A 212419-nucleotide genomic window follows, 5' to 3' on the forward strand; every position below is an offset into this window, starting at 1 on the left:
TTTGTAACTTCTTTCAAAATTAAGAATTGTATTAGTAATAATTATGATAATTTAAACTGGCAGTTACAATCTAATCACATTGTTGTGTGGGGAAATAATTTTTGTTGGGTTAAGCGTTAGTAATAAATAGAAATCCACCATGTATATATTGATGAATTAACATAATTTTCACACCGCGTGTGTATCTTAATTTATTTCAATATATTAAAAAAATTTATGTACGTACAAAATTATTTTTATGCACATAGGAAATCACTAACTCTCATTTAAGAACCAAACAAGTATATATGCGTATTACATAGGTTAAAAATTTTAATCAAAAACTCATCTATCTGCCATTTTAGATTAAAAGATTATCTCTTTTAATTTCATAAGTATCGAGTAATATAAAATTATTTTAATTAAATGTCATTTCATTTCTTTGTAACACTCAATTTAATATCCAAAAATTAATGCTCATCATTATTTTACCGTTACATATTTGCTATCATGAATTCTCTATGAGAATAGAATAAAAAATCAAAATATTAAATTCTCTTATAAAATTAATGTGTGTCCGTATATAATATCCATCCATAAATCAATTTTTTAATTAATTATTCAGTTTTTGAAACTCATTATTCACATTTAAAGGTGCAAATTTATGACTTTAATTTGGAGAAGTTATAAAGCATCTCATGGTTAATTTTTTATCTATAAATATGACATTTGAAGACTTACTATCTACACATTCCTACTTACCTCACACTTAAGTTTGATATTTTTGTTCATATCTTATGAAAAAAGGTCGACATCATGGAATCATTCTTCACCTTTCTCAATGATCTGGAGCCTTCCACAATTTATTTTGTTATCGAAGTTCGTTGCATCCACGTTTATGAAGCTACTGCTCATGGAGCCATAACCAATGCCATCGGGTTATAGTGTTTTTCATTACCGTGCGGTGTGTTGTTTAATGAGTTATTTTATGTTTGTATGCAAATTATATAAAATCATTAATTATATTTTTTTGCTTAGGGCGTTAGCATTCAAGCAACTTTTCCATGAAGTTTACACGAAAAGTTTGGTGCAATACTTAAGGAAGTGACGTTTTTTCGTACAATTTCATGTTTATCATTTGTTGTATTTTCATTGTGGTTGTGTGTTTTGTTTTGTTTATTTGTTTTTTTTTTACTGTTCACAACGACAAATTGTATGAGAGAATGAGGTAGAGGGGCACAGTGTGGACGAAGGCCGATGATATGGTGAAATTTCTATGTAGCATCACAGCTGGCATACTCCTGTCCAATTTGCATATTCATATTTAGTCTTTTTCAATAATAATATTATTAATAGTCCTACTAATTGTGGATTGGATATTAGGCTATTCATCAAGTTTAGACTTCCCCATATTATTGGTCTTTATATTTTTGGTCTAATCTTCTTCAACAATTGTATTAGTCTGATGAACCGTAGTTTATTCCTTTTGTTATAAAGATGAGCTATTAGGCTTTTAAGTTTAAGCTTGCCTATATTATTGGTCCGTTATATATTTGGCTAAGCGATAGCCTTCACTAATATATATTACCATCTTTTTGGATCACTTATATAAGACGTTATTACTATATCCTCTGTCCCATGGTAGAAAATTATACTATATCAGTATTTTTTTTCCACATATCTATATAAGTTGAGTTATGGAAGTATTAATGCTCTTATAAATTAAATAGTATATTATAACTTAATTCTTTTTTAATTCTTTTTTAAGTTTTACTTTAATATTGCCTGAATCATTTAGCTATTGTTTTATATTTATTCCATGTCAATTTTTAAAATTTGTTGTTATTAAGTGTGTCAATTAATAACAAAATAGTAATAAGTTAATTTGAATTAGTCTAATAATATTGATTTGTAATTTATTTATTCACAATTATGAAATTTTTGTATAGAAAGTAGTTCGTGAGATGTTATACTTTCAATTAATTCTAATATAGGAATAGTATTTTTATTTAGTACTCCATGATACATGGATTATTTATTTTTTTCTTTGAAGAACTTAATGAAATGATGTTATTTCAAATAATTTCCATTCATTTATTATGAATCAAAGCTTTCCAAATTTTTATGATTCATTCTTAATTATTTCATGTTTAATATATATGTTTTAGCCGTATAATTCATAGTTATTATATACATTTTTTATAATGTTTTAAATTTTTTGTAAATAATCTATAATTTAAAATTATTATTTTAAAATATTTAATCTGTGCATCGCACAGGTGTGATACTAGTTTTTATACTAAAATTTGACATTACAACTCAGATTGACTATAAACAACGTAAATAGCAAAACCAGAAATTTCATTACAATGCCTTCAGATTTAAGTCAAATCAAATAGTATATTTTATTTTACAACAATAGATAACCACAGTAAATTCGTAACCAAACTTCATATGACACCAAATATTTAAGTGGACAAAAGATGGATTCATCACAAACAAAGAAAACAGTACATTGTTACTCCACGCTATTTCTTTAATCAATAGCACATATGTCATCTTTGTGACTTCCTCCACACCACCATTTTAAACACATGAAGAAGTCACAATTGTCTGAAGCACACTGAAATCCAAGGGTACCATAAACCTTCCTTTTACAACAGACGCTGCAACACAACCTATTATTTAGTTGATGCACAACAGGGTGCGGGTGAAGTTCCCCTAAATCATATTGCTGCCCGAACATGATGTTCCGATACTTCCCCTAAAGCATATTGAAGGGTTAAGATGTGATGACGTTGTTGGTGGAATGGATGAGAGGGGAGCTCTACCGGCAACTGGAAGCAAGTTAAGTGGAGAAAGTAATTGCATTCTCCACAACTTATGTAGTAGTTATTTTGATGATGATATTGATCCGGTGCATCCATCAGATACTAATTTTGATTTTAAGCCATAGTTAAGATCAACATCATCATCATCATCATCATCATCATCACTATTATCGTTTTCTTCTTGATCATGCAGTGATGGTGAGATTAAACGTAACTGATGGTCGGGATTATGGAGTTTGTATTTACCTTTAACGATCTCATTGTCATGAGAGATGGCCGGTATTCCTAATTAGCAACAAAAGGTCCAATGATCTCTTCCGATGCGTCATTTATAGGAAACACAACAACATTCGTACCAACATCAGCATTGCTCCTAGAAAAAAAACACATAACTTGAAATTAGATGCGAATCAAATATTCGATTTCTTTTCTCCTAACTTTAAGTGGATTGTTTAATTATTTATGATCCAAATTGAACAATATGTGGCAAGAACGTGCTTTTGACTTTGAATGACTTGGCAAGGGAACAAAATAATTGACTTGAACATTACGTGAAATTCTTTCCAACTTGATCACTTGCAGCAACATTTCCATTCAAATTTCTGATTCAGTGTAGGAGACGAAACACCATTCGTGAATCATTCCAGAATCTCTTCAATTCCTAGCCGGTTCGGAGCTCCAACGACCCCGGTCACCAGCTGAATATTGCAGCAGAGACAACACCGGAAAGCTGCCGGGTTGAAGATCGATATTTGCAGTTCACAGCTCCGGCACCGCGCTGGATCTGATGCAGGATGAAGTCGGCAACTCGCCATTGATGACAGAGCAAATCCCGAACAGAATTGGCGACCCACCGAGTTGGGAGCCTGACGAAGCTGGCGACTGGTTGGTATTGCTGCCCCAGTTCACGAACAGAAACGGCGAGCCGCCGGGTTGGTTCTCCCACGAAATCAATTTTACAACGCTGGATTAATGATGAAATGTACAGTAGGACATGGGGGCTTGGTCTTGTGCTAATCTGACTATGAAGTCACAAATTTCTTCCGATCAGAATATAATTAGGATTTGTCAACATACTTATTCCTCTACTGAGCTGTTTTTTTTAATCTCCGAGATCATATAAAGTTAAAACACGTGCTCACAAACATCCAAGCCAGGGTATACCTGCCCTCTATTAACTATTTTTGAATTATTTGCTCAGATCTAGTTTTGCAACCTTGTCAATATACTACAATTGATTCTTAGTGTTTGCATATATGCTTCAAGTTTTCTCATATAATGACTTCATCATTTGTTCTGAAAACTGTGTTATGTGACTTATGTCTAGGCCCAATATTTGCAAATGAGGCCTGTAGCAATGCCACCTTCTATGACTCCTCGTATGCCTATGTATGCTCCTGGTGCACCTGGTATGGGGCAGCAGCTATTTTATGGGCAAGCCCCTGCTATTATTCCTCCTCAGGTGACATTCTCCGAGTTTGCTATGTTCTATATGTATTTTTAGCTGTAAAATTTTCATTTTATAATTGAACAGGGTGCAATTTTGGTAAGTAGTTTTTCAGTGTAATCATCCTTTTATATTATTTGAAGCCACATGCTGTATTCGATATGCATCATCTGTTGTTTGCTATCATCATTTGATAATTCTAATATTTGCAAAATGGTTTAGGCTGGCTTTGGTTATCAGCAGCAGCTTGTTCCTGGACTACGTCCTGGGGGTGCTCCCGTGCCATATTCCTTTGTGCCACTAGTCCAACAGGGTCAGCAGGGCCAACGACCAGGTGGGAGACGAGGAGGTCCAGGGCAACAAAATCAGCAACCTGTGCCAATGATGCAACAGCAGGTTCTACTCAACTTACTAAAGTTTTTAATCATGTGTGATTAAGTATTTTGCTGATCTTGATGTATTATTTTGTTCAGATGATACCAAGGGCAAGGATGTATAGGTACCCTGCTGGTCGTAATGTGCCAGATGCACCCATTCCTGGTGTTGCTGGTGGAGTGCTTCCTGTTCCATATGACATGGCTGGCATACTTCCTCGCGATGCTGCTATTCCACAGCCTATACCAATTTCTGCTTTGGCTTCTTCCCTTGCAAATGCAACACCTGAACAACAGAGGACGGTAAGCAGTTTGCCCATAGTGTACAAATTGTATTTGTTTCTTATCTTGTATAGTGTATATAATGTTCATAGTCTTAACAGATGTTGGGTGAGAACTTGTACCCACTTGTTGATCAACTTGAGCACGAGCATGCTGCGAAGGTTACAGGGATGCTTCTGGAGATGGACAAGACCGAGGTTCTTCATTTGCTTGAGTCGCCTGATGCTTTGAAATCAAAGGTCTCCGAGGCAATGGATGTCCTGAGGAATGTTCAGCAGGCTGGCAGCCCTGCCGACCAACTTGTTTTATTGTCGCTCAACGACAACCTTGTTTCTTGAAAATGATGGTCTGAACCACATTTTGCTAGCGAAGGGGTTTTAAAATGTAGGATTTGTGGATTTGTGATTCTTAAAGATGGTAATCGAGAGAGGTATAGGTAGATTGGTAAGACATATTGGAAGTAGAAGAACATAGGAAAATCTTTGTTGTGTATATTTCTTGTATTTTGAGATGCCTTGCCCTAGTATTTAAATGGATATTTGAGGCTCTCAGACTGCATCAATAAATACAATTTTGGAACTCTACACAACTAGGAAATCTACCATAATAAAAGAGTTCTGGGAACTCTAATGTATACATATATAAAAAGCGAGTTTTGGCATAATTTTAAATACTATATTTAGTTTTGGGTGCCATTGCAATTAATCTAAAATTTAGATACAAATTTAAAGTCACGTAGGGCAGTTTCATATGTACTATAAATGTAATCCACGATGTAATAAAATTAATGTTCCCAATCATGCGTTTAGGAATTTGTATTAGTACTCCATATAGTAAAATTAATTTTCCCACGCTGAAATTATATTAAACTTTATTCCATTTTTTAATGTATAATATGAAAAAAATAGTTTTAAAATTAGGAAATTAAAGATTTTTTATTCTTATTGTAAGGAGTGAATGAAAGATTTTGAAATATGATCCTAATTAATTAATTTATAAAAAGTAATAAATTTCTGTAATTGAATAACTGAAAAACCATATAGATTAAACACGCGTCTAGCAAGATTTATGAAATATACTTACATGACTGAATGAAAAATGGTGGCACACAAAAAATATTGTTATAGAACAAATTTAGCGCCCTTGAACGTTACAGATTTGCAAACTTAATTGAGTGCCTTGTGCACGTTTTTTTTTGCTAATATAATTTGCATATTAATTATTAAATCAATGTGATGCCGTTGCGCAATTAAAATTAATATTAGTAAATGCTAATAATGCCTAATTATTGCACCGCTTTGCTTCAAATGTATATTTAAATACCGAGTCCTCATTTTCAATCTCCAATTTTATGGTTATTTTCTTCTAAGTTTCTCTTTTGTTCTTTTCTTATTTGTTTATCCTTTTTAATTAGGTTTATTGGTGTTTATGTCTTCCTTCAGAGAGTAGGGATTTTGATTCGAATACAATTTATATGACACAGGAAGAAGAAAGAGAGCAACAAAAGGAGGAAGTTTTGCATGGTAACAATCTCTGTATTCTTTGAAGGTGTTATTTTTTCTATTATCTAAATTTTGTTCTGTTGTCCTTCACATGTGCAAGGCTTAATGCAAATAAGCATGCACTCCATGTCGACGATAATGAAAAATGAGCATTTAGCGCCAAAGTCTTGCAAGGACAGTAGTTGGGAGATAACAACACAAATAGGATTTGTGTCTATGATGTGGATATGGTGCTCATATCCTACTGTGTTTCGTTTCTTATCAATTCTTTATATGTTTGAAAATCTTATAAACGATCTATTACTTGTGAATACTAGCATAATCCTATTTAGACTATTTCATGCTTGGTTTAAATTTTGAAAATTGGAGAAGATTAAGCGTCAAACAGAAGATGGAGGCTTCTTCAAGCATGAAGAAGAGGAAGCTATCATTTTTTTAACCTAATTGAATCTATTAAATAGAAATAGGTCAATTTGATTGTTAACCCAATTCAATTAGTGGGTTTCAACATGTTACGAACGCCCCCGACGTCCCTGCGGAGACCACCAACGTGGTGAGGAGCGCGGCAGAACCGGGGCTATGCGAGGAAGAAGGAGCTGAACCGGATGCAAGCGACGGAGTCGAGGAACCAAGTAAATCATGCACGACGGCGGCGAGGGAATTGAGGCCAAGGGAGAACCTTTAACCGCCGGAGAAGTATCGCGACTTTGCTACGAAGTAGGAGGGAGTCTTTTAGTATTTTTTTCCTTGTTTAGTTATTTCTTTTTATTTTATTTTTTGATAAACTATTTTTATTTTGCAATTTCAGTCGGGCGAAATTATAAGCACCGTTCAGGTTTTCTTTGTTGGTTCTTTCCCGAATGGATTAGGTAAGTCGAACCAACCCTAGGGTCCTTAGTCTATAAATAGGGCTATTTCATTGACTTTTGATTTTATGAATGAAATATTTTTCCCAAGCTATCGTTCAATTCACTCATCAAACCCTAAGCTGTCGACGGGAAAACCCGCGCCAGCCTTTCAAATTACCGCCACCGTGCTCACCGAGCCGCCGGCAACCAGCAAATCTCACCGTAAGATAGATAATCGGAACCGTTACGGAGCACATCTGTAACATGTGGTGCTTTCATCCAGTACTCATGGCATCAAGCGTAGTCGGCTTAACCGACCCGCCTCCACCACCGCCACCACGCCCATCCGGCGCGAACGCCACTCCGATTGGCACATCGCGTAACACTGGAAAAGGTGTGGTTGGCCCAATCACCCAGGGTTTCGACATGATGACCCAAAGATTTGATAAGTTGGAATCCAGATTATATCGCACCGACCGGCGTGTCGACGATCCGGAGACTCCAGAGGATCACAACCTGGGACCGGGATATACACACGGAGAGGAGGACGATTGGGAGTTAGAGAATCATGACACCAAATTTCGTAGGGATTACGACGAAGTCGACCGATACCATAATGTAGGGCTCCGTTACCGCGGAGGCCAGGGTCGACATCGCCGCAGAGAGACAACGTTGGCGGCCGGCTTCAGAGGCCGAGGGGGACGAAATCAGCCCCTCGGGGGGGGGCGAGACCTCCAATACTATGATCAGCGCCGCCAGCGTACTAATTGGGATGCACCTCGACACAATCTGGAGGACTGGGACGAGGATGATGAGCGGTGGGATGACCGTGACCCTACCAACTGGGATCCGCCGCAATGACGTGGCAGATATAATCGACATTACCGGGATCACCCAAAAGATATTAAGATGCGCGCGCCACATTTTGACGGCTCAGACGCACCAAATTGGATTTCTAGAGTCCAGTACTACTTTGATCATGTGAGGATACCAGAGTCAGAACATCTGCACTATGTTGTAATGTTATTTGATCCACCGCATCAGAATGGATATTTAACTACGACACTAATAATCCGTTGGTTTCCTGGGAGGAGTTTTTGGAGGATGTTCGTCATCGCTTTGATCCGCAAAGTTTCCGCAGTTACACATGCCTCATTGCGAAACTAGTACAGACAGGCACAATTGCGGAATATCATGAGACCTTTGAGCGTTATCTGAACCGCGTAGAGGATTTGTCGGAGAGGTCGCTCATACCAATTTTTATTGCGGGCCTAAAGCAGTCGATTCAGGAAAAGGTCGAGTTGCAAGATCCCCCTTCACTTTCTGCTGCGATGGCACTGGCTCTCCAGCTGGCGGCAACGCAGGAGGAACGACAACAACACTCCTCATCTTTCAATCGTAGGCAATGGCCCAACCGCGAGAATAAACAGTGGACGAATAGCGGACAGCCCAGCCCAACACCAACAGGGCAAGCGAAATCTGGGGGTCGACGCGAAGGGGATACTCCGCGAGTATAGCCGATTCTGGTTTCTAACGCAGAGAAAGCAGAACGGGCGCGACGAGGCCTTTGCTACCAATGCCCCGAAAAGTGGGTTGTTGGGCACGTTTGTAAGGTGAAATTATTGTGCTATATCAGTGAGGAGTTGGAGGATGTTGAGGAGACAGATCAGCCGGACAATACAGTGGATGATGAGGTGATCACGGTTGATCTTTCGCACTTACACACACTGAACGGGCACCCGAGCTCTAGACCATTTATGGTAATCGGAGCGATCGCATGGGCGGAGGTTCGGGTGTTGATTGATACAGGGGCAACGATGGATTTCCTGCACCCGCGTGTAGCGGCCTCACTACAACTGGAGCTGACGCCAATCAGGCCCTTCAGGGTGCTGGTGGGTAATGGTGCGTCCTTATTATGCACCCACGTGTCGCGCCAAACCAAACTAACAATGCAGGGTAATCTTTTTCCGGTCGACCTACACATCCTTGAGCATCATGGGCCAGATGTTATTCTAGGCATGGCTTGGCTGGAATCCTTAGGGAAGATTTCGGCTGACTTTGTGAAGAAAATGTTGGAGTTTAGCCGCGAGGGCAGGAAGGTGTTCTTGACAGGAGTGGCACAGGGTCCGACAGAAATATCACGCCAGTCACTGGCCCTTTTGACAGCGCATTTTGCGGATCACGAACTTTATGAGGTGGTCAGGATCGACCATGATGACGGGGGGCGTCGAATGATATTGAGGAGAGTTTTCCCCCAGATATCCCAGATTCGGTGCGACAGGTGTTGGAAGAGCACCGCGCTGTTTTTGCGCTACCGCGAGGCATGCCGCCGCGGCGCCAATTTGATCATCGGATCCACTTAGCGCCTAACACTAAGCCGATCAACGTTCGTCCATACCGTTACCCCTATTTCCAAAAGAATGAAATCGAGGCACATGTCCGCGACATGCTCGAGCAAGGCATCATCTAACGCAGTCAGAGTCCGTTCTCGTCTCCGGTGTTGCTGATCAGTAAAAAGGATGGCACGTTTCCTTTCTGCATTGAAACTGATGCTTCGGAGACAGCCATCTTATTGCTTTTTTTAGCAAAAAATTGGGTCCGCGGCGGGAAGTGACATCTACATATCATAAAGAATTGTATGCAATTGTGGAGGCGGTCCAGAAATGGCGTTAGTACCTTCTCGGTCGGGAATTTATCATCAGGACGGATCAGAAGAGTTTGAAGGAATTATTGCAGCAGGTGGTGCAAGGTGGTGCAGACTCCGGACCAACATTTGTATGTCCGGAAACTAATGGGATTCAAATTCAGGATAGAGTATAAGCGTGGCATCACCAACAAGGCAGCGGATGCCCTATCTTGGAAGGAGGAGGGCGAACTGGCGAAGGTAACCGGGCAGAGCAGCGAGAATGACAATGGTGCGGAATCTCGGGAGGTGACGTCGCTGCTTGCATTGGAAGCGCGGCCCATACCGCGGGTGTTGGAGATGATCCGACAGGAAACGATGACCTTTCCGGCGCTGGTCGAACTCAGCCGTAAGATTGCGGCGGGCGAGGCTCCTCGTCACTTATCATGGGTTGAGGGCCTTATTTAATTCAATAGGAGGATCCTCGTGGATGGTAGTTCGGCGGCAAAGCGCGATTTGTTACGGGAGCACCACTGCACTCCTATGGCGGGTCACCCGGGGCACGAACGTACAATTCGCTTGCTGGCTGCGGCCTTCTTTTGGCCTAAGATGCGTAAGGATGTAAAGACGTTTGTCGATGAGTGTGTGGTGTGCCAGTCTACGAAGTACTCAACGCAGAAGCCGGCAGGATTGCTACAACCGTTACCCGTACCTTCGCAGGTATGGGAGGATGTGTCCATGGACTTTATTACAGGGCTACCGCAGTCTCGTGATTATACAGTGATTATGGTGGTGTTGGATCGGCTCTCGAAGTATGCCCACTTTGCTCCATTGCCGACGCGTTTTGATGCTCTTCGGATTGCTCACTTGTTTGTCAACACGGTGGTGCGGCATCATGGTTTTCCCAAAACACTCGTATCGGATCGGGACTCGGTGTTTTTTAATGCAGTTTGGGAGGAGATCATGCGGTTAAGTGGTACGAAGCTCAAATTCATCACAGCTTACCACCCACAATCGGATGGTCAGACGGAGGTGCGCAACCGTGGTTTGAAGCAGTATCTTCGTGCGTTCACGGCCGATAGACCTTCTAAATGGGTGAATTTCCTACCTTGGGCAGAGTTGGCCCTTAATTGTTTCCATCATGCCGCTTTGGGCACTTCGCCGTTTCGAGCTTTGTACAGTAGGGAGCCGCCATTGTTGGTGGCGGCGCCTCCCTCGGCAGGGACCACCCTAATGTGGCCGACATGATTTGCGAACGGGGGAAATTGCTCGTGGAGCTGCGCCAGAATTTGGAGCGTGCGCGCGCAAGCATGGCCGCCACGGCTAATCGTCATCGACGCCATGTGGAGTTCGACGTGGGTGATTTGGTATGGTTGAAGCTTCAGCCGTATCGTCAACACTCGGTGGCGAGGCCTATATCGGCCAAATTGAGTCGGCGGTTTTATGGTCCATTTGAGGTCTTAGCGAGGGTGGGTCCAGTGGCCTATCGTTTGCGCTTGCCGGAGGGGAGCCGCATCCATATTAAAGGAGTTTGTGGCAGGTGATGGTCCGCCGGAGGGTGTGAAGTTGCCAGATCAGTTCGAGGGCGATCGTCTGGTGGTCTCGCCGGAAGCTGTTTTGGATTCAAAGGTGATATGGCATGAGGGGAAACCGACGAAGCACGTTCTCGTGCGCTGGTCAGATGGCTTGGGTACGTCGACGTGGGAGCCAGCGTCCTCTATCATGGAGCGTTTTCCAGACCTCTTCCTTGAGGACAAGGAAGCTTCTAACAATTAGGGGTTTCAACATGTTACGAACGCCCCCGACGTCCCTGCGGAGACCACCAACGTGGTGAGGAGCGCGGCAGAACCGGGGCTATTCGAGGAAGAAGGAGCTGAACCGGATGCAAGCGACGGAGTCGAGGAACCAAGTAAATCATGCACGACGGCGGCGAGGGAATTGAGGCCAAGGGAGAACCTTAAACCTCCGGAGAAGTATCGCGACTTTGCTACGAAGTAGGAGGGAGTCTTTTAGTATTTTTTTCCTTGTTTAGTTATTTCTTTTTATTTTATTTTTTGATAAACTATTTTTATTTTGCAATTTGAGTTGGGTGAAATTATAAGCCCCGTTCGGGTTTTCTTTGTTGGTTCTTTCCCGAATGGATTAGGTAAGTCGAACCAACCCTAGGGTCCTTAGTCTATAAATAGGGCTATTTCATTGACTTTTGATTTTATGAATGAAATATTTTGCCCAAGCTATCGTGCAATTCACTCATCAAACCCTAAGCTGTCGACGGGAAAACCCGCGCCAGCCTTTCAAATTACCGCCGCTGTGTTCACCGAGCCGCCGACAACCAGCAAATCTCACCGGAAGATAGATAATCGGAACCGTTACGGAGCACGTCTGTAACACAACACTAATTAGCTTAATTTGTATTTGTATAACTGTATTCGGCTAAATTATTTAATGCTAAGAAATTATTCTAGAAGGTTTTAGGTCTTAGGGTTTTGGGTTTCCATAATTTTCTAGATAGATTTAGGTTTTGAGTTTTAACATATGGATTTGGGTTTTCCATTTATAAATAAATATAGAATGACCTATTTATATAGGTGACTAATGAGAAATCAATTAAGAATAAATTATGGAGTATAATGAAAAATAGAATAAAATTTCAAATTTTTATCATACAAATCGATTAGGACATTGCCTAACCTGTGATTTTTTTTTTATCAATGTGAAACACTTTGTACACAAACAAATATGCGTACATTATTAATTATAGTGATAAATGAATTAAACTATAATTTATATTTCCAACTCTACTGATAAATTGAATGTATGAAATTTAAATTCTTAATTCTGTTATTAACATAAAATCTAATTTAATCTAATTTTAGGTTTATTAATCATAAACAATATTTGCATGTTATATTGCTGATGAATCTATTAAATTTATTACTATTATTTTTTTATAAGATTAAATTATTATTACATACATATTTATTTATATTAATTTCTTAAAATTAATGATCCGTGCATAGCATGGGTGTTACACTAGTACAATAAGTAATGGACGACTGTTTTATGACTTATTTTTCCAACACTCCCCCTCAAGTTGAGCAACGGTATCTCCGATGCTTAACTTGCCAAGAAATTCTTTGAAGACTTTAGGACTCAGCGCTTTGGTCAATATGTCCGCAAGTTGCTCTTCAGATCTGACGAATGGGAATTCGATAATGCCACTCTCAAGTTTCTCTTTGATGAAGTGGCGATCAACTTCGACATGTTTAATCCTGTCATGTTGGACTGGGTTTTCTGAAATGCTAATTGCTGCTTTATTATCACAGAAAAGTTGACTTTTCCATGTAGGTGGGAAGCCAATTTCTGTTAACAATCCCCTAAGCCAAAGTATCTCCATTAAGCCACTTCTAATCCCTCGAAATTCGGCTTCAGCACTTGGTAGGGCTACAACTTTCTGCTTCTTGCTTCTCCAAGTGACTAAGTTCCCTCCAACAAAGGTGAAATATCCTCCAGTAGATTTTCTATCGACCGGGTTGCTTGCCCAATCGGCATCGGTGTACCCATCAATTTCCAAATCTCCATTTTTCTCCAAGAATATCCCATAACTGGCTGTTCCCTTTAAATATCTCACAATTCTTATGACAACATCCATATGATCTTTCTAAGGCTGATGCATAAATTGACTGACAACTCCAACTGCATATGTGATGTCGGGCCTAGTATGAGAAAGATAGATAAGTTTACCTACTAACCGTTGGTATCTTTCACGGTCTGTAGGCTTAGCTCCATCTACAATCTTTAACCCATGGTTGGGTACCGTTGGAATTTCAGCAGACTTGCAATCCAGTAGTCCTGTTTCAGCTAGCATATCAAGTACATACTTCTTCTGCCTTAGGAATATTCCGTGCTTGGATCTCAACACTTCTATTCCTAGGAAGTACTTCAATGCTCCCATATCCTTCATTTCAAATTCCTTGAACAGATTCTCCTTTAGATTTTGGATTTCTTCGGCATCATCCCCGGTTATGATCATGTCGTCAACATAGATGATTAGACAAGTCATTTTCCAATTTCTCATCTTCAGGAATAGCGTGTGATCCGAATGACTCTGTTTGAAGCCATGTTTGAACATTGTCTGGCAGAATCTTCCGAACCACACTCTCAGGGATTGTTTTAGCTCATAAAGGGTCTTTCTTAGTCTGCACACTTGTCCTCTTCCAAATTGTTCAGAAAAACCTGGGGGAACCTCCATGTAGACTTCCTTGTTTTTCTCAAGTTCTCCATGAAGGAAGGCATTTGTAACATCAAACTGGTATAATGGCCATTCCTTACATGCAGCTATAGAAAGAAGAGTTCTTACTGTGTTAAGTTTGGCCAGGGGGGAAAAAGTCTCTTCATAGTCTACTCCATACACCTGAGTATATCCCTAAGCAACCAATCTTGCCTTGTATCTCTTGATTGAACCATCTGCACGTCTCTTTATGGTGAAGATCCAACGACATCCTACTGGTTTCTTTCCGGGGGGCAAAGTACACTTCTCCCAAGTCTCATTTTTTATCAATACATCGATCTCCTTCTTCATGGCCTCCCTCTAGTGTTTGTGTTTCATTGCCTCCTCAAAGGACCGTGGAATTTCTTCTTCTTCGTAAAGTGCTGCTTCAAATGCCCTAGTCATTTCGGTAAGGTGTCCCTGGGTAAGATTTGCAACAGAATACTTAGATTTCCTTCCCTTCCAGTCTGAAGAATATCGTCGAGGAGGAACGCCTCTTATACTTCTGTGGGTAATCTGCCGTGTCCTGTTTCTTGTTCTGTAGGTGGCTCATTTGTATCCCCTCCGGTTTCCTGTCACTGTTAGTGGTTTCAGGCAGGGTACTAATAGTGGGATCAGAAGCATTTACCTCAGGATTCAAAGACTGGTTAGATAGCTCGGCAGTGTCGTGAAGCGACATGTTTTGTTCTTGGGGATTTGACTGCCTTGTGGTACTGATAAGATCCTTTGTTGGACTGTTCTCTGTGGCCGGATTTTGGTCTAGGAGGTTAGTTTGGTTGTCACTGAAGGAACTGATAGCGGAAGCGTGCGTGAGATTATCATAATTTAATAATTATTAATCGCACAAATAAATCACATAATAATTAGATCTATTTAGCAGATTATTTAGACAAAATCTATTCGCGTAATTTTCACATGTATTATGCTCATAACTTGAATTAATCATGCTTTAAGAATATTGAAACCTAAAGCATGCTTTTCTACGGAGCAGAAATAATACCTAATTAATTCTCCAAAGAATTGATGATGGCTAGCAGCTTCTCCACGTGACGCTTTGAATACTAGACCACGGATCTTCTTTCTGGTTCCCGAACTGTACTCCAATATCAGTGTGGGCTGATCTCACCGGAATACTAGGACTTAAATAAAGAAGACAGAAGAATCCTTCTCCACGGAGGAGAAAAATTCGAACTCCACTTAGAAGAGGGGGACAAAAATTTTGTGCTAGAATAATTGTATTTTCTGTCTCCTTTATTCTCCTATTTATATTAAGTTCCTTTTGGGTCCAGACAAGGATCTATGGATGGTTTTGGATATGAGCTCATCCAATTTACTTTTTACTAATTAAATTGAACCCACAATTTAATATAAGCTTTAATTGGAATATTACGAGCAGCCACTACAGAAGTAATATTGAACTCTCTCCATCCAAATCCGAAATTATAAGTAATCCGGGTTTCCGTTTTAACTTTCATTTCCCGCGCTTAAGATAAAAATATCCATTAATTAATTAATGTCTGCTATGGACTTAATTAATTAATTTCTTATTAATTCCAAGAGTGGACTTATCATGAAACGCTTATTTATTGTTCATAGAGTAATCAAACTCCAACTAGCTAGGTTCCGAATAATAAAACCTTGTTTCGCGCTCCTCCCGAGGACATTATCAAACGAGACTCACCTCGCGCACGATTCAATATAATAGCAATCCTAGCACTAGCAATCACCACTACCCAATATATCAGGATAATTGGGTAACAAAAAATCCGCACCATTTGATAAGTCAAAGTAATACATAAATACATAATCAATACCGTATGCTCAATGCTAAACTACATTGATTAAGAAACAAATATTTATCAAGACCTCGCCTTTCAGTAGATAGCCCAAGGACAAGTCTTGTTTGCTGTTAGATCCGTTCAGTGCTTTACCACACCAATAGATCCATTCAGTGCTTTACCACACCAATGTCATCTTATTTCAGTAAGGCTTAGAAATATGCGGATTGACATTACAACCTTTCACGATGGATACTCTAATTCCATCTAGGTTGTGAAATTCTTCTTTTTCTTTGTTTAGGACTGACCGTGTTACCTTAAAGTGGACGCCGCCCACAACCGGTCTACTAAAACAAAGACTTAGACTTTGTTAAGTTAACATATATATTTAAACATGCAATTGACATCCATTAAATGTAAAACATAACAACATTATGACAAAAATAATCTGTTTTATTTCTTGGAAAATAAAATAAGAGTTTTACAATATTCAATCACTCGAAACGTGATTTCTAGTATACAAACTCTAACAATCACCCTCTTGAATATCCTCCCTGATAAGGCTCGTTTCATGCGTTGGTTTTGGGTAATATTATATGCTTTTGGGGGAGATAATGCACAAATTTTGAGCTTAAGTGTGCAGAAATCTGCTGGATCCAGGAGTTTGTGCTAATTGACCTGGCAGATGCAAAATAGCTGATTTTGAAGTAAAATACCAAAAGTCGTCGCTCGGACCTAGGAGAATCAGGAAGTTGACGACAAGAGTAGAAATGGAGCAAAAGCGCAGAAAAAGTCATCTACCTGGTCAAGGAGACAGAATGGCGGAATGGAGCTGAAGCGCAGAAAAAGTCATCTACCTAGTCAAGGAAACAGAATGGCATGCTGACATGAAGATCCTCAATTATTGCAAGGGTAAAATGGTCAAAAACCGACAAGAAGTTGTCTTAGGGTTGAAATTAAAGCCACTCTATAAATAGAAGCTTTCCACAATGAAGAGGTAGCGCTTAACGCTGTCGTAGTTTAGGTAGGAAGCTCTCGTAGGCGCTTAACGCCACTGCTCTCTTAGTTTAGTTCGATAGTTTGTTGTTTTCTTGGCTTAAATATGTAGTTTCATCGGAGGAATTGACGACTTCACCTTTGGATCTCGACTTATTTTCGGTTTTATGAAGCTTCAGTGTTTATTTTCATGTTATTGATGCTATTTACTTATGTTTCTTGGATGTTTTTCGCAATTGGTGACTTAGATGTTTAGATCTATGTTGTTTACATGATTTCCAGTAGTTTAGAGGATGAGATTTAGTTGTTCACGTGCTCGATTTTTGAGATCCGTTAATTGAGGTGCTGCACGAAAGGTAATCTGTGTTCATTTCGCTTTCTGCTTGACCCAGTACCGTAGATCTGGTAGTTCTAGCTTGAATTTCGTGTTTACGTCTCGTTTTGATGCATGCTCTGTTTTATTTCGTCAATGGTGTTAAAGCTGTGTCCCATGCTCTGTTTTTACTTGGTTTTTTTGGAGAAGATGAAGTAGGAGTTAGTTAGAGAATTAGATCTGCTTTTTGCTTTTGTTTTTTGCTTTTGTTTTTTGCTTTTCACAGCTTTCTGCCAGCCCCAGCCTGTTTAGGGAAAAATGGTCTCCACTTGTTTTTGCATCTTTGTCTGCCTATTTTGGGAAAGTTTAAGCATGTTCCTTCAGTTACAAGTGTTCTAGTCAGTTTAACTCCAGTTTACAAGTTGCAAGTGTCCGTACTTTTCCCATCCTCTAGGTCAGGTAGATAGAGTCCAGTTTAATTTCACCAGGTCAAGTAGATTTAGTTTAACTCAATGAATGCGTTGCAGCAGCCGACCCCTTTTCCGCTTGTGCCGTAGAAACAATCTCGAGTAGGTCCATAGTCTCTGTGGTTCGACCCCGCTCTTGCCGCTTATACTTAGTAATATTCGTTACACTAGTGGGAAAATTATAAATCTTGTTGAAAGGAGGGAAACGTGCACATGACACACGTGCAAAACCCCGACCCTTTACTCCCCCTGAATGGTTTCTCACCAAAGAGGTAGCCAATTTAGTGCGTCACTGTTTGGACTTTTTATCCCACTCTCCCCCCGACTACTACATTGGCTATAGAAATATTCATTCTCAACAAAGTCACAGTTCATAGTAACATACATGCGATCTGTTGAAGGGTCATAACATCTATATCCTTTCTGATTCTTTCCATATCCTACGAAGACACATTTGACTGCACACAGTGAGAATTTATCCCGATCATGCTTGGGTATGTGAACAAAGACAGTACAACCAAAGATTTTGGGTTCGAGAGTGAGGGAAGAGGGAATTGAATGTTGGGAAGAGAAGACCTCTAGGGGGTTTTGAAGTTTAGGATTCCTGTGGGAAGACGATTGAGGAGGTATACGGCTGTGGCGATAGCTTCTGGCCAAAAAGACTTAGGGATGTTAGACTCGATTAGGAGCGCACGAGTGATCTCAAGGATGTATCGGTTTTTTCGCTCGGCTACCCCATTCTGTTCGGGTGTATATGCACACGATGTTTGGTGGACAAGGCCTTTTTCAGTGAAGAAGGTTTGCATTTTCGAGTTCACATATTCCCTCCCATTATTGGATCTAAGGATTTGAATTTTGGAATTGTACTGGGTTTGGACAAGACTATAGAACTGAGTGAATTTCTCAAAAACTTCAGACTTTGTTTTCAAAAAATAAATCCAAGTCATACGAGAAAAATCATCAATAAATAACAAAAAATATCGAAACCCTTGTCCTCCAGTAACCGGAGTAGGACCCCACACATCAGAGTGAACCAAAGCAAAAGGAGATTTTTCTCTAGTGTTGTTTAATTTGAAAGAATGTTTATGGCTCTTTGCCAAAACACAAGTTTCACAACTCAAAACATGCCTAGAAGAGACTAGCTCAGGAAAGAGAAGGTGAAGATATCCTATAGATGGGTGCCCTAACCTGCGATGCAATAACCAAATTTGTCTATCAGTAAGCCCATGAGTTAGCATCGCAGTACTTTGTTGGGCTATCTCATCCACGTAGTACAAGCCATGCCGTTCAGTGCCACGCCCAACTATCGTTCCTGTCTTGATATCCTATAACATGCAAAAACGAGGCTGCATTAGCAATTTGCAATTGAGATCCTTTGTGACATGACTCACAGACAAAAGTTTATGGGACAATGAAGGAACATAAAGACAGTTTGAGAGGTGAAGAGTTGGTGAAATAGTGATAGTGTCTGCCCCCGGTACTTGTGCTAAATCCTTGTTTTGTAGAATGGGAAATTTCAAGGAAGTCTGATGCATCAAAGGACATGGTATCGGTTGCCCCACAAACAAAAATCCAATGGTGGTCTTTAGGTCCTATAGCCGAGGAAGATGGAGAAAGTGTTTGCACAGGTAATGCGAGTGTTTGGAAAGTGTTTGCACAAGTAATTGAGGGCTGGAATTCAAAAACATGGGGTTTATGTTCAGAATTTTTGAGACTTGGGGGTGTTTCAGTATTTTGGACACATGTGGGTTTTTTGTATAATATTTCAAAACACTGGGGTGGGTTAGGAAATTTTTGAATTTTCTGGGATGGCTTTGGTAGTTTCAGAATTTTCTGGGGGGGGGGGGGTGTTTGTGAGAAATGTTTGAGGCGGGGTCGGATCTGGGAGGGTGTATAAATTGAGGGGGTTTTCTGCAATGCGTGGGGGGGTTTATTTGAAAACCCCACAGAAGATTTTTCAACCATAGCCATTCCCACAAAAGCTTCTCCCGCCGTCGTTGATACTGCTTCAACCGCCTCCGCCGTCGCCGACGATGATTCAGCCGCTGCCGCTCTGTGACGTATGCTGCCGCCGACAGGTGTTGCTTCTTCCGCTGCCGACGCTGCTGTCTGTGACAGGTGGAGCAGCTGTCGCCGCCGACTCTGCTTCAGCCACCGCCGCTGCGTACGTCTTCTTCGGAGTAGGGAAACGAACGTCTGTTGGTGCAGTCTTAAGCTTTATCTCGGGAGTTTCTTCAGCTTCTTGATCAGTTGCGTCTTCAGATTCAACAATGTTTCTACTTTCTTCGCTGGGAGCCGAGTTGGAGTCATTAACAGAATTGGTTTCCTTACTTTCTTCACTAGCAACATTTGGGGATTTCTTAGGAATGCAGGGGCTCATGGCTGTTGTTGCATTGACAGCCTTGATGACAAGGTGCTGGTTGGCCTTAGTGGCATAGCTGTGGCGCTTCCTGAAAGTGAGCTGCTGCATTATTTTTGGGTGTGAATGAGTTGCAGAGAGTGGTTGTGGCTATGGCGGGAGAGGATTAGTTTCTACGCCGAAGTTCTTCGGCTAGTAGGAATTTTGATTTTCAATTGTGTTGGCTTTGTACAAATCAATTAGATTTGAGATTGTCTCGATCAATAGCTCGAGAGTGTATATTTGACTGACCTCCATTTGAGGTTTTTTGTTGATATCCTGCTCTGATACCATTTATAGGTAGATTGGTAAGACACATTGGAAGTAGAAGAAGATAGGAAAATCTTTGTTGTGTATATTTCTTGTATTTTGAAATGCTTCATTACCCTAGTATTTAAAGGGATATTTGAGGCTCTCCAACTGCATCAATAAATACAATTTTGAAACTCTACACAACTAGGAAATCTACCATAATAAAAGAGTTCTAAGAACTCTAATACAATAAGTAATGGGCGGCTATTTTATGACTTATTTTTCCAACAGTGATACTCTCTTTGCCTTTTGGTTTCCGATTCCTTTTCTGGATTTAATTTAAAATTGTCGGTTTTGGGATTTAATTAGGTTATTTTGGAATTTGAATTTTAATGTGAGTGCACTTTTCTATCTGGTCGCTTTGAATTCTTACTTATTTTTGCCTTTTTTTTTTTTATTTTTTATTTTATTGTTATCCACTTATTTGGATTTGAGACGTCCACATATGTTGGCCTGTCAGGTTACTTGTTTCACTATTGTACGTTATGTCGTTATTACTATCAAACTATTATCAGTTTATGTGTCCTAGTGATAGTAATAATAATTATAAACAAATTAAATTATGATTCACGGGCATAATGTAAAAGATTAATGTTCATAGATTAATAAGAAGAATTAAAATAACAGAATCATATTAGTACATGGCAAATAACACACCAACCTCCTTAAGAATGTTCGTTGAATTATAAACAAACCAAACTAAATATTTATTAAAGTAGAGATGGAGATATAACACACCAAGATCTCATCCAAATTTATTTTTATTAAAGTAGGGATAGAGATACGACACACCAGATCTCATCCAAGTTTTTAAAGTAAAAAAGAGGTCTAGAATTCAGGAACAACAGAGTGGAATGGCCTTGAGAGGAACTGCCTTGTGCAATGTCAATCCGAACTCCTCCGTGGTGTCATATGTCGCCCCTCCTTCCATTTCCCATTCAAAATTGTGAAGTATAGAGCCCAACAGCAGAGACAACATTCTATCAGCCAAAGGCAAACCTGGGCACATTCTTCTCCCCGACCCAAATGGAATAAACTCGAAATCTTGGCCCTTGAACCCCATATTGTTATTTAAGAATCTTTCAGGTTCAAACAAACTAGGGTTGGGCCAGATGCTCGAAACTCTGCCTATAGCCCAAGCGTTGACGAATATCTTGGAATGTTGGGGAATTATGTAATCCCCAATCTTGACCTCACGATCCACCTTTCGAGGAACCAGTAACGGAGCGGGAGGGTGGAGCCGTAATGTCTCTTTGATCAGTGCTTGCAAGTATGGGAGTCTTGATATGTGTGATTCATCAACTTGGTTCTTCTCTCCAATCACACTTTTCAGCTCATTCTTTGCATTACTCATCTTCTCCGGATTAACTAGCGGTTCTGTCATTGCCCATTCCACTGTGCTTTGAGTAGTGTCTGATCCTCCAAGAAATAAGTCCTATATGAGTTGTGCAACCATGTATGCTTTTAGAATATACTAGTATAATATTGAAAGAAATGTTAGAGAGAGAGAGAGGTGTCACCAAAAACAGATGTTGAATGTCCTTGATGTTAAAGTCATACTCATCAGATCCCTCCATGAGATCGAAAATCACAGCAAACAAATCATTCTTCCTCTCCATATATCTTGATTCAAACCTCTCTTCAATTATCCCTCCCAAAACACCAAGCAATCTTGCAATGTAAAACTCCGACCTCTTCTTGATCCTCTGCGGATCCAACCACTTGAGAAACGGGAAAAAGTCGGCCACATTAGGAGACCCGAAAGTCATCAACACGCCCTCGACCGTCTCCTTTAGCTGCTGCGTCGCGCCGGATTCAAACTCAATCAAATCCACTGAGAAAATAGTCGCGCTCAGAAGATTAAACGACGTCACAAACACCGCCTGACCCAAGTCAACGGCTCGCCCCCTCGCGCTGCACTCGCGCAAGTAATCCACCAGCCTCTCTACCTTCTCGCGCCGGACTCCCGCGTCGGCGTCGAGGCGCCGCGTCGAGAACATCTGCTCTCTGCACAGTTTCCTTAGTTTTCTCCACCTCTCTCCAACCGGTATGAGTCCGAGTGAAATCTTGTCGAAGCCGTGCACTTCGGATGCCGCTGGGATGGTGCGGCCGGAGAAGGCTTGGTCGTGCTCTTGCAGCACCAGTCTAGCGGAATCTGGCGACGATATGACGACGGTGTTGATGCTACCGAGCTTGAGAGACATCACAGGGCCGTAGGTTTTGGAGAGGTCGGCGAGAGACTTGTGGGGGTTCTGCCCTAGCTGGAGGATGTTTCCGATGATCGGGAACGGGTATGGCCCCGGTGGAAGGTTCCGGCTGCGGTGGCGGAAATGAGACCATGCCAAAATCGATACAATTACCGCGATCAAGAGTGAGAGGGCCATAAAGCCTTTGTTACTTAAATAATGAAGTCCTTAGATGTGTTATTTATACAATGAAGTCTTTTGAGTGTGTTTTCAATGTTTATTTTTGCGAATTAATTTGTTTTTTCTTTTTTGTTTTTGTTTTAATATTTGATAAATATTACTCCCTCCGTCCCCATAATTTGTCACTATTCGACCCGACACAGGTTTTAATAAATGTAATAGAAAGTGAGTTGAAAAAGTTAATGGCATGTGAATCCTACTTTTATATATTAATTTAATAATAAAATGTGAGTGATAATGAGTTAGTGGGATATGAAGTCCACTGTTAAAATTGGTAAAAGTGAAAGGTGATAAATTTTTAGGGACAGACGAAAATAGAAATAAGTGACAAATTTTCAGAGATGGAGAGAACAGTAACAATTAAAGTGAACTAATTGGAGTTTGTTAAGATGGGCTATGAATTTTTGCAGGACTCTCCTATTATGATTGCTCTTAGTCAGAACAATAACTACACTATTTACAGGCGTACTTTACTCCATCACTAATTGAAAAGATAACCTCCGCTACTATTCATCTGTTAACTATTTTCTTTTAACTTTTTTTGTGTATTCCATTAATTCATTTCAATAATTAAAAATACACGAATAAAAGATTACAATAAAAGATTACAATATAAAATTTTAACTTTAACTTCTTTTAACTTTTAACTTTTTTTGTGTATCCCATTAATCCCATTACAGGAATAAAAGATTACAATATAAAATTTTAAAAATAAAAAATCACATAATTTAAATCCGAAAAATGAACTGGTGTCTTGGATCATCATAACCGGTCTCATAATGATTCCGTTTTGAGCCGCCTTTCTTCAATCCCGTCGATGGCAGAGAATCTTTGAATATCCGCGCTCACTTGGTCGAAATGACGCTGAAGCATCTTCAACCTAGGGGGGAGTTCTTGCAGGCCGCACGTTATTGTAAGTTTCAGTCACCCTCACACAAAAAACATTAATTCCAGTTATGTTGGTTCTCACGATCGGATCCTCTGTAGTGGCGACTCACACTTCAAACAATTTCTTGGATTGGTCGTCTGATTCCGGATTCTGAATTTTCTTCAGGATTTTGGTCGTAATCTTCCTAAATTTGGGACAACGATTGCGACGAACCGTAGGGCGTCGTGTACTGCATGTGGGGCATGTGCGACATGTAAGGTCAGTAAACGTCCTTAGTTGGAGTCTGTGGCCTCTGATAGTTGGGCGTTGCTGGGTCTTGGGTACTCGAAATTGGATAATCAAGCGACAACACATTGTTGTCGTTGAGATTGAGGCTCACAACTTCCATCTGGGTCGGCTGACCATATTAGCACAATTGAAAATGATAATTTGAAAAAATATATGAGTGAGAGATAAAGATATATAAAGTGTTTTTAGTATGAAAAAATTAATACTCCCTCCGTTGCACAGTAACAGAGGCGTTTCGTTTTGAGCACTCATTTTAAAAAAATAATAATAAATAGTTAAAGTGGAGAAAGAGTAAAGTTAGAGATAGAATATTGTAGATAAGACTCTTCACTACATTATTCTCTCTCTTACTTTACTCTCTCTCAACTTTAACTATTTATTATTATTTTTTCAAAACGAGAGCTCAAAACGAAACGCCTCTATTACTGTGGAACGAAGAGAGTATATGATAAATGGATTATTTATAGATGACTTTTAGGATAAGTTGAAAGTTAAAAATATGAATTTTTTTTTAAAAAATGGATAAAAACATTGATATTTGGGAAAGTGGAAATTTCTTATTAAATGCTAGTTTTATTTGATTTTTTAAAAATTAATATTGAAAGTGGGCGTCATTGCACAACAAAAGTGTGCCACGTGGGGAATGGGGGTGGCGCGCTTTCTCGAAAAATGCATCTCCCCTCGCGAAACCCCTTGAGATGCAATGGTGTCTTGCCGGCGTCTTGTCTTGGTGGGACAAGACGGAGACACCAGTGGACACCGTTACGTATGCTCTTAGGCCATCCACAATCCATCATTTTATCAATTTTATCAATTTCTTCCCTTCATTATTCATGGGTTTGTTGGAGCATAATTTTGATATTTATCTATTCTGTATAAAAAAAATATATTAGTGTATTATACTTCCTCCGTTCCAAATTAACTGTCACTCTTATTGTGGGCACGCGTGTTAAGAAATGTAAAGAAAAGTTGATTGGAAAAGTTAGTGGAATGTGAGACCCACTTTTTTATATTAGTTTTATAATAAAATGTGAGTGAAGTGAGTTAGTGGAATGTGAGACCTACTTACCATTTATGGTAAAATTGAAGTGTGACAATTATTATGAGACGAACAAAATTGGAGGAGAGTGACAATTATTATGGGACGGAGAGAGTATTATTCTAGGTTCATACAACTAGTTCATCCCTATACTAGTAAAAATTGAATTATCCTTGAACTCTTCGTACACAATTATTTAACAAGAATTTGATCAAAGTACAATATTATATTTGATGCTCTTGTTTCAAATACTTCCACATAAATTTCAAGTCCATATTTGATACGCTCGGATTTTACACCATTTTAAGGCCATTTTTTGGTCCATTTTGGAGTGTCAAAGTTGCATTACATATCCATTATTTGCATATTTTATTCATTTTAGTATTTTGACATATTTTGTGATAAATGTGCAAAATAGAGCTGAAAAAGGGCATAAAAACGTCAAACTTGGAAGTTAGAACTGAAGCGCAACCCAGCGGCCCGCTGGACCCATACCATCAGTCGCTGCAACAGGTCCAGAGAGTTCTGGAGCTGTCCAGCGGTCCGCTGGGTCTGATCGCGCACGACAGCCTCTGTTCAAACTCAATTTGCTGGCGATTTTGAAGTCTGATCATGGCGTTCTATATACCATTCTCTTCGTCTTTAAAAGAACTTCGCGTTGGAACCTTGACCATCTCAATCGGAGTTCTGTGCAGAAAGTTATGGTCGTTCTACCAAAGTCGTGCAAAACTGTCAAGTGCAGAATCTAGGCGGAAATTCAAGGAAGGAAATAAGACATTACCTTGTGAAGCCAAATATTTTCCTTAACCTATGGGGCACGAAAATTCCATATTTACTATTGCATGGAGGAGACTTTTTACCAAGTTTAAATCCTTTTCAAGCCTATAAATACCCCATAACCTAATTCATAATTCTCACCAATTCATAGCCCTAAAAGGGGAGCCTTCATGGCCCCCCCCTCCATTCTCTAACCCTAATCCTACATCTAGATCTTCTTTTTGCCAAATAATTCCAGAGCTTAAATTTGAGAGTACTTCATAGTGCAAGGGGTTGAAGAAGGAATCAAGAGAAGAAGGAATCAAGGGAAGATCAAGGCTACAAAGATTCAACCGAGTTTTATTTACTTTAGTTCTTATTTTCTTTATGACTTCCCTACAATCTATGTTTTTAGCTTATTCTATCATGTGTAACTAAACTCATAGGATTCTAGGGATGTGTTAGTAACTACTTTGATTATACAATTTCGTTTTCTATTAATATCCGTTTAATTTTTACTTCGTTTCTTCCCTAAGTTGTTGGATAATGCTTCACGTTTGAGTGACACATTCTGTGATGAATTAATATAACTTGTTACATAATCGTGAGAGGAGATTGACGAGTTAGGTCCACTTAGTAAACACTACAATTAGCTTCCCTTAAAACGACACTGTTAATTGAGAGTGAGAACTTTTCAAGGGTCTCAGGAGCTTTTGGGAGTTACGGATCTAGGATTGACAACCCTAGTATTAGTAATCTACGCTTGTGCCGCATGAACAAAACTTATGTGACTCGTTCTATCGAAGTAATAACTGTGCTAGGGTATTGTAGTAGGAATTTGTATAACCATAACTGTGAACGCACATTCCTGGAATTCCCTTATGTCTCATACTTTATCTTTGTGATTTAATTGCAATTAGTTGTTTACTTGCTTTATTTATTTTAAACCCAAAACTCTTGTTTCTCTAGATGTATATGACGCTTAGTACATGATAGCCAATTGCAACTATATTCCCCGTGTTCGATATCCCGGTACTGACCTTTAGCTATACTAGTTCTACCTTATATAATTGCAGGTACTTTTAGTGCTAATAAAAAGTGCATCAATATTTCATGAATTGGATCTACTACAATTTTATTCAATTGCTATCTCATTTTCGCAAACTGCATGTGGATCTATATTCCCTTCTTCCGAGTATAATAGACCCATTTGAGTTCGGCGCATATAAAAAAAATAGCGGAGTATGAACACATTTTTACACTCCATATTAATTGTATAATAGAATGTGAGTGAAAATGGTTAGTTAAATGTGAAACCTACCATTATAGTAAAAGTAAATTGAAACTCTTATTGGCAGACAAGCTAAAATAGAAAAAGGGGACTCCTAATCGGGGACAGAGAGAGTACATCAATTCTTTTTGGATGAGGAAGATGCATCATACAACTTCCTTAAATCTAACGAACTAAATTGGATGTTTATCAAATTATAACCAAACCAAACCAAATTTGATTAAAGTAGAGATGTAGATACAAAACACCAATATCTGTCCAAATTTTAAGTAAACAAAGAGGTCCAAATTTCAGAAAAAACAAAGTGGAATGGCCATGAGAGGAATCGCCTTGTGCATTGTCATTCCGAACTCCTCGGTGGTGTCAGGTCTCAACCCTCCTTCCATTTCCCATTGAAAATTGTAAAGCATAGAGCCCAACGCGCCATGTGGGGAAGGGGGTGCAGTTTCTCGAATAATGCACCCCCCCCCCCCCTTCCCGCATAACACCTTGAGACAAGACACTTGCAATGGTGTCTCGCGGACTTCTCATCCCAGCGAGACAAGACCAACACACCGGTGGGCACAGTTACAGATGCACTTAGGCCATCCGCAACCTCATCTCTTATCCATCTCTTCCCTTTGCTATTCATGGATCCGTTGGAGCCTAATTAAGTTATTTATCTATTCTCAATAACATAAATACTATATTAATGAAGTGTATTAGTGTAGGTTCATCCAACTAGTTCATCCCTATACTAATAAAAATTGAATGATCCTTGACCTCTTTATTCACTCAAGTATTTAATGATCCTTAATCAATGACGGACCAGGTGGGGTCGAGTGGGGTCGATCGACCCCACCGGAGTCCGTCAAGAGGTGCCGGAATCTTCATTTCATGGACCTCCGACCCCACGCAGCCCTGCCCTGACCCTGTGAGGTAGATCCCCACCAGGGCACTCTATTGTCTATTTCCGGAAAATAAAAGGAGATGGAGGAGAATCAGTCGGAAGAAAAGAGGAGAGAGACGGAAAGGGGGAGGCAGAGAGCCACACACAGTTTTGACGAAGAAGACAACGTTTCAACTCTTTTGTTTTTTAACGTAATGGGCTAAATTTGTGGCCTAGTGGGCTTATTTAAATACAATTTCTTAAAAATAAATATTTAATTCAAAAGATAAAAGTAAAATTATTTAATTTATACAACTTCTATTCGGCATTAGGAGTCCATTTTGACATTTTTCTAACCGGTTATAAGAGTTTTATTTTACTTTTACTATAAATAGATATAAATTTATTATTCTATTAATTTATTTTATTATAAAAGTAATATACTCCATAAAAGTGTGATTTAGTATTTTGAAATTTGGACTGAGATAGGGATTCGGGCTTTCGTAAATAAGTTTTTTAGTTTTTAAAATATTTTATGAGTATTCTGTCCGACCCCACGGACTTTGTATCCTGCGTCCGTCATTGTCCTTAATACTATATTAATATAGTGTATTAGTGTAGGTTCATCCAACTAGTTCATCCCTATACTAGTTGAAATAACTAGTTCTTTTGTTTCGGAAGTTGATTTGTGCACACAATTTTTGAAGTAGCAAATAAGTGCAGAATTATCAAGGAAGACATTGACCAACGGATCAAGACAACTCTTAGACAATCTACTTGTCATCGGGTGCACTAATCAGAACGAGATCTGCTTTAAGAAATATAAAGAAAAGTGGGTAGATGCTTATACAACTCTGTATTGAGTCGTGTCTGATCTTCCTAGAAATAAGTCCTAATATAAGTAGCTAGAGAATTTTAATAAATATACACGAAAATTAAGCATGGTTTTTAAAATACCTTTCGTAACATATCTTGGTCCATTGTTAAACTAACTGAATAATTGACAACACTATATTTATCTCATAAACACAATGTAGTTTCGGGGCTGATTTTTTTTCCAAAACTTGTGTAACTATGTTATTATAAGAGTTGTCAACTAAGTCCGGTCAACCCAGACCCAATATGGGCTTGTCTGTTAGCAAAATGAAGAGGGCCTAGGCCAAACTCATAGATTGAAATGAGCTCCAATTAGACTATTTTTCAAACTCAGATCAAAGACTATCAGAAATCCAACCCAGGTTAGGGCCATGCACTGCCCAACCCATACCTAAATAAAACTTACAACTCAAATCCTATATTATTCCTCTTTTAATTTTAACATATGTTATAAATATATTTATTTTAAATTTTTATATACTTAATTACCCTTGGTAAAGTTTAAAGATAGATAAAAGTGAAAAAATGATTGAAATGTTGTTAGTAGAATGATACACACCTCATAAAGATAAAACTTACTAGAGACTAATTTTTGTATATTCCAAAATAGAAAATCATGACTATTTTTATGGATGAGATAGTATTTTTAAAATTCCTCCTTATATTTGAATTTTCTTAAAAATAATTGCAATAAGGTAAATCTGAATATAAATATTTGATACTAGTATAATCCTAAAATTATTTAATAAATATACATATATAATTATAGTGAAAATATAAAATCTTATAAATATTTTAATCCTCTAAGTATAATTTTTTTAATTATAATATTCTAATATAAAATTTGAATTACTCAAGTATGACAAAAAATAATTTTTTGCTCATCTAACGCAGACTCATTAAACAACTCTTGTTGCTATGGTAACAAATGTGTGAGAGAGAGGTGTCAGGTGTCACCAGAAACATAGTATGATTCATAGACATAATGTAAAAGATTAATATTCATAGTTTGCATTTTAATAATAAGAATTAAAATAACAGAATCATATTACATGGCAAATAAACAAGCCATAATCACGAGTTCAATAGCATCCAAAAGAATTGGTTCACCATCCCATCTACAACTCCATCTTGTACAAAGAGTAAGCCATCTCATTAACAGTGAACTGGAATAGCCTTGAGGGGGACTGCCTTATGCAATGCCATTCCAAACTCCTCCGTTGTGTCAACCACTCCTTCCACTTTCCAATCGAAACTATGAAGCAATGACCCCAACATAAGATGCAACATTCTATCGGCCAACGCCAAACCCGGGCACATTCTTCTCCCCGATCCGAATGGAATAAGCTCAAAATCATGGCCCTTGAACCCTATATTGCTGTCCAAGAATCTCTCCGGCTCAAACGAACTAGGATTGGCCCAAACACTCGAGTCCCTACCTATAGCCCAAACATTGACGAATATTTGAGCATTCTCTGGGATATTGTAACCGATGATCTCGACTTCATGATCCGCCCGCCGAGGGACCAAAAGCGGACCTGGCGGGTGGAGCCGTAAGGTCTCTTTGATCAGTGCTTGCAGGTATGGGAGTCTTGATATGTCCGATTCTTCCACTTGCTTCTTTTCTCCTATCACTCTTCTCAGCTCATTCTTGGCATTACTCATCTTCGTGGGATTCGATAGTAATTCTGTCATTGCCCATTCCACTGTACATTGAGTTGAATCTGACCCTCCAAGGTATAAGTCCTATGATATGCACAGGTATTTCAAGTTTGAGTTACTAAATGCCATTCTACTAGTCAACTAGAAATTTGATACTAAATGCCATTCTACTAGTCAACTAGAAATTTGATTCGAGAACCAATTTATTTCTCTAATTTTATCAATTATGCATTAAAAATCATAATATTCATAATTTTCACGAGTAAATTTAGTTTGAGAGAGAGAAGGAGGTTACCAGAAGTATATGTTGAATGTCCTTGAAGCTCAAGTCATACTCAGTCCCCTCCATGAGATCAACAAGCGCATCAAGCAAATCATTCTTCCTCTCCAATTGCATACATCTCCATTCCAATCTCTCCTTAACTATCCCTCCCAAAACACCAAGCACTTTCCCAAAGCAAACCTCCGACCGCTTCTTGATCCCCTGCGGGTCCCACCGCTTCACAATCGGAAAAAAGTCGGCCACATTCGGAGCCCCCAAAATCTTCGTCACCCCCTCAATCGCCTCCTTCATCTGCTGCGTCGCGTCCGATTCAAACTCGATAAGGTCAACGGAGAAGAGCGTCGCAGTCAGCAGATTCGATGCCGTCACGAACGCCGCCTCCCCGACGTCAACGGCCTGCCCACGCGCGCTGCACCCGCGCGTGTAGTCCAGCAGCTTCCGCACCTTCTCCGCCCGGAGCCCCGCGCCGGCGTCCAGCTGCCGAGTCGAGAACATCCGCTCCCTGCAGAGCTTGCGCGCCTTCCTCCACCTCTCCCCCGCCGGTATCAGCGCCATCGAGTGCTTGTGGTGGTCGTGCGCCTCCGCCGCCGCGGGGATGGTGCGGCCGGAGAAGGCTTGGTCGTGCTCCTGCAGGAGTAGTTTGGCGATTTCCGGCGACGAGGCGACGACGGTGAGTGAGTTTCCGAGCTTGAGAGACATCAGAGGGCCGTGGGTTTTGGAGAGGTCGGCGAGGGACCTGTGGGGGTTCCGGCCGAGCTGGAGGATGTTTCCGATGATCGGAAATGGGTATGGCCCCGGCGGAAGGTTCTGCCGGCGCCGGCGGAAATGGGACCATGCCAAAAACGATACAATTATTGCAATCACGATTGTGAGATCCATTCAGTTCAGTCAACTCAATTCTCACTCTCCTCTGCCCATTTAATTTCAATAGTTAGAATTAACTAATGAATCTTTAGATTTGAAATCGAAATCAATAATTTATTCTAAAGCTCACGCATATGGTTTTCAATTTTATTACTTCGACGGAATCTTGATTATTGGAGTATAATTTACCATTTCTTGGCTCTAATTGCATGATCTTGCTGTCATTTTTTTTTACTCCGTCAAGTATACTACTATCTCCGTCCCCTAAATTTTGACACACTTTGACCCGGCACGAGTTTTAAGAAATGTAATAGAAAGTGAGTTGAAAATGTTGGTGGGATGTGGGTCCTACTTTTAAAGTATTAGTTTTATAATAAAATGTGAGTAGGAATGAGTTAGTAGAATATGAGGTCAACTACCAAAACTGGTAAAAGTGAAGTGTGTCAAATTTTTAGGGACGGACCGAAATGGTAAATTGTGTCAAAATTTGGGGGACGAAGGTAGTAATGTTTATGAACTTGGCCCTTTATGTTTTTGTCTGTATTCATGTTTAATATTTTAAATATTATTAAGGTTAATTAACTAGTACTACTCCATAATTTAGGATCCTTAAAGCATGCACAGCGGCATGCTCAACACCAGCTGAAAGCATTTTATTAATTAAATAATATTCCCTCCGTCTCCTATTAGGAGTCACTCTTTTACCGGGCATGAGTTTAAAGAAATGTAAAGAAAAGTTGTTGAAAAAGTTAGTGGAATGTGAGACCCATTTTTTTTATATTGGTTTTATAATAAAATGTGAGTGAATTGAGTTAGTGGAATGTGAGACCTACTTACTATTTATGGTAAAAATGAAGTGTGACTCTTAATTGGGACGGACCGAAATGGAAAAGTGTGACTCTTAATGGGAGACGGAGGGATTATAAAAGAGTGAACTCAAATCAATATATGATCTATGTTGGCAATTGCAACCAATTCATATCCCATATTGGCACACTGCATGTGGATCTATACCTCCCTTCTTTTTGGACATAAAGATGCATCATCCAACCTTCTTAAATCTAACAAACTAAAGTACATAGAAAACCAAACCAAATTTTTATTAAAGTAGGGATGGAAACACAACACACCAAGATCTCGTCCAAATTTTCAAGTAAAACAAGAGGTCCAGATTTCAGAAACAACAAAGTGGAATGGCCTTGAGAGGAACTGCCTTGTGCAATGCCATTCCGAACTCCTCCGTGGTGTCAGGTCTCACCCCTCCTTCCATTTTCCATTCAAAATTGTGAAGCATAGAGCCCAACATCAGAGACAACATTTCTATCGGCCAGAGGCAAACCCAGGCACATTCTTCTCCCTGACCCAAATGGAATAAGCTCGAAATCTTGGCCTTTAAACTCTATATTGTTGTTTAAGAATCTTTCAGGCTCGAAAGAAGTAGGGTTGGGCCAGATGCTCGAATCTCTGCCTATAGCCCAAGCATTGATAAATATTTGAGAGTGTTGGGGATTATGTAACCCCCAATCTTGACCTCACGTTCTGCCCGTCGAGGAATCAGAAATTGTCCGGGAGTGTGGAGCCGTAAGGTCTCTTTGATGAGCGCTAGCAAGTATGGGAGCCTTGATATGTCCGATTCTTCAACTTGATTCTTTTCCCTATCACACTTCTCAGCTCATTCTTTGCCTTACTCATTTTCTCCGGATTCGCTAACAGTTCTGTCATTGCCCATTCAACTGTGCATTGAGTCGTGTCCGATCCTCCCAGAAATAAGGCCTAATATATGTAGAAAGAGAATTAAAAAAAATATATACACGAAATTTAACCACAGTTATTAAAATACCTTTCATAACATCTCTTACTCCATTGTCAAACTAACTGAACAATTGATAACACGATATTTTTCAAATAAATCCAATGTCAGGGCTGATTTTTTTTTCAAAACTTGTGTAATCTTGTTTTAATTTAGAGTTGTCAACTAAGACCAGTCAACCCAGAACCAAAAATAATTTTTTTCTCAATCTAATACCATCTCCAATCATAAACCAAAACTCATTTTTGGTGTAGACAATCTCTTTAATCGTACATCAAACTCAAACCCATTTTTGAGTATAGGATTGTGATCAATTGAGATTATTTAGGCTAATTGAGAAATGAGATGCAATATCAGCCACTCATTTTTATTAAATGAGTGGTCCAGATTTTGCCACATAATAAATATTTTTAGATTAATTTAATATGAAAGGGCATAATGGTAATAGGCCATATTCACCAATCTACCACCACTACTGCGATGATCGTTGCATGATCTCCCTTGGCGGCGTTGCTCCGCGCAGTACCGAATCGAATCGATGAATGCAAATAAGTGTTGGAAGAAATAGATTGTGATTAAGCGTCGACGCTTCTGAGGAGAATGGTAATTTCATGGCAAAGAGTAGAAGAGCTGAGGGGGCAGATTCAAAGGAAACAGAGAAGCGGCAGAATTTGGGGGGAAAATTGGGGAGCAGCGACGGTGGCGGAGGAAATATGTTGAGCAGATCGCGGAATTCGGCGAATGCAGCTTTAGGAGCGTAAAATTGGTTGAAATCAGGTGCGAAATTTTGGTTGCAAGGATTCCAATTCGAGGATCTGGAGCGTCAAATCTAACCTCCTCTTCCGCTGGCTTCTCGCCGTTTCATCACCTTGCTGAGAAATCAAATCTCTGTCGGTGTTCAATTAGAATTTGGTTTCTTCACAAACTGCAGCTGCTGTGTTGTTTCCGATTGAAGATTTTTCGAATTGAGTGAGTTATTTAGTAGTTGCGGTGGTCGGCGATGGCTTCGGGATCGCCGGCGATTAATAAGATTGAGAGGGCGCACCAGATGTATTGAGAGGGCAAGTATGCCGAAGCACTGGCGTATTACACCGACGCGCTTTCCATGGCCAAGACCACGCCGCAGAAGATTGCGCTTCACAGCAACCGCGCCGCTTGTTATCTCAAGCTCCACGACTTTAACAAGGTATCTGTGTTAGCTTATCAGCTCAACCTTGTTATTCCTGGATTGCTTCTGACGAACTCATACAATTTCTCCATTGATAATTGACGTTTTCTCCATTTGTTGCAATTTATTTGAAACCTATGTTTTCTGGAATGGCCACGAGCTCTCCCCCAACAATATCAGTCTTTCTTCTTCATTTACATACTTCACACTTCCTTTTCCGAATTATTGAATAGATGTGTTCTCAATTTCAGTACTACTTTGGGGGAAGGTATGATCTGGTGAAATTTTGTAAGATAGTCCAGGAAGCTGGCTTGTATTTGAGTCTTCGGATAGGTCCATTCGTCGCAGCTGAATGGAACTTCGGGTAGCTCTTTGTAGCTTATATTTTTAGTATATATCTAGGATTGTGATAAAAAAATGAACCAGAACGCTCATTTTTAGATAACACGTAGCGTTTTTAGTTCATCCTTTGTAAAATGAAATAAAAACTGACTTGAAATGACCTCCATGCTTTGGTTCTGTCTAATCGGAAAATTTATATGTTTTTGTGTATTATCTGTGTAGTGGTGTACCTGTTTGGCTGCACTATGTGCCGGGGACTGTCTTTCGCACTGACAATGAGCCTTTCAAGGTTTGCTCAACTCTATAGTGCTATTTTTTATATACAGAATTGATGAATTTGGCTGGTGTTTAGCTTGTTTGGATTTGGTGTTTGGATTTTTCAGTATATTGTACTTTTCGTTTCACATCACATACATGTGGACATCAAAATCAAACATCAACTTTCATGCTGTAGGCCAACAAGTATAAAATTATGAAATATACTAGTAATATAAAACAGATGATTTCCATTTGCAACACAGAGCTTCAAAGCATCAGAATATGTCGTGTCAAACAAAAAATCTCAACATATTCCACTCCTGAATCTCACCAAAATATCCCATTTGCGACCGGGAGCAATGACACCACGCATCTGAAGCACCATCGGCCAGAAGCCAGAACAGACAGCCAATGCTGTGTTTTCCCTTGTTATTGGCAGGAATTCCAATATACATGGTGCTAATGAGCCACGAGCTGGCCACGATATCTTCATGTACAGGTACATGTTACCTGACCACGATATCTTCATGTACAGGTACAATTTACTTCACTTTTAATCAAACAATCACTTTTTAAATTCGCGATCTACTAATCCGAATCGCATATATCTATATTCAATTAATGATCATCTTAATTTTTTTTCCAGATGTTTCTTTTATATTTTATTTTAATGTTTGTGTTTATTGATATTGTTTCTGCAGCCTATAGAGTAGGCAACAACAAATTAATCAGGATAAGTGAAAAGATAAGTGTTCATTTACGGCGTCGAAGAAGGAAGCCGCCACCACCACCGGCGATAAGGTGACGTTCTCCAGCCGAAATTAATTTCAAATGTGGAGTTCATGTTTAATTTTGCATCCACATGATTCCTCATTTTTTATTTTGATTTTGTGTTTGAGCATTTTCAATCGATTGATGAAATTATTGCTTGTGTGGTTATGATCTTAGATACTCCTAACCAGTGAATTAGGAATTTTTCCCCTTTTCAGTTGCTTCTCCGATTTTCTCAACCATCGGAAGTTCTAATAAATAGCAATGATTTTCAAATTTTAGTTTAGAGCTGAAAATTCCTGCTGTTATTTTGAAGAAATTCCTGCTGAATCACTCGATCTTTGTGATGCTGCTGAATAAATCGGCGCAGGAGTACGTGTACGAGCAGAAAGACTGTTATTTTAATACGAGTTGTTGACATTTGATATTCTGACTATTGATATGTGAATTATAAATGTTACTCCCTCCGTCCACGAATAGGAGTCTCATTTCTTATCGGTGCGGGTTTTAAGAAATGTTAAGAAAAGTGAGTGGAAGAAAGTTAGTGGATTAGGGGTCCCACTTGTATATATTAGTTTTAAATGATATGTGAGTGGAATGAGTTGGTGGAATGTGAGGCCTCTTTACCATTTATGGTAATTATGAACCGGGACTCCTATTTGCGGACGGACCAAAATGGAAAAACGGGACTTCTATTCGCGGACGGAGGGAGTATTTGTTAGTTGTTGACATTTTAATATGAGATGTTGATATAATAACGTTTGTTGTTGACATAAATTATATAGGTCGTTGGCATAAATTTTATGAAAAATGTTGTTGACATAAATTATATGTAAAACATTGTTGTTGACATGAATTATATGTAAAACGTTGTTGTTGACATAAATAATATAGGTTGTTGACATGAAAATATTTGTTATTGACATTAATTATTTGTAAAATGTTGTTGTTGACATAATAGTTGACATAAATAACGTTTGTTGTTGACATGAATAATGTTTGTTGTTGACATCGTAGTTGATATGTGAATTGTAAGTGTTATTTGTTAGTTGTTGACATTTTATTACGAGTTGTTGACATTCGATATTCTCGGTATTGATATGTGAATTGTAAGTGTTACTCCCTCCGTCCACGAATAAATGTCCCGGTCACTTTTTTACACTTGTTTTGTAAAAATGATAATAAACAGTCAAAGTGATAAAATGATAAAGTAAGATAGAGAATAATGTAGATAAGACTCTTATCTACATTATTCTCTATCTTACTATATCATTTCTCCACTTTAACTATTTATTGTCATTTTTACAAAACAAGTGTAAAAAAGTGACCGGGACATTTATTCGTGGACGGAGGGAGTATTTGTTAGTTGTTGACATTTTAATACGTGTTGTTGACATTTGATATTCTCGGTATTGATATGTGAATTGTAAGTGTTATTTGTTAGTTGTTGACATTTTATTACGAGTTGTTGACATTCGATATTCTCGGTATTGATATGTGAATTGTAAGTGTTATTTGTTAGTTGTTGACATTTTAATAAGTGTTATTTATTGAATGTTGAAGATTTGAAGATTTGAAGAATGTTGAAGATTTGAATGTTGAAGTGATTTGAAGATTTGAATGTTGAAGATTTGAAAATTCGAAGATTTGAAGATTTGAAGAATGTTGAAGATTTGAATGTTGAAGATTTGAATATATGAATATTGAAGATTTGAAGATTTGAATGTTGAAGAGATTTGAAGAATGTTGAAGATTTGAAGATATGAATGTTGAAGATTTGAAGATTTGAAGACTTTGCAGCTAGAGTTTTAGAGAGAATTTTAGAAAATGATTTCAAACACAATTTAATGAAAAGACAATTATACCTCTTTGTTGACATAATGTGGTATTTGTTGACATTTTGTTAATCTTGTGGATTAGTGACCCATATTGCATCTCATTTTTCAATTTAGCTAAATAATCCACACAAAATATAACTGCATAAAATTCCGTGTCGCTCAAGAAAGAGGCCATCTTCCTTGGGACGGAGGGAGTACATGTGTTTGTGTATGAGAGAGAGAGAGGTATCACCAGAAACAAATGTTGAATATCCTTATAGCTCAAGTCATACTCATCAGATCCGTCCATGAGATCAAAAAGCGCAGCCAGCAAATCATTCTTGGTCTCCATAGATCTTGATTCCATCCTCTCATCAATTATCTTTCCCAACACACCAAGCAATCTCCCAAAGTAAAACTCCGACCGCTTCTTGATTCTCTGCGCATCCAACCGCTTCAGAATCGGAAAAAAGTCAGCCACATTTGGAGATCCCAAAATCTTGGTCACGCCCTCGATCGTCTCCTTCAGCTGCTGCGTCGTATCGGATTCAAACTCAATCAAATCCACCGAGAAAAAGGTGGCGCTGAGAAGATTAAACGTCGTCACAAACGCTGCCTGCCCCAAGTCCACGGCCCGCCCGCTCTCGCAGCACAAGCGCAAGTAATCTATCAGCCTCTGGACCTTCTCGCGCCGGACTCCCGCGCCGCCGTCGAGGCGCCGCGCCGAGAACATCTGCTCTTTGCACAGTTTCCTTAGTTTTCTCCACCTCTCTCCGACCGGTATGAGCCCGACTGAAATTTTGTCGAAGCCGTGAGCTTCAGCCGCGGCGGGGATGGTGCGGCCGGAGAAGGCTTGGTCGTGCTCTTGCAGAACCAGTCTGGCGGAATCCGGCGACGATACGACGACGGTGTGCATGCTTCCAAGTTTAAGAGACATCAGAGGGCCATAGGTTTCGGAGAGGTGGGTGAGGGACTTGTGGGGGTTACGGCCGAGTTGGAGGATGTTTCCGATGATTGGAAACGGGTATGGCCCCGGGGAAAGGTTCTGGCGGCGGCGGCGGAAATGGGACCATGCCAAAATCGATACGATTATTGCAATCAAGAGTGAGAGAGCCATGATTTCTTCAATCCGTAGATTTGAAATTTATACAAGGAGAAGGGAAGAGTGTCTTTAATCCTATTGTTTACTCAATACGATGATGGGAATCTTGGATTAAATATTCCGTCCTTTTAAATTTGGCACTATTTGAATCATATGAGTTTTAAAATATATAATAAAAGTGGGTTGAAAAAGTTAGTGAAGTTTTATTTTTAGAGTGAAGTATATAAATGATATCTAATCTTTCACTTTCGCACATTAATGATACCTGATCTTTATTTTATATCGATTTTAGAACCCCATGACAAAAATAACCCTAGGTATCAAACATATGATTTTTTTTGTTATGGGGAATATTTTTGGAAATTTCAATTAAATAGGACCAAATATGTGATTTTTTTCTTTCTTTCTTATTTCTTTTTTTCTTCTTTAGTTTATTCTTCTTTCTTTTTAGTATTTTATCTTCCTTTCTTCTTTCTTTTTTCTCCTTAGTTTATGTTTCCTCTTTTTTCATTTCTCTTCTTTTTCTTCTTTCTTTTTAATGTTTTATACATACATCTAATTGCATTCATAATATAAATCAATAATAAAACACCTAATTAAATTAATTATTTCAAATAATTAAATCAATTGAAATATTTTTAATTAAATTATTTATACTCATTTTAGGGTTGAAACACCTAACTAAAAATATTCAATTCTTTATCATTATGAATACAATTCACAATTTTAAATTTTGATTAAGACTATATTGATTAGTTATTAATTCAATATTGATTAGTTATTAATTCAATATAAAATGATTATTATTATTTATTAATTAATAATTTTTACTATTATTATAATAATTAAATATAATTATAACTACAATTATGATTAATTATATTTAAATGATATTAAAAACTAAATTATTTATTAATTTATAACATCAAAATAATAATATTAATATTGATTAATAATAATAGTATAAAGAATGAGGAGAATGAGAGAAGATATTATAATATCACTTTTGATACTAATTTCGTCAATGCCCAAAATATCCTTTATGGCACAAATGGAAAATTGAATTTGTTTAGAGGGTATTTTGGGGTAAAAATTGCATCAGGTACCAAAAATGATATAAAATAAAGATCAGGTACCATTTATGTGCGAAAGTGAATTTCAGGTACCATTTATGTAGTTCACTCATATTTTTATATACTCTCTTTATCCTATATTATTTGAGGCATTTCTTTTCAGCACGAGATTTAACAAGTTAAATAAATTAGAGGAGTGAATAAAGTAAGAGAGAGGGGAGTGAATAAAGTAAAAGAAAGAATAAAATAAGTATGATTAGATGTTTTGTTTTTAGCTAAAAAGATAAATGACTCAAATAACTTGAGACAATCCAAAATTGAATACGACTCATGTAACATGGGACGGAGGGAGTATTAACTCTAAAATAAAATATGAATGAGAATAACTTAGTGAAATGTGAGATCTATTACCAAAAATAATAAAAGTAAAATGTAATAAAGTTTTAGATATAAAAAAAAAGAAATAAATGATAAATTTTCAAGTACAGATAGAACACAGAACCCAGAGAACGAAGACCGTCCTTATTAGTCACTCTCTCTCCAAAGTATTTTTCTTATGATATTTGAAATATATATTTACAAATATTTTTCTTAAAATATGTGCATTTTTTTGCAACTAGTGTTTCATGGTCCCGAAACTGGTTAGATATTAAGTTATAAATTGTTGTATTTTTAGATATTTATTGCTCTTTCAATCTGACATTATTTGTAACTAACTTCGTTTCTTTCTGTTAGTCGATATTTGTTATATTTATTATTATCTTTTACTACTTTTGATAATAATCTCGTCGGTTAACTCAATCTTCTTTGATTTTATTATGAAATTACTCCCTCCGACCCAACTAATATGACACATTTCTTAGCCGGCATAAAGTTTTAGAAGTTATTGATTAAAGTGTTTAATTGGAGATAGAAAATATAAGTATAGAGAGAGAAAGAAAGATGAATATTTTAATAGGAGTGAGAAAAAGAAAGATGGATATTTTATGGGAGTGAGAAAAAGAAAGATGGATAATTTAATAGGAGTGAGAAAAAGTAGTTGGGTGTATTAATTGGAGAGAGAAAGTCCAAAAAAGGAAATATGTCATCTTAGTTCGGACAAACTAAAAAGGAAAACGTATCATCTTAAGCGGGTATACTCCATAAAAGTATGACTCATATTTAACTAACTTTGTCAATTGTCCATACACTTCCTTTACAACTCTTAAAATTAAGCCAGGTCAATTTGTGATATTTAATAGCAAACGGAGCGAGTAATATAATCTATTTTAGAGTTGTATTCATTATCCACCTTCGTTGTATTATTAAGGACTAGATATCATTAGAGTTGAAGTCGCACGAGCTAAACTACCCAACGCACGACTTTGAGTTGGCGGCAGTGGTACATGCCTTGAAGATTTAGAGACATCATCTCTACGGAGTTCGATGTGAAATCTTCACGTATCACAAAAGTCTCAAATAATTCTTTGAGCAAAAGGATTTGAACATGCGACAACGCAGACGGCTCGAGTTAGTAAAAGATTATAACTGTGGTATAAATTACCATCCAGCCAAGGCAAGCGTAGTGGCAGACGCCGTGAGCAGAAAGACTGCACCCCAATTGACAACCTTTCTCACACACAGAAGGAAGATCTAATACGTGAGTTTGGTAGAATGCGATTGGAAGTAGTTAGAGCACCAGAGACGGTGGAAAGTAGGATCGCCAACATGGTGATCGAATCAGACCTAAGGGCCAAAATCGTTGAGGCTCAAAGGAGTGATGAAGCATTGGAGAAAATCTGTCTTAAAGTGAGGAAGAGGAAAGAGGTGAGTTACCGCGAAGAGGTGGATAACGCCCTCACTTTTGAAGGAAGATTGTTTGTGCCCAATGGCGAGGCACTCAGAAATCAGAAATGAGATCATGAGTGAAGCACATGAAACACCATACACTGCCCACCCCGGAGGCACAAAAATGTACCAAGATATGAAGAACAATTTTGGTGGGATGCCATGAAGAGGAGCATAACGTCATTTGTAGAAAGATACCTGACATGTCAGGAAGTGAAGGCTCTACATCAACGATCCTATGGAAATTTACAGCCCTTAGGTTTGCCATAGTCGCAACGAGAAAACACTGCTATTTGGTGATTATAGATCGCCTCACCAAAAGTGCTCACTTTATACCAATTCGTATCACTTACGGATCCGAAAAGTTAGCTCAGAGCTATGTACAAGAGATCATACGCCTACATGGAGTATCAGTGTCGATCACTTCAGACAGTGATTCGAAATTTACTTCTAGATTTTGGATAAGCCTACAACGAGAGTTGGGCACCCGATTGAATTTCAGTACTGCGTTCCATTCGCAGACCGATGGGCAGTCTGAAAGGACGATCCAAACATTGAAAGATATGTTGAGAGCCATAATGCTCGACCGTGGAGGAAACTGGGAGCCAACATTACCACTCATAGAGTTTGCCTACAACAACAGTTATCAGGCAACCATACACATGGCCCCGTATGAAGCATTATACGGAAAGAAATGTAGATCACCATTTTACTGGGACGAAGTTGGTGAAAGAAAGATTCTTGGACCGGATTCTCTAGAGGAGATGACAGAAATTGTCCGACAGATCCGTAGAAGAATCAAGGAAACTCAAGATAGACAAAAGTCGTATACGGATGTTCGCAGAACCGACCTGCAGTTCAAGGCTGGAGATAAAGTTTTTTGAAGGTATCCCCATCAAAAGGGATAACAAGGTTCGGTGTTAAAGGCAAGCTAAGGCCGCGTTTCATTGGAACCTATGAAATTCTAGAAGAAGTCGGTCCTGTAGCGTATAGATTGGCGCTACCATCATGTGCACAATGTTTTTCATGTGTAACAATTGAGGAAGTATGTGTTCGACCCCAAACACGTAGTTCACCAAGAAGAAATGGTGTTGGAACCAGATTTAAGTTATGAAGAAAAGCCAGAGGCAATCTTGGACCGGAAAGTAAAAGAGCTGATGAATAAATTTGTTGTAACAGTGATGCACTGTGGAAGCATCACGGCCACGAAGAAGCTACATGGAAGTTGGAAGACAAGATGAAAATGAAGTACCCGGAGCTTTTTAAGTGACATAAGCAAATTTCGGGACGAAATTTTCGTTAGAGGGTAGAATGTAATACCCGCTCTTTATTAACCTTTTTCTTCATGTTTAATGTCGAATTAGAGAACAGTCGCTTTTTAGCTTCACTGAAATAAATGGAACTTGTTACCCTTTTGTTGATACTTAGTGTTGTTAGTTCGCGAAACAAAAGTTAAAGTGATAATCGAACTAACTAAAGCAATCTAATGTATGTTTATGAAATATAATGAACGTTGAGAAAGAAAGTGAAGATGTCCTTCCCGAACAAAAGCGTTCGCTTACATCTCGAATAATACATTAACCTATATGATCACCTCACGTGTGATTTATGAATGGAAAGAAAAGAATATGGGATACTATACTATTACAAAATACTCATGAATGGGCTAAAGGGCTTAAGAAACTAAAATCTTATATTAATTGCACTTTGGGCCTCTTTTTCCCAAGCCCAAATCACACCCCACCACGACCCTTGTCCGATCAGCCTGTCGGGCCCAAGGCAGCAAGCCCATGTTTTGGACAGCAACGTGGCAGCCAAGTCTTTCCCTCACCTGCAAGATAAAACAAGTTTTAATGACTATGGAACAAGGGAAATTAAAGAAGCTCTCATTAGAGGAAATGCGACAACCCCTCTTTAGCTATGGAGGACCAAAGACTCACCAAAGAGATCAAGTCAAATCCTGCAACCTCCACTTCTCATAGCAGCACCTGCATTATGCCTATGCACCTGCCACAACAAACAAATTCCATTTATTAACTAAGTACTAGGTACCCATATGGAGCCAATTTTAAGTTATTATTTTGCTGCAGAATCATAATAAAAAGGATTTGCTGCAAGAAGAGAACAAAGTAATATAACAGCTCCATTTAATTCTCCTAAGTACACCATAGCTTGCCTATAAAAACCCCCCTCACCCGCAACAAATTCTCCTCCCACACACTTTGAAGTTTTAGCCACAATAGCAAGTTTGAGGGTGATAGAGCTTGGAGTAGAGTTTCTGCAGAATTCTTGCAGGCAGTTCCTACTCTCCATAGGTAACGCCATTCCTCTCTTCCCACGATTCCTTCATGCTAAAAATTCAAGCTCACCCCTTTCCCTTTCACTGCAACTAGGAACTTCAAAGTAGGCTGGTGAACTTTGAGTCTAGGAGTAGCTACCTTCAAGAGGTAACACTCTTTCCAACATATGATAGAAACATGAAAGCATGAATACTTGAGAATAAATAGGCACAACATATTACGATTTCAAAATCATAAGAAGTTTTCACAAAGGGAAACTCTATGGAACAACATGCTAAGTCCTAAATGAAATCTGTAATCACTTCTTCCTCAGCTGTCATGTTTCATCCGTAGAAGCATAAAACTTAAACCACAATCTGCCTAAGCATATACTTTTTATAATGAAACTTAAAGCTCCCTCAACATCCCAATAGATATACCATTGCAATTTTTGACAGCAGACTGTGAGTTCAAAAGAAAGGTGCTAACTTTACATAATAAATAAACCCCAACCCAAATAAGTATACTACTGCCTCCCAACTCACCCCTTAACTTAAGAAAATAAAAGAGAAGGTGAGACTAAGGAAGAGAGGTTAAGCACTTAGCTACTGTTGGATATTTTAGTGTAATTGGATTAACTTGATTGATCAGTATTTGTTATAATGATACATTATTTAAGTATGGAGGTGCGGAGTGCACGCTTATTTGAATTCATTATGATGTTAGGGGCGAAGCCCCTAAACAGATGAACGGGGGTCCGGGCGGCAAACCCCCCGGGTAGCGGGGTCCAAGGGGCGGAGCCCCTGGCTGCACTGTTTCGTCAGCAGCTGCACCTGTTCGTCTTCTTCATAATCTGATCAATTCTTCTGGTTCTGTATCTCGAATACACATATGAATCTTCTGCATTCTCTGAATTTTATCCGATCAAATAACTTTGGTAGAACCACCGAAATTGATTTGATCTGAAAGTGATTATCACGACTTTCAGATATCCGTTTTCCTGTGCTATATATTGAATCTCCCTAACAAAGATCAAATCAAAATGTCGAACAAAGAAACGATGAAGGAAGGAGCGAAAGGTTTCGCGAAGTTGGATAAGTTTGCTGGCCAGGACTTTAGACGCTGGCAAAAGAAGATGCATTTCATGCTGACAAATCTCAAGGTGGTGTACGTTTTGAGTACTCCCATGCCCGAGGCTGTTGAAAACGAAACTCTGGAACAGACGAGGAGGCGGATGAAGTGGGAGAACGATGACTACATATGTCGGGGTCACATTTTAAACGGTATGTCTGATTCCCTATTTGATGTGTATCAAAATGTTGAGTCTGCTAAGGAATTGTGGGATTCCCTCGAAGCCAAATATATGGCAGAAGATGCCTCTAGCAAGAAATTTCTTGTTGGTAATTTTATTAACTATAAAATGGTTGATTCGAGGCCTGTCATGGAACAATACAACGAATTGTTGAGGATATTGGGACAGTTTTCCCAATATGATATGAAAATGGATGAATCCATTTCTGTCTCTAGTATTATTGATAAACTGCCACCTTCTTGGAAGGATTTTAAAAATAATCTGAAACACAAGAAGGAGGAATTGAACTTGGTCGAACTTGGAAGTGATTTCCAGATTGAACAGTCCATACGAGATATGGAAAAGAGTTCTGTTGGTAATACTAAAAACATGGTTGGTTCTTCTGTGAACATGGTGGAAGAGGGTGAATCCTCAAAGGCTGGTAAAGAGAAACGTAAGTTTCAAGGGAAACGGAAGTTTCAAGGGTATAACAGTAAGGATGGAAATAAGAAGCCTAAACTGACTTGCTGGAAGTGTGGCAAATCCGGGCACTTCAAGAAGGATTGTAAGTCTGGAAAGGGTGGAGGAAAAGGGAAAAACGAGGCTGGTTCAAGTGGATCCAAGGATCCTGAAAAGCAATCAGGTTCGTTTTCTGTACCTAATAATCATTCTGTTGAGAATTATTATGCATCAATAATCTCTGAAGCATTTTATGTGCAGGATGATGATCTGTCATGGTGGATTGATTCGGGTGCAACATGTCATGTATGCAAAGATCGTCAATGGTTCAAGGATTTTAAACCAATTGAAGATGGATCTTCGTTGAAGATGGGCAACGTTGCAACTGAACCAATCAAGGGAATAGGATCTGTTAGCCTAGTATTTACTTCTGGAAATTCCTTAGTATTAGAAAATGTTGTGTATGTACCTGGTATTCGTAAGAATCTAGTTTCTGGCATTGTATTAAATAATTGTGGATATAAACAAGTGTTAGAAAGTGACAAATACATTCTGTCAAGGCATGATAATTTTATTGGATTTGGTTATCTATGTGGCATGTTTAGGTTGAATCTAGATGTCTCTTTTGTTAATAATTCTGTTTGCATGACTTCTACAAGTATTAGTAATCATGTTAGTAAATCAGAATTGTGGCATGCTAGACTTGGACATGTACATTATAAGAGATTGAAAGATATGTCGAAAATGAGTTTGATACCAGCATTCGAGTTGAACAATGAAAAGTGTAAAACTTGCATGTTAACTAAAATAACTAGACAACCTTTCAATAAGAATGTCAATAAAGTTACTAAGGTTTTAGAACTTATACATAGTGATTTGTGTGATTTTCATTCAACTCCATCACTTGGTAATAAAAAGTATGTAGTTACTTTTATTGATGATGCTACTAGATTTTGCCATGTCTATCTCTGTCATTCAAAAGATGAAGCTCTTGATAAATTTAAAATCTTTAAAGAAAGTGTAGAGCTTTATCATGGTGTGAAGATTAAAACTCTTCGCACTGATAGGGGAGGTGAGTATTATGATCCAGCGTATTTTGAATCGACTGGTATAGTACATCAAACGACTGCTCCATATACACCACAACAAAATGGTGTAGCTGAAAGAAAGAATAGAACGTTGAAAGAAATGATTAATTCAATGTTGTGTTATTCTGGCCTAAGTGAAGGATTTTGGGGTGAGGCTATGTTAACAGCCTGTTATTTGTTGAATAGAGTTCCTAATAAAAGGAACAAGATAACCCCTTATGAACTTTGGCATAAGAAACCACCAAAATTGAGTTATCTCAGAGTTTGGGGTTGTCGAGCAGTGGTAAGACTAACTGACCCTAAAATGAAAACCATAGGTCAAAGAGGTATAGATTGTGTGTTTCTGGGGTATTCAGAAAATTCTGTTTGTTATAGGTTCTATGTCTTAGAACCCAATGACTATGTATCTGTGCACTCTATTATTGAGTCAAGGGATGCTGAATTTGGCAATGAGGATAGATTCACGTCTATACCTAAACCTGGAGGCATGATTGCAAGGTCTAGTAACTCTGATGATGTAACTGGAAAAGTGATGGATACACCTCCTGAGGCTAGGAGAAGTAGTAGAGCAAGAAAAGCTAAGTCTTTTGGAAATGATTTCCAATTGTACTTACTTGAAGGATCAAGAAATGAAATTAATTTTCAATATCAATATTGCTTTACTATTGGTGATGATCCAAGGACCTACAAAGAAGCTATGGCTTCAAGAGATTCTGCATTTTGGAAAGAGGCAATCCAAGAGGAGATGGATTCTATAATCCAAAATGGTACTTGGATACTGACGGATTTACCACCCGGTTGTGAAGCTTTAAATAGCAAATGGATCTTCAAAACGAAGATGAAGGTGGATGGAAGCATAGACAAATATAAAGCCAGATTGGTTATCCAAGGCTTTAGACAAAAGGAAGGCATTGACTACTTTGATACCTATGCTCCTGTTGCTAGGATTTCCACAATTAGATTATTGTTAGCACTTGCTGCTATACATAATCTTGTAATTCACCAAATGGATGTTAAGACTGCCTTCTTGAATGGTGAATTAAATGAAGAGATTTATATCAAACAACCAGAAGGCTTTGTCATGCCTGGTAATGAACATAAGGTTTGTAAGTTGGTAAAATCTCTTTATGGACTAAAGCAAGCCCCCAAGCAATGGCATCAAAAGTTTGATGACGTGGTGTTGTCGAATGGTTTTGTATTAAACCAAGCAGACAAGTGTGTATATAGCAAATTTGATGCTACCGGTAAAGGGGTTATCATTTGCCTATATGTGGATGACATGTTGATCTTTGGTACTGACCAAGATCAAGTTGATAAAACAAAGGAATTTTTGTCATCTAAGTTTGAAATGAAAGACATGGGGAAGGCTGATGTGATTCTTGGAATTAAGATCACACATGGAGAACAAGGAATTTCCATTTCTCAATCACATTATATTGAGAAAGTGTTGGAAAAGTTCAACTTCAAAGATTGTTCTTCAGTTAAGACTCCTTTTGATCCTAGTGCAAAACTCGTGCCTAATAAAGGAGTTGTTGTGAATCAGCTTGAATATTCAAAGGCTATTGGATCACTAATGTATGCTATGATTAGTACTAGACCCGATATAGCCTTTGCAGTTGGAAAATTGAGTCGATATACTCATAATCCAAGTTTAATCCATTGGCAAGCAATGAATCGAGTATTTAAGTACTTAAAAGGAACCATGGATTATAAGTTGACTTATTCTGGATTTCCTTCTGTTCTTGAAGGTTATTCGGATGCAAGTTGGATCACCAATATGGAAGATCATTCTTCCACAAGTGGTTGGGTATTCCGACTTGGAGGTGGTGCTATATGTTGGGCATCAAAGAAACAAACTTGTATCACAAATTCAACAATGGAATCGGAGTTTGTGGCATTAGCAGCAGCTGGTAAAGAGGCTGAATGGCTAAGAAATCTAATATATGAAATTCCATTGTGGCCTAAACCGATATCACCTATATCTATCAGATGTGATAGTGCAGCTACCTTGGCTAAGGCATATAGTCAAGTGTATAATGGAAAGTCAAGACACTTAGGTGTTAGACATAGCATGATTCGTGAACTTATTATGGATGGTGTGATATCTGTGGAGTTTGTAAGAACTCATGATAACTTAGCCGATCATTTAACCAAAGGGTTAAGTAGAGATCTTGTGCACAAATCGGCTATAGGGATGGGATTAAAGTCCACTACAAATCTTTGATATTAAGATACCCAATTCCCATTTAGTATGATACTAGATGCAGAATTCAATGTGGAAGACTTAATATTTGAAGATTGGAACACATTTGAAAATCGTCCCAAGGTATGTGTTCGGACCTACAAGTTAAGGAGGTTGAATGTATATATTCTTAATAGTTCTTTTGAAAAATTGCAAATGTAGGTGCAAGAATAAAGGAGCTATCCATATAAGCATGAAGTTTAGCCGCTTCAAGAAACTGGGACTTGGTTTCGACGTGTTTATGAAGGATAAGAACATAGGCTAGTAAAATATAGTGTCAAGATAGAACATATTCGTATGTAATCTTTTGTGTACATTATCTTCGTGTATTCAATGTGAGTCCCCAGGGTTCAATCCTTAGAGACACCCGAGGTATTCAAATATTTGGAATGTGTAATGTACTAATATGGAATTCAATCGTTACGATATTTCATTTATGCAAAAGTTTGAATGTTTGAGATGACTTGTTTAGTTAATCAAGGATTAACTTGATTGATCAGTATTTGTTATAATGATGCATCATTTAAGTATGGAGGTGCGGAGTGCACGCTTATTTGAATTCATTATGATGTTACCTAAACAGATGAACGGGGGTCCGGGGACAGCGCCCCCGGGTAGCGGGGTCCAAGGGGCAGAGCCCCTGGCAGGGGTCGAGCTAATTTTGTTGTATTAGAAATTCATCCGAAAATATAATTTCTGAAAGTCAAAGGACTATTTTGCAATTTCGGAAACCTTTGAAAATTAGTTATTTTCGGTTAATTTTTCCCAACGGATGCACTGTTTCGTCAGCAGCTGCACCTGTTCGTCTTCTTCATAATCTGATCAATTCTTCTGGTTCTGTATCTCGAATACACATATGAATCTTCTGCATTCTCTGAATTTTATCCGATCAAATAACTTTTTTAGAACCACCGAAATTGATTTGATATGAAAGTGATTATCACGACTTTCAGATATACGTTTTTCTGTTCTATATATTGAATCTCCCTAACAGCTATTGCCTGACGAAGCGGCGTGGCTCACGAGCGGTGGCGGCAGCAAGCATGCCGGCGGAGGCTGCCGGCGAGGTCTCAATAGCGCGGCAACGGCGGGAAGGGAAACAGTACTGCACCGTTGTGTAGTAGCCGAGAGAGAGAGAACGGAGGGAGGCGATGCCTCCTCCTCTTTCCGAGCGTCGCTGACTGCGAGGCAACGACGAGCCGATGGACGGAGGAATGGTTCGGCGTCGACCAGACGCCGTGAACCACCCTCGAAGTAGATGCTGCTCCAGAAGTAGGGAGAAAGGGCGGTGGAGCTGGCCGCGTGGCAGCGACGACACCACCTCGTCGTCGATCCAGAGCCGGCGGTTGACTGTCACGACGGAAGAAATCGACGTGAACGAGCGAGAGGTGGTGTTGAGCAATTGGCGTTAATAAGTTAGACATGATCCAATACATCATGTCTTCATACGTGATGTATTGTGTGGAACACTTCCGCTACAAATGTACTTCTCTTTATGTTAGGATTTCCGAAATTTGTCATTGCTAATCGAACACCTTATGATGAACCTCTTGAACTTCCTATGAATGTCATTTCAGTATTACTAGTCGTATAAATGTTTCACTTTCCCCTTTCACCTTATATTTAGTCATGATATAGCCAATCTTGCTATCACTGGTAAGTGCGGTCGTGACAAAGGGATTTTGGCTTTTTTCTAGATCTCTCTTCTTTTTTTCTTATTTTTCCTTTCCAACTATTACAGATGGACCAAACTATCCACCTTCCACCCTCCTCCTTCACCGCCTGCCCTCACCTTCCTCTCTTCACCACTTGCCTCCACTCTCCTTCTCTCTTAACTGTCTCCACCCTCCTCAATCACTAATTGCCGAGCTCGTGGCTCTGTTTCTGGCCATTTTATTCAGCTCCCAAACTCCAATTGCTATGGTTTCCAAGACTGGAGTAAGATTGTTGTCTTACTTTTATAAAATTAGGGCTGAATCCGAACAGGCAAATATAAGGAAAATTCATTCACAACAATATTCTACTCTTCAATACAGCCTCGCAAAGCAGTGCATTTCCACAATTTTTAGTTTATGCTTTTCTTCTTTTTAGCATTGCTTCAATTTAATTATCCATGTTATTCTGGGTTTTAGTTGTCGTGAAAGGTATGTATGGGTGAAAGGGAGGAGGAAGAGGGTGGATAATTTGTTCAATTCACAAATGATATGAAGGAAATAATTTTAAGAGAGAAGTGAAAATTTAGAAACAAATCAAAATCCCTTATTAATAGCACGTATGTCATCTTTGTGACTTCCTCCACACCACCATTTTAAACACATGAAGAAGTTACATTTGTCCGAAACACACTGAAATCCAAGAGTATCATAAAGCTTCCTTTTACAACAGACGCTGCAACGCAACCTATTGGTTAGTTGATACACGCCTGGGTGTGGGTGAAGTTCCCCTAAATCATATCGCTGCCCGAACTTGATGTTCCGAAACTCACCCGACGTTGTGGGCAAGCATTTTGTATGGATGGAAACATCGCATTCTCTGCAGTGATACATCCACCACATTGGATTCATATATTCCTCACAGACTTTGCAGTAGAATCTACTTGGATGGTTGGCGCTAGCATTGTACGTTAGCAGCAACAGGTGCTTATCCCATCTTCGGTTACTCACTTGTTTCGACAGCAGTGCGCACTCAGCGTAAAACATGATATGGCAGACATCACATTTGTACCAGGCTCGATCCCATGTACTCCTATCACATGCGCTGCAGGGCTGGATGTAACCCACTCTCGTCATCTCTTCAGTTTGCAGCTTGAGGTGATGGTGTCGGTGAGCTTCGTGTTTTATGGTATCGGGCAGAGAAACACACTTTACATCCACTTTGAAGGTGTACTTTGTGCAACCATAAAATAACTCATTTTTATAAAACCGACAAATGTTGCAAAAAACAGAGTCGAGTTTGGGGGGAGTTTGAAGGGTTAAGATGTGATGAGGTTGTTGGGGGAATGGATGAGAGGGGAGCTCTAACGGTAATTAGAAGCAAGTTAAGTGGAGAAAGTAATTGCATTCACCACAACTTATATAGTACTCCCTCCGTCCCACAAAAGATGGCACACTTTCCTTTTTAGTTTGTCCCACAAAAGATGTCACATTTCCCTTTTTGGAAAAAGTTCTCTCTCACATGAATATAAAAATTATATTTTCTCTCTCCATTTAACACACAAAACAAAACCTCCTAAAATCCCGTGCCATTTTCAAAGTATGCCAACTTCTCTGGGACGGAGGGAGTAGTTATTTGATGATGATATTGATCCGGTGCATCCATCACATACTAATTTTGATTTTAAGCCATAGTTAAGATCAACATCATCATCATCATCACTATTATCGTTTTCTTCTTGATCATGCAGTGATTGTGAGATTAAACGTAACTCATGGTCGGGATTATGGAGTTTGTATTTACCTTTCACGATCTCATTATCATGAGAGATGGTCGTTATTCCTAATTTAGCAACGAAAGGTCCAATGATCTCTTCTGATACGTCATTTTTAGGAAACGCGACAACATTCGTATCGGCATCAGTGTTGCTCCTAGTAAAAAAACAAATAAATTGAAATTAGGTAATTGAAACTTAAATACCCTCAAATAATTCATAGTACTTTTCAGGATGGATGAAGTATATAAAAGTAAAACTCACATTCCATTAACTTTTTCCACTCACTTTCAATTATATACTCCCACTGTCCCACAAAAGATGTCTCACTTTCCTTTTTAGTTTGTCACATTGACATTTTCATTTTTAAAAATAATTATCTCTCACAATAATATAAACATTATATTTTCTATTTTCACATAATACACAAAAAAAACCTCCTAAAATTCCATACCATTTTACAAGTGTGATATCTTTTGTGGGATGAAGAGAGTATTTCTTAAAATCTGTACTAGTTCAAAATGTAATATTTAATGTCATAAGGGAGGAGTAAAATTCAGGCTCCTTAGAGCATGCTAAGCATTTTATCACTTAAAAGAGTGAACTCTATAAATTATCCAATTTTCATGCACTGGAACGATCTACTGCAATTGCAACCAATTCCTATCACATATTGGCACACCGCATATGGATTCTATACATCCCTTCTTTTTGGACATGAAGATGCATCATCCAACCCTCCTTAAATCTAACAAACTTAAGTGAATGTTCGTTGAATTGTAAACAAACCAAACTAAATTTTTATTAAAGTAGGGATGAAGATACGACACACCAGATCTCATCCAAAATTTTAAAGTAAAAGAAGAGGTCCAAAATTCAGAAACAACAAAGTGGAATGGCCTTGAGAGGAACTGCCTTGTGCAATGTCATTCCGAATTCCTCCGTGGTGTCAGATGTCACCTCTCCTTCCATTTCCCATTCAAAATTGTGAAGTGTAGATCCCAACAGAAGAGAAAACATTCTATCAGCCAAAGGCAAACCTGGGCACATTCTTCTCCCCGACCCAAATGGAACAAACTCGAAATCTTGGCACTTGAACCCCATATTGTTATTTAAGAATCATTCAGGTTTAAACAAACTAGGGTTGGGCCCGTTGGGCTGGCCCCATTATGTGGGAGCCCAACTCAAGCTGGCCCAAACTAAATGGGCATATTTCTTTTTTCCTTAATGCTAATTAGTGTGTGTATTTAATTAGAAATTGACAGCACATCTTTTGATTTGGGTGAATCACAAAAAATTGAGACGGTGGAGAAGAGAAAAGAGGGTGAGAGTCAGCTGGTGTATTATCAATTCAGAGTCAGAATTGAGAGATTGAGAGAGGCAACGGAACTCCATTTTGTGAAAGAAGGTGAGTGTAGATTTTCAGCTTGGTGCAGTTCTGTTCGAGGCTTTGATCGGGTATTCATCTGTGGTCTGATTGAGCTGAAATTTGGACAGTGGGTAGTCGACTTGAAGATCTTGATTTTGTACGGTGGGATTGTTATTCCGTGAACAGTAAGGTCAGATTTTCTGCTGTCGAAGTCAGCCCCTGTTTTGGTGATTTTCTTATCTTGTTTGGGTATATTGCTTAAGATTGTTTTATCAGCCTAGTTGGAGTTTATACTTGTTGTAGAGGTTGGATATTTTGATCTTGTAGAAAAAATATATTACAGTGGAGCTTTTGAGTGAACTCTCAAGTCCCGTGGTTTTTCCCTTTTGCTTCGAAAGGGTTTTCCACGTAAAAATTGTTGTATCAGTTTATATTTCTGCCTATTGTTTGTCGTTGATATTATCGTGCCACATTGTGTTAGAAATAATTATGGACTTGTATTATTGGGAGAGAAAGAACACCATTTGTGCTTCCGCAGGTTTTGGTTGTTTGGTTTCTTCCCAACAAACTGGTATCCAGAGCTACGGTTATTGTGTTCAGTAATTATGGAAATTAGCATAAGCAGAATGATTATGTTGAACGGCACAAATTATCAACTTTGGCGAAATAAGATGAAGGACTTGCTTTTTGTAAAAGCTTTGCATCTTCCAGTTTTTGCTACTCAAAAATCCTAGTCTAAAAGTGATGAAGAATGTGAGTTTGAACATCATCAAGTGTGTGGCTTTATTTGGTAAATTGTTGAAGAGAATGTTTATCACCACGTTGATTAAGCGACACACTCACACACTATGGGATAAGCTTGAAAATTTGTATGCTTCCAAGTCAGGTAATAAGAAGTTATTCTCACTTAAGAAGATGATGATGTTGAGATACAAAGATGAAACATCTATAGATGATCATGTGAGTGAGTTTCAGAGTTCATTAACTCAATTACTCGGCATTGGGGGTCACATTAGATGATGAGATTGTAGGACTTTGGTTTCTTTCTACTCTACCAGATTCTTGGGAAACTCTTAGGATTTCACTTATTAATTCAGCTCCTAGTGGTATTGTGACTTTGGAAATAGCCAAGAATGGTGTGTTAAATGAAGAGGTGAGAAGACGGTCGCAGGGTTCTTCATCGCTGTTAGAGGTTTTGGTTACCGAAGACAGGGGGAGAAGCAAAAATAAAGGCAAAAAGGACAGAGATAAAAGTCGGGGCAAATCAAAATCAAGATACAAGAATATAGAATGTTACCATTGTGGTAAGCCTGGCCATATTAAGAAAAACTGCTTCAAGTGGAGGAAAGAGAACAAAGCTGGCCAAGATAAATCAGAAAGAAAAGAAGATGAAAAATCTGATTCTGTTGCTACTACCACTTATGATGATGATTTGCTAGTTGTTTGTGATAAAAATGTGATCAACCTAGCATACGACGAGACGAGTTGGGTGATTGATACCGGTGCTTCACTTCATGTCACGTCAAAGAAGGAGTTCTTCACATCTAATACTTCAGGTGATTTTGGAGTATCAAAGATGGGCAATGATGGTTTAGTGAAGGTTGTTGGCACAAGAGATGTTTGCTTAGTTACTAATAATGGAACAAAGTTTACACTCAGAGATGTCAGGCATGCCCCGGATATTCGTTTGAATTTGATATCTGCAGGAAAGCTAGATGATGAGGGATTCTGTAATACATTCAGTGAAGGGCAGTGGAAATTGACTAAAGGTTCTTTAGTTGTGGCTCGAGGAACTAAGAATGCGAATTTGTACTTGATGCAAGCTTCGACTTCAAGTACCATTGTAAATGTGACAGAGAATGATAGCTCAACTGAGCTATGGCACATAAGATTTAGTCACATAAGTGAGAAGGGCCTTAATTGTTTAGCTAAAAAGAACTTACTTTCGGGTTTGAAGAGTACTTTACTGAAGAATTATGCTCATTGTGTTGTAGGAAAACAAAGAAGAGTTTCATTTAAGCGTCATCCTCCGCCGAGAAAGTCTGACCTGCTAGAGTTGGTTCACTCCGATGTTTGTGGTCCATTGAAGGTAAGATCACATGGTGGTGCACTTTATTTTGTTACTTTCGTTGATGATTGTTCTAGAAAACTTTGGGTTTATGTTTTGAAAACAAAAGACCAAGTTCTTGATGTGTTCAAACAGTTTCAAGCTTCAGTTGAAAGGCAAATAGGGAAGAAGCTAAAGTGCATCTGTACTGATAATGGTGGTGAATATTGTGGTCCTTTTGATGATTATTGTCATGTGCAGGAATCAGACATCAAAAGACACCACCGAAAACTCCACAACTGAATGGATTGGTTGAACGAATGAATCGAACACTGATTGAGAGAGTTAGATGTTTGCTTCATGATGCAAAGTTGCCTAGAAGCTTTTGGGCAGAAGCTATGTCTACTGTAGCTCATGTGATTGATCTTTCTCCTAGTGTTCCTTTGCAAAGTGATGTACTAGATAAGGTTTGGTTTGGTAAAGACGTGTCATATGATCAACTCCGTGTGTTCGGCTGTAAAGCATTTGTTCACATTCCTAAGGATGAGAGATCTAAGCTAGATGCCAAGACTCGACAATGCATCTTTATTGGTTATGGTCAATTTGAATTTGGGTATAGACTTTATGATCCAGTTAAAAGAAAGTTGATGAGATGTTGGGATGTGATGTTCCTTGAGGATCAAACTGTTGATAATATTGACGAGGCGAGAAAAAGGATCCAGAAAAAACTAGTGACTTGACTAACATGGATCCCGTCCCTCTAGGTCATTTGCCATATCCTGTTCAGGATCACGTGCAAGATGACATTGTTGATGACCAGTAAGGTATAGATGATGTTGATGCTCCTATGGATGATGATGGGAATGATCAACACCAAGCACATATAGCTCCACCAACAGTTCCACTTCGGAGATCTATTAGAGATCGACGTTCTAATGTTCTAATGTGAAGTATACTTCGAAGGGTATGTTCTTTTAACTGACGGGGGAGAACCTGAATGTTATGATGAGGCTATGGAAAGTGAAAGCAAAAATAAGTGGGTTGAGGCTATGAAAGATGATCTTCAATCCTTGTATGACAACCATACTTTTGAGTTGGTGAAACTGCCTAAGGGTAAACGAGCTTTGAAAAATCGGTGGGTTTACATTAGAGGTGGCCAAACCAAACCGGACTGCCGGTTCCCAACCGGCGGGTCGGAACCGGAACCGGAACCGGACGACGGTTCCGGTTCGAAATCCGGTTTCACGATTATAACGGTTCGGTTACGGTTTCAAAAATACGAAATCGGAACCGGCGGTTAACCGCCGGTTTGGAACCACCGGTTAAGCGGTTAACCGCCGGTTAACCGGGAATATGTAGTTGTCGCCGGTAGGTTCCTAGGGTTGCAGGCGTAGGGCTGAAAAAGGCCGGAAAACCGCCGGTTTGTGTCGGAAAACCGGCGGTTTTTGACACAAAACCGCCGGTTCCCGACGGTTCAGGGCTAGGTTCAGGCGTAGGCGTGTAGGGTTGCAGCGTAGGGTCTGAAAAGGTGTCGGAAACCGCCGGTTTTCGGTCAGAAACCGGCGGTTTTCTGACACAAACCGGCGGTTCGGTCAGAAACCGGCGGTTTTCGACCGTTTTCAAATTTGAAATTCAATTTTTTTTTTTTTTTAATATCAGATTTTTCCCCCATTTTTCATCTATAAATACCCCCTTCTTCATCACTTCTACTCACCCCATTCTTGTGTTAACAAGTATTTCTCTCTCAATCTCCAATTCTCTATTCTCTACCTCATTCTCTCAATTTGCTCTCTACTTGTTTACTTAAGTTGTACTTGTATTGTTGTATTTTGTAACTTGTAATTGTATTGTAGAAATTTACATTCAAAGTTTCAAATCAATAAAATTGCAATTCTTTATCGTTATCGTTATCAATTCTCTTTGGATTTTACTATAGAATTGCAATAAAAGTTATAACTCTAAGATTTAAATAATTCTAAGATTTAAAAAAAATAAAAAATAAAAACTGAACCGGAACTGAACCGGAACCGGCCTGGAACCGGTGAAAAACCGGCGGTTATTAACCGGAACCGGAACCGGCGGTAACCGGCGGTTAAACCGGAACCGGATAACCGGTATCCGAGCCGGTTACGGTTCAAGCTTTCGAACCGTGGCCACCTCTAGTTTACATGTTAAAACGAGAAGAATATTCTGCAGCTCCACGAAACAAAGCCAGATTGGTCGTCAAAGGTTATAGTCAGAAAAAGGGGATTGATTTTGAACAAATATTTTCTCCGGTTGTAAAGATGTCTTCTATCAAAACCGTTTTGAGTTTGGCAGCTTATTATAATTTAGAGGTTGAACAGATGGATGTAAAAACCGATTTTCTTCATGGGGATTTGGAGAAAGAGCTTTACATGGAGCAACCAGAGGGATTTATTGCACAAGGAAAAGAAGATTATGTGTGCAGATTGAAGAAGAGTTTGTACGGTCTTAAGCAAGCTTCCCGCCAATGGTATAAGAAGTTTGAGTTTGTTATGGGGGAGCAAGGATATAAGAGAACTGCTTCTGATCATTGTGTTTTTGTTAAGAAATTCTCTGATGATGATTTTATTATTCTACCGCTCAATGTTGATGATATGCTTATTTTTGGCTGCAATACTTCTAGAATCAATTTGTTGAAGAAGGAATTGAGTAAGTCCTTTGCAATGAAGGACTTGGGGCCGGCAAAGCAGATTCTTGGCATGCAATCGACACGTGACAGAAATGCCAAGAAATTATGGTTATCACAGGAGAGGTACATTGAAAAAGTACTTGAAAGGTTTAGTATGTATAAAGATAAAAAGGTGAGCATCCCTCTTGCTCCACATTTTAGATTGAGCGTGAAGCAAAACTCCCTCCACAGATAAAGAGAAGTAAGAGATGTAGAAAGTTCCATATTCTTCAGTCGTGGGTAGTTTGATGTATGTGATGGTATGCACGAGTCCGGACTTAGCCTTTTCTGTTGGTGCAGTTAGTCGATTTCTTTCTAATCCGGGCAAGGATCATTGGAATGCAGTGAAGTGGATTATGAGATATCTTCGTGGAACTTCCCACTTGAAACTATGTTTCGACATTGAGAAACCTGTTCTAGTTGGTTATACAAATGCAGATATGGCCGGAGATATTGACTCAAGAAGATCTACTTCAGGTTACTTGATTACTTGTGCAGGGGGAGCTATGTCATGCCAATCTAAGTTGCAAAAGTGTGTTGCTTTGTCTACTACTGAGTCTGAGTTCATTGCGGTGACCGAAGAATGCAAGGAGTTTCTTTGGATGAAGAAGTTTATGCAAGAGCACGACTTTACTCAAGAAAGGTATGTCTTGTTTTGTGATAGCCAAAGTGCAATTCATCTCGTAAAAATTCGACCTTTCATTCAAGATCGAAGCATATTGATGTGAGATATCATTAGATACGAGAAGTTCTTGAGGCTAAATTGTTAGAGCTTGAGAAGATTCACACCGATGATAATGGTGCAGATATGTTCAACAAATCTTTACCGGGAGGGAAGTTTGAAGTTTGTCGCGATCGCCGGGATGGAGAGATTTGTTGGGCTGGTCCCATTATGTGGGAGCCCAACTCAAGCTGGCCCAAACTAAATGGGCATATTTCTTTTTTCCTTAATGCTAATTAGTGTGTGTGTTTAATTAGAAATTGACAGCACATCTTTTGATTTGGGTGAAACACAAAAATTGAGACGGTGGAGAAGAGAAAAGAGGGTGAGAGTCATCTGTTGTATCATCAATTCAGAGTCAGAATTGAGAGATTGAGAGTGGCAACGGAACTCCATTTTGTGAAAGAAGGTGAGTGCAGATTTTCAGCTTGGTGCAGTTCTGTTCGAGGCTTCGATCGGGTATTCAGCCGTAGTCTGATTGAGCTGAAATTCGGACAGTGGGTAGTCGACTTGAAGATCTGGATTTTGTACGGTGGGATTGTTGATCTGTGAACAGTAAGGTCAGATTTTCTGCTGTCGAAGTTAGCCTCTGTTTTGGTGATTTTCTCATCTTGTTTTGGGTATTTTGCTTGTCTTGTTTTGGGTATTTTGCTTAAGTCTGTTTTATTAACCTAGTTGGAGTTTATACTTATTTTAGAGGTTGGATATTTGATCTTGTAGCAAAAACATATTATAGTGGAGCTTTTGAGTGGACTCTCAAGTCCCGTGGTTTTTCCCTTTTGCTTCGAAAGGGTTTTCAACGTAAAAATTGTTGTCTCAGTTTATATTTCTGCTGATTATTTGTCGTTGATATTATCGTGCCACATTGTGTTAGAAATAAATACCGACTTGTATTATTGGGAGAGAAAGAACACCATTTGTGCTTACGCAGGTTTTGGTTGTTTGGTTTCTTCCCAATAGGGCCAGATGCTCGAATCTCTGTCTATAGCCCAAGCGTTAACGAATACCTGGGAGTGTTGGGGAATTATGTAATCCCCAATCTTGACCTCACGATCCACCTGTTGAGGAACCAGAAACGGAGTGGGACGGTGGAGCCGCTGAAGGAACTGGCAGCGGAAGCGCTCACATAAATCGATTACATAATAATTCTAATCTACTTAGCAGATTATTTAGACAAATTCTATTCGCGAAATTATCACATGTATCATGCTCATAACTCAAATAAATCATGCTTTAAATTAATTAAAACCTAAAACATGCTTTCTACGGTTTAGCTATTATACCTTTATGATTCTCCAAATAATCGTAGATAGCTAGCGCTTTCTCCACGTGAAGATCTTTAGTACAAAACCACGGATCTTCTGTCTGGTTCCCGGACTGTAAACTGATATCAGGGTGGTTTGATCTCACCAGTATACTAGGACTTAAATAAAGAAGACGGAAATCCTTTCCCACGAAGGAGAAAAATTGTCCATCTTCTATGTAGAGAGGGGGACAAAAATTTTGAATAAAAACAAGTGTGTTTTCTGTCTCCTTTATTCTTCTATATATATTAAGTCACATATTGGGCCTAGACAGGGATCTATGAAAGGTTTTGGATATGAGCTCCTCCAATTAGCTTTTTACTAATTAAATTAAACCCAATTTAATATAAGCTTATAATTGGAATATTACGAGCAACCACTACGAAGTAATATTGCACTCTCCATCCAAATCCGAAATTATAAGTACTTCGGGTTTCCATTGCTTGATATTTATTTCCCTGCGCTTAAGATAGAAACATCCATTAATTAATTATTGTATGCTATGGACTTAATTAATTAATATCTTATTTATTCCAAGAGTGGACTCAGCAAGAAATTCTTATTTATTATTCTTAGAGTAATCAAACTCCAACTAGCTAGGTTCCGAATAATAAAACCTTATTTCAAGCTCCTCTTGAGGATGTTATCAAACAAGACTCACCTCGCGCACGATTTGGTAAATCAAAGTAGTGCATTATCAATACTGTATGCTCAATGCCAACGTACACTTATTAAGAAATAATAATTTACAAGATCTCGTCTTTCAGTAGATAGCATAATGACTGTCTCGCTGTTAGATCCATTCAGTGCTATACCACACCAACATCATCTTATTTCAATAAGGCTTAGAAATAATTGGACTGACATTGCAACCTTTCACGATAGGTAGTCTAAGCCTATCTAGGTTGTGAAATTATTCTTTTTCTTTGTTCAGAACTGACCGTGTTACCATAAAGTGAACGACGCCCACAACCAGTCTACTAAAACAAAGACTTAGAATTTGTTAAGTTACTTATACATTTAAACATGTAATAAACATCCATTAAATGTAAAACATAACAACATTATGACAAAAATAATCTGTTTATTCCTTTGGAAAATAGAATAAGAGTTTTAACAGTTTTCAATCACTCGAAAGGTGATTTCTAGTATACAAACTCTAACAATCTCCCACTTATACTCAAAACAGTTTTCGAGTATACAAAAAAAATGTGCATTACGTCTAATTCTCCCACTTATACTGAAAGCGAGTTGAGGTCTCGAGCGAGTCGAACTCCCATTCTTTCTACATGGCGCTCGTACGGTTTCACTGCCAATGCCTTTGTAAAGGGATTTGCCAGGTTGTTCTCTGACGCAATCTTGACCACTTATATGTCTCCTCTCTACACTATATCTCTGATGATATGGTACTTCCTCTCTATGTGTTTGCTTGCTTTGTGAGCACTTGATTCCTTCGAATTCGCCACAACACCAGAATTGTCACAATAAATGGTGATGCTCTTAGGCAGATTCGTAACCACACCTATGTCCATAAGAAAGTTCTTGAGCCATAAATCCTCCTTTGCAGCTTCCGAAGCGGCCACATATTCGGCTTCCATGGTAGAGTCTTCCAAATTACACTCATTTCCATGTCCATATTCGGCCACATATTCGGCTTCCATGTCCATAAGAAAGTTCTTGAGCCATAAAGCCTCATTTCTGCTTTACACTCTTCCAAATTACGGTTCCACCTCCTAAGGTAAACATATAACCAGAAGTACATTTCCTCGAGTCTTGATCAACTTGAAAGTCTGAATCAGTATATCTCAAAGGACAGAGCTCGCCTGCTTGGTAAACTAGAACATAGTCCTTAGTCCGTTTAAGGTACTTGAGTATGTTCTTTACTGCAGTCCAATGTCCTTGGCCCGGATTCGACTGATATCTTGCTACCATGCCAACAGCAAAGCAAATATCAGGCCTTGTACAAAGCATAGCATACGTGAGACTTCCAACTGCCGAAGCGTATGATATCCTTCTCATCTCTGCTATCTCAGATGTTGTCTTATGACACATCTCTTGAGATAAATGGATGCCATGTCTAAAAGGTAAGAAACCTTTCTTGGCATCTTGCATGCTAAAGCGACTAAGTACAGTGTCGATGTAAGGTTCTTGAGATAAGCACAACATCCTAGAATGTGTCCCGCGTCTCCCATATCCTTCATCTCGAACTGGTTTGACAACCACGTTCGTACTGATGACAACATCTTTTTATTGTTTCCAATTAGAAGAATGTCATCTACATATAAAACTAAGAACACCACATTCCCCTTCTCAACCTTCTTGTACACGCAGCTCTCGTTAGGGCATTTTTCGAATCCAAACTTGTGAACAGCTTGATCGAAGCACTGATTTCATGATCTAGATGCTTGCTTGAGGCCATAAATGGCCTTCTTAAGCTTCCAAACCATGTGCTCTTTGCCCTTGACGGCATAACCCTTGGGTTGTTCCATGTAGATGGTCTACTCAAGACTACCGTTCAAGAACGCAGTCTTAACGTTCATCTGCCATACATCCCAATCCATGTAAGCTGCTATAGACAATAGAATCCGAATCGATTTGAGCATGGCCACTGGGAAGAAGGTCTCGTTGTAATCGACACCTTCCTTTTGGGTGTACCCCTTAGCCACTAGTCTTGCCTTAAAGACTTTAACTCGTCCATCGGTTCCACACTTACGCTTGTATATCCACTTACTCCCAATGGCAGTACAACCTTCGGGTAGGACTGACAAATCGTAGACGTCTTTGTCTATCATAGATTGTAGTTCCGAATCCATTGCCTTTACCCATTGGCAATGATCGACATCCGCATGCGCCTCTCCAAAATTCAGAGATCTAGTACATTGCTGTCCGAAGATTGATCCATAGATTCTCCCAAACCAATGTACCTATCGGGCTAATGAGAGACCCTCCCACTGCGGCGCGGCACTACAACATTAGGTGTAGAAGTTGAAGGTTCGGGAATTGGTTGTACAATCCGTACTTGTTCTCGGTTAATGGAACTTGTGACTGAAGTGAGCTCTTCTAGAGCCACCTCACTGCTGGGTTTATGATTCATTGCAAAGTCTTCCTTTAAGAATGTCGCGTGAGTGCTCACAATGAGTTTCTTGTCTCGGAGACTATAGAACGCATAAGCTTTCGAAAAACTTTGGGGTAAAATATAAACAAACATACCTTTGTCCTTGTGTCCAGCTTAGTCGGATCTTTTTCCAAAACATGAGCTGGACACCCCCATATCTTGAGATGCTCTAGATTGGGCTTGCGCCCATTCCATAACTCATATGGAGTGGCAAGAACAGATTTTGATGGTAAATTGTCTAAAATATGGCTCGCGGAAAGCAAGGCATGTCCCCAAAACGAAATAGACAGTCGTGCATAACTCATCATCGATCGGACCATGTTTAACAAGGTCTTGTTCCTTCTTTCAGCTACGCCATTCTGCTGGGGTGTGCCCGGCGCAGTCAGTTGGGATTCAATTCCCTCTACCGATAGGTAGTCCAAAAACTCGGCATTGAGGTATTCGCCTCCGCGATCAGATCGCAGGCTTTTGATACGTTTTCCATGATGCGTCTCCGCATAAGCCTTAAACTCCTTGAACTTGTCAAAAGCTTCAGACATAAAGCGCATCAAATAAACACATCCGACTTTCGAGTAATCATCAATAAAGGTGATGAAATAGCAAAAGCCGCCTTTTGCCTCGGTTGACATTGGTCCACACACATCAGTATGAATGAGTTCTAGTAATTCCTTGGCCCTATTTCCTTTCACCCTAAAAGGTCTCTTAGTCATCTTGCCTTCTAAGCAGGATTCACATGTGGAAAACGACTCAGTATCTAGACCTTTAAGAAGGTCTTGATCCACTAGAGTTTGAATCCTTCTTTGGTTGGCATGACCAAGTCTTAGGTGCCATAAGTACGTTTCTTTCATTGAAGTTGAAGGTTCTTTTCTGTTCTTTAAAATTTTCGATGCATTATTGAGTTCTAATTTGCGATTATTAAATTGTGTAGATATGATTGTGTACAGATTGCTTTCCATGATACCACGACAGATATAAGAACCATCTTCCTTAATAACACAACTGTCATTGAAAGAAATTGAACATCCATCAAAAACCAATTTAGAAACTAAAATTAAATTTCTTCTAAAAGAAGGTATCAACAAAACATTCTTCAAAACCAATAATCTATCACTACTAAAATGCAAGTAAACGTCTCCCACTGCAACGGCCGCCACTTTAGTAGCGTCGCCCAGCTGGACTTTGATCTCTCCATCATATAGCCGTCTTGTCACATGCATTAAGTCAGGATCAAAACACATATGATCATTTGCTCCACTGTCTATAACCCAAGTATGAGATGAAGTCGAAGCCAGACATGACTCGACAACTAGAGCTTGATGCATACCTGTAGCCTTACCCTTTTTAGGGCAGTCTGGCTTCCAATGCCCCTTCTCTCCACACTTGAAACACTTTCCTATTTGCTTCTTTCCCGACCTCCTCTTTTTCTTTCCCTTAGCTTCCTTTGCTGCGACTTGGTTCATCACTTTCTTCTTTCCTGCGCCAGGCCTAGGGCCAGAGGAACGATGTGACGAACTAACCATCGCAGCCTTGGCTTGGTTCATTAGACCCTCTGCTGACTGAAGTTCAGTCAACAACTCAGCCAAGGTGTAATTTCTTTTGTTCATCTCAAAGTTGAGCTTGAACTGCTGAAAGCTAGGGGACAAACTCTGAAGGATGATAGTAACTTGGGACTCGGCATCAATGACGCCTCCCAAAACCTCAATTTGATTGAGGTGGCTCATCATCTCGAGGACATCGTCCCGCACAGATAAGCCCTCCTTCATAGTCATGCACATGATACTCCGAAAGGCTTGAGACTTAGCCGTTCGATTCTGAGTACCAAAGAGGTTTGTGAGATTTTGCATAATATCGGTGGCAGTCGCCATAGCGGCATGGGTTTATCTCATTCTCCTTATGCCACCGTCTATGCGCATCTCGCACTGCCTGCGCGGCATTAGCCGCCGGCACTGGAGGTCGTGGAGTAGTGATCACAAACTTGTACTCATCAGCCGTGAGAACGATGTCCAAATTTTGTTTCCATTCTATGTAATTTTGGCCCTCGAGTTTGTTTTCTTTAAGAATTGCAGAAAGAGGATTGAGTGACATTTTGACGATTTAGTTTGCACTTCAAAACAAAATATTTACTATTTGTCATAAACTTATGTGATGAAATTGAGGAGATTAACCATAAAACTTTTCAAATTCTCACAACTGTAAAATTAAAATTTTGTACCCTCAAGCAGAGGTCAATACGCATTAAAATTTTAACATTTTTACTGGTCACAACACCGACGAATAGTCTGAGACGGCAGCACGGCATGGCCGCCAAATGTTGCCTAAGTACGACCATCAGATTTAGCATTACAGAATCTAGTTTCTACAACCCACTCCCATAAAAATGCTCATGGATTGATAACTGGACCAAGCTATCTCGTTAATTCTGTTTGGACTTCTGAAACTCGTAATTTCTTAGGATTATTCCTGTTACACCTCAACCCTTATGACGTATGCACTTACTATAAATAAATTCAAAATTTAAAATAAATAATCCACACGCCGAGTAAATGAAACGCACATTTTATTATTTCAAAAACCAACATTTATCAAGTACATATTCCAAAACATTCTAAACCATAGTGGGACCCTCTCACCACTCTATATACTACACATTTATCTACATGCAAAAATGATGAGGAAGAAAAGTTGCCAAAATGCGTCAGCCACCGACCCTGATAACATGTGGAGTTCCTACGACCCATGTCAACGAATAATTTCACTGATATCTTATTCCTAAAAAATTATAATGGTTTATATGAGCCACAACTCAGTGTATATAAACTTTACCTTTAATTTCACATACAAATATCAAACACATTCATTCACCAACATATATCACCGAAAGTAATAAATATCATAAACAATTTAATATCCATATGCATATGCCTCTCCGTGCTTTTTATTATTCTGTGACACATCAAGCCTGGTATCTGCCCGGGATTTCCATTGTATACGACCTGCAGGTTCCTTTTTAATTATTTGACCTTTCCACGAAGGCCCCTCTTTGCATATTTTCTTTGACCCGTAAGTCCATTATCATTGTATATGAGCCGTAGGTCTTTTGCCATTGTATATCAGATCCAGAGCAAGACAGTCACATATCCTCTTTAATCTCATGACTCGAATAATTCCAATACCATACATCAAACATATCCGTTGCACCAATTACATATCCATATAATCCATCAATAACTATAATACTATAGATAAACATATTCATTGCAAAAATCACATATCCATCATTCACAACATCAATATCAAATACTCCACACATAACCATTTCAGGCTCACATCATATAATTCAAATATTTACTCCAATTTAACACATAGCAATCAATCACATAATATATGTAAAATTAAAAGTATGATTTATACGTACCTTAAGATAAGTAATTTAACTAAAATCCCAATTATGCTTTGTGAGCTACGACTCTTATTTCTTCTTCTAATTTTTGCTCCCGTCTCCAACTACTATTCTATTTTTCTTTCTCTTATTTCATTTTTCCTTTTCTCCTTTTCTTTTCTTATTCCAAACTCACTATCTCTGCGTATATATATAAACATGCAAAGACGGTTATTAAAAATTTACTTAAAACAACTGATATCAATTATACATATTACAATATAAAGCAGCATGCATACTATATAGTCCATTCTTTGACATTTGTCCAAAATAAGATTAGTGACACTATTAACTAGTGACCACGTACATACTAGCACATTTATATTTCAAGATAAGCTAGTACTATTATTTATATTATATTAGTTTTGATCACTATCATTATCTATTTAATTAATATCTATATATATATATATGTACGTACATAAATACTAGTACAGTAGTACTACATGGTACACATGCACAAACATTTACATAACTAATATATATATATACTAATTTATATAATAAAATAATATATACACATCCATTTTAACAATTCTTATAAATCAAAACTATCTATATATTCGATTATATTGAGTCGTCATAACAATAAATATATTTTCTATGATACACTTACTATCTTTGGAGTTAAAATGACAATTTAATATGCAATGACAATATAATATGATAATATGCAAAATAGTGCATGTTTTGGGTTAGGGATGTCACAATTGTCCCCACAGCATGGGTAGCGATAATATTGAAAATTACTTTCTAGTCCATACTATTTACATATGAGAAGTCCACCTATAAGAACTCACTATTTCTTAGGATTATTGTCCCCACAGCATGGGTGGAGATAAGATTCAGAAAGTAGCTTCGTAAGTTGTGGACTTAGTGCAAACTTAGTTCGTAATTTTCGCTTAGATATTTGGGTTATGGTTTTTAATTAATTATCCTTAGCCTTAGTGCAGATTTAAAGGCTTAACTAAATTCTGTTGGTATTTAATTGACTAGATAATTAAATCTTTTATAATCTTTTAATCATCTTATTAAAGGATAATACATTAATTACTAAAGTTTAATCCATATTCATGTCTTCTATCAGATTTATCTAAAATAATTAATTATTTATATCTTGGACTGACATGAAATCCTACATATCTATCCTTATTAGGATTCTAGATACATAATATAATTAGGAAACCATTAAATTATTCTTGTCCATATCATCTAGGAATAAAATAAATATATTTATATCCATAGATATAGTCAATAATCTAAATATTTCTAAAATCTTGGGAAATCTTCCGAAAATATTTTATTTCCATTAAATAATAATATATTAATGATATCTTTTAATTTATGAATCAAATAATCATTAAAATAATATTTCATCGTTATCTCGTGATCGAGATTCGCACGATCAATGACGACGAAAGATCCGCCGGCGATATTCCCGCCGGAACGACGATTCCGCCGTCCAGCCACCACCGGCAGCGCGCGGTTCGCGCGACTGCTTCCTTTCTCCCTCTACCCATCGCGAAAGCGACGAGTTCCTCCTCCGTCGACGTCGTCCAGCCACGTAGTCACCGCCGCGCAGCTCCGACGCCTCCCTCCGCCCAGACGACCTCGCGCAAACCAGCAGCAGTCGCGAACGGCGTCGCTAGGGCTGGGTTCGACTAGGGTTAGGATTAGGGTTAGGGTTAGGGTTAGGGTTCTGCCATGGATGAACCGCCGCTGCTCTCGGACGAGCAGCGATCAGGTTCGCCTACCATGACCGTCGATCGCCGACAGTTGCAGGAAGACCTGCGATGCGGTCTGGCCGGCGGCGTGGACGAGCCCTCGCTCGTATTCACGTCGTCAACCGATCGCTTCGTTGCTCCCACTGTTCGGCCGCGTCTTCTTGGGGTTCAGTGCTCTCTCCGGCGGGGTGCACGAGTCCACCCTCGTCAGCGCGTCGCCGGCTGATCACCTCCCTCGCTCCCACTCGCTCGACAACCCTACATCGATCGCATGTAGCGTGATTCGTCTCGGCGCAAGCGCCGACGAATCGCACATCTCGTGCGTTCGAAATATTTGAGTTCTTTGTTTCGATTGTTCTTGAGTCCGTCATGCATGAAAAAAAAAATAACAACTAAAAACAAGAACATGCTTCGAAAACAAAAACGCATGCATACATGAATTTTGCGAAATTTAAATCCAAATAATCAGAGCCAAAGACTGGCTCTGATACCAATTGAAGGAACTTGCAGCGGAAGCGCTCACATAAATCGATTACATAATAATCCTGATCTATTTAGCAGATTATTTAGACAAATTCTATTCGCGTAATTATTACATGTATCATGCTCATAACTCAAATAAATCATGCTTTAAATTAATTAAAACCTAAAATATGCTTTAAATTAAATTAATCGAAGATAGCTAGCGCCTTCTCCACGTGAAGATCTTTAGTACAAAACCACGGATCTTCTGTCTGGTTCTCGGACTGTAAACTGATATCAGGGTGGGCTGATCTCACCAGTATACTAGGACTTAAATAAAGAAGACGGAAATCCTTTCGCACGAAGGAGAAAAATCGTCCCTCTTCTATGTGATGCACTTTTTATTAGCACTAAATAAACCTGCAAGTATACAGAGTAGATCTAGTATAGCTAAAGGTCAGTACCGGATATCGAACACGGGAAATATAATTGCAACTGGCTATTATGTACTAAGAGTCAAATACTATCTAGAGAAACAAGAGAAGTTTTGGGTTTTTGAAAGTAAAAACAATTAAAAGCAATCAAACAACTAAATGCAATTAAATCACAAAGATAAAATATGAGAGATAAGAGAATTCCATAGATGTGCGTTCACAATTAGGGTTATACAAATTTCAAACTACAATACCCTAGCACAGTTATTACTTTGATAGAACGAGTCACCTAGCTTATGCTTATGCGATGCAAACATTGATTACAAGATTAGGGTTGTCAAACCTAACACGTAACTCCAAAAAGCTCCTAAGACCCTGAAAAGTCATCACTCTCAATTAACAGTGTCGTTTTAAGGGAAGCTAACTGTAGCGTCTACTAAGTGGATCTAACTCGCTAGAACTCTGTCACAGTTATGAAGCAAGTTATATTAAATCATACACGATTGTGTCACTCAATCATGAAGTATCAAGATTAACTTAGGGAAGAAACAAAGTAAAAACAAAACGGATATTAAATAGAAAACGGAACTTGTATAAACCAATAAAAGTTACTAACACATCCAAAGAATCCTATGAATTTAGTTAGACATAATTGAATAAGCTAAAAACATAGATTGGAGTGAAAACAATTGGAACATAAAACTAAAGCAAATAAAACCCGTAGGTTGAATCCTTGTCGTTCTTGATGTTGTTGCTTCTTTCTCCAACCCCTTGCACAATGAAGAACTCTCAAATTTATGCTATGGAAGTAATTGGCAAAAAGAAGATGAAAGATTAGGGTTGGAGGAGGAGCTATGAAAGCTACCCTTTTGGGGGCTAAGGAAGGGTTGAATTCTATCAATGAGGTTATGGGGTGTATATAGGCTTTAGAAGGATTTAAATTTGGTAATAAGTGTCCTCCAAGCATTAGGAAATATGTAATTTTCGTTCCCCATTGTAGAAGGAAAAGATTTGGTTTCACAAGGTAATATCTTCTTTCCTTCTTCAAATTCCCGCATAGACTGCAGCTGACAGCTTTGCGCGACTTTGGTAGAACGGCCATAACTCTCTCCACAGAATTCTGATTGAGATAATTCTTGAACCATCTTGAAGCTCTTTTCAAGACGAAGAGAATGGTGTATAGAACGCTCCGATCGGACTTCAGTATAGCCGGAATAATGAGTTTGAAGACAACTGTCGCGCGCCGCGTTTCTGTGGCGGGCCGCCGCACCTTTGCCGGCGGTCGCCGCGCGCAGTCCAGTAGCTTCTGACTACTTGTGGCGGTCGCCACGCACTTCCCGGCGGTCGCCGGGCGTGTCTTTGTCTCCGCTAAGTGCCGGCGGTCGCCGGAGAAGCTCCAGATTCCCTACTTCGCGTTTTAACTCCCTTTTTCGGCTCAAATATGCACATTTTTCACAAAACATGTCAAAATACCAAAATAGACGAAATATGCAAATAATGGACATGTATTGCAACTTTGACCTTAAAAACGGGCCAAATAATGGCCTTAAAACCGTGCAAAATCCGAGCGTATCACTATGTGGAGAGGGGGACGAATATTTTGAATAAAAACAAGTGTGTTTTCTGTCTCCTTTATTCTCCTATTTATATTAAGACACATATTGGGCCCAGACAGGGATCTATGGAAGGTTTTGGATATGGGCTCCTCCAATTAGCTTTTTACTAATTAAATTAAACCCAATTTAATATAAGCTTATAATTGGAATATTACGAGAAGCCACTACAGAAGTAATATTGCACTCCCCATCCAAATCCAAAATTATAAGTACTTCGGGTTTCCATTGCTTGATATTTATTTCCCGCGCTTAAAATAGAAACATCCATTAATTAATTATTGTCTGCTATGGACTTAATTAATTATCATCTTATTTATTCCAAGAGTGGACTCACCAAGAAATTCTTATTTATTATTCTTAGAGTAATCAAACTCCAACTAGTTAGGTTCCGAATAATAAAACCTTATTTCAAGCTCTTCTTGAGGATGTTATCAAACGAGACTCACCTCGCACACGATTCAACATAATAGCAATCCTAGCACCGCTAGATATTAATCACCACTACCCAATATACCAGTCTTATTGAGTTGCGAAAAACTCGCACCATTTGGTAAGTCAAAGTAGTGCATAATCAATACCGTATGCTCATTGCTAACGTACATTGATTAAGAAACAATAATTTACAAGACCTCGTCTTTCAATAGATAGCATAAAGACTGTCTCGCTGTTAGATCCATTCAGTGTTATACCACACCAACGTCATCTTATTTCAGTAAGGCTTTGAAATAATCGGAATGACATTGCAACCTTTCACGATAGGTAGTCTAAGCCTATCTAGGTTGTGAAATTCTTCTTTTTCTTTGTTCAGAACTGATCGTGTTACCTTAAAGTGAGCGACGCCCACAACCGGTCTACTAAAACAAAGACTTAGACTTTGTTAAGTTACTTATACATTTAAACATGTAATAAACATCCATTAAATGTAAAACATAACATTATGACAAAAATAATATGTTTATTCCTTTGGAAAATAGAATAAGAGTTTTAACAGTATTCAATCACTCGAAAGGTGATTTCTAGTATACAAACTCTAACAGCCGTAAGGTCTCTTTGATCAGTGCCTGCAAGTATGGGAGTGTTGATATGTGTGATTCTTAAACTTGCTTGTTCTCTTCAATCACACTTTTTAGCTCATTCTTTGCATCATTCATCTTATCCAAATTAGCTAGCAGTTCTATCATTGCCCATTCCATTGTGCTTTGAGTCGTGTCTGATCCTCCCAGAAATAAGTCCTATATAAATTGTGCAACCTTGTAAGTTTTTAGAATATACTACTCCCTCCGTCCCACTACAAGTGATCAATTTTCTATTTTGGATTGTCCCACCGTAAGTGATCAATTTCAATTTTTAACAAAAAACAAAACTTTAACTCTCTTTTACTCTATTCTCTCCTTCTTACTTTATTCTCTCTTTAACTTTCTTATTTTTTCATCTCTCATACTTTATTCTCTCCACTTTAACTTAATATATACTCCATTCGTCCACCATTAGGAGTCTCATTCCTTGGCAGCACGGGTTTTAAAAAATGTTAAGAAAGTGGGTGGAAAAGGTTAGTGGAATAGGGGTCCACTTGTATATATTAGTTTTAAATAAAATGTGAGTGGAATGAGTTAGGTGAAAGTGGGACCCTATTACTCCCTCCGTCCGCGAATAGGAGTCTCATTCCATTTTGACACGAGTTTTAAGAAATGTTAAGAAAAGTGGGTGGAAGAAAGTTAATGGAATATGAGGTCCACTTGTATATATTAGTTTTAAATGATATGTGAGAGGAATGAGTTGGTGGAATGTGGTGTCTCTTTATTATTTATAGTAATAATGAACCGTGACTCCTATTCGCGAACGGACTAAAATGGAAAAATGAGACTCCTATTTGCGGACGGAGGGAGTATCATTTATGGTAAAAATTAACCGGGACTCTTATTCGCGGATGGACTAAAATGAAAAACGGGACTCATAGTCGCGGATTGAGGGAGTATCATTTTCTTAAATCTCGTGTCCAAAAGAAATCCATCACTTATGGTGGGACGGAGGGAGTAGCATAATATTGAAACAAATGTTAGAGAGAGAAAGAGAGATGTCACCAAAAACAGATGTTGAATGTCCTTGAAGTTAAAGTCATACTCATCAAATCCCTCCATGAGATCGAAAAGTGCAGCCAACAAATCATTCTTCCTTTCAATTCCATAGATCTTGATTCAAACCTCTCATCAATTATCCCTTACAACACACCAAGCAATCTCCCCAAGTAAAACTCTGACCTCTTCTTGATCCTCTGCGGATCCAACCACTTGAGAAACGGGAAAAAGTCGGCCACATTAGGAGTCCCCAAAGTCATCATCACGCCCTCAACCGTCTCCTTCAGCTGCTGCGTCGTGCCGGAATCAAACTCAATCAAATCCACCGAGAAAAACGTCGCGCTGAGAAGATTAAACGTCGTCACAAACGCCGCCTGCCCCAAGTCCATGGCCCGCCCGCTCGCGCTGCACTCCCGCGCCGCCGTTGAGGCGCCGCGCCGAGAACATCCGCTCTTTGCACAACTTCCTTAGTTTTCTCCACCTCTCACCCACCGGTATGAGCCCGATTGAATCTTGTCGAAGCCGTGGGCTTCGGCCGCGGCGGGGATGGTGCGGCTGGAGAAGGCTTGGTCGTGCTCTTGCAGCACCAGTCTGGCGGAATCCGGGGATGATACGACGACGGTGTTGATGCTACCGAGCTTGAGAGACATCAGGGGGCTGTAGGTTTTGGAGAGGTCGGCGAGGGACTTGTGGGGGTTCCACCCTAGCTGGAGGATGTTTCCGATGATAGGAAACGGGTATGGCCCCGGGGGAAGGTTCTGGCGGCGGCGGCGGAAATGGGACCATGCCAAAATCGATACGATTATTGCGATCAAGAGTGAGAGAGCCATTCAGTTAATTCTGTGATAGGAGAAAAAGGATGTGTTACTTAAATAATCAAGTCCTTATTCACAACAGTAACTACACTATTCAAGGTCATTAAAAATCTTTTCTACTACCTCGTCTACCAAAATTTGTCTCTTTTTCTATTTCCATCCGTCCCCCAAAATTTGTCTAATTTCACTTTTTTCATTTTTGGTAGTGGACTGATAAGGCTCGTTTCATGCATTGGTTTTGGGTTAAAATTCTGTGCATTTGGGGCGCTAATCTATATTTCTGAGTTCAGGTGCGTAATAAATCTGCCGGACCAAGGAGTTGTTGTTACCTGACCTGGCAGATGCAAAAGAGATGAAATTGAAGTAAAATTCAGATGTCGTCGTTCAGACCTGGAGGATCAGAAGTTGGCGACAGGAGCATAAAGGAGCAAAGAGCGGATATTTAGAGCATCTTATTCAAGGGTACAAGCGTCAAATCACCAAAAGGATGCCCTAGGGATCAGAGCCTCACCTATATAAAGAGCTCAACCTTAAGGAAGAAGAGAGGACTTTAGCAGCTACATATCCCTACTACACACACCCTCTTAGCTCACTGTTGGAGACTCCTCGTTCCATTCATGTTTTCTCACTTCAAACACACATTTCATTTGCTGCGCACTTGAAGATAGGGTGAATTCTGGCCACCGTCGTGGTTCTCATCATTTTGTTGTCGTGTAACACCTCCTTGTGAAGGCGAAGAAACAATATTTACCTTGCTTTGTTTAGTTTGCATTCGTTTCAAGTACTCGTTGGTTTTTAGTTTCGTAACTCTAGTTTCTGACTTTGATCTACTGGATTCGAACCTATTTCTCGTTATTATGGAAGTTTGTGTTGATTTTTGTTGGATCTCACTAAGTTGATGTTTATTTCTTGCTTTTCACTTTCGTTATTGTTAATTGTTGGATGTTTGGAGCTGAAATCTGTTGGTTTGTTGTTGGAGGCTGTGGATTTACGTATACAGATGTTTGGATCTGTTGAATTGTGGTGGATTTGAGTTGGATTTTGGTAGATCTGGTGTTTGTTGTTTACATTTTGCATTATTATGACTATTTACTTTCTGTTTCTGCATTCTCTAGGTCCAGTAGCGTAGATCTGTTCGTTTCGGCTTCACTTTCTCGTTTTAAGTTTAGATCTGAAGTTTGCTCTGTTTTCATGGTGTTTAATGCTCTGTTTTTTGCTATTCTTGTTTGCTTCCCGAAGAAGATGAAGTTTGTTGGTAGTTAGAATCAGATCTGCTTTTTGTCAGTACTTTCTACATGTCCTTTTGCTTTCCTGCAGTTTTTCCAGATCCTGGTCGTTTAAGGAAGTTGGTCCCCACTGTTTTCTTTACTTTTGTTTGTTTAAATTAAGAAAGTCCGTCTAGTCCGTTAACTCAGTTGTTTTAAAAACTTTCAAATATTTCGTTTCTCAAAGTCATGCATGTTCCGTACGTTCTCATTCCCTAAACCCAGTAGGTAGAGTAAAGTACTTTTCAAATATCTCAAACCCAGTAGTTTTAAGTTCTCAACCCCAAAAATTGTGTGGCAGCAGCCAACCTCCTTTTCCAAAACATCCCATATGCAGTTTCGTAACACATCTGTCCTCGTGGGATCGATCCTTTACTTCCCTGTGCTAGTTGTAGTATAGTGGGTTGAGGTTTTTGAAGAAATAGAATGCATCCAACGACCCATGTCTGATAATTTCATGATCTTCTAGCCTTTGTGAACTAGTTGAATCCTCTGGACATGTTAGATCGAGAGATATCACACACTACACTGCACGCTTCTATCCTTATTGTTGTTGGAGATTGAGGCTCACAAATTCAATCCGAGTTGACCGACCATATTTGCACAATTTAAAATGATAATTTGGACAGAAATATGAGTGAGAAATGAAGATAGAGTGTTTATAGTGTGAAAAATGTGATAAATGAGTTATTTATAGATGATTTTATGATAAGATGGAAGTTAAAAAAATTAAAAAAATTAAAAAAATTGGATAAAAAACATTGATATTTGGGGAAGTGGAAAATTTTCTTTAAATGCTAATTTTATTTGATTTTAAAAAAATTAATATTGCAAGTGGGCGTCACTGCTCAAAGAAATCGCGCCATGTGGGAAGGGGGTGGCACACTTTCTCGATTAATGCACCTCCCCTCGCGAGACACTTGCAATGGTGTCTCGCCGGCATCTCGTTTCGGCCGGCGAGACGAGACCGAGACACCTGTGGGCACCGTTACGGATGCTCTTAATTGAATGTGAGACCTACCATTATAGTAAAGGTGAATTGAGACTCTTATTGGCAAATAAGCTAAAACGAGACTTCTAATCGTGGACGGAGAGATTACATCATTTCTTTTTGGATGAGGAAGATGCATCATCCAACCGCCTTAAATGTAACAAACTAAATTGGATGTTCATCGAATTACAACCATGTACCAAACCATATTTTATTAAAGTAGGGATAAAGATACAACGCACAATATCTCATCCAATTTTCAAGTAAAAAAAGAAGTCCAAATTTCAGAAACAACTAAGTGGAATGGCCTTGAGAGGAACCGCCTTGTGCAATGCCATTCCGAATTCCTCGGTGGTGTCAGGTCTCACCCCTCCTTCCATTTCCCATTCAAAATTGTGAAGCATAGAGCCCAACATCAGAAACAACATTCTATCAGCTAGAGGCAACCCCGGGCACATTCTTCTCCCCGACCCAAATGGAATAAGTTCAAAATTTTGGCCCTTGAACCCTATATTGTTGTTTAAGAATCTTTCAGGCTCGAACGAAGTAGGGTAGGGCCAGACGCTCGAATCTCTGCCTATAGCCCAAGCATTGACGAATATTTGGGAGTGTTGGGGGATTATGTAACCTCCAATCTCGACATCACGAACCGCCCGTCGAGGAACAAGAAATGGACCGGGAGTGTGGAGTCGTAAGGTCTCTTTGATTAGTGCTTGCAAGTATGGGAGCCTTGATATGTCCGATTCTTCAATTTGATTCTTTTCTCCTATCACACTTCTAAGCTCATTCTTTGCATTACTCATTTTCTCCGGATTAGCTAACAATTCTGTCATTGCCCATTCAACTGTGCATTGAGTCGAGTCTGATCCTCCCACAAATAAGTCCTAATATATGTGGAGACAGAATTTGAATTAACATCTCTTACGCCACAAACTAACTGAATATGAACTTTAATTGAACTATTTTTCAAACCAGACCAAAGACCATCAAAAGCCATATAACGGACACGAGTTTTAAAAATACGTGAATGAAATGAGTTTGTGAAACGCATGATAACTCACCAGAAACAAATGTTGAATGTCCTTGCAGGTCAAGTCATAGTCAGATCCGTCCATGAGATCAAGAAGCGCAGCCAGCAAATCATTCTTCGTCTCCATAGATCTTGATTCCATCCTCTCATCAATTATCCCTCCCAAAACACCAAGCAATCTCCCAAAGTAAAACTCCGACCGCTTCTTGATCCCCTGCGGATCCAACCGCTTCAGAATCGGAAAAAAGTCGGCAACATTCGGAGTCCCCAAAGTCTTCGTCACGCCCTGGATCGTCTCCTTCAGCTGCTGCGTCGCATCGGATCCAAACTCAATCAAATCCACCGAGAAAAATGTAGCGCTGAGAAGATTAAACGACGTCACAAACGCCGCCTGCCCCAAGTCCACGGCTCGCCCCCTCGCGCTGCACTCGCGCAAGTAATCCACCAGCCTCGAAACCTTCTCGCGCCGGTTGCCCGCGCCGCCGTCGAGGCGCCGCGCCGAGAACATCTGCTCTTTGCACAGTCTCCTTAGTTTTCTCCACCTCTCTCCGACGGGTATGAGCCCGACTGAAACCTTGTCGAAGCCATGGGCTTCGGCGGCGGCAGGGATGGTGCGGCCGGAGAAGGCTTGGTCGTGCTCTTGCAGCACCAGTCTGGCGAAATCCGGGGATGATACGACGACGGTGTGGATGCTTCCGAGCTTGAGAGACATCAGAGGGCCGTAGGTTTTGGAGAGGTCGGAGAGGGACTTGTGGGGATTACGGCCGAGTTGGAGGATGTTTCCGATGATCGGAAACGGGTATGGCCCCGGCGGGAGGTTCTGGTGGCGGCGGCGGAAATGGGACCATGCCAAAATCGATACGATTATTGCGATCAAGAGTGAGAGAGCCATGATTTAGTCAATTTGTAGATTTGAAAATAATCATGAATTTATACAAGGAGAAGGGAAGAGTGTCTTATTCGACTCACTAGCTGCATGGGGCGGACTACATTGACCGAAATCTTGCTTAAATAATTAATTATTCAAGGAGAACGATGACTGTATTGATTAGATTTGAAAAATTATCAATTTATTCAACAGCTGACGCCAATCCAATTGTTTATTCAAATAGGACGACGGGAATCTTAGATTAAATAATACAGCCACCGGAGAATGAAGACTCTCATTATACTCACTACCTACTAACTAGTAGCCCTTCAAATATGGAGTATATATTTCCAATCTTATGATCTTCCAAATATGTACTATCTACAAATATTTTTCATTTTGGGCCGTTCCTTAACAATAAAAACTTTAGAATCTTTCTATTTTATGACATCGACCCTACAATCCACTAACTCTACTTTCACTACTTTTTCCTTTCCTCTCTCTTACTTTACCAATTCTTATACTCCCTCTGTCCCGCATTAGGAGTCCCGGTTGAGTCGGGCACATGTTTTAAGAAAAAATTGTTTGAGTGTGTAATAAATAAATATTGTAGTGGATGTTGGGACCCACTTTTAATTGAGTGTCCAATAAATAAATGTTGTAGTTGATGTTGGGACCCACATTTAACACTTTTTTATTAATTGTAGTGGATGTTGGGACCCACTTTTAACACTTTGTAGATATTTTTTATTAATTTATCTCAACCGGAACTCCTAAAGCGGGACGCCCAAAATTGATCAACCGGGACTCCTAAAGCGGGACGGAGGGAGTAATTTATTTTACCAATTGTGCATTATCTAGTACTTTCGTTGTATTGTTAAGGACTAGATATCATAGGTAAACTTCTTGGTTGTATTATCTCCTTGATGATAGTGGATTTGTAGATCGATGAGTCTTGTGGTTTTTACCTCTTCATGTTGGAGACGGTTTTCCAAGTAAAATCTTGATGTTGCTATCTTTGTTCTCGTTTCTCATTATTATCACCTTAACTCGTCTACATTGAATGCAAATAAATTGTGCTTCTAATATATTCTTGCAAATTGACTATGCTTGGTTATCCATTGTGCATAGAATTATGTTCTCCCTCCCAACAACTTGTAACATTTGAAGCGTTTGATCCTATAAATTTTTATACTAAAATTTCACATTATAACTCAGACTGATTATAAACAACGTAAATTGCAAACCGGAAATTTTATTACAAAGCTTTCAGATTTAAGTCAAATGATACTAGTATATTTTATTTTACAACAATAGATAACCACAGTAAATTCGTAACCAAACTTCAAATGACACACCAAATATTTAAGTGGACAAAGATGGATTCATCACAAACTAAGAAAACAGTAGTACATAGGAGTAGTTATTTGCTAAAAATTACTCCTCTATGGAACACTCCACACTGTTTCTTCCATCAATAGCACGTATGTTATCTTTGTGTTTTTTTCCACACCACCATTGTAAACACATGAAGAAGTCACATTTGTCCGAAGCACACTGAAATCCAAGGGTACCATAAACCTTCCTTTTACAACAGGCGCTGCAACGCAACCTGGTGGTTAGTTGATGCACGACGGGGTGTGAGTGATGTTCCCCTAAATCATATCGCTGCCCAAACTTGACGTTCCGATACTCCCCCGACGTTGTGGGCAAGCATTTTGTATGGATGGAAACATCGGATTATCTGCAGTGATACATCCACCACTTTGGATTCATATATTCTTCGCAGATTTCGCAGTAGAATTTACTTGGATGGTTGGCGCTAGCATTGTACGTTAGCAGCAACAGGTGCTTATCCCATCTACGATTACTCACTTGTTTCGGCAGCAGTGCACACTCAGCGTGAAACATGATATGGCAGACATCACATTTGTAGGAGACTCGATCCCATGTACTCCAATTACATGCTCTGCAGGGGCGGATGTAACCGAATCTCGTTATCTCTTCAGTTTGCAGCTTGAGGTTATGGCGTAGGTGAGTTTCGTGTTTTATGGTATCGGGCAGAGAAACACACTTTATATCCACTTTGAAGTCGCACTTTGTGCAACCATAAAAGTGCCCATTTGTATAAAATTGACAAATGTTGCAAAAAACAGAGTCGAGTGTGGGAGGAGTTTGAAGGGTTAAGATGTGATGAGGTTCTTGGTGGAATGGGTGAGAGGAGAGCTCTACCGGTAACTGGAAGCAAGTTAAGTGGACAATGTAATTGCATTCACCACAACTTACGTACTTATTTAACGATGATATTGGTCCGGTGCATCCATCACATACTAATTTTGATTTTAAGCCACAGTTAAGATCAACATCATCATCACTATTATCGTTTTCTTCTTGATCATGCAGTGATGGTGAGATTAAACGTAACTGATGGTCGGGATTATGGAGTTTGTATTTACCTTTAACGATCTCATTATCATGAGAGATGGCCGGTATTCCTAATTTAGCAACAAAAGGTCCAATGATCTCTTCCGATGCGTCATTTATAGGAAACGCGACAACATTCGTATCGTCGTCAGTATTGCTCCTAGAAAATAAAACAAATAACTTGAAATTAGTTAATTGTACTCAAATGTTGGAAAATGGAGGATGTTATACTTATACTTGCATCATGAGGGCAGTTGTTGACAGGGCGCAATTGATATGGGAAACATATTTGCAAAGCCCACAATGGTAGACCCAATATCTAGGTAGCAACTCCTTGTAACACACTTGACACTCCTCCAAATGGTACTCGATGTATTCAAGTGGGAGGCCATAAGCAAGGGAGAGCGGGTGGTCGTGGAGGTGGTAGCGGTCGAGGGTGGCAGGTAAAGCTGCACAGCTCTCGTTGATGGAGTATTGACAAAGGATGCAGAGATAGGAGTTCCCTCGGTGTATGGATCCACAAGCATCGCACCTTATCCAAGCAGCGCGGCCAGGCCTCCACAGCAGTGTCAGCTCATGGTGCGGATGGCTCGGGTGTTTGATGCAGCTGCGTTCACTTGCACCCATCACTTCGATGCTCCTCGCGCAAACTGGGTGGATTTCGAATCTGCAAGAGCTAATACTGCAGCAGTAGCCAAAGTTGATCCCATAGTCGCAGACTGCGCAAATACAATAGCTTTGCTTTTGGACGAGGGTGTGTTGAGGGTGCAAGGAGAGAGTGATCTCTCGCGGCATTTCTGCACATGCTTCATGTAAGAGTGGGTAGCTGCAGCGGTGAGTGCATACGTAGATCGCCTCGCCGTAGAAGAAGCACCTCAGGCAGCCTTCACATTGGTTTCTTCTAGTGCCATCAAATTCGGTAAGAATGAGTTGATGGTGATGGATGGGATGATCAAGAAGAATAAACTCATTCTCACTCATATTTTCTCTCTTTTTACTCTTCTCAATTCACAAACAAACAATGTCTGTTTGATTTTATTTGAATTGATATGATAAATTAAGATTTCACCCTCTATATATATTGCATCAAGTGTGATTAGTACTGTCACTCCACTTTGATACTTGCCTTGTTAAGTTTTCACTTACCAGCACTTTATTTTATAATCTTTGCCTTCACCGAAGAGGAAATATATGTTCGAATTAACTCCACAAGTTAGAATATTATTAAGCTCACATGTGAGCAAAGAATATATCCAAATCAAAATTGTTTTTGCCTAAGAGTATCTTTAATTATCGCCTTCTACTATTTTTATAATTTACCATTTTGTAAAAATGCATTTATGCCATTTAGTTCGATTAATTTACCCAATTACGAATCTAATATATTATCTTCAAAAGTACTACTACAATACATATCTTCAAAAATCTCCAAACAGTGTGGATAAGCCTTTGGTTTCCATCTATATTCAGGAAGATGGTTGAGCACAGAACAAACACAGTTTATATGAAATAAAAAACAATTCAAGATAGGATACAGATTTGAACATGATGATTTGATGATCATTGCAACCAAAAACAACTATAGATAATCAAACACCTTTTTCACTATAGGAAGCAAATAAAAAGAGGTGCCAAAGTTATTATATCCTTACTCCTTCCACATATCAGCAAACTCATCGACTTCGAGGGGATTTTCCAGCTCATGCATCTTCTTCCTGGTTTTGGCTTTAACCTTCTTTGCATATTTCCCAGCCTTCTGCCTTTTCTCCATAGAGCGTATCTGGGGACGGTATAGAGAAAGGATAATTAAAAGGTTTCATTCAACAGAACCATGCAATGAATTTTGGCAATACCATGAAGAAATACTGCAAGAACTAACCGTGTTGGGTGAAACGTAGAAAGGATTCTCGTACAATGTTGGGCCGCCAAAGCTCCCACTAAATATCTTGATTGGGTTTAAGCAGAACCTTGGACCAACCTGCACAAGAAATATGTTAACACAAATTTTTGCAATGTAAACATTAGGTGTACAGATGTGGTGTATCTTCACAAACCTCAATCAACGTCATATTTTCCAAGTCTCCACGGTCTAACTTTTGTGCTGTACCAGTATGGTCGGTTGATATCTGCTTCACGAAAATGAAGATACTAAGATAAATTCCTCTCGTGGAGAAAGACTAACAACCGAGTATATTTGATGCACTAACATAGTTGTAGCTAATCACAGCTAGCCTCTTTAGTGCTCTATGCTTAGCATTTTGATATTATTAATATCCAATTATTTAACTTAAAGAAACATGACAAACCTGGTAATTACGGAACCATATGTGGTCATCGGCTATTGAGAAGACATATACATGGTCATGGTATGGTTTAGATTTCCTATGATCCTTTGGTGTGGCAAATATCTGAAATACATAAAGCAAAGTACAAAAATTTGAAATCATAAATCAATATATAAAGATGGTAAGACACTCATGACAGCAAAAAGCAATAAACATATGGAATAGGGCAAAATGAAAGAAATTCATGCATAAACAAGGTCTTGCTACTAGGAAGACCTACCTGAGTGATCATCTCCTTTAAAAGCTTCCAATGAGGGCTTTTATCGAAGTTGGCTGAAAATGTCAGGATAGGACGCGAACCCTTGAGATGATTTCCAGTAAGTTTCAGTTCCTCCATTGTGTGCACTTCAGACATCGACACACAATAAACATAATTACAACCAATCTAAAAGGCAGAGTAAAGGATTATGGGGCATTGGGAGGGTCGAATGTCTAAAAGTCAACAACTATAGCTGGCCATACCTGCATTAACCAAAAACTTGACAGAGGGACCATTGGGGCACTTAGCCATCCATAAGTAGAGATCTTTACCTTTCCTGCACTGCAGAGAGCAAGCATTGCTGTTACACAACCATTGATGTTTCTATCAAAAACTATCAGAAGATAAGTTGTGAAACTCATAGTACCTCAAAAAACAAGCATGAGGAGCAGCTCCTGAGCTCGACAAGCTCATTCAGATCTGTGCCTTTGCTCCCCTTGGACTCGACCTTGTTATCTTTCTTACAATGAGGCAATAAATCAACCAAGTTCAACATCAAATGCCGATACCTAAAATCACACAATTAACTAATCCAATAAAAAGAGTAATCCAATCCAATATAAACATAACACTGAGCAACTGAATAAACGCCAATGCCTAAAATCCCTCACTCAACATTTTCAATTAAAAATGTAATCAAATGCAAACATAACAGCTAACTGAATAAATTCCAATACCTAAAATAATTAATTCAACAATCCAATAAAAAAAAGAGTAATATAACTGCCTATACCTAAAACCACACATTCAACATTTCCAATAAAAAGAGCAATCAAATAGAAACATGGTACGAACTCAATTTTGGTCTAACGCCAAAAACTAGCAAAGCTCAACTCATCAAATACTGCATATAACTATAGGAACCAAACCTGAAACTAATGCGGCGAGAACAAGTAACCAAAACTTTCTCTTTGTTTCGGAAAAAAGGGGTAGAATCATTCTCCTTTACATCTTCAGGACTGGTTTTAAATCCGAAAAGAGTTCTTTTCGGCCTTTCCGGCGCGGTTTCTTCCTTGTTCTCATTTTCTGCCACCTTAGTTTCGCTGTGCTTTCGCTTCTTCGCCATTCCAGCTTAATTGAACTCTGAGAAGTAAGCACAAATATTGAGAAATTTCAGATGCCAAAACCGCTAGAGATTGAAGGAGATGAATGCAGCAGAGGTTAAACCCTAAACCCTGTTAGGAAAGAGGGATTTTGTCAATTTGTGCGATGCGAGTTTACGCTTGCTTTGGGCTTTTTGATGGGCTACATATTAAAGAGGCCCGAATTAGTTTTGCACAAAATGAAATGCAATTTACTCCTCGGTAAGAAGTTTTTTCATCGAATTAACTTCCCATGATAAATGTCACATATTTTTTTTTAGTTTATCCTAAAAAAATGTCATATTTATTTTTATGAAAAAATTATTCTCTCTCACATTAATATAAATAAGTATATATTATTTTCTTTCTTTATCTAACACACAAAACATCTCATAAAATCTTGTGTCATTCTTTAACTATTACTCCCTCCGTCCACGAAAATTCGTCCCAGTTTGACCGAGCACGTGTTTTAAGAAATGTAATGGAAAGTGAGTTGAAAAAGTTAGTGGATTGTGGGTCCTACTTTTATATATTAGTTTTATAATAAAATGTGAGTAGGAATGAGTTAGTAGAATGTGGAGTCCACTACCAAAAATGGTAAAAGTGAAATGGGACAAATTTTGGGGGACGGACGGAAATGGAAAACTGGGACAAATTTTCGTGGACGGAGGGAGTATCTAATATGGGACGGAGGGAATACCTGCTTAGTATATGTGACTAATGTGAGTTATAACTTTAAAAGAAAATTATTGAACTCTAAATTGAAAATAGAAAGACCGATATTCACTGGAATTTCTTGTGCATGAGAAAATTAGATACAAAGCATTCTATTTTGGGAATATTTTATGTAACTTGCTCTGAATTATTTTAAGTAATGGAGTAGTACATTTTATAACATCATTATTGGTTAAAATAGACCATGATTGGACTTGTAATTATTGTCGCATTATTCGAAGTTGTCGGCGGCGGCGGCGACCATAATCGGACTTCTCACTCGGTACTTGCCAGCTTGGTCGATCCAAATCACTGCACCTTCCCTGTGTTGAATCCTTATGTCAGCGTTGTATTGAATCGTGAGATAATAGCTAATTGTCTCGTATTTCTTCTTAAACACCAAAGTTTGAGGCCGAACTACGACTGTTGTGTTCACCGGCGCCTCCACCATAACTCTATATGTGGCCGCATCGCCTACATTTGTCACGTTTCTACGGAACCACCGAGTTAGCGTCCTCCCGATCTCCGCTGCACGAATCAGAGCCACGAACGACGGATAATTGAGGTCCGAGGATGGATTCGAACAATTGTAGCTCGACCTTATGATCGTCTGAGTCTGATTGCGAGCGAAGTTCATGGAACAAACTAGATTCACAAGATCTTGCAAGGAAGCGTCATAAACAAGGCCCGGGTCAAGCGCCCGGTTCGGGTCAACTTGACCCGACCCGATGCCAAACGGTGTGGCCACCGAGCCATCATGTGCCCGAATGGGCTGGTTGGTATTATCCAGAGGATTGGCGGTGGTCATCATAGCAGATTGTATCATTGCGGGGCTCCACTCAGGGTGCGCGGCTTTGAGAAGCGCCGCGACCCCTGAGATATGCGGGCACGCCATTGACGTGCCCGCCAGGAGGTTGTAGTCGGTTGCGAGGTCGATATTTCTACCGATACTTGCGGCCATAAGCTGAGGATGAAACGCTGCCAAGATCAATACTCCCGGCGCCATCAAGTCGGGCTTCAGGATGCCCTCATAGTTTAGCCCCGGGCCTCTCGACGAGTCATCTGAGAGAGCCGGCGCGGCTCTCGGCTCTTTGCCGAGAATGGTCTGTTTGAAATCGATGCTCGCTGTCGGGGTAGCGCTGCTCAGCGCGTAATCCGCCACTTGTCGTCCTTGCGCAGCCGTGATCACGACTCCAGGGTGAGGAAACGCGTTGAATCGGAAAATGGATGCGTCTTCCGTTATCACTATAGCCGCTTTCACATTGGAATCGGATAAGTCTCCCATAACGGTGTCGAAATCCGTGTCTCCGACGGTGATGTTGCAGACAATGATGCTATTTTCCGGCGCCTCCGCTAGCTCAGCTGCGGTGCAACCGAATAAGCTCTGGTTGTACACGATAGGCAGGTTGCGGACTATCGCCCTAGCCGGGAATGTGGTCCATCCGGTGATCGTTTTCCCATTTCCTAGAGTCAAATTTCCGGCAAACCAACGATCAACGGTGCCCGAAGCAACTATCACCGCCCAGGGGATTCCCGATCGGATAGTCCGAGAACCCGGGCCTCGATTTCCAGCCGATATACAAACCACGATTCCCTTCTCCCTCGCTCCGAAGCTAGCTATTGAAAGAGGGCTCTCATACAAATTAATTTCTAGAACACCCAAAGAAATCGAGAGTATATCGACTCCATCCGCCACAGCCTGGTCCATCGCCGCGAGTACATCCGACGAGACGCTGCTGCCGCCCCAGAGGGCCTTGTACACGGCCAGCCTGGCCCGCGGCGCCATCCCTCTCGCGGTCCCAGTGGCGTACCCGAAGAAGGAGGCCTCCTCCACGAAGTTTCCGGCTGCAATGGACGAGACGTGGCTGCCGTGGCCGTCGTCGTCCCTTGCAGTGTCGGGCACCTCAAAGGTGCCCGACACTTTCCAGCCTTGATTGAAGTATCTAGCTCCGATGATTTTGTTGTTGCAGAGCGAAGAGTTGAATCCTGCACCGCCGTCGCAGACTCCCTTCCATTTAGCAGGGGCTTGAGTAGTTATCCCACGATCGCTGAAGCTGGGGCTCTCGGGCCAGATTCCGGAGTCGATGACTCCGATTATGACGTCTTTGCCGTAGTGTGAGGCCGGCCAGAGACCGGAGGCTGAGTTGAGGGAGAGGAAGTCAGGGGTGTGGGTGGTGTCTGGGGTGACAGCAGAGTCGGGGTAAGCGGACACGAATCCTGGGGAGTGCTTTAGTGATTGGAGCTCAGTTTGGGAGATGGAGACGCTGAATCCGCAGAAAGCGTGGTCGTAAATGTATAGAAGCTTTGGGTTGGGATTGGTGGATTTGAGAAGGGAGGAATACCAGAAATGGTGAGAGGAGAAAGGTTTGGGCATGGAGGTTTTATCCATGTGGACAATGTAGGTGGATTTTTTATGTGATGAAGCTGCATTAGCCAAGAAAAAGCATAGCAGCAGAAACAGAGTCATTGTTGCAGTATGAAGCTCCATTTGGAATGTGACTGGTATATCAGTCAAACTGAAATACCAGTGTGCTATTGAACTAAGATATGAATATCCTCTTTTATACTCCAATTCCAAACCTCAACTTGGCAGGGCTGGCGGCTTATTATTTTTCATCTTTTTGCTCAATTATTATGTATCTGCTACACAGAACAAATAGCAAAGAATTACTCGTTTTTGGTACTAGAATTATGGAAGTGTTATTTAGTGAGTTAAGTAAAATTGAAAAAAAATATAAGATGGAAAATAAAATATGCTTGTGATCTTTTAAATAGTAGCCTATCCGAACACCCACTTGACAGGGCTGGCGGCTTATTATCGATGGACCCATGCCTTTCCTTTCAGAGAGAATTTTTTCAAATTATGAGAAATTGTGGTGGAACCTTTTGGTATTTATTGAGGGAGAAGCCGCCTCTGAGCTTAGTAAATCAACTAGTAGTTTTTTTACCAGCTCGATCATTCTAGAGTTTACAACTTTCAAACCAATGCATATGGAGTCTCTTCAATTTGATGTGAATTACGTAGTATACGTTAGTGGTTGGGTGTTTTATAATAATAGTAAAACTTGGGATTTGAATTACTGGTGTATAAAATGGTCAAATTGTGATGGCTTGATATTCAAAATCGCATTACTACAAATAGAGTAACATATCACTCTCTTAGGCATAAAATCATCAAGTAATGAAATATTTTTATTTCTAAGTTATACCCGAACAGCTTAGCCAAAATGATCAGATGATACACATACCATTATCGGGCATCTCACTCTATATTTGCCAGTTTTATCTGTCCAAATCACTGCACCTTTTATATGTTAGCGGCCTCGTATCGAATTGCATGAAAATTCCTCTTTGTTTCATTTTTTTTTGCTAAACGCCACAGTTTGAGGTCGAACTATGGTAAGTGATGGAACTAGAAATTGAAATAAATCAATGAAATTTAACAAAATAATAATAGTACTCCCTCCATCCCTCTGTAGTAGGGACATTTCTTTTCAGCACGAGATTTAAGAAAAATTGTTTTAAATAAGTTAAATAAAAGGAGAATAAAGTAGAAAGGAAAAATGTAGAAATATGAAGAGAGGTAAAGTAAGAGAGAGTAAAAGTAACTTTTTGTCAAAAACGGAAATGACTCAGCTACAATGGGACAACCCAAAAAGAAATATGACTCAGCTACAGAAGAACGGAGTTATTTAATCCAGCATATAATTTTATTAAATTTAGGGGTTTAATTTTATTGAAGTAGGAGAGATAGATTAAAAATGGATTGAAATGTTGTTAGAGTACTGTGGGGCAATTTGCCCAAATGAATGTAGTACTACTAATTTTGTAAATACCAAAATGAAAGGAAAAATATTACTACTAGTGTTACGAAGTGTTATGAAACAGAGAGTGTATATAATGACATGTTAAGATGCTACAATCATAAATTTATTTTCAAAATTTCCTAACTAATATACTATACGCCCTGTTTGTTTGTCACGAAAGTAAAGTTGTCAGGGAAAATGATTCCTGGGAATATGAATCCTAAGAATATGATTTCTGATGACTTTACTTTCCTGTGTTTGGAAACATGACAATATTTTGAATTTTATATTTTAATATAAAAAGTAAATTAAGAAATATAATAGTTAATTTATTATAATTATATGCAAAAAATGTATATTATCAACATTATTATCACGAAATTAGTTTCATTGCACGATTCTTTTGATGATGTGCTATAAGGTACAAGAAAATACCAACTTGCTCATCGACAGTTAGATTAATAGTAGGACTTAGTCTTCCAATCGTTTCAAGCATGATGAATTATCTAAACGTGTATTTATCCTAAAACAATTCTTCATAACATGTGGCAACACTCTCATAGATCAATCTATGAAGGTAGCGTGATCGGTCAATCTCATTCACAAAACGTAGGGCCTTTATATAATATTTTCGATAATAATGAGTAGTGATAGTTTTAATCACAAACATTATTAGCTTCAATATGATCATTCTCTTTTTTACAAACTATAAGAAAAAGAAGTTTCTTTGAATTTGATTTTATTGTTGTCATCTTTTTAAGACATCCTGAAAAATGAAAGTAAATATAATAAAGTTCTCAAGCATAATCTAATAAGGAACAAAGTATATAAGAGCTTGGAATAAAAAACAGGAAGCTTGATCAATATATGCATACAAACATTGAAGCAGCAGCATATAAAATTGTGGGTGACAATATACATGCTCACACAAACTCTATGAAATTGAAGAAACATAGTAATTGATAGTTTGATACCATAACTTAACTGAGGAAAATTTAACCCAAACAAAGATGCATGAATGTAAATATAAAATATGCCTAGCCTGCTTGACATCCAAAGAAAATATACGAAATTGATTAGAACAAAAAAAAGAAAGAGAAAAGGAAAGGAAAACGAAAGGAAGAATTATTGTGTTTCATAAACAATAATTCATCAATATGAGTAGCTGCGTCTAGAAGCAAATTACATTCAATCTACACAAAGTTAACAATTAAACAGTACATAAATGAATCAATCTACACAAAAGTTAACAATTAAACGGTACAAGATGAACCAACCAACTGCAGGTAATTACACAAATATTTTTTGATGACAATATACGCACAAAGATGTGGGTGTATGTGCTATTTGAGTTTTTGAGTGTCAATTACAGTCAATTACACAAATTAATCACTTGCACATGACAAATTATATGTAGGCAACTAAGAACAGATTACATACACGAAATTTATGAATTGAAAAAAAGTCTCATTGAGAACTTTACCTGATAATGGATATAACCATGAAATTGATAGATTTAAAGGGTGAAGATAACTCGGTAGAGGTGAGAGCAGAAATCGACAGAAGTGAAATACCTAGAAGAGAAATCAGGTATCACATCTTTTGTTCCGTAATTTTTAAAATCCTCAAATCAGGAAAAAAGAATACCAGCTTTAGACTGAGGAATCAGAATCCCAGTTTTTTCACTAACTTTCTCTGATTTTAGGAATAAGATTATTTTCCTTGTTCTCTTATTATTGCAACAAACGCTGGATTTTAAAATCTCAGATTACTTTACTGGTTAAAATCCTGACAAACAAACGGGGCCATGCAATGTAATGTAATGGTCATAATTGTTAAACACATAAATTCAAATATTCGGTTACATTCTTGGATGATTGACACGTGGCAATATTGTGGAATTAAGATTTATATAAGAAAAATATATATTTTAAAATGTGAGAATCATGAATATTTTATGTAATTGATAATGACATTCAAATGGACATAAGATTATCTTATGTTCATATCAGTTGTAATTCTATAAATTTAGTTTATTTTATTTCTATAGCAAATCACATTAATTCGAAATAAAACTTCAAATTACACATTGGATATCATACAACAAAGATGGATATAACTCAAAGCAGAGAAAAAAAAATACACTACCATGCAATTCTTAATTACAAGCGGTTGAAGTATGTATCCTCAATTAACTTCGTCATTTTAAGTTTTAACCACAGCGGTTTGGACACACGAAGAAGTCACTTTGTGTGAAACCGCCCCCTCCTGCCCCCCCCCCCACCCCCACCCCATCCGCCACCGTGTGAAACACACTGAAATCCACGAGTACCATGTACCTTTCTTTTTCCACAGATGCTGTAACGCAACCTATTGGTTAGTTGATGCGCGACATGGTGGTGGTGAAGTGCCCGTACATTATATCGCTGTCCAAACTTGAAGTTCCGATACTTGCCCGACGTTGTCGGCAAGCACGTGGGATGGATGGAAACATCGCATTCTGAACAATGATACATCCACCTTTTGGGATTCATCTCTCCTTCACAGACTTCGCAGTAGAAGCTACTTGGGTGGTTAATGCTAGCATTGAACGTTAGCGCCAACACGTGCTTATCCCATCTACGATTACTCACTTGTGGCGGCAACATGGCACATTGAGAATGCAATCTGATTTGGCAGACATCACAGTTGTAGTAGGCTTGAGCAAATGTATTAGCACCACACGCACTGCAGTTGTGAAAAGTGCTATATTCCATCGTTATCTCTGGAGCGACCAAGTTGAGATGATGGGGTGGGTGAGCTAAATGTTTTATGGTGTTGGGTAGAGAAGCGCACTTTATATCTATGCTGAAGTTGCACGATTTGCACTTATAGAAGAGCCCGTTTGTATAAAAACGACAGATTTTGCAAAAAACCAAAGTTGAACAGTTTGGGAGATGCTTCAAGGGATAGGATGTGATGAGGTTTTCTGTGGAGTGGATGAGGGGGGAGCTCCAGTGGTAATTGGCAGCAACTTAAGTGGAGAAGGTAGTTGCATTCACCACAACTTATGTACTCCCTCCGTCCCAGAGAAGTTGGCATACTTTGAAAATGGTACGGGATTTTAGGAGGTTTTGTTTTGTGTGTTAAATGGAGATAGAAAATATAATTTTTATATTCATGTGAGAGAGAACTTTTTTCAAAAAGGGAAATGTGACATCTTTTGTGGGACAAATTAAAAAGGAAAGTGTGCCAACTTCTCTGGGACGGAGGGAGTAGTATTTATCTGTTGATGAAATTGGTGTGGTGCATCCATCACTACTAATTTTCCATTCAAGCCATAGTTAAGATCAACATCTTCTTCTTCATCATCATCATCGACGACATGGTCGTTTAGTTCCGGATAATGCAATGATGAGATTAGGCGTAACAGATGGTTTGTATTATGAAGTTTGAAGTTGCCTTTGATGATCTCATTATCATGAGAGATAGTCGTTACTCCTAATTTTGCAACGAGAGGTCCAATAAGCTCTTCAGCTGCATCTTCTATTGGAAACACAGTGACATTTGCATCCACGTTCATATTGCTCCTAGGAAAAAATTCAAATAAATAAATTTTATATTAATAAGATAAGATGGGGCAAATAGATTTAGAAACTATGGTGTATATATAGATAGGGGAGCACTAGGGTGCCCCTTATTTAGAGTCACAACGTACATCCAATTTGGTACTGCCATATGACACAAAACATGCAATATTTTAAACACAAAAATGCAATCTAGTTGTATATGCATTTCCGCAGATTGCATTTTAGTTGTAGGTAAATTGCATTTATAGTGTTGAGTTTTGCATTTTCACATAAATTGCATTTTATATTGTTAAGTTTTGCATTTTCACATATATAAATGCAATCCGTCTATATATAAAATGCAAATTAAACAGTTAATATCTAAAATGCAAAACTCAACAATAAAAAATGCAATGTGCATATAACAAAAATGCAATCTGCCGAAATTCATTTATAGCTTCTACAAATATATATTGCATTTTAGTGTTTACAATATTGCATTTTTTGTGCCACATGGCAGCACCAGATTGGATGTACGTTGTAACTTTAAAATTAGTTGTTATACTAGTACATCCCTATATAGATATCATGATTGAATAATGATATGATAACAATGAGTCATAGCCACATCTCCCACTAAAATAATCTCACAACTTAATTATAGATGAATAATCATATAACATTTGCGCCTTTTTTGACTCAATTACTCAATAACAAAACATTTGACGGTTGGGATCTTACGTGATGAAGGGAGATGTTGAGATGGTGCAGTTGAGATGGGCAACATATCTGCAAATCCTACAGTGATAGACCCAATATCGAGGGAGCAACACCTTGAGGCACACATCACACTTGAAATGGTACTTGAGATATTCAAGTGGGAGACGATAAGCCAAGGAGAGCGGGTGGTTGTGGAGGTGGTGGCGGTCGAGACTGGCAGGTAAGGCCGCGCAGCTCTGGCTGATGCAGTATTGACAAAGGGTGCAGAAATAGGAGTTCCCTCGGTGTATGGCGCCACAAGCATCGCACCTTAAGGAGGCAGCTCGACCGGGCTTCCACAGAAGAGTCAGCTCATGGCGCGGATGGCTCGGATGTTTGGTGGATCCGGAAGCAGCTGCAGCCATCACGTCCATGCTGTTTACGCAGCCGAAGTGGACCCGGAATTGGCATGAGCTACTGCTGTTGTACCCAATTTGAAACACCCCCATATTCACAGATGGCACATGGGTGGGACCACACTCCTTTGGGCCTTTGGACGAGGGTGTGTTGAGGGTGCAAGGAGAAGGTGATCTCTGCCGGCATTTCTGCGCATACTTCGTGTAGTGTTCGTCACGGCATCTGTAGATCGCCTCTCCGGAGAAGATGTACTTCTCACAGCCATAACAATAATGGTCTGCTCCATCAATGCTAGCTGATTTGGTCAGAATGAGTGGATGAAGATGGGCGGAATGATCAAGAACCACCTCCTCCTTTTCCCGCGCCTCTTTCTTAATACGGAGAATACTATTCTTCTCAACTCCTTTACTAGTACTACTACTCCCTATTTCCCTTTATACTTGCCTTGCCAACACTTTATTCATTCCAATTCAATCCACAAGCTTGGAATATTATAATCTTCACATTTCAGCAACGAATATTCAAATGAAATTATTTTTGCCAAGAATTTATTCAATTATCCTATCCCCTTATTTTGTGTTCCCGAGAAAAAAGGCATACTACTATATGTTATACATACTGAGACATTAATGTTTATGAGACAGTAGCTTGATCACAATCACAAAACAAACCGGTTTGTTTAATTAAGCATTGACTATTGGATCTCTAATGTGCTCATCTTTAGTGGTTTTATTATACTACTATTTTTTTCAACCTTTGAAAATTAATCAAATTTGTTTATAGACTCCAATAATTGTATGATGAATCATATTCCAATGTTTTAAACTTACAAATTATATCTCTAACTTTCAATTTATATCAATTTCTAATATTGTAGTTCCACTTCAATAGTGAAATCGTGACATGATATGTAGGAAGATCTAATATTTTTCTTCTAACAATAAGCTGAATGCTTTTTGCAGGGGAGATTATCTATAAGTACTGCATAGACAAACATAAAAGTGATGGTGAGATCACTCACTTATATTTATGTGTGTAGTATGAGATGTCATAGGTGACTTTTATTTTTAAAAAAATGGAATGATAGTTTTAGAAATAATTATAAATAAAAAGAATGATTAACTTGATAAAGATGAAGATAGAATTGGTAAGGCGAAAAATATAGGCTAAAATTGATACAAATACTACTCCATGTTAAAACTAATAAAGTTCAAAATAAAATTTATTAAATTATTAACGAAGGATAAATTTGATCATTCCTATTTCATTACTCCCTCCGACCCACAAAGATAGTCCCACTTTGACCCGGCACGAGTTTTAAGAAATGTAATAGAAAGTGAGTTGAAAAGGTTAGTGGAACGTGAATTCTACTTTTATATATTAGTTTTATAATAAAGTGTGAGTAGGAATGAGTTAGTAGAATATGAGGTCTACTACTAAAAATAATAAAAAGTGAAATGGGACAAACTTTGTGGGACGGACAAAAATAGAAAAATGGGACAATCTTTGTTGGACGGAGGGAGTATTAAAGTTGAGACAAATGGTTAGAAAAATTATAGTACTAAAATTTTATAAAATTATGTGCAACTATAAAAACCAGCCTGTAAATTTGTAAAAGTTAGTGTTTATTTTTTCAATTGTCACGCATGTTTTAATTGAGTGAAATTATACTATGACGATAATAATTTAAGTTTATATTTGTAACAGTTTGAAAATTCAAATTTTATAACGATAAAAGTTTAAGAAAAAAAACAATTTAACTAAAGGATTGTGTGAAGAATTTTCTAATAATTAGTGTCCGGTAAGGATTTTTGAAAAGAAAATACTTACTACCACCGTCCCAAGAGATATATAAGTGAGGCATTTCTTTGTTTTTACTCATTTTAGAAAAAATAATATTTCATCCGTTCCAAGGTAGTTGAGGCATTTCTTTTGGTTACGAGATTTAAGAAACTGATATGTTAAAGGTTAGTGTGGAGAGAGTAAAGTAAGAGAGGAAATAAAATAAGAATGAGGAAAAGAGAGTTATATAAGAGAGGAAAAAGTTTTTGTCAAATAAGAAAATGATTCAACTACCTTGACACAGCTTAAGAGCATCCACATCCATGTTCTTGCCAAGAGCATAGATGTGGGTCTGAATCCACTTTTATTCATTTTTAACTCTCCGCTCTTCTGCAAGAGCATGCTCAAGGGTCTCACCATTAATTCTATTATTCAATTAAAATACTTCAATTACTAAAAACATTTCCACATATTAAAATGCATTTAAAATACCCGTAATACTATTACAAATTACTAAAAAATTAAAATATTACATAATAAAATCCTAAAAAATTAAAAATTACATAATTAAAATCCTAAAAATTGAGATTGAGAGAGTTGTATGGTGTAGTGTGATTTTTTATGTTGAAATGGGGGTATTTATAGATGAAAGTGTGAATTTCAGGGTAAAAATAATGGAAAAATAAATTAAAAGTGTGGAAAAAACAAATATATTTAATTGGGAAGTGAGAATTTTTTTTTTTTTTTAAATCTGAATTTTTCAGATCTTTTTGAAATTTTTAAAAAATAAAAATGAAAAAATGATAAACCAACGTTGGCCAATCAAAGCATGCCACGTCGATTCCTCGTGCTCTTGCCGTCGGCACGGTGGTGCTCTTAGCTATAGCACGGCCGTGCAAGAGCACAGCGGTGAGCACATGCATGTTCTAAAAAGGAATACTATAACTCAACTACCTTGGGAAGGAGAAAGTATAAAATAATTAAAGTGGAGACAGAGTAAAGAGTAAAGTAAGAGAGAGAATAATGTAGAGAACACTCTTTTCTCTACATCATTCTCTATCTTATTTTACTATTTCTCCATTCTAACTATTTTATAGTACTCCCTTTGTCCCATGATTAAGTTTAGTCCAAACTTTTGGTAACAGAGATTACGGAATTGTGATGAAAAGTAGGAAAGAAGAATAAAAATGGAAAAGATAAAGTGAGAATAAAGTAGGTGAATTAAAAAAAAATTAAGAGTGATTGATTATTGTCTTAAAGGAAATAACTTAACTTAGTTGTGACATAAAAAAAGATTACGACTCAACTTAGTTAGTACGAGTGGAAAAAACCAAACTCTTTGCTTATTTTGGGATGAAGGAAGTGAGTACTAGCTAGAAATTAAGTTGAAGTTAAACGAGCCCGTAGTATATATGATTGGGCAACTATAATGTGGCATTTGGAGTGACTAAGCTAGTGATTATTGTAACGGCTGACTACTAAGCCTCCGCCTCTACATCCCTCTCAACCTTCTTCTATTTCGAACTCCAAATTCACCACAGACTCTTAAACCCTACTTGGTAGGATGGAATGGAATGGGGAGGGAATGGAATGGAGATGGGAATGAAATGAAGGTGAGAATGGTTTGTGCTTGGTAAGCACAAGGAATGCAAAAAAAATGGAATTATTATTCCTTGATTGATTCCATTCCTATGTTTGATATCTACAAATTAATATAGAAATGGAATGGAATGAAATATGAATAATTAATATGTTGATTCTACCAAAAAAAGCACTACATGCACTTCACACACTACACACACTTCACACACTACACACATTTCACACACTACACACTACACACATTTCACACATTTCACACACTTTACACGTTTCACACATTACACACATTTCACACACTACACACTTTTCACACACTACAAACACTACTCACATTTAACACATTTCAAGCATTCTATTTTTGAATTTGTGTACTGTGTGTAGTTTGTGAAATGTGTGAAGTGTGTGTAGTATGTGAACCGTGTGTAGTGTGTGAAATGTGTGTAGTATGTGTAGTGTGTAAAGTGTGTGTAGTGTGTGTAGTGTGTGAACTGTGTGTAGTGTGTGTAGTGTATGAAATGTGTGTAGTGTGTGTAGTATGTGAAATGTGTAGTGTGCATAGTGTGTGAAGTGTGTGTAGTGTGCATAGTGTGTGTAGTGTGTGAAATGTGTAGTGTGTGAAATGTGTAGTGTGTGAAATATGTGTAGTGTGTGAAGTGTGTGTAGTATGTGTAGTGTGTAAAGTGTGTGTAGTGTGTGAAATGTATGGAATGGAATGGAATGACCATTCCTCAGCTAAATGGATGGAATGGGTATTCCCATGTGGAATGGAGGTAGGCATTCCATTCCTCTATTCCATTCCACCGTACCAAGAAGGGCCTAAAATTAACAATGGAGGTTCGATTTCTTTCGCTTGTAATTAAGCTAATCTTTTTTTCAGACATACTATTGATACCTGGTTTGATGATATTTCATTTTGGGCAGGAGAAAATTGAAGAACGTAAATATGCCCAACTTTTCTAGGTTTGAATTTCGGAAGTTATGCTTGCCACTTAATTGACTTGATTGATTACTACTCCCTCCGTCCCATTGAAGATGACCCACTTTCCTTTTTAGTTTGTCCCAATCAAGATGACCCATTACTTAAAATGGAAATACATTTATCTCTACTTTATTCCCTCTCTCTTACTTTACTCTCTCCACTTAACACACAAAATAAAGTTGCATAAAATCTCGTGCCGCCAAGGAAGGGGTCATCTTCCTTGGGACGTAGGGAGTATTAAATAGCCTTTTCTTCATTTTTATAAATTAAGGAGAATAATCATGTTTTTGGAATGGAATGGAATGGAATGGACTTAACATAGTTTTTTTCTGTTTTCATTCTTGTCGAATATCTTGGCCAATGGAGATATCATTAATTTTAAGTTTTTGCTAAGTAGATCTGTAGATGGAACATGGATAGATTGGATAATGACATTATAAAATGGGTCAAATTAGGTTGAAGAGGAAAGTGGCAAAGAAAGGTAGTTAATACTAGCTAGTATATTGTGCTTCTAGCTAAGAAATTTAACAAATTTGATCATCCCTCACTGAATAATTGAAATTTGTATAATTCGTTTGCTTTGTACTTCAAGTTCTTGAATATCATGTTGATAAATCAATAGGAGGATATTTTCTGATCTTCTATATTGGATTTGCTTATAAATTTTATGATAGAAAATTGAGAAGAAAAATAAAATCACATCTTGAATCAAAATGGTGAATTTTGTTTTGGCTGTTGATGTCTAAAGTTCTTTAAAGATAATAAGATTTTCAGTTTAGAATGAAGTTGTGAAATAGTTAAGCATGTTGGAAAGACAACTTGAAGTATCCAAGACCAAGAATGTGGGGAAGAGAAAGTATGAAGTTCTAACCCATTGGAAATAGGATATAACATTTATAATGTAGAGTCCCAATAGTCTAGTCCCTATGTACATTTATATCTCTTGCCCTATAAATACCAATGTACAATGTATCAAATAAACACAATTCAGTGAATAAACAATCTTCTCCAATGTTCAATATCTGATTATTCAACATGGTATCACGAGCAATGTTTCGATCCTAGTTTTTTCAATCCAAAATCAGAAAACACCTTTTTCGAACTCAGATTTTTTTTTCATCATTGTTCAGTACCTTTCCAACCCTCCGACCAAGATCTAGCAATATACAATTCTTTTTTTTCTTCCAATCTCAAACCTGCAAACCAAAATCAAGTGAGATCCAATTCAAATGGCCAAATCAATTGAATCAGTTTCAATAGGATTCAAACTCGATGGGAAAAACTTCCCTATTTGGTCCAAACTCATGCTCGTAGCCGTCGGCAGCAGAGACAAGCTGGACCATCTTGAGGGGGACGCCATTCCTCCCAAGTCCGACGATCCAAAATTCAAAGAATGGCAGGCCGCTGACTACACGGTGTTCTCATGGCTGATCCAAAACATGGAGACCCGGCTCGTCATGCAGTTTGCCCAACATCAGACGGCCAAGGCCATGTGGAAAAGCTTGGTCACAACCTTCGGCGTGAGGGCCGATCGAGTCCAAATCTATGATCTCGAAATGACAACAATCAAGACGATTCAAGGAGATAACACACTCGAGTTCTACTGAGGAGAACTCCAGAAACATTGGATCAATTTTGATGCAAGAAAACCATGTCGCTACACCTACTGTGACAAGGTAATCGAAATTTACATGAAGGAGACGAATAGTCAAAGGTTACACCAGTTTCTCGGTGGCCTCAATGACAAATACGACAGCCTCCGGAGAGAAATCCTAAAACTTGGGGACGACACAACAGCCGAAGAAGCTTTTGGCATCGTCAAACAAGAAGAAGGGCGGACCACGGTTTGGAAGCCATCGGTCAAGCCGACTACTGACTCAGGGGAGGTCGGAATTGGAGCCGGTTTTGGTGCCCGGTTCAGGCAACCGCCGCCACCCGCTCAGAACAGAACACCCGCTCCACCACACACCCGCGACCAACAACCACCACAACCACATGGGTACACCCAGAATCGTCCACCATAAATCGAAAAATCCAAGCTTACTGTACACTATGGTATGAACAAACACACAATGGAGACATGCTTCAAAAGCATTGGATATCCGGAGTGGTGGGAGGACGGCCACAAATTGAATCGGAATGGAACTGCGAAAGGAAAATCAGCGGTGGGGCGAGAGGAGAGCACCGGAGTCGTCGCCACTGCGGGTAGCCAAAAGGCCGCCTACGCCGGCAACGACACCAAAATAGCAAAGGCTCGGTGTGGGAATGCGAATGAAGGTAAAGGGTTTGGGATTTTAATCCCAAACCCTCCTCTTTTTAACTTATTACAAAATCCACCCCACCCCCTCTATTTTTAATAATTTATAAAAACCACCTCATTCTAGTAATATCTTTCAAACTGGACCTCAAACTCCCGACATATATGAAACAGCCCCCCAAAGCTCATTAATCCTGTTTTCGGCCATAAAAATTGTTCTACCTTAGACGATCCATATTTGGCTCGAATACGTCATGTTCAATCCACGGAGGGTAAGAAAGATAAGCGATGGATTTTTTATTGTGGTGCTACTGATACAATGACGTATGATTTAGCAGATTTGTGTAACTTAACTACGTCACGGCGAAAATATGTTGAAACTGCTAGCGGAGAACTAGCTCGGGTAGAAGGGGTTGGCACTATTCGAATTTCTCAGTTATTAACTCTATCAAATTGTCTTTATGTTCCGTCTCTATGCCAAAAGTTGATGTCTGTCAGCCATGTAACAAATTGTTCTACAGGGTATTCGGACGGGAGCGATTATTGGGCGTGTCACTGAAAGCTATGGGTTGTACTACGTGGATGAGATAGCTTAACCGGAAAAGTAATGTTGCCTCAAAGAACTTCAGAACAGGAAATGATGTTATGGCATAGGCGGTTCGGGCATCCTTCTTCGGGTTATTTGAAAATTTTATTTCCTAGTCTTGTTTCAAATTCAACATTTGTATTGCGAAACTTGTGTTTTGGCCAAGAGCCACATACAATCTTTTCCTTCTGTCGATACTAGAGTTGGGACTATGTTTTCATTAATACATTTTGATGTGTGGGGTCCGTCTTCTATTACCGGGGGACATGGGTTCCGCTATTTTGTCTTATTCATTGATGATTGCACTCGAATGACGTGGGTCTATTTTTTTAAAAATAAATCTGATGTTTTTTCAAAGTTTGTTGATTTCTACTTGATGATTCTTACCCAATTCCAAACCAAAATTCAAATTCTTCGGTCTGATAATGGGGGAGAATTCGTGAACTCAAAAATGAAAGATTTTTGTGCTGAAAAAGGCTTATTACATCAAACATCTTGTGCCTATACGCCTGAGTAAAATGGGGTAGCCGAACGGAAAAATAGGGTCGTCCTAGAATTGACTAGGGCACTTCTCCTTGATTCCAAGGTTCCAAAATATATTTGGTTAGAGGCTGTAGCTACTTCCATTTATCTCCTCAATCGTCTTCCTACTCGCAGTTTAAACATGAGATCTCCTCTCCAAGTCTTGCCTTCCTTAACAACAGTCCCATCTGCTCTATCTCTTGAACCCCGTATTTTTGGATGTTCCGTATTTGTTCATATTCCGAAAATGACCGTACCAAACTGTCTCCCTGTGCCCTAAAATGTGTTTTTGTAGGATATGGCATAAACCAAAAAGGATATAGATGCTATGATCCTAACAGTCGACAAGTCATTACCACAATGAACTGTCATTTTTTGGAAAATGAGTTCTTTTACGGTTCCCAACTTCCAAGTCAGGGGGAGGGAAATACGACAGAATTCCTAAGTTTGTCACCTATGCCATACACAACGGATCCTACTGAGGGTCCACCCGAGCCAGCTAATACTGCCCCCGAGCAAGTCTTGCACACTATACAACTTGTGGAACCCGGTGACTCACCAATAACCCGTCCTACGCCTGAGGTAAACAATACTGCAATTGAAATTCATGTTATTACTGATGATACTTCTGAATATTACCCAGTAGATGGATACACTGGACAATACATCCTACCTTACCGGAGTAATCGAGGTGTCCCACCCAAAAGATATTCGCCGGAAAGAAGGGGGAAAGCAAGATACTCAATAGGGAATATAGCCAGGGCAAACTTGACAAAAATGGCTAGAGCTTTTGAAGAAGCATTATATGAGGAAGAGGAGATTTCCCAGTCAGTCGAAGAAGCCATGAAAAATAAAAAGTGGAGAGAAGAAATGCAGATAGAATAGGCGCTTGCAAGGAATCATACTTGGGAAAAATGTCTGCTCCCAGAAGGGAAAATCGCAGTGGGATGTAGATAGGTATTCACAATCAAACGACGACCAAATGGATCCATTGAAAGGTACAAAGCCCGACTTGTAGCAAAAGGATACACTCAAACCTATGGAGTGGATTATTCAGAAACCTTCTCCCTAATAGCCAAGATGGATACAGTTCGAGTATTACTCTCAATTGCAGCAAACAAAGATTGGCCTTTACATCAATTCGAAGTTACAAATGTCTTTCTACATGGAGAGTTGAAGAAAGAAGTCTATATGGAGAGCCCTCCTGGCTTTGATTGAGAATTCAAAGAAGGGGAGGTATGCCGACTGAAGAAAACTTTGTATGGACTAAAACAGTCTCCAAGAGCATGGTTTGGTAGATTCAGTGAGGCAATGAAGATCACACCTTGTTCCTAAAAAGGAAAGGAGAATAGATTACTTGCCACTGATCTATGTTAACGATATGATCATAACAGGAAACGATGAAGAGGAGATCGATCAACTCAAGAAAAATCTAGCAACTGAATTTGAGATGAAAGATCTAGGTGTTAGGTTTGGTATACTGAAAAAAGCATGTTTCGAGCAAGTTTCGCGCGAATAGAATCTTGCTTGTATACGTAAAACTCTACAATCCACTTTTAACCCGATTCAGTATTATTCGAGCAGTCTCGCACGAATAGAATCACTATTATTATTATTACATTGTGTTTGCTTGTGCATTATAAGATGTTTTACAAACAATTAAATGCATAAGAAGTAAACAAAGTCTAAGTCTTTTGCTTAGTAGACCGGTTGTGGGCGTCGTCCACTTTAAGGTAACACGGTCAGATATATGCAATGCTTTGCAAAAGAAAAAGAAGAATTTCACAACCTAGATAGGCTTTGGCTACCTATCGTGAAAGGTTGGAATGTCAGTCCGCATATTTCTAAGCCTTACTGAAATAAGATGACATTGGTGTGGTATAGCACTGAACGGATCTAACAGCAAGACGTGTCTTTATGCTATCTACGAAAGACTAGGTCTTGATAAAATACTATTTCTTAATCTACATATGTTAGCATTGAGCATACGGTATTGATTATGCACTACTTTGACTTATCAAATGGTGCGGGTTTTTCGCAACCCAATAATCCTGATATATTGGGTAGTGGTGATTAATATCTAGCGGTGCTAGGATTGCTATTATGTTGAAACGTGCGCGAGGTGAGTCTCGTTTGATAATGTCCTCAAGAGGAGCTCGAACAAGGTTTTATTATTCGAAAAACTGGCCAGTTGGAGTTTTATTACTCTGTGAATAATAAATAAATGTTTCTTGCTAAGTCCACTCTTGGAATTAATAAGATATTAATTAATTAAGTCCATAGCAGACATTAATTAATTAATGGACATTTATATCTTAAGCGCGGGAAATAAATAATAAACAAAGTGGAAACCCGGATTACTTGTAATTTCGGATTTGGATGGGGAGAGTTCAATATTACTTCTGTAGTGGCTGCTCGTAATATTCCAATAAAAGCTTGTATTAAATTGTGGATTCAATTTAATTAGTAAAAAGCTAATTGGGGGAGCCTATATCCAAAACCTTCCATAGATCCCTGTCTGGGCCCAAAAGGAACTTAATATAAATAAGAGAATAAAGGAGACATAAATCATTCATTATTATTTACTCATATTTTTCGTCTCCCTCTATCTAGAGGAGTTCGAATTTCTCTCCTAATTGGAGAAGGATTTCTTCTGTCTTCTTTATTCGAGTCCTAGTATTTTGATAAGATCAACCCACCCTGATATCGAGATACAGTTCGGGAACCAGAGAGAAGATCCGTGGTCTAGTATTGAAGATCATCGTGGAGAAGGCGCGAGCAATCGACGATTCTTTGGAGAATCAAATCGGTAACTCTAAACCGTAGAATTCATGTTTTAGGATTTACTTTCTTTGAGCATGAATTATTTGCGTTGTAGCATGCAATTATCTGTTTAACATGTGAATTGATTAATCGCATAATCGGTCAAATAGATCATACGTCTGATTTTTTTGTTTTGTACAAGTCTTCCGTTGTTCTACAAATTGAAGAAGGTGCTCAACTGACAGACCGAGAAAGTTACCAAAGGCTTGTGGGGAAGCTAATCTACTTATCTCATACTAGACCTGATATTGCATACGCAGTCAATATAGTAAGTCAGTTTATGCACCATCCTCATCAAAAGCATCTTGAAGCAGCACTAAGGATCGTGAGATATCTGAAAGGAACATTTGATCACGGGATCATGTTAAAAAAAAATGACCATTTAGAAATTCATGGGTACACTGATGCAGATTGGGCAGGGAATCCTGTTGACAGGAGATCCACTTTTGGTTACTTTACGGTCATGTTTGGTTGACGGGAAAGTAAAGTTGGCAAGAAAAATGATTCCTGGGAAAATGAATCCCGGGAATATGAATCCTAGTAACTTTACTTTCATGTGTTTGGAAAATATCAAGATTTTATATGTTAATTTAAATACTAAACTAAAAATATGCTTATTACTTTTTTATTTATAAAAAATAATAATAATATAAAATTTTAATAAATTATTAATTACAAATAATAATAATTATATTATTATATTTATTATATAGTTTAAATATGGATTGTCCACCATGATATATAATAATATAATTATAAATATAGTTACATAGAGTATTATACTCATTTATTATAATAATAATAAATATTATTATTATTATTATTATTATTATTATTATTATTATTATTATATTTATTATATTTATGTATATTATAATTGAATAAATTTTATAATTTAAAATTTCAATACGACTTTATTGATTAATTATTAATTTATAAAATATAATAATTATTATTGATTATACGATTTATATTATATAATTATATTTTAATTATTTAATAAATTATTAATTACTATTATGAAATATTATTAAATATAGCTATAATTACGATAATTTTAATCGTAGTTATTTATTATACTGAAATTAAGTACTACTCCCTCTGTCCCAAGATAAGTGACTTGTATTCCTTTTTAGAGTGTCCCACTATAAGTGACCTATTTCCATTTTTAGCAAAATAATAATAATAATAATAATAATAATAATAATAATAGTAGAACTATATTATATTACATTAAATATGCAAAAATCCTAAAACTAGGAAAAAGAATACCTGAAAATAGTTAGGATTTAGAATCCTAGAAAGTTGTACTAACTTTCCTTGTTCTCGGATTTTGATTGCTTTCCCAGTTTGATTAAAAACCAAAACAAACACATGAATTCAAAATTTAAGGAATCAAATTACTTTCTCAGACAAAATCCTGACAACCAAACATGACCTACATTCTTTGGGGGAAATTTGGTCACCTGGAAAAGTAAGAAACGGAAAGTTGTGGCACTCTCAAGCGCAGAAGCACAATTTAGAGGTATTAGAAATGGATTGCCAGAACTCTTATGTTTACGAAGACTAATGGAAGAATTGGGGTTATTTTCACATAAAACATGTCAGCTTTTTTGTGATAACAAAGCTGCCATTAGTATATCAGAAAATCCAGTTCAACATGATCGAAAAAAATATGTTGAAGTTGACAAACACTTCATCAAGGAAAAAATGAGGCAGGAATCGTTGAATTCCCTTTTGTTCGATCCAAAGATCAACTTGCAAACATATTGACTAAGACAGTTGGCACAAGAGATTTCTCGGTTATACTTGGCAAGTTAAGTATCGGGAATCCCATTACTTAACTTGAGGGGGAGTGTTGGAAAGACAACTTGAAGTATCCAAGAATGTGGGGAAGAGAAAGTATGAAGTTCCAACCCATTGGAAAGAGGATATATCATTTATAATGTAGAGTCCCAATATTCTAGTCAATATGTACATTTATATCTCTTGCCCTATAAATACCAATCTACAATGTATCAAATAAACACAATTCAGTGAATAAACAATCTTCTCCAATGTTCAATATCTGATTATTCAATAAAGCATGCCATGTTCTTGCAGCATGTTGTGAGACCAATTTATCAGACTAAATGAACTCCTTGTCAGGTCATATTTTTATGGAATATAGCTCTAGGTGTCTTACGCCTTCTCACCAAACTCAGCTTCCATCTAATGAAATGAATTTGTTATAATTTTTTAAAGATACTGCCTATTCTGGCAGATTGAGGAAAAATGGTCATAAATCCTAAACAGCTAGGAGTTTCATATTTATAATTGATCTCTATAAACATAACTTTCATTTGCCACTGGTTTCGTTATTTTCGCCTTTTGAGTCAATAGAAATGATTTTCAAAGGTAGTGCAATTTTCTGCAAAATTCTGAAACATGTTGAAAGGTGAAATGTTAAAGTGTTTTTTGTATAACTAAAAGCACATTTACTAGCTTGGTTTGGCTTGTTGATTATTAATTAATAGCTAAGAGCGAGTGAAGTAGGTTTAAAATATAGAAAAACTTAATGTTAGAACTATACAGTATTTGTTCCAGGTTATCTTGCCTCGATTTAGTAGCCGAGGAAAGAAAAATTCAGAAGTAACAATCTGACATGATCACGATATTAGAGAAGTGTTAGGCATACAAGGTAGGAAGTTCTACACTCGAACTCGATTTTCTTAATTGAGTAAATGTTATTGTTTATTACATTATAGATTATTCTACTATCTTTTCCACATTGTACATCAATGTGAAATTATTTGTTTATATTAAATCCTTGGCTCCATTTCACTTTGCCGAATTGCCCGCTTTTAATTCCAAATCTACCTATCTGCTATTAGCTTTTAAGGCGGAATAATGTTGCAAAATGACAAGTGGTATTTTTGATGTTCACCCATCATAATGATCACGGATTTGAGGTCTACAAACGTGGACCAAGACTTTGGGCAATCGAGACTCAGAGCTGAAGCTGAACAAGATTGAGTAGAATTCTTATCTTTTAGTAGTTAATTTTAATTTGTTGAAGCTACTATTTATTTTAGTTGCAATGAGTTTTTAGATTTATAGTTTAAATACCCTTGAGTTCCAGAGGAAGAGGTGAAGGATGTTTTCAAGTGTAGTTTGAATTGGCTTTGGCCAAGGACATTGCAAGAGGCGCCATTTCCCTTTATAGTCAGTTGTGCTTTATGAGTCATTCGTTCGAACAAGGTGTGTGCGTGAGTTTGTCTTGAATAATTCACACCTATTATCCTCTCTAAGTTTACCAAGCAGTTGGTGTGCAGTTCGTTATCCACTCAACATTCTATGTTGAACCTCTATGTTACCTGAAATGTGAATACTAATGTAATAGTGCGAGAAAATTAAAATGCAAGTCCATCATTCACTCTATCTATGTGTAATTCTATCAATCCGGATAAAATGATTGTATACTAGAAATAAACAACAGACAAATAATCTAAGATCGAATATTCTACTTTAAAATATTACTGCCTTTGTTAGTTACTTCTGTCTCATTAAAGATGACGCATTTTCCTATTTGGTTTGTCTCAATCAAAATGATATATTTATTTATATTTTATTCCTCTTTTCTAACTTTATTCTGTTTACTTAACAAATAAAGTTACATGAAATTTTATGTAGCCTAAAAAATATATCGTCTTCCTTGAAATGAAGTAAATAAGTATTTACATATTAAGACTTTTCAACAAAAGCCATGATAATAGAAAGATCGAGAGAAACCAATCATAAAAGTACATGAAGATAAAGTAATTTAAGGGGCGGACCAAACTCCCACCTTCCAAAGCTATGTCATTGAGACCCAACCCAAGTATTATCCTTTTATATGTGTATTTTGTGTATTAATTAAAGAGCGAAAATACTATAGTATGTTTTTATGTATGAAGGTGAGAAAAAAGAAATTCTATAAAGAAAATATGACATCTTTTGTGTGATAAACTAAAAAAAAAAGTGAGACATTCTCCTTGCATTCTATCTTACTTTATTCTCTCTTCACTTTGCATATGTATTATTCCATCCGTCTCATAATAGATGTCACAGTACCTGGCTAATGACGAGATTTTAGGCGATATTGTTTTGTGTGTTATATAGAGAAAGAAAATAATACCGTATATTAATAATATGAGAGGGAAAATTATTTCTAAAAAAGAAATCTGACATCTATTGTGGAATAAATTAAAAAGAAAAGTATGACTTCTATTATATGAAAGGGGGAATATTATATTTTTTAAAACAAGTGAAAAGAGAAATCACTCAAGTAGGGGAATATTTTTTTATTCTACTCTAAGATACAATTTTATGTTTTAAGTTGAGAGGGTTAATAACGTAGTAGTAAGTTTTTCTTTTTCGGCAGCAACCAATTAATCAATTAAGTTCAATTCTTTTTCTTATTTATTCTTTTCTTTTCGAATTCATTATCGCAAAACTCATTTTTATAGTAATTTCTTGTGTTGGAGATTTTTCTTATGTATTTCAATGACATGATGAAAAATAAACTTACCCTCCAAACGTTTAAATTGTTAATAAAATTGAGTTAGTATTAATAGAAGATGGAACGATTCATAAAAAAAACCCTCCATCTCATGTTACTCGCACTTACTCGCACTTTTCATTTGTCATAATTCAGAATTAATTTTTTAGTGTAATTAAATTAGTATTTTAAATATAATGAGATATCACGTAATAATGAAACACTTAATCAATTCTAATATATTAAATAAATGGTTTAATTCTTACTTAAAGAAGAAATATAGTAAGTAATTTGGGACGAACCAAAATAGAAAAGTGCAAGTAACACGGACAAATAGAGTACTATACTAAAGTGGTTGTTCATCTTCTTTAAGTAACCAATTGTTGAATCAATAAAATAAAAGTTTTATGTATTACTCCCTTCATCCCTAAAAAATATGAACTTTGCGTTCGCACGGATTTTAATGCAAAATTGATAAAGTAAGAGAAAAAGTAGTTAAAGTATTATTGTGGGATGGATTAAAAGGAAAAAGTGTATATTCTTGTGGGACAGATGGAGTAACATTTTATGCATTTTTTATAATTTTGATTGTTATTTTTTATACTATGATATTTTTCATATAAAATATGTACTATTAAATACTACTCCTTTCGTCTCCTATTAATTGTTCACTTTTTTTATTTCCATCCATCACTAATTAATTGTCCACTTTCACTTTTTACTGTAAATAATAAGTATGCTCCCCATTTTACTAACTCATTTCTCTCTTATTTTATTATAAAACTAGTAATATATAAAAGTGTGGCTTATATTCAATTAACTTTTAAATTTATTTTTCTTTATATTTCTTAAAATGTGTCTGAAACTAAAGTGGATAATTGTTAATGGATCGAGAGAGTAGTAGAATAATTTACATTGAAGTTTCTAACAACGTTTATTTTTTGGCCCGTCCCTAGAGCTATATTAACTGTGGATCAATGACATAGAAAGAGATTTATAAGGTGGGAAGGAGGTCTACCACATTAAATGCCCTGTCTTCGGTAAAGTGAAATTGGGCCAAGGATTTAATATTAACAAATAATTTAATATTGATATACAATGTGGATAAGATACTAAATTAATAATCTATATATAGTTCATGTATTTCATATGTTAGAGCACCAATCCGAAAAATGCAGTTTCCTCTCTCATTTTGTTTAATTCTCTTCTCATTTCTTCTATGGACCAATCATGCTTCATCGAAAAAATCCACCTACATTATCCACATGGATAAACCCTCCATGCCCAAGGCCTTCTCCACTCACCATTACTGGTATTCTTCCCTTCTCAAATCTGCCACTTCAGCAGAGGCGAAGCTCATCTACACCTACGACCACGCCTTCCATGGATTTAGCGCTGTATTGTCGACAGACGAATTGCAGGCTTTAAAGAAGTCCAAAGGGTTTGTTTCCGCCTCCGTAAGCAAAGCTGTCACTTTTGACACTACACATTCCGTCGATTTCATCGGCCTCAACACCGCCACCGGACTCTGGCCTGCTTCAAACTACGGAAAGGATGTGATCATCGGCATCATCGACAGCGGCATTTGGCCAGAGAGCCCGAGCTTCAACGATGACGGGATGACCGAAATCCCTCCCGGGTGGAAGGGAATCTGCCAACAAGGCCCAGATTTCAATTCTTCAGTGTGCAACAAGAAACTCATCGGAGCCAGATTTTTCGATGCAGCATCTCGAGTGGAATATCCAGAGGATTTCCTTATTTCGCCTAGGGACACCAGTGGCCACGGCACCAACGTCGCGTCCATAGCTGCCGGGAATTTTGTGAAGAACGTTTCCTTCTTCGGATACGCCCCCGGAACTGCAAGGGGAGTTGCCCCAAGAGCTAGGATTGCAGCATACAAGACCGGGAGCAATGATGCCGACACATTAGCCTGCATCGACCAGGCCGTCGCAGATGGTGTCCATATAATATCCATATCCTTAGGATACGAAGCAGCCACTCTGTTTGACAATCCAATCGCAACAGCTACCTTTGGTGCCAGGGAAAAGGGGATCGTGGTTTGTAAATCCGGGGGAAACAGAGGCCCTTTGACCGCCACAATTAGAGACGGGATCCCTTGGGAGATAGTGGTGGCATCTGGGGTCATTGACCGATGGTTTGCAGGGACGATCACACTCGGAAACGGCAAAACCATCACCGGATTTACCATGTTTCCGCTAAGGGCCTCTGTCATCAACTTGCCTCTCATCTACAACGAGACTGTCCTTCCCTGCGACTCAAGTGAACTAATATCACAGTCGTTTGAGTTTCTAAGCCGAATCGTCATCTGCAACATTACAGACGAAGACGGACCTGTAAATTTCGATGCTGTAATGCGAAATCTGATCAATTCCAACGCTAGAGCAGCTGTCATAATTGCAGAAGATTCCATAAGACTCCGTTTAACAGACTATCCTTTCCCGGGGACCGTGATCAACTCAGGACAAGCAGTAGAATTGATCGAGTATGCAACCACCAGTGCTTCACCAACTGCAACCATAGATTTCCAGCAAACAATAATCGGGCCAAATCTTCCACGGGGCACGGTAGCTCCAGCCCTATCAGGTGGCTCATCCAGAGGCCCCTCCAAGACCTACCAGGAGATCCTCAAGCCCGACATTATGGCGCCGGGAGTGCTAATTCTAGGCGCGTACAGTCCTATCGGCCCTGGTCCACAAGTTGGAAACAATATCTTCCTGTCAATGGATTATGCTCTAGTGTCCGGCACATCGATGGCCGCTCCTCACATCTCTGGAGTCGCGGCCCTTTTAAAGGCCGCGCACCCAGAGTGGAGTCCGGCAGCTATACAGTCGGCGATGATGACAACTGCTAATCATCTCGATGCAACCAAACAGCCCATCAAGGACCAGAGCTACTACACTTACAGAGTTGCTTCCCCACTGGGGATTGGGTCGGGTCATGTAGACCCGAACCGGGCGCTTGATCCAGGTCTTGTCTATGACCACACGCCGCAAGATCTTGCTGACCTAGTCTGCTCGATGAACTTCACTCGCGAGCAGATTCGGGGGATCATAAGGTCGAGCTACAATTGCTCGAGGCCGTCGCCGGATCTGAACTACCCTTCATTCATAGCGCTATTCAACTTTGACCAGAGAGGAGTGACGTTGACCAAAAGGTTCAAGCGGACTTTGACGAATGTTGGGACTGGCGCGGCCACGTATAGAATGAAACTGGAGATACCGGAGAATACAACGGTGACGGTGTCGCGGAGGACTCTGGTTTTCAAGAAGAAATATGAGAAGCAGAGCTATTCGTTGAGCATTCGGTATACGGGAGATATTGCGACGGGGGCCAGACATGGGTCGCTGACGTGGATCGAGGAGACCGGCAAGTATACTGTAAGAAGTCCGATTGTCATTTCCGGCGGAGTTGATAATTACGAATAGTGCTCTCTCTTTGTCCCTTTACTTTAATAAGTTGTCCCCCACTCTCTGTAACTTTATGCGTTTTCTCTAAAACTAAACGGTGAGCTTTATGTGGATCAGGGAACAAGGTAAGCATCCATTAAATAAACATTATTAAGATCATAGGCTCAATATAGATAACATGCCGTTTTTCCATCTCCTTACTTTAGCAAATGGCGACGAAAAAAAAGAACACGGATGTGTAAATTAGAATTCTTTTCAACAGGCAAATAAGCATTAAGTGTAATCAAATGTCTCTAATAGGAGTACGTATTACAACTACAACGACAGCCAAAGATTTTAGACATGATATATTAAAGTTCCACACATAAAAGAGAATGACAACATAGCTTAAACCAATGGCCAAAGATTTCACCAATAAAGACTATGAACGGTAAAAGTTCCACTTATAAAAGAGAATCACAACTTAGCTTAAACCAATTATTTTGTCAATAGGAGATTCAATATACAGAACAGAAAAACGGATAATCTATCTGAAAGTCGTGATAAATCACTTTCAGATCAAATCAATTTCGGTGGTTCAACCAAACTATTTGATCGGATAAAATTCAGAGAATACAGAAATATCATATATATATTTGAGAGTAATACGAACCAAAGAACTGATCAGTTCTTAATAAAGATGAAGAGTTGCAGCTGTTAATTTCGAAAAGTTGCATCTGTTAAATTCTTAACCGAATTTAACTGATTTTCAAAGTTTTCGAAATTGCAAATTAGTCCTTTGATTTTAAGAAATTACATTTTCGGATGAATTTCTTATAAAACAATTTCGTTGGAAATAAAATATTTCCAAGCTGACCCCAGCCAAGGGCTCTGCCCCTTGGACCCCGCTACCCAGGGGCGCTGCCCCCGGACCCCCGTTCATCTGTTTAGGGGCTTCGCCCCTAACATCATAATGAATTCAAATAAGCGTGCACTTCACACCTCCATACTTAAATGATGTATCATTATAACAATATTGATCAATCAAGTTAATCCAATTACACTAAAATATCCAGCATCACATTCATATCCTTTTTACATATTAGGAGCAATAAAAAAAGTCCTAGTTATGCTTGTTTTAAGCTAAATAAACAAGTAACATAAGTGGTACTCCCTTCGTCCCAGTTAAAATGACACACTTTCTTTTTTAGTTTGTCCCAAATAAGATAACACGTTTATATTTTTAGTAATCTTCTCTCTCTAATTAATACCACCCAACCACTTTTTTTTCACTTCAATTAAAATATTCAACTCACTTAGTCTCTCCTACTGTAATAGTGGTTCAACTCTCTCCTACTATAATAGTGGTTCAACTTGAGTTGAGAGAGTTTGTACGATTTATTTCTTTAATGAAATATCGATACATGCTGTATATTGAATATGTTAGGAACCAACTTCCTTTTATGTCTATCGGCCTGTCAACAAAGTTAATTTAGGGTCGGTGTAAGCCCAATTCTTGCTCCATAGCCAAGCCCGATCAACTTATACCCAAATATATACTCCCTTCATCCCACTAGAAATGAAACGTTTTCCTTTTTGGTTTGTCCCATTAAAAATGAAACATTTCTTAAAATAGAAATAACTTTATTTCTACTTTTCTCTCTCTCTTACTTTACTCTCTCTTCTTTAACTCACAAAACAACACTACATAAAATCATGTGCCGGCAAACGTTTCATATTTATTGGGACGGAGGGAGTATTTCATAAAATTTGCCAGATATTTTACTACTCTCCAGTCCCTGAAAATTTACGTTTATTTTCATTTTCGTATGTCCCTAACTTACCTTTCATTTTTACCATTTTTAGTAATAAACTTCATATTCCACTAACTTATTCTCATTCATATTTTATTATAAAACTAATTTATATTCACTCACATTTTATTATGAAACTAATATATAAACGTAGAACCCACATATCACTAACTTTTTTTAACTCACTTTTTATTACATTTCCTATAATTTGTTTCAGGTCAAATGGTAACAAATTATAAGGGACAGATGAAGTACTTTATATATTAATGGATGGATATTAATGAGATATTCTTAAACTCCATGCCGAAAAATTTTGCCTCAATTATGAGGGGACGAAGGAAGTACCAAAATAGCAAAATGACTCCACTAATATGGAACAGAGAGAGTACAACTCAACTACCTTGGAACAAAGAGAGTATAAAATAATTAAAGTACAGACAAAGTAAGAGAGAGAATATTGTGTTATCTATCTTATTTTATTCTCTCTTCATATAATTATTTTATAGTAGTACTCAACTTAGTTGTGATATCCAAAAAAGATTACGACTCAACTTAGGGGGTGTTCGGTTTGCAAGATTGTATACGAGATCAAATTTGTAGTATGTTTGGTTCATGAGATTCAACCTCATAAATCAATCTTAGATGGATAATCATGGGATAATTAGTCATAGCTAACCCCCTATGACTAAAATAATCTCACAATTAAATCCTAGATTGTATCTTGTATTATTTTATCTTGAAAATCGAACACCACCTTAATTAAGACAGAGGGAGATATTTTCGCAAAACAAGTGACTCAACTTATTTTTAACACAAGTATACCCGCAAGTGTACGGGACTAATGTAGCAAATAGTAAGCAAAGAGTATCGTATCCACAGAGACAATGAGTGTCAACCTAATTACCACGAACCAACCTCAACTACTATCTAGATGAATCGGAAAGTTTGGGTTTTCTAAATCTACTTAAAAGCAAGGTAAAAACAATTAAAAACAACTATAGAACTAAGAGCAAATAAGAAAACGGATGTAGATCAAGGATGAGAATGATAGAATCCTATGGGATCGATAACAATTATCCTATGCTCAACTAATTTCCTAACTATGCCAACAAAGGGTCTCAAGGGTTATTAAGCTAGCACTAAGGTAATACTATATCTTTTCTCAAAGCATATAATTTGTAGATTGCTACCTAGAACCGAAGTCTCCTTCCTAGAACTAAGGCAACAACTCCTAATAGCTCCTAAGGTACTTAGCTTCATTCAAAGGCTCAAATCTCTCGATTATATAGGCAAAGACGTCAATTTCTTCTCTTTCAAATTAAACTACTCACTTCTCAGTTCTTGTAGTAAAACCCACATGCATTTATAAGGTGATCAGTCAAATAAATGTATAAGTACAGAAGAAATCAAAATAACCACAAGAGCCAAGACATAGAAAAAGGAAATCAATTAAACATAAGAATCATTGTATCTCCCCCATAGAAATCTACGAAGGATTTAGCTACTCATGTTCATCACAAAAGTCAAAGAAATATTCAAAAACATGGTTTGAACAAGAATAAAACTAAAAGTAGAAACTCCTAGAATTAGATTGGGCGGATTGGAGGTCTCGTCTTCAATCTTGCGATGAATATTCGTCCTCTGCTCGTTCTTTTCTTCTTCCTAGGTGAAAAAGTAGTATTTTTGGGGTTGAAGGCGTGTAAGTTGATGTTTGGAGGCGTTTCCTAGGCATATATATACCTAGGGTTGACTTTGGGCCCGAAATAAGCTGTCCGACGAAGCTGGCGGGTCGCCAGGTTGGGTGTGCGTCGAAGCTGGCGAGTCGCCAGCTGCTTACGGCGTTTTTTTCGTCTTTTGTTGGCGGGTCGCCAGGTTCGTTTGCATGCGAACCTGGCGGGTCGCCAGCTATGTCACTGCTCTGCGCAGTCTTGGTAAAATGGCCATAACTTCTTTGACCGAACTCCGATTGAGATGTTTAAGATATCCACGCGAAGCTCTTTCGAATAAGAAGAGAATGGTATGCATTACATGCGAATCGGACTTCAAAATCTCCAGAAAAGCTGTCTCGAACATTGAGCAGCTGCACATCCACATATTTTGTACATTTTTCTACACATTCTTCACAAAATGGTCAAAATACCAACATAATAGAGAAGTATCTATAACCATATCTCAAAGTACATAATATATTATCAAAACCAAGTAAAACTACCCTCTAAAATCATGTAAAATCCAAGTGAATCAACAAGTGAAAAAACAAGCGTTGTAGCTCATCTTGGGATGAAGTAAGGGAGTACTAGAAATTAGATTTGAAGTTAAACGAGCCCGTCGTATATATTAGGGGTGGCGAAATGGGTTACCCACAGGTACCCGCATCCGACAAGTCAGGTTCCCGTACCCGATTTTAGCCATTGTCCCAATACCCGCCCCACGACATACCGGGATTACCCGATACCCATGTCGGGTATCTCGTACCCGACCCGAAATCCTAATAAAAAATTTGAAAACCATAATAACCGTCAATGTTCCCTGATTTGCTTTATTAATATCGATGATAAACATTAAATAGATTGAGAATAAAAGTGAGGGGACATTCTATAGCTAGTTCCGGTGAGTTTTCAATTGTATGTTTGTTGGAATATAAAAATGTTTCAAAAGAACTCTTAGATTATATAAAGTACTCTCATTGTTCTGTCTTAATAGAGGCATTTCATTTTCTACATTCATTTTAGAAAAATAATAATATAAATACTCTTCTCTACATTATTATCTCTCTTGCTTTATTTTTTTCTCCATTCTAACTATTTATTTTTTTATTTTTCAAAATGAGTGCGTATATGGCTATTATTATTTAACTATTTACTTTTTTTTTCTCCACTTTAACTATTTGAATGCTTCTATTAATATGGAACAAAGGGAGTATTAAGAGATGATATATGACTAATACTAATAATAACGGGTATTATCGGGACTAACGGGTATACCCGCGCGAATAATGGGTATACCTGATACCCGCAAAACTCTAAAACACACTACCCGACTGTGCTCCGTTTCCCGTTTTCGTCGGGTAATAGGTACCCGATACCGGGCGGGTAGCGGGTCGAGATGGGAATTACCCATTACCCGCTACCCATTTTGCCACCCCATATATGATTGGGTAAGTAACGGCTAACTCCTACGCCTCCGCCTCTACATTCCTCTCAACCTTCATCTATTTCGAACTCCAAATCCACCAGACCACCACAAACTCTAACAATAGAGGTTAGATTTCTCTCTCTCTCTCTCGTAATTAAGCTAATCTTTCTCCATAGTATTGATACCTAGTTTGATGATTTTTCATTTTGGGTTGGAGAATATTGAAGAACGTAAATCTGCCCAATTTTTCTAGGTTTGAATTTCGGAAGTTGTGCTTGCTTCTTAATTGACTTGATTGATTACTATTAACTAGCCTTTCCTTCATTTTTATAAATTATGGAGAATAATCATGCTTTTGGAATGGAATGGAATGCACTTAACATAGTTTTTTCTGTTTTCATTTTTGTCGAATATCTTGGCCAATGGAGACATAATTAATTTTAAGTTTTTTCTAAGTAATGAAGCATGGATAGATTGGATAATAACATTATAAAATGGGTCAAATTAGGTTGAAGATGAAAGTGGCAAAGAAAGGTAGTTAATACTAGTATATTGTGCTTCTAGCTTAGAAATTTAACAAATGTGATCATCCCTCACTGAATAATTGAAGTTTGTATAATTCATTTGCTTTGTACTTCAAGTTCTTGAATTTCATGTTGATAAATTAATAGCAGGATTTTTTCTGAACTAATTGTTTATATCTATATTGGATTTGCTTATAAGAGTTTATGATATGAAGTTGTGAAGAAAATTAAAATGATCACATCTTGAATTAAAATGGTGAATTTTGTTTTGGCTGTTGTTGTCTAAAAGTACTTTAAAGATAATAAGATTTTCAGTTTAGAATGAGGTTGTGAAATAGTCAAGCATGCCATGTTCTGGCAGCATGTTGTGAGACCAATTTATCAGACTAAATGAACTCCTTTTCATGTCGTATTTTTTATGGAATATAGCTCTAGGTGTCTTATGCCTTCTCACCAAAATTCAGCTTCCATCTAATGAAATGAATTTGTTATAATTTTTCTAAAGATACTGCCTATTCTGGCAGATTGAGGGAAAATGGTCATAAATCCTAAACAGCAGTTTCATGTTTAAAATTGGTCTCTATAAACTAGACTTCCATAACTTTCATTTTCCACTGGTTTCGTTATTTTTGACTTTTGAGTCAATCGAAATGACTTTCAAAGGTAGTGCAATAATCTGCAAAATTCTGAAACATGTTGAAAGGTGAAATATTGAAGTGTTTGTGTAAAACTAAAAAGAACATTTACTAGCTTGGTTTATGTAGAAAGCATCTACGTCGGGGGCAGATCAGGAAGTGTCATTGGTGTCAAAAGCCAGGCCACCTCAAGAAAAACTGCTTTGCTTGGAAAAGAAAGCAGGCTGAAGGCAATCTTGATCAGAACACGGCTGATTGTGCACTGAGTTGGAGGCAGCGCATGTGATGAATGTAACAGAGAAGCAGATTACAAAATCTTGGATCATGGACAGTGAATGTTCTTTTCATATATGCTCTCACAAAAACTGGTTCGAGGGGCTCATTGCTGCAGAAGGATCAATGTTGCTATGCAACAATGAGGTATGTTCTATCAAAAGAATAGGAAACATTCGTTTTAAAATGAATGATGGCTCTGTTAAACTGTTGACTGGTGTTAAATACATACCTAGCATTAAAAGAAATCTTATATCTCTTGGTATGTTAGAGTTAAAGGGGTATTCTTTAACTTGTTATGAGGGGTGTATGAAAGTTCTTTTGGGAAATTCTACTACTATGACTGCATCTAGGAGGAATAGGCTGTACTATCTGCAAGCTGAGGTAATCGTTGGTAGTTCTTGTGCTGCTGTGGATGAGAGTTTGGCTTTATGGCATAAGAGGCTTGGACATGTTGGTGAAAAGGGGCTGAAGGAACTGATTAACAAAGGGGCTCTTCAGCTGTAATCAGCAAGAAACAGTAAAAATGTGTGAAACTTGTCTGCTTGGAAAGGGGAAGAAATTACCCTATGGCCCAGGAAAACACAACTCCAGTAAACCATTGGATTATTGTCACAGTGACTTATTGGGTCCTAGTTCAGAGAAATCAACTGGTGGACGGAGGTATTTCTTGAGCATTGTGGATGATTTCAGCAGGAAAGGTCTGGGCATGGATCCTGAAAGAGAAGTCAGATACTTTTGATAAGTTCAAAACATGGTGTAAGGCAGTTGAAGTTGAAAAAGGGCATGGTCTCAAATGTCTGAGAACGGGCTAGAATTCTTATCAAAGGAATTTGATCTTTTCTGCAAATTGAAGGGCATTAAGAGGCATAGAACCTCACCAGGAAATCCACAACAAAACGAAGTTGCAGAGCGAATGAATAGAACCTTACTTGAAAGGGTGAGGTGTATGATTATCACATCTGGTGTACCTAAGAGTTTCTGGGCAGAAGCTGTCTCTACTGCAAAAAAACATACCAATAAGTGTCCAAGCTCAGCCATTGGTAGTGACACACCAGATAACAGGTGGTATGGAAGCCTTGGTGGATACCAAAAGCTTAGGATTTTTGGCTGCAGAACCTTTGCTTACATAAGGCAAGGGAAACTTGAGCCTAGGGCCTTGAGGTGTGTTTTCTTTGGATACCAAGATGGGGTCAAGGGCTATCGATTATGGTGCATAGAGGTTGGGAACCGGAAGATTATTCTCAGTAGGGATGTGATATTTGATGAATCAGTGATGCCTTATAGATCTACTGAACATAATAGAGTATCAGAAGCTCCACCTCACACAGATGTTAATTTGGAGTAGCTCCAACCTCATAATCAGAGTAACAATAAGGATGCTACTCAGGTGGATGAGACTTTTTCCTCAGATGAAGAACAAGTAGAGCCTACTGAGCCTGTTGAATCAAGTCAGGATCCATTTAATCTTGACAATTACTTGTTGGCCAGAGATTGAATAAGAAGAGACCTCAGACCACCAGCTAGGTACAGAGATGCTGATTTTGTCTATTATGCACTTTGTGTTGCTGAAGAATTGGAGATATCAGAGCCGATCACATACAAAGAGGCCATTGGGAGTAGAGATAAGGAGAAATGGATAAAGGCCATGAATGAAGAAATAGATTCTTTGTTGAAAAACAAGACTTGGGTTCTTGTTCACAGGTCACAAATTCAGCAAAGACTAATCTCTTGCAAATGGATTTACAAGAAAAAGGTGGAGGCTTCTGAAAATGATAGTGTGAGGTTCAAGGCTAGATTGGTTGCAAGGGGTTTCACACAAGAGGAGGGGATTGATTACACTGAAGTTTTTTCTCCTGTTGTGAAATATAGCTCAATCAGGATATTGCTAGCAATTGTAGCTGCGAAGGAATTGGGAACTCCAACAGTTGGATGTCAAGACAACATTTCTACATGGAGAGTTAGAGGAGACAATTTACATGGAGCAACCACAAGGCTCTGTAAAGCTAGGTAATGAGGGGAAAGTCTGCTGTTTGAAAAGAAGTATCTAGGGCCTCAAGCAAAGTAGCAGACAGTGGTACTTGGCTTTTGATAAGCAGATGGAGAAGATGGGGTTTATAAAATCTGCTTATGATAACTGTGTATACATAAGGTATATAGGGAACGCAGCAGTTGCCTATTTACTGCTTTATGTGGATGATATGCTTGTGGCAGGACCGAGTAGGCTGAGATAAGCAAGGTGAGAGAGGATTTGGAGAAAGCTTTTGAAATGAAGGACTTAGGCAATGCCAAGAGAATACTTGGCATGGCATGGACATTGTCAGGGATAGGAATGCCAAGAAGCTATGGTTAATGCAGCATAGCTATATCAAGAAGATGTTGACCAAATTTCAGATGATTGATTCCAGAAAATTGTTAACACCAACAAGCCAACATTTCAAGCTCTCCATCAGTCAGAAGCCTGCATCTGAGATGGAAAGGAAGCAGATGTCTAAGGTCCCCTATTAAAAAAGTAGTAGGAAGCATAATGTACATGATGCTGTGTACAAGGCCTGATTTATCACATGCTATCAGTTTAACAAGCAGATTTATGGCTGACCCGGGCAGTGAGCATTTGCAAGCATTGAAGTGGATTCTGAAATATCTAGTGGGCACACAAGATCTTGGGCTGTTGTTTGGCACTCAGAAGGATGAGTATGTGCTCATTGGCTATTGTGATTCGGATTATGCAGCCAACATTGATAATAGAAAGTCTCAGTCTGTATACATATTCAAGCTATATGGGACTGCCATTAGTTGGAAGTCCAATCTTTAGTCAGTGGTTGCTTTTTCCACGACTGAAGAAGAATATATCTCATTGGCAAAGGCAGTTAAGGAAGTAAAATGGTTAAAGGGGATACTCAATGACTTTGGGGTTGTTCAAGAACCAGTTACAATACTTTGTGATAGCAACAATGCCATTAGCCTAGCTAAGCACCAAGCTTTTCATGAAAGGAGTAAGCACATTGATATCAAGTTACATTTTGTAAGGAATGAGATTGGCAAAGGGGTAGTGGCAGTGAAAATGGTTCACACCTCTGAGAACGCAGCTGATATGCTGACTAAGGCTCTGCCAAGTGCTAAGTTCGAGCATTGCTTGGACTTAGTTAATGTGACTGCTCGAAGATGAGGAAACTTAGATGAAGGTGGAGTTGTTTTGTTGGATACAGCCAAGGTGGAGTTTGTTGGGTATTTGTGGCTGATCCTGGAGCCCAACTAATGAAAGGCCCACATGTGTTTGAGCCCAAAATGAGTAGGCCCAAGGCAGCAGCTTAAGCGTATGTTTAGAGTGAGCTCAACACCTCAGCTCATTCTGTTACACAGCAAACTGCCGATCTCTTTTTCCCCCCTTTTTGTATCTAGCTAAGATTTGAGGAGTTAGAGAGAGTGAGTGATTTTACACTTTACAATTCATGTTAGTTAGCTAAGTGAGTTTTCATAGTCGAGCGGAGATCTTCGATTGAGTAGCTAGCTTGAGAGATTGTGATTGTTGTAATCGTTTTTGGATTGTGTTCACAATAAACGCTTCATCTTTGTCCGTGGATGTAGATCTGTTGTGGATCGAACCACGTAATTCTTGGGTTGTTCATCTATTGCTAATTGCAACATCTGCATCATCAAATGGATCACTCGGCTTCTGATTCGCATTCTGAGACTTGTTTCCTTGATTTTCTTTACCCTTAGAATGCTTCTTGGGCTTAAACTTTTTCACAACAAGGGATTCTGAAGCTTGATCTGCCCCCGACGAAGATGCTTTCTGCAGTTCCTTCGCTTTCAAAACACACTGGACTTCATCAAGTGTAATGGCCTTCTCCCTTCCATAAAACATTGCATCCTTCAAATGGTCGTATGTGTTATGACAAATAGGGCAATTGTGAATTGAGAAACAAAAGAACGTAAATAGACACAGAATTTACGTTGTTCACCAACGTTGTGTTGGCTACGTCCACGAGCAAAAACGGAGAACAAATTGTATTATGACTGCGGTTTTCAGATACAGATTTATATGCTCTACTCCCATATATATAGACACACATTAGACAGACTGGGCCTAGGAAACATAATCCTATCCCAACTAGGAAACCTAATCCTATACAAATTCAAGGCATACTAACAGTATGACTTCGGAAGAGCATTCAACAAGAGAATGGCCTTATCCTCATCATCAAGATTTACATCTATATTCTCGAGGTCGTCGATGGCCTTGTTGAATTCATCGAGTTGTTCTCCAACCGCCTTCGCTTCGACAAACCTATACGAATATAGTCGTTGCTTTATGTAGAGGCGGTTAGCAAGGGACTTTGTCATGTAGAGGTTTTCCAATCTCGACCAAACACCAGCCACCGTAGTCTCCTTCGCAACATCTCGGAGGACTTTATCTCCGAGACAAAGAACGATAGCATTGTGTGCCTTTTCAAACATCTCCTCTCTCTTAGCCGTGACCTTCGCATCTTCATCGGCTTCAGCCACCGGCGTCTTGGACTTGATCGCATCAGCTAACCCTTGTTGGATTAACAAGGCCTTCATCTTGATTCGCCACAATCCGAAATCGTTGTGCCCCGTGAACTTTTCAGCTTCAATTCTTGGCGTCGTCATCCTTTTCCCACAGACGACACCAATTTGATGATGCAGATGTTGCAATTAGCAATAGATGAACAACCCAAGAATTACGTGGTTCGATCCACAACAGATCTACATCCACGGACAAAGCTGAAGCGTTTATTGTGAACACAAACCAAAAACGATTACAACAATCACAATCTCTCAAGCTAGCTACTCAATCGAAGATCTCCGCTCGACTGCGAAAACTCACTTAGCTAACTAACATGAATTGTAAAGTGTAAAATCACTCACTCTCTCTAACTCCTCAAATCTTAGCTAGATACAAAAAGGGGGGAAAAAGAGATCGGCAGTTTGCTGTGTAATAGAATGAGCTGAGGTGTTGAGCTCACTCAAAATAGACGCTTGAGCTGCTGCCTTGGGCCTACTCATTTTGGGCTCAAACACATGTGGGCCTTTCATTAGTTGGGCTCCAGGATCAGCCACAAATACCCAACTGTTTAGCTTGTTGATTGTTAATTAATGGAGTAGCTAAGAGCGAGTGAAGTAGGTTGAAATATAGAAAAACTTAAAAGTTAGAACTATACAGTATTTGTAGTTATTTTATGAAAAATGATCACGATATTAGAGAAGTGTTGGGCCTACAAGGTAGGGAGTTCTACACTCAAACTTGATTTTCTTAATTGAGGGATAGAGTGATACGGTCCCGCAACCGCCACCAACAACACCAGCTGAGCGGAGTGAGGGAACAAGGAAGGTGCTAATCGAAGATCAGAAGGCAGCAAGACAAACTTCGATCGCAACATCAAAGCCGAAGAGGAATGCACGTCCCCGGGAGAAGCTTGGCGACTTCGTCACCAAGTAGAGTTAGATGTTCAATTAGTTTAGGTTATTTTCTTTCATTTCCTTTTATTTTCTTTTTGAATATTAGTATTTTATTATTTATTTTGCATAAAGTGACGAGCATAGTTATAAGCTCCGTTTCGGATTTTCTTTGTTGATTCTTTCCCGAAATGAATAGGATTAGGTCGAATCAACCCTATGGTCCTTAGTATATAAATAGGGCTTTTGTTCATACTTCACAATTATGAGTGAAAATATTATTTGCCCAAACTTATGGTGATTGATCTTCAAACCTTTGTTCTCACGCTGCCCGATGAGAAGAACCTCGCGCACAGCCTGAAATTGATCTTCCGCCGACCCTACGACAGGGCGCCGGGACCGCTTTGGCCGCTGTGCGTTAACGCCGGCCACCGTAACACAAGAAGCGACCGGGACTTTCTGCACCACAGGTTGTCGAAGCTTTACACCTTCCACTATCACCAATCCGGCCATTTCGAGTCCTCGTTGGCAACGGGGCAGCGCTCCTTTGCACCCATGTCGCAAGATAGACGAAATTGGTGATCCAAGGCACGGTTTTCACGGTAGACCTCTATATCTTGCCTATTCATGGCCCGGACATCATACTAGGAATGGATTGGTTGGAATCTCTAGGAAAGACCACTGCAGACATCGCAAGCAAAACATTGGAATTCAAGCAAGCGGGCAAGGCAATTGTTTTGAAAGGGATCCTTCCGCCACCAGGGCGAATCTCTCTACAATCGTTGCTATCTCTGATTCCAGCACGAGATACGCTGGAATTTTATGAAATTTCTGCTCCTCCAGCCAGAACAGCAACAGTCTACGGCCTCGGCGCATGAGGACTTTTCGCCCAACCTCCCGCCGAGTGTGGCAGCAGCGTTAGAGAAGTACCGGCCGGTGTTCAGCGTGCCCGAAGGCATGCCGCCCAAGCGGCCATTTGACCACGGTGTGCACCTATTGCCGGGTACCAATCCCGTCAATGTCCGATCTTACCGTTATCCATATTTTCAGAAAACGGAGATTGAACGGCAGGTCCGCGAAATGTTCGACTAGGGGATAATTCGACGGAGCAGCAGTCCATTTTCGTCGCCGGTCCTCCTCATCCGCAAAAAGGATGGTACATTCCGTTTCTATATTGATTACTGAGCGTTAAACAATGTTACCATCCCGGATCACTTCCCTATCCCAACGGCTGACGGGTTATTTGATGAGTTAGGAAAGGCTCGAGTGTTCACTAAATTGGATCAGCGTTCTGGCTATCATCAAATCAGGATGCATGACGAGGATATATTCAAAACAGCTTTTCGCACCCACGATAGACACTTTGACTTCCTAGTAATGCCGTTCTGATTGACGAATGTTCCTTCAACGTTCCAGGCAGCGATGAACGAGATTTTCCGTCCGATGCTCCGACGATTTGTCATCGTCTTCTTCGATGATATCTTGGTCTATAGCCCGTCTGCGAAGACTCACGGGGAGCACCTGGCGGCAGTGTTAGGGGTTTCGCAACGCCACAGCTTCTTTGTGAAACTATCAAAATGCTCCTTCTGCAACACTATAGTAGAGTACTTCGGTCATTTGATCGGTGAAGGATCATTGAAAGCTTTATTTCAGTAAGAAGTTGGGTCCTCGTCGCCGGGTCGCGTCCACATATCACAAAGAATTATATGCAATCGTGGAGGCGGTCCAGAAGTGGTGCCATTACCTTTTGGGTCGCGAGTTTGTTATTCGGAGCGACCAGAAGAGTTTAAAGAAATTGCTCCAACAGGGGGTGCAGACACCAGATCAGCAGTTATACGTTTGGAAACTTATGGGGTACAAATTCTCTATCGAGTATAAGAAGGGCTCTTCCAATAAGGCGGCAGATGCATTGTCCCGCCGCGAGGAGCAGGCGCGCGACGCAGGTCCGGCGTCTGACGATTCTAACTCGGATAGTCCGGAGCACCTATGTGATCTTCTGTTAGGGGCCGCGCATCCCATTCCCCACTTACTAGAGCTTTTGCGCAACGAAACGGCGTCGTCCCCCGAGATGAGGGAGATCACAAAGGAGATTAAGGAGGGTCGCGTTCCACCACACCTCACTTGGATCGATGGCTTGGTTTACTACAAGCGGAGAATTTTCGTTGGATCGCGTTCACTAGCAAGGGCGCCTATCTTGGACGAATATCATAGTTCTCAGTCAGCTGGATATCCGGGTTTTGAACGCACCCTTCGACGTATATCTGCAGAGTTCTACTAGCCAAAAATGAAAAAGGAGGTACGCCGGTTTGTCGAGGCTTATGTGGTTTGTCAAACGACCAAATATTCTACTCAGAAACCCGCAGGCTTGCTGCAACTTTTGTCGATCCCTTCGCAGGTTTGGGAAGAGGTATCGATGGATTTTATTACAGGCCTTCCGCAATCGCGGGGTTATACGACAATAATGGTGGTGGTGGATAGGCTATCCAAATATGCATACTTTGCCGCACTTCCGCCCCGTTTTGATGCCTTAAGGGTGGCTTATTTATTCGTTAGCACAGTGGTGCGTCATCACGGTTTTCCCAAGAAGCTTGTCTCGGACCGGGATCCGGTATTTTTGAATAAAGTATGGGAAGATATAATGCGTTTGAGCGGTACAAAGCTGAATTTTTCGACTGCATATCATCCCTAGTCAGATGGGCAGACAGAGGTGCGGAATAGGGGCCTCAAGCAGTATCTACGAGCATTTACGGCGGATCGTCCGTCTAAGTGGGTGAATTTTTTACCATGGGCAGAATTGGCTCTCAACAGCTTTCACCACGCAGGATTGGGAATGTCTCCGTTCAAGGCACTCCATGGACGAGAACCGCCGAGTTTGGTGTTTGCGCCGCCTTCGGCTGCAACACCGCCGTCTGCGGCAGAGCTAATCCGCCAACGAGGAGAGTTACTAGTGGAACTTCGTCGGAATTTGGAGCGAGCCCAGCAGAGGATGCGTGATTCCGCAAATAAACATCGACGCGATGTCGAGTTCAAGGTGGGTGACGAGGTTTTGTTAAAGTTACAACCTTACAGGCAACATTCGGTGGCCAGGCCCTTATCGGCTAAGCTGGCGCGCAGATATTATGGCCCATTCGAGATAATCGAGCGGATTGGACAAGTGTCTTCCACGTGGGTCTTCTTCGTCCGTTTGTAGAAGGTGGTGAGTCGGCAACAGGTATGGATCAGGCCATTGGTTTACCCGATAAGAGTGTTGGATAAACGGGTCCTTTGGCACAACGATAAGCCCCGAGAGCATGTGCTGGTCCGATGGTCAGACGGATCAGATTCGCCTACTTGGGACTACTAGAATAATAGCCTATTACTACACCATGTTCGTGGCATTTTCAAAACAATGCCATTAAAGATCAAACTATACCCTGAATTTTCACATACTAATGTTGTGTTTATTTCACATACTAATGTTGCATTCCAAGCAATTGTCATAGTGAGCCACATTAAACCACACTTCAACCTATAATAATTAATCCTATTAATAAATATTAAATTCTGGAGTAGTACCTAAATTTATTTAACCGCTAATTTTACCCAAAACAAAATTTCATTTCCCCCTCCCCTCAAATTCACGCCCAACCCTACGCTTCAAATCCACCCCCAAAATTTACAACTCCCTCGGTTCAAAATCCTCCACCAATAATCGTAGTTTCCTTTCCCACGAAATCCCAATTTCATCGGGAGATTGATTTCTCTTTAGATCATAATTTCGTTGCAGAGGATTACCTTTAACTTTCCGGAGAATAGAATTCTCAGTATTAGCGGCTTTCGTTGGCTTTCAGGTTCAATTTTTGTAACATGATTAAAGATCTCATCTCTTATTTAATGGTGTTGATTTACTACGGTTTCTCTTCAGATTCTCTCTACCAAAACTGAAATTTCAATTCTCGTAAAGAGCATATGACTGGTTTTCTTTGTTGCTATTCAATTACAATGTCATACATTGGTATAGAGCTTATTAATTTACTGAACTTGGAAGGTTTTGGCTTGGTAAAAGCCTTGACAAATGATTACTCTATAGATAATTGTTGTCCCAATGGCAGTAGGTTGTTTAAAGATTTTATATGAATTGTTCCTCAGAAGCAATAATTATTTTTATGTTTTTTTCGTCTAACATTTGGCTATAGGTAATTTAATTGCCTTATTTTGTTATGTAGGAGGTTCTATAACAAATTTCTCTGGACTTTAGTTGTTTTCATTTGGATTACCATGTACGACTTGGTTCGTAAGTTCAAGCAACCCGTTATCCAGTTATGTTCTTTGACTATATTTTACACGTTCTATAGTACTATGTTGGGGACTTTGTATAAGGAATTGTGGTCTGTTTATTCTCCATGCCAATACTGAGTTTTTTCCACTGTCTAAGAACTATGGTATCGGCCTCACGATGTGGAGTCCACTTGCATCTGCAGCTCTAATGGCGAGTACAAATTGGGATAGTAGGTTTGGTTTGCATAGGAAAACCATTAGGGAAAATATTGGTAGCTTCAACTTCTTATTGAAAATTTATTTCACCATTTTGTTCCATGATCTTGTGTGCTGGCAACTTGCACATCTCTATACATTGAAGTTATTGTTGTGAGGTTTGTGGTTTCTATCTCCATGAGGCTTTTAAATGATCTTTTCTTATCCATCTAATTATGTTTCAATAGAATTTAACTCGTTGTTATATAATTTCAGTTTCTGGGTTGGATTATGCATATGTTGTTGCCAAATGGCCATGAGAGTGTACAACTATTTAGCTGCTTCTACACAGTAAATGACTCTCTGTTTTGTTTTGTTTTTTCCAATAATGCAAATTTAATTTAGTGTTTGCATGTGCTTCACTATTTTCTTGTGATGTGCTGCATAAAGTAGATGGCTTAAGACCGACTGCAGATGAGCTCGATGTTCCTCTATTCCGCTTGCAATTGTTTGATGTGCTTCATACCAATGTGTAGTTGGTTTCAACAGGTAACACCAAGGAGTCCCATGTCAACATATTGCCCTATTTCCTTTGCATGGTTTTGTTTATATTTCAATTTAATTGTGTTGGATGCAGGGAAATTAAGCTGCCTGGACTATCATAATGGTCAAATATTTGGAAGAATATGTGACTGGAGGCTTTATTTAGAGTAGTGAGGTTAAGCGATCTTCCAATGGAGTTTTGTAGGATTTTTTACACTTCGTATTTTAGTATTGTGTGAGTTCGAATTTATTATATTAGTATTAGTATTATGTAAAATATTGATTTGATAGTTTGTATATTTCAAGGTATTTTTAATGTTAAACTTAATTGTTAATTTTGTAAACTAGTTAACTTTATTATACGTGATTAATAATAGTATTTTGGAAATGAAAATGCAATTATATTTATTTAAAGGAAGAAAGTTAAAATATTTGAAGAATAAAATAATTTTTATATATTTGAAGGAGCAACCTATAAATTATGCTATTTACAGATGAAAAATGTAAATTATGAAATTTGCAGAGGCAAAATGTAATTGTAAAAATCTATAGGTGGTTGTTTGTAATTTTCAATTGTATTAATCAATGTAATCACATATCACATTTGCTGGCACTTTTAAATGTCAGCAGGCATATTGTTTTACGGCAGTTTTTAGGTGTAGTTATGATAATTAAATTATTACATTTCACCTATTACCACACCTACTGTGTGTGTGTGTTTTTTTTTTTTTATAAATATTAAACTCCTATACGAAGGAGGAAATTACAATGATGTCAACAGGGCTCGAACTCGGCACCTCATACATTGATGTCTAAGCTTTTTACCGCTAGGGCAATGGCTCTGGACTACCACACCTACTGTGTGTTGCACTTGCATAGTATGCCATTATAGATGTAGTGCCATGATATCATTTTTCTACTGACATTTTTGAGTGCCATATTACGCCTATTTTTAAGTAGTGGGAGCCGCTGGATGTGATCAAGGGCAGATTTCCGAACATGCTCCTTGAGGACAAGGATGTTGCTTTGGAGGGGGGGTTGATACGGTCCCGCAACCGCCACCAACAACACCGGCTGAGCGGAGTGAGGGAACGAGGAAGGTGCTGATCGAAGATCAGAAGGCAGCGAGACCAACTTCGATCGCAACATCAAAGTCGAAGAGGAATGCACGCCCCCGGAGAAGCTTGGCGACTTCGTCACCAAGTAAGTTAGACGTTCAGTTAGTTTAGGTTATTTTCTTTTATTTCCTTTTATTTCCTTTTTGAATATTAGTACTTTATTATTGACTTTGCATAAAGTGTCGAGCGTAGTTATAAGCTCCGTTTCGGGTTTTCTTTATTGATTCTTTCCTGAGATGAATAGGATTAGGTCGAATCAACCCTAGGGTCCTTAGTCTATAAATAAGGCATTTGTTCATACTTCACAATTATGAATGAAAACATTATTTGCCCAAACTTATCGTGATTGATCTTCGAACCTTAGTTCTCACGCTGCCCGACGAGAAGAACCTCGCGCACAGCCTGAAACTGATCTTCCGTCGACCCTACGACAGGGCGCCGCAACCGCCTTGGCCGCCGTGCGTTAACGCCGGCCACCGTTAAGGGGAAAGCCCTTAACACATAGGGAGTATGTTTTATGTTGATATCGTGATTGGAATACAATAAATAGGGATATATGTATTAGGATATATATTTACATTTGCAGATTTTCTAGTATTGTGACATATCAAGGATTCGTATAACAAATGTAGGGATCAGACTAAGGACGGATTCACTAATTACCAAGACCTCTTTGTTCTTCATTAAGGGAGCTCAGACAAACTCCAACCAAGCGACTGATATGTACCACAGATTACAAGGAAAAACCCCTTACAGCTATTACAAGCACAGTAACTAGTTCTAGCTAGGGTTCTTGAGTAATCTTGGCTTCTTGATTCACCTGCATACTCAAGAAACTTGTTAGTATAACAACACAAGATCCTTGCGGATCTAAACAACAACTAACAAGAGAAAACAGAGCAAATCAGAATAGATCACAAAATATGGCTCAGAACCCGCCACATAGCCCAGATCTATTCAACTAGAACCAAATCCAAGGGAGCACCGATGAATCGACTGGAGTCTACCCTCGCACCGTCAATACCTTCACCACACAGCCCCTTCACACCGGATTAGATCACTGAAACCACCTTTGAACAGAAACCCTAATTCTCACACCACAAGCAACCGAAACAGTTGTCTTCCTAACAACTCAACACTCGATTATTCACACAAGAATGGTGAAGAATCTCAAGGAATCAACCGGAGAAGCCATCGGAGAAGTAGAGAGAAGACAGAGAGTTCAGAGAGTAGAAAGAGAAAGAGAAGTGTATCGAATGAGAAAGGAAAGCGGCTCACCCTCTCACATAAACAAACACACCAAACAAACCCTCGATCCAACGGCTGAGGAGCACAATCCGAGTGAAGGGGACACGTGGCAGAAATCCAGAGGCATCACTTAAGCGATTGGGCTTCTGGGCTGAGTCCAGCGAGGATAAAAACCCAGACACAAATTAAATCAAGCCCAAAGAATAATGGTCCACATAAATTCAACAACAAATATTGAATACCTTCAGATTAATAAGTATCTATTCATCCCCTGATCATTTCAGACTATACTAACTATGGTCATCACACGAGTTTACTCTCACCATATCAACAATATACTATACATAGGTGTCCTAGATATTTCTCCGTAAGATAATTGCGAATCCTGTTAAACTTTATTGGTTTCTGATTGCGAATCATGTTAAACTTTATTGGTTTTCTCACGGATTTTAAAATTGCAGAACCAACCAGAAACTCCATTATTGCTGAAAATAGAGAAGCGCATCAGCCTCAACAGTTATTACATAATTTCACACCTCACAACCATATAATTGAAATCACATATCAGCAGGCAACCACAGAAACATGAAAGCATTACACAAATTAGCCGTAATTATCAACTCCACCAGAAATGACAATCGGACTTCTCACGACATACTTGCCGGTCTCCTCAATCCACGTCAGTGACCCCTGTCTGTATGTCGACTCAATATCTCCCCGATAATGTATGCTCAACGAGTAGCTTCGCTTTTCATATTTCTTCCCGAAAACCAGAGTCGTCGGCGTCACCGTCACTGTCGAATTCTCCGGTTTCTCAAGTTGCATTCTATACGTGGCCGCGCCACTCCCAACATTCGTGACAGTCCGCTTGAACGTTCTCGTGAACGTCATTCCTCTCTGGTCAGAGTTAAACAGCGCTATGAATGAAGGGTAATTCAGATCTGGCGACCGCCTCGAGCAATTGTAGCTCGATCTTATGATTGCCCGGATCTGCTCGCGGGTGTAGTTCATCGAGCAGACTAGATCTGCAAGATCTTGCGGTGTGGAGTCATAGACGAGGCCAGGATCAAGTGCCCGATTCGGGTCTACCTGACCGGACCCCATCCCCAGTGGGGAAGCAACTCTGTAAGCGAAGAAGCTCTGGTCCTTGATGGGCTGTTTGGTTTCATCGAGATGATTAGCAGTTGTCATCATCGCCGACTGTATAGCTGCTGGGCTCCATTCTGGGTGCACGGCCTTTACCAGGGCCGCCACCCCGGCGATGTGAGGAGTGGCCATCGATGTTCCAGACTCTAGAGCGTAATCTGTTGACAGCAAGATTCTGTCGCCAATTTGTGATCCAGGGCCGATAGGACTGTACGCGGCTAGAATAAGCACTCCCGGCGCCATAATGTCTGGCTTCAGGATCTCCTGGTAGGTCTTGGAGGGGCCTCTGGATGAGGATCCTGATAGGGCTGGAGCTACCGAGCCTCGTGGCAGATTCGGCCCGATTATTGTTTGCTGGAAATCTATGGTTGCAGTCGGTGAAGCACTGGTGGTTGCATACTCGATCAATTCTACGGCTTGTCCTGAGGTGATCACGGCCCCTGGGAAAGGAAAGTATGTTGAACGGAGTCTCATGGATTCTTCTGAAATTATGACAGCTGCTCTAGCGTTGGAATTGATCAGATTTTGCATTACAGCAAAGAAATCTACAGGTCCGTCTTCGTTTGTAATATTGCAGACAACGATTCGGCTTAGAAACTCAAACGACTGTGATATTAGTTCACTTGAGTCGCAGGCAAGGACAGTCTCGTTGTAGATGATTGGCAAGTCGATCACAGAGGCCCTTGCCGGAAACATGGTAAATCCGGTGATGGTTTTGCCGTTTCCGAGTGTGATCGTCCCTGCAAACCATCGGTCAATGGTCCCGGATGCCACCACAATCTCCCAAGGGATCCCTGCTGTCATTGTGGCGATGCTGGGGCCTCTGTTTCCCGCCGATTTACAAACGACGATCCCCTTCTCCCTGGCACCAAAGGTAGCTGCTGCGATTGGATTGTCAAACAGATTGGCTGTTTCGTCTCCTAAGGATATGGATATTATATGGACACCATCTGCAACGGCCTGGTCGATGGCGGCTAATGCGTCGGCATCATTGCTTCCGGTCTTGTATGCTGCAATCCTAGCTCTTGGAGCAACTCCCCTTGCAGTTCCGGGGGCATATCCGAAGTAGGAGACGTTGTTCACAAAATTCCCGGCAGCTATGGACGCGACGTGGGTGCCGTGGCCATCGGTGTCCCTAGCCGAAATAAAGAATCTCTCTGGATCTTCTGCTCGAGATGCTGCATCGAAAAATCTGGCTCCGATAAGTTTCTTGTTGCATAGTGATGAATTGAAATCTGGTCCTTGTTGGCAGATTCCCTTCCACCCGGGAGGGATTTCGGTCATCCCGTCATCGTTGAAGCTCGGGCTCTCTGGCCAAATGCCGCTGTCGATGATGCCGATGATCACATCCTTTCCGTAGTTTGAAGCAGGCCAGAGTCCGGTGGCGGTGTTGAGGCCGATGAAATCGACGGAATGTGTAGTGTCAAAAGTGACAGCTTTGCTTACGGAGGCGGAAACAAACCCTTCGGACTTCTTTAAAGCCTGCAATTCGTGTGTCGACAATACAGCGCTGAATCCATGGAAGGCATGGTCGTAGGTGTAGATGAGTTTCGCCTCTGCTGAAGTGGCAGATTTGAGAAGGGAAGAATACCAGTAATGGTGAGTGGAGAAGGCCTTGGGCATGGAGGGTTTATCCATGTGGATAATGTAGGTGGATCTTTTCGATGAAGCATGATTGGTCCATAGAAGAAATGAGAAGAGAATTAAACAAACTGAGAAAGGAAGCTGCATTTTTGGATTGGTGCTCTGCTCTATCATATGAAATACATGAAAGGTATATATAGATTATTCTACTATCTTATCCACATTGTACATCAATGTGAAATTATTGGTTAATATTAAATCCTTGCCCCATTTCACTTTACCAAATTGCCCACTTTTAATTCCAAATCTACCTATCTGCTATTGGTTTTTAAGGCTTAATATTGCAGAATAACAAGTGGTATTTTAGATGTTTGCCCATCATAATGATCACGGATTGAGGTCTACAAACGTGGACTAAGACTTTTGGGGCAGTCGAGACTCAGAGCTGAAGCTGAACAAGATTGAGTAGAAATGTTATCTTTTATTTTAATTTGTTGAAGAGGTGAAGGATGTTTTCAAGTGTAGTTTGAATTAGCTTTGGCCAAGGACATCGCAGAGGCGCCGATTCCCTTAATATTCAGTTGTGCTTTTTGAGTCATTGTTCGAATAGGGTGTGTGCGTGAGTTTAGTGTTGAATAATTCACACCTATAAATTTACCAAGCTGTTGGTGTACAGTTCGTTATCCACTCAATACTCTATGTTGAACCTCCATATAACGAATGTAATAGCGCAAGAAATTCAAAATGCAAGTCCATCATTCACTATGTCTACATGTGTAATTCTATCAATCCATATAAAATGATTGTATACTAATATACCACCGACTAAGATCGAATATTCTACTTTAGAATATTACTACCTTTGTTAGTTACTCTCTCCATTACATGGCTCATTTTATTTTTGTTGTTGTCACAATCAAAATAATACATTACTAAAAATAAAAATACACTACTTCGTATTATTTTACTCTCTCTACTTAACACATAAAATAATTCCATGAAATTTTATGTCATTTATGAAGGGATCATCTTCCTTAAAATAGAGGAAGTACATATTTACATATTAAGACTTTTCAACAAAAACTAGAATAAAATAGGAAGATCAAGAAAAACCAATCATAAAAGTGCACGAAGATAAAGTAATTAAAGGGGTGGACCAAACTCCCACCTTCCAAAGCTATGTCATTGAAATCCAAGTATTCCTCCGTCCTTTTAGATGTGTGTTTTGGGTACCAATGAAACTGAAAATAGTGTCAGTATGTTTTTATATATGAATGAGAGAGAAATTTTTTGTAAATAAAGGAAATGGCATATCTTATGTGTAATAAATTAGAAAGAAAAAGTAGGACATTTTCTTTGCATCTTATCTTACTTTATTATTTCGCTACTTCAACTATTTTATTATTAGAAGATATAGTTTTGTGTGTTAAGTAAAGATAGAAAATATATAGTACTACCATATATTAATGTGAGAGAGAACCATTTCAAAAAATGAAATATGACATCTATTGTGGAACAAACTAAAAAGGAAAGTGTGACATCTATTATAGGAGAGAGAATATTATATTTCTAAAACGAGCAAAAAAAAAGGAAATGACTCAAGTGGGGAATTTTTTTTTATTCTAAACTAAAATGCAAAATGTTTTAGTTGAGACTTGAGAGGGTTAATAACTTCGTAAGTTTTTTTTTCGGCAGCAACCAATTAATCAACAAGTTCAAATTTTTTTTTCTTATTTATTCTTTTCTTTTCGAATTCAGTATCGCAAAACTCCCTTTTTTTAGTAATTTATTGTGTTGGGAGATTTTTCCTATGTATGTCAATGACATGGTGAAAAAATAAACTTACCCTCCAAAAGTTTAAATTATTAATAAAATTGAGTTAATATTAATAGAAGATGGACAGTTCATAAAAAAATACTCCTTCCGTCCCACTTTAGAAGTCTCGGTTTACCATTTTTAAGTGTTCATTTTAGGAGTTACGGTTGGAATATTCCATAAATGGTATTAGACCCCACATTCCACCAACATTTTTTCCGCTCACATTTTATTATAAAACCAATATAAAAAAATATGACTCACGTTCCACTATCTTTTTTCACCAACTTTTCTTTACCTTTCTTAAAATCCGTGTCAAACTCAACTGGGACTGTGTCAAACTCAACTGAGACTCTTAAAGGTGACGGAGGGCTATATTAAAGTGGTTGTTCATCTCCCGTAAGTAACTAATTGTTGAATCAGTAAAAAAAAGGTTTTGTGTATTAACATTTTATGCATTTTTTATAATTATGATTGTTATTTTTATAGTATGATATTTTTCATATAAAATATGTAATAGAATAATTTACATTGAAGTTTCTAACATCATTTATTTTTGGGCCCGTCCCTAGAGCTAAAGGAACTGTAGATCAATGGCATAGAAAGAGATTTATATGGTGGGAAGGTGGTCTACCACATTAATGCTCTGTCTTCAAGAATTTTCAAGATTGGCTTCTTTCAATCATCTTATCCCTGCAACTGTTGAAAAGTCTTAATTTTTAATCTAACAAACAAAGGCATCGTTTAAAATTTGAAATGAAGATATTTTTGGCTAGATAATTATACAAATTAACGAGTACTATCATGTGGATAAGATATTACAAAAATCTATAATCCATTCATTCATCTATTTCACAGAAGAGCTCCCAAATATGCAGTTTCATTTCTCAGTTTGTTTGATTCTCTTCTCATTTCTTCTATGGACCAATCATGCTTCATCGAAAAGATCCACCTACATTATCCACATGGATAAACCCTCCATGCCCAAGGCCTTCTCCACTCACCATTACTGGTATTCTTCCCTTCTCAAATCTGCCACTTCAGCAGAGGCGAAGCTCATCTACACCTACGACCACGCCTTCCATGGATTCAGCGCTGTATTGTCGACACACGAATTGCAGGCTCTAAAGAAGTCCGAAGGGTTTGTTTCTGCCTCCGTAAGCAAAGCTGTCACTTTTGACACCACACATTCCGTCGATTTCCTCGGCCTCAGCACCGCCACCGGACTCTGGCCTGCTTCAAACTACGGAAAGGATGTGATCATCGGCATCATCGACAGCGGCATTTGGCCAGAGAGCCCGAGCTTCAACGATGACGGGATGACCGAAATCCCTCCCGGGTGGAAGGGAATCTGTCAACAAGGCCCAGATTTCAATTCATCAGTGTGCAACAAGAAACTCATCGGAGCCAGATTTTTCGATGCAGCATCTCGAGCAGAATATCCAGAGAATTTCTTTACTTCGCCTAGGGACACCAGTGGCCACGGCACCAACGTCGCGTCCATAGCTGCCGGGAATTTTGTGAACAACGTTTCCCACTTTGGATATGCCCTTGGAACTGCAACGGGAGTTGCCCCAAGAGCTAGGATTGCAGCATACAAGACCGGAAGCAATGATGCGACACATTAGCCTGCATCGACCAGGCCATCGCAGATGGTGTCCATATTATATCCATATCCTTACGATACGAAGTAGCCACTCTGTTTGACAATCCAATCGCAACAGCCACCTTCGGTGCCAGGGAAAAAGGGATCGTTGTTTGTAAATCCGCAGGAAACACTGGCTCCAGCATCGCCACAATTAGAAACGGGATCCCTTGAATTTGTGGTGGCATCCGGGACCATTGACCGATGGTTTGCAGGGACGATCACACTCGGAAACGGCAAAACCATAACCGGATTTACCATGTTTCAGCTAAGGGCCTCTGTCATCAACTTGCCTCTCATCTATAACCAGACCCTCTCTGTCTGCAACTCTACTGAAGTATTGTCACAGTCTAATCTACGATGACTATCTGATCGGTTCCAACTCCAACGTTGCAGCAGCTGTCATGATTTCAGACGATACGAGCCTACTCAAATCAGCAGATTTTCCTTTTCCAGGGACCGTGATCAGCCGTAGAATTGATCGAGTACGCAACCACCAGTGCTTCACCGACTGCCACCATAGATTTCCAGCAAACAATAATCGGGCCAAATCTGCCACGGGGCGTGCCAGCTCCAGCCCTATCAGAGTCCTCTTCCAGAGGCCCCTCCCACAGCTACCAGGAGATCCTGAAGCCCGACATTATGGCGCCGGGAGTGCTAATTCTAGGCGCGTACAGTCCTATCGGCCTTGGTCCACGAGTTGGAGAAAATTCCTTCCTGTCAACGGATTACGCTCTAGTGTCCGGCACATCGATGGCCGCCCCTCACATCTCCGGCAGCTATACAGTCCGCGATGATGACAACTGCTAATCATCTCGATGCGACAAAACAGCCAATCAAGCGGGCAGGCTTCTTCAGACCTCCTATTGTTGCTTCCCCATTGGGTATTGGGTCGGGTCAGGTGGATCCGAACCGGGCGCTTGATCCAGGTCTTGTGTACGACCACACGCCGCAAGATCTTGCAGATCTAGTCTGCTCGATGAACTTCAGTCGCGAGCAGATTCGGGGGATCATAAGGTCGAGCTACAATTGCTCGAGGGCGTCGCCTGATCTGAACTACCCTTCGTTCATAGCGCTGTATAACTTAGACCAGAGAGGAGTGACGTTGACTAAAAGGTTCAAGCGGACTTTGACGAATGTTGGTAGTGGCGCCGCCACGTATAGAATGAAACTGGAGAAACCGGAGAATTCTACTGTGACGGTGACGGTATCACGGAGGACTCTGGTATTCAAGAAGAAATATGAGAAGCAGAGCTATTCGTTGCGCATTCGGTATATGGGAGATATTGGGACGGGGGTCAGACATGAGACATGGATCGCTGACGTGGATCGAGGAGACCGGCAAGTATGTTGTAAGCGTCAAAACATAATAAAAGAAGAGAAGATGGGAGAATAATTGTGAAGAATAAAGTGATGATACAATTACATAGTGTCCTAGAATAGATTGATTACAAAATAATTGTGTTTCCATAGATAGGAAATATTCACACCTATAAATTGAGGTGTTGAATTCTATTGTAAACATAACAGAGAAATACAACAATCTTCTACTCCCAAAACTCTCTATCAATATGTTTAGCCCTATGAATCTCGCCTCTCTCGATTACCATCGTTAAGATGGTATCAGAGCAGGTTTATTCGGGCTTGAGGCTCAGAAAAATATCATCACCGTCTCGAGTACCTTTCCCGACCTTTTGATCCCTGCACAAACACAACCAACAAGATGCCAGATTCTGAACCAGATACCCCTCCAAAAACCAACCAACCCATAACCCTTTCAGCCGAACAATTCGCTGAATTCATGAGAATGAGCATGTCTCATAAAAACTCAAACCATCAGCCTTCATCTGTGGAGTCATTAGGCGAGGTGCGCCTAACAGAGAAACTTAACGGGGACAATTATCCCCTATGGGTGAAACTGATAAGACGAGCCATCCGGGGGAAAGGTCTGGCATCTCACATAAATGGAGTTACAGACCCTCCCCTGCCGACGGACCAAAATTACAACCGATGGCAGCAACGAGATGATTGTTGTTTCAACTGGATCATCAACAACGTCGACTCCAACATCGTCAACGAAGTCTCACAGTACGAAACGGCCTATGACCTGTGGGAAAGCCTGGCCACAACGTACGGGAGCGGCGCCGATCAGTTCCAAATCTCCGACCTGCATAGGCAAGCATACAGTTTAAAACAAGGAAACTTATCACTGGAAAACCTATGGCAGAAATTCCAAGATTTATGGATCTTCATTGATACCAAGGATCCAAATCCAATGGACACTCCGTCCAGCATCGAAAAATACAACCAACACACACAGAGACCCAGGTTGTATCAATTCATATGGGCATTAGATGACCACCGATACGAAAAAATCAAACGAGAAATCCTAAATATGGATCCAATCCCAACGGCGAGGAAAGCATACGGACTGGTCAGGCGGGAGGCCGTCAATGAAAAGCTGCTAAATCCAGAACCCAAGGAGTCTGGAATCGGAGTAGGACTCGCAGTATTCGACAGAAATCGAACACAGAATCACCAACCACCACTGCCGAGGAACCCTAATCTCCGAAAGGACGAAGATAAGAGCAAATTGGTGTGCAGCCATTGTGGAGGCAAGAAACACACCAAAGAGACGTGTTTTCACATCCATGGATTCCCGGAGTGGTGGGAGGAGATGAAGAAGGCCCGCCAGGCCCGAAACGTGAACCGGAGCAGTGGAGGCGGTAGGGCATCGGCGGCATTCGCCGTAGACCGAGCCACCTACGCTGAGAAACCGGCGGGCGGTGTCGGCTCATCAGCCACAGACGGAGGGGAGAATCGGCCAGAGGAGAAATCAACCATGGCGTCGGTATCAATGGCGAGGGTATGGTCAGAAGGTGAGATTCCAGCGACCAACGCCACCGGAGAGAATGAAATCACGATGGAGAAGGTCCCCACGGCGGCTAGGGTTCGTGGAGAAGAAGGAGCAGCGGAAGCTAGGGTTCTTCAATTTGGGGGAGAATTTTCCCTAAATACTCCCAATTCCCAGATATCACAAACCAACCCCATAAAATCAGCCTACTCTCACAAACCACCCAACTCTCGAAAATTCCCACCAAACCCCAACCCTATATCAAAACCACATCATCCACCCCATATTTTCGGAAAATATCATGATAACCCCCACATAGCCAAGACTTTACATATTACCCCCCAGCTTTCCACAATTATCACATTTCAACCTAGTATATCGTGTCAAAACTCCTTTGATGCCTTAGCATGCTCCTCTACATCCATAACCGGCCCAATAGACCCTCACTAGATCTTTGATTGTGGGGCAATAGATACAATTTCCTTTGAAGCCTCAGATTTTGTATCCATCTCAACGTCAAATAAGTCTCATGTCCAAACCGCTAGTGGGGACCTAGCACCAGTCATGGGGGCGGGCACGATAAACATTTCGCCCACTCTATGTCTATCTAATTGTCTTTATGTCCCTTCATTGTCACATAAACTCTTATCTATCAGTCACGTGACCAAGGAGTTGAACTGCAAATTACTAATGCAACCTCAATTTTGCATGTGACAGGATATCAAGACGGGGACGATAGTTGGGCGTGGCACTGAGCGATGCGGACTATACTACGTGGACGAGATAACCCAACAGAGTGCTGCGATGATACTAACTCTCGGACCGACAGACAGGCAGGCTTGGCTTTGGCATCGTCGGTTAGGGCACCCATCCTTAGGATATTTTCGCCTACTTTTTCCTAATTTAGTTACTTCTATAAACTCTTTTCATTGTATACTTATGTATTGGCCAAAAACCATAGACATTCTTTCAAGTTGAACAATACACGAATGAAATCTCCTTTTGCTTTAGTACATTCTGATGTTTGGGGCCCGGCTCCCGTCACTGGGGGACAAGGTTTTCGTTACTTTGTTCTTTTTATTGATGATTACTCTCGCATGACTTGGATCTATTTTTTGAAGAATAAGCATGAAGTTTTTGATAAATTCGTTGATTTCTATGAGCTAATTCAAACTCGGTATAATCATAGCATCCAAATTCTTAGATCTGACAATGGGGGGGGAGGGGGGAGTTTATCAATAAAAATATGCAAGAATTTTTTAGGAAAAAGGGTTTAGTCCATCAAACCTCGTGTGCTTACACTCCGGAACAAAATGGGGTAGCCGAAAGAAAGAACCGATATATTCTTGAGATTACCCGAGCTCTCCTAATTGAATCTAAAGTACCAAACTCACTTTGGCCCGAAGCTATAGCCACCGCAGTATACCTTATGAATCGTCTACCCACTGGAATCCTTAACTTTAAAACACCTATGGATACTTTTTCCAACCACTTTGAAATCCCATCCTCCTTATCCCTTGAGCCTAGGGTGTTCGGTTGTTCTGTCTTTGTTCACATAGCGAAGCACGAACGCTCCAAATTTGATCCTTGTGCCCTCAAATGTGTCTTCCTTGGCTATGGAAAAAAATCAAAAAGGCTACAAGTGTTATGATCCAACAACCCGTAGAATGCACACCACCATGAACTGTGATTTTGTGGAGGGAGAATACTTTTACAGCCAATCTAATAGTCAGGGGGAGATACCTTTAGACGATAGTCCAAACAATGACCTCCTAGATTGGCTACCAGATATTGGGGACCACCACTTAGGAGGAGAGCCACATCCAAGGGAACACCAGATAGGGGGAGAGTCACAGCCAAGTCCTGTCACAGACGTTGGTCCACCTGAGGAAGTTAGTGGCACCGCCGAGCTGTCACGTCCTGCAGTACAGAACGAAAAACAAGGTGACATTGTCCGGCCATCAACCCCGGCTTCGATTCCTGAGGTAAACAATTCAGATTTTGATAATATGCCTTCAGAACGCACTAATCTTGATAGGGGCAATAACAAAGAATGTGGAACCAGTGGAAGAAGTGGAGATACAGGAGAACCATTTGAGTTGCCTCACAGGAGTACGATAGGAATTCCTCCTAAAAGATACTCGCCAGACTGGAAGGGAACGAAGGCGAAATATGGAGTGTCAAACATTGCCCAAGGCCATCTTTCTGAAATGGCACGGGCCTTCGAAGCTGCCCTATATGAGGAGGAAGAAATCCCACAATCATTTGAAGAGGCAAGAAAGCACAAACATTGAAGAGAAGCCATGAAAAAGGAGATAGATGCCCTGGTCAAAAATGGCACATGGGAGAAATGCGCATTGCCTAAAGGGAATAAGCCAGTTGGATGTAGATGGATATTCACCATAAAAAAAAGAGCAGATGGTTCAATCGAGAGATATAAGGCGAGACTTGTGGCAAAAGGATACACCCAGGTGTATGGAGTAGATTATGAGGAAACCTTTTCCCCAGTTGCTAAAATGGATACAGTACGGGCCTTACTGTCTGTGGCAGTATGCAAAGACTGGCCACTACATCAGTTCGATGTTACCAACGCCTTCATCCATGGAGAGTTAGAGCAAAACAAGGAGGTGTATATGGAAGTTCCACCAGGATTCTCTGAAGAATTTGGAGGAGGAGAAGTCTGCCGACTACGAAAAACTTTGTATGGTTTGAAGCAGTCTCCACGGATCTGGTTCGGAAGGTTCTGCCAAGCAATGTTCAAACATGGATTCAAGCAAAGCCAATCCGACCATACACTCTTCACAAAAAGGAGAGGTGACAAGGTAACATGTTTGATTATATATATTGATGACATGATCATTACTGGAGATGATGTAGAAGAAATCCAGAGTCTAAAGGAAAACTTATTTAGAGAATTCGAGATGAAAGATCTAAGAGCGCTGAAATATTTCTTGGGGATAGAAGTGTTGAGATCCAGACACGGGATATTCCTTAGACAGAAGAAGTACGTCCTAGACCTGCTGGCAGAAACTGGTCTTCTCGACTGCAAACCAACAGACACTCCAATGATTCCCAACCATGGTTTGAAGATGGAAGAAGGGGTCAAGTTTGCAGATAGGGAAAGATATCAACGACTTGTCGGAAAACTCATCTATCTCTCACATACCAGACCAGATATCTCGTACGCTGTTGGCATTGTGAGTCAGTTCATGCACCGACCTCAAACCAATCACATGGAGGCTGCATTAAGAATCATGCGATATCTAAAAGGCACGGTAGGCTATGGAGTGTTTCTAGCTAAAAGAGATGACTTAGAGATTGATGGATACACTGATGCTGACTGGGCAAGCAATCCAGTAGATAGAAAATCTACAGGAGGATACTTTACCTTCATCGGGGGCAACTTGGTTACTTGGAGGAGTAAGAAACAGAAGGTTGTAGCTTTATCTAGTGCCGAGGCTGAGTTCCGAGGAATGAAAAGTGGACTCATGGAAATCCTATGGCTAAGGAGATTGCTCACAGAAATTGGCTTCCCACCTACTCGGAAGAGTCAACTGTTCTGTGACAACAAGGCGGCCTTTAGTATCTCAGAAAATCCAGTACAACATGACAGGACGAAGCACGTGGAAGTTGATCGGCACTTCATCAAAGAAAAACTGGAAGGAGGCATTGTTGAATTCCCATTTGTCTGTTCTGAAGACCAACTTGCAGACATATTGGCCAAAGCAGTTCACTCAAAGGCCTTCAAAGAGATATTGGGCAAGTTAAGCATCGGAGATATCGTCGCTCAACTTGAGGGGGAGTGTCAAAACATAATAAATGAAGAGAAGATTGGAGAATAATTGTGAAGAATAAAGTGATGATACAATTACATAATGTCCTAGAATAGATTGATTACAAAATAATTGTGTTTCCCTAGATAGGAAATATTCACACCTATAAATTGAGGTGTTGAATTCTATTGTAAACATAACAGAGAAATACAACAATCTTCTACTCCCAAAACTCTCTATCAATATGTTTAGCCCTATGAATCTCGCCTCTCTCGATTACCATCGTTAAGAGTAAGAAGTCCGATTGTGATTTCCGGCGGAGTTGATAATTACGGCTAGTTTTTGTTACATTGCTTTCTCTTTTCTGCGGCTGCGTGTGGTTTTCTAATACTTGAGTTGAGAGATGATTTTTCTCTCTCTTCAATTTTCTGTATTGTTACATTAAGGGCCTAATTTCATTTTATGTCAATCGGCCTGTCAATAAAATTCATTTAGGATCGGTGTAAGCCCAATCCCTGCTCCAAAGCCCCAAGCCCAATCAACTTATACCCAAATATTTGGAAAAAATTTCATAAAATTTACCAGATGTACTTTATATAGGTATGCATGGAAATTAATGAGATATTATTGTTTGAGGCTTTTATTGGGCTCCAGAATTGGGGTGAGTGTTGATATTTTTATTTTATTTTGCAATATGTTTTTAGTGATACCGCTTAATATATACTAACATTGTTACATTTTGCGTGTGTTTTGTTTTTAAATGTGTATTTGTGTTTCATCATTTTATAGAGCATGCTAATTAGTTTGATAAGTTTAGAGTGTTGGCTCCATCATCAAATTAGTTGGGCCCACCAAACCAAAATTAGTAGTTACTCCCTAACGAGTAGTCTCATAGGGTTTTCTGGGTAGCTGCAGTTTTGCGGCATCGCAAGTACACAATACTGATATTCGCTTTAAACCTGTTGAGTCCTGCAGAAACTCTAATATCCAATACGGATACCTGCGTCCAGTCAGTTCTTGTGACTTGTGGATTAACTAAATATCTATTACATTTCTCTAATGTTAATTGTTACTACTATATTGATATTGATTTGTAAATCATGATTGCACGATATATTAATGTAAATTTTTTAAATCACAATGATAATGTTGGGGTTTTTTTATGAGCTCTATTCATTTAGGTACCCAAAGACAGCATGTGAATTAAGAAATACTGGAAGCGCCCTAACATTTTAATAATTAATTCAAGTTTAACAAGTGTACTATATTCTTAACTAATAAACCCAATAATTCTGAACATTGCATCTTAAATTATTCTTCTATTGAATGTGGAGTAGTTTTTTTTTTTTTTCCTTCATTTGTTGCGTGGTATCAATTATTGTTGTGAAGGGTAAACTACATTTCATTTAAGTTGAAATTATGAGTAGATAGTCATAATGTAAAATCCCTAAATTGATTTAGTGGGCGGATAATTAGAGCGCATTAACATTACTATATAGTCATATTCAATTCTACATACTTGATATTCGAAATAAAGGGCGGACGCAGAAAAAAAAATTGCAATAGGAGCTGAAGTATATATGCATATATACATTTTTTTCTCATTCTTGTTAAGGGCTCAATTTTGATTTTTAAAATTCTTTAAAAAAATTGTAGTAAACTAAAAGGGAAAAAAAAATTGGGTAAGGGCTTAAAGCCCTACCCTTTCTCCATGTGTGTCCGCCTATGTTCAAAATATTTGGGTATAAGTTGATTGTGGAGTAAAAGTAAAGTCAAGTTTGCCTGGATTGGCGCGTAATGGCCTGAAATTACAACATTACAAGCATCATTCATGAATATGTCTTGGACGCCTGCAGAGTGTAAATATGACTGATGTATCTAGACATGTCTAACATCGTTGTTCGTTACACACATGGACTACTATGTGCACACATATGAACCATTTGGTGCATTTTCGTTGTCCAAAAGGATTAAATTGGGGCCCGACCAAAGCCCTAGTCGACCATACCCAAAGAACAATCCAAAAACCAAGGTCCAAGATCCTGAGTCCAAGTCCAAGATCCAAGGTCCCGAGCCCAGCTCTCAGCACACGGTCGCAGTGAGGTAGGTGGTTGCGGAGCGTGTGTGTGTGCGTAGACTTTACAACCCGTCACTTGCGCACGTAATTATTACAAGTAATAATTTAGCCTTTCAAAATCACTAGTTAATATCATAAATTCATATTCATGTGGCAAACCGCAATTCATTATTTCTCTTTCAACGAGAATGGATGTTGAGAAACTGAATATACTATTATCATTAACTTGGAACATAGATTATTTAATTTCATAAAATCAAAACTTTCATCACTCGTACGATCCAGTCAAACTATATTGTCTGAGTTACTCCCTCCGTCCCTCATTAATTGATACTAATTTTCTTTTTCGTTTGCTCCCAATTGATTGACATCCACACCCTTATATTTTACTCCATACTTTTGGTAATGGACCATATATTTCATTAATTCATTCCACTTACATTTTAATATAAAATTAATATATATAAAAATAGGACTAATTTTTTTCACTATATTTCTTAAAATTAATGTCAAATCAAACAATGTCAATTAATGGGGAAAGAAGCGAGGGGATTCTAACATATACTCCCTCCGTTCCATTAAAAATGCAACATTTGTTTTTCGGCACGAGATTTTATGCAGTGTTGTTTTGTGAGTAAATAAAGAGATAGTAAAGTAAGAGAGAAGAAAAAGTAGAGAGAGTATTATTTTCATTTTTAGAAATGTTTTATTTTTATTGGGACAGATAAAAGATGAAAACATTTCATTTCTAGTAGGACAAAGAGAGTATTTCTTGTAACAAGTTGTCTCGATCCTCAACTATTACTATTGAAACTTCGATGATATCATCAAAATTTTATTCCATAACAAAAAATCACGCCGTAGGATTAATTGGAGGATCAAATTTTGAGAAAAATTGATCCCAACTAATATGGAAGATATAGAAATAATAAATAATTTTAGCCATTTAATGTATCAAAGGAAATAGTATCAATGCTGATAAAAATATGGAAAGACTTAATAGCTATTTTGGATTCATTAATATGTAGTCAAGGATTTGGCTTAATATTCCAAGCAAGTGGCCCTCTCATTTACAAGTGAGAGAAGGAAAGATCCATCAAGCATGTGATGAATCCAATGCGGGAGAAAGAGAGAGGTGCTTGGCGTGAGGAATTCGGAAACCATAAATAAAAAAGACACCCAAAAATCATGTGCCATTTGCATTCGGCGCGGTCTCGGTCTTAGAACAAACAGGCAGGTGACACAGGTCATTTTGTGAGCTTGATTTCACAACACATAGACCCCATTATTTTAACACCACCGTAAAAATTCAATCTTTATCTTTTTCCCCTTTTGATTATTCTGTTTTCTTGTTTCACTTTACTCTTATTTCGTATCCATCCCATCTATGGAAACTGCTGCGAGCGTGAGAGAGAGGAATTAGCTCGTTGATTACATTTATTTGGGCACTGTTGGTTTGTGTTCAAATTATGTCGCCTGTGGCCCTATGGCTGTGGGCTTATTGGTGGGGTGTTTTGAGTAAAATAAAGCTTAAAGATTACTGCCCTCATTAATCCCTCCACCCATCTCTCATTTTTCACACCACACCACCCAACAGTTTCATTCCCCACCCCCTCTCTCTCTCTCTGTCTATTCAGAATTCTCCTTTTTTTCTTTTCTTGATTATATATTGTGTCTGAGTTGAGGTTTGTGTTCACATCTTAGCCATTTCTGCTTTGTCTAAGGAGGGGAGAGGTGGTGACTATGGATTTTTTTTAATCATCTATTAAAAGCTTGCTAATTTAGAGGAACATTGTTTTGATGATTGTTTTTGGCTTTGTTCAGGTATCGCGATAGATCTACGGCCTTATCTGCTTATCTCTGACTGGTAATATTTGCCAGATTCTCTCATCTTTGTGTGATCTTTGATTGATCCTATGTAAACTAGTTTCTTCTTGGTTAAAAATTGAGTCTTTTTTGTTCTGTGTTTTTTCTTGCTTTCACGGGATTCACCCTTTTATTTGGTTGATTTTGCAAAAAATTGGATGGGTTTAGCATCTTTTCTGTCTGTTTCTTGAGTAAATTATGAATAACTCCTGCTTTAGAATCCTTCTTTATTTCTGGTTTATGCTCTTAGAAGATGGTCTATGTATATCTGGTTGGTTGAGGATTCATTCGATGCAAGTTGAGTCTTTAATTAATCTCAATAGTGTTTTATATCATGTTCCTATTCATTTGTCTAACATAATAGTGTTTCTTGTCCTCACACTAGTGATTTACCATCAGCTAAAACTGGTGATAAAAGAGTGAAATTCTCCAAGACTGTGTACTCGTCTTTGAGTGTTAGTGTGTTTTGTTTCCTCTTTTTCTTTGAACAATCATAGCTCAATGTTGCTGTTTGGTTGGTCATGCTTCTAGCTCACTTTCTTTGCTTTTACATTAGTGTTAAGTTGGTGAGGTTTTAAAAAAATTTATTTCTACCTTTTGGCTTCATATCTTGTTGCTCATAGCATTTGCATTTCATATTGTTGCATAAGTTAGAATCTGAATGTGTGGGGCTATATCATTTTTCACTTCGACAAGTAATTTTCTTTGAATCCTATGCTAGCTAGCATATTGTTTCATTTATCGCTCCTCCCTTTATCTTATGATGTTTAATGGAAATTCTTGCCGATGTCTCTGGTTTCACATTGCTCATAATATGATGTTGGTGCATGTTTGAAAAGATCCTCTGAAGCATGACCTTCTGGCATTGGTCAGTTGTGAAAACGTTGATATGTGAAAAGTCATCTTAAAAAGAGCTTCTAGTTGCCTAACCATGGTGAGAACCATGCCATGTATTTAACATAAAAAGAACCTAGTATTCAGTAGAAACCCCATAAACATCTTATGAGGAGACCTTAAACCTTGTACCAGTGGTGAGGTACTGCTATTTGATTTGAACAAGGTTTTTACTAAGTTCAATTAACCCTTTCTTGATTCGTTCCGGTTTATTTGTTTTTTTAGCTCTTTCATTTCACTATGCTACAAGGCACATCTGCTTCTATAAATTTATTGAGCACTTACATGGTACTCACCTTTTGTGTTTATTCCTTGCAGGTTCTCTGAGAACGGAAGTTCTAGATAATCAGTCGTCCATTCGTTTCTTCTGTTTTTGATTAGTTGGGTAAACTCATTGGGAGCCCTAATGCAAGGGCAAAGGAATTCTGTTAGTACATTGCCCGAAAATATAAGTTTTGATCATGGTTCTACGTCAACTGATGCCGGCATAGATTCCCAAGTGCCCTGGAATAATATGCAGACTTCTGCAGAAGCTCGGCTACCAGAGTACAAAAGTCCGTCAAGTGAGACCAACACTCAGTATTCGCATCATATAGGGCACAGTCAGTGGAGTTCAGGTGAAACTAGTTCTGGTGCTGCACAATGTCAATCTGATCGTAGCGAGCGAAAAAGAGAGCACAGACGGAGTGTCCCCTCTCGAGCTGCTCTCGACTTGGATGAATGTCAGGTTGAATCATCTAATATTACCCCAGTGGATAATGTTGTTGTCAATGGGCAAGACAATCAGACATCAAACATCTCCCTTTTGCAGATTGCTGCACCTGATTCTATCACTCAGGATCTTAACATGTGTTCGGAGTTTGGAGGCCAAGAAGGTGGCGACTTTCAGGAAATTGAGCATCCCAATAGACACATATCTGTTGGATCATCGAATGAGAAAATGCCATCTACTGGTAGCTCCTCTGATGCTCTTGGTATGTCTTCCGGGTGTCGTTCTTTGGATGGTCGACGTCTATCTTGCAAGAGAAAAGCCCTTGATGTACAAGTTGGACAGTCTTCTGGAGCAGGAAGTTCAAATTGTTTCGAACATGCCGAAAGAAGTCAACGGCATGCTGTAGCATCTGCCCCTCCTCAGATTTCTGCTGCTAGTACTATAGGTATGTCAACTCCACCGACAGATAACCCTGTCTTTAGCAATGTGTCAGAGCACCGAAACTCAAGAATTCGGCTTGAAGTTGGAGAAGCTGTTTCCTCAAATCCTTTGCCTTCAAATGCTAGAGAAACTGCTGGAAGTTCTCGCAGAAACTTACGTTTGCGCTTCAGTAACACTCATCAATTGGGTTACGCACCTGGTGCCCCATTACCAAGAGAAGCAAATGTACCTTCCTCTTCTAGGCATTCATCAAGGGTATTTCTTCGTAATCGTCTGCTTGACTTGAACCCAAACCCTCCTGTGGAGAATGAAAGTCTTCATGGTCAATCAATTCTTCAGCGTATTCCTTCTGTCCGTCAAAATCCTCATTCTAGATGGAGTGGAGCCTCTAGCTCAAGAACGAACAATTCATCTTCTGCTGGTATATCTCTAGAAAGGGAGAGGGATCCTATGCTTTACGAAGAATCTATTTCAAATATCCCCAGAAACATTTCAGAGCATCCTATGTTTATTCCTCCAAGTGAGATGGAGGGTCGGTCTCAACAACCTCCAAACTGGAACTTATCCAGTGGGGTTAACTACGCTCCTGAGAATGCCGCACCTGCTTCTCGGGCAGGCTCCACTTCAGGGATTAATTTGTCTTTACCTTCACCTACTTGGTCTCATAGGAGCTATCCACAACATCCTCGTAGATTATCTGAAATTGTTCGAAGATCTCTATTATCTGCAGCAGGTACCGAACCTGGAGGTCAAAGTAGCACAGCACCCGGTACATCACAAGAAACAGGACTTCCATCTGGATCAAACACAAGGTCAGCATTGTTGGAGAGACACCTGGATAGTCCTTTTGCTTTACCTCATTCGCTTCGGAGCATGGCTGATGATATTGAAGGAAGAGGCAGTGCGATGTCCGAGGTACATTTATGTGTTAAATATCTGTATTTTCATTCTTATTATGCAAGTGTCAAGTGTGAATAGTTGTGCATGAATCATGTCACAGCTTCCCATGATGTTTTTCATTTTACTCATGCTGCATGTAGTTGTGCTATGTACTCAATTATATCTGACTTGGGTATGATATCTGATTTGCAATCTAGTTAGTGATGTATATGGGTACGGGTAAATCATGTCGTAGGCCTACTTGAAGTGGTATGGCCGAACTAATTAGGTTTGGGACACGTAGAGGAAATTCTTAAAGCCAGTTGGTTAAAGGTTGAGGTAATAGATCTTGTTTACCCAACGTGTAACCTTCCCATATGTTTAACTTATATATATACACTATAATTATTTTTCTTTTAATTATAAGTGTAAGTTTATGACAGAATAGTTTCATTTTACTAGTTTTCTTGAAAGTAACTATTCGATCACAATGGAATAGCTAGATGACTGTGCAAGGCGCTAGAGAATTTGCGAAGTAGATTACACCTTGCTTTTGTGGATTGAAGTTCCATCACTGGGTATTCATGAGTAATGGAGTAGAAGTATATAAAATTGAAATATTTACAAACAAAAAATGTTGCATCTCCATTGAGAAAAAAGGATCATTCTTGAGAGTAAAATGTATCTTAACTCACTACTAATTGTGTGAGTTTATTTCACACCTCATGGTTGCCTCATATATGCATGACAAATCGAACTGCACACAAGCTTTATCCTAGATTGTAATTTTTACATGACATTTAAACGTTGCAACTACAATGGCACCCGCAATACCACCGTTAATATGTTCACAAGTAGAATGGACCCCAAACTATCTAGACTGAGTGAAAAGTTGCATAACAATTATATAAAGTATGACATACTCTTTGACAGTCTAATAGTACTAGGTTGACCTAGTTCTTTTCTGATAACAATGATATTGATAATTTACAATGTGCTTATATGTTACTTGTACTATGCTTTATCTTGGTCAGTGGATGTCACTAGATTATAATCACTCATTTGATTCGTCTTGCTTGTAAGGTTTTGCTACTTCTGCATTTTATGATAATGAACATTTCAAGGTAAGTATATGAAAATATCATGTTTGCAAATGCATTTAGTAATTTAAATTTCGTTTTTTAGCAGATTCGCCACGTCTTGGATCTCATGCGAAGGGGAGAGGGCTTGAGACTCGAGGTTAGTTATTCTCCTCTTTGTTTGTATTTCTCAATTCGAGATCTAAAAATTTGCTGGTCGTGACCCACGACAAGGCTGTAATTTGAGAAAAATGCAGTTGAAATTTCCAAACTTAATACTCTCTTCTATGCTCGTTTGCTAGGATATGATGCTTCTTGATCACTCGGTCTTCTTTGGGATGGGTGATATACACGATCGTCACCGGGACATGAGACTGGATGTAGACAATATGTCTTATGAGGTGAGGCGCGTTACGTTCATTTTTCCATTTTTACACTTCACTCCAAAATTTTCTTTTTTGTCAAAATTACAATTTTTCGTTTCAAATCCCAGGAGCTTCTGGCCTTGGAGGAGCGCATCGGAAACGTATCCACTGGATTGAATGAAGAAACAATAATGGCTCGTTTGAAGCAACGTAAATATGCTGAAAGACAAGCAGAGCAGGCTGAGACGGAGCCGTGCAGTATCTGTCGAGTACTAACCTCTTTCCTTCCACTTGATATGATTCAACTATAACTGCTTAAGCCCCTCCCTTGTTTTTTTCTGCATCCACCCTTGATCGAGACTCTGCGTTACTTGATGCAGGAGGAGTACAATGACGGGGAAGATCTTGGCACGTTGGAATGCGGGCATGATTTTCACAGGGACTGCGTGAAACAATGGCTCATGCAGAAGAACTTATGCCCCATATGCAAGACGGAGGGACTGTCTACATGAAACGAAGGCAAGCGTGCCATCTCGTCTAGCTGATCTTCAACACGGTTTTTTCTTTATCTTTGAGCCATTTGAAGGTAAAAAAAAAAGGACCTTGTGGATTTTGCTTCTGGTATGCCTCTTCACTCGACTCCATCCATATAAATTCAAGGAAGCAAAAAAAGAAAGGAAAGAAATTTATCATGCCCTCTTTATGCGGAGGATCATATTACATTTATTTTATTTTTGAATGAAAGTCGAGCCTTAGTCGAATTAACATTAGATTATGGAAGTTAAATGTTTTTGTTTGATCATTTGATGTGCTTTTATTTTATACAGTAGTTTGTTTTTTAACCATTTTTATTTGTCTTGGCATTTATCATTCATGTTTGAATGCTCTGTTGCTCGTTACTAATTTAAATATATATCAGATAAAAGAGATAATTTGGACAAAATTTACTACTCCGTTTGTATACGATAAAATGTCTACTATTTGATATTCATGATAAATTTCATTTTTTGAAATAGATTTTTAGAAATGTATTACTGAATGTGTATAAAAAAATTACAATAAAATGTCAATATTAAGAAATATGAAGAAGAATTTGGATGAAAATTTTTACAGAATGTGAGTATATTAATTTAGGGAAATGGTATATTATGAGCTTCTTATGTGAATGTCACTGTCTCTGTCTTTCGAAGCACGTTTAACGTTGTTTGTTTTGTTTTATATATTTAGTTTGATTCGATTAGATAATTTCGAAGCACGTTTAACGTTGTTTGTTTTGTTTTATATATTTAGTTTGATTCGATTAGATAATAAAATGTTATCGAAATTTTTAATTTCATAAATTTTGTAGAAGTCAAAATTATTTTATTAATTAATTTTGTATGAATTTGTGAAATATGCGTGAAATGAGTGAATTTTGTGGTATATGAGTGAAATAACTTTTAAAGTATGGTATATTTATGTTTCGCACTCCAACAAACAACATTATTATTTAAATAAAATAGTCTTCATCGACTTACTTATTCTCTTCTTTTATGCAGCCAATGTAAATAATTCTACTATCTATTGCATACATTTAGGTATCACACTCCAACATTATTAGGGAGTATTTAAATAAAAGAGTCTTCGTCATCTTTCTCATCCTCTTCTTTTAGTTTTAAATTTTAGTGTCTTGCCTATAATAGTACTGAAACTTTTGAAATCGTATCTCAATAACGAAGTGACTGCCATAGAAATTTCTCCAATCTTCAAAATTGATATCTCCTAATTATCATCTATTTAAGACGATTAAACTAGCTACTCATGCTTTAAACGGAAGGGGACAATTACACAAAGACAAGTCTACTAAAAAAATACTACTATTGAATCAAAATATATAGTTTGGTTTGACAAATCTCATATATAAAGCCGGCAATGGCACTAATGCAGAGCAGAGAAAAGACTATGAACACAAATCCTTCTTCTTGGATGTAACTATTAAAAGTAGATAATATAAATCTTTAATCACATACTCGTTTTTTGGAAAACTGTGTAATGTTTTCTTGAATCCATAGTGAAATGTCTTGGAGGAATTAAAAAAAACTGAGGAAATGAAAAACTGTAGGAAGGGAGTTAAAATTCCAGAAATGAAAAAAAAAATGGCATGTTTTGGATATGGATTTCCAACGGGCCTCTTTTAAGAATTTCGTTATGTTTTAGTCTATATTTAACTCATCCATTAGATCAAAATATGATTGACTAGCAATTTTTGACATCATTAAATATGGACCAAAACATATATTTGTATCAAAAAAATAATCGTAACACATATGTCATGTTTGGTAGGGGAGATAACTCATCTGGGGATGAAATTTTATTAGCAAAAATGTCATTTTTGTTCATAAATGACCAAGAATGATTTAAAATATGTATTTATAATATTTTATTTATTTATTTATTCTATCAAATTGTTCATATATAGGACAAGAAATATTTGGGCAAATATACAGAACCAAATTTAAACTTTACTCTATATTTTATGATTAGTCGATATAAACACCAATAGGTATGAATTGGAACTTAATCCGAGTTGTTATCTAATAGAAAAGGTCCAGTCTACGCCAAACAGCAATTTCCATAGAGATAAAGTGCTACTAGAATTTAAATAAATTTAATAAGACCAAGTTATGAAAACTTGTTTGGATTAATTAAGTAATTAATAAAATAATTGACCTTGTTTCCTCCGTAGACCACCACAAATCAAACAGTATCGAAGGCCCCAAATAACAAAGCCACAAAGGCCGTCTTAGGGCGTCACGTTTTATACTAACTATTTTCTTCAACTTCACTAATCACACTGTCATCACACCAATCCTTATGTACATATATATAAGAACATAACACTGTCAACTCCTAAACACATCAAGAAATAGATAAGCATGGAGCTAATCAAACACCTCCCTTTCCTATTTCTTTTCACATTACTTTCTTACCATGCTAAGTTGGTCTTCGGAGAAAGATCAAGCTACATTGTCCATATGGACAAATCCTTGATGCCTAAAGTTTTTCCTACACACAACCATTGGTATTCTTTCACCGTTAGCTCCCTCAAGCCCACCACCACAAACTCATTCGATCATCACCACAAGCCACTTAACCTACTCTACACTTACGACAACGTCTTCCACGGATTCAGCGCAGTGATGTCCAAAGACGAAGTCGAAGCCCTGAAGAAAACCCCGGGCTTCGTCTCCGCCTACCCTGACAGAAGCGTCACGGTTGACACCACCCACACGTTCGAGTTCCTCTCTCTCAACCCCTACGCGGGCCTATGGCCGGCCTCTGAGTACGGAAAGGACGTGATCATTGGCGTCATCGACACCGGCGTCTGGCCCGAGAGCCCTAGCTACAAAGACGACGGAATGTCGGAAATACCCTCGAGGTGGAAAGGCACGTGTGAGGCCGGTCAAGAATTCAACTCCTCTCTATGCAACAAGAAACTGATCGGAGTCAGATACTTCAACAAGGGCGTCATCGCCGCGAACCCGAACGTCACCATCAGCATGAACTCTGGCAGGGACACGGAGGGGCACGGGACCCACACGTCCTCCACTGCTGCAGGAAACTATGTCGCAGGCGCCTCGTTTTTCGGGTACGCCTCGGGGACTGCGAGGGGCATTGCCCCTCGCGCACACGTGGCAATGTACAAGGTCATTTGGGAGGAAGGGCGGTATGCCTCCGACGTTCTTGCCGGTATGGATCAGGCCGTCGCTGACGGAGTCGATGTGATTTCGATCTCAATGGGATTCGACGATGTCCCGTTGTACGAGGACCCAATCGCCATAGCTTCTTTCGGAGCTATGGAGAAGGGCGTATTAGTCTCCTCATCGGCCGGGAACGAAGGAAATTTAGGAACTTTGCATAATGGGATTCCGTGGGTGTTGACCGTCGCGGCAGGGTCCATTGACCGTTTCTTCGCCGGAGGTTTGACTTTGGGAAACGGGGAGAAAATCACCGGCTGGACGACTTTTCCGGCGCCGGCTCTTGTGAAAGATTTGCCCCTCATTTATAAAAAGAATATATCTTCTTGCAATTCAACCGCAGCTCTGGCAACGGTTGGTTACGCCATAGTCATATGCGAGAAAGGCTCTGTTTTCAACCAAATGCAATACTTCTCCACCTCAAGCGTCGCCGCCGCAATCTACATCTCCGACGACCCCGACGTACTCGAGTTCACCGACTTCCCATACCCCGGCGTCGTCGTCTCCACCAAAAACGCCCAAACTCTGCTAAACTACGTCACCAAACGCAATGGCAGCGCGACCGCCACCATCAACTTCCAGCAGACGCTGGTCGGAGCAAAGCCTGCTCCGACCGTGGCGTCCTACACCTCGCGCGGCCCGGCGCCAAGCCACCCGGGCGTTCTGAAGCCCGACGTGATGGCGCCGGGTTCGCTAGTGCTTGCGTCGTGGATCCCCAACACCCTGACGAATATCATCGGGTCCAACATTGGTCTAACGAGTGATTTTATCCTGGCGTCGGGCACGTCTATGGCCTGCCCGCACGCCTCCGGGGTCGCGGCCCTTCTGAAAGGGGCCCACCCCGAGTGGAGCCCCGCGGCTATCCGGTCGGCCATGATGACCACGGCCGACCCTCTCGACAACACGCGGGAGTACATTAAGGACTCGTTTTTCAGTTACGAGATTGCCACTCCACTAGCTATGGGGTCGGGTCAGGTCGACCCGAACCGGGCTGCCGACCCGGGTCTTGTTTACGACGCCACGCCGCAAGACTATGTGAATCTCCTCTGCTCAATGAACTACACAAAGAACCAGATCTGGACCATAACCCGATCCGCTTACACATGCACCGACCCGAGCTCCGACTTGAATTATCCATCGTTCATAGCCTTGTACCAAAACAACACCGAGTACGGTGTGGTTCAGGAGTTCAACCGGACGGTGACGAATGTGGGGGGAGAAACGACGTCGTACAAGGTGAGAGTGAATGCGCCGAGCGGTGCGGCGGTGACGGTGGCGCCGACTACTCTTCAATTCGGGAAGAAATATGAGAAGCAGAGCTATTCGCTGAGGGTTGCTTATAGTGGAAACACGAGTGGAGTGGTGGAGTTTGGGTCGATTATTTGGGAAGAGGAAAGTGGAGGGCACAGTGTGAGGAGTCCCATTGTGGTGGCGCCGATGATTCCGGTTTGGTGATTGCAATTTGCATGGGACTTTCTTATGTAGGCTCTACATTAGATGGTCTTTGGTGATAAAGATTCAAAGGCTTTCTACTAGTCTTTTTTATTAATGAAATAAAATGAAAAATCCTATTTGAGCTTACTAACTTATTCTCGAAAAGATAAAAATTTACCATCGATCAAACGCGACTCAAATGATAGAATGTAGATAAAATCATAAATTAAGAATTAGATTAGAAAATGAGTTATGTAACTTAACTAGACATCAAACTCTTACCTTGTCGATTACTTCCTCCGTTACCTTATAATTTGTCACTATTTGATCTGGCATTAGTTTTAAGAAAAGTAATAGAAAAGGAGTTGAAAAAGTGAGTGGTATGTGAGTCCTATTTTTATATACTTAGTTTTATAGAATTATAAAATATGAGTGTGAATGAATTAATAGAATTTAGGGTCCACTACCAAAATAGTAAAAGTGAAATGTGATAAATTTATAGTGACGAATGAAAATGAAAATAAATGATAAATTTTCAGAACGAAGTGAGAATTAGATTAGAAAAATGAGCTTTGTAACTAAACAAGTTGATCATAATAATTTTATAGTATGTTAATTTTTAAGACCAGCGTAAATGTTTAAGGAAAGTATTCCCTCCGTCCCATTGAAGATGACTCACTTTTCTTTTTGGTTTGTCTCAACTAAGATGACCCATTACTTAAAATGGAAATACATTTATCTCTACTTTATTCCTTCTCTCTTACTGTACTCTCTCCTCTTAATACACAAAATATAACTGCATAAAATCTCGTGCCACCCAAAAAAGGGATCATCTTCCTTGGAACGGAGGGAGTATATTGTAATACCCTTCAAATAAAATTAGGTAGTATTGGTAATGAGACGATAATTGGGACCTTCAAAATGTAATGTTTGACCAGATACTTGAGAAGAAAACTTATGTTTAACATACTAAAACATCACTCTTTTCCACAAACGACATCTTGTAAGAAAACTTCAACATCTTATGATTTTCCATAAAGGCGTGATAAGACAGCTTTAATCGACTCCATTCTCCCATGAATAATCCCACAGTGAAGGAATGGACACCAATTTATAACGAGGTTTGAAACTATCACGCCTACATTATTTGAGAGAATTTTATGTAACATCGTCTCATCATATCATTCAAACATAGCCAAGCACCATATATTCCGTCAAATATAGATTTAGACTCTTAGAAAGATATTATTATGGTACAGATCGTGATGGTCTGTGACAAATTTTTATATAATTTTTTGTGTTTTATTTTACCGACCAAAACAAAATGTAGGAGTAATGCATCTGATTAATTATGAGTAATTTCTAAGAGCTTGGTTCTTTTAAATTCCAACTGATTTCGAACTTTAGTTTACGACACGTGCAAGGGGAGGGGCTTAAGCTCTTGTCAATCTCTTCATCCTCTTCATTTTACTAAGTTGATATTATTGGTGACCAAATTGCTCGAGGTTGGAGGATATATAAGAAGTGCTGAAATTGCATTACTCAAGTAACTTGGGATTACTTGGGACGGTGGGAGTATATTTTTTAACTTTCTAAATGAGCGAGGGGCTTCAATTCATCCATAGGCCTCTGTTATTAACAAAAATTTGCACCATTTGGTATTCTCGAAAGGACACTTATTTTATTATGCAGTTATATCCATAGGAATATATTATTAATTAATTATACAAAACCTCTTGCCAATGATCTAAATGAAGCCAAACGAAAAAAAAAATCAAATAAATTTTAGTAGACATATCACCAAACAAAGCTAAGCAGACAAACTATATCATAACTAATTAAAATTACATGAAAAAATGAATAAAAATATTACTACCATATATCTTCTTGGCTAACAATTCAATGTACAGAAAGTTCATACAAGTATATGCCAACCTACAACAACATGACTTTGAACAAGTAATCTCTGAACCTGGTTTAAACTCTACCAGGAACAAAAGAAAAAGAAGTTTAAAAAATGTATGAACAAATATTTCTAATGACCCGGGCCTCTCTTGCTGGGGCCTGAGGCCAAAATGATCATCAAACCTCTCACCGATATGCGATTATCAATCGTTCTTCTTAAATTTTCTGAAGAAAGTAGTGATGATGTTTCCATGCTGATGGTGTTGCTTGCTCCTTCCTTTCCGCCACCAGCAGCTGCGGCCGTGGCTAGCTGGAGGCTTCGACAGTCGGCCGGAGAAGACTGCAAGCTCATGATCAATAACACTGTTGTGAAAAGCATGAATATTGATGATCTACTATTTTCCATTTTTTGGGATATTGTTGAGGTAGTTTGATGAAATATCAAGTGTGGAATGTGTATTTATAGGGGTTTTTTATTTTGGAGAGGGGACGGTGGAGGCCTTTTGGAGTGGGGCCTAACGCCGCTACAACTCTCCTTTTCCTATGAGGTGGAAAATTTAGTATGACTATGTGAAGGTTTTGGTTGAATGTCAGAATGTGTATTTTGACTTTGTTGTGTAGGTTTAGACGTTTATTAATACAATGTGAGTGTATTGGTGTGAATTTGCATTTTGACTTCGTTGTGTATGTTTATAAGATTTGGCCGTGTATTAGGCTATAGTTTGTAGGTAGGAAGGTCTCTAGTATCTGGGACGGAGCCGGGAAATTATAGCCGAGGGGGCATTTGCCTATTCTCATTATACATTGAATCTGTTCTTGTCTAGTATGTCCTTGTATCCCATTACATATGAGATATTTATGTTAGACATAAGTTTTAGGAGTGAAAAAAAATAGAGAGAAAAAGTAGGAGAGATGATGAAGTAGGAGAGATGATGGAGTGTTACTTTTTGCATAAAGAAATATTTCACTTATAGTGGGACGGCCTAAAAAGGAATACGTCTATTTTCAAAGATTTGGATTGGAGAATGTAGAAAAAAACTGTTATTTTCTAACTTAATTATCATCCCATACTTCCGACAATACAAGTAACAATAAATGATGCAAGCCGAACGATGGGCACCAATAGGCAATAGCCATCATCAATCAAATTTAAGTTTTTAAGATTAATTAGATGGATGGCTAAATTTCCAGTCCAAACTCACATGGGAAAAGGGGGTAACAATGAAGTTGAACATGTCCGGATATCAGCTAGCTCCCAAACAAGAAGAGGTAAGTCTACTTTTTAGGTGTTGCAAATTGACTATTATAACTAAGTAGACTTAATTACAGGTAATGATATAGATTATGCTATATTTAGTAAGCAATTTGAAAGAATGGAATCTGCAAAAGCGTATATTAGTCTTCACTTTTACAACCTCAGAGTGTGGGATCTGCTGGAGTCGCGGTGCACACGTTTTTCTTTTTATGTCAACAACAGCCGTTGATGAGCATACGCGCACACGATGCATTCACACGCGGCGATGGACTTCGAAGAAAAGCATGGTGTGTTATGTTTTTTTATATTCAGAAAATACAATGCCCCTGTTATCTTAGTCAATTATCAATATTCTTTATAATAAAGTATACAAAATTAAATAGAGAGAAAAACGAAACAATTGACTAATTGAAAGTGGATAAATAAGAGGTGGAGAAAAAATAGGAGAGGGTGAAAAAATGAACTAACAAAAAAAAAAAAAAAGAGTAAAGATAAATGTACTTAATATCCTTAATCTTTAGATTTAATTGAATTTAATTAAAAATTAATTTTGTTATTTGTTATACTATTTTGTAGCAATAAGAAAGGAACGATATACAAACTTTATGCCAAACTGTAACACGATTTCGAGCTTGATTTGAATTAATTATACAATATTTAGCTAAAAATACTATTATTATTTTTAAATATACAAATATTTAAGTTAAAATTTCAAATCTGTTTTAATTTGTTGCAACATTATTAGCTTTTACGATAAATAAGTATGTCAATATTATAAAAATGAGTCAAGTTGATCACGGTAGATGAAGTATGAAATGAGTCTAATATATATTGTTTACTACTCCTTCTGTCGTCCATTAAGAGTCACACTTTTCCATTTTGGTCTGTCCCCAATTAAGAGTCACACTTCATTTTTACCATAAATAGTAAATAGGTCTCACATTCTACTAACTCAATTCACTCACATTTTATTATAAAACCAATATAAAAAAATGAATCTCACGTTCCACTAACTTTTTCAACCAACTTTTCTTTACATTTTTTAAAATCCGTGTCCGATCAAAGAGTGACTCCTAATAAGGGACGGAGGGAGTATCTTGTAAAAACTAGTGTAATAAAATGAGTAAAGAATTATTTATTTTGAATCTAACTTTCTTGTAAAACTATAATAAAATCTGTATCTTTTTAAACGTGAACACATATAGTAGGTATAAATGACGAATCATATTACAAATGAGTTGATGTTTATGAATTATGATCAAGTACAATTGTCAAAAGCATAAAATAGAATTCAGTTCGATTATACAATCAAATCAATCTACTCCATCAAAATACCATCCTTTCTTTCACACTAGTACTAATTTATTCACAAAAATTAATGTAGTACAAGTGATTACTGATTATTGTTCCATTTTTAGTAAATTTTCACAATACTTTACCCTAATAGTACATTTTACCAATATAACTCATCGATTTTTCTCTATTTCCTACTTATTCACTTCTAAATAGTTCAATTATATTTTCTCTCCTAATTTACCATTTTTGCTTCAAAATCGTTGTTGGTTGTGGTTGTAGAAGTAAACAATACTTCAATCCTAAAATAGTTATAAAAAATCTTTGAATTTGCTTGTGCCACCCATTTGTTAACCAACCTATAAATATTCATGGGCCAAAAATAAAGGGAAAAGTGAAGCGATAAATTGTCGGCTCGGCCGTTAAAAGAGGAAATAAAAGTACCTAATAATTTAGTATACAACTCTAATAATTCAAACTTTTGATGCTATACCAATATTTTGTAACCGAGGATTTTGGACCTACCTTATTTTATATTCAGAGTATATAGATGAGAATAAATTCAAAATTAATGTCAGCCCTACGGAGAAAGTTTATTCCCAAGCATGTTTTCTGGTGCCAGTTTTTCTACAAGACAGTCAAATCTGTTTTTTTTTTTTTATTATTTGTTCATTATTTAGCCAAATAAAGAAAAAAGTTTGAAGATTAATTTAAATAATTTCTATGAAAAAATATTGGCTCATTCGTGATTCGTTAAAAAATATTGGTGCATTCGTGATTCGTCCAATATTATCGATACTTAATTACTTGCTTGTAATGCTCTCTCATTTGTGTCACATTTCCAAATACCAACCATCTTATTTTTCACTATAATAAATATTCCCCACTATATACGTTGCTACTCACTTTTAAGTTTTAACTATTTTGTGGACTCTAATCTCATAACGCTAATTTTTTAAGATATTTATATGAATGAATTATGTATAACAGTAATAATAATATGATTAAAAAGTAATTTATTTTTGTTAAAAATAAAAACCAATAAACTGGAAGAAGTGATATTATAAAAGTATACTACAACATTTATTTGTGTGAAAAATTAAAAAAAAAAACCCATAAATTTGGAAGAAGTTAAAAATATATAATTAAAATCAATTTATTTTTGTGAAAAAAATTAATTGCTATACCACATAACATTTACTATCTTAAATACTATACGAAATAAAGTTACATATAAAACATAACTGAAATCCCAAAATTATTGAAAAAGAAACAAAAAGATGAATAAAAAAACAAAAACAAGAAATAGAAGTATAAGAAAAAGAAAAAAGTAAACACACCTCGGAGCATCCACAACGCGGAGGGTCTAGCTCGTTCTGCATCGTGTGACATGCAAGCAGCAGTGGAACCAGGAATTTAAAGAAGCCGGTGCTGAAATTTAACAATAAAACAACACGACACCAACTCTCTTCTTATCTTCGAGAGTGGATAGCCAATTCTAGCCGTACTAGTTGTCCGCCATGACGTATCATAATTATCAATTTATGGGTGTGAAGCAAATATTAATAGTACTTATACTAGTACATACACAGACATAGATATTGTGATATTGTGAAAGTTTTACGAAATGGGAGTAAAATATACTACTCCCTTTGTTCCACTCTAAGTGGAGAATTTCATTTTCGACGCGAGATTTTATATAGTGTTATTTTGTGAGTTAAGTAGAGAGAATAAAGTACGAGAGAGGGAATAAAGTTTCTATTTTTAAAGTGGGATATTCCAAAAAGGAAAATGGTTCACTTAAAGTGAAGAGGGAGTATAAAATATAGATATAATGAATCAATATAAGAGGAGTATTATTATAATAAATTCCCAAATGGTCATCGAAAAAACATAAATATAGGATAATTTATTAAGAAAAAAATATATGTATATCCCATCCATTAAATCGACACTTGGTTTAAAGTATAAAAAGATAAAATTATAAAATGATTTCCCTTACTCTAACCATAGGATAAAGTTTTATAAATAAAAATATCCCCTACTCTATGACACTAATATCCACAAAATGTATTAAAAAATTAAAAGTTTGCAACTAGATAGGGTATTTCACTCTCTCTTCTCTTCCCAGTTCACCCTCTCCTTTCATTCCGGCAAGGATCTCCTCATCCACTTTTCCTACTCCACTCCTCATCCACCTCTAACAATGCAATAAAATAACCATCATCACTTATTAAAATTGGTTATAATTATAATATTATTTTATTGTATTGTGAGAGGTGGATGAGGAGTGGAATAGGAAAAGTAGATGAGGAGATCCTTACCGCACTCCCTCCCATCAAAGCCCTTCTCTCTCCCATTTTTAAGCTTCTATGTGAAAATGGCGGACACTCTCATTCTCTGTATAAACAGGCGGACGGCTTCCGCAAAACCCCCGTTCAAGCGGGGACTTGGCCTATGCTGGTTCCGCCGGTGCATTCAAGGGATGCATTGTGAGGGTGTTTGGAAATTGATTTTTTTTAAGTATGCGAACCTTGAATAAAAATGGCCTTTTTTAAGTAGAGAAAATTACATTTATAGTATCATTTGCAGTCATTGTTTTAAAATATCAACACGCATACATGAATTTTAATGTAATATTGTTGGAAGGAATTTTGTGCTTTTTGGACCCCTTTTTTTACCAAAATGCACTTCAACCATTACGAGTTATTTTTTGTCAAATTTCTTTACTTTTTATCCCCCTTTCCTCTCTCTTCTTTAGAATTAAATAATTTTAAAAAATCTATCATATTTCATATTCTATTATTAATTTAGATGGATATATTAGTATATTACACACCACATATGGTATATATAAATATAGAAGGGAGATAGAGCTAAAAAGTAAAGAATTTTGATAAAAGTAACTGCTAAAGGCATTTTTGTCCAATAAAAAAGTCATAAAAAGCAAAAAAACTTTCTGTAATGTCCTAGTGAGCGGAATGGATCACTTACAACTTTTCCTACTCCACCCCTCACAAACATAAGAAATAGGCGTACCATCATATTTTATGTTTGTGAGGGGTGGAGTAGGAAAAGTTGCAGGTGATCCCCATTGCCTAGTGAGAGCCTAGTGGTTGCCACATCAACATGTCCTATCTTTCTGCAATGGTGAAACCCTAATGGATGCCCTATCTCTTATCTATTTTTCATTTATTATTTTTTAATGTTGTTATTAATTACTAAAATACCAAAATATATTATATTAACCACCACAAATGCAAAAAAAAAATACATTAAACTAAATTACTAAATTAAAAATAAAAAATAAAAAAAATAAAAAAACCAAGCTAGTCATCTAAATCTAACCTCTGGCTCAAATTCTTGATCATCTTCTCAGTCCTCTATCGGGCTTTCGGATCGATTTCCTGACGAAGGCTGTTTTGGGCGTCAAGTATAAACCTATACTCAACCACCTCGCGAAAACCTCTGAACTCCTCGATCGTTGAGGCCATCAGCTGAGCAGATAGAGGAGGCGCAGCCTGTGGGGGAGCCGATCCAGACGCGGCCACCTTCGCCTTCCCTTTGGCCTGGGCTTTGGCAACCTTGGTGCCAATGGGACGTCTAAAAGACGTAGGCGTGCCGGAACTCCCTTCCGGCTCAGCGTTCAGATTCCCAGGAGATGGGCCGCTGCTGGTGTAACCGCCAGTGGCGGTGTTCTTCGTCCGCTTCGCAGCCGAGGATCCAACCGGTATCCTCCGTTGAACTTCGTCTTGTCCTTCAAGATCAGCCAAACACTGTACAGCTTGAACTGCCCGAACCGCGAATGGTACTCGAACATCGACTTGTTGAGGACATCCTCCATGCTCTACCGCTAGCCCTTGCGTCCCTACTCCTGTTGTAGATATAGCAGAAGTTGTTGACGTGGAGCTTGATCTGATCCTAACACTTGCGCAACTGAACCTTGGTCCGTAAACGCCCAACTCAGTTTCACCTTGTTGTAGCGTGCCTCAATGTGATCCCACATCCTGGCCGAAGTCTGGTTGTTGGAGGATATCAAATCCTCCGATATATCAACCCAACACTGAACCACCTTCACGTACTCCTCCAACTCGTAGTCAGTACGCCCTGTTGCGTACTCTTTGTTGGGATCGTCGGATGGGAGTGGGACTGGGACCGATGGCGCCTTTTCCTTCTGCGTCATCTTCTTCCTCCTCCTCGGCGGCTCAGGGGCAGGAGGTTGCCCACAACTAGGCTCCATGTCCTCAACCCGATACGCGTCGGTGTCGAAGAACAGATCGAACTCAGAGTCTGAAACGAAAGTGGATCCTACAGATCCAGACGTCTCAACCCGGTTGTCTTCGTGACCAGGCCACCCGGCGCCACCACCGCCTCCGCCGCCGCCAAACATCGGCATATCATCATCGAAACTATGAGGGTTTGGAAATTGGCTCGGATCCATTCTTGAAAGAGTGAAAATGAGAATAGAGAATAGAAAGTGAGAGGAGTGGAAAGTATTTGTGTGTGAAAAGTGAAGAGAAAGTTGGGTATTTATAGTGGTTTAATTAGGGTTTAAAGAATTAAAAATAAAAAATTTAAAAAAAAAGGAAAAAACGCCCGCTCGGGCTCGAGCGTCGGGCTAGAATGGATGCCCGATCTCACGCCCGATGGATCGGGCGAGAGATCGGTCGATCGTCGCTCCGCCGGGCGCGCCTGACCACGCCCCGAGCCCGACCTCGAGCGATCGGGCGTGGGATCGGGACCCATTGTGGATGCTCTTAGATTAAAGTTTAGATATGTGTAGCGATAATTTTAAAGAATAGGAGCCACAAATAATTTATATTAATAAAATCCATGGACTAAAACTGTATAAAAGACGAATAAAGGTTGTGTTTTGAAGACGATATAATAAAAGAAATAAAATAAAATGAAAAGAAAAAACATTCAAAAATTGTTGCAAAAGCATGCCAAAAATTTACGCCCACCCGTGTTGTGGGTGCTGAGAACCGCGTGCCACAGGCACGTGTAGAGGTAATGCCGATGGGGTTCCGTCTCTCTAGGTAAATATCGAATTCAATTTGCCCAAGTTTTTGGAGCCTAATTTGCCCGAGTATAAGTATTAGATACTTTGTTAAAATCGTACATATTTTTAATGCAAATTGGTGCAAGGGTTATTAGTCTAAGCCCATTTAAGAAAATCTTAGAAGCGGGATAGACCTAATCATTGATAGCTAAAGTTACTTTAAAGACACTAAAATAGAATTAAATTCAGTAATTTACTTCTTGAATTGCACTCTAAGCTATAACACCACTCTTCAACAGAAGATTGGTACAAGAAAACCACCTTCTAAGTTAAGAAAGAGGCAATTAAGTTGTGCTAGTTAGAATTTTAGACTCTATATCACAGTCAGTATTGATTATCTAAACCCTGCTGTCAAAGGTCACAGACTCACAGGCAAACATATCTGTGCACTGTGCCCGTCTCACCTTTCATAGACACAATAAATTTAACTAATTTCCTACACTCGGTCCATCAACCAAGACTGGGAGGCGATTACACTCGACTTTACAGTTTACAGTCAACAATATTCACTATTTCTCATTCTTCTATGCCATTTTTAAGTCCTACTGGCCAAATGCAGGTTATGAATCAATCCACCACACTTCTGAATCATCTAAACTATGCCCGTTACTTAAATAGGATATGGCTCCCTATGATAGTCTTGCTGAGAAAGGAGTAAACTTTAAGTGAAGGCTTAGAATATTTTCAGCTTGCCAAACAAAGAAGAAAGTATAACACATCTTGCTCTAATAAAGGCATTTTACTCGCTAAAGAGTCACAACGACAACGGTAAGTTTTTAAATACAAGTCACTAATCCACCTGAACCACAGCCCACTACCTCAGTTTAAAGTTAACAAGCGACCCAACTTAATGCGTACTCAGACATGAACTAAGACCAAATGCAAAGGCCAGTATCACCCTACACAGTTAACCAGACTAGCTAACTACAATGTACTGTATAACAAGATGAAGTTTTTGGATGGATGGGTTTGACAGCCAATCCATCCAACGGATTAGATAAACGGGCAGATCACTCCTCACAAGAATTAGTACTATAATATAGATTCAACATGATATCAGGTCAGGGTCCCTCCACATACATATGCATTTGGAACTTATTCACTGCAAATGCACAAGTGACAGGCACCAATGAGGTGAATAATTATGCACCGCTAATGCCATGGCCTACAATGCCAAAGAAACAATCTTTACAGCTATATGCAATGATTAAACAAATTCGTACTCAAACTCAGAGCTACACAAGACAAGTTGCAGTCCATTACACTACCAATTATCAACAATTAGCATCATCACTTCAACAGATTTCTAGAATAATATGGAAATGCTAGTTTAATTAAAGCACAAAATAAAAAATCAAGAGGCAATTGTGATAAAGAGCTAAATAACCTAATAGTAATATATTTAAGAACAAGGCATCCACATAACAGCAATACCAAGTAGATCCCCAATCTCAACATAAAAATACATCGGCATGATATCACTAGCAAAATTAGAAAATAGAAATCAAAGCGAAAATTTAACAATATTTCGATTACTCATTCATCATCGGCAATAGACTCGGTTTTCTCACTCTGCGGCGGCGCGGTTGACCCTGCATCCTCCTCCTCCGCCTTGTGCGGCTCGTCGGTCTCCGTCGCAGTCTCCGGAGCGGGCGCCGACTCTCCAGATCTGGCCTTTACAGTTTCAAGCATCCGCTTGCTAATTTCCTTGGAATAGACCTGCAAAATCTCGATCCCGTCTTCATCAGTGGACGCCGCTTTTCCGGCGACCTCGAAGGCCTCCTGCTCGATGAGCTTGGCGGCTTCAACCGCTTCGTCGCGCGAAACGGTGCCGTAGCGCTTGGAGAGAATGGATGGGGAGGAGAGGGTCTCAATGAGGCGGTTCTTGACGGCCTCGCGCGTGCGGTCAGTAGGTGGCCAGATGCTGAAGGAAACGTTGGAGTATTTGTCGGAGGCGGTGGCATTGGGCGGCGATTGCTCGGTTTCGGCCATGGCGATGAGGGCTGCTGAGGGCGGAAGATCTTGATTTTGATTTGGGGATTCAATTTTGTCTCACATAATATAAGCTTTTTACTCCAGTAATAAATCCTCCGATAATACTAAAATATGTAAAGAAAAATGTAATATCCGGTGACGCCCTTCCCACTAGGACTTCCCACAAAAACTTCCTGCCACGTTATCACTAGACTTTCCATTCCACTGCCACATCACTAGAACTTCTCCCTGCACTGGGACTTCCCACTAGGACTTCCCGCAATAAAATTAAATTCACAATTAAAATTAAAATTTACGGAATTAAAATTTCGGCACGAATACGAACGGGGAAATGCGAATATTTCATTGAAAAAACATACATTATTCAGAAAAAAAAAATTACATAGTAGATAATAAAAAATTAACCACATCAACGTCGATCCCCCCGCATCCAAACCTCTTTGATGATATCCTCCTGAAGTCGAATATGGGCATCTCTTTGCCGCATGTCGGCAAATGCGCGCAACCGCTCAACCTCTCCATGAGGTACCCCCATGTACACATTCGCGCTGATCACGCCGTGGCTTGGACCGGCACCCGTATCATCTTCGTTGGTCCACTGAATCAGTTCATCACCTTCACTTTCGACAATCATGTTGTGCAAAATGATACATGCGTACATGATGTCGCCGATGTTGGGAATATACCACATCCGTGAAGGACCCATCACCATCGCCAATCGACTTTGGAGCACACCAAATGTCCGCTCAACATCCTTGCGCGCTGCCTCCTGACGGCTCGCAAAGTAGGACTTCTTTGGTCCGGTCGCATGCTTGATCGTCTTCACAAAGACGGGCCAGTTTGGATATATCCCATCCACCAAATAGTATCACATATTGTGCTGGTTGCCGTTGGCGACGAAACTGATGGCGGGACCAATGCCATTGCACTGATCGTTGAACATGAGCGACGACTGGAGGACGTTGAGGTCGTTGTTCGACCCGGCGACTCCAAAATAAGCATGCCATATCCACAGCCGGTAGTCAGCTACAACTTCAAGGATCATCGGGGGATGCTTGGCTTTGAAGCCGGAAGTGTGGATCCCTTTCCAGGCGGCGGGGTAGTTCTTCCACTCCCAATGCATACAATCTATGCTGCCAAACATCCCAGGGAACCCATGCATATTTATCAGCTGCTGGCAGTTTTGGAGGCTCGGACTCCAAAGATAGCGATCCCCGAATATCTCTCTAACGTCCGCGCAAAAATTCTGCAGACACTCGACGGCTAACGACTCGCCAATGTGGAGGTACTCGTCGAACATGTCGGTCGGGCCACCGTACGCCAGTTGCCTGATTGCGGCAGTGCACTTCTGTAAGGGCGTGTGTCCGGGTTTGCCAGCCGCATCCTCTCTAATCCTGAAATACTCGTATCTTCTCTCTAAAGCACCCACGATATGCATAAACAAAAGACGATGCATCCTAAAACGTCGCCGGAATAAGGAATCCCCAAAACGCGGCTGCGGAGCGAAGTAGTCCTGATACAACCGAATATGTGCAGCAATGTGGTCCCGGGGTACATGACGTCGGCGATGGATCGGCCGAGGTACCGCTGCCTGCTGCCGCCGCTGCTGCCTCTGCCGTAGCAATCGATCAATCGCCCCTTCCACAGCGAGATCCAATTAATTATCACTATCACTAGCGCCCCGCCACTACCACCCGCACGACTACTAGTCATTCTAGATATACTTGAAAATAGAGTTTAGAGAGAGAAACTTGTCAACACAAGTGGTGTGAATGAAATGAAGTTCAACGAGCCGTATTTATAGAGTTTAAAAATAAAAATAAAATAAAATTAATTTTCGGTCGGACGTCCGACCTCGACGTCCTACCCACGCCACGGTGGCGGACTTCCGCCCGTCGGCCGGATATCCGAGCCCATCCGACGGGCGCACGGGACGTCCGTGTCCTAGTATTTCGTTCACTACGGCGGACGTCCGGTCGGACATCCGCGACGTCCTACAGCGACGTCCGCCGTTGGAGATGCTCTTAGAGCATCTCCGGTGGCGCCCTTCCCACTAGGACTTTCACAAAAACCTCCTACCACGTCACTAGGACTTCTCATCCCACTGCACAATGTAGGACTTCCACTAGAACTTCCCGCAATAAAATAAAATCACAATTATTCAATTTATACGTTTCAAATTTACGAAATTTAACTAGCCGTATATAGGGATGTCAATGTAACCCGCAGCCCGTGGGCTGGCCCGAATAGCCCGCCAATTTTACAGGGTTAGGGCTGAAAAATTCTAGCCCGATAAAATTACAGTCCGATTAGTCCGCACCCGATTAACCCGTAACTCGTTAGGGCCAAACCCGAAAACCCGATGGGCTGGCCCGAAAACCCGATAAAATTTCTATCGTTCTATTTGTTTGACTCTAATTCGACACTTCATTGGTTATTTTATAATATAGATTACTAAAAAAATAACTTTCAATTTTATATATTAAATATATAAATTATATATTAAATTTTTATTAACATAATAATAGATATATAAATTAGAAACTTCAAATTCACTAAAAAATATATTTAAATTTCTAAAACATGCTTTCAAATTTCTTGATGTTTTTGTTTTTTTTGCATAAATCTCAAATATTAGTGTTTGATCATGTTTATGTTTGAGTTTAAAGCATGTATCTCAAATTTATCATAATTAAATATTATACATTTTATAAATATAACTAATTTTTACCATTATTTATTCGATTGAACGCATGTTAATTTTATAGGTAGCAACCCGATTAGCCCGTTGGGCTAGCCCGAAACCCGAGCTTTTAGGGTTAGGGTTGAACTTTTATAACCCGAAAAAATCACAGCCCGGTTAGCCCGCACCCGATTGACCCGTAACCCGAATAGGATTGGCCCGAAACCCGGTGGGCTGACCCGATTGACATCCCTAGCCGTATATATAGAGTCGTATTTATAGAGTTTTTTTTTAAAATAAATTAAATTTTAACTCCGACGTCCGACCTGGACGTCCGACCTTTTGCTCCACAATGGCGGACGTCGGGTAGGACTTCCGCGACGTTCTACCGCAACGTCTGCCGTTGGAGATGCTCTTACAAATAAATCATTTTGTTAAAAAAAAATGGGATTTTGGACCTTTATTTTGAAATAGTAAGAAAATTATGAGAAGACAGCAATTCCAAACATTGGAGGTTTGGACTCTCTATTTCACTTGTTCCTACTATTATGATTATACTATAATCATTACCCAAGCCCAATGCAATACAATAGTGTATTTGTTTGTAAAAACACACATCAAACTCTTGATCTACAAGTTATGGGAAAATATTTTACTAGTACTAGCTATGTTTCGGCACGAAAGTTCATAAATTTGAAATCGATTGAATCATTGAACAATGTGTGGAGATGGTTTTGCTTATTTAACTATTTAAAATTCAAACTTAACATTCCATATTCTGAATCTGCAGCTAGTCAGCTACTACTGCTCTCAAGTCTCAATCTATTCTTTATTGAAAATAAAAATACCAAAAAATTGAATACAAGATCATCACAAGAAATATCAATACGAATTCAAGAGACAAAGTCTTACATCTTTCCAATATACCAAGCCTAGATCAAAAATCCTAAGCAGAGCAACAAAAAAAGCTCCATACTTCTACTGATAAGAGAACATGCTGAAGCCTACCTTGTTAGCACTGTCACTAATTTCACTAAATACAAAACTAATCACTGATGAAAATTCTAGGTCTTTTATGTACACTTCTTTGATGTTCAAGGCTTCAAGACTTGTGGTAAGCTTTTTTACTGGTGGAAAAAGGACTCTGGGATTTCTGCAGGCGAGGACAACACCGACACACATTTGAACTGTTAAGAGAAGGTAATTTACAGAGTTAGTCTTAGAATCCAATCCAAAAAACACGTAGTGATGAGTCTGGTGACTGATTAGATGTACAAACCTTGTGATGATTGTATTTCTCCCTTATGGCAACCAAAGAGCCCCCTCGTTTGCTCAATTGCAGATCATGAAGGATGGTAACGCATTCTTTAAGATCCGCAGCTTTGTATCCTGAACTAGATTCTAGTTCCACATTCTGTAGAAAGAAAATCACACAATTAGCTTAGAGAATGATCAGATCAATCAGATCAGTTGAAGAACTCCAAAAAAAGTGTTGGTCATTCGTACCCATGGACTTTGTTCTGGCTGAAGTGTAAACCTTGCTAGGAACATGACTGATGCAGCCACCATAGAAGGCAAGAACTTTACACATCCATAATCCAGCAAACTCAACTCTGCTATATAATAAGCCAAGAACTCTAGTTGCAAGTTCAATGTCTGCAAAAGATTGAGCATACATTAGAATCACTTATCTTCAATAATGAATCTATATTGGTAAATAGATGAACACATTGAAGCTTACATCACTATGTTCTTGAGAGATTCTGGTGAATTTTCTAAGAAATGCCTTCACTGTGGGATTTCCCATTTCAAACCGGAGGGACTTAAGCACATCAGCCTCCATTTTCACCACATCTTCCTTCGAGTATGTATTATCTGTTATGTAACAAAAGTCATCCACATGTGGAGGAGTAATCTCTTCATATTTCCTGCAGTGATGCAAAACACATTCAACATTTGCTACTTGAAAAACATAGATCTGAATCAAGAGCAACAGTATGCCACTTACGAGGCAATGAGCATTGAAGAAACGCCGAGCAGCTGAAGCTTTTGTCTGTTAAGAGCATTGCACGACAAGAATCTGTCAATGTAGGACACAGTGAGATACAATGTATCCGGCAGAAGCTTGTATTCCTCAGCCACCTCAACCAACCAATCAATCAAAACCCCTCTCATGTTTGCAGTTAAGTCTTTCTGAATTTTCTCTAAGTAATCCGACAACGGTCTCCTCTTAGCCTCCATCTGAATTAAACATCATATTAGCTTAAAGCCACAGAATTGAAATTGATTTAAACAGATCTATGGAATTACTAAGAGAATCACTTCATCAAACAAATCAACCCTATATCATTTCTCATATCAATGGCGCAGAAAGCCCTAAATCCCTAATCAAATTGACAGGTAAATAGAGAACTAGACCTTATAATGTATCACAAATCGGAATATAGTAAGGAATCAGAACCAGATTCGTATTAACATCTCTCATTTACAAAGCGAAAATTGAACAAATACAAACTAAATTAATCAGTACTGACCTCCATACTGTGAAGATATTCATAGATATCGGAAGCGTAAGCTCCACACATCTGCGGATCATCAGATTTCCCGTCCAAATCAATGGCGGGATCGGTCTCAGTCTTCGCCTCCTTAGCTTCCCCTAGTTTCAAATTCCTCCGGGCTTTGCCTTTCGGCTTATCATTCACAGCACGAACATTCTGATCGCGAGAAGACAAGACATTCTGAATCTCGCCCAACACAACCCTCTTCTTCTTGCTATTCTCGGCGACCATTGTATCATCGGCAGCTCTCTTCCTCGCAGCCAAGCGCGTGACCCTCCTGGTGTTCCCTTGGTCCGCCATTGCAGGATGCGGAAATGGAGGGGCGAGGAAAAACTAGAGAGGGGAGAGAGAGAGCTCAGGAGAATAATGGGAGGTGAGATGTTGTTGGTGAGAGATAGCAAATAGGATTGAGTATATAAGGTGGAAATGGGAATGCCGCCATTGATGCGGAGGTTTGAATTTGGTTAGAGCGAGCGGGGGCGCTCTTGTGAAGAAATCTTGACTGAAAAGTTGAAATTTGGAGATTTGGGTATTTGGGGATTTTGGGGGGAGAGGTGGAATTTTGAGAGAGAGGCGTAAAATGTTTTGAAAATGTTGAAGCGGAGAGAATTCTTAGGTTTCCTGTTTTCCCGGTTGTGTTTGATTACTATCCTAAAAAGTCATGATTTAAATATTTGAATAATCCGAATGTGGGAATATTTGATTGGATTTTATATTCTTAATTTTATAACGGAACTCCAATAATGGATCCTTTACACCTTGTCACATCTCAAATATTTTTATTTAGGAATATTGGTCATTAATCATCTACTGTCTCTTAACCTCTTAACCGTTATAATACCGTCCATCTCTTTACTATTCATGGTCTCATTGTACTTTTCTCCTCATCTCGTAACCAAGAGACATCACTTGCATCCCTCCATCTCTTAATCATCTCATGTCTTAACTATTCATTCAATTTCATTTTTTATTTTTATTTCCAACAAATTCAATTAATAAAAACACAATTCATTAAATAAAATAAAATTACAATTTAAAATTAAAAAAATAAAATATACACATAATTAAAATCCTAAAATAATAAAAAAGACATAATTTAAAATACAATTTAAAATCCTAAAAATAGATAAAAAAACTACTCCGCCGGCGAATCATCCCGCAAAGGCGGTGGGGGCGTAATACCAAGTTGTCCCGCTAGATACACAATGTCATTATGATGGGCTTGAAATTGGATAGGCGTCATGCGTGAAGTGTCCGCCATCGTGGTGGTGAAGTACGTGGACATTAGGGTGTTCGGCAGCCCTTGGGAGCCGGCCTGCCTTGATTCGCTTCGGCCCCTCCCCCTCCCTCTAACCGCCTTCGCCGCCTTGGTCCCTTGCAGCCGACGTCATGTATCGGAGGAGCCTCTTACATCGGCTGTCGGGCCCCAAACCTCTTCTGAGGTGTTGCCTCCTCTGACTATGTGTTCACGTTAGGAGTTGAAAACTGAGTCTTGAAGGAGTGTGATTACATCACAGGCTCTATCATGATAATTACAAGTGTGGTTTCATAGGAAACTGCTAAGGTAGATGTTCATCTCAGTTACTTTCTAATAGCTTTGACCGTGATTCCGAGTATGCCTATGAGTATTATATTTTATTATGGTTACTCTAGACATGTGTCTAACTCGAGGGAAACACGATCTGATAAAGCTAAGCAATCATATAGAGAGGAAGTATGAAATTAATTAAGGAAAAAGTGCGCAGCGTGACATTATGGTTACCAAGATATCATCAGAGAACAACCTGACAGAATTATTCACAAAATGCCTGTATGGCAACATGTTTTACACATGAGGTGAAAAGTATGGTAGTTCGATATATCATGGTCCGAGACCTGCTTAGAGTATAAGTGGGAGAGTTTTGGCAGTGGGTATACTCGAAAGCATGATTTTGAGTATAAGTGGGAGATTGTTAGGATTGGTATACTGAAAAGCATATTTCGAGCATGTTGCACGGATAGAATTGCTTGTATACAATAAATTCTACAATCCACTTTTAACCCAAGGCGAGAAGAAGTAATTTTATCGCATTGATGTTTGCTTGTGCATTTATAAGATGTTTCTCAAACATTTAAATGTATAAGAAGCAAATAAGTCTAATTCTTCTACATAGTAGACTGGTCGTGAACGACGTTCACAGAAGGTGACGCAGTCGGTTCTTTGTAGAAGAGAAATAGAATTTCACAACCTAGATAGGCTTTGGCTACCTATCGTGAAAGGTTGCAGTGTCACTCCGCATGTTTCCATACTTTAGGAAATAAACGACACTGATGTGGTATAGCACTGAAGGATCTAACAATTGAGATAAGTCTTTCTTGCTATTTACTGAAAGACGAGGTCTCGGTGATTGTTATTTCTTAATCATTGTTGACATAACATTGAGCATACGATATTGATTATGCACTACTTTGATTTATCAAATGGTGCGGATTTTTCGCAATCCAAGAATCCTGATATCTTGGATAGTGGTGATCAATGTCTAGAGGTGCTAGTATTGTTATTGCAATGAATCGTGTGCTGGGTGAGTCCAGTTTGTAATATCCTCAAGAGGTGTTCGGAAAAGGTTTTATTATTCAGAAACCCGGCCGGTTGGAATTTATTCCAGAATAATAAATAAAGATTTTGAACTAGACAACTCTTGGAAAAATATATTAATTAATTAAAGTCAAATAGCAGACTTAAATTGATTAATGGATATTTATATCTTTAACATGGGAAATAATAAATTAAAGAGGTAAAAGCCCGGATTACTCGTAATTTGGGATTGGACGGGCAGTCAATATTATTATACTATAGTGGATGATAATAATATTCTGTTTGGACTTGTATTAAATTGGGGCTCAATTTAATTAGTAAAAGTCCAACAGGTTTGGCCCAAGTCCAACCTCCATGGATCCCTAATCTGGCCCATCATAACTCAATATAAAAGGAGATTAGAAAGGAGATTTAATGTGATTTAACACATAAATTTTCGTGCTCCCCTCTGGGAGTGGACGAAAAGTCAGTTTTCTCAAAAACTGATATTCTGTCTTCTTTCTATTCAAGCCCTTTTCGATTCTGACAAGCTTTGTCCACCCAAAGGTCATTATCTGAGTTCGGGATACAGATTAGAAGATTTGTGGTCGAGTACGAAGATCTTCATGTGGAGAAGGAGCAAGCAATCGTCGATTCTTTGGAGAATCAGATCGGTAACCCTAATCCGTAGAATATCATGAATTAGGGTTTAATTCCTTAAAGCATGATTTATGTGCGTTCTTGTATGCATTTTTGATTGTTTAACATGTGGTTAATTGATCCCATAATCAGTCAAATAGATCTGGATGCATGATTTATTTGTTTATGCATGACTTCCGCTGTGCAAGGGGCACCAAACCCCAGCAGAACAGAGTCATTGTCTCCTTGCGGCTGTATGGATGACGACCTAGATCCTCCTCGTCCTCCTTGTCCTCCACGGCATCGAATTCGTGACCCCCGGAGCTTCCACCGCCTCGTCCTCCTCCGTCTCCTCCTCTTCTAGCTCCTATCAGAAGGTTTTCCGAAGTGTGTTCATCTGGAAAAATTTTCCTAATTTGGGATAATCCCTGCGTTTGCCCATACCTCGGGGCAGAGGGACGATAGTATGCATCCACATCAAAATATGGTGTTTGGTACGCCGCCGGCGTCGACGACCCTTGGGTGCCCGGCGATGAATCGGAACCGGAACCACCCAAAACATTGTACATGCCCCCCGTCGCCAAACGCGTTCAAGTCAAAGCCGTTAGAGTTTCCGTCACCGAACATTTTTACAGAAATTGGAGATGAAAGAGAGATGATTTGAGAAGAATAATAGATATGTGTTTGTGTGTAGAATGAGAATGAAAGAGGATAGGAGTATTTATAGAATAAAAAAAGAAATAAAATTATTACCGTTACAATGGTAATATTACCGTTTTATTAAAAAAAATCTAAAAATCGAATTTAAAAAAAAAATGCGTCAGCATGATGACGCCCACTCGCGGGCCTGCGAGTGGGCGTCACGCCTAGCGCCAACGCTCGCCAGCTGCATCTCCCGGGCGAGACACGGAACGAGACAACGACGAGATGGAGAGGCTTGCATCGCTATCTCGATGCGGTCTCGTCTCCCCCGAGACCGAGCCCGCATCGAGACGCGATGTGGATGCTCTTAAAATCATGATTTTTAATCAAAATTTGATATTTTTCATGACTTATTAGATTTAATTCAATATGAATAAATATATTTATTGTATTTTAAAATTTATGTGAATTTGTACATAGTCAGGTTAAATCATAAAAATAAAACATTGATATATCAAAATGAAAACAATAAGCATTCTAACCAAATCCAATTTGAAAGACAAAATTTACAAATATCTCAATTCGCAATATCTTTTAAAATTTGATAATTTTACAAGATATCATAGTTCAATAGAGTATAATTTAAAATATTTTTCTGCTAAAACAACTAAGAATTACAAAGAAAAAAATGATAGAACTAGAGAAATTCACAAAATAATATTACTATGATTGAAATTGTTTATTGGGAAAAAATAAAATATCTCAAAGTTTGTGTATTTAAATTGGAAAGATGTAAAGTTTTGGAAAAAATAAGAAAATGTAGAAAGTTAGTATACTTGCAAGCTAATAATATGTCATATGGATTTGACATCTTTCACCATATAGGTGGCAATGTGCCAAGTGTGCTACATAGCAACTTTGATTTGGGTGGAATTATTTGTTGGATGAAAATCAGAAAATGTTAGAAAAAATTTATGTGATGAATGAGATATTAAAGTACGATTTTTGGAAGAGTTAGAGGATAAAGAAAATGAAAAAAATAAAACAATGATAAAACAATATTTGGAGAAGTGGAAATTTTATTAATTGTTTAATTAATATTTTATTAAAAAAATTCAACGTTTATAAACAACGCCACTCCGGCGAATGGGGTTCACAAAACAACGTAGCGCGCCAGAGAGGAGACGCTGGATCGTTCATTCCCCCGCGCGAAGCTCTTTGGGACGAGACTCGTGCAACAATGTATCTGTTGGAACTGGCAGCAGAAGCGGGCGCGTAAATAACAATCACATAATAATCAGATCTATTTAGCAGATTATTTAGACAAAACCTATTCGCGTAATTATCACTGTATCATGCTCATAACTTGAATTAATCATGCTTTAAGAATAATGAAATCTAAAACATGCTTTTCTACGGAGCAGAAAAATACCTAATTAATTCTCCAAAGAATTGAAGATGGCTAGCTTCTTCTCCACGTGATGCTTTGAGTACTAGACCACAAATCTTCTCTCTGGTTCTCGAACTGTATCCCAATATCAGTGTGGGCTGATCTTACTGGAATACTAGGACTTAAATAAAGAAGAAAGAAGAAATCCTTTTTGGAATAGGAGAGGAATTCGAAAATCTCCTCAGCTGGGGAAGGGGAATTTTCGAAAATTACAATAATAAAAATTGTGTTTTTCTGTCTCCTTTATTCTCCTATTTATATTAAGTTCCTTTTGGGCCCAGACAGGGATCTATGGAAGGTTTTGGATATGGGCTCATCCAATTTACTTTTTACTAATTAAATTGAACCCACAATTTAATATAAGTTATAATTGGAATATTACGAGCAGCCACTACAGAAGTAATATTGAACTCTCCCCATCCAAATCCGAAATTACAAGTAATCCGGGTTTCCGTTCATCTTTCATTTCCCGCGCTTAAGATAAAAATGTCCATTAATTAATTAATATTTGCTATAGACTTAATTGATTAACTTCTTATTAATTCCAAGAGTGGACTTAGCATGAAACGCTTATTTATTATTCATAGAGTAATCACACTCCAACTAGCTAGGTTCCGAATAATAAAACCTTGTTTCGCGCTCCTCTTGAGAGGACATTATCAAACGAGACTCAGCTCGCGCACGATTCAATATAATAGCAATCCTAGCACCGCTAGATATTGATCACCACTACCCAATATATCAGGATAATTGGGTTATGAAAAACCCGCACTATTTGATAAGTCAAAGCAGTGCATAATCAATACCGTATGCTCAATGCTAACCTACATTGACTAAGAAATAAATATTTATCAAGACCTCGCTTTTCAGTAGATAGCCTAAGGCAAGTCTTGCTGTTAGATCCGTTCAGTGCTATACCACACCAATGTCATCTTATTTCAGTAAGGCTTAGAAATATGCGGACTGACATTGCAACCTTTCTCGTTGGATAGTCAAATTCCAACTAGGTTGTGAAATTCATCTTTTTCTTTGTTTAGAACTGACCGTATTACCTTAAAGTGGACGACGCCCACAACCGGTCTACTAAAACAAAGACTTAGACTTTGTTAGGTTAACTTAAGCATTTAAACATGCATTAACATCCATTAAATGTAAAACATAACAACATTATGACAAAAAATAATCTGTTTTATTTATTGGAAAATAAAATAAGAGTTTTACAGTATTCAATCACTCGAAACATGATTTCTAGTATACAAACTCTAACAGTATCGCCCCGGCGAGATGAGACCGAGCCACCGGCAAGCACCGTTGCAGATGCCCTAACCTCTTTTCTACACAAAAGGTAAATATGTAGTTGTTTTTTATACCATTTTTAATTTATTTTCTTCGATTCCTTGCAATTCACTATTTTTAAGAAGATATATTTTACATTTAAAATAAAGGAAATAAGAAATATATCTTTTTTATTTACATATTATTTTCCTTAGAGATCTTTTAGAGAACGTGGTGCTTTTTTTATATAGACTATGTCATTTTATTCCAATTCTCCTATTTTTTTAGTTTCCACATTATCCTTATGCTATTTATAAACACATTAATAAACATTTTCTTTTTCTTTGAACTTGTATCCTCGATATTAAATAATTTTGTGAGTATTGATTTTATATAAAACTTAAATTTATCTTTAAATTTTTTGTTTCTTCTTTACTGTATCAATTATTTTCCATTGTTTTTTTTTAAATTCTATTTTTGTCAATTTTCAAAATTTTATTTAACCATGCTTGAACTTTTAAATACTTTAGTTAAAAAGAATATTTTAACCGAAAACGATAATAATTATTTTTATCAATTAATAATACATTGAATGAATAATTTTTTAGTGACATATGGATATGACTTTGAGGAAATTCAACTGAATGTTGGTAGCTACAAATAGTGAAATGAATAAAATGAGATTATTAAATCTATTGACGTACATTTTTTCTTTAAATAAACTTATATTGTTACACTTATTTTGCAAAAAATTCAAATATCATATATTGCATATAAAATTAAGATTGAAATACTGAAATACGCGAAAAAATAATCTTTAGAAAACCGTAAAATCAAAAGTAGAAATAAAATAAAAAAAATAGTAAAATTATGTTAATATAATAGGATTATATTTTTAAATAAGACAAGTAAAATTAAAAAGAAAAATTATTAAGAATAGAAAAGTTCCGAAAACGATACAGGATTGGTTTTAATTTTTAAAACATCATGTTAATTAGGCGGTGATGTGTCTTTTGAAAAAAAGCTGTGACTTGTGAGCCTGTGAATAACAATATTATTAAAAGAGACAGAACTGTATTGATAAGTAAACTTGATAAATAAAATTGTACTGCAAACTGTTTAAATTAATTAGGTGCACTATATGTCGTGTATCCAAACTCCAAAGTCGAAACCCATTTCATCATTATCTCTATCTCTATCTCTATCTCTATCTCTATCTCTATCTCTATCTTGGCCTTACTGTTTATTAGTGGTTCTTCACAAAGGCAAATAGTTTTACCGAAAAACAAAATAAAAAACTATTCTCTGTTCGAGTGCTGATTGACGAAAGTAGATCTCTAATTGCCTTAACTATTCTCTAATTGCTTTTTTTACCTTTAATTGCAAATTATTGCCGACAGCTAAATTATAATGTGGCCCTACCACTCATTGACACGATGAAAAGAAACATTTTTTTCATCACAAATAAATCAGTACGTACTCATTTTAGGTTATTCTGTTATTACAAAAATAAATACAATCAATCTCTTTAACTTTATAATATGAGCAGTATTTCTCCTAATTTACTCTATTTATACGGGGTCCTATTCTAATGCTTTTAGCACCCTAATCCAAAATCAAGACTAAATCTCCACCCTTGGATTTTAAAATGAGTGGATGAGATTAAAGCTCACAAAATCTCAATAAATAGTAGACAAAATATCAACAAAAGGGTAATATCGTCATTATGTTATCATATGATAATTTTCGTGAGTGTTTTTTATATCAACATTGTGTATTACAAATATCAACAATATGACATTGGAATATCAACTCATTTTTATTGAAATTGGACATGCATAATATTGAGATTTTGCCTACAATATATTGAGATTTTTTTGTTGCATTTGTTGAAAATAGCGCTATGCTTATCAACATGTACGAAAATTGAAATATAATTGATCAAATTTCATCACCCGAACATCGTCGGAACATATGCAATTGAGATCTCGTTGGAATCCTTATTAAATTATCTTTAATTTGATATATTTTTTGCGAAAAAATAATTTGAATTGAGAGAGTTACGTAAATTTAAAGATTTGAGATGATTTTGAGGAGAGAGAAAGTAGTTAGTTATAATTACTATATATAGGATTTGACATTAATATCTTTTTAATTTAATTAATAATTATTTAAATTTAAAATATATTACACTTGGCATCATATTAACCACAAGATCTTCTAATCTAATGGTTGAAAATTGATCTCAATTTAGGATCGGTAATTAGTTAGCAACTGATTACATCCCATCTATATGGAGTATACTATTATATTTCATGATCAAAAGAAATGTATCAACTACAGAGTTTATTTGATTTACCTTCCATATGTCCAATATTTCACATGGATTTATCGGCTAAGAATTTTACTACTAGTATTAGTTTGTGAGAAGTTGTTGGGATGCTATTTTCTAATGGTTACCGAATTTAAATCATTTTTAAGGGCAAATTTTAATTTAAAAATACGCTGAGTGAATTTTTATATTTCAATTATGTGATTGTTATTCACATGCAGAAAAGCAAGCAGCTTTATGTTTATTTGTTGTTTAGCTAAAAGGAAATTGTGAGTGGGGAAGTAGCAGTATTTGTGTCGTTTAGGTAGTGGAAGGCAGCTGCAAAGATTCATGAATAATTGCTATGTAGCCATGTAGGGTCATTCTTGAATTCAAAAGTCTATATCCTTACTATTGCATTGTTAATCTAATTCAAGAAAGCTTCAAAATATTTCTATCTTATATCACACTAGTCTTCTACTTTCATCTCTACAAATTTATCCCATTTTTGTTCACACTTTTCATACATTCAGCCTCTTAGCATGGCGGCTTATGCATCTCTGATTTCTCTTATGAGAGTGATAGACGATATTGAAACTCATCCATCCCCTCCAATTTCTCTCGATAAACAACAAGTTGAATCTCTCACTAATAAACTTGTCTTTTTGCAGGAATTCCTCGAAAGTTATAACTCTCCTTTTGCATACAGCAACGAAGCAGATCCTTTGGAGATGCGCATTGTAGATGCAGCTCATGCGGCTGAAGATGTGATTGAGTCATATATAATTGACACTATTCACCTTTCTGCAGCCACAGCTGCGAATGGCGGTGGCGGTGATGAACAAATCAATTGCATCAACTTCTATAGCGATATGCAAAATGTGATAGAAGAAATTGATTTGATCACAAAAGAGGCGCCTTTGATAACGAGGGAGAAGGAAGAGAACAAGAGGATGGTGGGTGTTTATGGGGTAAGAGGTATCTCACTATATTTGATGATATGTGGAGTATAGATGTGTGGGATAGGTTGAAATTTTCCTTTCCTGATTGCAGAAGTGAGGGTAGTCGGGTAGTAGTCACAACTAGGATGTCGAATTTGGCTGCCCATTTGACTACTTCCTATGGCCTTTTTAAAATGAGATTTCTGGACGAGGTTAGTAGTTGGACTTTGTTCTCCAAAACTGTATTTAAAGACCAAAGTTTTCCTACTCATCTTGAGCAAATTGGAAAGAAAATTGTGAAAAAGTGTAACGGACTTCCTTTGGCGATTGCTGTGACAGGCGGTCTAATGACAAAGTCCGAACACACACTAAAATATTGGGAATACATAGAGAAAAACTTAAGTTCAATCGTGAATTCCGATAGTGATGATTATTGCTTGAGAATATTGAAACTGAGTTATAATCATTTGCTTGTACATCTAAAGCCTTGTTTTCTATATATGGGAGTGTTTGAGGAAGACCATGCAATTAGTGCTTCAACAATTGTCAAGCTATGGATTTCTGAAGGATATATAAAACCGATAGATAATAAAAGCTTGACAACAATTGGCAAAGAGTGCTTCAAGGAGTTAATTGATAGAAATCTCATTCTAGTTGATGAGTTGGGGTTACATGGGAATGTAAAATATTGGAAAATTCATGACTTACTAAGAGATCTATCTACGAAAGAAGCTAAAAAACAGAGGTTTTTTTTATATTTTGAGAGAACAGAGTCATCAAGGAGCAATTAGGCAACACCGCATTGTTATTCCGAGTTACACTTCAAAGGAAAATATCCGCAATTCCTTGGACTCTATGTCACATGTTCGGTCTAATGTACGTCATATATATGGAGTTTCAGAATTGCCAAATTCTAGGTTTTTGAGGACACTATATGCATGTGATAACACATATACAAGTTCCTGCTACTTTTATTCCCTTGAAAATGTGTTTACTATGATGAATTCACGGTACCTTCGTTGTTGGGCTAATTGGGAGTCTGTGATTCCTTCGATCAACCTGCTTTGGAATCTACATACACTAATTATTAAGTGTACTAAAATATTTATTGCACCAATTGAAATTTGGGAAATGCATAAACTTAGGCATGTTGAGTTTTCCTCAAGGAATTTGCATCTCCGAGCATCAACAATGATATTATTATCATGGAGAATCTCGAAGTGCTCAAAGGAGTGGATGATCCCAGTATAAGTGAAGATGTTGTTAAAAGAATTCCCAATATCAAGAAACTGCAAATGGTATGCAATGCAGAACTACTTGAGAGAGTGAGTTATGCCAGCTATCTTGAATGTTTTAGTAAACTGGAATCCTTGAAGCTCTCGGTTGCCTACTCGAGGGGGAAAAAGGATCTGCTGAAGATGAGTTTTCCACCCTCCCTTAAGAAGTTAAATCTTTGTATCCCAATTACTTCTGAATGGGAAGACATACTACCAACGATAGGTTCCTTACCACTTCTTCAGGAGCTCATATTAAATTATGGTCGATTGAGAACACGCAAGTGGGAAACAATTGAAGGTCAGTTCCCAGTCTCAAGTCATTAAAATTGTGGGAGTGTAATGATCTAGAAAAATGGATAATGTTAGAGAGCTCCCACTTTCCTGTTCTTCAAGAGCTTTATCTTGGTCTGTTTAAAGAATTGAAGGAGATCCCTTCTGAAATTGGAGAAATACCCACATTCAAATCAATTGAATTGCACCGTTGCAATGAATCAGTGATGTTGTCAGCTAAACGGATCTTAGACGAGCAAGAAGAATTACATGGAGACCAACCAGACCTTCATGTAAGTGTTGCAGTTTCAAAATTTGATGAAGATGAAGCTAAAGCGGTGCAAGAGTTGGCAAGTTCCAACTTTAAGGTTACTATTAAGTAAATAGTTCTATACGTTGATTGCCCTCTTTTTGTGTTTATCCCCTAAGTTAGTCAAGTCTTTTTTCGTGTTGATATTTGTTTGTGAACTTAAATTGATCAGTTTTCATTTATCATTCTACGGATTTGGAATTGCTTTGATACATGACAGTTTTTGAAGCAGAAAAAAATGCAGCTTGTTTATGTCAGACATGTACCTTCTAAATTATTGAGCATATGATATAGTGGTAAATTTCCAATTTGTATACATTTTGCATCTAAAACTGTTGAGTCTGTCGATAAAAAAAAATTGTTTAAATATTTTTTGTCGCCATCTGAAACGCTAAAACCCAGATTGATACAAGTGAGAGCCAACCTTTAAAATAGAACTAGTGTCTCATCTATACATGACATATTATATTTCGTTGAGATTAAAGAAATTGATGCTCTTGACGATTAAATCTTTGGATTTAATGCCCTTGATAATTAATTAATTTGAATAAGCTCAACTCAATTAATCAAAATACTATCATATAGGAGGCCCAAATATCATCTTTTTCATTCACGTTCCTCTCATACTAATGTTCAACTTAATATGTGAACTAATTGCCTTGCAAGTTGTGACATTCTCAACGCAACCAAAAGTCAAAAGATGGTCATTGGTTCAAGATTATAATATGCCCATGGTATACAATTAGGGAGCAGTTCACAAGGATAAGGGTATCATCAAATTTCTACCAAGTGTTGACAAAAAATTACTAGATGCCATGGAAATAATGTTTGTGATCATATTCTTGCCATTATTTTTGTTTCTGTATTTCGCAACTCAATATCTGCTCAACAAGCTGCGAAATCTGCCGCCATCTCCATGGATAAACCTCCCCGTCATCGGCCACGTGTACTTGCTGAAGAAGCCTCTCCACAAAACCCTAACCGCCCTCTCCCGAAACCACGGCCCGATTCTCTCACTGCAGCTCGGATCCCGCCGCGGCGGAGTGCCTCTGCACGGCCAACGACGCCGTCCTCGCCAACCGACCGCGCCTCTCCGTCGGAAAACACCTAGGATACAACTACACCAGCATCGTGTGGGCCCCCTACGGCGACCACTGGAGGAACCTCCGCCGGATCTCGTCGATCGAGCTCCTCTCCTCTCACCGCATCCAATCGCTGTCTCAGATCCGATCCGACGAGATCCGGCGCCTCCTCCGCGCTCTCTACGCCGCCGATCCGGGCGGCGCCATCGAGATGCGGACGGCCATCTTCGAGCTCCTGTTCAATTCGATGACGAGGATGATTCTCGGGAAGAGATACTATGGCCGGAACGAAATCGATTCAGAGGAGGCTAGGGAGTTTCGAGAGATTATCGATGAGATGCATAAGGTGGCCGGAAAATCGCCGGCGGTGGATTTTTTCCCGTTCCTCAGATGGTTGGGGAGATCGGAAGATCCATGTAAAGGCGTACATGAGAGAAGGGACAAACTATTGCAGAATTTGATAGAAGGAATTCGTGAGCGAGGTGAAAAACCGCAGGGGAAAACGATGATCGAAGTACTGTTTTCGCTTCAACAAACCGATCCTCAATACTACACCGATGAGATCATCAGGAGCCTCGCCGCGGTACCTTCTTTGTCTCCAACTTGACCTTTATTGTACACATTTTATATTCCTAAGTCCTAACATTTAAATGATGAGAAAAGATCTGTATGTATCAAAATAATAAAATCAATCACAGTAGTATTTTATTGCGATCAGAATGAGTACAAAATAACGAATTTAACAGAGGACATGAGTGAGTCACAAAGGCTGTGACAATGAAATCGAACCGAATTGGATTTTCCTGTTTGATTTAATAGATGTAGAGCTAATTTCTTATCCAGAATTGAAGAAGATGAACAGTATTTTCTTAACTCCTTATTAATCGTATTTGGATGATTTTGAGATCATTGGACTTTCCACAAATATTGCCAGATCATTGCATAGAGATGTTTTGTCGATTGTTGACTGTTACATTTATTTTGTTGCAAAAGTCTTGTTGTTTATGGTATATGATGTAGGTATATGTGTTCCTTAGGTACTTCTTCAAGCAGGCAGTGACACTTCAGTGGCTACAATGGAGTGGGCAATGGCACTCCTACTCAACAATCCATCAGTCCTAAACAAGGCTCAACTAGAAATACACAATCTTGTAGGTGACAGCCGCATGCTCGATGATTCCGATCTACCGGGGCTTCCCTACCTCCGGTGCATAATAAGTGAAACCCTAAGGTTATACCCTGTGATTCCGTTGCTCCTTCCCCACGAATCGTCTGAGGACTGCACTATCGGAGGGTTCCACATACCACGTGGGACAATGGTGCAAATCAATGTGCGGGCTATACACAATGATCCCGATATTTGGGAGGACCCCCTCGAGTTCAGGCCCGGGAGGTTTATGCACGAGGAACGAGGCATCAATAAAGAAAGATTGGAGCATGTTCCTTTTGGGGCAGGAAGGAGAGGGTGCCCCGGAGAGGCCTTAGCAATGAGTATGATTGGGTTGGGGTTGGGATCACTTATTCAATGTTTTGATTGGCAAAGAATTAGTGGTGATGATTTTGAGGATATGAGTGAAAGTGGAGGAGTTGTTACAGCCAAGGCTCACCCACTCTTGGCTAGGTGTTGGCCTAACTCAACCATGGTTCATGTTCTTTCTCAACTTTGATTATGGTTTTAGATTAATATAATAGTAAGCACTTTAGTCCAAAGTAGTCCTCATATCTAAATACTCCTAATTGATACATTACTAGTTTGATTTCAGATTTTTGTTCAAATCCTGCATTTTGAACTTTCATTACACTGGAAAATCCAAAAATAACTTTTTATTGTCAAATCCGATTTTATTAAATAACAAAATTATGGTTTCGTTCATTAAGTCGGAAAATTGCTAAAGATTTTCGATATTCTTTTTCATTATCCACAAAGAAGGTGATATTCTTTTTCAAATTTTATATTCTGAAATGTATATACATGTTTTTTGATTTCTAATCATTAGGAAAATTTACAAATTCCTTTTATATATCCATTTTTCCACTAATGTTATACTATATGCTATGGGGATGTGTTATATTGTTAATCCACCCTTAAATTGTTAATTATAACTAAATGATAGACATTAAATCATTAAATCAAGGTACGAGATCATTAAGCCACGAGTACCAATATAGTGCAAAAAAAATGTCAATTAAGGGTATTAAGAGCACTAGCAGTGGACAGTGGTTACCTCTCTCCGGAGCCCATCTCAGGGCCTATCTCCATTTTCTCCTGCCACGTCAGCAAGCTCATCTCAGAGCCTATCTCCCTACAATGAGAGCCCATTCCAGAGCCTATCTCAAAGCTCATCTCATTTCCACATCATCATTATTTTAATATTTCTCTTTTAATTGTTTGTGTAATTAAAAGATAACATAATATATGACAAAAAATAAACTTTATTTAAAAACGAAAGAAAACATAAATAAAACATCCAACATTAAAAAAACAAAAAAAAAAAGATAAAAACATAAAAAACAACGGAAATTGAAATTGAAACTAAGATTGGATTGGGAAAATGTGAATTGATGGGTGATGAAGCATACATAGTGGATTAAAAATTTATTAAAATTTATAAAAAAAATTAAAAAATAAAAAGGAATATCGGTTCCATGATCGGCCCGAGTTCCCGCAATGGAGGCACATCGCAGGGCCGATATGAGCATCGGCTCAGCCAATTACACATGACAATTTATAGACTATTAGAGCTCCAAACTTCTTTAGTCTTAGAATAGTTGTAGTCAGCAATTAAAGGATGAGTTAGCAATTTATCACACCCCATAATATGCTATAAGTATTATATTCAGTGTTACCCAAAAATATAAACATTAAAAAATTTAAATATAAATATATTTTAATCTTATAAACATCTCTTGTTTAAGTAAAAACTATTCCTTGCAACTATCTTTATATATTTGAGTTGATAGTGAATAATTACTCCATCCGTCCTTAATAATTCGTCATCATTTGACCCGGCACGGGTTTTAAGAAATATTATAGAAATTGGGTTGAAAAAGTTGGTAGCATGTGAGTCCTATTTTTATAAATTAATTTTATAATAAAATGTGATTGTAAATGAGTTAGTGGAATGTAGGAACCACTACTAAAAATGATAAAATTGAAAGGTGACAAATTTTTAGGGATAGACGAAAAAGGAAATATGTGATAAATTTTCAGGGACAGAGGGAAGTACAAAATTTAATATAAAATTGATAAAATACTAAGAGATAGAAAAATATAATTTAAATATTATCTATAAATATATAAAGTCACGAGTTTTTGGCAAGATAATTTTGGCGCCCCACTTAATTAAATGTTGCCAAAAGTTTATTTCTTTTTATTTGACGTTATCTTAAAATATTATATCACTATCTTTTGATCATGCAATACACTAATATACACCAAATATGATAAATATAATTACTACCCAATGAATAAAAATGTTTTGCACATTGGATAATGTGATAAATATATTTATACAATTTGCTTTATATTTATTGACAATAACAAGTTGATGTGAATGGACAAGAAAAAAAAGTAAACTGACATTTTGCAATGAAATAAAAAAAAGTGATTGACAGCTCTAATTTACGAAAATGAAAAATGATAAGAAAATACTATTCCATGAAGATAATCTAAGAGTGTCCACTATAAGGGAGCCGCGGCCGGGCCACGGGAGAGCCGCGAGCCGTGGCTCCCTATAGTAACTGGGGTGGGCAGCCGCCGGGGGGGGGTTGGACACGGGAGCGCCACGATCGTGGCCCGGCCGCGGCTCTTGGGCGGGAGCCGTGGCCCTCCTATTGTATTGGCCACGAGCCGCGGCTCTCCATATTTTTTGATTTTTTTTTAAATTCTATAAGTATACACATTTTTTTACCTCATTCCTACACAAATTCTATAAATATACCCGTTTTTAATTAAAATATACACAAAAATGAAAAAAATAAATTATTTGGTGGCTTGGGCATGTCCACTATAGTGTAAAACATGGGCGTTGGTGGCCCGACCATGATTTTATGGCTTGGCCACGTTCACTTCACATGCCAAAATAAGCTTCCAAGTCCAAGAGAAGATATGATTTTTTTCAATTAGAACAATCTAAAATACACAAGTTTATCAGCAAAATTGACCATTGGTTAAACAACAAGCACAGTTAGTTATTTAGAATGCAATGACCGCTATACATGTACAACACATTGAATTAGTGTACTACTCCCTCCGTCCAAAAATAAGAGTTCCGTTTTTCTATTTTAGTCCGTCCGTGAATAAGAGTCCGATTTAATTTTACCATAAATGGTAATAGGGTCCCACCTTCCACTAACTCATTCCACTCACATTTCATTTAAAACTAATGTATACAAGTGGGACCCTTATTCCACTAATTTTTTTCTATCCATTTTTTTTAACATTTCTTAAAACTCGTGCCGCCCATGAATGAGACTGACTCCTAATGGCGGACGGAGGGAGTAACTACTGACAAAGATTTGGGCCTCTATAAATACCATGATAATACAGCCATGACGAATTTACAAATACAATTAAACTTTTCTCTCCCATTCTAATATACTTGGTTATTCATGTTCATTGACATGTTTCTCATCTTACTTCAATTTATATTTTTCTTAGTGTGTTGTCTTATGTTTTGTTATTTTATTCACAAATAACTTATACAACATCTTCATGACATTTTTGCAGTCACCTGTAAATAATAGAGCAAAAGGGGAACGTGTGAGAAGCTATGAAGAGAAGAAGACACCAATACCTCATCATGTGAAAATGGTATGACTAAATATTTCTAGTCAATAAATTCTAAATAGTACAATTGTTGAGCCATGCAGGTCAGATATTAAGTTGGCAAAAAGAGAATGAGAGGAGTAGAAGTGCAGAAGAGTAGAGAAAGAAGAGAAGAACAGTGAGTAATAGTATCATATACAAAAGATTTTGACAGTTAAATTTTTTTACTAACAATATTTTCCAGTGAATCTGCACTTATAAAAATGGCAAGAAAGCAAATGATAAGGAGGTCGACCAAAAAAGAAGGAAAAATTCAAAAGAAAAACGAATTCAGTGTCCATACCTCCTCAAAAACTTACACGCATTTATGTAATTTAGGTTTGACAGAAACAAAAATAAGTTTTCACATGGTTAAAAGGTATGAGCCTAATATTGCGAGAAGAATGATCACCTTGGACAGATTTAAGGAGTTGGAACTGTTGGCAATCACACGTCCAGATGAGGCTGCTACTAACGCCAACCAATCCATCTGAAGCTCATTGAATGTAGGCATGTGATCAACAACGATTAAATGTGTAAGAATATTTATATTCTTATATGACCTATGTATCTATTGGTTTAAATTAAAGTTCAAGTTTAAAATATTGATAGTTAAAAGGGATTCTAATATTAAAGACGACACCGTAATGGATCGGTTTCGATTAAAGAATTAGAATCGGGTGTATTGATAACCCTCCTCTTTTACCTCTAATTATAGTGTTACAAATATAATATATTATATATATATATATTATATGAAAAGAATACAAATATATGTATGTATGAATTGATTATATATGTGTGTGTTGTCGTACATGCACTAAAGTTGATTATATATTATTATGGCAGTTATTATAGATTAACTGTAATATATATAATTATTGCATGTATATGAATGAATATAGACGTGCATAAGTGTATTGTGAAGAATTAGTTTCTAATCAGTTTCAAAACTAATTCTACCGAATCGGCTTGTCGATTTCCATATTAAAGTAGTATGATTTCCTAATGGGAAGACACCTCCGTTGGTCCCTTCACGAAGAGGCACTTATTGCCTATATAAAGAGATGGTGTGTGCATGAAATAAACACACCAACAAATAACATATACACACATATATAGTTATATACAATATATATAGAAAAGTGCTCTTGATTCTTTGTCCATTAAAGGAATCAAATAAGAAAGCTTGAGGTCAAGGAGAGGAGAATCATCAAAGGTGGATTCAACATCTTCTTCAAAACAAGAAAAGCATGGATGGAGGTTAGTGATCTATCTCCACTTTATAGTCTATGTGTTGTGGTTGAATTAATTCAAATCTAGAATTAGATTTCATTATCGAAATCATTAAAGTTGAAATATGGCTTACAGTTGGTATCAGAGCCAATCTAGATTTGGTTAATTCACCATTTATGTGATTTCAAAATCGAAATTTGAATGGTCATGGATTTTTTGATTTTGATTAAATATGCTTCCGCTTATGTGTTGGGTAATTGTTTTATGAAATATTAAAATATTAGGATATTCTACCCATTAAAGATTTCAATATTTAAATAATATATAACTTGTTTATCACCAAAGTGGTCTTGTTATATTGTATTTATTTATTGAAAATGATAAATGTTAGTTAATTTATCATGATTAAAGAGATGCTATGAATGACATAAAAGTTTGATTGATCAATTAAATTATTATTTATTATCATTTATATGCTTGGAGATCACCCAAAGGTGGATCATTGTATATATTTAATAATACGAAAGGGATTAATCATGTATACTATGTGTCTTATGTAGTATGTATACCCAAAGGCAACATGCTTATTTGATATATGTATGATTTGATTAATTGTTAAAGTACTATGATTTTAGCATCGTTGAAAGTATGTGTATTTAAGTATTGCCCAAAGGTTACATGAATGCATGTTATTTAAGGTATTACTGTTTATGAATCTGTATTAAGGACTCAAGCACTAATAGATAAGTATGTATAAATGTTGCAGCCTCAGCGAATTTGTATGCATCTGCAAACTCTGTCATTAAATTCAATGGGCAAAACTATGGTGAATGGTCTGAACAGATCCGGTTTTCACTGGGTGTAATGGCGTTGGACCATGCCATACTAACAGAAGATGAACCTTCAGCCATAACAGATGAGAGCTCCGAAACTGAAAAGTCTCAACATGAGACTTGGGAGCGATCTAACCGGTTGAGCTTGAATCTTATGAGGATGACGATGGCAGAAAATTTTAAGCCATTGATGCCCAAGACAGAAAGTGCAAGGGAATTAATTGAGAAAATTAAGGAGTGTTCACAATCTGAATTGGCTGATAAGTCAATTGTAGGAAGCTTAATGAGTGAACTTAGTACAAAGAAGTTTGACTGGTCACAACCAATTCATGATCATGTGACAAACATGTCTAACTTGGCGGCAAAGCTAACGACCTTGGGAATGGAGGTTCATGAGCAATTTCTGGTCCAATTTATCATGAACTCCCTACCTATTGAATTTAGCCAGTTCCAGGTGAATTATAACACCATCAAAGATAAATGGGACTTTAAGGAATTAAAGGCTATGTTGGTTCAAGAGGAAGGGAGATTAAAGAAGATGAATGGTCAAGTTGCGAATCTCATAGGTCATGGAGGTGCTAGCTCCAGTAAAGGAAAATCAAGTAAGAAGGACAAGAAGAAGGATAAATCTTTTCTGAAAGGTCCGGAGAAGAAAATCCAAAAGGAAAGGAAGTGTTTCTTTTGCAGGGAAACGGGACACTTCAAGAAAGATTGTCCTAAAAGGAAGGCCTGGTTTAATAAGAAAGGTAAACATAATACTCTTGTTTGCTTTGAATTGAATCTTATTGAAGTGCCTAATAATACTTGGTGGTTAGATTCTGGTGCTACAACTCATGTGTCTCATATTAAACAGGGATTCAGTTCGATCCAACCTATAAAAGGGGTTGAACAATATTTGTTCATGGGAAATAGGATGAAAGCACTGATTGAAGGCATTGGGACCTACAGATTGATCTTGGACACAAGATGTCATGTAGATCTTATAGATTGTCTTTATGTACCTGAATGTGCTAGAAATCTTGTTTCTGTAAGTAGATTGGATGATTTAGGTTTTAAAGTTAAGATTGTAAATGGTGTATTCTCTTTGTACCGAAACGATTACTTTTATGGTAGTGGTACTTTGTATGATTCACTTTATAGATTCAATCTTGATGCAAAATTTCGTGAATCCTTATTTAATGTTGAAAGTCGAGGCATTAAGCGTAATGCGTCAAGTGAAAGTTCGGCTTACTTGTGGCATCAAAGATTAGGTCATATTTCTAAAGAAAGGATTATGAGGTTGGTAAAGAATGAAATTCTTCCTCGATTGGATATTAGTGACCTAAATATGTGTGTAGATTGCATTAAAGGAAAGCAAATTAAACACATTGTAAAGAAATCAGCCACGAGAAGCACTCAGCTTCTTGAGTTAATACATACTGATATATGTGGTCCTTTTGATGCTCCTTCGTGGGATGGTCGAAAATACTTTATCACATTTATTGACGATTACTCACGTTATGGTTACATATATCTACTGCATGAAAAATCTGAGTCAGTGAATGTGCTGAAAATATTCATTGACGAGGTGGAAAGACAGTTAGATAGAAAAGTTAAAATTGTGAGATCGGATAGAGGTGGTGAGTTCTATGGAAAGTATAATGAGACTGGACAATGTCCGGGCCCATTTGCAAAGTTACTCGAAAGTAGAGGCATTTGTGCACAGTATACAATGCCCGGTACTCCGCAACAGAATGGTGTAGCGGAGAGGCGGAATCGTACATTGATGGAAATGGTTAGAAGTATGTTAAGTGGTTGTACTTTACCCCTTTCATTGTGGATTTATGCTTTAAACACTGCAACTTATATGCTTAATCGGGTTCCTAGTAAGGCAGTTCCTAAGACACCTTTTGAACTGTGGACGGGAAGGAAACCTAGCTTAAGGCATATTCGTATTTGGGGTTGCCCAGCAGAAGTAATGTTGTATAATCCACATGAAAAGAAACTTGATTCAAGGACCGTCAGTGGATTTTTCATTGGCTATCCGGACAAATCAAAGGGGTATACTTTTTATTGTCCTAACCATAGTACGAGAATAGTTGAGACGGGAAATGCTAGGTTCATTGAAAACGGGGAAATTAGTGGGAGTGGTGAACCTAGAAAGGTGGATATTCAAGAAATCCACGATAAGGTTCATCCACATGTTGTTGCACCAAATATTATTGTTCCTATTGTATCACAATCAAATGACACAATAGAACAACATGATAATGTGCAAAACTCACTAACCGAAAATGAAGTAATTGAACCTGTTACAATTCAAGAAGCGAATAGTGAACCACAAGAAACTTTGAGGCGATCGGTAAGGGAAAGAAGATCTGTCATTTCAAATGACTATGTGGTTTACAGTATTGAAAGTGAATGTGACTTAAGCCTTGATGAAGATCCAATCTCATTCCGACAAGCCATGGAAAGTGAAGATTCTGAAAAGTGGTTGATTGCCGCAAAAGATGAAATAAAATCTATGGGTGATAACAAAGTTTGGGACTTAGTAGAATTGCCTAAAGGTTTTTAAACCATTGGTTCTAAATGGATTTTTAAAACATAACGTGATTCGAAAGGTAACATCGAAAGATACAAGGCTCGCCTTGTTGCTAAAGGCTTCACCCAAAAGGATGGCATTGACTATAAAGAAACCTTCTCTCCAGTTGCAAAGAAGGATTCTTTAAGAATTGTTTTGGCTTTGGTGGCTCATTATGATCTCGAGCTACACCAAATGGATGTAAAGACCGCCTTTCTAAATGGAGAACTTGAAGAGGAAGTTTATATGAACCAGCCCGAAGGATTTTGGCAACGGGACAAGAACACTTAGTATGTAAGTTGAGGAAGTCAATATATGGACTAAAACAAGCTTCTAGACAATGGTATATAAAGTTTAATGATATCATTGTATCATATGGTTTTGTAGAGATCATTGTTGATCGATATATCTATGTAAAAATCAGTGGGAGTAAGTTTATAATTTTAGTCTTATATGTTAATGATATTTTGCTTGCTGCAAATGACATGGGTATGTTACATGATGTGAAGAAATATCTCTCTAAGAACTTTGAAATGAAAGATATGGGAGATGCATCTTATGTGATCGGAATAAAAATATTTCAAGATAAGTCACAAGGATTATTAAGTTTATCTTGGAAAGGATATATCAATAAGATTTTAGAGAGATATAGAATGGAAAAGTGCTCTGTAGGGATTGCTCCAATTCAGAAGGGAGACAAGTTTAGTAAAATGCAATGTCCTAAAAATGAATTGGAGCGTAAGGAAATGGAAAGAATTCCATATGCATCAGTGGTTGGGAGTTTGAACTATGTTCAAACATGTACGCGACCAGATATCACCTTTGCGGTTGGTATGTTTGGTCGATATCAAAGTAATCCCGGAATGGATCACTGGAAGGCTGCAAAGAAAGTCCTCAGGTACTTGCAAGGCACTAAAGAGCACATGCTTACGTATAGAAGATCCGATAATCTAGAGGTCATTGGATATTCAGATTCAGACTATGCCGGGTGCGTTGATAGTAGAAAATCGACGTTTGGCTACTTGTTCCTTTTAGCCGAGGGGGCAGTATCATGGAAAAGTGGAAAGCAGTCTGTCATTGCTACTTCCACTATGGAAGCCGAATTTGTGGCATGCTTTGAGGCCACTGTTCACGAATTGTGGTTGCGGAACTTTATTTCAGGGCTTAAAATTGTCGACTCTATAGCTAGGCCGCTGAAAATATATTGTGATAATTCCGCAGCTATCTTCTTTTCAAAGAATGATAAGTACTCGAAAGGGGCTAAGCACATGGAGCTAAAATACTTATCTGTTAAAGAAGAAGTGCAGAAACAAAGAGTGTTCTTTGAGCATATTAGGACGGATATGATGGTAGCGGATCCGTTAACTAAAGGACTACCAAAATGTTTATTGGCCATGTAGAGCGTATGGGTATTATAGATAAAGCCTTGCTATTTTAGTTGTATTATGCTTGTAAAGTGTAAGACACTTTGAATTCAATAAAACTTATGTTTCTGTTTATTAAATATGTTATCATTATAGTTTGTATACAATTATGGTTGTTGGATAACATATGATGAATTGAGAATAAAAGTTCATCTCAATGAAAGGACAATGTAAAGTTGGAATTGATTTGTGATACATGGAAGGAATCATGTCGCTTAATGATGTGTGACCGCCATGATTCGATCAATTCTAATTTTATCATGGTATTTAAAGGATATTTTGAACTTGATATAAAAGTGCGCATTATGGTTATTAAACCATCAAGACGATACAAAGGTCAAGTGGGAGAATGTAAGAATATTTATATTCTTATATGACCTATGTATCTATTGGTTTAAATTAAAGTTCAAGTTTAAAATATTGATAGTTAAAAGGGATTCTAATATTAAAGACGACACTGTAATGGATCGGTTTCGATTAAAGAATTAGAATCGGGTGTATTGATAACCCTCCTCTCTTACCTCTAATTATAGTGTTACAAATATAATATTATATATATATATATATATTATATGAAAAGAATACAAATATATGTACGTATGAATTGATTATATATGTGTGTGTTGTCGTACATGCACTAAAGTTGATTATATATTATTATGGCAGTTATTATAGATTAACTGTTATATATATAATTATTGCATGTATATGAATGAATATAGACGTGCATAAGTGTATTGTGAAGAATTAGTTTCTAATCAGTTTCAAACTGATTCTACCGAATCGGCGTGTCGATTTCCATATTAAAGTAGTATGGTTTCCTAATGGGAAGACACCTCCGTTGGTCCCTTCACGAAGAGTCACTTATTGCCTATATAAAGAGATGGTGTGTGCATGAAATAAACACACCAACAAATAACATATACACACATATATAGTTATATATAATATATATAGAAAAGTGCTCTTGATTCTTTGTCCATTAAAGGAATCAAATAAGAAAGCTTGAGGTCAAGGAGAGGAGAATCATCAAAGGTGGATTCAACATCTTCTTCAAAACAAGAAAAGCATGGATGGAGGTTAGTGATCTATCTCCACTTTATAGTCTATGTGTTGTGGTTGAATTAATTCAAATCTAGAATTAGATTTCATTATCGAAATCATTAAAGTTGAAATATGGCTTACAGAATGATCTAATTGTGAATGAGAATTTCTAGATTTTAATGTTGAAAACATGTGATAAGGATCAATCCAAAATATGGTCAGACCACATGCCCATAAATCACTTTTTGAAAATAAGAACATAATATCTAGATTGAAATATAAAATGGTTATGTACAAATAAAAATACAAAAAAAATATAATAATGAGTGTTGATTTGCAGTAAAAAATGGAGTAGTACAAAAAATAGTAAAACAAAAAATTGAAAATATAACATAGAAAGGATGGGACATAAATTTCTCCAATCTGAACAAACATAAAAAACAAACACGGAAAAATAATACTGGTAGAAAATAAATTTGAACAATCGTGCTATCCCCGATAAAATCAAATTTTTATAAACGAAGAACAGTTCTTCCTGCGAAAATCATCCTAAAAAATTGACTTTTTTCAAAATGTAGAAATGGAACTCGAGAAATACATTAGATAAATAGTTTAAAAACTGGATGCTATCACGATTTTTTATTTTTAGGCAGATTCTTTATCCATTGTAATTAAATTGGTAATTGCAAAATTTTAAAAGGAAATGAAATATGATAACGGTTGAAAATATAAGTAAGATCGTGAAATGAAAGAGTGTTAAAACAAAGTAAAAAAAGAAAGAGGTAGAAGAGGCCTGGTGAATAATTTCAAAGGAGGCACTGCTCTGTGGGAGAGTCTGGAATTAGAAAAGAGGGTGCCGTTTAAACTCTTAAATTTTGACATTTACTTACTTCATTAACTTTACCCTAAAATTCTGTACATCTAAAAAGGACCGATTTTAATTTTTTAAGTCCAATTATTCAGTAAAGAATTAGTAGTAATTAATATAAGTAATATACTAATACTAATATTGCGTAACATAAATGGTGTCCGACAATTACTGAAATCTATTTTTTAAACATATTGATTACATCAAAATGGAATCCATTATTACTTACACATATCTATTTAATTATTTCAATTTGTAAATCTTTTATAACTCAATCTATCGATAATTTGTAGTACTATTAATCTTAAACTATATAAGAAAGATTGTTGGAAGAGAAGAATGGGAAACATAGTGTTATACGTCAAATTCAAATAGTGCTTCGGATGCAGCAAAAACAGTGTGACTTATTTACGAATTCCTTTTTGAATTTTCTATTTTAAATCTAATAATAATACTAATAATAATAAATAAATAAAAAAGGTATGCACAATAAAAGTAATTGTAATCATAAATATATACAAATTCTTCTACACTTAATTGTACTATATTACAATGATATGAATTTCTTATACTAAGAACGTATTTAATAACATAGTAATACCAAAATTTATTATATGGAAATATTGAGAAATACTAAGATGGGGAATAATGGAGAAGAAGAGAGGACGGCACATGAATTACGTTTCAATGTATTAAATGTTGATGCATCAAATTGGATGCTAAATGACCTTCACTAAGTAATATTTGGGTTAAATATTTTGTTAAAAGTCTAATTTAAATATGCCAAGTGAATTTTCAAATTTTAAAAAATCAAAATTTATATTAAATGAATTAGTTATATAATTGAAAAATATTAATAATACAATTTATTCATTTATTCAAATTGTATAAATTTTTATTAACTATACTTTTTATTTTCTTATTTTTTTCGTATTATATACATGTTTCCTAACTATGAGTTTTTACTTTTATTTGAAATTTAAAAAATATTAGACTTGGTACGATTAATTTTTTATTTTGAAACTCTTCAAATATGTTAATTTATATTATATGTAATAAAGTTTCATTCTATATTTCCTCTTTGATTCTTAGTCACACATTTGCCTTTATTTGTATATCTTATTTTGATTAATACATGCATGTTCTTAAATATAAGCATCATTATCTCCTATTTGTCCTATGTTTTATTATATTTTACTCTACTCAAATCGGAAATTAAAATGTGTAAAATTGTTTGTCGAATGTGAAATATTTCATTTAGAGTGGATGAGAGAAATACATGTCCTTTTGTTATTGTTTATGATGTTTTGAATTGTTTATAATGTTATGAATATTTATTTTAATTAACATTTATTTTTAACTATAAACATTAGTATTATATACTCTTTATTTTTGTATTTCAATCTACTCTTAGAATTATTTGAAAATATTATTACTCGTGCATAGCACGGTTGATAATACTAGTTAGTGAAAAAATAGACTTAATTAGATATACATAGAAATTTAGCATAGATATGAAAATGAAAAATCTTGACTATTTTTCGAGGAGAATGAATAACATTTTGTCTAAGTTGTGAGTATTTTGATGAAATCTTTATCTATTGAAAATACAACAAAGAAGTATACTCCATTTTCTTTTAATTTGTTCAAATAAAATGTAAGAATACAATCTCTATCAAAGGTAGGGGTGGGAATACGGGTATCCGTGGATATCCGACCCGAAAAAACCGGGTACCCAAACTCGAAAATCACCTAAATGTCTATCCAAAACCCGACCCGATACATTTTCAGGTACTTCAATATCCGGCCCGGATATCCATATCCGACGTATCGGGTACCAAAATATCCGACTCTTTACTAATAAAAAAATTTAAATTTTATATATTAATATAACTATAAATATAGAAATATTCAAATTGACTCTTTAATGTTGCTTTTATTTTGCAGTATAAAACTATTAAAAAAAATGCGTCACTTTTATTTTAAAGTATATGATTATATTTATGGGGATTGATTATGCAATATGTAAGTAAAATAATAAAAGTTACACATTTAATTAAAATATAAAAACCACATGAGTTAGTTATGCAATATGTAAAATTTGAGAGTTTGGAGAAGTCGTGACCTAGAGTAAGAGAGATTGACTTATTTATATAAATTTAGAGAAAGTTAACCTAGTAAGTTGTAATTAGTAAATAAATTAGCCAGCTCTTGAAGCCAAAAATGGCTAAATCTAATATAAAAAATACTTTAAATAATAAATTGGATATTCGGGTATTCGATACACATTCGGGTTACCCAATACCCGATATATCTTAAATTTCAATACCCAAATCCATACCCAATCCTATAAAATTGGATATTGGGTATCCAATACCCGACGGATATTAGGTCGGGTACGGCTAAACCCAATACCCGATATCCGTATTCTCACCCCTAGTGAAAGGTATACTTTTTGAACAGACTCCACGTTTACATAGCAAATGACAAACATCCAGACTAGGAAAAATTCAATCAAAAGAGAGAGCCTCGTTATGACGACACTTTACCGCAAATTCTTCTAAACAATACTCCTACTTAAAAAATTAATTTGCATTCGCATAAATAAAAATAGTTACAATGGTTAAAAAGCAAAACCACTGAATTTAGCAACCACAAAGGGCAATGGTATGTTTCGAAATGACAATACCGCCCCGATGCTTTTATACTAATCTATAAATTCAGTAGCTTCGCCACTCCCTTCATCGAATCCGATTTCTCTCTCACGCGCCACCGCCTGCCACCGTAGGCACCACTGCGTCCAACCAAATAGATAAGCTCAGCCGCAATTCGGAGAATCCAATGAACTCAACCACCCCGCCAGACAACCATGCACCTCGGAATTCCCAATCAGAAGCGCAGCTGCTGCAAGCAGACGAGAACGAATCCCGCCGATTGCTGCCCCTATCCGCCTCGCCGAAATCCGACGCCGTTCCGATCCAATCCGAACTCGACGACGACGAGGAAGCGGCGTACGATGCGCGGCAGAAGATTCTGATCTCCGATTTCGAATTGGATACCCCCAATTACTCGGGGGCCCCGCCGTTCTCGTGGAAGAAGCTGTGGATGTTCACCGGTCCGGGGTTCCTCATGAGCATAGCGTTTCTAGATCCCGGGAATCTCGAGGGGGATCTTCAGGCCGGCGCCATTGCGGGATACTCCCTGCTGTGGCTGCTGATGTGGGCGACGGCGATGGGGCTGCTGATTCAGCTGCTGTCGGCGAGATTAGGGGTTGCCACGGGGCAGCACTTGGCGGAGCTCTGCCGCGATGAGTATCCGGATTGGGCGAGGATTGTGCTGTGGTTCATGGCGGAGGTGGCTCTGATTGGGGCTGATATTCAGGAGGTGATCGGAAGCGCCATTGCTATTCAGATTTTGAGCCGAGGGTTTCTTCCTCTCTGGGCTGGTGTTCTAATTACTGCTGCTGATTGGTAATTTCTTTTTCTGCACTCATTTAATCGATATTTTTGAAGTTTTTACTTGTGTGCCTAAAAAATTGAATTAGACAGCATAGGAGATTGAAGCTGGATAAAATCATATGGTAAAAAAAAACCGAATCTTTTGAGAAGGTAGAAATGTTAGTTTTACTACTCACTCCGTCCCATTAAAGATGACCCACTTTCCTTTTTGGTTTGTCCCAACTAAGAAGACCCATTACTTAAAATGGAAACCCCTTTTATCTCTACTTTATCCCCTCTCTCTTACTTTACTCTCTCCATTTAACACACAAAATAAAGTTGCATAAAATCCCATGCCGCCCAAGAAAGGGGTCATCTTCCTTGGGACGGAGGGAGTATTTTACTAACTTGTAACTCCAGAATATAATTTTTACTGCGATTTTTTTGGTAATTTTTGCTCTTTCAACGAAGTGTCTGTTAAGCTAGTTTGTCTTATGTGGAAACCACCATATGTTTTTTCATGCTTCTAACGTCACTAACTTTAGATTTGGGTGGAAATCGTATTCATTTCTGCATAATGGTTACTTTTGAAGTAGAATTTGTTATCTTCACACGTAGGATATTACCTTTATGCCTAATAAATTGGTTGCTGAGAGTGAGAAAGATCCAACCTTTTCCATATATTCTAGGCTAGAAATGTTCTTTTCTTGGGAAAAAGCAATATTTGGCTGGAAAGGGTGTTAGATTTAGTGCTACACACGTCTATCTGTTTGTCTGCTAGGTGATGAGTTGGTGACTGATATTTTTTGTCTGAAATTGCTTTACAGCTTTATATTTTTACTTCTTGAAAACTATGGAGTGAGGAAGTTGGAAGCTGTGTTTGCAGTTCTTATCTCAACTATGGGCCTATCATTTGCTTGGATGTTTGCTGATGCTAAGCCAAGCAGAAAGGAGCTTATAGTAGGTTAGAAGCTCTATCATGATCTCATTGCTCAAATCTGAAATGGGAAATTTATCTCATAGAAAATACTACTTAAAACATTTTAAAGGAATGACTTGGTCAAACTGTATAATCGTGCTCTTAACAGGTCTTTTGGTTCCACGGCTTAGTTCAAGAACTATCCGGCAGGCTGTGGGAGTTGTGGGTTGTGTGATAATGCCTCACAATGTGTTTTTGCACTCTGCTCTTGTACAATCAAGGAAAATTGACCCGGACAAGAAGGATCAGGTCCAAGAGGCGCTCAACTATTACTCTATCGAGTCCTCAGCTGCCCTCTTCGTCTCCTTCTTGATCAACTTATGTGTGACAACCGTGTTTGCTAAGGGTTTCAGTGGAAGCAAACAGGCAGAATATATAGGCCTAGTAAATGCAGGACAGTATCTAGAGGAGAAGTATGGTGGTGGTCTTTTTCCAATCCTCTACATATGGGGCATTGGGTTATTGGCAGCTGGGACGAGTAGTACAATAACTGGGACATATGCTGGACAATTCATAATGGGAGGTTTTCTCAATCTCCGTCTAAAGAAGTCACTAAGGGCCTTGATCACTCGAAGTTGTGCTATTGTACCAACTATAATAGTGGCATTGGTTTTTAACAAATCAGAATCATCCCTAGATATACTGAATGAGTGGCTCAACGTGCTACAGTCTATACAGATACCCTTTGCCCTTATCCCTCTTCTCACCTTGGTGTCGAAGGAACAACTTATGGGAGCATTCAAGATTGGACCTTTACTTGGGGTAAGTCAAAAATCCATTATCACCCTAATTCTATTGCAACTATTGGAATTTAGTGGGCCTTGGATAGTATATTCTCCAATCGTCTAATGCTAAAGTAACTCATCGACATGCCTTTTGAAAATTTGCTTTTAATGAGATATCGTGTTTTTCTATAGAAAATTATTGCATACGGTGTAACTCATCGACATGCCTTTTGAAAATATGCTTTTAATGAGATATCGTGTTTTTCGATAGAAATTATTTGCTTACGGTTAACAAAACATGACATTCTTATTGTGTGAAAGGAGACCCTTGGAGGCTTTTAATGTGACAAGAATTGAACAGTACAATGTTTTATCGACTTAACTGCTTAAATGCTAGTTTCTTGGTTGTTGAAATGCATGTCTCCTTAATTTTGAAGTTAGTATAACTGAAGTAGCTAATACACTGCTGTTGCACTGTAGAGGGCCGCGTGGACGGTGGCTGGGCTAGTGATGGTGATCAATGGATACCTTTTGCTCCACTTTTTCCTCTCCGAAGTCGATGGTTTGTTGATTGGATCCCTCGTCTCCACTGGCACTGCAGCGTACATTGCTTTCGTGGTATATCTCATTTCACGTAGCGACTGTGAGCTATCTAACTGGCTAAGCCGATTCATTCCCAATACATCTGCTTGTTGTGGTAATTAACTGAGCCAATACTTCTTTACTACTTTCGGGTTCTGGGAATTTGTCTGAGTGGAACCAACATCGAGGGGGTTCTTCCACAAGACGGTGTTTCTCTAACACGGTCCAGATTTGGTCGATCCCAAATGCTGACGTTTTGCACCTCCGAAATGTATATGAACATTGAAATAATTTAGAGCAGAACAAAGTGATGTTTTTCTGTTGATCCATCTAAAGAGAGAATAGGAAAAAAAAGGCGTATTTGTATATGCTGCAGCTAACGGTAGATCAATCATGTTGTAATCATAAATTCACCAATATTCATTTGTACTTTAATAATCTTGCAGAGGATGTATTAGTTCATTTTTATTCAATAATAAAGAATAAAAAAATAAAAAGAGTTTTAGTGAGTTCTAATCATATTTAAGGCAGCCTCTTTTCTTTTCTAGTCAAATTAAGCTTCGAAAAAATTCAAATGTGATGCCATTTTAAGAAAAAAAAATGTTTTATATTGATCAGTTATCTATCTCCCATCATAATATTTTCTTATATGATCACACACGAATAAATCCCTATCAAGACTCAAATCTCAACTACTACTAGAGTGAACTAAGAAAATTATTCGATGTGAGAAAGAGGAGAAAGATGACAAAAAAAGGCATTGGAGTTAGGTTGACAAGAGAAAGAGAAGAAGAAAAGAAGATAAAAACATTTTTATTCAAAAACATGCAGATGAGCCCAAATCAATTTCCAAATTAACACTGCTGAATTAGAAGTCTGTGACTTATAAAAGTGGAATTTGAACATCAAATTAACTACTGAATCCAAAGATTATTGATATAATTCTAAAATTTCAAACTTGTCAACTTGGATTTTATCCAGCATGAATATATTTCTACGATGCAACTTGCTAATGAAATCCAACATTGAGTGTAGCTAACAACTACCGAACACAATTATTTTAAAAAGTTCTACACCTAAGGGCACTCCCAATGGTCCGGCTAAAAACTCTCTTATTTCTCCCTAACTCCTGCCACATCAGCGCCACATCAGCACCAAAATTTATCCCCAGTTTTTAGCCAACTTTTAGCCAACTGCTCCAATGGTTTCTCCCTTATTTCTCCCTTATTTCTCCCTAACTCAACATTTCATTTTTACATCATTAGTAATTTAATTGTTTTATTTTTGTATATAATAAAGCTAGGTAATTTAATTTATAAGACTAAACAAATAATAGTAATAAAGTTCGTTGTATTAAACACGAGTAAACATTACAACGACGAAAATTAATAAAAAAAAATAGTACAAGAATGGAAAAAAAAATTCAAAGTAAAAAAATTCAAGAGAGAAAAGGGATGAGGATGGGGAGAGAATGAAGAGAAGGTGTGTATTTATAGGGGGAAATTAAAAAAAAAAAAAACAAAAAATATTTTTATCGCCGAATTATCGCCCACAGTGGTCGGCGATAATTCGGCGATAATCCGGCGATGAATCGGGAGTTGGCGATGAATCGGGAGATTTAACGCCGAATTATCGCCGAATTCACCCCAACGCCCGGCGATAATCCGGCGATATTCGGCGATTTTTCGCCGACCCTAACGCCTAACCATTGGGAGTGCTCTAACGTGTATAAAAACAAAAATATAGTGTACATGCATACATTTACTTCTTCTTCTTCTTCTGACTTTTTAAAAGCTTATCAATATTTTTAGATAAAATAAATTATTGGCTATAAAAGTGTGCAATACTATACGTTAGTATATAATTAAAAATATTAACATGATAAGGTTTTTGGATGGTCAATGGCTGCTGGAATCTTAATCAATAACCTAAATTTATACAATAAGGTTATCTAACTACTAAATTTCATGCAATATGGAGTACTATATGTCTATATATAAATAAATTTAGTAAGACAGTAATACATCAGCAAATTAAGTCAAAATTAGTGCCCTAGGCGACAATATTGAGTGCTAGTCATTTTAAATTAAAAAATCTATTTTTATTGGCTGTTTATAAATTAAGAGACTTTGGTATGAATTTGTTGTATAAATAGGGTGAAATAATTAATCTTAATCAATAACTACTACTTTCATATATATAAATAAATTTAGTAAGACAGTAATACATCGGCAAGTTAAGTGATATTAGTGCCCTAGGGGGCAATATTGAGTGTCATTCATTTTAAATTAATAATTAAGAGACTTGGTAATGAATTTGTTTTATAAATAATGAAATTGGATTATTGTAGTTGCGCAACAAAAATGGTGGTGGTGCAAAGTGTGACAAATGAAGAGATTGCGCGTTATTGGAAGCAACGCCACATCCTAGAACAAGATCACCTCTTCGCCGCCCTCAAGGCTGCAGCTCCGAATCTCTCTGTATCTCTCTCTCATGCGCTCTTTCTATGTAACTCTTTTTCTCCTTAAATTCTCAAATTTCAATCAATTATAGGAGCGTGGTTACCTGCAATTCGAAGAGTCCTTGACGGAGAATGACGAGAGGAGTAAATCTGCGGGAGTGAAGGACTGGTAAGATCAACTTTGATTAATAAAATGAATTGTTGATGCATATATATGCAGGTGGACCAAGAGCAAATATGCATACCTGAACCAGCCAAGGATATGAGCTTCCCTTACTTAATATTCATTCAATTTCAAATCTGCTTCTCTTCTCAAATTCATATATCCACTAACCTAGCTTCCTACTCTATATATCTGCAGCTTCAATCTCTATTCCAACTGCATACACCTCTCTTCACGGGTGTTACACTAGTTTAGTTCATTTTAAAACCTAATTTGGCTATGAATTTGTATTATGTACATTTAATATTGAAATAAAATATAATGCAATGATTTTTATTTGGTCACTGTCATATTAATTTTTTTGGTTTCTAAAACTGATAAATATATATTACGCATTTTCTTTGTGGTTTCTAAATTGATAAAATATGTATCATAAACTTTAAGTAGAATTTGAGCCAACTAAAATGAATTTTTCTTGATTAATAGTTCAGGTAAAAAAATACAGTTGCACAACTTTTTTTTCTCTCACATTTAATGGTGGAAGATCAACAAAAATAGGTCTCAATTGTTTATCTACAATAACATTAGAATACCAAGTAATCTTATACATATGTCTAAAATGCTAAAGTTTCTGCGTGATTACAAAAGATTATGAAGTACTTACAAAGTAATCTTAATTATGTTATTAATAATTTTTTGGTAATTGCCACATTAAGAATCTATACCATATATAAAAGGGTAGTTTTAGTAGGTTTTGAATAATTATTTTATGATGAGGGATGTAAATGCAATTAATATAAAATATACAAGATTGCCATTTAATTTTAAAAAATTAAATTAAAAATGTATAAACTTTAGATTAAAAGCTAAAACAAATAAATCTGTTCATAATTCCCACGTCTTCTTCATTTTCATTTCCATTACTTCATTCCAACTCCACTCACTCCACTCTGCACATTCAACGCGTGGGGTTCGTGATCAAGATTATTCCACCATTGGCTATAATATGCATTAGTGTACTAATTATATATGTGATCATATGGTATGAGTTTTATTATCATTTGCTATCGTTACATTGTCATAAACGATTGAGGGAGAAGTGGGAAGGAGATGATATATAGATCATGTTGTCAAGTGGGTTAATAATAATGTTGTGTTCATTTTGTCAGGTATAAAGTCATTACCAACAAAGAAGCACATGAAAATGAAATCGTCTATAATACATTCGAAATCAATCTCAAAAGAAAGATTAGGGAGCCTCATCTCAAATTCCAGATATTCACGATTCACAAAGAGTCCAAATGTTCAAGAACTGCATGAAAGGACACATTAGCATTTGAATTTACACTCACAAGTATACTTATGATGCTCTATCATGTAATTTCCAACTTACTTGATAAGGCTTTTTAGGCACAATTTCTGCATCACCTTTCTCATCATATTCTCAGCCTTTCTCTTTGCCTTCCCTTCACAATTTGCAGCTAAATGACCTACTTGACCACAAAGAGAAGAAAAATGGGAACAACAACTTTCATGGACATTATCGCTCGGTGTTTTCCTCAAGTTTGGCTATGGGGTACTTTTATTTCTCTTTCTAATTAATATTCTTTTCTTTAATTTGATAGTATACAATTGATACTATATTTATATTTGTTTTTGGTGAAATTAACAGGTTGAGTTTTGGATTTGCTTCTTATTGACGCTTCTTTTGGTTACATTCATGGAATCATTTATGATATATATATATATAGAGGGATGTATTCATATCATTTTCTCATCTTTTGTTCTATTCTCCTTTTTAATCTTGACCCTCCATTTTATAGATCTGATGGCCCAAAATAGAGGCTGATTAATTCAATTTTAATCATTAAAAAAATCGAAAAGGGCCTAAATGGTATTCTCATTGGAGTTGGTTATGGTAACTTGCTTAATTATCTCCATCAAAAGATTGCAGCGGTTATTTTCTACGATTTCTCAAATCTTTCTTCTCTTTCATCGTTTTTTCTCCTAACATTCTCCATTGCACAAAGCCGCCGTTCTGCCTCCTTCTCTCAAAGTCGCCGTCCTTCCTCCTTCTGTCAAAGCCGTTGTTCTGTCAAATTCGCTTTTATTGGAGCAAGCGTGTATTCTTCTTGTTTTCTTCAACAATGGAAGAAGGTAATTTAAGTAATTCTTATGTTGATTCTAGAAAATATTTCTTCTCTTTTACCTCTATTCTTCCATCATTCTCTTAGTTACGAAAATCATTGTGTTAGAATTGATGTCGATTTTTTCTTTTTTTTATACTTCTCGTCGTCGCCATATTGGAGCAGCCCCGTATCATGCCATATTATCGTTTTTGTGTTCTTCAACAATGGAAGAAGGTATGTTGTTATTAAATTGATTATGTAACTTGAAACTATACAGTAGACTTTACCGGTAATTGGTGGATGTGGTTTAGGGTTTAGTGTTTATTTTGTTTTCTCGGCTGCTGTGTTATGATGTACGAATAGTAGTCTTTTCTGTATTGGAGCAGCCCCGTATCGTGCCATATTATCGAATTTGTGTTGTTCAACAATGGAAGAAGTTAGTCCAGTAGGCTTTAGCAGTAATTGGTGGATGTGGTTTAGTATTTTGCTTAGGCGACAAGTCTCATGTATTAGGGTTTAGTGTTTATTTTGTTTTCTCGCCTCTGTTATGTTGTAATTCTGGATTTATATAATGTACGAATAGCAGTGTATAATGCATTCTTTCTTATATGTAATGTATGGTTGATATCATATAATGAAAATAAATTCTGATATGCTTTTATTTATGTATAGTGTTCGTTATACTGTTTCAAATCAAGGGATATCGCTTTTCTACGGTTTTATTCGACGGTTTGAAACGGACATTGACGTGCTTCGTGCATTCGTAGGTGGTTTGGAAGAACTTTGTAATTCTCTTCAAGCTGGAACTCCTCCAACGTCGGCCTTTGAAAAGAGGCGCATGATTGAAGAGTTTTATGGAATGCCAAGTCCTGAAGTAGTAGAGGTCCATCCTTCGGATGTTGTAAAGACCAAGGGTCATGCTAGCAGCTCCGCGAGCCAACTGATTTCAAAGAGAGAAAAGGCTGTAAAGGAGGCTATTAGGCCTCTTAGACGTTGTAAGGCGTGCGATGAGTTGGGCCATCACGACTCTAGAAACTGTCCAATGCTTAAAGAGATGGCGAAGGAGAAAGAGCTTAGTAAAGGCAAGAGGAAAGCTTGATGTGTTTTGTACCTAAAAAATTAGTTTTCGTCTTGTATTCAGTTTTATTATTTGTTTCGTTGTCTTAGTTTTATTATTTCTAGCGTTGTGAACATTTTATGCATAATAAATTTGCATTTTTCGGGAGTTAACGTGCATTATCGAATAATAGTCTTGCATTAATAATGATTTTCTGTGCATTACTCCCTTTATTTATACCATTATTCCATTACTTTGTTAACGTGCATTATCGAATAATAGCTTTGCATTAATAATGATTTTCTGTGCATTACTCCATTTATTTATACCATTATTCCATTACTTTGTTAATGTGCATTATCGAATAATAGCCTTGCATTAATAATGCTATTATGTGCATTACTCGGTTCATTACATCCATTATATATGTTGTGTTTACGACATCAGATACTAGTACCAAAATATGCTTCTGTTAGCAAGTAGTTCCGCATACTACGTATGGATCAAAACAGACATGGCAACAAGTCATTTTTTCCCTACCAAAATTAGTTATCCAAAAAAAACATAGTGCTAAAAGTAATATAAATAGCATTTCCAATGATTATCCATACGATCAATCCAGTTCATTCACGGCTTCCTTCTGCCGTGGAGTTAGGCAATTTATACAGGCAATGAACTCGGTGGGGGTTTGTCGACAGTAGAGGTGATCGACTTTCTTTCCCCTCGGCTTCCTCTTCTCTGCGTCTTCATGAGACGAACTAGCCTCGGCCCTTTGCTGTTCAGCCAATCTCTCC

At 38.2% G+C, this 212419-nt stretch overlaps 18 protein-coding genes, 1 long non-coding RNA gene and 3 pseudogenes across 38 annotated transcripts; 10 read left to right on the forward strand and 12 right to left on the reverse strand.

Moving 5' to 3' along the window:
- The first annotated feature begins 4127 nt into the window (after nt 1–4127).
- LOC125192329 (polyadenylate-binding protein 8-like) lies at nt 4128–5266 on the forward strand. The gene is made up of 4 exons (XM_048089872.1): nt 4128–4272; nt 4480–4653; nt 4731–4934; nt 5015–5266. Exons 1-4 carry the CDS (start codon nt 4153–4155, stop codon nt 5249–5251), a joined length of 735 nt encoding a protein of 244 aa, XP_047945829.1. The 5' UTR covers nt 4128–4152; the 3' UTR covers nt 5252–5266.
- Nucleotides 5267–21116: 15850 nt separating this feature from the next.
- LOC125194755 (ferruginol synthase-like) lies at nt 21117–22804 on the reverse strand. The gene is made up of 2 exons (XM_048092985.1): nt 21941–22804; nt 21117–21855 (listed from the first exon to the last, which is right to left on the reverse strand). Exons 1-2 carry the CDS (start codon nt 22802–22804, stop codon nt 21256–21258), a joined length of 1464 nt encoding a protein of 487 aa, XP_047948942.1. The 3' UTR covers nt 21117–21255.
- A 7002-nt stretch (nt 22805–29806) lies between these two features.
- On the reverse strand, nt 29807–31701 carry LOC125193616 (ferruginol synthase-like). Its single transcript, XM_048091447.1, has 2 exons — nt 30811–31701; nt 29807–30599 (listed from the first exon to the last, which is right to left on the reverse strand). Exons 1-2 carry the CDS (start codon nt 31675–31677, stop codon nt 30009–30011), a joined length of 1458 nt encoding a protein of 485 aa, XP_047947404.1. The 5' UTR covers nt 31678–31701; the 3' UTR covers nt 29807–30008.
- Nucleotides 31702–32836: 1135 nt separating this feature from the next.
- Nucleotides 32837–38945, reverse strand: LOC125194756 (annotated as a pseudogene).
- On the forward strand, nt 33986–37622 carry LOC125197040 (beta-galactosidase 10-like). 9 transcript variants are annotated; one of them, XR_007171989.1, is made up of 6 exons: nt 33986–34658; nt 34892–35004; nt 35205–35271; nt 35680–35775; nt 35942–36041; nt 37575–37622. XR_007171989.1 is itself a non-coding variant. In XM_048095734.1 (5 exons), exons 1-4 carry the CDS (start codon nt 34578–34580, stop codon nt 35701–35703), a joined length of 285 nt encoding a protein of 94 aa, XP_047951691.1. In that variant the 5' UTR covers nt 33986–34577; the 3' UTR covers nt 35704–35739; nt 35942–36514. The 9 variants fall into 9 exon arrangements, 2 of the variants coding, with proteins under 2 accessions (XP_047951691.1, XP_047951690.1); XR_007171985.1 differs by having other exon boundaries at nt 35504–36041; XR_007171987.1 differs by having other exon boundaries at nt 35680–36041.
- Nucleotides 38946–74081: 35136 nt separating the features above from the next.
- Nucleotides 74082–74444, reverse strand: LOC125194757 (cytochrome P450 76T24-like). The gene has a single exon (XM_048092986.1). It carries the CDS (start codon nt 74442–74444, stop codon nt 74082–74084), a length of 363 nt encoding a protein of 120 aa, XP_047948943.1.
- A 2427-nt stretch (nt 74445–76871) lies between these two features.
- Nucleotides 76872–78607, reverse strand: LOC125193680 (ferruginol synthase-like). Its single transcript, XM_048091525.1, has 2 exons — nt 77747–78607; nt 76872–77569 (listed from the first exon to the last, which is right to left on the reverse strand). The coding sequence occupies exons 1-2, from the start codon at nt 78605–78607 to the stop codon at nt 76970–76972; spliced, it is 1461 nt and encodes a 486-aa protein (XP_047947482.1). The 3' UTR covers nt 76872–76969.
- Nucleotides 78608–79831: 1224 nt separating this feature from the next.
- LOC125193674 lies at nt 79832–82019 on the reverse strand. Of its 2 annotated transcripts, XM_048091516.1 has the most exons (3): nt 81245–82019; nt 81040–81167; nt 80685–80821 (listed from the first exon to the last, which is right to left on the reverse strand). In XM_048091516.1, the coding sequence occupies exons 1-2, from the start codon at nt 81986–81988 to the stop codon at nt 81156–81158; spliced, it is 756 nt and encodes a 251-aa protein (XP_047947473.1). In that variant the 5' UTR covers nt 81989–82019; the 3' UTR covers nt 80685–80821; nt 81040–81155. The 2 variants fall into 2 exon arrangements, with proteins under 2 accessions (XP_047947472.1, XP_047947473.1); XM_048091515.1 differs by having other exon boundaries at nt 79832–81167; nt 81249–82019.
- Nucleotides 82020–82485: 466 nt separating this feature from the next.
- On the reverse strand, nt 82486–84794 carry LOC125192754 (ribosome biogenesis protein BRX1 homolog 1-like). Its single transcript, XM_048090390.1, has 8 exons — nt 84481–84794; nt 83979–84120; nt 83815–83893; nt 83573–83697; nt 83314–83415; nt 83062–83133; nt 82887–82985; nt 82486–82787 (listed from the first exon to the last, which is right to left on the reverse strand). Exons 1-8 carry the CDS (start codon nt 84675–84677, stop codon nt 82656–82658), a joined length of 948 nt encoding a protein of 315 aa, XP_047946347.1. The 5' UTR covers nt 84678–84794; the 3' UTR covers nt 82486–82655.
- Nucleotides 84795–85499: 705 nt separating this feature from the next.
- LOC125197299 (subtilisin-like protease SBT3) lies at nt 85500–87923 on the reverse strand. The gene has a single exon (XM_048096026.1). The coding sequence runs from the start codon at nt 87893–87895 to the stop codon at nt 85640–85642; it is 2256 nt and encodes a 751-aa protein (XP_047951983.1). The 5' UTR covers nt 87896–87923; the 3' UTR covers nt 85500–85639.
- Nucleotides 87924–92374: 4451 nt separating this feature from the next.
- On the reverse strand, nt 92375–94235 carry LOC125197278. Its single transcript, XM_048096005.1, has 2 exons — nt 93503–94235; nt 92375–92782 (listed from the first exon to the last, which is right to left on the reverse strand). The coding sequence occupies exons 1-2, from the start codon at nt 93967–93969 to the stop codon at nt 92428–92430; spliced, it is 822 nt and encodes a 273-aa protein (XP_047951962.1). The 5' UTR covers nt 93970–94235; the 3' UTR covers nt 92375–92427.
- Nucleotides 94236–110119: 15884 nt separating this feature from the next.
- On the forward strand, nt 110120–112534 carry LOC125192379 (subtilisin-like protease SBT3). The gene has a single exon (XM_048089914.1). It carries the CDS (start codon nt 110120–110122, stop codon nt 112391–112393), a length of 2274 nt encoding a protein of 757 aa, XP_047945871.1. The 3' UTR covers nt 112394–112534.
- A 15216-nt stretch (nt 112535–127750) lies between these two features.
- On the forward strand, nt 127751–129486 carry LOC125192686. Of its 5 annotated transcripts, XR_007171455.1 has the most exons (5): nt 127751–127986; nt 128362–128787; nt 128885–128959; nt 129062–129157; nt 129246–129486. It is a non-coding gene; the product is annotated as an uncharacterized LOC125192686 (long non-coding RNA). The 5 variants fall into 5 exon arrangements; XR_007171456.1 differs by having other exon boundaries at nt 128362–128959; nt 129059–129157; XR_007171453.1 differs by having other exon boundaries at nt 128362–128959.
- A 2486-nt stretch (nt 129487–131972) lies between these two features.
- On the reverse strand, nt 131973–134431 carry LOC125196105 (subtilisin-like protease SBT3). The gene has a single exon (XM_048094480.1). It carries the CDS (start codon nt 134419–134421, stop codon nt 132121–132123), a length of 2301 nt encoding a protein of 766 aa, XP_047950437.1. The 5' UTR covers nt 134422–134431; the 3' UTR covers nt 131973–132120.
- A 2477-nt stretch (nt 134432–136908) lies between these two features.
- Nucleotides 136909–144590, forward strand: LOC125192839 (annotated as a pseudogene).
- A 3198-nt stretch (nt 144591–147788) lies between these two features.
- LOC125194063 (probable E3 ubiquitin-protein ligase RHG1A) lies at nt 147789–153449 on the forward strand. Of its 6 annotated transcripts, XM_048092067.1 has the most exons (8): nt 147795–148145; nt 148236–148278; nt 149490–149898; nt 149983–151239; nt 152389–152442; nt 152585–152683; nt 152776–152916; nt 153028–153449. In XM_048092067.1, exons 3-8 carry the CDS (start codon nt 149578–149580, stop codon nt 153157–153159), a joined length of 2004 nt encoding a protein of 667 aa, XP_047948024.1. In that variant the 5' UTR covers nt 147795–148145; nt 148236–148278; nt 149490–149577; the 3' UTR covers nt 153160–153449. The 6 variants fall into 6 exon arrangements, 4 of the variants coding, with proteins under 4 accessions (XP_047948021.1, XP_047948023.1, XP_047948022.1 ...); XR_007171679.1 differs by lacking the exon at nt 153028–153449 and adding an exon at nt 152287–152327 and having other exon boundaries at nt 147789–148145; nt 149490–151239; nt 152776–152818; XR_007171680.1 differs by lacking the exon at nt 153028–153449 and adding an exon at nt 152287–152327 and having other exon boundaries at nt 147789–148145; nt 149490–151239; nt 152392–152442; nt 152776–152818.
- Nucleotides 153450–155562: 2113 nt separating this feature from the next.
- On the forward strand, nt 155563–157845 carry LOC125194062 (subtilisin-like protease SBT3). The gene has a single exon (XM_048092063.1). It carries the CDS (start codon nt 155563–155565, stop codon nt 157837–157839), a length of 2277 nt encoding a protein of 758 aa, XP_047948020.1. The 3' UTR covers nt 157840–157845.
- A 10859-nt stretch (nt 157846–168704) lies between these two features.
- Nucleotides 168705–169393, reverse strand: LOC125192928 (MFP1 attachment factor 1-like). The gene has a single exon (XM_048090605.1). It carries the CDS (start codon nt 169323–169325, stop codon nt 168870–168872), a length of 456 nt encoding a protein of 151 aa, XP_047946562.1. The 5' UTR covers nt 169326–169393; the 3' UTR covers nt 168705–168869.
- A 3488-nt stretch (nt 169394–172881) lies between these two features.
- Nucleotides 172882–175171, reverse strand: LOC125193477 (G2/mitotic-specific cyclin C13-1-like). Its single transcript, XM_048091271.1, has 6 exons — nt 174546–175171; nt 174020–174252; nt 173753–173939; nt 173518–173667; nt 173291–173425; nt 172882–173198 (listed from the first exon to the last, which is right to left on the reverse strand). Exons 1-6 carry the CDS (start codon nt 174867–174869, stop codon nt 173136–173138), a joined length of 1092 nt encoding a protein of 363 aa, XP_047947228.1. The 5' UTR covers nt 174870–175171; the 3' UTR covers nt 172882–173135.
- An 8654-nt stretch (nt 175172–183825) lies between these two features.
- Nucleotides 183826–186495, forward strand: LOC125193711. Of its 2 annotated transcripts, XM_048091577.1 has the most exons (4): nt 183826–184411; nt 184494–184593; nt 185548–185956; nt 186154–186495. In XM_048091577.1, exons 1-4 carry the CDS (start codon nt 184407–184409, stop codon nt 186309–186311), a joined length of 672 nt encoding a protein of 223 aa, XP_047947534.1. In that variant the 5' UTR covers nt 183826–184406; the 3' UTR covers nt 186312–186495. The 2 variants fall into 2 exon arrangements, with proteins under 2 accessions (XP_047947534.1, XP_047947533.1); XM_048091576.1 differs by lacking the exon at nt 184494–184593 and having other exon boundaries at nt 183828–184411.
- A 455-nt stretch (nt 186496–186950) lies between these two features.
- On the forward strand, nt 186951–189096 carry LOC125193709 (annotated as a pseudogene).
- Nucleotides 189097–202814: 13718 nt separating this feature from the next.
- LOC125196307 (metal transporter Nramp2-like) lies at nt 202815–206263 on the forward strand. Its single transcript, XM_048094764.1, has 4 exons — nt 202815–203562; nt 204357–204493; nt 204618–205270; nt 205714–206263. The coding sequence occupies exons 1-4, from the start codon at nt 202934–202936 to the stop codon at nt 205936–205938; spliced, it is 1644 nt and encodes a 547-aa protein (XP_047950721.1). The 5' UTR covers nt 202815–202933; the 3' UTR covers nt 205939–206263.
- Nucleotides 206264–212419: the final 6156 nt, after the last annotated feature.

Source organism: Salvia hispanica, chromosome 6 (genome assembly GCF_023119035.1).
Source record: "Salvia hispanica cultivar TCC Black 2014 chromosome 6, UniMelb_Shisp_WGS_1.0, whole genome shotgun sequence".
NCBI classification, from domain to species: Eukaryota; Viridiplantae; Streptophyta; class Magnoliopsida; order Lamiales; family Lamiaceae; genus Salvia; species Salvia hispanica.

Coding starts and splice junctions, on each gene's coding strand:
- LOC125197040 (XM_048095733.1), top strand. CDS start 34,578: ATGGCCAAGACCACGCCGCAGAAGATTGCGCTTCACAGCAACCGCGCC. Junction 34,659..34,891: donor AGCTCCACGACTTTAACAAG/GTATCTGTGTTA, acceptor TCTCAATTTCAG/TACTACTTTGGGGGAAGGTA. Junction 35,272..35,503: donor CTGACAATGAGCCTTTCAAG/GTTTGCTCAACT, acceptor TTTGCAACACAG/AGCTTCAAAGCATCAGAATA.
- LOC125193711 (XM_048091576.1), top strand. CDS start 183,983: ATGGCGGCTTATGCATCTCTGATTTCTCTTATGAGAGTGATAGACGAT. Junction 184,412..185,547: donor GGATGGTGGGTGTTTATGGG/GTAAGAGGTATC, acceptor GTTTTCCTCAAG/GAATTTGCATCTCCGAGCAT. Junction 185,957..186,153: donor CAAGTGGGAAACAATTGAAG/GTCAGTTCCCAG, acceptor GCAATGAATCAG/TGATGTTGTCAGCTAAACGG.
- LOC125196105 (XM_048094480.1), bottom strand. CDS start 134,421: ATGATAGAGCAGAGCACCAATCCAAAAATGCAGCTTCCTTTCTCAGTT.
- LOC125192329 (XM_048089872.1), top strand. CDS start 4,153: ATGAGGCCTGTAGCAATGCCACCTTCTATGACTCCTCGTATGCCTATG. Junction 4,654..4,730: donor TGCCAATGATGCAACAGCAG/GTTCTACTCAAC, acceptor TATTTTGTTCAG/ATGATACCAAGGGCAAGGAT. Junction 4,935..5,014: donor CACCTGAACAACAGAGGACG/GTAAGCAGTTTG, acceptor TAGTCTTAACAG/ATGTTGGGTGAGAACTTGTA.
- LOC125194755 (XM_048092985.1), bottom strand. CDS start 22,804: ATGGCCCTCTCACTCTTGATCGCGGTAATTGTATCGATTTTGGCATGG. Junction 21,856..21,940: donor ACATTCAACATCTGTTTTTG/GTGACACCTCTC, acceptor CAACTCATATAG/GACTTATTTCTTGGAGGATC.
- LOC125192379 (XM_048089914.1), top strand. CDS start 110,120: ATGCAGTTTCCTCTCTCATTTTGTTTAATTCTCTTCTCATTTCTTCTA.
- LOC125194062 (XM_048092063.1), top strand. CDS start 155,563: ATGGAGCTAATCAAACACCTCCCTTTCCTATTTCTTTTCACATTACTT.
- LOC125194063 (XM_048092064.1), top strand. CDS start 149,578: ATGCAAGGGCAAAGGAATTCTGTTAGTACATTGCCCGAAAATATAAGT. Junction 152,443..152,584: donor GAGAGGGCTTGAGACTCGAG/GTTAGTTATTCT, acceptor CTCGTTTGCTAG/GATATGATGCTTCTTGATCA. Junction 152,684..152,775: donor TAGACAATATGTCTTATGAG/GTGAGGCGCGTT, acceptor TTCAAATCCCAG/GAGCTTCTGGCCTTGGAGGA.
- LOC125194757 (XM_048092986.1), bottom strand. CDS start 74,444: ATGGCTCTCTCACTCTTGATCGCAATAATCGTATCGATTTTGGCATGG.
- LOC125192754 (XM_048090390.1), bottom strand. CDS start 84,677: ATGGCGAAGAAGCGAAAGCACAGCGAAACTAAGGTGGCAGAAAATGAG. Junction 83,416..83,572: donor TAAAGGAGATGATCACTCAG/GTAGGTCTTCCT, acceptor TATGTATTTCAG/ATATTTGCCACACCAAAGGA. Junction 83,134..83,313: donor TATGGTTCCGTAATTACCAG/GTTTGTCATGTT, acceptor TTCGTGAAGCAG/ATATCAACCGACCATACTGG.
- LOC125196307 (XM_048094764.1), top strand. CDS start 202,934: ATGAACTCAACCACCCCGCCAGACAACCATGCACCTCGGAATTCCCAA. Junction 203,563..204,356: donor CTAATTACTGCTGCTGATTG/GTAATTTCTTTT, acceptor ATTGCTTTACAG/CTTTATATTTTTACTTCTTG. Junction 205,271..205,713: donor AGATTGGACCTTTACTTGGG/GTAAGTCAAAAA, acceptor GTTGCACTGTAG/AGGGCCGCGTGGACGGTGGC.
- LOC125197278 (XM_048096005.1), bottom strand. CDS start 93,969: ATGGGGGTGTTTCAAATTGGGTACAACAGCAGTAGCTCATGCCAATTC. Junction 92,783..93,502: donor TCAACATCTCCCTTCATCAC/GTAAGATCCCAA, acceptor ATTTTTTCCTAG/GAGCAATATGAACGTGGATG.
- LOC125193477 (XM_048091271.1), bottom strand. CDS start 174,869: ATGGCGGACCAAGGGAACACCAGGAGGGTCACGCGCTTGGCTGCGAGG. Junction 173,668..173,752: donor TCTCTCAAGAACATAGTGAT/GTAAGCTTCAAT, acceptor AATCTTTTGCAG/ACATTGAACTTGCAACTAGA. Junction 173,199..173,290: donor AGAAATACAATCATCACAAG/GTTTGTACATCT, acceptor TTCTCTTAACAG/TTCAAATGTGTGTCGGTGTT.
- LOC125197299 (XM_048096026.1), bottom strand. CDS start 87,895: ATGGAGCTTCATACTGCAACAATGACTCTGTTTCTGCTGCTATGCTTT.
- LOC125193680 (XM_048091525.1), bottom strand. CDS start 78,607: ATGGCTCTCTCACTCTTGATCGCAATAATCGTATCGATTTTGGCATGG. Junction 77,570..77,746: donor ACATTCAACATTTGTTTCTG/GTGAGTTATCAT, acceptor CACATATATTAG/GACTTATTTGTGGGAGGATC.
- LOC125193616 (XM_048091447.1), bottom strand. CDS start 31,677: ATGGATCTCACAATCGTGATTGCAATAATTGTATCGTTTTTGGCATGG. Junction 30,600..30,810: donor ACATTCAACATATACTTCTG/GTAACCTCCTTC, acceptor TGCATATCATAG/GACTTATACCTTGGAGGGTC.
- LOC125193674 (XM_048091515.1), bottom strand. CDS start 81,988: ATGAGTGAGAATGAGTTTATTCTTCTTGATCATCCCATCCATCACCAT. Junction 81,168..81,248: donor TCAACAACTGCCCTCATGAT/GCAAGTATAAGT, acceptor TTTATTTTCTAG/GAGCAATACTGACGACGATA.
- LOC125192928 (XM_048090605.1), bottom strand. CDS start 169,325: ATGGCCGAAACCGAGCAATCGCCGCCCAATGCCACCGCCTCCGACAAA.